At 39.0% G+C, this 236616-nt stretch overlaps 30 protein-coding genes across 54 annotated transcripts; 16 read left to right on the plus strand and 14 right to left on the minus strand.

The window, feature by feature from the left end:
• Positions 1–35576: 35576 nt before the first annotated feature.
• LOC108594812 lies at positions 35577–36269 on the minus strand. The gene is made up of 2 exons (XM_017979951.1): positions 35754–36269; positions 35577–35687 (listed from the first exon to the last, which is right to left on the minus strand). Exons 1-2 carry the CDS (start codon positions 36267–36269, stop codon positions 35577–35579), a joined length of 627 nt encoding a protein of 208 aa, XP_017835440.1.
• Positions 36270–39530: 3261 nt separating this feature from the next.
• Positions 39531–41459, plus strand: LOC108595086 (cytosol aminopeptidase). Its single transcript, XM_017980236.2, has one exon. It carries the CDS (start codon positions 39712–39714, stop codon positions 41290–41292), a length of 1581 nt encoding a protein of 526 aa, XP_017835725.1. The 5' UTR covers positions 39531–39711; the 3' UTR covers positions 41293–41459.
• Positions 41460–46984: 5525 nt separating this feature from the next.
• Positions 46985–49472, minus strand: LOC108597780 (axoneme-associated protein mst101(2)). The gene is made up of 2 exons (XM_017984496.2): positions 49275–49472; positions 46985–49216 (listed from the first exon to the last, which is right to left on the minus strand). Exons 1-2 carry the CDS (start codon positions 49421–49423, stop codon positions 47077–47079), a joined length of 2289 nt encoding a protein of 762 aa, XP_017839985.1. The 5' UTR covers positions 49424–49472; the 3' UTR covers positions 46985–47076.
• Positions 49473–54775: 5303 nt separating this feature from the next.
• On the plus strand, positions 54776–100119 carry LOC108596839 (semaphorin-2A). 3 transcript variants are annotated; one of them, XM_017982965.2, is made up of 15 exons: positions 72929–73028; positions 73889–74201; positions 86856–86943; positions 87019–87070; positions 91000–91068; positions 91869–91976; positions 92390–92527; positions 92589–92721; positions 92958–93314; positions 94834–95062; positions 96826–97162; positions 97227–97390; positions 98295–98447; positions 98594–98702; positions 99105–100119. In XM_017982965.2, the coding sequence occupies exons 2-15, from the start codon at positions 74036–74038 to the stop codon at positions 99174–99176; spliced, it is 2175 nt and encodes a 724-aa protein (XP_017838454.1). In that variant the 5' UTR covers positions 72929–73028; positions 73889–74035; the 3' UTR covers positions 99177–100119. The 3 variants fall into 3 exon arrangements, with proteins under 3 accessions (XP_017838456.1, XP_017838454.1, XP_017838455.1); XM_017982966.2 differs by having other exon boundaries at positions 72942–73028; positions 73859–74201; XM_017982967.2 differs by lacking the exons at positions 72929–73028; positions 73889–74201 and adding an exon at positions 54776–55070.
• A 3966-nt stretch (positions 100120–104085) lies between these two features.
• LOC108595113 (cytosol aminopeptidase-like) lies at positions 104086–105946 on the plus strand. The gene has a single exon (XM_033293008.1). It carries the CDS (start codon positions 104254–104256, stop codon positions 105829–105831), a length of 1578 nt encoding a protein of 525 aa, XP_033148899.1. The 5' UTR covers positions 104086–104253; the 3' UTR covers positions 105832–105946.
• A 16543-nt stretch (positions 105947–122489) lies between these two features.
• On the plus strand, positions 122490–124872 carry LOC108597461 (synaptic vesicle glycoprotein 2C-like). The gene is made up of 8 exons (XM_017984032.2): positions 122490–122961; positions 123018–123199; positions 123258–123579; positions 123637–123775; positions 123837–123948; positions 124383–124542; positions 124601–124728; positions 124781–124872. Exons 1-8 carry the CDS (start codon positions 122588–122590, stop codon positions 124834–124836), a joined length of 1473 nt encoding a protein of 490 aa, XP_017839521.1. The 5' UTR covers positions 122490–122587; the 3' UTR covers positions 124837–124872.
• Positions 124873–125072: 200 nt separating this feature from the next.
• Positions 125073–128847, plus strand: LOC108597460 (gamma-1-syntrophin). Its single transcript, XM_017984031.1, has 9 exons — positions 125073–125160; positions 125218–125373; positions 125430–125715; positions 125794–125958; positions 126022–126206; positions 126283–126441; positions 127548–127772; positions 128369–128572; positions 128643–128847. Exons 1-9 carry the CDS (start codon positions 125101–125103, stop codon positions 128751–128753), a joined length of 1551 nt encoding a protein of 516 aa, XP_017839520.1. The 5' UTR covers positions 125073–125100; the 3' UTR covers positions 128754–128847.
• Positions 128848–131979: 3132 nt separating this feature from the next.
• On the minus strand, positions 131980–139804 carry LOC108594811 (sodium-dependent dopamine transporter). Its single transcript, XM_017979949.2, has 8 exons — positions 139638–139804; positions 137728–138000; positions 134574–134708; positions 134357–134511; positions 134128–134297; positions 133692–134069; positions 133393–133630; positions 131980–133334 (listed from the first exon to the last, which is right to left on the minus strand). Exons 2-8 carry the CDS (start codon positions 137906–137908, stop codon positions 132711–132713), a joined length of 1881 nt encoding a protein of 626 aa, XP_017835438.2. The 5' UTR covers positions 137909–138000; positions 139638–139804; the 3' UTR covers positions 131980–132710.
• An 842-nt stretch (positions 139805–140646) lies between these two features.
• LOC108597179 (serine/threonine-protein kinase meng-po) lies at positions 140647–145121 on the plus strand. Of its 5 annotated transcripts, none has more exons than XM_017983601.1 (9): positions 140647–140872; positions 141678–141871; positions 142742–143003; positions 143062–143161; positions 143219–143401; positions 143455–143626; positions 143677–143994; positions 144054–144405; positions 144895–145121. In XM_017983601.1, the coding sequence occupies exons 2-9, from the start codon at positions 141815–141817 to the stop codon at positions 145041–145043; spliced, it is 1593 nt and encodes a 530-aa protein (XP_017839090.1). In that variant the 5' UTR covers positions 140647–140872; positions 141678–141814; the 3' UTR covers positions 145044–145121. The 5 variants fall into 5 exon arrangements, with proteins under 5 accessions (XP_017839090.1, XP_017839088.1, XP_017839085.1 ...); XM_017983599.2 differs by having other exon boundaries at positions 140648–140872; positions 144829–145121; XM_017983596.2 differs by having other exon boundaries at positions 140648–140872; positions 144054–145121.
• Positions 145108–146029, minus strand: LOC108597180 (40S ribosomal protein S15). The gene is made up of 4 exons (XM_017983602.1): positions 145948–146029; positions 145674–145762; positions 145385–145607; positions 145108–145324 (listed from the first exon to the last, which is right to left on the minus strand). The coding sequence occupies exons 1-4, from the start codon at positions 145954–145956 to the stop codon at positions 145199–145201; spliced, it is 447 nt and encodes a 148-aa protein (XP_017839091.1). The 5' UTR covers positions 145957–146029; the 3' UTR covers positions 145108–145198.
• A 317-nt stretch (positions 146030–146346) lies between these two features.
• Positions 146347–149638, plus strand: LOC108597715 (putative sodium-coupled neutral amino acid transporter 10). Of its 2 annotated transcripts, none has more exons than XM_017984407.2 (5): positions 146347–146627; positions 146701–147353; positions 147415–147563; positions 147621–147757; positions 147814–149638. In XM_017984407.2, the coding sequence occupies exons 2-5, from the start codon at positions 146740–146742 to the stop codon at positions 149410–149412; spliced, it is 2499 nt and encodes an 832-aa protein (XP_017839896.1). In that variant the 5' UTR covers positions 146347–146627; positions 146701–146739; the 3' UTR covers positions 149413–149638. The 2 variants fall into 2 exon arrangements, with proteins under 2 accessions (XP_017839896.1, XP_017839894.1); XM_017984405.2 differs by having other exon boundaries at positions 146347–146623.
• A 642-nt stretch (positions 149639–150280) lies between these two features.
• On the plus strand, positions 150281–150863 carry LOC108596858. Its single transcript, XM_017983002.2, has 2 exons — positions 150281–150558; positions 150613–150863. Exons 1-2 carry the CDS (start codon positions 150460–150462, stop codon positions 150841–150843), a joined length of 330 nt encoding a protein of 109 aa, XP_017838491.1. The 5' UTR covers positions 150281–150459; the 3' UTR covers positions 150844–150863.
• Positions 150864–150963: 100 nt separating this feature from the next.
• LOC108596857 (glycogen debranching enzyme) lies at positions 150964–157145 on the minus strand. Its single transcript, XM_017983001.2, has 7 exons — positions 156863–157145; positions 155549–155889; positions 155136–155493; positions 153679–155082; positions 152768–153623; positions 152533–152710; positions 150964–152473 (listed from the first exon to the last, which is right to left on the minus strand). Exons 1-7 carry the CDS (start codon positions 157136–157138, stop codon positions 150985–150987), a joined length of 4902 nt encoding a protein of 1633 aa, XP_017838490.1. The 5' UTR covers positions 157139–157145; the 3' UTR covers positions 150964–150984.
• A 1383-nt stretch (positions 157146–158528) lies between these two features.
• LOC108596731 (kinase D-interacting substrate of 220 kDa) lies at positions 158529–175667 on the minus strand. 9 transcript variants are annotated; one of them, XM_017982776.2, is made up of 13 exons: positions 172361–172687; positions 165989–166123; positions 164884–165081; positions 163263–164823; positions 161991–163203; positions 161759–161937; positions 161456–161700; positions 161230–161400; positions 160964–161167; positions 160866–160895; positions 160672–160780; positions 159145–159429; positions 158529–159089 (listed from the first exon to the last, which is right to left on the minus strand). In XM_017982776.2, the coding sequence occupies exons 1-13, from the start codon at positions 172565–172567 to the stop codon at positions 158890–158892; spliced, it is 4737 nt and encodes a 1578-aa protein (XP_017838265.1). In that variant the 5' UTR covers positions 172568–172687; the 3' UTR covers positions 158529–158889. The 9 variants fall into 9 exon arrangements, with proteins under 9 accessions (XP_017838265.1, XP_017838271.1, XP_017838269.1 ...); XM_017982782.2 differs by lacking the exon at positions 172361–172687 and adding an exon at positions 175233–175667 and having other exon boundaries at positions 158530–159089; XM_017982780.1 differs by lacking the exon at positions 172361–172687 and adding an exon at positions 171017–171091 and having other exon boundaries at positions 158530–159089.
• A 510-nt stretch (positions 175668–176177) lies between these two features.
• LOC108595648 (60S ribosomal protein L29) lies at positions 176178–176858 on the minus strand. The gene is made up of 3 exons (XM_017980923.1): positions 176770–176858; positions 176467–176582; positions 176178–176388 (listed from the first exon to the last, which is right to left on the minus strand). The coding sequence occupies exons 2-3, from the start codon at positions 176566–176568 to the stop codon at positions 176260–176262; spliced, it is 231 nt and encodes a 76-aa protein (XP_017836412.1). The 5' UTR covers positions 176569–176582; positions 176770–176858; the 3' UTR covers positions 176178–176259.
• A 139-nt stretch (positions 176859–176997) lies between these two features.
• On the plus strand, positions 176998–178789 carry LOC108595255 (transcription factor AP-1). Its single transcript, XM_017980462.2, has 3 exons — positions 176998–177119; positions 177316–177890; positions 177951–178789. Exons 2-3 carry the CDS (start codon positions 177341–177343, stop codon positions 178283–178285), a joined length of 885 nt encoding a protein of 294 aa, XP_017835951.1. The 5' UTR covers positions 176998–177119; positions 177316–177340; the 3' UTR covers positions 178286–178789.
• Positions 178790–179371: 582 nt separating this feature from the next.
• LOC108596667 (diphosphomevalonate decarboxylase) lies at positions 179372–180798 on the minus strand. Its single transcript, XM_017982673.1, has one exon. It carries the CDS (start codon positions 180624–180626, stop codon positions 179451–179453), a length of 1176 nt encoding a protein of 391 aa, XP_017838162.1. The 5' UTR covers positions 180627–180798; the 3' UTR covers positions 179372–179450.
• Positions 180791–181890, plus strand: LOC108596668 (SAGA-associated factor 29). Its single transcript, XM_017982674.2, has 3 exons — positions 180791–180906; positions 180970–181591; positions 181655–181890. The coding sequence occupies exons 1-3, from the start codon at positions 180868–180870 to the stop codon at positions 181867–181869; spliced, it is 876 nt and encodes a 291-aa protein (XP_017838163.1). The 5' UTR covers positions 180791–180867; the 3' UTR covers positions 181870–181890.
• Positions 181891–181914: 24 nt separating this feature from the next.
• Positions 181915–182884, minus strand: LOC108596671 (mRNA turnover protein 4 homolog). Its single transcript, XM_017982679.2, has 3 exons — positions 182784–182884; positions 182478–182725; positions 181915–182414 (listed from the first exon to the last, which is right to left on the minus strand). The coding sequence occupies exons 1-3, from the start codon at positions 182809–182811 to the stop codon at positions 181950–181952; spliced, it is 741 nt and encodes a 246-aa protein (XP_017838168.1). The 5' UTR covers positions 182812–182884; the 3' UTR covers positions 181915–181949.
• Positions 182885–182962: 78 nt separating this feature from the next.
• LOC108596669 (14-3-3 protein zeta) lies at positions 182963–191759 on the plus strand. 3 transcript variants are annotated; one of them, XM_017982677.2, is made up of 7 exons: positions 182963–183009; positions 188200–188465; positions 188526–188639; positions 188711–188837; positions 190090–190213; positions 190307–190470; positions 191295–191759. In XM_017982677.2, the coding sequence occupies exons 2-7, from the start codon at positions 188404–188406 to the stop codon at positions 191448–191450; spliced, it is 747 nt and encodes a 248-aa protein (XP_017838166.1). In that variant the 5' UTR covers positions 182963–183009; positions 188200–188403; the 3' UTR covers positions 191451–191759. The 3 variants fall into 3 exon arrangements, with proteins under 3 accessions (XP_017838166.1, XP_017838167.1, XP_017838164.1); XM_017982678.2 differs by lacking the exons at positions 182963–183009; positions 190307–190470 and adding exons at positions 184521–184613; positions 190725–190888; XM_017982675.2 differs by lacking the exon at positions 182963–183009 and adding an exon at positions 184527–184613.
• Positions 191760–193628: 1869 nt separating this feature from the next.
• LOC108596936 (ATP-dependent 6-phosphofructokinase) lies at positions 193629–201287 on the plus strand. Of its 7 annotated transcripts, none has more exons than XM_017983164.2 (13): positions 193636–193727; positions 193779–193860; positions 193914–194158; positions 194220–194484; positions 194538–194675; positions 195600–195701; positions 196765–197106; positions 197170–197324; positions 197471–197579; positions 199064–199252; positions 199551–199993; positions 200051–200893; positions 200962–201287. In XM_017983164.2, the coding sequence occupies exons 1-13, from the start codon at positions 193684–193686 to the stop codon at positions 201098–201100; spliced, it is 3096 nt and encodes a 1031-aa protein (XP_017838653.1). In that variant the 5' UTR covers positions 193636–193683; the 3' UTR covers positions 201101–201287. The 7 variants fall into 7 exon arrangements, with proteins under 7 accessions (XP_017838659.1, XP_017838653.1, XP_017838655.1 ...); XM_017983166.1 differs by lacking the exon at positions 197471–197579 and adding an exon at positions 197945–198053 and having other exon boundaries at positions 193641–193727; XM_017983165.1 differs by lacking the exon at positions 197471–197579 and adding an exon at positions 198428–198536 and having other exon boundaries at positions 193641–193727.
• A 576-nt stretch (positions 201288–201863) lies between these two features.
• Positions 201864–204058, minus strand: LOC108597501 (glycerol-3-phosphate dehydrogenase, mitochondrial). Its single transcript, XM_017984087.2, has one exon. The coding sequence runs from the start codon at positions 204031–204033 to the stop codon at positions 201907–201909; it is 2127 nt and encodes a 708-aa protein (XP_017839576.1). The 5' UTR covers positions 204034–204058; the 3' UTR covers positions 201864–201906.
• Positions 204059–204114: 56 nt separating this feature from the next.
• On the minus strand, positions 204115–206053 carry LOC108597503 (cytochrome b5). Its single transcript, XM_017984088.2, has 2 exons — positions 205891–206053; positions 204115–204764 (listed from the first exon to the last, which is right to left on the minus strand). Exons 1-2 carry the CDS (start codon positions 206008–206010, stop codon positions 204477–204479), a joined length of 408 nt encoding a protein of 135 aa, XP_017839577.1. The 5' UTR covers positions 206011–206053; the 3' UTR covers positions 204115–204476.
• A 1433-nt stretch (positions 206054–207486) lies between these two features.
• On the plus strand, positions 207487–212609 carry LOC108596691 (ATP-dependent translocase ABCB1). Its single transcript, XM_017982711.2, has 9 exons — positions 207487–207602; positions 208325–208550; positions 208607–208887; positions 208945–210877; positions 211010–211315; positions 211373–211512; positions 211582–212143; positions 212201–212347; positions 212409–212609. The coding sequence occupies exons 1-9, from the start codon at positions 207487–207489 to the stop codon at positions 212607–212609; spliced, it is 3912 nt and encodes a 1303-aa protein (XP_017838200.1).
• Positions 212610–213170: 561 nt separating this feature from the next.
• On the minus strand, positions 213171–216685 carry LOC108596692 (heat shock 70 kDa protein cognate 5). The gene is made up of 6 exons (XM_017982712.1): positions 216437–216685; positions 216260–216306; positions 215202–215780; positions 214040–215144; positions 213840–213980; positions 213171–213769 (listed from the first exon to the last, which is right to left on the minus strand). The coding sequence occupies exons 1-6, from the start codon at positions 216518–216520 to the stop codon at positions 213680–213682; spliced, it is 2046 nt and encodes a 681-aa protein (XP_017838201.1). The 5' UTR covers positions 216521–216685; the 3' UTR covers positions 213171–213679.
• Positions 216686–216873: 188 nt separating this feature from the next.
• LOC108595129 (dnaJ homolog subfamily C member 11) lies at positions 216874–219301 on the plus strand. 2 transcript variants are annotated; one of them, XM_017980291.2, is made up of 6 exons: positions 216874–217227; positions 217290–217866; positions 217929–218226; positions 218281–218397; positions 218452–218875; positions 218935–219301. In XM_017980291.2, exons 1-6 carry the CDS (start codon positions 217156–217158, stop codon positions 219061–219063), a joined length of 1617 nt encoding a protein of 538 aa, XP_017835780.1. In that variant the 5' UTR covers positions 216874–217155; the 3' UTR covers positions 219064–219301. The 2 variants fall into 2 exon arrangements, with proteins under 2 accessions (XP_017835780.1, XP_017835781.1); XM_017980292.2 differs by lacking the exon at positions 216874–217227 and having other exon boundaries at positions 217794–217866; positions 217921–218226.
• A 236-nt stretch (positions 219302–219537) lies between these two features.
• Positions 219538–222380, plus strand: LOC108597011 (beta-1,4-N-acetylgalactosaminyltransferase bre-4). Its single transcript, XM_017983289.2, has 5 exons — positions 219538–219656; positions 219739–220449; positions 220510–220632; positions 220691–220786; positions 220842–222380. The coding sequence occupies exons 1-5, from the start codon at positions 219538–219540 to the stop codon at positions 220981–220983; spliced, it is 1191 nt and encodes a 396-aa protein (XP_017838778.1). The 3' UTR covers positions 220984–222380.
• Positions 222048–227970, minus strand: LOC108597010. The gene is made up of 7 exons (XM_017983288.1): positions 227666–227970; positions 224702–224801; positions 224445–224641; positions 224175–224386; positions 223066–224123; positions 222818–223006; positions 222048–222759 (listed from the first exon to the last, which is right to left on the minus strand). Exons 2-7 carry the CDS (start codon positions 224771–224773, stop codon positions 222625–222627), a joined length of 1863 nt encoding a protein of 620 aa, XP_017838777.1. The 5' UTR covers positions 224774–224801; positions 227666–227970; the 3' UTR covers positions 222048–222624.
• A 224-nt stretch (positions 227971–228194) lies between these two features.
• On the minus strand, positions 228195–230279 carry LOC108597148 (inactive selenide, water dikinase-like protein). Its single transcript, XM_017983542.2, has 2 exons — positions 230171–230279; positions 228195–229799 (listed from the first exon to the last, which is right to left on the minus strand). Exon 2 carries the CDS (start codon positions 229791–229793, stop codon positions 228597–228599), a length of 1197 nt encoding a protein of 398 aa, XP_017839031.1. The 5' UTR covers positions 229794–229799; positions 230171–230279; the 3' UTR covers positions 228195–228596.
• A 176-nt stretch (positions 230280–230455) lies between these two features.
• On the plus strand, positions 230456–234376 carry LOC108597147 (chaoptin). The gene is made up of 9 exons (XM_017983541.2): positions 230456–230470; positions 230551–230792; positions 230851–231011; positions 231064–231233; positions 231288–231890; positions 231949–232203; positions 232258–232964; positions 233016–233894; positions 233961–234376. The coding sequence occupies exons 2-9, from the start codon at positions 230686–230688 to the stop codon at positions 234352–234354; spliced, it is 3276 nt and encodes a 1091-aa protein (XP_017839030.1). The 5' UTR covers positions 230456–230470; positions 230551–230685; the 3' UTR covers positions 234355–234376.
• Positions 234377–236616: the final 2240 nt, after the last annotated feature.

Raw genomic sequence — 236616 nt, forward strand, 5'->3', positions numbered from 1 at the left:
TTGAATAGATTTTGCAATTACAATTTTTTTTAACAAAATTTTGCAGAATTAATTCTTAAATTTTGTAACACAAATGACTACGCCAATGGTTAATGGTAAGAAATTAACCAAAGTAACATTTTTAACATATGCAAATTTAAATGGACTTTAATTCAGGTGCATCTTCTTATGAATAAGATGTAAGTCTCATTTCTTTATGTGTGTGTATTGTTTACTATTTTGTTTACTTGTTTAAGCGCTACTGACCAAGACCAAGCTCATGCTCTTTTATATTTAATTAGCACTCGCACAAAATAAATATAAAATATATAATTCACTTCAATTTCTTCCTGTCTAAATGTACTTTGTATAGAACACTTGAATTAATTTATTAATATAAACATATAAAGCGAGTTTTTATTACGCTGCCCAAAAATTGTGAAAATTAAATTTAAGTAGCTCAGCAATCCACCCCCCAATGCATTGTGTGCTGCATCTTATAAGCCCTGACTTAATACCCTCATATATGACTTTAATCGTTGAGGCGTGAGCATCTCGAAGACACGCACACGCACACACGCATATGCAAATGCTCTATAAAATGGCAACATGTTTGGCCAATTGAAATATTGTGAGATTAGCTGCTTGGCAATGAAAACTTGGCAGGAGTTTGGGTTGCTTTTTGGGCAAACAATTTTGGCGTTGACACTGTCATCGAGCATGTCAAAACAAACAGCATTATAGGCAAAATTTCATAAAACCCACACACACACACACATAGATAGAATAGAGCGAGAGAGAGAGAGAGAAGCTATGGCAGGCATATTTTTAATGCGTTTATGCTAATCGCGTGGGTTTTAATGCGGCCAGCGTGTTAAATGTGCCGGCTTTGGACGCATGTAGAGAGCTCAGTGGCGTGGGTGATTGTGTTAAGCGGGGGGCGTTGGGGGGGGGGGGGGGGAGGCTGCGGGCTACGCAAAACTGCAAGTGAAGCCAAAGTCGTCTTGCCGGCAAGTAGTGGCGGCAACAAACGAATTTGCATAAATTGCGTTAAAGGCACAAACACCAACACACACACGCACACAGAGATACAAAAGGCAGGCACTGCTTTGTTCACAAGGTGTTGGAGTTACGAAACTGAGCGTCATTGTGTGTATTGAATTTAAGCTAAGAGCCCAACGAGATGGGTTGGTAGCTATTTTTGCAATTACAGTGCTTCAGGTAATTATGCGCACCATGGCAGCTGGCAGCCTCAAGAGGCAACGTCGCCGTCGTCGTCGTCGCAAATTGTTGTGAAAATTATGCATCGATGAAATTGAATGACGCTGCTGAATTTGACATGAAGTTTAAATTACTTGAACACACAGACAGACGCACACACACACACATACGCATAATCAAGTGGCAACACTGACGAGCGGCTGCTGGCCAGGGTCAATGGTCAAACGTACAGTTTGCAATCAACGGCAACGGCCACTTGAGTTTCACTGATGAGTGGCCAGTGGGCAGCCGAGTATGGGAATGGAAATGGGAGCAAGCTAAATTTCAATTTTTGGCTAAATTCGCTTGTGAGCCCCAACGTCATATTAGGCACGAAAAATTCTCAATTGAATTGGCCCTGATAATGACAACTTCATGCATTATGCGTGCCCCCTGGCTGCAGCATATTTTTGTGAGCGACAGGCCACTCTCTGTGCTGTGTGTGTGTGTGTGTGTGTGGCATGCCCCACAGCCAAGGCAGCCAGGCAGGCAGCTCTCGTAAAAACTTGACAATCTCGTTGCGCCAGCCGCAAATATGCGATTGCCTTGTTCAGCTGCAAATGAATGGGCAACATGTAGCAGCAACAGGGGCAGTGTGGCGTGTGTTGCATGCAGCAGCAGCATGTTCCCAGTCGAGCTGACAAGCGCGCCATTTTGTGTAGTTTTTTTTTTTTTGGCTCTATGTGTGTTGTGCTTTTGCCTTTTAGGGGCTCGCCGTGTACAGCAAATTTCCAAAAATGTACCAAACATTTCGTTAAACACGAGTGTGCAACACACACACACACACACACATGCCCACTTGCCACTTGCCACACAGCTGCCTGACTTATGCATTCAGCCATACAACTAGGCAGCCGACGCCAGCATGGGCCCCGGTGTGGTTCGCTTTTAATAAATTCATAAATATTTATATATGCAAAAATGTTTGCAGGCAGCCAACTGGCCCCAGCTCCAGTTCCCAGTTCCCAGTTCCAGCATGCACCACAGCCCTTATGTGCTTGGCCTAAGCTATTCAATTTTTGGCCAGCCAACTGTCGAATGTCTGTGTGTGTGTGTGTGTGTGAGGCAAATGGTGATAGATTGATGCGGCATGTCACCAAAACCGCAACTGAGGCATGCGGCGGCAGCGGCAGCGGCAGCAAGTGAGACACCGAGTGTAGTCGAGAGCACGGCAATTTCCATAAATTGCGTGTGTGTGTGTGTGTGTGTGTCGCACTACACTGCATTACAACTAAAAGTTAGTGGGCCACTCTCACTTCAAAATGCAAATATCCTTTTGGCAGTCAAGTCACCTTTAAGCGTAGCGCACTCTCTCTCTCTCTCTCTCTCTCTCTCTCTCTCTGCTAAATACATAACGTATACGCAACGTGTTATTAACGCATGCTGGCTCAGTTATGTGAGTCTTGAAATTCAAGCTACGCCCGCTGCTTTGACATGGAATTTTCACGCCACGCGAATTGTGCCCGCCGCCGCCGCCCTTGGAGTGCAACTGTCACTGTCTATGGCTGGAAGGCAGCTCTGACAATAAATCACAAACATGCAAGGCTGTCTGTCTGTTGGCACACTCCTATTTTAATCTTGTTTTTGAATACTCGTTAACTGGGCTTTTGTTATTCTTATTTTCATGCTTATTTGCATATGAAGCACCCCCGCACAAACTGATAGAGTCGTCTGCAAAAATGATTTAAAATCAATTTATACGCTTTTCTTTTCTTTTCCCCTCGCTTCTTTTTTTTTTGAGAGCGAGAGCGCGCTGCTTCTTATGTAAATCATTGCGACCGCAGTGCAAAGCCGGCAAAAGTTTAATCTAAATAAATCAACTTGATGCGCGCAGTCTAAAAATAAAACTCAATTGCTTTTCGCACAGCTTATTTACAAATTTGCCAACAAATTTTCAACACAAGTGGCGAGCTGGCAAAAAAAAAAAAATGTTTTTATGCGTGACACAAATAATTTTAATGACATAGTTGAACTAAATTAAATATTTATAGCTGCTGCACATTTATTTTTATTACATTAAAACCTCAGCATAAATTGCATAACAAATCGTCGCGCTATTTACATGCACATTGCGTTTCTATTGCTTTATTTAATTGCATAAAATATCACTAATTAAATTTTTGTATTTGCATGCCAGCGATTTAATCAGCACACGCTATGGAAATGTATTTATAATTTTTTTAAACGCATAACAAACTTTATATTTTCAATAACTTTTGACCGAAAGTTTGCTCGGCTTACAAAGTTTCTAAGACAAAAACGTTTTGTTTAAGACGCTCGACAAAACTTTGTATGACATTAATTAAAAATTACACGCTATTGAAATACAATTTTTTCTTTTGCGTGTGTATTTTATATATATTTTTTTCTTAGTTACCATATCAAGCTAATTAAAAGTTTTTACCAAGGGTCGGCAGCAGCAGAGCAGCGGCAAAACTAACTGTAAAGTAAGGTATTTAAAACTTGTTTGTACTGCGTCTCTTATATGGCTTAAAATTTGAAGCTGAAGCCGCAGTCCAAAAGAAACGCCAAGGGGAAAATAAGAAGGCCATAAAATTGGATGCAGCCAAGTATATGATACACTTATAATAGCTTGATAGTAGCTAACACATAAGAAAATAAGTTCCCAGAAAATCTAGCAATTTTTAAATTTCTTTTAGCAAATTCAACAACTTTCGTTTGCATTGCTTATTTTAGCATTTTTTCTGCCAATTATTACATAATTTTAAGCAAATTCTACTTGCTTAGAAGATTCTGGCAGCTTTGATTAGCGCACTCCTAGACATTTTTATGTGCGCATGTGTAAAAGGAGATAAGCAGCTGAACCTACTCATCTATTGATGTCTCTGTCTTCCTTACTTGACAAAGTCAGCTGCGCTGCCTCCATACATACGTTTCTCCACTCAGAGCGCATTGACAAAACCTAGATGGCGACACTGTCTAAAAGACATTGGCGCCCTCTTTGACTTTTGTATGTGCGCATGTGTAAAAGCAGATAAGCAGTCCATCTCAGCTCTTGCTGTCTTTGTTTTGCTTGCCAAAGACGGCTGCGCTGCTTCCATGCAAACTTTAATTCGCTCAGAGCGCTTTGACTTCTGAGAGCGTAAAAACCAAGATGGCGTCGCTGCCTTAAATTACATTGGCGATCTCTTTGACTTTTGTATGCGGGCATGTGTAAAAGCAGATAAGCAGCTGATCACTCACTGCTCTTGCTATCTTTTTCTTACTTGCTTTGCTATTGATATTAAAATGTACGCACCAATTAAATCCAGCCAGCAATATATATTAACGCATTTGATAAACCAAAGCAAAAAAAGATCGCAGACTAGTTAAGTCAAATTTATTGATTTAGTATTTTTTTCTGGCAATTTTTAACAACTTTTAGCAACGGGTTTTTCCAAATCTAGCAATATTTGCATATTTGCAATGTTATAAGTTATGACTGCTGAATTTGTATAAAATCGGCTAATCAAGATAGTTACAATTTTCGATTTTCAGTATCTGCAATCTTAATTTTGTTTTATAGCTTTTAAAGATTTTGAGTTCTTCTGATTCAATCGCTGTTGATCAATTATTTATGTATATGCTTTATGCCACGCCTCCTGCTGCGTATTCCCTTCTTGCATTTTCTATAAAATTGTCAAAGTGTATGCAGCAAAACTTGTGTGCAACTTGAAAAAATAAATAAGCAGCAAAAGAAATTGAAAAAATGTAATAAAAGCAAATAAATAAATAGAAAAAGCTGAAATTATAGTCAAGTGTCTTTAAGTACACGTTATGTAAATACTCTGGAAATTGTGTACAGTAAATATCAGCGACGAAAGCTACGATTGCAGCAAAAATGATAGAAAAACAGCCGTAAGCAGAAACAACAACAACAACAACAACAACTGTGTGGCAAGTGCCGTTGCCGTTGCTGTGGCAAGCAAATTTCAGCCCCATTTGTTGCTGCGTTAAGTGGTTCAAGCGACGGCAACCAAACTGCATCATTTTCAAATGAAATAAATCAAAGCATACAAACAGACGAGCAGACAAACAGACAAATGGAGTGTGCTCTCGCTTAGAAATCAAATTGAACTGAAAGTAAACATGAATATAGCTTTAGATACAGACATTTATATATATATATATGTGTATATATAGATGGATTCAGGGTCAAAGCAATGACAGTTAGCAAGGGTAGTAGTAGATTGGCTGCCTGTGAACCGCAACAGTTGCTATGCCACAACCCTTGTTGCATGCCACACACTCACACACATACGCACACGCAGTTATTAAGCATCTTTGCCTCGCATAATAATTAAGACAACACCCACTGACACTTCACATGTCGTAGCAGCCCAAATTGTTGTTAAAAATATTTCTGACCCTTTTAATCATACGCTTTATGTGCATAATAATAACAATAATAATATTAATAACGCCTTTATGCCAGCAACAAAGGCCAGACAGCCAGGCCAGGCCACAACGCGCTTTAATTTAATTAAACAACAAGCCAAATCCCTTGCATGCGACAAGCAGACCTTTACCTTCAGCCCCTCCCTCCCCGCCAGCCCCACGACCCCTCTTGACTACCTTGCTTTGTGCGTCACACGTCAAGTGTGTGCATCCCAAAATAATACGTGGCACTTAAATTGTGTTTTTTTTTCTCTCACTTTTTACGCTTCCATAATATGCGTAATTTTCAATTAAAAAAAAAACTCACACACGCTTTCACTTAAGCTACGAGCTGCGAGTTGCGAGTAATATTTATTAACTTTTGTCATAAAATATGCATAAAGAGCCAACCGGCGGCACTAATCAGTCACAGCTAAAGTTGATTAGAGTTTAGAAAAGTTTGCCACAGCCATTTCAACAAGATAATGCTTTTACTCCAGTGCTATAAAAATTTCAAGCTATAACTTATGCGAATGCTTAGTCTGCATTATTTATTTTACAATCAATGCTTTAACATTTCTAGTTAAACAGACTTACTTAAGCCTTAACATATCAAGCTAGAAATCATGGACGTAGTCGCTGCAGATGAAAAGTTAAATAAAGTTTGTGCTGCTGAAAAAACCAAAGTAAATGTTCTTTGATAAAACATATTTACGTTAAAGCTAACATATATAAATTATTAGTTTATGGATTAATAAGTGATATCACATTTTGCTCGATTTCAAACATTGTAACTCAGCAAAAAAAAACAATCCAATCTAATTGTGCCTTACCATTTCATGTTTACGTTAAAAACAATTCAATTTGTGATGTTATCACTTGCCTAAAAATTGTAATATCTTTAATGTTTAAAGTTATTTTGTTTTTTACATCAATATGACACATCAAAGCATTTAAGATCGAATGCAATTTAAGAAAGTTATGCCAAAAAAAACCAATGCCAACTGAATTTTGTTTTTAATTTGAACCTGTAACTTCGCGAAAAAACATCTGATTCAAGAGTTTTATGCATATTCGAACACATGAGAGTTTAAATAAGTAATTTCTGTTGCATTATCTATGAAAAAATTATTTTGACAAAGTTATGGCACAAAAACCTATGACGATTAACAAAATAACTAAGTTCAAGTTGAATGTAATGATTCAATTTGAATTGGATATAGCTGAATGCTGGATAATAAGCAAACGTGAGTGTGGTGGACAGATAGAGTGAGTAAGGCAAATATTTTCTCATGAGCGATCGCCGCCCTCAACAAATAGTTACATCAATAACAAAAGGTTGTTACATCAATAGCAAATAGATGTTCAAACTTTAAGAGGCTGTAAGTCAACGAAATGGCGTCCGATTGCAATGTTTTATGTCTTGTTGGTCTCGTGGAATAATTATAAACAAAACTGCATTTAAATTTGGAAAGGTTAAGTTGTAATATCCTAAATGCAATGATGCAACTGATGGAACAAATTCAACAGTCGAATGATTTTTAAGAGAATCAATGTAATGTCAACTATTGCAGCCAAGTCAACTGGAGAAACAAATACAGTTACATGAATAGCAAAAGATTGCTGTATTAAAATTAAATAATGCAACTTTTTTTTAGCTAAATATGTTGAACAGAAAGAGTAACTTAGCTAATAAGCCCAATAAAAAAAATATATTGTGAGTTTACTTTAAGCTGCTGCTCAGATATTCAAAAATATTCTATCCACACACATTGTGGTCTTGGCCACGTCCAATCTGGCTTTGATTTGCTGATACCTTCTCTACATATATTTTATTTTATTCAATATATTGCTGTTCACTTTTTTTTTAAGCCTATATTTTGGTGTTAATTTTGTTGTTGCTGCAGCTGCTGCTGCTTGTCAAAAATGTTTTGGCCTGTCACATACACTCTAAGCATTTGCTTAAGCTCGTTGTTGTCTGTCATATTAGCTCTATACACGTTGCTTGAATGAAAAAAATAAAGGATTTAAGTCCTTGCTAAGCGCCATGCACGAATGCGTTTGGCAACTTCATCATCATGTTGAGTTGCTGCTGGCTGCAAATATTTGATTAGCGCAGGCAAAAAAGTTTTGCAACTTTTTTAGCAAACAAAACAAAAAAATGATACAAAAGTTGACATGTTGCAAGAGCTGAGAACGAGTTTCATTAACATTTATACTAAGTACGCAGCAAAGTCACACACACACACACACACACACGCACATAGCTAAGTATGTAGTATAATTTAATTTTATTTGCATGCAAAGACTTGACACCTTTGGCGCAACAGCAGCGCTCAGCTAGACGCTTGAAACTTTTACTGCCCCTAAGCCCCCACCCACAGTTGCAGCTTGTGGCAAGTTTCATTTTGATTTTCTTTTTGGTTTTTCTGTTAATTTTATATTATTTTTTATGCTGCGCGCAAAGTTGTTGCTGCCGCTGCTGGCAAATGCGTGTAACTTTTTAATCAAATTATGTGCAAAATTTTCTTTAGCTGTAATTTTTAGTAAAATTTTCGCATGAAAATTACTGGCAAGACAGCTTCGTTTTCATCAAACAACTTGCGTGTCTACTACTTTGCACAGCTTGTATTTCATTTTCAACTCGCTCTCGCTCACTCTCTCGCTGTCTCTCTCTCTCTTTCTGTTAGTCGCTGGCTCATCTTGCGTCGTGTCTGCTTGTCGCGCATAATTTTTAATTGAATTTTAAAGTTTTGTCGGCAAGCCAAAGAAAATTTTTGTTTTCGTTCGCTTGCCAAAAACTTTGCTCTCGAATTTAATTAGAAAATGATTTTGACTGCGGCTTTACCACTTGCCACTTGCCACTTGCAGTTGCAACAACAAGCCATAGAGACTAGTAGTTTATACTTTTCGCGGTTAGCTGGCTACAAAAATTAATAAAGTAAATTGCACTCGCTACATAATTTATAAAAATTAGACTACGGACTCGGACTCAATGCGTCATGTATTTATTTCATTTCGACGCGCACAGTGGGATGCCATTTAAAACTGGACACGTCCTGCAGTTGGCGCTGGCGCTGGTTCGGGCTCTGGCTTTGGTTATTGTCTGCCCTTTGTAATTTACAGCAGACACATTAATCAAAAAATTGTTTCCACCAAAGGCGGCAGCAGCAGCAGCAGCGAGTGTTGCTACCCGTGGCTCATATGAGTGCCAGTGGGGCGTCGCTCTCGATTGGTGGTGCAATGTGGCGTTCATTTAGTTGGGCGGTGAAGGTAATTGAAATGTCACCGGAAGTGTTTGCTGGCCGTGCACTGTCTCCGGTGCGTCGCTCGTGGCTATCAACAGCAGCACCCCTAGCACGTGTGTCCTGCACACCGAAGGACCTCAGCTCATTTTGATACGCTCTATCGCTGACAGCGAATTGTTTTGTGGCTGTGTTAATGTGACTCCAAAAACGTTCAATTAGTTGAATGTGCACATTTATCGTCGCACTTTTCGTTGCTGCTGCTGCTGCTGCTTTTTGTAATTAAAATTGCCAAACGTGCCACATGCAACGCCAAAAACAAAGCGCAAGCAAAAAGAAATGGTGGAAAATTTATAGTTGCAGCTGCATTTAACAACTAATTAACGCTAATTGCTGCTTTATGTTTAATTTGAAATTTTTTAACTATTGAAGCAGCAAAAATAAATTTTGCACTAGGGCTGCATTTTAGATATTAAGACAACTTTGTATACACTTTAATATATATTCTTGATCTGGAAGACAAGCTGAGTTCATGTCCAGCTGTCTGTATGAGCAACAGCAACTCAAATTGTTTGGCATTTTTAACTTTAATAACTCTGCTCTTCATTTGGTTAACAATGCTTACGATAGAATAAATAACTTTTGTATTATTTAAATTAAATTTATAGCAGAGGGCAAGCGTTAACTTGTCTAACTGTTGACTGCTTACAATTTTAATTGTTATTTTCATTACTAATTGTTGCCTATAATTTAATAAATTTCATAAATCGCTAAAAGTCGCTTAAGCTTATTGAATTTCGAGCTAATTTTCAAGCAAATGCTTTGATGTCTGCAGAGTTTTGTCTGGGAAAATTGTAAACAATAATTAATAAACTGTATAAACAGCTTAGCTGCTATAGGCAATAGAGCTTAATGCTGCTGCTAATACAATAAAGAATTTCAATATTTAATAAAAGCTACATTTTGCTATTTCAGTTGGTTTGGTTTTTTATTTAATAGCGCAATAGAAAATGTATAAAGCACTACTAAGTATGCTATAAATATTTACATTAGATTGAAGAATTTGTTGCAACAGATTTAACAATTCCAACGAAAGATACAAATTTAAAATGCATTATAAAATATGTGTAAAGCAACTTATATCTGTGACTGTGACAATATTTGATTTAAAAATAAATGCATGTAACTGCACTAAATTGTTAACTTGCTTTTCAAATGAAAATAATGATAAAGTATTTTATGCTTTGGCATGACTTGCAGCCCTAATACATAAACTTGTCTATAGAGCCAGCTAAGAGTCAATAGCTCGACAGCTTGCACTGACAGTCAGCTTTTGGCTTATGCCTTGGTCTAAGGTATTTACCTTCAATTTTATGAACTTTTTTCGTAGACGACGACGCAACTTTTTCATTACGTTGCGCGACTTGTAGCGATTTTTTCTTCGCTCTTGTTGCTTGTTTGCTGTGTGGCTGTTGCTGTTGCTGTTATTATTTGGCTGCAATTGCCGTGTTGTTGTAATTGTTGTTGTTGTTTATGAGCTAATTACATAAGCTCGTTATTAGGCGAATTACTTGTTTCTTCATTTGCAGCTGGCTCTGCGGCAGCAAATAAGAAAACTTTTTTAATTATAACCTCATTTAGATTTGACGTTAGCGGCCGCCGAGTCGCGTGTCTGCAGGCACGCCCACCAGCCCGCCACACCGCCCACTCGTTGTTGCCTTGACTTTTATGCTTTATGCTTTTCTTTGCTCTTATCCTTACAAATCTAATCTAATCAGTGCATATTTAATTTGATTTTCAGCACTGTGACAAACAAGTTTAGGCAGCTGCTGCTGCTGCTGCTGCTGTCAATCACTGCGGCTGCTGACCAAGTTTGAAATTTAATTTGGCCAACACCTATAGACAGACAGACTAGCATCAATATTATTTTAAAATGTACTCGAACAATTGCAAGCAAGTCTCACAACATTTGTGCTTAAATAATTCCAAGCAATGCACATCCTCAGCTTTGAGTCTCGGCGCCAGCAGCGAGCATGAGCTGCAGCTTCAGCTGCTTGAGATATTTCCGTTAGGTGTAGAAATATACATATTTATTTCAATTTTCTGCGCTGCTGGCAATCAAGCGGTACCTTAACAGCATCCTGCAAAATGCGCTGCCAGTAAGCAAATCAAGTGGCTGCAAGTGAAGTTAGAAAAAGTTTAAAAAATAATTAAAATATAAAATAAGCTGCGAAGCAATTTAGTTTTGCAGCAAGCCTATAATTTAAATTTAATAAATATTTTTTAACAAGTTCACAATTAGTTGCTTATATTTAATACAGGGTATGCTACTCTACTCACTTCGTTTTGTGTATAGCAAACCATTTTCTATTGCAATGAAGCGTAAAAATACGTTATTTTTTGCTTTGCTACAACACAATACGCTGTACGTACATCTGAGTATGTGTGTGTGTGTATAAAATTTAGTTTATGCTGCATTTGCATACTCGCATAAGTAAGTATCTTTGTACGCAGCTCTCCAGACGTATGGCAAATACGTTTGAAAATGCTTTACTTGTTAGTTGTTGACTGCAATTTCCTTGGCATGCAAATGTATACATTATATATATATGTATATGTGCGAGTGTGTGCTGAGCAAATATTTGGTTTACGTCAAATTGACACGCATGAGTTAATCAAAAGATGATTTGTTATTTCTTGCAAATGCATCCGCAATTCGGAAAAAAAAAAAAAGAAATGTACAAGTTGCTTGAGCTTGCAACTTGCACTTGTGGCAACGCGGCAAGCAGCACTTGCGCGCTCATTAATAAGCACAAGCAGCCAACATAAATTTAGTAAAAACCACACTCCAGCTAAGAGTGCGGCAAGCAGAGAGTGCGAGCAAGTCTGAGGCCTGAGGCTGCCTCTTGTTGCTTTGGCGTTGGGGGCTAAACAAGATAAATGAGAAATGTGAAAATGAAACATCACCTTTGCCTTTAAGACGACGCCCACGCACAACACCAATACACACACACACACACACACACACACACACACATACAGTTTGCCACATACTGTGGCTGTTAGCAGCGCACAGTACGCAACTATTTTTTTTTTTTCTTTTATGCATGTAGCTTGTCTGTCCGTCTGTGGCTAAGCTAAGCTGCTGCTGCTGCTGCCCTCCGCTCTCTGCTTCACTCAATCTCTTAGCTGAACAGCAGATAACATTTTAATATGGTAGCCGAAGCACTTGTTAGTCAGCCGCAAGTTGTTGGCTCTCGCTCAAGTTGGACTTTGTCTACCTCTGAGCACGGAGCAAGGAGCACGGAGCGAGCAGCTTCGAGCTCGCTCTGGCCATTAGGTTAATGTGCACTTCAAACGAAATTAAGATGAATTGATTAAAATTACAAAAGTGTTTTGGGTGTGCTGCTGCTGCTGCAAAGTTCGAGGCACAAGATTAAGTGCCTTTCATTTGCCTGCGTTTGAGAAATGATGCAGCTTGGCAGGCAGTCGGTCGGTTGGTCGGTCGCTCAGTCGTTCGTACTTGTGGCAAACTGCTTAAAACAAAACTTTGCCAATACTCGTAAATGCAGTTTGTGTGCGGTAATGAATGTGCCTGCAATTATTAATGCTACAAACTTGGCTAAATTAATTGGCATTTAATTTATATGGCCGGCCAACTAATATGCTAATGCTTAAAAAATCCAAATCGCATTTAATTGTAAATTACGCGCCGACGACTCTGTGCAGCGAATTTTGCAATTAAGATAATTATCTTAAAATAACACAAAATGTAAATTTGTTGTTGCGATTCCGTATTCGGGATTATGTGTGCAACTGTGTTTTTATGCCATTTCGCCAGCCATTTTCGCAAGCTGCTTTGCATAAATTTCAAATGAATTCCAATGCCAAAAGCGCAGCAGCAAAACAATTGCCACGCTGATGAAGCTGCAGACCCAAGCCAAGCCAAGCCAAGCAGCCCCATTCAGGTGCAGGCAATAACCCAATCAAAGCAAAGGGGCTGCCAACATGACCAGCAAGCAAGCAAGCAAGCGATTCCTCCCTTCCTCCCTGCTGCGCACTTTTACATTTTGTGATTGAGATTCAGCGAGTTGAGTTGAGCTCTGTGCACAGACTTGTAAACGTAAGCGCAAAATTTTGTGTTATTCTTTCGGATTTTCTACTTTGTTGGCAAAGCAAGCAAGCACTTCACCCTACACCCCCCACACTTGTGTCAAGCAAGTGCCTGGCTCTGCCTGGGTCGTGCTTTCATTTGTTCACTGCTAAAGTTGTCGCCTTTTGTTGTATTCTTGTTAGCCCAGCCAGCTAGCTGACCAAACCCCAGCTTTACAACAGGAAACGGAAACGTTGCAAAGTGCAACTTTCTTTCAGCTACGAGCAAAGACAGACACACAGACACAGACGTAGACTATAAAATAGACGACTCCAACTCTCAGTCTCGAGCTCTGCACTTTGTTTTCAATTATGCAAAATTGTCAAATGAAATTTCATGTTGAGCTCAAGTGCTGCAAAGATTGCTTACATTTTATTCATATTTCTTAGAAGAGCGCCACGCTAAATAAAAGATAAATAATATCAAGTCAAGGCTATTCAATGCGCCGATCAGCTTTCAAATGCAAAAGCTCAACTGCCATTCAATGCCAGCTGCATGCACCAATGCGATTGTATAAAAGAATCAGAAATTGAAAATCAAAATAGAATCACAGCTGTTAAATCTCAAGTAAAATAATCTAATTGAAATTGAAATTAACATAACACAACTATTAGTTATAAATTAAATTATTTTGTTAATTTTACACGCAGATAAAATACATTTAATTTCGTTATTTAGCAATTTCAATTATTTTTATATATAAAGAAAGCAAAGCAATCTTATTAATCTTTCAACTTTCAACAATTATTTGCAATTGCTATTTCAGCTCACCTTAAAAAAATAATATTTAATTATTTATTCACAAGGTATGCATAAACATTAAATGCTTAATTGCCTCGGCTATCTAAAGTCGCCGAATTTAAGCAGATTTTGATTCTCTGCTTATTTTTTTGTGCTTATTTGAAATGCATTCAACTGCTGTTGCTGCCACTTTTAGCTGCACGACTGCAGCTAAATAGGCACAACACGCAGAGTGAGCAGCAGCAGCAGAGTAAGCAAAAGGCAAATGAAGCTACAACTACGACGGACAGTCGCAGCAGTAGCAGTAGCCGTAGCAGTAGCAACAGCACAAAAGGGAAGTAATTTGCAATTAAATTACGACGAAATGGGCAATAGAAAAGAAATTAATTGTCCACGAAAATGCAATTATGCTCCGGTTGCACAGAAGTTGCAACTTGCAATGGGGTGGCACACACACACACAAAACTAAATTGGCGACTTGTAGCTGCAGCTCACTCTCTCGCTCTCTCTCTCGCTCGCTTTGCTTGGCAGCTGTTGACAGCTTTGACTTGTCGTAATAAAATTGCATATTAAGAAGTTGTCAAAACTACAAATTTTGTTCAATTATAAAACTGCACATCTGGCTAACAACTTTAAGCGTAAGTCATAAAATTGCAGCCAAGGCTGGGCTCAAACCTCCGTAATAAATTACAGTGCACATGCTTTTATTGAACTTAATTTCCTTTTGTAAACCACAATTTTTTGGGTTGGTTGCGAAAGCCGCTGCAAAGAGATATATGGTCACAGTCAAAGATTACTTTTAGTGCCACTTACGGACATCTACCTACATATATGCGCAGCTACACTGCAAATTATAAGCGAAAGGCAGAGCAGAATGTAGAGCTAAACATTTTGTAGCACACTTTTCAGCTGAAAATGGATTCGTATTAAGTTTGAGTAGAAATTGTTACAAGAACAAATATAATGTGCTCTAAAAAAAAAAACAAATTTTTTTAAAAAATTAAATAATCAATAAATCTTTTAATTATATAATGCACAGCTGCCTAAAAATATCAACAATAATTAGTCTAGCTATTATTTTCATTTATTATACAAAAATTGCAATTGTTTTGTATAATGTCGCGCAGCGACATCATTTCGCTCAGTGCACTTGACTGCTTTCCACAGATTTTTGAAAGCTTGAATGCTGCTGCAAGCTGCACAGAGTTCAGTTGAGAGCACATGGTTGAATGTTGACTGGCCTCAAGCAAAAGCCGCAAGCAACATGCAATGCCTTTTATGTTGAACTAATGTTGCTCTCTCTACGCTTGGCCAAAACCTGTGCTAAGCAAAGCAAATGATCAGCAGTAGCAGCAGCAGCAGCTGTAGCATTTTTTTCTTGTTGCAAATTGCAATGAAGCGCCGCAATGTGTGCATAAGACGACACACACACACACAAATACACACAAAGATAAAGTAAGATGAAGAGATAGAGCGAGAGAGCCAAAGAGTTGCAAGCAGCAAATGCGTTTGCATTACGGTCAGATGTTTGCGGCTTTGCCACACACAAACAAACGAACAGAACTGTCTGTGTTTGCGCCTTTATGGCAGCCAAACTTTGACCACATTTTACTCACAAAAATATTACAACAATGTCGATGTCTGTGTGTGCGTGTGCTCGTAATTTTTGGGCTGCCAAGCAAGAGGATGCAATTAATTTTGCTAAAAGGGACAACTTCATCTGACAGCAATAATGTATTGCAAATTCGGTCATTGCATAAATTGTTGTAGCCCCGAGGCGTTAGGCGCGTTGCTCAAGGCTGTGAAAGTAACTGAAACGGAAATTGGTAAAGGATTATGGGCAAAGATTAAAATGTGCTAATGCTGATAGTCACAACAACAACAAGCGCAGTTAGGCGAAACTTTCTACTTTCACATAAAATACATAACAAATAAAATAACAACAACAACAGTAGCAGCAGCAGCAGCAACGAGGCAGCCACAAAAAAGGCTGTTGGCTGCGTGTGGAGCATAACAAACTTGCAACAGCTACGAGTAGAGCAAAAAAAATTAGAAAAGTTTTTAATTTATATTTAAACTTTTTCAAAGTGCTGAAATGTGGGCGTTATCTACTGAACCACACCCCCCTCCCCCACCACCACACAACCTCAGCTCCAGCCTTGGCCATTGCTTTGCATGCAAAATAGTTTGACAACAGCTAAAAGGGCAGCGGCCCCGTTGACCCATGACCCATGTGTCTACCTCTAATGGCTGCAAACGCAAACACATTCAGTTTCTACTTAAATTGTTTAAAACATTTAATTTCTTAACAAAAAATTAACGCATGAAAATGTAAATGTATAAATCAACACATTTCGCAAAAGAAAAAGCGCAACGCTGGCGCAATAATTTTAAATATCAATATCAGTTGGCCATGTAATTTACGCTTAATTTGTAGCCATTACCACAAAAATGCATTAAGTGCATATGTATGCGTGCGTGTAAACGCCTTTTAAATGCGCTGCAATTATTTGCAATGCAATTTTAATTGAGTGCTGAAATATTTGCGGCCATTTTGTGTACAGCGAGCCATCAATTATATATTTATTGAATATCTCCGCAGGCCTCAAAACAAAATAGTCAAAAATACTACGCGCACTAATTGTTAAAAATTTTAAGCGATTTCATTTGACAATTATTGCTAATTGCTACTGATAATTGACGGCGGCCACTTGATTACAAAATGTTTGATGAACACATGTAAATTTAATTTATTAAAAAACTAAATATACAAGAGAGTGCAAAGGGGGTGGCAACAGTTAGAGCAATAAATAAAATGAGCAGAAATGAAGAGAAAATTGATTGATAATTTTTAATGCTTTTATATTTGTACACTTATATCTTTAAAAATTATTTATAACTATTCAAGTGAACGTCTTTCTAGCCAGTCTTGTGTCTTAATACTCATTATCAATAATTATTGAAAATCAAGCAATAAAACTTTACTCATTTATAAGTAAGCCATATGAAACTAAATGTAAACAAATTTTAAGTAAATTTTAAATATTCACTAAATTATATTTGTTATTGTGACAAATTCGCTGAAAAATTCCTCAAACTAAACACGAAAGCATTTTCAGCTAAAAAGTGTGCTACAAAATGTTTAGTTCTGCATTCAGCTCTGCTTATGCTTAATAGTACTAGAGTAAACTCTGTGAATCCATTTGCTGAATACAACCAAACAGTATAGAATATATGCTCTATGATAAAACCAAATTGGCAATAAAAGAAATATTGAGCTGGTAAACAATCAATAATCAAAAATATAAAAAAGACTTGAATTAAATAAAATTCAAGGGGAGGGTAACGATTTTCCAGTGTGGTTAATTGATTATTATTCTGTATTGTTTTTTCCTAGAAAGTGCATATGCTTTAAATGACAAACAACAACAAGTGTAGTATAAGCCCGATTCGATAGAATTGTGAGGCTTAAGGTGAGTCTTATGACATCTTTATAACATAAATTGACTAAACTGTCTTGCTGCATTAAAAAAAATATGCCTGCCAAATTTTTTAGTTGCCAATTTTATGCTTAAATAAAAATAGACTATGTAATTATGGAACGTGCTCAGCATGCAACAAATATTAGCAACGCCTTTGTGTGCGCTCTCTCTCTCTCTCTCTCTGCATTTTGTATTGTCAACTGCTGCATTTCATTTGCTGGACTTCATTTTGATTTCCCTATAGCAAGCAGCTGGCTCTGTTGGAGAAGATGAATGCGCTTTCATTTCAGCATTTTGGCATTGCAATAAACTGAGAGGGCAAAGCACTGACTGCCCCTCAGTCCGTTGCCGTCGCGACGCCACTTATGCACAAATGTGCAACGATCAGCGGCGAGTTCATGTTGCAGCAACACATGCGAACGCTTTTTGCCGCACGCAAATGCATTTGTAATAATTTAGCTGCAGTCAGTCCAGTTCGCCCAGCCTCAGCATGTCTAAGCTGCAGTTCCCCTGGGTGGCACTATCACTAGCTGCAATGGCATGTGCGTGTGTGCGTGTGTGTGTGCGTCATTTGGTAGTGTATGTGTTAATAAATTGAGTTGGCCCGTCTGTGGTCAAATAGTGCATTGGCTGAGCGCTAAGCTGGGCGAGCAGGCGACGGAGCGGCCTGTCGATTTCATTTGAAATGCGCCTTTGGGCCATAAAATTTGACACAAACACGAGCAGCATGCAGCATGTTGCATATGCTCATTTGTAGTCGTTATTAAATTGCGTTTTTAGACACACAAGTGCTTGCCTGGGCGCAGGGCGTGGCACAGGTTCAAGCCATTGAAGTAACTGAACTGTAATCGTTGTTGTTGTTGTTGTTCGTGTTGCAGTTGCAGTTGCAGTTGCATGGGCATTTAAATGAACCGACGGCCATGGGGCAGCTGCCCTTTGTGCATTTATTTGTTTGCACTGGCACTGATTGTATTTGCATTAGTGTGCGTCTCTCTCTCTCTCCCGCTCTATGTGTGTGTCTACAATTGGCACAAGCGTTCGAATTCGTGTAATGAAATTTTCTAATCAAAGCGTTTTGTTTATTTGCTCGATTGCTGAGCTTGTTGACTGCCCAGCCAACAAACATTTGCATGTGTGCGTATGTGTGTGTGTGGCTGCGTTATAAATGTTTTTGTTTGCATTAGGTCAAAGGTTTGTCAGTTGTGCAAATACTAATTAGTTGTAATTAGGTTTTACATGCAAAACGCTCGAGCTCTCGACTCCAGCTCTGCATAAACAATTAAAATCAAAAATTGTTTACTCTGCCAGCAAATTACAGTGGACATTGCATATAGACCAAATTGCAATAAGTCAAGAAAATTGCCAAAGCCTAATGCGGCATTTATTGCAATTTGCCTCGGGCTGGCCACACACAAAATAGTTAAGAGCAAATTATGCATAAAGTAAAATGCGTTTAGTGCATTTAAATAATTTTAACAACAGAATTAACTAAATTCCATGCCTATGATAATCTAAACAATCTATAGCAAAGACTAAATATAATAATTTAATATTATAAAATAAAATGAGCTCAGTGCATTTAATAGAATAAACAAAATTAACTAAATTCATTAGATTACATTAGATTAAATATATTTAATTATTATTGAAAAATAAAATAAAACGAATATTCTATTTACAATACATAAATTAATACACTTAACAAAGATAAAAAAAATGTAATTATATTTAAAATAAATTTGCTTTTGAAGTAAGAAAATAATAAAGAATTGTTATTTATCTTGCTTTTGATATTTATTAAAAAATATTATAAATGCTTGTAGCTACAAAATCCTAACATTGCAAACCGATTAAAATAAAATGCTTTAAATGCAATTTAAACAATTAAGAATATTCTAAAGCTTATGCTGCTTGCATTAGCTTAATGATGTTTCTATCTTTTGCATTATTTTAAGCAGCTAATAATATTTTTGAAATGAAAGCCCTTAAGCATACGCTACGTATTGCTTTTGATATTTATTAAATTGCATTAAATATATTTCTTAGCTAAATGTGTAAGTGCTTAGCAAACTTTTATTGCAGCAACTTTTCTACTTGCGTATGCTCTATATAATTAGCTTTAATCCCAGAAGCGCTTTGGCGCTTCTTTGAAAGCTCATTTGAATATGAAATGCTAAAAAATTATGTGCTCGGCGCACTTCGTTGGCTGCTGCTGCTGCTCTGAGTTCAATGAGGTGTTAAACCATAATTTGCACAGCGCACCAAATGCACCCCACGCGCCCCCACCCACACAGCCAGCTACGCTTTAATTTGCGGGGTGTTGGCGCACATTTGCATTTTGAGCGCGTTTTTTACAAAAATTTATTTCTGCAGCTTGCTTCTTTTTTAATTTCTGTTTGCTTGCGTAGATTTTTGTAAATTTTTTTCCCTCTGCGCTATTGTTTGTGCTTGCCCACAATTACGCAATGGGGGGGGGGGCGTGGCGCTAGACATCAAAATTAATCGCCATGAAATTTGTGCGCCATAAAATGCTCGAGCGCCTTATATATAACACTAAATTTGATTAGCTTCAATTTAACAATTTGTGGCAAAGCAGAGCGCAGACTATATTATTAATATTTAAATGAGAAATTATGCTGCTACCTTGTGTGGCAAGGTTAATAAGCGTTGACCAAATACTGTAGAAAGGCATTTTTAATTTTTCACTTGGATGAGTGCGCAAAATTAAGACATTAAATGAATGCGAGGCAAGCAACTCGAACTCTCCAGCTAACTGTTGTCACAGCTGCGGCACGCGGCAGCAACTGTTGCCGTTGTGTCCTGTCTGACGAACAACTGATTTTAATAACAGTCATCTGCCGCTGTGCATAACGATGCGTAACGCGAATGCGAATAAGCAAAAAAGGCAGCAGCAGCAGCAACTACTACGCAGGCAACTCGACGTTATGACTTTGATTCATCTGGCTCGCTGGCTGGCTGTGAGTTCGGATTTGCATACAAATGGGCGTTGCCATAAGTTCAACTTGTGGCTTGCGCATATTCTAATTGCCAGCAATTTAGTCAGGCTCAAGCTCTGAGCGCCACCTGAACTCACTGGCAGCCCCAAAAGTGACAAAAGGCAAAGTTTATGGGCTAATGCGAACTGCTTAAGACAAAAAGCCATTTGAGCAGCCCATATAAAGCAGAAATCGCTACAATTGCCTTGCCAATTCCCCAAGCAGTTTAACAAATGCTAAAGCTAAAGCGCGCTTCCCCAAAGGCAGCGCCAGCAGCAGGAGCAGCAGCAGCAGCAGCGACAGTAATAAAACTTTATTGAATTGTATTGATTTTAAAATTATTACCATCGAGGCGGAAGTAATGCAATGTAGCTGCTTATGTGTGTGCGCTAAGCTTGTGTGTGTGCGCGCTCAAGTGTGCGCTGGCAGCGGCTGCTGCTGCTGGAATTTTTCACAAACAACAACATTTTCATTATTGTGTGCAACTGTGCAAAAAAAGAACAAAAGCCATTGCGTCTTATTGTTTGCCACATTTGCAAGCATATGTGTGTGTGCTCGTGTGTGTGTGTGTGTAAGGGGTGGCTTATCAAAAAGGGGTGGTTAGGCATTGAATGGCGGGCTGCACTTTAAGAATCTCTGGCAAGTGCTTAACTTTCCATTTCGCTGGCGCTACAAAGTAGGCAACGTTTATATAATTTCCATATGCCGCTTGCTGTTGCGCCACGTGCAACAGACACACACAGCAACAGGCCACAAACAATGCGCCTAGGCACTTGTGTGCATGTGTGTGTGTTAACATAGCAAACAGCTAATCGAGTGTAAAAACACTGCGGGGCCTAAGCAAACAATTGATAAATGATTATTTTATTATTAACAAGCAATTGCATAAAATCTGAGTGTGTGTGTTTCATATGCAAATGTTCATGCAGTTAACTATTTTTTGTGCAGTCCTAGGTAAGCCACAGGATATGTTTGCCAGCGTCACTATGCTGCCAGCTCCGGCCAAAAAGCTGCCGGCTTTGTAGTTCGAGTTACAGTTGCAGCCTTCAATTCATTTCTATTCATGTTATGCAATTCAATTGTTCGGCGCAGCCTCAACCCACACTTGACTTTATGGTCAGACTTCCTTTTGGCTTGCTCTAATGCTGGCAAATGCATATGCACTAGCCTCAAGCTGGCTTTAGCTTGGCTTTTGCTTTGGCTGCTGCTGCAGCGTATCAGCTACAGCGCTAAGCTTAGACTAGAGCGCCAAAGCTTGAGCTAAAGCGCATTCGCACTTCGACTTGTTTGCTGGCGCTTTGACTATTTTTTGTGCAAGCTGCTGTCACTTGTTGTCCTGCTGCTGACCAAAACTGAAAAGCTAGCCAACATCCTGGTGCTTGCTATGCTGCTGTCGTGTAAGGATAGCACTTGCGGTTGAGTTGATCTGACCGCTTGTCCGGGGCAAGCCATAATTATGCAATTTCTTGTCAACATGCTGGGCTTATGTGTAGAGATCTCTCTGGCCAGTGGCTGCAGTGGCCGGAAATGCACATAAAGTGCTCTGCCGCTGTATGTGTGTGTGTGTGTGTGTGTGCGACTTGGAACATTTAAACTTCTTGAAATTGCCAGGCAGTTATAGGCAATTATGCAGAGGTTTCCAGCTCAGCTTCCATTCAAGTGCGTTGCGGCCCAGTTAACTAAAGTTGTTTGCTGGCCATAAATAATTCATAGCTGCACTAGATAGAGACAGAGCGAGAGTGAGAGCGATAGAGAGACTTGCCTAATTTTGCATGCTTAGCCAAGCAAGTGAAATGCCACAATGTGTAGCAACATTGAGCTCTGGCATATAAAGAAGCAGCTACTTTTTATGCTCATAAGCTCTAATCTACACTCACACACACACACATTGCTATATATAGCGACTACATTAAGCGGCATGTTAAGCCAGTGTGTGGCAAGTATCTTAGCTGGCTTGGCTGCTGCTGTTTACGATGCCAATGCCACTGATTATCAGCTGCTGCACAATGAGCGCCCCACGCGTGCGAAGGCGTTGCCAAACGAGAAGTTATTGCAACGCGCCAACGCTCAAAGTTGTCATGACAACAGCAACACCAGCGCCGACTACTTGCAACGGCAACGCTTGCCGCATTGCCGTCGCCTTGTCGTGGCAACAGATTATGATTGAGTTTTGCCAGCAAGGACATGCAAAGTTATGGCAACCGAAACGAACGAAACGCCATAACGCGCATCATTATTAGGCGAAAATTATTATCGCATACCCGCTGCCACAGCCGGCGCGCATGCAACACGCAAGCAAGCACACATTGCCACACACACACTGCGCTGCTTGCTGCTTGCCGCTTGCTACTTAAGTTTGACGCGTTAACGACATTTGCGCTGTAGAATCTCATCAACCGGATTTATGGCACGCATAATTTTTATTGTGTTTGAACTGCAGCCTGGCACCAAATTGGCAACACCAAGTGGCAACAACCAGCGGCAGCAGCGAGGTGCCAAAGCCAATAATGTGGATTACATGCTTTCAATGCACTGACAGAAAAGCGAGCGTGCAAATATTCAATTATATATTTAAAGTAAGCAAAATAACAAATAAAATCAAGAAACTTTTAGTGGCATAACACTTGTGCTAGACCAGCGAAAATAAATAAATAAAAACACTTTTTCTTTTGTTTGTTTTTAATAAAATTTGCATAAAAAGAAATGAAATAATTAACAGCAACTAGGCTAAGCTTATGCTCAGTTTATTTTTTTCATATTTTATAAATTATTTGGGTCAAGCCACTAGTAGCCAAAAGCTGCCATCTTTTCTTTTATTTTTTTTTTATTAACTGCGCTTTCAGTCTGTTGAAGTAGTTAAGAGTCAGCGTAAGCTGAAATTTAACAAAATATTTGCTGCTTACAGCTGCTGCCAGTTTAATGTGAGCAACAAAAAGTATGCTATGATTTTTTAGTTACAGCCAAGCTTTCCTGCTGCTGCTCTAAACTTATAAAATTAAGTAACTTAACTTAAATATTTATACTTTATAGGCACTAGACAGTTAAATAAAATATATACTATTATTTTTATTAGTACATCAACTGTACATAGTTCATAATTATGCACTAATTATGCCTTCATTTGTTGTTTTACACATTCTTTGCGCTCAGTGCACGTAGCACGCTTTGGCACATGACAGCGCATCGCTCAGCAGTTAATTTCTTGGCAGTTTTTTGTGTGCGCTTTTTAGCAATTTTCGGTATACGCTCGTACATGTAACTCAGGCTCTTTTATTAACCATAAAATTCTTGTAATTTTATGTTTTTGCTGGTTTGGGGGCAGCAGCAAAAAAACGTTGCAAATTTGCATGTGCTTTGCTGTGGTGATGGTGGCAAGCGTCTTTTTATGGCCAGCCATAAATACATATGCATATGCGTGTGTGTGTGTGTGTGAGGAGCGTGGATTAAAGTTTCAATGGGCGCATTAAATTATTTTTTGTAGGCTAAAAAGCATTTTTAGTGCTGCAGCTACTAAGTAGTCATTGTATTTGAAGTGTAATTAACGCCAGCAAAACATTAATACACAGCCACAGCTGCTAATACATGTATTTATGATATACCCAAGGCAGCTGCAGGCAGCTGCATTTGCAATTAAGCAGCTTATATGACCAAACAACGTGACACGACGACGCCTCGCCTCAAATTATGCATGCTGACAGCTGCTGCTGCAATCGAAGCCTGCGGCTAAGGACACAGCGAGCAGCAGTCTTATTGTAATCAGAGAGAGTGCGATGTGCGTTGTGCGTTGTGGGTGGCAGCTAATTAGATTTCATAAAATTTGACACTTCCGGCTACTTGACAGTGTCGATTCGATGACGCTGCAGTTCTTAAGCAAACCTAAACTTCAAGCACATTATGCGCAATTTTCCAAGCCAATAACTTAACTGCGACATAATGCCCCGTTTCCTGCATGAATTGACAATTATATGCATATTATATGTATGTATATGTCGTGGCACGCTTTTGGCAGCAAATTGCAATGTCACGGCAGCAACAACAATAGCCCAAGTGGCAAGCAGTGCAACCCCCAGTCCACACTGTCAACTGTCCAGTCGTCCGTTGCGTGCGCCGCAGCGTGATTGATGATGTGTCTGATTGGAAACATCAAACAAAACAAGTGGCAATTGCCTGTATCTGTGGCACAATGAATTTCCGTTGCAGCTCAAGCCAATAACATGCCACTGTATAATGCTATTCATAGCCGCTGCCACGAAACTATTAATTTATGACAAAACATAGTAATTTGGCATTTGAATGCAATGGCGCTAATATGTTTTAGATTGAGCAAGACATGAAGTGAATTAAAGTTACAATTTGCTGCTAGGAATAATTGGTGCTTCTAATTATTTTAGTTTTATTGATTCCAAGCACTAGCTTAATGGACTGCGTGTAGTACAGTCAGCCTTCCTTGGTAACCAGGCAATTGAAAGCGACTTTCGATTTATACTGATCGGATATCAAATTAACATACACAGCAACCAATAGGCGCACAAACTCATGGCCCATTCCAACTCGTTGGCTGGCAATCTGGTCAACCCGCTACCAATAAGAAGATTAAAAAGAATTCACCCAACAGATCTACCTGACAGAAGAATAACATAAATATACTAAATAAATAATACCATTAATTAACAATATTAATACATATTTTCGCTCATATACGACCGGTCATATTCAAAAGTATGAATGATTCCAGTCGCAATAAATAATTTAATTAAAAAAAAAAGTTTTATTGTTTAGCATATTTTAGTTGCGCAAACTATTTATCGACTTTTATTATATAAACATAATATTGTGCTAGTCAATACGCAGAATATTTCATTATCATATTATTGCTTGTCGATTTGCACTATAGGTCTTAACTCAAGACTTTGCAACTACCACATAGCCACAATATTTATACAGGCATTGCGGCGTGTCGATTTGATTGAGTGTGAATTCTAAGAATATCTCACTCTCTTAAACTTTGGCGCTTAACTCAAGACTTGGCAGGCGCCGTGAGGCAGAAAGATTTCCATTAAATTTACGTATTTCATCATAGCAATCTGTTTCATATATACAACAAATCAAAATTGTATACTCTAACGTACGTAAATTAAATTGCGCTAAGGCGCAATTGTTGTTTCAAACTACGTGTAATCTACTCAGTTTTAGATAATTATATATATATATATATATTGAATATGCTAGTGCATACATTGAAGAGCATTAAAAACAAACAATTATTTCACAATTCATTAAAAGCTCAATATTAATCATCTAGGAACGTGCAATCCTAAAACAGTTTAAAGAAATTGTTAAATAATGTTTAGCTATAAGATTTGTATACTTATTGTTAGACTCAATTTAAAAGAAGATTCAATAAAAACAGCAAAGTTTAAATAAAAAAAAAATAAAAAAAAATAACCTTATTAACTGGCGCTGTATATTTAAAATATTTCTTATTGCAATTTAACATATTAAGTAATTATTTTATTATTATATTATATTATTATAATTGTAACGTATTTATATTTATTTTTATTCAAGCAATTGAATGAGCGCTTCTAAAGAAATATGCAGCATAAAACTGACAGATCTAAAATTTGTTTAACAATGTGCATTTTATTTTATTTATTTTAAGACAAAACTCGTCATTTGTTATTAAGTTTAATTTGAGCGAAATAAAGAATATTTTTTTATATATGTAAGTTTGGCTTTTATTGCTTACAAATAATAATTACGCGCTTATGTAAATTAGTCTTGCTGTATCTACTGTACCAATTGCTCTGACTAGTCTTCACTGTAGGCAACTATACGCCATTTATTCTGTTGCTCTCTTTCCCTTGTTTATGTATTTTAGTAAATCCATTAAAGCGCCCAAAACTGGCCACAGCGTTAATGATGCCGCTTATCTCATTTGCCGCTTGCTGCTTGCCACTTGCAGAGCTTACAGCTGCTGTTGTTGTTGTTGTTGTTATTGTCGCTGTTTTTTGGCTGCTGGCAAACCACCCGCAACACGCTGGTCTTGTTTATTAATTACAAGGCTTTAAATTAATTACAGCGCTTAAAATATTAACAACGCCAGCAGCAAGAGCCAGAGCCAGAGCCAAAGCGCGCTAAACCAAATGCCGAAAGCGAAAGGTTCAAAGCCAATCTAACAAATTGATTTGAGCGTAGCGCAACTAAAATAGCAAATGCTTAAAATACTGCACTAAAAATGTATTTTTATTTATAAAACAGACAAACACAAGTTTCTAGCTCTAACTTTAGTCAATTGCTGTAGTGAAAAGCTAGCAAAAGTTACTGTCGAAATGAATTGTTTGTTAGTTTGTGTGCGGCCATTAATGAACAGGACACACGCACACCCAAACCCACACACACACACACACACAATAGAACATTTTAAACTGGCAAATTGCTGTGTGATTTACCAGCAAATAATAAACATGTTTAGCGAATAAATTCATCAAAAGTTGCTACTCATATAGACGAAAGCACTAACGAGCCAACCCAACAGCATTGAATGCCTCGTTCATATGTATGAAGTAAGCAAACGAGTGAGGACCTAGCACCAACTGCATGTGTGTGTGTGTGTTAGTGTATGTGTATTGTGAGAGTAAACAGCACTAGCTCTGACTGTAAGTGGAAGTCGTGCATGTGGCCAAAGCCAACAACAGCAACAACAATAACAACAACAACAACAAACAATACTAATGACAAGTGTGCAATGCAACGAGTTTTGAATGGTCGTCAACATACAAACATCAACTGCATATATGACAGTTGGCAAATAAGTTGTTAATACCCTGTTCAGCTTTTTTATAAGGCAGCAATATAAACTACGGAGCAACTGTAAATTAAGCAATTAGCTTGATAGCCCAAAGCAAATGAATTCATTAACGCCGAAGTTGTTAATACATGCGAATTTAAAGTTGTTTGTACTAGAATATTATTTGATATATATTTAATTATTATCGTAATTGATATTTTGAAATAAAAAAGCTTTTAATATATTTAAATTAAGCAGTTGTATAACAATTGCTTAAGCATTGTAGCACTTAAAAAAGTGTTAAGCAAATTGTAACTAAATCTTTTATGCTCAGCTCAGCTGCAAATCAGGCGACTGTTGAGCCTATATAGAAAATAGTTATTAGATTCTATAGATAATGATGCAAATTTAATATCAGGATACACACGAGTATAAAACAGTAACGCATTGGCGAATCGAGCCCATTTTGAAGATAAAAATTTGATTTTTGTTTGCAAGTTTTTGATTTCCGCCCCCCCACCCCGCCTTCTTGATTTTCAAAAAATTTTAGATTTAAAATACTTGTTAAATGATATATATAGCGTATATATCTGCTACTCATTGCATGCTTTTTAAACGCTTCTTAGTTTGCGTTATATACAAAATGTAATGCTAAGAATCTCTGTAGACGACTTGCCAATTAGCCTGCTAATCACTACTGCAGTTTTTTTATGCAGCCCTGCAGCACTTGCTTTAAGTAGAGCAACATTTTTGAGCCTGTTGTTGTTGTTGTTGTTGCTGACGATTGAGCGCTTAATTTGTTAAGCTGCAAAAGTAGAAACTCAAACAAATCAGAATATCTGACCAAACGTCAAGGTGTGTTTGCATTGACCCAAAAGCGTAGAGCATGTCAGTGTGTGTGTGTGTGTCTGTGTGTGTGTGTGTGTGTGTGTGTGTGTGTGGGCAGGACATGTGGATTTTGTGGCTGCTCAGCGGCAGCCGCTGTCTGTCTATCAGCAGCCACAGCTCTTATCACACACACAAGCACACAGAAGTTTGTTTGTTCGTTACGTTTTGTACTCATTTCGTTTACCTTTTTTTTCTATTTTTTCTTTGCTCGGTGTGATGCGACTGGTTTTTAGCCTTTTTCACTTTTTTTTTTGTGTTGAGGGATATTTTTGACTGCTCTATTTTTGGCTTTTGATGTGCAGGAAGCTCATCATCAAAGGCTACAACAGCAGCAGTGATAATTGTATGTATGTGTGTGCTGCTTCTTTACCGTTATATGTTTTTTTGTTGTAGTTATACCTGCATGTCGCTTTTTTTAGTTGTTTGCTTGATTTGTTGTTGTTGTTTGTTCTTTTGCCCTTTAGCTGTGTGATTTTGTGCCTTTTTTTTGAACAGCGCGCTCTGTTTGCCGTTGCCAAATATTGACCCGCATTGATTGTCGTTTTTCCGCTTGTAAATTGGTTGTACAATGTCTATGTGTGTGTGTGTGTGTGTGCTTAGTGGGCGTGGCAGTGAGGCGCAGTTATAAGCGCAAAGTTTTCACTTTCCTGTGCTGCTAATTGGCCATGCAGACTAGACTAGACTTAGAGTTTAGTGAGTGGGTGGTTGGTTGGTTGGTTTGTTGCCTAGCGGTACATTAAGTGCCACTTAACAGTTACAATTACAGTTCCAGCTTAATGCTGAGACAATTTTATGCACATATTGTTGATATTTTCTTTTATTTATATACGCGCATTTTCTTTTGCTTTTTTTGGGCGTCAACGTTAAAATTGGTTTTTATTATTTCCGTTGCCAGGGTTATTAATGTTGTACTGCTGCTTTTGACTTTACTTTCGTGCCACACACACACACACAGGCATGCGTATGTGTGTGTGCAAATAGTAAGTACACACACATTGCTACAATTTATATTTTTCAATTAAGCAGCAAAAGTTTTACGCTTTGTTTCGTGCAACTGTAATAAATTTCAACTACCCCAGCCACACCCCATCCCCATGCCCCTCTCAACAATGTTACACTTCATTTGGCCGCATGTGCACAGCCAAGCAGCAGCATCTCTCAATTTCTCTCATTGTTGTTGTTGTTGCTGTTGCTGTTATTATTGCATATTTCGCGTTATGGTTTAATTTTGTAGCACGCCTGTAATTGATAGCCACGGGTAGCTTAATTGATAATTTCGTAGTTTCAACACAAGGACAACGACAAAAGTATTTGTTACGCTCAACAACAATAAGGTAAAATTCTTTAACAAAAATAAATATTTAATTCCGACTGTGTTTAATACTTAATTAATGCATTGACCAACAAGATTGTATTGCAAGCCTTTAATTCAATTCAATTTATGCATTAATAAAATCAAGCCTAGCAGCTTCAATAAGCGCCATATCTGAATAATATATAAAACTGCTTAATCTACACACATCAAACGCTTCGTTTGGAATTGCGTCTGTATTATTTTTTCTCTTTTTTTGTTGCAGCATCCAACAATTTGCTACTCATGCGAGTTTTCAGTAGAAATTAGCATTTAAAATGTTAGTTTGTTAAGCAACTTTCTATGTATTTTTATAACTTATTTAATCAACATATTGTAAGCTGAAAATTCTTTCATAATAGAATGATGTCTATATACTGTAAGCTTTCGGTTTTAATCAAATCAGCCAACATATTTGTTTATATTTTAACGTTAAATCTCAGCCTGCTAAACAGAACATTTATTTCAATTCAATTTCAGATGCTGCAACAATTTGCTTCATCATTTATTTAATTATTGTTGCAAACAATTTAAAGGCTGCAGCATTTAGTTGAGACATTTATCTGTTTAATGCAGTAGTTTTGCTTTCCTAAACTATTTCTAAACTAGTTGTTAATGTGTATTCAATTTGTTTTGTTACATACAAATTCGTTTTTTTTTAATTGCAATTGATAGCCACGGGTAGCTTAATTGATAATTTCGTAGTTTCAACACAAGGACAACGACAAAAGTATTTGTTACGCTCAACAACAATAAGGTAAAATTCTTTAACAAAAATAAATATTTAATTCCGACTGTGTTTAATACTTAATTAATGCATTGACCAACAAGATTGTATTGCAAGCCTTTAATTCATTAAATTTAAGCATTAATAAAAAAAAGCCTAGCAGCTTCAATAAGCGCCATATCTGAATAATATATAAAACGGCTTAATCTACACACATTAAACGCATCCTTTGGAATTGCGTCTGTATTATTTTTTCTCTTTTTTTGCTGCAGCATCCAACAATTTGCTACTCATGCGAGCTGCAACTTTAGTTTTCAGTGGAAATTAGCATTTAAAATATTAGTTTGTTAAGCAACTTTCTATGAATTTTTATAACTTATTTAATCAACATATTGTAAGCTTAAAATTCTTTCATAATAGAAAGTTGTGTACATATTATAAGCTTTGGTTTCTAATCACACCAACGAGCAGCCACTATCTTTGTTTATAATTTTCTTCTAAATTATAATTTCAGTTTGCTTTAACATTTCTTGAATTTTTGTTGCAAACTATTTAAGGGCTGCAGCATTTAGCTAAGACAGTTAATGCAATAGTTTTGCTTTCCTAAATTATTTATTAGTATTACTAGTTATTAATGTAGTTTCAATTTGTTTTGTTACATACAAATTCGTTTAGTTTTAGCTTTTTTTAAATGCTTAACTTTTGGCTCCAGCTCTGCGCTAAATTGATGTTAATTTATTTAAAATACGCTACAGATTGATTGCAAAACGTATGTAGCTTCATTAACAATGAATTCTCCAGTCAAGAAACAAGAATGTGGTAATTTGCATTAATTTGTTGCCTTCCCCATTAATCATACGCCCTGTAACCAAATCGATTTAGACTCCCACAGCAGCAGCAGCAGCATTTTACAATTGACGAATGCTTGCGTCGTTCTATACGCACAAGATAAGAATTTACACACACACACACACACACACAGACAGGCAGACAGACCAACCACCGACTGGGTGGTGCACCACCCACTCATCAGCATGCAATGGAAGCTAAAGGGCTCGTTTAGCACGATGTTGTTGTCGTCGTCGTCGTCGTTGTTGTTGTACAATCATCAAACGTTTTAGCTGCAAAACTAATTGCATTACATCAATTTTTCTGTTAAAAGTCAATAACCAATCAAACACACACACACACACACACATGTATACATTGAAGCGGTCAGCTTAAGGGCAGCACCAGAGCGAGATAGCAACAGAGTTTGCTGTAGCGAATGTAATAATGACAGTAGTAATCACATTAGCCTCATATAAACTTGTGCATTGCATGCGTTGTTTACTCACTCGCCTAGGGTTGCCAAGTGTGCCAAATTGCATTGATGCGAATTTAATTAAAAGTTGCAAATTTCATAAGCAGCAAATTTCATAAGCAGCCAAGTTAGTTTAGAAAACAAATGTAAGCAAATGAAGTTTATTAAACGATTGCAACTCTATCTTTGATGACAACTTCGGTGGTTGCCCACTGCTAACTCTGCTAACCCGCAGCAACCCGCAGCAACCCGCAGCACATGAGAATGACGTGTTCATGCAGCTGCTGTCAACGTGGTGCGTTTCAATTTTACAGCCCCAACGCAAATGGCGACTGGTGGAGCTGGGAGCTGGCGCCTCATGCTGATGGATAAACGTAAATGTAAACGCGACGACCAGTTTGACCAGCCGCGCAATGAACGTTAAATCGTTAATTGATTACGGCCAACATTGATTGTTGTTGTTGTTGTTGTTGATTTTTTTGTTTGCCTCGGGGTGTGAGCTGGAATATAAAAATCCATTTCGAGTTTTTACAATGCTTGTTGGCCAAGCTCTAATGAGCGAACATGCAAGCTCTAAGAAACAACAAGGCAAGTGCCAGCCACACACACACACACACACAGAGAGAGTAGTCGACTGGCTTATTGTTGGGTGGGCCTGGGTGGCCTCTTGGCCATTTTAAAACTAATTGCTAAGCAAAAGGGCATGTGGCTGGCAAAAACCAGATCACGTACGCAGCATCAACAACGAAACGCACGAAACACCGCAAATACAGACAATCTGGCCAAAATACCGACTAAGTCAAGGCACTAAGAAGTTCGCCCACTGAGCTCAACTCAAGTAAACACACACACAGAGCACAAAAACAACAGCTAAATAAAAAGGGCTCACAAAAAATAAAGCAATGGCCACGTTTAAACACTGAAAGCGTAGAGTCAAAGTCAAACAAAGCTCGGGCTTCCCGCTGGCTGTTGTAACTGATATTACTGTTAAGGCGGTAACGAGCAGCTGCAGCAGCAGCAGCGGCAGCCACCATGACGCATCATGCGCGACCACTCAAAAATTTTCACAACAAAAGCCAAAAAAGGGCCGCCAGCTGAATTGGCCAGACCACGCAGAAAGAGACAGAACGAGCGTCATAGAGAGCTGCCAACAAAGCATGTGAATGTAATACGCAACAGACAACAGTTTTGTACATAGACGAATAGCTAAATACACTAAAATTAATAGCGAACATTATTTAATTCAAGCAAATTACTCGCATAGAAGTTTAAGTGCGAAATTTGCTTAGCTGCAGTACAGAAATTTATTACTATAGTTTGGATATGCACTCCACTGATACCAGTTGACTTATATATAAGCTATATAGTAACACTTGTGATACTTAAAAATTATTTTATGACTAACACTAATGCTGACATTGTTATATTTTTCCAAATACTTAAAACAAAGCTTTGCAATGCTTTACGCTCATTGCTGCATATTCGTCTCAATTATTTTAAACTAAGAAGAAATTTGGTGTATTAATTACAACTGTACAGTCAACTGTCATATAGTCGACAAGGATTTATAATATAAATAATAAATATAAATTTTATGTATTCACAACTCTTTAGATGAATTAATGTTATATAAATCAAATACTTTTCACTGCTACATAAACAAAATAAATTTGTTTTGCGCTTTATATTTAATAAGAATTATTTTACATATTTTAATGCAACCTTTTCAACTCGCTCTAGAACTTTTATATTAATTCAATATATATTTTTATTAAAAGTATTAAACTTTGCTGCTTACACCATTTTATTATGTATATCTATATATTATGTATATCTGTATATAATATATTTTATTTTATATTCAAAAGATTTTCAATACATCAAATCCATGCCTTAGTCAATGTGCTCACACATCAAGTGCATGGGGCCAAAGGTATGGCCACTGCCTGACGAGCATTTTAAACAGCAATTATTTACTTGAAGCCAAATGACAACAACAGCAGTGGAAGCTGGTTCGGCATCATTTCGAGCTTCAGCAGCAGCTGGCGCATGAGTTAGAATAACAAAATCGAGCCAAAGCAAAATCAGACACGTTCAGTGCGCTAGAGTTGTGGCCGAGCCAGTGCAGAGCTGAAATTCAATTTGATTATTTAGCAGAGAGAGAGAGGCCACAACTCATACTATGCACACGCATTCACTTAGACACACTCACTCTCTCACTTAGTCAGTCAGTCCAACAGTCACTCACGTTGGAATCAAGGCGCTCTTGGACTTAATTAATGCACAGCAGGCGGGCAGGTAGCTTGGCAGGCAGGCAGGCAGGCAAACAAAATGAGTCCAAAATGCAGCTCAAGCAACATTGTGTGTGGCTAAACTAATTGTAGCAAAGTGTAGTGGATGCAACCAGGTGGCAGCAGCAGCAGCAACTGGCAACAAACACGTGTCGAGCAAGTTTCTAACAAATCTAGTGGCTAGCTTACGTTCTGCTGGGGCGTGCGGCAGGCAGCTTGTTATTTTAATTTGTGCCTAAAAGTAGGCAACAACAAATTGAAAGGATTACACAAAAGTTTATGCAATGCGGCATGCAGCATAGCACCGTGGCGTGCCCCAGCGTAGCGTAGCGCCAACTTAAAAGGCGACAAGACAAATGCGACAATTTAAGCGCGCTTTGGCCCGTTGACTCGACTCGACTGCAACAAACTCGCACAAATTGTTGCAGCAGCAACAACAACAACTGTGGCATAAAATTAATGTCGAGCAAAATGTAGAAACAGCGGCAAGCAGTCAGTCGCCAACTTCATTGGACGCCTCTGCATCAGTGTGTCAGCCAAAAAAATAAAGATGAAAAAGAAAAGCAGCAGCAACTGTTGCAAAATGCTGCGGCTTGTTGTGGGCGTGCAACAACTTTAGTTGCATATTCAGCACCAGCAGCAGCAGCAGCAGCAATTTTTGCTTCTTAAAAATAAAACTTGGCAAACGGCAGCATTTACTGCTGACAAGCCATAGAAATTGTGTCGTTTGCTGTTGCAAATTGCGCACACATGTGCAACATCAGCCACGCCTCTTTATCTACAGCTCAAAATCAATGTGCTAGGCATATGCATAGGCATTGCGTATATTAAGCCTTAAGCTGCTTCCAAAACCTTGCCACAAACTGCTGCAACTGTAATGAGCGCACATTGTGCCAACTTCTCTGTCGCTGTGTTGCAATTGCGAGCTTGACCCAATTTAATAAATTAATGATAGCTACGAAAGATAGCAACAAAGCAGGCACTAAAGCATTACAATTATAATTACGTATACGTAATAAACAGTGAAATGTTTATGAGCAAAAAGTGTGCAAATATGCAATATAAAATAAAATAAATATACTAATATAATAACGTATTTGGTTGGAAGCGTTAGCTGAAAATAATATTAAATACTAAATTTATTATATATTCTTAAGCTGCTGGCTTTGTTTATTATTTATATATTATTTAATGCAAATATTAGCTAATAATATTTAAATTAAACGTCGATTATTCATAGTTGACATTGAATAAATAAATAAAATAAAATAAATATACTCTATAATATATATACTTTACTTTAGATACTTTAAAACATTTTAAAATGAAATAAGTACAAATATTTAAGATTATTGCTGGAATTAAATAAATAAATAAAATAAAATAAGTAAATTCTATAATATAACTTTCTATACTTTAATTACTTACTTACTTATTAAATAAAATAATTACAAATATTTTAGCTTACTTAAGCTCCATTGATTGCTCATGGTTGATATTAAATAAATATTCTATAATATAACTTTCTATACTTTAATTTATTTTAAAATGAAATAATTACAAATGTTTTAGCTTACTGCTCCATTGATTGCTCCTAGTAATAAATAAAGCAATAATTAAATTGTTTATATAGACAATCTGTTAAAAGTTGTTGTATTTTTCTTTAAGCAGCAGCCCATAAATATTACACGCTTCATACAGAGAGCGGAAACTGAAGCGACGCGTTTGCAATTTACAGTTCCGAGAAGAGCACTTAAGCTGCGCTTTGCTTGATTTACAGTTAAGCATCTTAGCTTTTGAATTTCCTATGGCTCTCTCTCTCTCTCTCACTCTCTTTCTCTCACTGTGTGTGTGCTCATTGTCCTTACGTTTATTTAATGAGTATAGTAGCAATTCATAAATACTTAATTATAACTGGCAACGTTGCTGCTGCCCTAGACTGCTCATTGAGTGGAGTGTAGTGTAGTGTAGTGTAGTGTAGTGTAGTGTAGCTTTAGGTCTTGGGTCCCCAGCTTATCAACTCAAACACGATTTGTATGATTTCATCAACGTTGATGTGCTTCTTGCTCAGCTTGAGCAGCGGCGCTTGCAGTTCCTTCGAGTGCTGTAAACGAATAGGAGATGCTCGTTGCTTGAGCTGCATAGTTAACTCTAGTTAAATGAAACTTACACGTGCTGTCTGCACCAGCTCGCTGAACTCCGGTTGCCTGAGCGCTTTGTAGAGCTTGGCGAACTGCTTGCCCTCGCGCAGCTTGCGCGACATTAGGCTATAAATTTGCGCACGCGGCAGCGTCTGCAGCGCTTCGCGTAGAAATGTGCTCAGGTCACGGCGCAGCATTAGCTCGACGGGCACGACACGTGAGATATGATAACTACGCAGGCGATTCGGGAGCTTATCCACAATGCTGGTAACATCATAGCCCGAGCCGGACTCGGTAACATAATCAATGAGATCGGCAAAGTCGGGCGCTTGGCGCAGCTGCTGCCAGGTCTGCGCAAAGTCCGCGCTGCGTATAAACTCAACAGACTGACGAAAGCGCGGATCGAATATATAGTAGCGCGCAGCTATATAGTTAATGCGTCGTCGCGGCACCAGCGCCATAAACTCACGCAAATCTGCGCGCAAATCGGCAGCGACAAGTGACAGACCCAGCAGTAGACCCAACAGCACAGTGAGCTTCATCATCTTGAGCTTGACTATGCGAGCTGAGCTTGTTGACTGCCGCTTAAATAGCAGCGCGTCTTTGTTTGTTTTTATATGCTAATTGTCGTTAGTTTGCTAAGCGCTTGAGCACACACTCGAGTTAACTTTCACTTTCACCCACAGTGAGCATAATTGGTTAGCTTTGTGGTCTGTTCGGGTCTGGTCTGTTAATAAATACATAAACCCAAAAGTGCAAACAATGCTTAGCCCGCAACATAAATCAAGTGCGCATTCTTTTGTCTGGCTCTCGACTGTAATTGCTCCCATTTGTGCATTAAAAATCATGATTGATTTCCACTCAACTCTGAGCACGCAACACAACACCAAGCACTCTCTATTCTCTCTCTATATATTGAACCGTCTGTGGCTTTGTGCAAAAATTAGAATTCAATTGTGTGATTTATGCAGCTTTGTGCAAATTTACGAGCCACCAGTGCACCACCGTCTGCTGATTTAACAAATATGCTTGCAACAAAATAATTTGCTCTATTAAAGTCGGCAAACAATGCTTTGTGGCATATTCAAGTTGAGACATAAAATACTTGCGGCTTGGGATTCGGAGAGTGGGCGTGGGCGTGGGGGCATCAACACTAATGCTTATCTAAATTTCTGTTAATGAAATCTACCGTTAGGTCAATGCTTTTTGCCATGCAACGTCAGACTTCCGGCAGCAGCAGCAGCCGTTACAAATCTATGAGCAGACAAAACAGGCACAGGAGCGGTTCAGTCTAAGCAAGGGCAATGAAAATGAATTTGTTACAAAAATTCAAATCAAAGGGCATTAAATTAACAAAATAATAATATAATTACAAAGTTCAATTAATATATTGCGACAACAATTGCATTTTACAAATTTAAATGGCTACAAAAATAATTAAATGATTGACTTTAACTAAAATATTTGTTAAACTAAACTTTATTGAAAAACTAAGCTGATATTTCAAATATTTGAATAATATTTGAATTAATATTTTAGCTATAAAATAGCTTGTACTAAAAATATTTAGAAAGGGCAGCTTAAAAACTATAAAATATTATAAAAGAAAAAAAGTAAAAATGCCAACAAAGCTGGAAATTAATTGAAACATTTTTAATTCGCATATTCCATTGATGCACATTGGAAATAAATGATAATTTGATTGGACAAATGTTAATATTAATTTCAGAAATAACATATTTATAAAATATTGACTTATATTGTCTCGATTGATAAACTAAAGCAACTAAAAACTTTAACAAATATTGAGCGGTCTAAAATTACTTTACACTTCATTTGGTTTAAAGCAATAAGCGTTGAATTAATAAAAGTGGCTAAGTAGCTTTTATTTTAAACATTAAGATATAAAAGAGCAAGCAAATGTGTAAAATATGTTTAACATGCTTTGCAAAATTGTTGGAAAATATAATGTAAACTCATAGGTGAATGGAAATTACCCTTGGCCAGGCTGTTGCGCTCCTGATGAAGCGTATTATTGTGCTCTGAAAAGGGTTGACGGGTGTACTAAGCGGCTGCTACATGCGTATGTGTGTGTGTGTGTGTGTGTGTGTGTGTGTTTGTGTGGTGTATATTTGTGAGCCGCAATACAAAAGGCAAAACAAATAAGCCATAAATTTGCATGCCAACAACAATTGGCAATTTTCCGTAGGTTAACGCACAAAACTGGCAAACAAACCGACAAACAAACAAACAAACAACTGGCACAGCTAAAAGGTGCAGTGAACAGGCTTCAATAGACCCCCTGCCAGTTACCAGGAACGCACACACACACCAACACACATGTATAATCCAGAGTAGCTTTGGCTTGTGCAAGTGGAAACAGTCGTAAGTTTAAAGTGGGCATTGTGCGGCGACGTTTCATGGCAAACGGAAATAGAAATGCGCCGGCGAACGCTGAAAAAGAAAGAGAAAAGTGCGTGGGTGTAGGCCGCTGGCATTGAAGCAGGTACGAACACAACACGTTGCGTATACGCAATGTAGCTGAATTGTTTGCGGTTGCCTAGCTGGCGCGTGTGTGTGCGTAATAAGCTTGCTGTAGCTTTTTTTCCCACATTTTTGTTACCACTGGCCAGTTGTTGACTGTCCTTTGAAGTTTGTTTATGATTTTCGGATGTTGTGCACACGCACAACAAACAAACAACAAAAAAATAAGTAAGCGACAATCGCATAAGCCGCGCTTAGATTTTGCTGCTGCGTATTAGTGAGATTTATGCATTTAGGAAATTAAACATCCTGCCTGGCAACAACTGACTGAGGTGTGTGTGTGTATGTGTGTGTGTGTGTGTCTGGCAGTTGGCGACGCTGTCATTAATTTTAAATCATGCGTAAAATCGCGTAATGTCGCCAGCACAGCCGCCAGCATCCTTTGGGTCCTTGCCACCAAACACATATACATGCATGTAAAAAATTGCTACGCTATATATATATATGTTTTTTATACCACGCTGCCCCTGCCCTTGCTACTCTACTGCATTTATTTAATTTTATTTTTTTTTGCTTTTTTGCTTGGCGGAAATGCGTTCGACCACATCAATCACGCGACATTGACAAATGTGCATATTTTTGTTGAAATTATATACACATACACGCGTGTGTATGTGTGTGTGTGTGTGTGGCGCAGTGGCCAGCCAAGTGGCTGTGCAAATTATTGGCTACAATAGTGCTTCAAATTGGGCAATTTATTGCTTTATTGCTTTTACGTGTTTCGTCTGCGGCTTCGTTGCATTTTTTCGCTGCATGCCTCTCGCTGCCTTTATTCGCTCCTCTTTTTTTTTTGCTCATTATGCCACATGCCGCAACAGTTGTTGTTGTTTTTGTTTTTCTTTTTATTTATATGTAATTGCAAATTTAATCATTTGCATGACATCAAATTGCGCATGTTGCTGCTGTGAGTTGCAGGTTGCCATAGGAGCTGCATTTAAATGCCATAATTATGACTATGACTCATCAACAGCTTGGCAAACAGCTGTGCATTTAAACATAATCAATAAACAGCTTAGTAGCTGGCTTTGATCAATACGATGCTCACTTGAGTGTTTGACAATTGTCAATTGCAAAAATGTAAATAGCAAATTTATTTAGTTGATTGATATTTGATTCTTTTAATTGATTGACTGACTACATTTAATATTTTTTTATTTATTTATTTAAAAACCAAGCAAACGATACCTAAACCTTCGAATTGTTGTTACTTTTTCCAGTTTCATTTATAAAATTTTTCTTACATTATTCAGTATCTTGGTAACAGTTAAACGTAGCACACCGAATTTTTTTTAGGATTTTTGTTTATTTTCTTTTTTACAAACCACAAAAAAACACGCACGGTGTAAATTCGACCAAAGTGAATTATTTTCAAACAGAGTTTAATTTCTGGTTTTAGGTATTTGGCCAAATTGCAGTGCTAATTGTTAAATCGAATAGAACAAAATGTCCAGGGCAAGAGCCAGTTGCATGAGTCGCTCCATGCTGAGCGTGTTGCGGCACCGGCAATTGTGTGGCGCCGCCACAAGCGGCGTGCAGCAGCTGCAGGTGCGCCACAAGTGCGAGCTGAATGGCATTGTGGTGGGCGTGTATCTCAAGGAGGGCGAGAAGGAGCCGCAGCTGACGCCCAATGGCGAGAAGTTCGATGATCGCGTGGGCGGCAAGATTTCCGAGCTGGTGCGTGAAACGGGCATCGATGGCAAACTGGGCATGGGCAAACTGTTTAGCAATCTTGACAAGGAGTTCTCCCATGTGGCCGTCATAGGCGTGGGCAAGGAGGGCGCCGGCTACAACGAGGAGGAAGTGCTGGACGAGGGCATGGAGAATGCGCGCGTGGCCGCAGCCGCCGGCGCGCGTTATCTGCAATACCAGGGTGCGCAGAATGTGCATGTGGACAGCATGGAGTATCCGGAGCAGGCGGCCGAGGGTGCGGCCATGGCCGTGTGGCGTTATAATGCCAACAAGCGCAAGCAGAATCGCATGCAGGTTCCCAAGCTGCATATGTATGGATCCAGCGATGTGGATGCCTGGACGCGTGGACTGTTCAAGGCGGAGTCGCAGAATCTGGCGCGTCGTCTGGCCGATACGCCGGCCAATCAAATGACGCCCTCGATCTTTGCGCAGGCCACCATTGATGCGCTCTGCCCTTGCGGCGTCTCCGTCGAGGTGCGCACCATGGACTGGATCGAGGCGCAGAGCTTAAACTCGTTTCTCATGATTGCCAAGGGCAGCTGCGAGCCGCCAATTGTGCTGGAGGTAACCTATTGCGGCAGCTCGCCGGAGGACAAGCCACTGCTGCTGCTCGGCCAGGGTCTGACCTTCAACAGCGGCGGGCTCTGCTTGAAGAAAAAGAAAGGCATGGACGAGAGTCGTGGCGCCTGCAGCGGCGCTGCTGTCTGCGTGGCCACCATACGCGCCGCCGCCGCCTTGTCGCTGCCCATCAATGTGTCGGCGGTGCTGCCGCTTTGCGAGAACATGCCATCGGGCATGGCTGTGAAGCCGGGAGATCTGGTGACGCTGCTCAATGGCAAAACCTTTTGCATACGCAACTCGGCGCTCGCTGGCGTCGTGACTATGGCCGATCCCTTGCTCTATGCCCAGGCTACATTCAAGCCCAAGCTGGTGGTGGATGTCGCCACGCTGGCGCATGGCGTGAGGTATGGTCTGGGTGCGTCCTCCTCGGGTCTCTGGACCAACAGCCCCTTCCTCTGGAAACAGTTCCGCAAGGCGGGCTCGCTTAGCGGCGATCGCGTCTGGCGCATGCCGCTTTGGAAATACTTCAAGGCCCTGGTGCAGCCCAATCCCACCTACGATCTGTGCAATCTGGGCATCGGACCCGCCTCCTCTTGCCTTGCAGCCGCCATGCTGCATACTCTGGTGCCTTGCTTGGATTGGGTGCATCTGGATACGCGCGGCACTGGCCTGCTGGCCAAGCATGGCGTTCCCCCGTATCTGCTCAGGGATCGCATGACGGGACGACCCACTCGCACTCTCATTCAGTTCCTCTACCAGATGGCCTGCAAGTAGCAAGGCGCATTTTAGTTGAGAACTTTGATATTGATTAGATTTTTCGTGCTTGTCACTCGTGTTTGTGTTTTCAAATTCCCTGTAAGTGTGTCCCGATTATAGATTATAGACGAATTAGCATGTGAATTATATGTGAAATAAATTTTCCCATTTTTTGTTATTGAATACTTCATTGAGATTTAATTTATATTAGACCAATTACACATTCAAATGTAATCGTATTTAATTTGAAAAAAAAAAGGTTTTGCAAACTAGTTAAATCATATTTATTGATTAATTAGCAACTTTTGCTTAGATTCTGGCAGCACTGATTGGCGACCTCCTTACATTTTTATGTGCGCATGTGTAAAAGCAGATAAGCAGCTGAGCACACGCCACTGTCTCTGTCTTCCTTGCTTGCCAAAGTCGGCTGCGCTGCTTCAATGCTAACTTAAATTCGCTCAGAGCGCTTTGACTTCTGAGAGCGTAAAACCAAGATGGCGGCGTTGCCTCTTTGACTTTTGTATGTGCGCATGTGTAAAAGGAGATAAGCAGCTGAACCTACTCGGCTATTGATGTCTCTGTCTTGCTTGCTTGCCAAAGTCGACTGCGCTGCTTCCATGCATACGTTTATCCACTCAGAGCGCTTTGACATCTGAGATTGCTAAACCTAGATGGCGACACTGTCTGGAAAGTCATTGGCGCCCTCTTTGACTTTTGTATGTGCGCATGTGTAAAAGCAGATAAGCAGTTCGAGCTCATGCAGCTCTTGTTGTCTTTGTTTTGCTTGCCAAAGTCTGACTGCGCTGCTTTCATGCAATACTTTAATTCGCTCAGAGCGCTTTGACTTGCTGAGAGTGTAAAACCAAAATGGCGGCGCTGGCTTAAATTGCATTGGCGATCTCTTTGACTTTTGCATTCGCGCATATGTTAAAGCAGATAAGCAGCTGAACACACACTGCTCTTGCTATCTTTTTCTTGCTTGCTTTGCTATTGATATTGAAATATACGCACCAATTAAATCCGTCCAGCTGTATATATTGACTCTTTTGATTAGCCAAAACAAAAAATAGTTCGCAGACTAGTTAAGTCATATTTATTGATTTAGCATTTTTTCTGGCAAGTTTTACTTAATTTTTAGCAACTTTTTTTTCCCAAATATAGAATGATTTGCTAAGGAGATTCTGACAGCACTCTTCATCGGTTTTCTACTGCGACTGAACGAGAGCATTTGCTATAGCATTTGCGCTCTATGTGAATCGTTCTTCGACTGCAGCTAGACACTGAGCATGGGAAGCAGACTCCCTTCAGGCTTATCAGCAAATCCTGATTTAAGCACAATTGTTGTCATAGCATTGAAGCTACGTGTATGCGTGTATTTGAATCATTAAATAAAATGTTATTATTCAAAGAATTATGTAGCAGAGCTCAAAACCATCACATCAGGTCGATTTATTTTTGTTCATTTAAAATTTATAAAATTGTGAGTATAAAACGTTTTGAAGAATACAAGTTTTTAAATTAAGTATACGCATCTGCTTACAAAAACAATTGTTTTATGCATTGTTTTAATTCAATTATAAGTTAATGCTTACTTTTCTTTTGCCATTAGTCTATTTAACTAATTCTTATACATATCTTACAACTGTAATACTTATTTCCTTTGATTGGAACAGCTTGTGACAATTAAATTCAAGATACCAATGAGTTTGTTGATCTGCTACGGCAGCTAATCGTTGCTTTAGGCAATTAATATACTACAGTTTGTGTATTTAAGTTATGCTCGAATGTGATGCGATGCTTGCCTCTAATTGTTGTAGCGCCGCACTCAAGCCTGCCTCAAAGGCAAAAGCAATGCGTGTGTCCTAACTACACATGACTGCCCCAAAGGGGCTTAGACCGCCCGCACACCCCACCAAGTCTCACTCGTTTGACATGTTTTATTTATGCGTACAAGTTGTGCATGAATAATGAGCTAAAGTTGACGCTCACACCTCAGAGCTCAGAGCTTGGAGCTTCGGTATTGCTGACAAGTCGTGCGCATGGAAATTAGCCACAAAACGCAGCCTAAAAACGCAGGCAACTGTATCCGCCCCAGGCAGGGGCATGCCACAAATATAGTCTTGTCCGAGCGAGAGAAGCTGTCGATGTAACTGGAACTGGAATATGCTGACGTTGAATAGATTTTCATTTCATTTAGCCAAAGTTGCTGCGCCATTTTTATTTTTATTGCCAACTGCCAGAGCGGGGGCGGGGGTGGGATGAATGGTGCGCCTTGTTTGTTGCTTAATTGGTAGGAAATTAAAAAATAAACAAGCAACGCTCAAAAGTAAATACTACACGTTGGGCGATTACCTGGAACTGGACCCAAATACACACACACAGAACAGAGCGCGAGCTGGAGTCAGAGCCTTAGGGTTGGTTTGGAATCTCATTTGGCATTGCGAGCGTTAATTTTGCTTACTTCTTATTTCTTTGCTGTTTTGTATATTTAACTTGGCAAACAGCAGCGAAATAAAACGCTTGTTGTTATTGCTTTAAATTAATTAAAAGTCAGAGCTACGCTTATCAATTGACAGCTGGCTAATTGAAATAGAGTTTAAGCTATATTTCAATAAAAGCCAAGCTACATATACATATGCGACTAGCTGGCCATATTGAATAGCTGGCATTAGCATTAGCATTAGCCATGCAACAAGGCAACATGAAGCTGAATAAACAGCAATCGTTGCTATACAAATTGTCAAGTGGCATCGCTGATTTCGGAGCAGCGAGCAGCGAGTTGGGGGGCAACAACGTGGCGCTGGCTGTGGCATAACTAATAAGACACTTATTATGCTATGAAGGTGCCCGAGTAACGTTAGACCAGTTTAACGATATCACGTACATACGTTAACTAACGCTAACTACGTCGTTAAGTGTGCGGTGGCGACGATGGTGGCAGCAACGGCGTGCGGCATGCAGAGAGCTGTGTGTGTGTCTGTGTGTGTGTGTGGCAAAGGACACGCAGCCAACTGGCTGAACTAATCAAGCTTCCTGCCAGTGCCACATGCTGTGCGGCGGCGGAGGAGGAGGAGACCCTAAGCTAGCTCTTGCTTAAATTTACATTTTACGGGCAGCAACGTGGGGCAGCTACGTTTGGACAGCACCCCCCATTGGCCTAGGCCTATCAGCTCCCTTTTGTTGTTTTAATAACCACGATCACGTCGTGTATACATGTGTGTGTGTGTGTGTGTGTATTAAAAGCCTTTTGGTAGGCTCTCAGTTAAATGCTGCTAATTAGGCTTTGGCTGCACACATAACTTTTAGCCAAAAGCAGCTGTGCGCGCATTAAAAAGTGCCGCAAATATTTTGAGCCATAAAACGCGGCACGCAACTTGCCACTTGCCACATGCTGTAAGTGGCTTTGGCTCTTCAGCTCGCTTTTAATTATGTCCTGGCTTAACGCCAATGGCCATAACAATTTCCCCAACTAGTATTGCCAAAAGAGAGCGAGAGGGCGAGAGATATACTTTGACAATTGAATATGGGCAGCGACAAGCTGGCAAACAATAAACATAATGGCCATATTTTATACTTGCAACAATGCGCTGCCACATGCAACAAGAAGCAGCAGCAGCAGCATTGTCAACAAGCATGCACATAAAACTATAAACCATAAAACAACCGCCGCTGCCTTTGGAAAACTATTTTTGGCATTGAAATTCAGACGCCGCCGCCGCCGCTGTCTGACAATTGTGCTAAAGTTTTGGCCGCTGCCAAATTTGCCCAAAATGTTTGCCATTGTGTATCGCTTTGGCATATTGGCTGGCATTAAGCTAGCGATATGCTTTAAGCATGTTTAGATTGGGGGGTGCTGCTGGTGGGTTCAAGGCAGTCGCTGCGCTCTCATGAATAATCCTTTTGTCAGAGCCTAATCACACAAACAGCCCCAGCTAAATATGCAAATTGTTGCAAAGAGCTAAATTAATGCAAAGGAAACCTTTCAACGAGGCCTTTTGTCACCTATCAGCAGCATCGATGTGTACGCCGGGGTTTTCTTTAAAGCCAGGGCTGCAGCAATTTTAAGAGCTGTGGAGCAGAAATTTTAAAGCATTCAGCAATGAATTAATCGACTAAAAGTCAACTTTTGTATTTACAGCTTATTGAATGCATTAATTTTATTCATTTTGCATAACGAATTATTTTCATAATGCATTTTGATTTGCATGCATTTCAACTGAATTAATTTTTTATATGCAATGCGTTGCTCGAATTCTAATTCAAATTGAATGCATTCTTTGAATCTAAAATCACATGCAATGCAGTTTTTGATTCAAAGCTCTAAAGCATTTGTATTTTTTCAACTCAAATTAAAAAGCTTATTTTGCTCAATTCGAAATTTAATTCGCTTCTATTATTTTCTCATTTAAATAAATTTTCTCTACAACACGTTTTAGCTTTTTGCAGCCCTGCACTGCGCACTTCTATTGAATTTATATGGCTTGTTAAAAGCTAAAAAGTTTATGCACAAATAAAAATACAAATACAAATAAAACAAAGCCGAAACGAGAGTGCGCGCCATTGTGCCACTGGCCCCGAATGGAGTTTTTATGGCTTAAAGCTTACAGCAAACTATCAAACTAGAATTAAATACAAACACCGGCCACTCACACACACACACACACACACACACACACAAACACGCAGGTCGGCTTTTGTATAATTATGCAAATGCATTTGATTGTGAAAATTGTGGATGCCTGGCCAGCGCGCCAACAAGTAGGCAACACTTTGAATGCCCCGAAAAAACAACACATTTGCATAATTATGCAATCTACTAGACTAGCTTGGCCAACACACATACACACGCGTGTGTGTGCACACCTAACACAGTTTGCTGGCCAAAGTGAAATTTTTTGCCTAATTCACCACAAAGTTTTTTTTTTTTTGGTGTGTTGGCTACTCTGGCAATATTTCGCTTAGCTCTTTTTGCAACAAAATTTATTGCTGCATACTTGTGTTTTATATAAAACAGAAAATAGCCAAAATGAAGCGTTTGTGTTTGGCCAAAAACCGCAGCTGCAATACTCTTGACCACAAAACAATTGAGGCTAAGAAAGTTTTAATAGACAGCTACTTAAGTAGTTCAAGTCCAGGAAGTGAACACAAAAGAATACTTGAGAATTTATAGAAAAAATGTGATGTACTAAAAGAAAAGGAAATATTTATTTTAAAATAAATTATGTAATAAATATATAAGTGATATGAAATTATTGCATCGTCTGATTATGTTTGACATTAGCTAAATATATGTTAATAGCAATATACAAAAAGCATTGCATAAACAAAAGTTTAAATTAAATTCGAGCTGTTGGCCATCCTTTAGTTATTTTATTATATTTTGTATAATAATTAAGCTTGTAAAGAAATAAATAAGTTAAATGCAACACAATATATCTAAATATTCTGTTATTTGCAAATTTATAAAGCTATTAGTCAGGTATCTTATTAATTTTGATTTGTGTAAGCTAAGCAAAGAAAACATTATTTTAAATATCTTAATTAAGCATTGAGTATAAATTTTTTGCCCAGCTGCAGCTCAATAAAAAGCCTTAAATAAAGAAATAAATTAATATACAAATGAAAACATAAATAAAATCCTTTTACTAATGCTAAAGCAAAGATTAAACCTATTTGAATTATTATTTAAATATTTTTAAATATTTGCCCACTCAACTTACAGTAAAACAGCAAATTTAATGCAATAAAAACACATTGAAACTTAACAAATTTGGCAAAAATGATGCGTAAACTAAAAGTTACTTAAGTGCTGTTCTTAAGCTGCGTTAGCAAATCAGAAATTTCCTTTTTGAGTGCAATTGCGCGACGTGCCAGCAGCTTGGCCAGCATGGCGTGCTTCTCGGCCAGCGCCACCGCATTCTGATCCTCAATGTCCATGGTGCGACGAGCGCGCTTCGTTAGCTTCTTGGCGGCGGCTAGAGCTTTGTAGGCCTGAGCCAGGGCGCGATTGACTTGCTTCTCGGCTTCCATGTAGGCGGCCTGCAGTGTATCGATTCTGATCTGCTTGTCCGTCTTGACGACCTCAATGGTGCGGCTGGCCTCGGTTAGCAGCGAGGCGGCACTGGTGGCCATGTGAAAAACGCTTTTGGCCATGTCATCAGAGCTGAGTTCATCTATTTTTTGAAATAGCTTATTCTTGTCGATTTTGGGCGTAGACTTGTTGGGTTGATCCAGCAAGTGCGCAACTGTTTCCAGCTCAATTTGGCTTGTGGCTTTGTCGGCCGACTTGCTACGTGAATCGTCTAGCTGTGCAAGTTCTGGCGGCGTATGCAGGCGCAGCTTCTCCAACAATGCCAAGCCCTCAGTAATGGGCTGCGCAGCTTGCGCACTTGGCTTGCTGGAAGGCGTGATGCCGTGACCTTTAGCCTTGGCCTGGTTATCACACAAGTCATGCGCTTGCTCACTGCTGGCATAAACCAGATCCGTTTCATCAGCTGCAGGAGCTGCTGAAGGCTTCTTCTGCTTCTTCTTTGCAGCGCTGTCTAGCTTAAGCTTTGCCAGCTGCTGCTGCTCCTCGGACAGCGGCTGCTGCTGATGACGTCCACCAATGGTAGCTCCCTTGCCACTCTCATCCATCTGATAACGCGACTGCGGCTCTTTGGTATTGCTTGGCTTGCTATCCAACAGCTTGGGCTGTTGCACATCAGTTTGATTATCTGCGTCTAAATAGTTGCTATCGAGGTTGGAACTTGGCTTGAATCTGTCATCTGGTCCTTTCTTGGGAGCGCACTTCTTCTCCTGCTGCTTGGGACGACAGTCAACCGGTTGCTTGTCAGCAAACTTCTTGCAGCTATCATCGCCAAAGTTAACCTCCGGACATTGTTCGTCGGCTGGTTTTTTCTTCTTGCAAATGTCTTCTTCTTCTTTCGGGAACTCACACTTGCGCTCGTCCTGACACTTGCGCTGCTCCTCACACTTGCGCTCCTCCGCACACTTGCGCTCCTCCGCACACTTTTGTTTCTCTGATTTCTTTTTCTCACACGGCTCGTCAGTCTCGCTTTCCACATCGAGATCCTCATGATGCGGCTTCACATCTGCCTTGGCCACATCCTCGCCTTTGATAATGGTCTTATTGCATATGTTGCTGGAGCCTTCGCGATGCAAAAAACTATCCTCATCGTCGTCGCGCTCCCGCTCCGAAATTTGTGGTATTGCTTTTTTCTTGGCTGCGCTCTTCTCGCGCTCAGCAGTGGCTTTCTGATCGATCTCCTTGCGCTTGGCTGAGATTTTTGCCACCAAGGTATGCCACAGCACTATGCCTTGAGCTAATATATCCTGTATGAAGCCCACAGCCTTTGTAGCGGGATCAGCTGCATTGAGTTCCGTTTGTGACATGTGCACTTCTTTTTCAGGCGGCGGCTCAGCAGTTGCTTTGGCGGCTGGTGGTTTGGCTGGCGCTGCTGCTGCTGGTGGAGCGCCCTTTGGATCCTTTGACTTGGGCGGCTCTTTTTCTTCGTCGTCGTGCGCTATCTCCTCGGAAGGTCCTGGTTTCTGTTCCTCGGGCGTATGCGGCCAAAAAGTTGGCTTATTTATAAAGTCTGGCGCTACTTCGGGACGTGCGCAGCAGAATTCTTCCCAAGTCATTTCCTCATATGGACGCAAGGACTTGATGCGCTCCATTTCCTGTTCCATTTTCTTTATGCGCTCATTGGACGCTGCTTTATACTTGTCCACTTCCTGCTTCACTTCCGCCGCTTGCTTCTCCACCTCATCAAAGTATTTGGAATAATCGATTAGCGAATGACGATTGGCAAACAAACTATCGAGCTTATCGTATTTCTTTTGAAATTTCAGTACCCAGTCCTTGTACTCAGGCCGCACATTTTTTTTATAATATGCAAAGTCAATGGGCGGCAGCTTATGGGAATATTTATAAACGCGCCTGTGAGCAAGAAATTTAAACTAGTTCAAAGCCTGTGACTAACTATTTTTGAACTTACCTTTTGTACTCTTCGTGCTTTTTAGCAAAGATTTGAAACTGCGCACGCTGATTGGGCGGCACGCGCTTAAAGATCTCCGCTAGCTTGACCGGACTGCAGTCCTTGTTGGCGCCGCCGCTTTTGAAGCACTTGACGAACGACTCCCACATGTTTACAAAAAATATATATATAAAAAGTCTGTGCTACGCATTTGAATGTGTATTGTAGCTGAAGCTACACTGACTACAAATCGTATGCGGCTGTTGACTCAGGGATAGCTTTGATCTGAACACACTTTCAGCTTAATGTGGCTATAAAAGTTAACGCAGTTTACGACTTCGCATTGCATATTCATGCAGTTTTCAATTAAATCAAAGTCTAAGCAGCTGACAAACTGACAATAAAATCGAAAATTAATTCCATGTCATCTCAACTTAAATGTAATTGCATAAACCGGCAGAGGGGGTTGGGGGAGACTGCTGCAGGGCTCAATATGCAGGCTCAACATGAGTTGACAATCGCAATTTATAACGCAACGCCAACGTCAATGGGCTAATGCCAATTCTCGCAGGTACAAACGTCAAGAGCAATGGAACGAACCGGGCGGCTGCAACCCCTAAGTGGAACGCTCGGCATTGGCACACAGCAACTGACAGCGGCAGCGACGTCAGCGCCTGCGCAGTGAGCATGAAACGAAAGAAAAAACCCTCAGCGCGCTCAGCAGCTGTCACTTTGACAATTGCCCAAGCGCACCGCTCACCCCGCTCGCTCACAAACTGACGCTCTCTTTGGCCTGTAAACGCTGCGAATTGAAACACACACACACAAGTTGAGAGAGCGAGAGCGCGCATTTGTCTGTTCCAGCTGTCAACAACGTTGTGCGGTTGTGAATTTTTCCGTGTTTGTGTTTTTTATGCTTAAATGCAACTAAAACTTTAAGTGTTTATTAAAAGTTTAACAAATACGATCCGCTGTTAGTATAAACAATGGAGTAATCAACGCCTAATTGCTGTGAGTGTCCTAAGTCGAGAGAGCGCGCAGCGTCCTCAGCCCAAACGCGTTTTGTTGTGTATCAGCCAAAAACTTTGTGTTTACATTTTTTCTCTATGATTTTGTTATCAAAACATTTATGCAATAAGCAATAATCAAAGCAGTGCTAATAAACAGTTAAACAAATTAACAAGCGCCTGCTAACGCGTAAGTCTTAGTCCATTTATTTCAAATTGTTTTGATTTTGAGGCGCAGCCTGCATTAAAATTAGATGTGTGTATACACACACATATATACATGTTTGAGCTCCGTGTGCATGTGTGTATGTGCGTCTGTGTGTGTGTATTTGCCAGGACTTCAGCTGCTGCCAAAGTAAACTATTTCTATAGCTGAATGAATGCAAGAAAAATATTTATTCCAACCGCTTACAATTTAATAATTAGAATAAAATATTATAAAAATTTATTAGTACTTATCTGTACTTAAAATATGCGTATATTATGTCAACTAAGTTTTCATAAATATAAATTTACTTTAAAAATTGTTTATATTTAAAACGCTATAGCAAAAAAGTTAAGCACAGAACTAAACATTTGCGTATTGATTTTTAAAATCAAATATTATACTTTAAGTTTATATCATATTTTATAATCTGCGGAAAAACTTGCAATGCTTCAATTAAATGATAAAATAATAATAATAATAATAGTAGAATTCAGAATTAATATTCTTCGCTTCTAATATTAAAAGTTAAAGCCATGACTGCCAGTATTTATATAAAGATTAAGATTTAAGCATCATAAATATAGTATTTATTTTTTTTATCCAAGCAACAGTTAACTTTAAATCATTTTACAATAGATTCTCCTCTTATTTGATTTGCATATGGCAAATTGCTACACAAAAATTCAATTTCAAAAACAAATGTCACATTTTGTATCAATCGAAGCCAACATTTAATTTGTTAAAACTATGCACAAATAGTTTTTAAGGAATTAGCCAACCTAAATCCAAATGAAAATAAATTTTGATAGATAATAAATTTAGAGCAGAGAGCAGTTGTCAGTTTGCACTGCAGTCAAAGTTTAGCTGTGTGTAACGCACTTTTGACATAATTTATAATGCCAGTTTATCACGGCAAGTTGGATAAGTCCGAAAATTCGGTGGAAGCAGAGCCGACGCGGGTGGGGGGCGCGCACATTAAAAAGTGTAAAATATTTGGTGAGGAACTTAATGAAAAGCATTAAAATTCCAGCAGCTAACGAAAATGAAATGAAATTGTACAAATAAACTAATTGCCTTGAAGGATGCTTTACAACTTTGGTCAGCAGTAACAAAAACAACAACAAAAACAACTAAATATGTTTACTAAGAGTGCGAGTGAGTGTTACTAAAAATATCAGCAACTGCTGCTGCTGCTGCTATTTGTTGTTATTTTTGTTGTTGTTGTTTTGGTTTTGTTGCTGGGCCCCGAAGCTAGCAAGCAGACTGCGGAATAAATACAATTTGCGGCAAGCGGATAATGTGCAAAAATAAATTTCCACAACGGCTGATGGCATAGAATTTTAATGTAATTTATTTTGTGGAAAGCGCACACACACACAGACAAAAAGCGAAACAGCAGTAAATAAAGTATGGGCCAGCATAAAAATTTATGCGGCCAAAATTGAAAATGCGCTAAAAAGAAAAACTCGAAAACGCTAGCACAGTTATAGGCGTTTATCGATGTGGGAAGTGTGGGGGTTAAGCCTTTTCCACGCTCGCCACGCTAAAACTTTAAAAGTGCGCAATTTAAATGAACATTTTGCTGGCGGCGTCTCTCGAGCGTGTCATGCAACGCCAACAGACTAAGCAAGTAGTTGCCACACACACACACACACACACAGACACAGAGAGAAACTATTTATGAGGCAAGTGGTAAGCAGTAAGTAAGCATACCTAGGAAGAGTGCAAAGGAGACACAGAGTCAGCTTAGAGCTTACAACTTTGCTTCACTGCCAAGTGATTTTATGCTAATATTATGGGTCATTGGGATTTGCGCACAGCAAAGTGCTTGTTAAACATTTCATTAGACTTAGTGTAAATACCCGCGGTTAACAGCCGCTCGTAAAACTTGCCGAGCAACACACACACACACACACACATACGTGGTTTGAGATTCTAACACAAAAGCGAATTTTACATTTAATATTAGCGAAAGTTGCTGCGCGCTGGGCGAACCCTTTCAACCCTTTGGCTCGGGCTAAGGCTATAATATTAAACTAAAATTCAATCAATATTAGCTAGCATATGTGCTATATATAATTACGCAGCAGCAGCTGTAAAATAAAAGAGCATTCAAGTCGAAGTTTTAATGCACTTCAATAATATAATTTATATTTTTTATAAGCTTAATACTCAGAGCTAAAACTAACCCAGCGTAATTAATTAAAATTGAAGCAAATTATTTAAAACTAGTTTATAAACATTGCAGTGTAATTTTTTATATATACTGTCTGCTAAAAATATATTCCTTAGCTTACTCTTGCTTATTTTCAAACAACTTAATAATGCATTAGATTCTATATCAATCATGTTACATATGGCCATGTCTATAGCCCCACAGTGAACGCTTAAAAGTAAAAAATCTAAAATGAATTTATCAAATTTCAAAAAGAGAGAGAGCGAGCAGCCTGACCTGACCCTCGCAACGAAATAGAAAGCCTCAATGCTGACCCCCTTTTACTTTCGCTTACAACGTCAACTGTATATAGGGATAATGCCAAATCATGTCAGTCGCACATGCTGGCCATATTACGTTTATTAAAATCGTGCCCGCTGACGCTGACACATGGAAAATGCGTTTTTGATCAACTGCCACGTCATGACGACCCCAAAAAAAAGAATTGAGCAAAAACTGCAAAGTGTTAACTGATGTCGCTGACAAGCCAAAGAGAGAGAGCGAGAGCGCAACTTGTCAACTAATATGCAGTCACTAAAGCTATATAGAAATATATATACAGCAGCTTAGTTATTAGTAAGCTGACAAATGATTTGTGTGCATTTAAAATTCAAATTTCGACAGGTTGCATGAAAAATGGCAAAAGTCGGCGAGAGTTTAAAGCGTTGCACGCTTTTTGGTTTTATGGCCACTAGCCGAAGTGTGGCTGCCTGTCTGTGTGTGTGTGTGTGTCTGCAATAATTGGAAAATTTTCCATTTTGTCCTTTTTGCCCTTGCGCATGACATAAGACCCGCAACAGATCAGCACCAACCAAGGCACTGTGGTTCGCTTTCAATTCAGTTAGTGAGACAGCTTAGCGGATTAATAATGAATGACAGCAATAAATATCAAACAAAAGTATAAAATTTGTTACAAATTTTATGTAAAATAAAAATATTTGTAACGCTCGGTTTGCTCTTTAAGGTGCCTTTCAAATAAAGATTACTCATAGTTCAGCCCATAACCAAACTGCTACTTATCAAATAAAGTCTGGCGCGTCCTTTAAAATTCATTTGGATGGAAATCGTTGCATTGATTGAGCAGCTATAGCTCTCTCTACTCTTTTTCCTCGTCTACTGTGCAACTTTTAGATTTTCAAATAAAGATATTCATATATATCTATAGCTAAACTTATAATATTCAGTTAAAGTCCTGAGCATTTTTAACACTAACTTTAAATCGTTATATTTGTTTAGTAGTCAAAGCACTCTTTATATTTCGTTTTCATTATCAGCAGTTTCATATTTGCAGCGTAATAATACTATATTAATTAATTCAATGAACAGCCTATTTAGCTTTATATTAAGCTGCGATTTGCGTGCAGAGAGCCTTTTGCTTAAAAAGCTTAAAAGGTTAGCTACAAAAAAAAGCAAAAATAAGTTAAAGCATTAAAAATGTTATTTTTAAGAAAATTCAGCATATTTTTAATGCTTGTAGATAAATAAAAAGTAAGTGCATGTTAAGTCAGCAATTCTAGTTTTAAAATGTGCACTAAAATGTTGCTTTTATGCCCACTGTAGGCTGTAGGCGCATTTGCCATCTGTCACTCGTGGCACTTGTGATGAATGTGTTTGACGTGTAGCTTGGCGCGGCCCACGAGCAATGCTAACGGTGTTACTAGCAGCCCCCAAACCCCACCCCCACCTCACCACTCACCGCTCTACAATTCGCTTACCCACAGAGCATGCTTATGCCCAATCCCAAACCCAATCCCAATGCCAGTCCCAGCAGCATTTTCATTTCCATTGCCGCATGACGTTGCATACTTTTGAGCGAACCAACATCGCTGCCGCTGCCGCTGCTGCTGCTGTAAATGATGTGCCTTGCCACACGGCGCGGCGCCACGCGGCAGCCTTTTTGCTTTTGCAGGGGGCACGTCAGACAAAACGACGCGACTGTCAATGGTCAACGCTTGCAAATATTAATGGTTTGACTTCATTTTGCGCAGCGCGCAGCAAGCGATTCCAACTCGACAAATCGCCCGCCCGACTACGCCATTAGGTTAACAGCCTTGCTTAACAAAACAATTTCTCTTTTTTTCACTCTTTGCAGCAACAAGAAGTTGACATACATATCTAAAGCTTTGCATTTATATAGAGAGAGTTGAGAGACTATATGCATAGAGCTTAGCGCACTTAAAGTGGAACAAACAGTGCGAGGGCAGCAGCAGCAGCAACAACAATGCAAACAACTCGTGCAACTCGCACTCGACATGTGCAACACCAGCAACTGCAGCAGCAGCGGCGACGCGTGTGGCAGCAACGTCAATGGCTGCTGCTTGCTAGCCTGCTCATGTTGACGCTCTTCACGCGCACCATTCAAGGGATTACCGAGGAGCTGTCGCCAGGTAAGTGTGATTACAATAACAACAACTACAGCAGCAGCAGCAGTAGAATAACTGTGTGGCAAGTGCCCAGCAGTGTGCCACACACATTGTGGCAACTGTTTCATGGCTGATTGACCCAAAGCTGTTAAAATAAAATAAAATAGTGCAGCAAGAGAAATGAACACAGCACTCAACAAAGAGCAACAAGCTCACTTTAAAACAGATTTGTTTGCAAATACAATGGAGCGCAGCAGAGAGAAAAATAAACTACTACATATGTGTGGCAACTATGTAAAGATAAGCGTACACTGAGCGAAATGTTTGTCATGAAAAGATTAAAACACTTTAAATACAATGAATAGTAAACGCAAATAAAGTAAAGAGTAATTTTATTGCATTCAAGCTCAGTTACGTTTAATTATTAAAAATTTAAATATTTGGCTATAAATATTGTGAGATATCTGTACAAACAGTGGCGACCAAGAAAACTTAAAACAAAACGAGCTTAAATGCTTCAATTTGATGTCTAACTTGAGCATATAAAGTTGCATTGATCGAATACTTAAACTAAAATGTATATTTAGCAACTTGCATACAAAGTTTGATTACTCAATATTCTATAATTAATGAAAACTAAGCCTAGCACAGAATATATGAAATTGAATATTCTGCTCTGCAGACAAGTTTCAATTTAGCTAAATTATAAACTAAGCACATTATATCTTTATCTATAGATTGCTGTTAATGCAGCTCGTGTTTCAATTCATATATTTGTGTGTTGGCTTGAGCCCATAGTACACTAAGTCCTTGATTTATAACCAATTAGAGCAAGTCAAAAGTACTTTTGACTGCAAAATGTTGTATGCAAAATGTAAAGATTTATTGCAAATTTTATTTGCTTAGCCAAAAATGTATCACAAGCTGTACAACGTCAGGGCTTAATTTGGCAGAACATAAATTTGGTTTTATTTGCAGTCAAAGTGATTGAAAATTGATTAGTTTTTAGCAAAATGTGCATAAAATTGGCCGAAATGGAATTACAGCTGCAAACCTTGGCACAAATCAGCAATTAGATTACAAATAAACAAGAGAGCGAGATAGAGAGTGAGAGAGAGAGCGAGAGACTGCAATTGCATTATGCATAAATCGTTTGCAATCTGCAGCTAGTCACTGGTTATAGCTGTAGCAATGCTAAGATTGCAGATTGGGGGTGGCGCCGCCGGTTGAAGCTTGCAGCAGGTAGCACGAAGCTCATTTGCCAGTTGCACAATAAATAAACAATGACAAAACAACGCAGGCAGCAGCAGGCCAACATCAATATTAATTATGCAAATGAAAGCTCGAGGCTGAAATGGCAGCAGCAATAACAACAACAAACATAATTTGGCAACAGCAGAGTTGAGTCGAGTCAGTGTCTTGGCATTTGTAGCGACTTAAGCTCATTATAACTGCATTAGCCAAAAGTGTCAGAGAGAGAGAGAGAGAGAGAGAGAGAGAGACGCTGCCTTACTTTCAATCTGGGCCTTTTCGCTAATCAAGTCCATTTTAAAGGAGACAGGCGGCAGGCACATTAGGCGCATTTTCAATTTTCCCTTTGCAAAATTATGATGAATGCTCTTGCGCCAGCTTTGACCCAAATAAATTTGTCAATTTATCATTTGCCTATGCGCAGGATGCGACAGGACTTATGCCACTCACAGCGCAGCGCAACAATTGCCACTGACTTGGGTTTGACTTGAGTTTCCTTTTGATGGCTTATAATAATTTAAGCCACCCCCAAATGAGGCACAAGTATTTGTTTGTGCCTCAAGTGCTTGCCACAGAAAAACAAACCCGCCCCTCCCATATATAGAGCTTGAGCTTGTGTAACGGATAAGTGTCGGCTTATGCACTTATTAAACAATAATAATTGCAAATCATGCTAGCTTGGCTTCTTCTTCTTCTTGTGAAGTGTCTGCGTGTGTGGTTTGCTTTTGATTTGTCTGGCGGCAACTTGAGGCTAATCAAAATGAAATGCTTTCATAACTTTTCAGTTTTCACATGTTAACCAAGACAACTTTGCTGTTAACAAAAGATTCTCAACTTTTCCAAGCTTTTCTTTGCATTTTTGCCAACACTTAACAAGCTGCCAACTGCAAAATGAAATGCTTCACTTGCTGCCAGCCAGCCAGCCACACAGCAAAGCATCTGCTAATTGAACAATGAGCAATTCGTTAAACTTTTACACACACACACACAGACACATGAAGCTAGCAAACAATAGCATTGAGTGTTAGGTTGTGTGTGTGTGTGGAATTGAAGTTATGAATGCAAAGTTTTAGCATTAAGTTTCTCATATATTTAGTTTGAAGTGTCTGTTAGTTAGATAAATAGCAAACGTCTTTGCATTTATTTAAATAAAAGGCAGTTGGGAAAAGTGAGGAAACAGACACATGCAAAGGACTACAGAGCAGTGCTGCCAAATTCGCTTTTTTGTCGTCAGTTCTGGTCTAAAAGTTTGGAAATTGCTGCTGGTTTTTTGTAAGCAAACATTTGAATTTTGAAAAGTTACTATTTACAAAAACAAATAAGTCAGGCCTAACTTAATAAGTTTTAATTGGAATATGTATATTTTTCTTCGATTTGCAGCAAATATTTTTTATTTCAATTGAATAATCTGTGTTGCTAATAAAACAAAACAATAACCAATAAAAATCTTAAATATATAAAGTATTGCTTAAAAGCTGTCAGTTGTCAAAATAACACAAGTGCATTAAAAAATGTCATATTTTTATAAAGAAGTATTTAAATATAAATAAAACTTGAACTTTGCTTGTCAGCCATTAAACTTTAACAGTTTTATAAATCAAATAAATTGTTAACAATGCTTAGAACATTTTTTCTTGGGTCGTTCTTTTAATATTTTAAAAATTGTTGCCATGCTCTGAGTTTTTCATTAAGTTATGTCTGAAAAATAAATTAAATTTATCTAAATATTTCTATATTTGTCTATATTCTATATATATGTTTCTGCTTAGTCAAAATGTTTGTCTTACTATTTCTAACTTTAATCTGCCTCAGCAACTTTGCAGCACTTTTAATAAATTTATTTTATTTTTCAATTAATACTGACAATTTGCAAATTTGATTTTTGCATTTTCTACTACTAGTATTTATTTTCATGTGTTTTCTTTTCACTTGCAACTGCCACATGCTTATTTAATTAAAATGTATTTTTATGCAACTAACAAAATTGACCAACAGCAATATTGGCTGGCACTTTGAGAGCCTGGCAATGACAACAAGGCAATGTTGGCTTGTAGAAAATTTTAAATTTTTTAATGAATTTTGGTCTCTGTGGTGAATGCATAAAGAAAAAGTATATAGTATATAGAATAAACGCTTTAGCTGAATGTCAAAAAAGCTAAAGACCTGTTGAGAGAGTTGGTGGTGGCTGTGGTGTTGCTGCAGCTAAAGATGACAGCAACTTGCCTCTCATGCCACACTGCGTTTGTCACTTAAGCGCAAAAGCCACAGACGTTGGTGTTGCTGATGCTGCTGCTGCTGCTGCTCAAAGGCGCCAGCAACAGCAGCAACAGGATGAAAGCCAAACCGCACGCTAACAAGCTGGCAGTATGAGCCAAAGTTGTAGCACTGCTTGGTGGGTGGTGGGAGGCACTTTTGGCCTAAAAATTAGTTAGGCAACAAAAGCATGAGCATGGGGGTAATTGCAACAGCAACTCAACCCAACAACAACAACAGCAAAACAATTAACAGATTTCAAACTGAAACAAAACTGACAAAGGCAAAATTGGAGAGAGACTTAGTATTGCCATTGCAGTAAGCAGGGGGCAGGGCAGCGAGGAGCAGTTGCCAGGTAGAGGACACACATCTATGCGAGCATCTCATGCATAAATCATCTGCAACTGAATTTTAATTCCAAATGTCAAACTGACATAACAAAGCAGTTTGCAACGCTTTCTCTGCTCCATGCTCAATGCTCTATGCCAAAAGCAGTCTATGCGTCTAGTCTGGGGAATTTTTGTCAGCCTTCGATTTTTGCTGCTGTCATTTTGGTATTCAAATTGCCGTTTTGTGTTGCAAAGCAGAGAAAATATGTGCGTCAGTTGTTGCTGTTGTTGTTGCTGTTGTTGCAAGTGCGTCGTCATGTCCTTTGGCCAGCTTCATAATTGAATTTCAAAGGCAACGCATCAACGCATACGTAGGCAACAATAAAAAGCAATGAGAGTGAGCAAGCGAGTGAGAGAGAGAAAAGTTTGTGTCCGTTTATTAATTTATCAATGTCGCAGGTTTATTGAAATAGATTTCCGCTCTTGTGAGGCATTTGCATTTCCGTTTCCGACTAGCGGCATTGTTGTTGCAACTAACAAACAAGTCGAGAGTTGCATTTATGCAAATATACAACATACTCAACTTTGCAACTAATTGATTGAGTTGTTGTTGTTGCAACTGCAACGGAAACTTGTCTACTTCATTTTCATTATGTCAGAAGTTGCAGCAGACAGACAAACATTTCAAATATGGAATTTAGCAGATTTGCAACTATAACTATTGAATATTTTTGGGTTTTGCATATTTGTGCAACAATTCGCAGTCTCTTTTGTCTGCGGCGCCAGCAGACACAGACAATCATTAACAAATACAAAGCAGGGAAAACAGCAAACAGTTTTTCCAAATTATTATTATGAAAATGTCTAAGAAAGCGCTACAAAGTAGCTTTTGCCAGTGTCTTATTAATTGCACAGACTCCAAACGTTTCCGACTTCCCCCCACTTAGTTCTCTACAATTTGAAGTTTGCTATTATATTTTGACTGTTTGTTTGACTGTCTGACTGACTGACTGACTGTTTGGTTTGATTGCTCAGTGCAAATAATGAAGTGCGCCTTTGTTGCCCATTAAGTAAGTAGGCTTACTAACTTGCAGCAGCAGCAGCAGCGGCAGCTTCAGTGGCAGCAGCAGCAAAAATTCATTGTTCAACATTTTAAGCGCATTACGCGGTACAGTTGCCTCACTGACGAGTCAGTTGAAGAACTGCTTACAAAAAACAAAGCCATGTCTGTCTGTCTGTCTGTCGAAAACAAAAAGTTGCAGACGGCAATTCATTTAAACAAACATAAAGTTGCGTTGAGTTGGTAATTTTTTAAATAAATATTTTATTAATGAAAATAAGCTGTAAGTGCATTTTAAAAAAATGTATGCACACTATTTTTTGCTTTAAATAAAATAATAATAGAAATCAGCAAGCAAGCGTAAGCGGAATTATATTTAATGAAATAGCTAACAAATCATTTATAAAAAGTAATTTTTTTAATTTCATTTGATGCAGTTTTTTCATATATTAAAATACCGAAAAGAAAAACTCATTGCACTATTATTAGTGCTGGGCTAGTATATATACTAATTATCATAAGCGCAGCAAATGTTCAAAACTTCAAGAAAATTGTTGTTAAATTAAAATGATTTTATTCATAAATTAAACAACTTTTAACTACAAACTTAAAGCTGCTCAGCTAATTATACTATTAAATATGTATAGCTTTAAATTACTTAATTTGTATGCAATGCTATAGCGTTGATTGAATTGAGCAGCCTTTAAAATATTTAAATAAATGTCTAATACAACAATAGCAGTAGCTCTGTTTTGTTTGTGTCAGTGGCAGTGGCAAAGTGGATACTGAAGTGTGCTTTTGTCTACTACATGTCCTTTGGCTAGGATTGGTATCGTTTTCTTTTATTCTGCTTTGGCATAGCTACAAGCGCGCTCGATTGTTGTTTTTGACATGTGCGCTGGTCAGCACAAAAGCCACAACTACAGCTACAGCTACAGGTAATGCGGTAGAAAGATAGAATGTGGCAGGCAGCACTCAAACACAGAAAGAGAAAGAGACAGAGAGAGAGAAAGAGCAGGCTACACTCGATTCAAGTGCAAATAAGGAATAAGGCGTCGAGTGTGTAAATCATTTGCCATTTTCAATTTTGCTTTAACTTCAAGGCAGCGGCAAAGGTGAATAGAACTAGCGCCACAAACAGTTGTCGTCTCTTCTATGCTCTGCTCTGCTCTGCTTGGGGCAACTTTGGTCACACATGCTAACATCACTTGGGGCTGTGCACCATGCCCATTGTACACTTGTTTTAGTTCTAAAAGCACTGCGAGAAAATGTGAGCAGAAATAAATTTTAATTAGTAAGCTAACTAAGCAACGGTCGATTCTATAGACTTCACATTTAATACGTAAATAAATAATTTTTTAGCTTTTATTTGCAAGCACAACAAGTGGGAGCGTGACTTGCCTATTATTAATTAAACATGAAGCGCTTAAGAGTCATAAAGGACATTCAACTTCAAAGTCAGTCATTTGACAAGCTAATTCTAAAGAAGTTCTTAAAGCAAATTGTAAATAAAATATTCGTTTAATTACCTTAGCAATTAATTACAGCAATAACAAAGAAACAATAATTGTTGCAAGAATTGAGAAATACTCAAAAGTGCAATCAGATCTGAAATAGTATTACTATCACTACCAATTTGAATTTTATTTATTTATTTTTTTTTAATTGTAGCCCAGAATTAATTCTATGGTACAATTATATAGAGAATATTATATATACAATTAGCCAGAGCAACAAAGGCCTTTAGGCTGAAATCAATTTGAATTAATTCAGTTGAATGCATTTAAAATAGGCATACAAATTGAATTTTAAATAAGTAATTAAATCAATTTCAAAATAATTCTTTAGGAATGATACTGCGCGTAATTGTAATGCAGATTGATCAAAATTGAATGCACTTAAAAATATTTTAATTCAAGATGAATGCATTATTCTTTTACAGCCCTGATTGTTTGCATATTATATGTTAAATAATATAAAATACAGTGTTTAATATCTGATGACACTACGGGAATTCAAATGTTTTATCGCATTACCAAGCGTTGTGCAAATTTTCAATGCTCGTCTCATCAACAGTACTAAATATTTTCACTCAATTTTCACTCTGTGCATTGCTAAAATCAGTACGGCCTATAAATATTTAAATCGATAACTGCAGTTTGCTTCACATGGCACACACTTCATTTAATTTTCTCTGTCTGTAACTACATCGAACATGTGTAGCTGCAAACAGAACTTTAAACTCTCTACACACACACACATATTTAGCATTTACATATATAGTAAATATATTTTTGGATGTGTGTGTGTGTGTTGTATAAAGTTTGAAATAAGCCTTTTTGTTTTTTTGAGGGTAAAAAGCATTGAGTGCTTTGGCTTGGTTTCAGTTCGTTTCATTTCGCTTCAAACTGTTAGAGCCACTTGGGAGCCTCTGCCACATGCCACATGCCTCTGCAATTGACGTGCTAACCAACTGTCTCTGAGAGCAACTACTTGTGATCGTTGCATGCCCCACACCCCCCACTTCGTTCGCTCATTTTGTGCTGTTTCGAAGCATGCAACGTCGACTGCTACGATTGCAACTCTAATTTTACTTTAGCTCCCAATGCAGCTCTGCCCTCCCATTTTGCATATGTACGTTCTTTGTTGTTGCCACTGCTGCTGCTGCTGCTGCTTGTTGTCTGTTTGTTTGGTGTTGATTCCCAAGCGTGTTTGTCTATTGTTATTGCTCTTGCCTAGCATTTTACATCGAGGAGCTGTCTGTGTGCTCCAGTATATATCTATACAGGCTAAACATGCTGCTATCGCTTGTTTGTTACGCTTTAAACCAAACTCAGCTTAATTTTTCATATAATAACTCACAGCTGCTACTGCTGCTGTTATCGTCGCGTAATTACGTCAACGTCTTTTGCTTAAATATGACAGCGGCCAAAGCGTAAAGCGCAAAAAAAAAAAGAAAGCACGAAAAATTAATTATTTTCGGCCATAATTTTACCGCTAGCGCTAAAAAGTTCAAATCGAAAAACGTGCGTCCCTTTGAAGTTGCGCTTACCACACGGTCCGCACAGCTGGCGGCAATCCAACCAACAAAAAAGTTTCAACATTTCCTACCTGAATTATATGCCCCAGGCATTGGCGTAACTTTTACCACAACCCCTCTACATATTAAATATATATTTTTGGCTATAATTATTATGAAAATGTGAAGAGAGCACAGAAATATTGTGAGCTGCTGACCTGATTGTGTCAATAATTGATTAAATTTCAACTAGCAATGTAATATGTAATTTTCTTTAAAATATAAAAAGCCTAAAATGTGTAAAATAAATTGAATTTAAATGCAGCTAAGGCTAAAATTATTTGCGTTGAGTGCTACACTTCATAGACTTCAAAATACAGTCGAGGCTTGATACTTATCTTTATTTAAAATTAATTTAAAATGATTTCAAAATATTATATTATTATGAAATTAAATAATTTGAATTATAGTATTACTAAAATTCTTTCAAAACCAACATATTTTTCTCAAAGAAAAAGTTTTTTAGTTTAAATTTAGGAATAGTTTTTGCAATATTTGTGGCGAATAATATTAAAACTAAAAGGAAAACAAATAAATATGTTACTTAAGTTTACCAAAAGATTTAACTTTAATAATTAAAACATTGCTCATTTTTTATTAATAGTAAATATATAAAAAATTCAAAGCCATTGTGAATTTTTCTTGCGCAGACTAAAATTTTAATCACATGCAAATTCTTTACTCAAAACCAAAGTTGAGCTATAGCGCTTGGAATTTTTTCGGCCAGGGTATGCTAGTATAAAATGCTCACTAATACAATTAAGCAAAGCACAGTGTGGCCAAAGTGAATGATAAGTAAACATGACAAGGCTTTTAAGTTTATTGCGCTCAGCCAACTCTCATTTGGCTCATGGCAATGCGAATGAGAGGAAGAGAGCGCCCAGAGCATAGAGCAAGCATAAAATAAAAACAAAAACCAAACAGGACACATGAGAGAGCGCGTGAGGTGAGAGATGAGATGAGTTTTTTATATTTTCGGCAGGATGGGAAATTGCAGCACTTACTGTCACTTTTCATATGCAAAGCACTTTGTGTCTCGCCGCTAATTTAATAATATGCAACATTTTAGCTCGACACAGACAGCGACAGAGCGACAGACACAGGGGCAGCAATAAATTTCTGGCGGCATGTTGATGTAGCGTTAAAAAGCTTACAATTAAACGTTTTCTAACGAACGCGCCTGCAACAACAACAAAAAAAAGTATAGCACATTTAGTTGGGCTTGGGTTTTGGAGTTTGCTAACTGTCAGTTGCGATTTTTCACAGTCACTGCATTTTGCAATAAATATACAAAATTGCAATTGGCAAACACACACACGCACACACACATGAGCACATGGGCAACGATTTGGCAAAGCATTTTGGCAACGGAAGTTGTGAAAAATCGTTGACAAGCGACAAAACACTTGACAGCGTCAGCAGCCCAAGGAAAACCCCCAACAGTTGCCAACACACACAACAAAAAAAAAAAAAATAGAAAATGTAGCAAAGTAGAAAAAAAATGCTTGAAACGTGTAAAAATTTGTGGTGCAAGCACAAAAAACAAAAAAAAAAGGCGAAAAGGTACGAAAGCCAGGTGAAAAAAAATTGTGTAAATGTGCAATCAAATGAAAGAAAACCAATAATCGAAAAAAATGCCAATGCAGCGCATAGAGCTTAGGAATTATTGGCTTTGTGGGTGTGGGCGCGTAGTAGCACGTGGAGTAGTGGGCGTGGCAGCTGCAGCGAGGCGAGTAAATGCACTAAATAAAACATGAAATAGCTACGAAAATCGAGGCATGTAAGCCAAAGGCACGTGGCAGGTGTAGCCCGAGCTGAGTGTGTGTGTCACAAGAATTTTTAGCTATAAATTGTTGTCACTATGTGGCTAAAGTGGGGGGTGGTGTTGGGTTGCTCACAACAATAAATCAAGTTGAGTAGCGAAAATTGCGAAACAAAACAGTCCGAGCGCTAACTTTGGGTCTGTGGGCAACCCTAAGCCACAAGAAGCAGCAGCACTATGCCAACTCTAAAATCAACACAAATGCAAAATATTAATCATCATTAATTCAATCAACATTTATTAACATGGACTTTGCATTAGCACATAATGTATTTGCCTGACTTTTGACCTTTGACAACAGGAACGGACGCTCCAACCACCCACTCAAGCACACCCCTAACCTTGCTGCCCTTGCGCATATAAATATCTATAGATAGCAAAAAGGCTGTAACCACAATTTCAATTCGCCAGAGCACAAAAGTCCACTCATATCCCAACCCTCAGTGCTGTGTCCTCGGTCTGTGTATCCTTCATGCTGCGGCATCAGTCATTTGTCTTTTGTCATATTAATAATTCTCTTTTATTATGTCTGCCATTACCACAGCTGACTCCAAACTCCACTCCAGGACTCCCACCCCCCACCCCTGCCATTCTAATTGCTTAACGCACTCGTTAAGGTGCCGCTGACGCACCTTTTTGTTCTCCCCCATCAATGCTACCCCATTATAACTCACATTTTGCATTGCTCATTAATAATAATAATAAGCGCTTATTGTCAGTGTGAGCAGCCCAGCAGCAGCACTGATGTGACCCGTGACCCGTGACCCTTCGCTGTCCGCTTATCTGCTGAACCCACAAAAAGCGAAAGCAAAAAATTCCGTTGCGCTTATTGCCATTCATTTTAATTTCGGTTTTGTCTTTAAAGTTAATCATCTCTCTCTCGCTCAAGTAGACGCCGCCTGTCATTTATTGCGCACTCAGCTCAGCTCAGTTCATTTCTTTTGCTTAGCTTTTCTTTTTTATTTGCCAAAGAGCGCGCTTGGTCCTTAGATCATTAATAACAAATTCCACATAATGCAAGCTACAAAAGCAAAAAGCTGACAAGCCTGAGAGTGGGCAGAGCTCGCTCTAGCCGATTCTAAACTTAAATTATAGCTACCATAGATATGTCAGCTAGCTGTAAGAACTTTTGATTGACAGAGTTCAAAAAGTGACAGCGAGCGAGGCAAGAGCTTAAAATATAATAAAGTGAACTCTCTACTTGCAAATTGCAGTAGTTGAACCAATGAAAAAGATTATGTATATGTAAGCAATTAATTTTAAATTATTTACAGTTTTAAAGCTTTTCAATATGCTTGTATATTTATTGAATATTTCAAATATAACGAATACTAAACACAAAAAGTTACATTCAAACTACAATCTTAAAAATAATTATAAGTTGGAAATTATGTACGTCATCGTGTTCTCTCTCTTAAGCAAGAATATTTAAATTAAATGTAGATTCAAAATTAATAAAAATATCTCATACACTTATTTTATTTTTGTGGTAATTTCTACGCAAAGTTCATACTTTGCTTGTAAATATTTTTGTACTAGCTCTCCATTAGTTTTGAAAATATTCTTCCAACTTTCAGTCGCAATAATCCACTTTTCATGTAATTTAATAAATTCGACAGCGACATCAAAAAGTTTTTGTGACCTGTGCAGTTCGGCCAAAGCTAAAGTCGTCATAGCATTCTCTATGTTAATATTTTCAATGAGCGACTTGAAGCAGCTATCTGTAAGTTGAGAGAGCTCGTATTTATCAGCAATGGCCAACAGCTGTCCATTAAATATATCCATATTAGGTGATTTGTCAGTGTAAATAAATTGAAGCATTTCTTTGATTACATCCGCATCGAAATCGGCTATCTCCACCCGATTCAGCTTCGTCTCCTCCAACTGATGACTGAACATGGCCGCAAACACTTTGGAGCGTGCTGTAAATAATTTATGAAAATTATCACATTTATAAATTTAAAAAGTAACCATTTAGTTCATACCTGACAAAATATTTTTATGTGCTGGTAACTCTTGATTATCGGCAGATACGATTGTTACATCGCTGAATAAATTTGTATCAAGCAAAGTGGCAAGAGAGCTGCCAATATTAAGTGATGCCGAAGCCAACTCATCTATATTTAATGTTAATGTGATTATAGCCCAAAACTCAATGCATTTAAAATCTTTGTCAATGGCATTAGGAATTTCACCAGTGCGCTTAAATTTAAAGTCAAAGTAACCAAGGATAATGCAATTGTTAGTCGAATTAAAATCCTTTTTAATATTGTTATAAGGAATTTCAGCAGTGCCCTCAAATTTCACTTCCGGTGGGCATTGAATTAACAATCTTAATTTTTTTTTATTAGTGCGAAAGTCTTTGCATATTTGAAAATAAAATTTAATGTCTTTTATCGACATGATTTGAGTTTGATCATCACAGTCCCGTGGCTCCCAAGTGACATCAGCTACGATGTTTATACTACTCTCATTTTTGGCCACTGTAATATCCCTAATATCACAATTAGCAATCGACATTTTAATTAAACTTTGAATAAAGCAACTCGCACGCTTTAATTTCGCAGAATAAAGTGCCGCATGGTGTTGAGTGTTGGAGAGTGAAAAAAAGCTGCTCGCTAAAATGAACCAAATGATTTGCTCAATGGTTCACTTGAACAATACAGATACAAATTTGGGCCGCAATAAACATTTAAATAAATTTGTTTTCGCAATTTGGACGATAATTTTAATTTATTTATTTTAAATTAGTTATAATTTTATCTATCAAAACAATCAAATGATCAATGAGAGCTAGCTTACAAAATTGAGCCGTGATTATCCAACACTAATTGTAAAGAGTCGACGTTAAGCATTTGAAATATAAGATCTTGTAATCGGTTTGAGAACTATAATCGATATGATGTGTAAAAATTACTATAAATACATCGCGACAGCTGGTGACAGTTTAATACATCTTTTATTTTACAAGGTAATATAAAGTTAGCTGCCGGCAAATTGAATGCGATTCAACTGCGTTTGATTGTAGAAATTCACTAATTATAAATATACTATTATATTATTGATTGTTCCGTTCGCTCTTTTTTCACCTTTTCTTTTTTTCACCTTCTTTCCTTCTCATTGATTTTTCAACTTAGAAAAATTGACATTAGAAGAGACTCTGATATTTGTCTTACCCTGCCCACTACACATATGAAGCTCAGTACTTAACTTGATCACGTTGAGCAAGAATAAATTTAACGGTGAAATTTAGGAATTGTTTGTAAGGCAGCTAAAACTAATTTGCCAGTTGACAAAAGCCTCTCAAAAAGTTTTTGCGAGCTGTAGGGAGCATATCTTCTAGTCATGTTGATTCCTCAATTGAATGTTTGTTGTGACCTGCGACGCCTTTTTCTGTGCCTCTTGTTTTGCGTTGCAGCAGCAGTTAGTAAATGAAACGCATCGGAATGCAACGAATTTTCACGTCTGCTGCGATTAGCTGAGTGCGAACACACACCTAATATAAATCCGAACAGTAGCTTGAACACGCTCAACCAAATGCTTTTTAATTACTGCAACACACACAGATGAGAAAGAGAGACAAAGAAGAGAGAGAGGGAGAGAGTGAGCGCAGTTGCTGCAACTATTTGTTCGTTTAGAGACGGGTTGCCAGAACCACTTCACTGAACTAGCTAGCTAACCCACCCCACCCCCCCACAGCCACCCAGCTCACTCGCTTTTGTATATCCTTATCCATTGCTTCTATGTACTTTTGTGTGTGGCTCAGACAGCAGCTAGACAAGATTTAGCCTGCTGACTTTTGTTGTTATCGTTGGTTCGTCTGTTTGTTTGTTGCTTGCCACGCCCCTTTGTGTCTCCACCTTGACAGTCTGTGACTTTGACTGTGACTTGACTTTTAGCTGCAATAGGCCGCCGCCCAACGCAAGCGACAGAGCGAGAGTCGACTCCAGAGTCCTGAAGTCCTGCAGCGCTAAATGTCATGTTTGTTGACATTAATCCTTGTCGTGTGCTTGCAACTGTCTGGGGCACACACTCCAACCCCAAAAGCACAGCCTGCATCAGCTTTAAAATAAACAAAGCATAAAACTCTAAATACGCCTAATGAATTTTTAACTGTTAACGCGGCATTAAAAACAAATTCTGCAAACAGCACAGCAAATAAATATTCATTCAAACAAAACTGCAATGCAAATGTTGACCGCTTTTTATAATTTTTTTTGGTTTGGCTTTGCCAAAAATACAATTTCATGGCTTGTGTATTATGCAAAGCGCATTAAACGCATTTCAAATCGGCTTAACGTAAGCGGTCAACCGAGTTTTAAGTTTATTTGTGGCTAAAGCGCCAAAAACTCAAATTTTATGATTTTTCATCTTTATCTGAGTGTTAAAAATATTAAAATGCATTCATTCCACTGTCTATTGTTGGCATTAAATAAATGCAATAAAATTGGCAAAAGCCTAAAAACAAAATTTAAAATTATATGCAAAAATAAGCTTATAAATCCAAAAATAATTAACAAAAAAAAATTAAAGTGAATCGTTAAATTCGTTATTTATATAATAATCATTACGACTATTTTTTAGGAATATTTTAGTTGATCAGCAATGACTTAAATACACAATTTACAAAAGAATTGCCTTAATTTGTTTTGTAGTGTATAAAGCAAAAAATCATAAAAGAATTTAACTATGATTCTAAAGATTACGATTATTATATTATTATTAAGCTAACATTAGAAATTCCTCGATAATTCATTTAACAACTATAACAATATTTATAACTCTGGAGCGCTAATATCAAATACAGTTCAAAACAAAAGTCACAAGACCGACCCAAGTTCCTTGAACTTTTTTCGCTGTCGCTGTTCAATTGCTTATAATTATATGCTATGGTCAAACGGCTTTTAAATGCCACACACCACACATGGTCAAGGCGCTTGGACTGCTAATTTTCGAATATTTTCCACGCCAACGTCGCTGCAAAGTAGGCAGCATTTTATTTGTTTATGCGTCTTGTGTAATCGACAAGCAGCTTGGGGCTGCAATTAGGAGTTGCGGTTTTGTATACACGCATATGCAAACAAAATGCAACTGTGTGTGTGTGTGTGTGTGTGTGTGTGTGCTTGTGGCCAAAAACTTGTCATTATGCAAAATATGTTGCATTATTTATAGCATAAACACAGAGGCGCTGACATTGCATGTCTAGCTAAAAACACAAGTAAGTAAGTAAACAAACAACAACAATAAATAAAATAAAACAATAAATAAAACAACAAAGCAACAACACAATGCAAGCCGCACTTAAAATTAATTGAACTTGAAATAAGCAACGCGCTACCTCGCCTCACGCTCAAGTTGCAAGTAGTTTGTTGCTCATAAGAAATTCTATGGTCGAGCCAAGCGGCAAAAAAACTTTGACCACACACACACACACACAGAGAGAGAGGCAAAAGCTTTCATTAGTTGCCATTGCAAGTGGCACTGCCCCAGCAGTTTACTGCTGCTGCAAAATATTTAGTGCCATTTGCTTTCTCTGACAGTTGGCCAAAAGTCAAACGCAACAAGCAGAGCAATAATTTAAAATATATGCAGCAAAAAATAAATTTAAAAATATATATATTTATTAGCTGCAAGCGTCAGCAATATATTTTTAAATATTTTTCGTGTAGTGTATTTAGCATGTCTGTGTTTTGTTTGCAACATTTTGTTGTTTTGCTGCTGCACAAGTTTGTCGAGCGAACAAAGTGCATTGAAATCTTTTGGTAAGTAAGTTGAGTAAGCCAACTTCTGCACAATAACAACAACAACAATGAGTAGAAGCAACTATGGGATACAAGCGACAAAACTACAACAAATGGTTTTTATCGCTTTTTTGATGTAGTTGTCGTTGCTGCTGCTGCTGCTGGTCGCTGTTGTTATTATTATTGTTGTTGCTGTTGTTTGCTTTAGTTATTTGTGCAACTTTTTATATAATGCATAAAAGTTGCCTCGCCGCTGACAACTTGAGTGACCAAACAACACACACACACACACAGCAGAACAATAATGTGGCCTGGTCAAGCAGCAAAAGTTTAGTTTCTATGCTCTGCTCTTTTTTCTTTTTTGTGGCATCATCAAAATGCTATTTCAGCAGCTTAAGGCATTAAACGACAGCAAATAAATTATGCAAAGGATACAAAAAAAGAAAAAAAAAAATAGTATATGTGTGCAAACAAACAAGACTCAGTGTGTAGTGGGGGCTGTGTGTGTGGCAGCTTTTGTTGTTGCCTCTCGTACGTGTCATTGTGCCCCCGAAAAGTGCGCTAAATTAAGCTGTCATTAAGGACTTAATTAAAGTCCTTTGTTGAAAGTTGACATTGTGCAAAGAAAACGTTTTGCGAGAAACAAATGACAATGGCAACAGCAACAGCAACGAACAGCAGCAACAATGTTGACTGCACTTGAGGAGCTACGAAAAAAGAACCAAAAAATTAAACAAGTCTAAAGCGTATACAACATCAAAGGCACACATGTGTGTGTACTTCTGTGTGTGTGTGTCGAGCATGTGTCAAAATTTTGCAACAGTATCATGAGCAAGAGCAACAAAGCATATACACACACTCAGCAATGTTGCATGCCGCATAATGAGGCGAAGCGCTGTTGCAAAAACTCATTAGCAAGCAAACAGAACTAAAGACTCTTTTACGAAATTGGGCTGGATTGAGGCATACACACAGACGAGACAGACAGACAGACAGACGTATACTGCCGTATCCTGCAGGCAGGTTAGTTCCATTGACAATTGCAAATATTAAATAACACGCAGCAGGCAGGCAGGCACTTGCCGAAAAATGAAAGCATGAAACCGACTTGGCTTTTAATTAAATAAGTACAGTTGTGCGCAAAGGAGAACGGGGAGAGTGAGAGATTGGCGCTCAGCCTTTTGCGAAGATGTATTTAACAAGCGACAGTTGCATACTTTGTGGCGCCAGCAGAAAATCCAATTGCAGCCAAACTGTTTTTAATTGCCGCCCAAAGGTATGCAGCCAAGGCCAGACAGCCAACTGCATATTGCGTACTCTTGAGATCTCTCTCTCGCTCTCTGCTTAACAAAATGACTTTTATTTTGGGGTTTTTCGCATTCAAAACTGTTATGTCGTCGGCTGCAGACGAGCAGCATTTAAAATAATAACACTCGGAGCATTAAACACAGCAGCAGACAAAAGCCAAAAGAGAATGAGTGTGAAGAGCCAGCGAGAACACAAACGTAAAAGCTGCTGCACGACTTTGCATTCCAAAAATTGAAATTGCAACAGCCCAGCAACAGCAGCAGGAGCAGAAGGAGGAGCAGCTTGGCCAGACAATGACGCGTGCTGCAATTTTTGCATAGTTTTCCGTTTTGAAACAATTTTGTCTGGCAAACGTGTTAGAACGTGCTGCTTGTGCTCCATTTGGAAAAGTTGCAGAATGGCCAGTGGCGGCAACAAGGTGTCCACGTGGAATTCCTAGCATTTTGCCACCCAGTCTGGGAATTATGCGGCGGCTGCATTTTGGGCTTTCATTTGTGGTCAAATGGGCGCAAGCAAAGCTCACAAAATACCTATCACATAGCTGGAAATGCCATGAATCAGTGTGCGCTTGTGCAATGCATAATAAATTATTCTAGAATTGTCATATTGTCGTTATTTTCAAATATTTGAATTAGCACAAGTTGGCAGCACGCAACTTTAACATAAGCGACACTAATATAAACCAGTTGAGCAACGGCGATCATGTTGTTAACTAAGTCTAAGTATTTTTCAGCTTTAACATTAGCGCTGCTAAAATAACATTATCAAGCTGAGCAACAACAGCGATCATGTTATTAAGAGCTCACGTATTTTACCCAGGCTTAAAATATAACATAACCCAGTTGAGCAACAGAGATCTGTTACTGACATTCAAAGTACTTTGCGCGCTCAATTTTAACATAAGCGCTGTAAAAATAACATGACCCAACCGAGCAACAGGTATCAAGTGCAACCTTAACATAGGCGCTGTAACTATGACATGACCCAGCTGAGCAGCGATGATCATGTTATTTACATGCGTGGTATTACTAAATTAACAGCCTGCGGTCACATTACGTCGGATTTTTGAAACGATTAGTACCGTGCGTGCGTCGCGTGCGTCTTTTGTTCGAAATTTATTTTATTTGTGTAGTGTTGTGGTAATATTATAAAACAACGCTTAACTAAATATGCACACATGCAATTATATATGTTTAAATGTTTGGCATTTTAAACTTAAGTCAACAATTGTGTAAATTGTGTATGCAGCTTCAACTCTGTATGTACACTTGCGCACACACATACACGCACACTCATGCAAATGTGAAGTGCAGCAAAGAAAAGCAACAAATGTTTTATGTGGCAGCAGCAGCAGCTCAACAGATGTTTTCAGCTAAAACTTATAGCAAAATGCAATTAATCTTGCTCCTTAGTCATATCTTTAGTCAACAGCAGCTGAAAATAAGAAATTAAGTTCATTTGAAAGGTGAACGCTGAACGCCGACGCAGGTTAAAACTGGCTGCTTGTTTATATAGCGCGCTCTCGCTCGCACCCACTTGGCACTTGGCTTGGCGGAAATGTAAAAGAATTCTTTTACGGCCTGCTCTTTGTTGTCGCCGTGGAAACCAGTTTCTCGCCTCGTTATGTGTTTATTTTCTTTTGTTTTCTTGTGTATCTTTTTCTTTTTGGATTTTGCATTATCAATTGCTGAGTGTTAAATGCTTCGCAAATTGAATGCACAGCAACGCGCCAAACTGTAAAAATGCCAAACTACAAATAAATAAATATATTTTTGCATGTGTGTGTGTGTGTGTGTGTGTGTGCGTATGTATAATTAATCAAAATGAAATTGTAGCGCGGCAAATATAAAAAAAAGGAAATTTTATTTTAAATCCATTTGCTGCCTGGCTGCAAAATCAATTTTGTCTGGCACAAGTGTAAAAATATTTTCCGACTATTAAAAATAATACAACTTAAATGTGTTAACAGTTATTTAAAAGCGATTTTTTTACGCTGCAGTGTGTGTGAGTGCGTAGCTGCATACTGTCAATAAATAACGAGTAGAGAAAGAGAAAGAAAGAAGTAATCGAATAAAAAAAAAAAATAGTAAACCAATTGAGTCTGGGGCGAACTTCCATTGCCCCTGGCCATATAAAAATAGTCAAAATGCAATTGCAATTGAAGCTGTTGCTGCTGACGCTGCCTCTGCTGACGCTGACGCTCTGCGGACTGCGCAGCGTTGCTGCAGATTATGAGAATACTTGGCACTTCTATGATGAGCAGCCCTGTTGCAACGGCAATGAGCAATCGCCGTATACGCGTCACAAACGAGGTAAACTAAACAGTTAAAACAGCAATTAACACTATCATATTAATAAATAAAACACACAAATAAACAATGATATGTATCTATAAAAAAAGCGCTTTGTCTAGCAAAACTTTAGTAACAATTAATAAAATAAAAAATGCTACAAATTTAATTTGATAGCTATTTTATTTATATATTCTATTAGAGAAAGGCACTGTGGAACAGCGACTATAAATTATTTTATTTATTATAAGCTTAGAACTCGAATTCATTAATTGAGTAATTTTGTGAAATTTATTTAAAAGCTGTTGAATTATTTATGCATAGATGCTGACCCACTGTGCACACTAGCTAAAAAACTGCTGCCCCCATGGGGCACTTGCAACACACTGTTGCTGATTCTTAACCAATATATTTATGCTTTTTGTGAAAAAACATTATTTTAAACGCTGATGCGGGTGTCGATATTATTTTTCAATTTACATGCTCTGCAAACAATATAAAAAGCATAATAATAACAACAAGAACAACAACAAAATGTAATTTATTTACGCAATATTGTGTGTGTATTTTTTTTTATTATTTATCTTATTGCTGGCCAATATTAATTCAGCACGTTTTTGTCATTATGCCACAGTTGACAATATTTATATTTTTTCACGCTTTAACTACTTTTTAATAAGTTGCTGCTGCTGCTGCTGGCCTCTTTTGTTATTGTTATTATTTATAACAATTTTTTTCTTTGTTGTATAATTTGCATATTAATATCGCACACACATTGTTATTCATAAATAAATACAGCAAGTAATCATATTTTATTATTCATTGTTTTTTAAACATGACGTATAGTTTATAGTTTAAGTGCTGCTAAATAAATTTAATTCTCTAATTACAGCACAAGTTCAAAGAACCGTCTATACTTAAATATATTTATTTTTTAGCAACTTTATGCTGTACAAATTTTTTTATAACAAACGTGTGTAACTTTTTTCGACGGCATAAACCGGTTAATTTATGTTTGGTATCCCATGGGCGCTTTATTGAGCTATTAACATTAACAAAAAGAAAAAAACTGCGCATAAAAAATAGTTGTTAGTCTTAAAGCCAGTTATGTTGGCCAGCTTGTGAGCACATTAAAGCCAAATATATAAAAATCAATTCATTAATCATTTTGTCGGCATCAAAAAAAATGGCAATAAATTTAACAACGTTGCATAAAAAGCGCGTAGCAAGCAAAATTAGCTGAAAACAGAAAAATTATGGAATTAAATTTACTTGTGTTTAGTTTTTATGGCTAAAATATTTGCAAATCTCTTTTATATTAACACCAATACTTAAGTGCATATAGTTGATAGTTGTTGTGCTGCTGGGGCATGCGGCGTGTGGCATGTGGCATGTACATGTCCAGTAAACATTTTCTAATAGTTCACGTGCTAAGCAAGCCTTGGCTAGTTGCTGTGTGGGGCATGCAACATAACCGCAGCAGCATAAAAGTTCACGTGCTGGGCTAAAGCGTAAGCAACAACAGCACAGGCGTTGAATTGTTGTTATTTTCGTTGTGTTTTGTTTTCTGTGTCTTGAACGCATTTTGTAGTAAACTGAAGCGAGCTAAGCACTTGTAGCCAGAAACGTGAGGCGATTAAGGAAACGTTCAAGTTGTTTGCGCATAGTTTAACCCGCCGTCGAGCCATATAAGTCCCCACATAGGTGTGTCCTTTGAGCGCGAGAGAGCCAGGACGCTTAAGTCTATTCACTAGCTGCATATGCACGTTGGCAGTTTGCTTAAAAATGCAGCAGCTGCTCTCCCTCTCTCTCCCTTTTAAGCCATAAATTAAAGCCAAAGCCACAAAAAGCTCACAGACTGCTCTGCTGTATACACAAACAATAAAATGTCAACTATAAATTTTATACAAATGCATATAAAATTTCTTTTTGGAGCGCAGTTTGTTGTATTTTTATTGATTTAAACCAAATTAATTGCAACGAGAACTAAACTCTAAAGTCTCCTCCCAGCTGTGAGCGCTGCCCCTTTGCGACATGCTTCGCTGCTGTTGCAACAACAACAACAATCATTTTGGTTACGTATACATTTGTTGACTCAGCCAGCAGTGCTGACAGTTTTTGCCTGCTATGTAGGCTATTTTTAAATGTTTCCCTCTCTGTCTCTTGTGGTGTCGCTGCGGCCTGCCTACCAATTTTCGACTGTGCCACGCCCTGCTGCGCTGCATGCTGCTCATTATATTCGGAATGACTTCATTAATGTTGCTACCTGCTTGGCTGGCTGGCTGGCTGGCTTGCCTCAATATGCCGCAGGCTAGAATTTCTAATAAAGTCAAGAGAATGTTCTACGCTGTTATTTACTTTTGTTGCAAGCAATTTTGCGTTATTTGAGCAAAGGTTTAATGAATAAATACAAGAATTTTTATATGATAATAAATAAATAAAATAAAACGAAACGCTTTTAGCGAAATTAATAATAATAGTAACTAGTATACTAAAATTCATATCATAAACATATTTCAAAATGTAAAGCAAAAAAGTAGCTCATAAATAAACATTAGATATAATAATAATAAATAAAACCAACAGTTATATTTTAAATTCCAAACAATATATTATCTCTCATCTAAACAAAACAATAATAAAAATCAATAAATAATTTAAAAATAAAAATTAAATAATTAATTTTATAAAAATATTTTAAAATTTAAACAAAAAAATTAATCATAAAAAATAATGTTAAAACAAATAAAAAATATTTTTAAAAAAAACTATTAAAAATAAAAATAATAAAAGAGTTCGTAGCTGCAAATATAAATAATTCAATTTAAAGAAAAAAATTAACTCATAACATAATAATCATAATAAAAAATAATAAATTTCAAATAATATCAAATAATTATCTCTGACAATTAGTATAAATAAAAATAAATAAATAAAAAAATGGTATATAAAAAAAAACTATTCAAAAATAAAATATTAAAAGTTTAAAGAAAAAATTAACTCATAAAAAAAAATTAAATATAATAATAATAATAAATAAATGAATTAAATAACTCTTTTATTTTAAATTTCAAATAGCTGTAGATAAATGCTTAAATATTTGTTAAATCATTAACTCTCACAATTAGTATAACTAACAAAAATAAGCAGCGATTGAAAATATTGCAAAGTTAAATTTATGTAATTCCTAATAATTTTATCAACTGATAAGCGCGCAGCTTCCTGCCCACATTGTTAAGCAATGTCTCTCAGTTTGGAATGCACTGCACAGCATGTCAAACTGTAATTCAAACTGTAGCTTGACCCACTAAAGCAAACACATGGCGATAAACAAAATGCGGCACAGTCATTTATCTCAAAGCACTGACCACACACTAGCAACAACAACAACAACATACATGCATATGTGTGTGTGTGTGTAGAAGCGTTCGCACAATTAAAACTCAGTGACACGTTTTCATTTAAGTGCCAAAGCTTTGGGGCTGTGAGCTGGACTTTTATGCGCGTCACATGAAAGTTGCTTGCCACAAATTGAGTAGCGAAGTGCCACACACACACACAGCCATACACACACACATACAGCTGACAAGCTCTTTTGGCGTTAATGCAATGTCAAAAGCTGTTAGCTCAAACGCTGAGCACAGAAAACTCTTGTTGGCTTTTTCTCTATCTATATAGCATATATGTGCATGATTGTGTGTGTCTCTCTGTGTGTGTGTGTGTGTTCCATTTTCACTTTGATCAGCCTCTTTGCTGTTATTCCAGACCAGGCCCAAAGTGTGTTAATGCCAAAAGTTTCGCCAAGCAAGAACAACGCCAACAAATTGAGTTTCAATCCGAGCACCTGACGCAGAAATTAATAATGTTAGAGCGCTTGTTGTGTATGTGTGTATTTGTGTGTGTGTGTGTGTGTGTGTGTGAAAAGTACAAAGCACATCATTAAAACTAAACTTATTTTTTTTGTAAGTCCTTTTACCAGTTGCAAGTTGAAAGCGACTGCAAAATCACGTTTCCCAACCAACTTTGCAACGCACAATTTATGAGCGTTATAAGTAGTTGCAACTAGCAAGTGCTTGCCACACGCCCACAGCTACAACTTGGGCGCATTGTCAGTGGACTTGGGTCAGTTGAATGGGCATTAGAGCAATGTGACAATGCTGAAGAAAAAGTAAGCGCAAAGTCTGTGCCTCTTTATAAATTGTGTTGCAAGTTGAATTCCGCTGTTATTTTTTTATTTAAAAGTTAAATTTCAGCGCTTGTTTCGCTTTTGCTATTTACAAATCATTAAGCTAAAAGAGTTGAGGCAGCAGCGCAAACTTTTAAAACATTTGATTGATAAAGTCGAGGCAACAATTGTGTGCATTGCCATTGGGGCTGATTAAACTGAGCGAGAGTGGGTGAAGCAGTGGGTGGGGGCGTCTGCTTATCTGGCAGTCTAACTTTCAAGCTGTTGTGGCAAGTGGCAGGAAGTGCAGTATAACTGACAAAATGCAATTAATGTAAAATGCAATCAATGTTGCATTAATTGCACACACATTACAACAATTGCAAACTGCAACTAACTTAAGCAGCTGCTAGTTTATCATTTAGCCAACGAGCATGTTTGTCTCTCTCTCTCGTTAAAACTAACTCAATTATTAATGCTAAATGCCAAAATGAAATTTGAGCAAGTAATTAAACAACACACACACATACAGCAACGGAAACAACTCAGCGGAGACAACAAATAACTCACTTAATGTCAATTTGCATGCGTAATTTTTGGACAGTTTGGCCACATAAGAGTTCTGTCAACTGCCACTGCCATGTGCATAGAATTTAATGGCAACACATTATGTTTTAATTGACTTATAAGAGGCAGCAGCTAAATGCATTTGCATTGTTAATCAACATTTGTTGACACTGATATCAGGAGATGCATAAATATGCACTGCTCGAAAATCAATTCAATTGAAATAAATGTAAATTTTAATTCATTTTTGATACTGCAAACTTTTAGGCGTAGAGCTGTCTGTTTTATAGCTATTTAGCTAGTATATTGGTTGTACATTTTATAGCTTTTTCAACCATTAAATATCGAAGTTAGTTAATAATTATAAGTATAAATAATTGAATTGTACTAAATATAAATTTTAATTCATTTTGATAAGAAAAAAACTATTAGGCATAGTTCTGTCTGCTTTATAGCTATTTAGCTAGTATATTGGCGTAGCTGCCTCAACCATTATGTATCAAAGTTAGTTAGTTTTGAACTAATTAAATGCAAATTCTTAGTTGCTTGTTCAAGATTTTATAGCTGTTTTGTAGCTATTTAGCTTTTTTAATAGCTTTGTTTTTTGTCGTTCTGTCTGTCTAATTCGGTTTATAGAATTAGTTTTATGTCAACTCTTAATGGACTCAGATAGCTATAACAGCCTTTAAAAAAAAAGCCAAAAAGAGCTGAAAGTTTTTGGTACTAAATTTGCATGGAAAATGTGCAAAAAAAAAAAGGTCAACTCCACATTATACAATATACAAAAGTATTTTATAAAATAGCTAGAATTCCCGCTGCCCGCTAGTTCACAATGCATCTCGAATTTGTCTTTCTAAAACCGCCAAATCAATGCTATTAATTATCAGCTTTACATTGTGTTCAATTTACCGTTATAATTCTATAAATATATAAATATATATTATAATATAAATAGCTAATTTCAATTACAAAATATCGTCAAAACTAAAATATCAGGTATTAACTATTTTCTTTATATTGTGCTTCCCCCTCTGTTATAATTCTATCTATTTTATAGCTAATTTAAATTGTAATACATCGTCGAAACAATTTTTAGCTAGTTCTATCTATTTTATAGCTAGTTGCTGCTTGTTTAAAATAACTGCTTAGCACAAAATTAGGGCGTCTATTTAATTTGTTTATCATTTTGCTAAGTCAATTTTATTTGTTTATAGCTCAATTTTCTTTTTAGCTATTTTCGTTACATGTTTTGCCGCCAAAAATAGCTTCCTAGCTTGCTTTCGAGCCTCATTTTATAAAATATATTAGCGCCGTTTATATTTAGCACAAAATTGTGCCCAACTGGGCATTAAGCGTATCCGTGTCCATGCCACATGCAGCAGCATGCGCTAGTTTGCGTCTCTCAAATGCTTGCCACATGCAAAATTAAGCGCACCGCAGCAATATGCGGCAATGGGCAGCACACACACAAAAACTAAAGGTAAAATATAAAGGCTTGCTACACATGCAACATGCAGCAGCACTAAATGGTTAGTCCCACATTTATGTTGCCACAAAAATATGCACACACACATGTGTGACTGTGTGCGTGTGTGTGTGTGTGTTGGCTCATCAAATGAAGTTGCCACTGCCGAGTTGCAAGTTGCCAAACACCAAAAATGAAACGTTTGCCGCATTTGTTGCATTTTTGTTATGCGCTCTCGTTTCTATTTTTTTTATGCTTTGTTTTTGTGGCAAGTGACAGTGTGAGCAGAGTAAAGAGACTGAAGCTGGCTCAACGTTGTGTCCTGGCCAAGCGCATAAATGCCAAGCTCTGACTGAAAGCAGCAGCAGCAGTTGCTGTTGTTGTTGTTGCTTTTTATGTGGCAATGTTTTTGCATTTTGCTATTTTGGCAACAAAATGAACTTAACTGCTTTTGCTGCTGCTGCTACTGCTGCTGTCCATAAAATGGAAACTAAATAGAGTTACGAAAATGTTTTGTACTCCCCAGCGTTAGCTCAGCATGCTGCATGCAACATGCGCTTTAATGCACTTGCCACATATCGATGTGCATGTATTTTAATGCGTCTGTCAATTGGCAAAGGACTCTCCAGCTCCGTCTTAATTATTTGTACATGCAATTTGCTTTGCCAAATGAAATGGCAACCAACTTGTAGGCAGTGTCTCAGCTCTTGCCTCTTGCCACTTGCCACACGCGCTGCAGGCCACAAAATCAGCGCACAAGTGTGTGGATAACAACACGCCAAGCTACGCAGACAGCAAAGCAGCAAACATCAGACGTCTAGACTAGACTCTCGAGTGCTTTATGCTGACGTAGGCGACACACACACGCACACGCACACACACACAGCAGCTAAAAAGAGCGCAGCAAACAAATGCAGCAGCAGGAAGAGGAAGCCGTAGCTCATAATTAGCTTGCCTCAAATAATGGGAAATTCACACACACACACACATGCAATTTATATTTCCAGCGCTTGTCAACACGCAAATAGATTAGACAGCAACTGCATTTATCAGCTGAGAATTTATTTAGTTGAACTTATTTGCATGAGCTTGAGCTTGAGTTTTGAAGCTTCACTGCTTTGCTCTTTGAACTGCAATTTAAAAATTGCTTCTATTTTGACTGCATGCAAAGCATAAATTTAAAAGAAAATTGCTTTAACAAAATGCCACATATATGTAACTATGAATAGCCACAGGCAAATTATATGAAAATTGTGCACTGCGCGAAAAGCATTGGCATTGAAATGAGACATGCTGCGTATATTTTATTGGCTTCATAGATTTATGTATTGAAAAAAAATATAAAGCAATTGTGCACTAACAGCAAAGAGTTTTATTTAAAATAATATTATGATATATTAGGCGCGCTTATTGGCATAATTGATAAATATATATAGTATATATAAATATTATTGTATACTCTAGTATTTTACAATTTTTTTTATTTACATCAAAGCTGTGTTATATTTAATTATTACTATTTGCTTAAGCTCTTGCTTCAGAGCTTGCTCTTATTGCTATATAATATGATATACATGATAATAATAATATGTAATCTTATCTATAATATATAATCTAGAAAACAAAGCTAACAGTTAAGCTTTAATAAAGATTTATCTTAGTAATGCTGTAATAAAATAAATTATTAAGCTTTGTTTTTAAAATATTTTTTTTATAATTCCTTTTTTTGTATTATTATTTTTAGTATATTTGTTTATATTTATTTTGTTTTATTATTATTTATTATATTACATATATGTATTTGTATGTTTGTATTTAATTTATTATTTATATTAGTTTGCTGTAATAATTTATTTAAATGCAATTATTAAGCTTTGTTTTTAAAATAATGTTTGTATATTTATTTTAAAAACAATTTTATTTTTTAATCTTATTTTATAAATTTTTTATATTTATAAACTTTTGATTTATTATTTTATTTTTATTTATATTAGCATAAATACATTTGCTGTAATAATTGATTAAAATTCAATTATTAATCCACGCTTTTAAAAATATTTTTCTATATTTATTTTTATAATCTATTTTTTTTTATATATTAGTTTATATTTTTTTAATATTTTTATTTCCTTTTTATTATTATTTATTACACTATACGCATCGAAATGTTTGCATTTAATTCATTATATTATATTTATATTTATGCACTCGCTTTCTTTGCGTGTATTTAACTATGGCCATAAGCAAGCCTGGCAACTGTTGTTGCCAACTGTCAAGCTGGCTGCAACCTGTGCTAACCTTCATCAGCTCTTTGACCAAAGTGTGTGCACCTTTGGCTGCTTGTGGCGACAGTGGGACGCTTTGAAAGCTGTAACATTTCAAAGGATAACTGTCAGTGATTGCTGCTGCTGCCTCCTGCTGCTGCAAGTGGCAGTTGGGGCAAGATGCGTGCTTTGACAGTGAACTTTGGCTTGCGGCAAATAAAAAAAGAGAGAGAGAGAGAGAGACACAAAATGTTGCAAATACATATGTTTGACTGCATTTGACTGTCGTGCCGTTTGTATTTGTGATACGATAATAACCCTTTTGTATATTGGAGTGGCTTGGCTTCAATATGGACTTCGACTCCGACTCCGACTCGGAATTGATTTGACTGTGTGCTCGCTCGTAAAGAGACGCACGCATATTTATGAAGCGCATAAAAATTATTGACATATATGGAGTCATAAATACTTACGCATGGCATCATAAAAAAACGTAAAGAAAGCGAAGCTGAGCTCTGAGTACATTTGGCTTAAGTCTAAAGTAAGAATTTAGGGGGTGATGGGGGGTTGGTACACATAAAAATGTTTGGCTTTCAAAAGTCAGCGTTTGTCGTAAATGCAATTTGATTTTGATTGGAACTTGGATTAAAAGCAAATAAAGCGAAAGGTCCTTTGAGCAGTTCAAAGGGCTGAGTAAAACGTCTTTTATGACTTTGCAGCTCCTCAGCGCTTAAAAGCTGAATTTGATGATGCCAACAGCTTCTCAATTGTTGCATGCAACCAACACCTGGCAAACTTGCTTTGCTTTCTATATATAACAATATATATGCCTGCCGTTTAATTTGTAATTTATTATTGTCTAGAAACAGTTTGAAGCGCCTTCCGCTTTAGTCAACAAAATGTCGCTGCATGTAAATAAACATGGGCTAGGACATTATCCTTTGCGTACATTTATATAGACATACTATAATAATTTTATAGACTCGCGCGTGGAGCGCCACATGAATCCGCCGTATTTTAATGCGCTGCCAGACAATTGTCGTCGACTTGCTTTTGTAGTTAACATACACACACATAGAGAGAGAGAATTGGCATCATAAATATGCCACAGATCGTTGGGTCGCTCCCTTTTAAAAGCTGCGCAACATAAAGATTTACAGTTAGACTTGCTATACATAAAATATAACTACTGTGTCTATTGGGTACAGTTAACATATTGATTCAACCAATTAATAAGCATATTTTACGCATATTTATGCAAACGTAGTGAGGGGCAGACATTAATGCGCTTATTTTGGTTGAAATTAGTCAGTGAGGCGCCGCAAAGTAGGCAACAATTTATGTTTAGAGGTCATACATACAGCGCTCGGCAGTTCAATAGGAACAGACTACTTCCAATACTGCACTGTAACTAATCTAAGCAAGCAAGCTATATATATAGATTTATTTTTTATATATATTGCTTTCTTTTAAATTAAATTTAATTATTTAATACTTTGAAAGCAGAATAAACTACAAAACTAAAGATTTAATTAATGAGCAGTTAGATTTAATTTGTTTAAAGCAAATCAACTTATTTGTTTATATAAAAAATAGTGCTGAGCTTACATTAATTTAAGCAGAATTATAAAATAATTATTATTAGCCAAAGCATTGTAGTTATTCCAGTTAGAAGCACAAAAACTTAATAAATGTAAAAGCTTATTAAAGCTAAAAAGCAGCCTAACCATTTTATATTATGCTAAATGAATATATTTATTTATTTTATATAAATAGACGAGCTCTTCAAAGCCTTGAGACCCAAACAGCAGCTAAGCTTTAAAATCTATTTTGAAATGTCAACTAATAAAAGTTTTGCAAACTTAGGCAAAACTTTAAAGACTTTAAGCAACAAATATGCAAAAAAATGGAAAAAAAATAAAAGCAGCGCATAAAAAAAATGCGCAAAAAAGTTCGACAGCAAGCAGCAAACAAATGTGAATAGAGCGCACACACACACACACACATAAATACATATATGCATGCTTATTTATGCATGTGTGTGTGTGTGTGCGTGAGTTTGAGTACGAGTACAATAACAATTCAAGCGTATACAAGTCGACTTCCGGTTTGGCAAGGACATTTACCCGAATTGTGCGCAATATATGCAAAAAGCACACACACATGTACACATATATTACTATAGATTGTAGTTGTAGTTGTTTTCCGTTTGGCAAACAAAAGACGCTGATTTTTTTTTTTATATATTTGGGTTGCTTTCTTTTTCGACATTGACTGGGGGGCGGGAATGAACAAAAAAATAGCTTCAGTGTTTGCTTTTGTCCAAAATGTACTTTAAATCGGAAATCAAAAATAGCTGCACTCACTCGTTGCCTAAAGGAAATGTAGACTATGACAAAAGGGAGTTAACATTTGCATGCGCCATTGTTGCTGTGTGTGTGTGGCAAGCTAGTCATACATACATATTATTGGCTTTAAGTTTTGTTAGTGACTTGTAATTAAATTAGGCATAGCTGTCAATTTGTGTTTAACACACAGACACAACCAACTTGGGGCTACAAAATGTCAGTAAATTAATTGCCAGACAAATCGAAATGCGATACGGCAGCGAGTTAAACTTCGATTGCTCAAGTACTGCGTTGAGTTGAGTGAGTTGAGTTGAGTGACTGACTGACTGACAGGCGCATTATATGACAATACACTAGGGGTGGGGGGGGTCCTATGGTAATTAATTATGCAAATATTAATTAGTTTAATTAAAGAAATGCCAACGCAGCGCTTTAGGCTCCGGCGCAAGCTTAGGCCAAAACGCAAATAAAGCGCAGACAGCGCGTCGTCTATGAAATCAACATAATAAGCGTACACACACACACACACGAACACACACATGCATGCATAAATATATGCTAAGTACACAGCTACAATTAATCAGTCATGTAAGCAACGCTGCTGTTGATGGAATTTTAAATTAAATCGTTTGGCTGTTAATTGCAGCAAAAAAGCTGCGCGCTGCACTTTAATAGCAGCGTCGACGTCAACTGCGCTGCCTGACACAAAACTTTATAAATTGAAATCAAATCTAAAGTTGCAAGCAGCAGCAGCTTTTTCGTTTTTTATACACTTTGACATTTTTGTAAAAAATGGAAAGGGTATTTTGAAGTTCTGCAAATGTATGTAACAGGTAGTAGAAGGCGTGGCAGACCCCACAAAATAAATATATACTTGATCAGCAAGACAAACTGAGTCGATGTAGCCATGTTCGTCTGTCTGTTCGTCTGTATGAATGCGTGTTTCTCAGCAACTTTAAGAGCTAGAGCAATCAAATTTGGTATATAGGTGCTCCTATATCCAAACCCCAACGCTTTTATTTTATTTATTTTTATTTCCTCCCCACTCCCCCGCAAATCGAAAAATAACGTTATAAGGCAGTAGAAAAAATCTTTAAATACCTAAAATAAATCACAAAATTACATAGTTATGTTTTCGACCGATTGTGGAAATTTAAAAACAATCGGATTAATAACTTAGGAATTATTTACATTTAAATTTTCGCTGCTGACGCTACAGCGAAAACGAGTTGAGACGCGTCCGCTGTGTTGCGTGTATGTGTTCATGAGTGCATGTGTGTGTCTAGTCAAAGTGTGTCTAAAAGTTGCTTGCGCCCAACTTTAATTGTCCACTTGTTTTTTTTTTTTTGCTGCTGCCAATTTATCTGGTGTGTGCATGTGTGTGTGTGTGTTTGTGTTGGGCAAAGTTAAAAGTAAATAAACAACATTTAAAGCTTGCACTTTGGCTACATTTGCCGACGAGCGTAACGAACGGACGAACAGACGGACGTACGGACGTAGCGCCAGGCAATAGATAGTGTCCGGCCAAAGAGAAATGTCAAAATGTCATTTGATTGAAATGGGATATCTCACTCGCTGGGACACCCACCCCACCCCACCCCACCCCACCCCACTATTGCTGCATAGACGCTCTCAGCTCAGCGTGTGTTTGTGGCAATGTCCTTTTGTGCATGTCCTTTGCTGTGTTTGCGTTTTGTCACTGACTGCGCATAAACTTTGTTGACAGGCGCTCATTTGTGAACTGAAGTTTCCTCTGCTGCTTTCTTTTTTTTCGTAAATTTGTTGTCTAAATATTAAACATGACTAAGCAAATTGTTTGTGTGAACACTTGAGTTTAATAAATATTATTTCTTATACTATTTACAGATCATGTGCGTGAATTCACATGCGGCAAACTTTACTATCGCACATTTCATTTGAATGATGAGCGCGATTCGCTTTACGTGGGCGCAATGTAAGTTTAACTTAACTCTTAAGCTTAACTTGTATTAACATTAACTTTGTTTTTTTTTTTTTTTTGGCTTTGCAGGGATCGCGTATTCCGTTTGAATCTGCAGAATATTTCAGCGTCCAATTGTGATGTAAGTAACAAGCGCTTGGGCATTTGCATATTTTAGTTATAATCAGTCAGACTCAGACTCGCGGCCATAATAAGCAACAGTCAACAGTACAATGGACGTACAGATATAGATATAGCTTATATATCTAGCTGACAACTATATTATGCTTGCGTTTGCTTTTAAGCTAAGCTCCCACGAGCTTTTCGTTTTATTCAAATGCAGCTTGTCAAGCGCAAAGTTGTTGTTGTTGTTGCTGTTGTTGTTGCTGTTTTATGCGCAATTCCCTAGGCCACAAATCTAACAACGTGCAACCAGCGGTGGCAACAACAACAAGCGCATAAAACGTATAGCACGCTTTTAGGCAAAAACACGCCCCCAACTCACAGCAACGTGAGCTGCGTCATATTTTTAAAAATTCATTACGCGACTTGCACACACATACGCGTATCTCTATCTGTCTGTGTGTGTGTTGGTTTTTAGTTGCTGCCCAAATGGCCGTTACTGGCTTAAGCCGCTGCTTTTAGCTTTAACGTGTTTTGTTTTTTTTGTTGTCAACGTTTGCCCGTTTGGACCTTGTCAACACAGCTCTGCACATGGCCGCCAAAGGACACACACACACACACACACTTATACTAAGCCACCTTTTAGGCGCGCTTACATCAAATGCGCTGCCACAAATCTTCGATTCCCTGAAGTAAGCGAGTGAAAAATAACTGCTTTAGTTGTGGCCTTACCCTTGCCCCCTCCCTGCCCCCCAACTATGTCCAGCGTATAAAACAAAAAACAAGCAGAACAACAACAAAACGTATTTAATATGCGCTCTGGGGGCTGCGTTATGGCCATATCCTTTTTAGCCATTTACACACGGGCACAAAACTTTACATTTAGAGCTGCGCATCATTTATGTGCACTGCGAGAAATGCACATAGACTTTAATAATAAATGAAGAAATTAATTTAAATAATATGTAATGGCTGAAAGTTAATTGAAATTATCTATGAAAAGGATATGTGACAGGCAAACTCTAAAGTTTTAAAATGTAGCCAAGTAAATCGTTGAGCTTAATGAGATTTTATTGCTTGTTATATTTTAGTCAAAGCGACTTAGGCCATTTATAAAATAATATTTTCAAATATGGCACAAAAAACGAATTTTGTGTATTTTCAAAACAGCTTGAGGCTGATTTTATTATTTATATGTATTATAATCCAATGCAAAAATCTGTTGCAAATCTTCAAAAAATTACATGTTTAATTACATCAGTCAAATAATTATAATTTAGTAACATAAAATTGGCATTTAAATAGTGAGACTGTAGTTAGAATTAAATATAATATATTAATTTTACTTATTTAATTACTACTTAATATGATAATCAATTCTAAATACATTTTTAGTAATTAAATGTCAATTCTATCTTTCTAAATTACTTATTTAAATAACTCAGTCAAAAATTTATAATTTAGAAAGATAAAATTAACATTTAATTATAGATAATGTAGTTAGAATTGATTTAGCATATTACATATTAATTACGATTCAATATCGTAGCTTAATTTTATTTATTTGTTAACTGAAGACTGACGTAGTTAGAGCTTAAACAATTAGATTTGATTTGCTTTTTCAAACCGAACTTGCATACTTGAAACCAAAATTGCAATATACGGTCACACTTATTCTTTAATAAGCAGTGCAGTCACACTTATTAAAAACTTAACTCTATGATGTCTTAATTTAGTCATAAGAAATACATTAATAATAATAAATATTTAAATTAATAATTTACTTATGTCTTGAAGCTTCGACTAAACCCATTGCTTAATGATCTACTTAGCCTAGTTGCAGTTGCTATAATAAAACACGCATATTGAACAACTTAAAAACCAAAGTAACAAATTATTGAAATTCATAAAATTTGATTATCGACACAATCTGCGCACGTAGGCAGCTATATAGCTGCCATATGCATATCAAGTGAATAGCAGTATATACTAGGGCATAGCTATGTGTGTGTTGGTGTGTGTGTGTGTGTGTTGTTTATGAATTTATGTGGTACAAAAGCCTGTTTTATGAGTGAAACGTTCTGTGGCTGCGGCACTGTTGTTGCCACTGCTGCTGCCTTTGCCTGCATCTGCACCTGGCCACAGACGTATCATAAAACTGAAAGACGCCACGTTGTGTTGCCATTTTGAGAGAGCGAGGCATGCCACCTGCCCCAGCAGAGGCAGCGACAGCAATAGAGGCCGCCGCCATTTGGGGCAGCAGCGAAGCGTCTCGGCATACGTCAATATATTTTATGTGTTATTTCACACACAGTGCGAGTAACTGTAACTGCGTTCGTCCTGGGCATCATTTTGGATCTATGTGTGTGTGTGTTACGTACGTGTGTATGTGCGGCAAGGTGCGCTGCTGCCTGCCACAGCGGCTTGCTTTATGCGGCAAATGCAAATTTTACTAAATAATACATGATTTTGGTTTTATGTGAACTGCTGCGAAGTTGGGTGGGTGGGTGGTTGGTTAGCTCGTTGGGTGGTGCGTACGCGAAAATATTTCGTATGTGCTCTCGCTCGTTACATTACGTGATTTATAAATCAATTTGCTTGAAAGCATGCCACAAGGCAATGGCGGCACAGCTTGAACGCCAGCCCTGGCGCCTTGACAGCTTCTAGTTGTAGTTTATGAGAGAGAGAAATAGCATAAAAAAAAAACTAAAATAAAATAAAGCAAAATTTGTTTGGCACACAACTAGCCAAAGCCGAAGCTAAAGCCAAAGGCTGAGCTCAGCTCGCTCGCTGGCATACAAATGTATTAAGATTAAAATTGAAAATTGTGGCATGCCACATGACTGCTACCTGCTGCTGCTGCTGCTGTTAATATAAACTAAAATGACAATCAATTGCCAGTTTGCATATTGCTGATTAAATTGCATTTTGATTGTGCAAATAAATTCAAGTCAATATTTAAGCAAATAAATACAAAATGTTTCTCTCTCTAGATTATTATTTTGAATTGAATTGCCAAAATGTAATTAGTTTGATAGCATTGCAATGGCAATGACATTCAATGACATTGAATTTTAATTTATAATTCAATTTAATGCTAAAATGATTAAATGAAAGTCAAGCACAATTAGCATAGCTTAGGTTAAGTGTATAGAAGCAAACTTAAACATAAATAGTATCAATATTTGAGCTAAATACGGCAAATTAATGCAACAAATGCAGTAAACGCTTTCAAATTGAAAGACATTTAAATTGAGTGTAGTTGATTATTTCACTTTCAATGCGCTTTTACCGTTCTATTACTAAAGCGAGAGCAATTGAGTGACTCATGTCTGCTTTGATGCGTAGCTAACGGCGCTTGCTCTCAGTCGCTTCACTCACGCGCTCATTTCAGCTTCGCTCTAAACTTTACACTCAGCATGTAAAGTGCTCACTTTGCTCTAAGCAAGCGCTCAATCGTGTGTAGTTTAACTCAACACACGCAAGCATGTAAACGATCTCACCATGCGGCATTTCACCTTGCACTAAGCAAGCGCTCGCTCAATCGTGTTGAGCTACGCTGATAGTGAGCACATTGAGTGCATGCTGAGCTTCACTCAACGCACGCAAGCATGTAAACGATCTCACCATGGGGAATCTCACCCACGCTCGCTCAATCGTGTTGAGCTTCGTTGTGAAGTGAGAGCATTGAGTGCAAGCTGTGCAGACCTAAGCGTGGGAATTTCTTTTAAACAATGCTGCAAATTAATTTAAAAAGCAAGTATATACTTTATAAAAATTGAAAAAAAAAAAATTATAAATATAAAGCGCTATATGCGCTGCTATATTCGTTCAAGTTAATTGCAAGAAACTCACCATAATGTGCGCCAAAGCTAAGGCAATGTTGCCAGCCATATTTAATTTATATTATTTATACATAAAATTAATGCAACAATCTCATTCTTGCAGCGCGATGTCATCAACTTGGAGCCAACTCGCGACGATGTGGTCAGCTGCGTATCGAAGGGCAAAAGTCAGGTAAGTGCCACAGAATCAGAATCAGTCAGTTGACTGATAAATTGTTAAGTGGCAGTTGGCAAGGCATTTTGATTGATTTCTATATCATATGGTGGCGCAACTGGCATTATAGATAACAATGTTGTTGTTGTTGTTGCATGCAACACACAAACTAAGGCACAAGCTGAATCAATTTCTGGTTGCACGCGAAACGCTGCAATTTGCAACAAAACGCAGCAGCAACGGCAAACGAAGCGAAATACAATTTTTGCCGGAGGGGGGCACTTTTGCGTGCGGTGGCGCCTCTTGCAAATGCAGCAACATTTGTGGCAGCCACACAGAGACAGACACACACATGCAACCTTATTGTAACTCGTTTATAATGTGACAGCAAATCCTTTCATTTCGAAATCTTTTTCAATTTATTTGTGGCTTTTCAATTTCGTGCCACACACACACAGACACAGACAGAGACTGCCACACACACACACATGGCAGCTCTCGATACTGATTCAGTTTTATATATCCCAGGGATGTCAATTGAACTGTTTTTGCTGCACATTTGCGCGCTTGTTCGTGTGTGTGTGTGTGTGTGTGTGTGTGTGAGTGTTGCTTAAGTCCTCATAATGCTGCGCTGCTTGCTGTGGCAAGAATTGTTGCAGCATTGTTGCCAATTGATTTAGCGACAGTCGCGCTGCAGCTGCAGCGACGCGTGCTATTACAAATTGTGGCACAAACCAATCTGCCACAAATTTTTAGCTATGCCAGCCATGTTGCAAGTTTGCTCATAATCATAACTCATCTCTTTCTACTCGTTTCAGGTCTTTGATTGCAAGAACCATGTGCGTGTCATACAATCAATGCAGCAAGGTGATAGGCTCTATGTTTGTGGCACCAACGCACACAATCCCAAGGATTATGTCATATATGTAAGTATAACAGACACAAACACAGACACAGACACAGCATGTGGCACTCAAGGACAAGTTTTTGCCACAAACTTTGCTTGCTGCATATTTTTTTTGTAAAGCCGACTTTTGTGTTTGTGGCAAGCTGTTGACTTTAGATTGCAATCCTGAATAGACTTGCCACACAACGTTGTGAAAATAGTCATTAGACTGCAGCTGCATGCCACACACACAAAAACTTGCAGCTTTGCGTACAAAAGTAAACAATAGGCAAACAAAATAAATAACTAACAGTTTATTGGCTTTGAGTTCAAATAGTTGTTAATTACAGCGTGCAAAGCTTACTAAAGTTTATATTTTTATATTTGAGTTGCATATAAATTCTAAACGTGCCTCAATAACTTTGCGCCTAATTTCTTTTTATTTATTTGCAGTCGAACCTCACACACTTGCCACGTTCCGAGTACGTGATCGGTGTGGGCCTGGGCATTGCCAAGTGTCCATACGATCCGCTCGACAATTCCACTGCCATTTATGTGGAGGAGGGCAACCCGGGCGGCCTGCCAGGACTGGTAAGTGAACCTCTAACTGCAGATAAAGCTTCCATTTAACATTTTATCTTTCACCCAACAGTACTCGGGCACCAATGCGGAGTTCACCAAGGCGGACACTGTGATCTTTCGCACGGATTTGTATAATACGTCGGCAAAGCGGCTGGAGTATAAATTTAAGCGCACACTCAAATACGATTCCAAGTGGCTGGACAGTAAGTGAAACCATCAGCGACAGATAAAAAATTGTAATGGAAAAGCGGCTAAAGCTGCGTTACAAATGAATTTGCCGCTAGAGCTGCTTTCATTCAACGCACTTGAAGCGTGTGGCATGTGGCATGTGGCGCTGTCCTGGCGACAGTCTAAGCCGCTTAGGCCGCAGCCAATTATGTAGATCGTTACTCATATGAAAAAGGGTCATCAATCTACTTTATTCTCTGCTCCTTTTCAGAACCGAATTTCGTGGGCTCCTTTGACATTGGCGAGTATGTTTACTTCTTCTTCCGCGAGACCGCCGTGGAGTACATCAATTGTGGCAAGGCGGTCTATTCGCGCATTGCGCGCGTCTGCAAAAAGGATGTGGGCGGCAAGAATCTGCTGGCGCACAACTGGGCCACGTATCTGAAGGCGCGTCTCAACTGCAGCATCTCCGGCGAGTTTCCCTTCTACTTCAACGAGATCCAATCCGTTTATCAGCTGCCCAACGACAAGACGCGCTTCTATGCCACATTCACCACCAGCACCAATGGCCTGATTGGATCTGCCGTATGCAGTTTCCACATTAACGAGGTCCAGGCCGCCTTCAACGGTGAGTCGCATTCAGCTTTTGTTTCCCAGATAAAGACTTCAAACCAAATTGCGCACAATCCCTCAAGTGCTCAAGAGGCAAAACATAAAATAGCAAATAGAAGTCGCAGCAGAAACAGAAATAGAAATAGAAATCGAAATCGAGAAATGGTAAATGCAACTTATCGGCAAATTTTATTTGCAACAGTCGCTCTCATGTGATTTGCCCCAACAGCAGCAGCAGCAACATACACTGCAAGCAAGAGTCGAGTAACAAGAATTTATAATAAATAGTAGTAAGAAAAAAATATATAGCAGCTAAAGCAATTTAATATATTTATTTCAACTATGTTAAAGTTAAGAGTTTAGCATTATTTTATAATAATTTTGCAGCTCATAATTAATTACATGTATGTACAATTTATTTATAATAATTTTTAATGCAGTTCAGCTAAAATTTGATTAAAATATTTTGAACTATACTATTATATGAATAATTATTCATATTAATTAGGCATTCATTAAAAAAAAGGAAAGCTAAAATAATAATTCAGATAAAAGTGTAGTTTAAAATTAATTTAATTTAATATCTTAAATATTATGCAGCAGATAATTCATAATTAAAGACAAAATTATTTATAATAGCTTAGTTAAAATTTGATTAAAATATTAATATCAAATAAAATAAAAAATGAAGAACTAAAATAATAATTCAGTTAATAGTATAGTTCAAAATTTAGTTGGAATAATTTAAAATATTTTAAATATTATGCAGCAGATAATTCATAATTAAAGACAAAATTATTTTAGTTAAAATTTGATTCTAATTTTTATATCCATTAGGCATTTAACATATTATTAGTTATTTAAAAAACAAAAACTAAAATAATTATTCAGTTAAAATTTAGTAAGAATAATTTAAAATATTTTAAATATTAAGCAGCCCATAAATCATAATTAATGACAACATTATTTATAATAATTATGCAGTTTAGTTAAAATTTGTTTATATATTCATTAGGCATTTGATATATTATTATTTATTTAAAAAACAAAAGCTACAAAATTTAGTTAGAATTATTAAATATTATGCAGCTGATGTTACATAATTAATGACAAAATTATTACTAAGCAGTTGCTGCTTAGGTTAAGTTAAATGCGAAATTTATGCACTTGTAGCCAGCATTTCTCTCAGTGTAGCTGCAGGGACAGTTGCAGTTGCGATAAATCCAATAGGTGGCATAGATCCAATCGCATTGGCGCTCGCGTTGAATGTTTTGTAATTTGCAATGCTCGCTGCTTCGCTTTGGAGCTGCAGCATAAATCGTATTAGAAAATCCATTTGAATGGATTATTGCCACACACAGAGAGCGAAAGAGAGACGCTCAGCTTACCCCACATGCAACACTTGCCACCTGTGCTGCGATTACAGTGTGTGGCATCAGTTGCTTGTCAGCAAACTTTTTTCAAACATAATGCTTAAGCTTTTATGCGAACGTATAAATATATTTTTTAATGCTTTTTCTACTCCGCTTTTGCAGGCAAATTTAAGGAGCAATCCTCTTCAAACTCCGCCTGGCTGCCCGTACTGAACTCGCGTGTGCCCGAGCCGCGTCCCGGAACGTGTGTCAACGATACCTCAAATCTGCCCGATACTGTGCTGAACTTCATACGCTCGCATCCACTTATGGACAAAGCCGTAAATCACGAGCACAACAATCCGGTCTATTATAAAAGGGATTTGGTGTTCACAAAGCTCGTTGTTGACAAGTAAGTTTTTTACTTTTTATCTCGCCCACTTCCCCCTCCTTTTGTGTTGCAATTGTTTGCATCCTCTGATGTTGACTACATGCCCATATATAAACAGATTCCTATACAATTTACTTGTCCAGCTGCAAAACTCTTTGCATTGCACTCACTGCATTTTGCTTTTTATTTTATTTAAATTTATTTGCCAGCTCATACGATATGCAGCTTTTGTTGCTGCTGCTGCTGCTGCTGCGGTTTGTTTGTTAAAGTGCAAATGCATGTAAACAAATAGTTGCAAAATCAATTTATTTGATTATTCGCATGTCTTTAATTAACTCAAGTTGCAATATTTGCAGCTACAATTATCAAAATGTTGCGTCTTCAATTTCATACGCATGAGCAGCTTAAAATTCCCACAAAATTCTTGATTGATTTCTGATTAAAGTGCTTAGTCATGCTTCAGTAAATTTTGAAATTAGCTTGACATTTGATTAGTAATAAATAGCTCAGGCATATAATTAAACACTATTAAAATTGCCGTAGCAAACATTTTAATTTGTTAATAATATGCGTTGATTAAATTAACGTATTGCAAAATAAATTTTTATTAACAAAAAGTAAACATTTTATTCTCATAGTAAATTTTATTGCATAAAAGAAATGAATTAAAACTAAGCCTAATTTTTATTATTTTATTTAGCACAATGTTTAATTTATTTATTTAATCTCAACTATGAACAGTCCACGGAATAATAAAAAAAATAATTACAAAAAATATTTTAAATCAAATTTAAAAGTATTTAAAAATTAAGCTCTTAATTTTTTTTTTTTATTTAATAACCTTTTTTCAATTTATTCATTGCACATATTGCATAAATTTAATTTTTTTATAAAATCTTGTACACAAATTCTATAAAAAATGATTCTAACATTTTGTAGCAAATTTGAAAGTTGTATAATTACAAAATCATATCACGATTAGGATTAAAAAATCAACTTTTTAACTTTTTGTAATCCAATCAAGTTTTAATATAATTTTTCATATATTGTGCACTAAATTTCGCTTAAACGCTTTAATAATCCATAATAATTATTTATGCTCAAGTTTTGATAGCTGCTTAATATAATTTTTTTACACTTAAAGTTGAAATGCATAATTTATGCAGCAATTTATGCAAATAAATAAATATTATGGCAGCGCATTAAGTGCGCATTATAGAAAATAATCCTTGGAGTTATAATAAATGCCAAATGATTGTTTTTTTTTTTTTTATAAACACACATGCGCAAGCTCTGATTATTTATTGAAATATTAAACTTAATTGCGCTGGCTTTTAATAAATTGTTTGTGCAAAAAAGTACCGTTGCATGAGTTTTCTATGCACATTAATTGCACAGTGGGTATCAAGTGGCGCTTAATGACAAAATCATGTGACGAATTTAAATGCCTTCATTTGCAGCAGCAGCAACAACAAAAGCAAACATAAAAATAATTGCAGACACTCAGGTGTTGCCTTTGCATTGATATGCAAATATTTAAATGCACACACATGCATATTAAAATAATAATAATAAAAAAAAGAATATGGCAGCTGCGCTGTGCGGCGCTGCGCTGCGATTTAATGCGTTAATATTCACGCCATTTATTATATTAAATAAGCATTTAATTTGCAACCGAAGCGAAGCGGCTCGCCCCATTGACAGTGCAACAGTTTTTAAGCCTCAGCCAATTCAACTGCATTTTCTCATAAATAATTAAATTGTTATTTTTATATTTTGCACAGAATTAAAATCGACATACTGAATCAGGAGTACACAGTCTATTATGTGGGCACCAATCTGGGTCGGATTTACAAAATCGTTCAGTATTATCGCAACGGCGAGTCGCTGTCCAAGCTGCTCGACATCTTCGAGGTGGCGCCCAACGAGGCCATCCAGGTGATGGAAATCAGCCAGGCACGCAAGTCCCTCTACGTGGGCACCGATCACCGCATCAAGCAAATCGACCTGGCCATGTGCAATCGACGTTACGACAATTGCTTCCGCTGCGTCCGTGATCCCTACTGCGGCTGGGACAAGGAGGCGAACACGTGCCGTCCCTACGAATTGGATCTGCTGCAGGTAAATGCAAAATCAAAGCCAAAGCAAACAAAATCTCAAATGCTAACACTTCAAATCTCTGCAGGATGTGGCCAACGAGACGAGCGACATTTGCGACTCCAGCGTGCTGAAGAAGAAAATCGTTGTCACCTACGGACAGAGCGTTCATCTGGGCTGCTTCGTCAAGATTCCGGAGGTGCTCAAGAACGAGCAGGTCACCTGGTATCATCACTCCAAGGACAGAGGACGGTGAGTGAAACAAAAGCTGCATTTATTTATTGTTAGTTTAATTATAAAGTTTAAATTTGAATCTATATATTAATTATAATTAAACGTAATCATCATTTATGAGCAAAAAATAAAACTCAAATTTATTTATATCGCTTAATAGCAGTAAATGACTTTAATGAGTAAAGTAATCGAATAAATAATGATTAACAATTATTTATTTTTAGTTATATTATTATAAGCAACTGATTTTGTTACGGAAAATTTCTTATTTGTATCAAAAATGTGTATAATTTTATTTATATCATGATGACATTTTTAAGTTTGATTTATTTTTTACTATTCATTAATGCTGTAATGAAAAAATATGTTATTGTATATATTATAAATTAATTCGTGATTTTTACTATCAAATAATACTTTATAAATATGCAAATATTTTATTTAAATTTATATGCTTGCAAATATTTTGTTTTTATTTAAATTTAAATTTATTTTCATTTATTTATTTAAATTAATTTGCATACAAATATTTACTTTTTATTTAAATTTAAATTTATTTGCATACAAATATTTTGTTTGTATTTAAATTTAAACAAATATTTTGTTTTTACTTAAATTTAAATTTATTCGCACAAAAATATTTTGTTTTTATTTAAATTTCAATTTATTTGCATACAAATATTAAGTTTTTATTTAAATTTAAATTAATTTACATACAAATATTTTGTTTTTATTTAAATTTAAATTAATTTGCATGCAAATATTTTGTTTTTATTTAAATTTAAATTTATTTGCATACAAATATTTTGTTTTTGCTTAATTGGCTACATGTTATTTTATGCCTTAAACATTATTATTGAATATTTATATATTTTAATGTATTTGTTAATTAACTTGTTATGGGAAATTCTGTTGCTTGCAGCTACGAAATCAAGTACAGTCCCATCAAATACATTGAGACGACCGAACGTGGCCTGGTTGTGGTGTCGGTAAACGAGGCCGATGGTGGACGCTACGATTGCCACTTGGGCGGCAGCCTGTTGTGCAGTTACAACATTACCGTCGATGCGCACAGGTGAGACAGCAAGAGCGAGAGAAAGAGAGAGAGATAGACTGTTGTTTATTTGGGCCATTAAATGCGCATTAAATTGCTTACTTAACGAACGAACAAACTTAACACAACTTGTGCCTTTTGTTTTGCTTTTCTTTACTTTTTTTTAGATGCACGCCACCAAATAAAAGCAACGACTATCAGAAAATCTATTCGGATTGGTGTCACGAGTTCGAGAAGTATAAAACAGCAATGAAGTCCTGGGAAAAGAAGCAAGCGGTAAGTTATGCCTTGACTTGACTAACTGGCGATTGAAAATGAACGCGACCGCCTCAATGTGGGGTGGGGGGCAGGTAACGCTAATGAGCGCCACATGGCGCTAAGGGCAGACACATGCCATAATAAATGATTTGACTGGCAATTATTTTAATAGCCTGCTGGCTAGCCTGACACCAATACAAACGCAAGCACACACACACACATTGAACCGCAGTTGCAATCAAAGTGTAAAGTAGTTAAGCTGTCATTATGGCTAAACAAGCAGCGAGAACGAGCATTTGAGTGGTTTTGACCATGTCTCAATGTGGCTTTGATTGCCCGGACTGTGTGTGGCAATTAAAACGCCATCATCAGCACAAATATTGTTAATTAATTAAACGTATTTGTTACTTTCACTTGCAGCAATGCTCAACGCGTCAGAACTTCAGCAGCAATCAGCATCCCAATGATATATTCCGCAAGAATAATGTCTGATATCATGATGAAAGCTATGTCCACATCAATATGCCGCCAGCCACGCCCAGCACCACGTCCATCTACTAAAACAAGCAGACTACAGTTCCCGAACAGCAAATCAAAAGCAAATCACACACACACACACACACACACATCTATCTATGCATTTAATAATTAAACTTAAGTTTCTTATTTAGTAATCAACGCTCCACAAAGCGCAGAAACTTCCAGTAGCGTGCATTTAATATAAATCCAATCGATAAATCAGATCAGTGCATCTATCGTTGCGTTGTGACATAGCTAGCAATAAAAAAAAAGTAATAAGTTTTTAAGTAATAAAACTGCTGCTCGCATAAAACGTAAATCACTTCATATCGTTAATATAAAGCATTAATAATTAATAATCAATTAATTACATATATTAAGCATACGCAGCCACTGTCAGCATGTTAATAAAATTCGACATATACATATATTAAAGCTAAACTGAACAAACGAAAGTATTAAACTAACAACAATAAATATGCGCATACATAACTATTTAAATAATTGGAGGCACCGCCATGTGATGTTAAGTTTTTGATAAATTTATGAATTGCCTATTGAGCAGCGACAATTAATTCATAAACAAATAGCCGCATTAAACGCACACACAACAAAACATTTCAACTAAATAATTAACTTGTTCATTCGTAAGCTACAACTATAAGCAATATAAATATTACTCGTCGTCTAAAGCTGAATTATGCAAATATAAACAATAACTAAATATATAAATATAGCATTCAAATCGGTCCATAGTTTATAACTTCACTTCAGTTCTCTCGTTGTGCGTTCATCATAATAAAAATACTCGAAACTTGCCAAGACATGCAAAAGAATTTTATTAGTTTTTATCAATTTTTCTATGTGTACTTAAGTTTACAATGACAAAACATTTTAGTTCATAAGCGTTTATTTGTAAAAACAACATTAAATATTAATAAAAAAAAATATCTTTAAATTAAATACTGTTCATTTCATTTTCGAATCTTACAATTTTCCATTTCATTTCATTTTGGCTGGAAATAAAAGTGACAGGCAGCGAAAAGTTAAGGCGCAAATAACAATCACAAAAGAATTAGAAAACTTGGGCAAACAAGAAATTAAATCAGTGTGTAAAAAGTAAAAAGAAAATGAAAACGAAAGCAACAATGGAAAAGTGCTTCAAATAATTTGCTGCAGTTAATTTCACACCCAGAAAAAAGTTCACAAAAAGTTATTGTTATATACTGGCGACGCATAAATCAAGCTAAAGATTATTATATGAAATCAATTTGTTAAGGATTTTAATTAAAAATTTCGAGCTAAGCTGCAGTCGTGGCGCTGCTTAGGCTAATTAAAGGTTAAGTTTGCGCTCTCGCTCTCGCTCTTACGCACTCTGTCCCGCTCTTTTATAGCTTAAATGAAATTGCTACGCAGTTTGCGTCCCTTTTGTTCTTTAAAATTATCGCAGCGCAAATAAATTTTGCAGCCGAATCTGCGCCTGTCATTGTCCTTGTTGTTGTTGTTGTTGTCCTTGCTGCTCGCAGTCGTTGTGTAATTGTTTTAGCATCCTTTTGCCGCCGCTGCTGCTGGCACTTGCCACCTGCCCCGCTACAACGTCTGAGCATATTACCGAAATGGTTGTCAACACTTTTTGGCGCAAAAGCTTTTAGAAATTCATTTGGCTCCTCTGCACTCAGCGCTTCGTTTCGTTTAATGCTGCTCGCGGCCATTTTTCCACGCTTTTGTGTAATTTGGTGTGCTCATTATTTTATTGTGTCCAGGCAGGCGGCACATTGAATATTCAAATTGCGCACATTTTCCAAACTTGCCAAGCGGCAGTTAATCTCATCTCATCTCAATGCTTATTTTTTGGATAATACGATACAAGTTGAACTTTAATAGCAGCTAAGCAAAATTTGCTAATTGAATTAAGTTGCAAGCTGCACTAAAAATTTGATTGAAGCGAATTTTATGAGCATGAGCAGCAGTGCAGGCTTCAATTAATTTTGCTTGCCGCAGGTCTTTTGGTTGCTAAACCATGACAAGCAACTGAGGCGCAACAGACCGTAAGGTGTTTGCCACTTTATGTAGTACACTGAAATTTACTTAAGCTGAACCTCACACACACACACAGGCACACACTGCACATGTAGCATGTATAAATGCCAAATAAGCCTGCAGGCGCATCAGATTGCGCATACGCAGCGTGAACTCAACTGCGACGTGCCCAGCGCGCTTTCCCACACTCGCTCTATGTGTCGCGCTTAATGCAGACAATTAAAATCTGGCAGCATTTTACTTGTAAGCCGCTTAATGCTGCCTCAGCCTGCGACCCAAAAAAGTGTTCATGCGTGAGTCTCACACACACACGAAGAGAGGACACATGTGTGTGTGCGCTGCTTTGCTAACTGAAGCCAGACAAAGTGCATGCTAGAGCTAAAAGCAAGTTGGCTAAATTATGGCCACTGCCTTTGCTTTATGCACACACCTGCGCCTTTGGGCTTTAGCTCGAGAATTTAAATGCTCAAGTATTAATTTGAGCAAATGGCCAAAGCTAAAGCCAGTTGGGCAGCTTCAGGCCAAGTTGTAGCTTATCACACACACACACACACATGCATAATTCCAAGTGAGTGCGCAAAGACAAATGTTAATTTCAAATGAAATACTTTGAACTATTCAACTTGTTCAAATATTTTATCGGGGCAACAAGACGACATTTATGATTGTCGCACATGGCCAAAAGCTAAACCATGCCAAAGTCCAAAGCAGAGTGCGAGCTGAGGCTGCTGCCACTCTGTTTGCATAACTGTAAATTTGTCTCTCTGTGTGTGTGTGTGTGCACATTCATTTTGTCTCTGTCTCTGTCTCTGTTCGTGTGTGTGTTATCAAGCGAACAGGTCAAGCGCAAAGGTGAGAAATAACAAAATTTTCAAATTTGGTTTCCAGCATTTTCAGCTGCTGCACTCAGATTATTGGGTTAAATGCTCACACACACACACACACACACATTGAAGGTTTACCTCTGTGCAAACATTGTCCACAGTTTTCTACTTTTGCCCAACTCTATGGCAAATAGATTCGTATTTTGCCATTGCCCATTTTGCTTCTACTTTTATGCATATTCAAACATTTTGCACTTTGTTGAACTAAAATTGAATTCCACTTTGCTGCTTTGCTGACAAATCTATATATGCATATATATATATATATATGCATTCTATTTGGATTTGTGCATTGCACATAAAGATAAGCATAATTAAAATTACACATTTATATGCATAAGCAGAGCTATATGCATTTATTTCTTTTCTATGTTTTAATTGCACATTTTCGGGCAATTTATTTGCTGTGAGCACTGGAAAGTTAACTAGGTTACTATTGCTTGGGATCGTTTTATAAAACTTCTATGCTATGAACTTGCTGGAATGCATTTTTACAAATTATGTATAGCAAGATTTTTATTACGAATTTTTTAACAGAATCTTTCACTGTTCTGTTTTATATTTCAAGCATTTAAGCTTTGTTTGTTTTTTATAATAAAACAGGCTGCAACTTTTTTTCTACGCAAAGTCTAATAAAATATAAACAAAGCTGACAAATTGTTAATTGCAAAACTGTTCAAACAACTGAATTAACATACAAAAGTTTTCGAATTTCGCTGCGCAGCAGATTGAAAAAAAAACACTAAAATTAAGAACTTTTATTAGTGTAAAACTAAATAACAAACGCAATTGATTAACTTATGCTTAATTAAGTGTTAATGCTAAATACTTTTATTTATTTTTTAATTTCAGCTCTGCGTTTTAGAATTTTCTGCATTTTAGTATTAAAGCTTCGCTTTTATTTAGACAAATCAATAAATTTGTATATTTAAATGCTAATTAATTCACAACAAATCGTTCATACTATAAAATGCATATCGATATTTTAGTGTCTCTCCCCTAAGCCTCAGCGCGTTGTCATGGCCACTTGTCAGCGGTTTTAGCTGTCCCTTAATCGCACTTTTTTTTTGCAACAGAAACAACAACAAAATTAAGCTGAATTATGCTTGAATCACTGGTTTGGAAAATTAATTATGTGCACCCATTATTATATGGCGGCTACTTGTGCACTTGGCCAGCAGTTTCCGGCGTCAAATTAAAATTCATATGACATAAAATTACCTAAGCGGCTTAAAGCTGCCATTAAATGCAAATGGTTTGGTGTTGGCGCAAATTAATGCACTTCAAGGATAGCTTTAGTCCTTTAGCTATGAGTGTAAATAATGTGTATTAATAGCTCAACAATTTTAGAGTTTCAGTGCAAGTCGAATTATTGCAGAATATGCAGCTGATTTTCAATTTGCAATCAGCGCATGTGTTCAACGGGGCGTATTATTATTTATTTAATAACGACAATGCATAGTAAACGCAAAAAAAATATACAAAAAAAAAGGAGGTGCATTAAAGAAAAATCGATAGCAATAATATGCTACTAATATAATATTTTTTGTTTGCCAATTTTTTATTTTTTTTATTATTTAGCGCTTTTAGTTTAGTTTTGTTTATCATTTTAAAGATAAACAAAACAAAACTAAAAGCGCTAAATAATAAAACAAATAATAACAATGAGTTCGATGGCCCTCAACATCTTAAGTTATTATATTAGTTTGTATAATAATTAATATTGTATATAAATAAATAAATAAATAAACTGCTGCTTGTCCAAATAAATTGTAATTCACTTGAATTCACATTTTATCAACTTGGGGCTCATTACTTTGTTCTTAGCTAACTAATTTACAAAAACTGTTAATCAAGCAGTCTCTGCTTTTGTTTGCGCTGTCAACATACTTGGCCTAAACTCAATATTGTTTATTCACACTTTAGCAAAGCATGTTGAACGGAGTACAGAAATTTCGTAAAATAAAAATCCCGATATAGAAAAACGCGTAAAAAAAAATTGTAGTTAAATGTATAAAAATTTTAAGTGAATCCAAAATTTATCTCGTGTATATCCGTGCAACTGATATTTATAATTATCTGACTTTAACCATAAACTCAACATATTCAATTGCAAGTCACAGAAAATGCCTTCGATGCGTGAGCTGAGATTAGTGCGCGGCGCGCAGCGTCTGCTGAGCCGCCAGCCGCGTGCGCGTTGCATGGCGCTGCGCACGTTTGCGGGCAAGTGCGAGAAGCCCAAGGGCGTGGTCGTGGGCGTTTACCAGCAGGAAGGCGACAAGCCCATACGCTCCTCGGAGAACGCGCTGGCGCTGGACGATGCCGTGGGCGGCAAGATACTGAGTCTGATACGCGAGCGCGGCATGAACGGCCGCCCGGGCAAGGGGATACTGTTCAGCGGGCTGGAGGGCGACTACTCGGCGGTGGCAGTGGTGGGCATGGGCCCAGCTGGCGCCGCCTACAACGATCACGAGCAGCTCGACGAGGGCATGGAGAACACGCGCATAGCTGCGGGCACGGGCGCGCGCGCGCTGCAGCTGCAGCGCATGCATGAGGTGCATGTGGACGCCATGGACTACGCGGAGCAGGCGGCGGAGGGCGCTGCGCTGGCCGTGTGGCGCTACAATGCCAACAAGCGCAAGAAGAATCGCATGCCCACGCCCAAGCTGAGCATGTACGGCAAGGGCGATCACGACGCGTGGGTGCGTGGACTGTTCAAGGCGGAGTCGCAGAATCTGGCGCGTCGTCTCACCGACACGCCTGCCAATCAAATGACGCCCTCGATCTTTGCACAGGCCACAGTGGATGCGCTTTGTCCCTGCGGCGTTTCGGTGGAAGTGCGCTCCATGGACTGGATCGAGGACATGAGCTTGAACTCGTTCCTCATGATTGCCAAGGGCAGCTGCGAGCCGCCACTGCTGCTCGAGTGCACCTACTGCGGCAGCTCGCCCGAGGACAAGACGGTGCTGCTGCTCGGCCTGGGCCTGACCTTCAACAGCGGCGGACTGTGTCTCAAAAATAAAAACGGCATGGACGAGTATCGCGGCGCCATGGCCGGCGCCGCTGTCTGCGTGGGCGTACTGCGCGCTGCCGCTGCGCTGTCGCTGCCCATGAACATCTCGGCGGTGTTGCCGCTATGCGAGCACATGCCCTCGGGCATGGCGGTCAAGTGCGGCGATGTGGTCACTCTGCTCAATGGCGTCACTATGGGCATTAAGGATGTGGGCAAGGCGCCCGTTGTAATGATGGCCGATCCTTTGCTCTACGCACAGGCCACGTTCAAGCCCAAGCTGATTATCGATGTGGGCACAGTGGCGCAGGGCGTCAACTGCGGCTTGGGCGGCAGCGCCACCGGACTGTGGACCAACTCGAACTTCCTTGCCAAGCAGTTCGCCAAGGCTGGCGGCATTACAGGCGATCGCATCTGGCGCATGCCGCTCTTCCGCTACTTCAAGGAGATCGTCACCGACAACACCACCTACGATCTGAGCAACACGGGCCGTGGACCCGCCTCCAGCTGCCTGGCCGCTGCGGTGCTGCACACGCTTGTGCCTTGCCTGGATTGGGCTCATCTGGACATACGCGGCACCGGCATGTTGACCAAGGTCAATCCGCTGCCCTATCTGCTGAAGGATCGCATGACGGGACGACCCACGCGCACCATCATCCAGCTCATGTACCAGCTCGCCTGCGCTGGCCAGTAAACGCTCCAGACAGAGCCAGAGAGCCAAGGCACATGTATTTGGACTAGATTGAAAATTTGTAGAAAGTTTATTTTGCTGTTGGTTATTATTAAATTTAATGTTGACTAAAATCGAATCCGTTGCGTTTCGACTTCATGCCACAAGCTGTTGCAATAGCTGGCGCGGCATTGTGGCGCCACCAATGTCAAGTTGCACATTAAACTTTTATTTGTATTGAGCTGTTGCAGTTTGCAAGCTGCAAATTTGTTTGCTCTTTATGGTGTAAATTACACAGCAAAGAGTAATTGCAAATTTTAGTAGCGTAATTAAAGCAAGTTCAAGGAACTTTCATTGCTTAAAGGATATGCAATACTCAATACTATTTAAAGTATGCTTGAGTATTGATTATAAAACAAAGCAATTGACTGACGTCTGTTTAAAAACTTCAGCAAAATGTAGAATATTCCAAGCAGAAGCACAAAACGTTCCATATTGTTGTTCTATCTATAAAATTGAATAATTTAATAAAATCTTACTCTTTTAGTCTTAGATAATAACAAACATTACTAAAAGCAAATCAAGCACAACACACTAAAGGAAAAATCTTATTTATGCAGCTTTTATATTTTTTTTGTTAACTTCATATTTATTCTTATTTATTTACTTTTACTTTGTCGAATTAAAATGTAATAAAAATGCAATGCAAATGAATTTGTCTGCATGATTTGCATCAATGCGCACATAACTGAAGCAATTTGCAAGAGTCCTTAAACGATTCGCACTCAATCTCAATGCCCTGGCTGCTAGTCACAAATTATGAATTGCTTTCGTGGTTCTCTTGGCTTTCAATTAGCAACATAGGCATGCATTTAAGTCCTGGTTACCAAGGCAAACAAGCCTAAGCACACACGCATATGCATGCATGTGTGTGTATGCGTGTGCTAGCACTAAAGCAGTAAATTAAACACACACTGGTAACAACAACAACAACAGCAATTGGAGAAATTGAGGCAAAGGGCAGACTTTGTGGCTAATGGTCAAATGGAATTTTCGTAAATTAGCATTAATTAATCAATGTAGCAAATGAATTTCTAAGCTGGATTTGTGCAAGGTGAGCTGGCAGCCAGCAGGCAAGCCAAGTCATTAAATAAATAAAAGCAGCGCTAGGACTATGTCGACTGCGTATGTGTGTGTGTGTAATCAAGTTGTTTGTGATTTGACATTTGAAAGCGAGATTAAATTTGACTGTGCCCAAATGCTGCCAGCCACAGGCACGCACACTTACACACACGCACACACACACCTACGCATGTAAGCCAAAGCCAAAACATTTTGGTGGCAAGAACAACAAGTTTAGCGTTGCTGCAGCTGCTGCATTGGCTTTGCCAGCTGCCAGCTGCCAGCTGCCTGCAGTTCGCAAATACGGCAACATTTGCACACTGCTGTGTGTGTTTGTGTGTTGGCAAATTAAATATTGTGCCAAGACATGGCAGCAATTGTAAATTGCCAACTGTGTTTAGCCCTAATGTTATGTGCTCAAATATAAAGCAGCAAAGCTTGACTGCTGCCTATCAAAAGATCAACGGCATTGATTGGGAACTGACTTGGCTTAGGGGCGCGCAACGTTTTCGCAACAATTTATGACAAACAATTTATGCAGCCAAATTGTATTTAAAGCTAAGACACCTGCGTGGTCTCATTCCCTTCTCTCTCTCTCTCTCCTTTTCGCTAAGCTTTCGATATTCAATCAAAATGTGCAAAAATCAATTGCTTATCGCACTTGCACGCTAATCAGACAACATTTATATGTACAAACATCAAATCAAAAATAGCTTATGTGAGCACACACACACACACACGCACACACAGACGTTTGTATATTTAGCATAGCATACTTTGCAGCGCGCGCGCGTCGTAAGAAAAGCTGCAGCGTTTATCGCCGTAAATTCGATTTGCGCTTCAATCAACACCTGCAAAACACACACACATACGCACGCACACACACATACATATACACCACAGCAACCTTAGCTACTGAGTTTGTCTGATGTGTAATTGAAAATGACAGACAGAGACAGTTTGACAGCCCAGACGAACGCCAGAGGGAGTTAAATCGAAAAAGGGGCGGGGGCAATGACTCTAGCCAAGCAAATGTTAAATGCTAAATAAGTCAACAGTCGAACTAACCAAAGTGCAATATCGTTAAGCACATTTTTGGCTGCCTTTGCGAATAAATCTAAATAAATAAATAAGAGTTCAGAGCTACAATTTTAAATGCAAAACTTAGTGCTCAATATAAAAACCAATTCAATTTCAGAGCAGCTTTGATGAAATTTATAAAAAATTCTATCTAGACAATTTATTTGCTGCAAATTAAAAGCTTAAAATGTTAGCATTAAATAACAAAAGTTTACACTGAAATGAACAACACAACAGAAAACCATTTTTGTCTGACATATATGGCTAAATCAAATTCTATAAGATTGTTAGGCAATTAGAAAATATATCTGCATTGTATACAGTCAATAGATTTTATATTTTAATAGTTTGATCAAGCTAAAGGTAACAATCAGTTACTTTCAATAACTTTTTTCATAAAGGAAAAAGTAAAATTTTAAATGAATTTATAAATTGCTACATATTTTAGTGTATTTTGTGTATAACTGTTATTAACATGATTATCATTTAATAAATATTACAAATACTCGTGGCTTTGAAATTGAATAAATTTTCTGGAATAAATTTAAAACATAAAACGTTCGGCAAACAGCAATTGCTAAAATGATATTAATACTAACAAAAACATATACATGTTGCTCTTCATATGTGTGTATGGGTGTGTGTGAATCTAAAATTTGATTGCTGCATATTCGCAATGAAATTAAGGAAATAAAAATCAAATGTGTAAGAAAATAAAAACAAAACATACACAAGCGACTCGCAATCAGCTCAAGTCGTAAGGCCAATTGGCTCAAGGCACATTAAACGACTGCAGAGAGAGCTTGGCAACTGAGTGGGGTGTGTGGGGGGGGTGTTGATGGGGAGTTAAGCAAGGCAAATGCAAGGATTTTTATTGCTTATTTGTTAAATGACTTGAAAAAGTTAATCAAGCGTGATTTTGATACGCCCCAGAGATAACGAATTAGTCTGTGTTTGTTTTCTTTTTTTTGTATGTTTGTTTGTGTGCATGTTTGCTTTGGTTTGCTGGCAAACAAAATGCATATTTGCTGGCTATAAAGGTAGCACATACGTAGACATTGGCGACACCTGTCGACGAACATTTTATGAATTAATAAAGATGCCAAAACGGCGCAAGGGGTGGGTGGTGTGGTGGGGTGGGGTGGCTGTGACTTTTGGCAATCAGTTTGTGCGTTCAGCTTATTAAACGCATTTTTACAACATGCTTAACAAGAATTTTCACTTTATATGCAAACATGTGAAACACTATAAACAAAAGAACGACACACACACACACACACATGAGCGCCAGTTGTGGCAGCAACAACAAATTTCCTTTCTATTAAATTTTACAGTAAACTGAATTTACACCCAAGCCAAAGCATCAACAACAGCAACAGCAACAACAACAACAAAAGGCGTTATTAAACAGCATGAAAATTGCCAAGCACATTGAAGGGGCGCTCTCCATCTCTCTTTTGGCTTTTCTCTGTTTTGCTTATTGTTGTTACTGTTGGCGCTGCTGTTGGCGCTTCCTGCTCAACTTGTTCGCTTCATATTGCCAATGGCAGCAACAAAATGGCACAAAATGGCGACACCTGCTGTTGCAAATTAGAAAAATAAGATGTTTCATAAAAAATATGAAATGTCAGAGGCAAATGCGAGCAAAAAGGCGCAAAAATATACAAAACACATGCAAAGGACATAACAGGTGAAAGCGACGGGGGTTGGCTCAAGACCTACGAACAGCAGCGGGAGCAGCTGGGTAGGGGGGGTAAGCAACATTATAGCATATTAGCAAACAAATATAAAGCCAATATATGAAAGGCAGATTGCTGTTATGGCTCTTTGGCTTTAATGTGTTGACGTCAAACGTTTCTCATACTTACGAAGGCTACAAAGCAAAAGCGCGAGATAAACACAAAATTCAATTGAAATAAGATTAATTTTTAATCCTTTTAGCTTTGCAGATTACTCATTAATCAGAGCAACAATAGGCAGAATTTACTTTATTCTAGTTAGTAACAATATCAATTGAATCATATTAAAGCAAAGCTGCAGCACAAATTCAAATTTTGTTGACCTGCAAGCTACTCAAAGATCTTTTACATTCCAAATCAAACTTCTATGCGCCTACAATTGCATTTTATAATTTCCTATTTCATTTGATATTAAAATTTATTTAATGCTTGCTTAGTTTACTCTGCAGTTCGCTTAGAAATTTATTTAGCTTGCATGAAGTGCGCTTGGGCAATTTCTATTGTCTTTCCAACTAGACTGTAATTGAAAATGAAAAAACTCAAGCCGTGTTTACAGTTCATGCGGCTTTGGCTTTGCTGCCAGCTTATTATGCTAAACGCAGTCAACAACTTGGTCTTGAACTCTGAACCTGCTGGTAACCCCACAGACAAGCGTTGAAGCAGCTACAAGAGGGGGGAAGCTTATCAAACATTTGCTTACAGCGATTGGGCACAAAAGTCATTTAAAGTTGAATGCCAGTTAGCCAGGTTTGTGTTCTTACCGCTTTCAATTGCAGCCACATCGAGGCGAGGCGAGGCTAAAGTTGGCTAAAGATGCAGCAGCAGCAGCAACGGCAGCAAACAAACAGAGCAAAGGGAAACAAATCTAATAAAATCAGCAGATGATGGTCATTAGACCGAAAAGTAATTTCATTTATTCGCAAACTCGATTTGTTGCTTTGTAGCGTCGCAGCGAGCGCACGAGTGCCCGACCCTGGCCCGCCCCGCTGCCCCTTGGACGGTTAGCCGGGGTCGAGCTCTTGGCGCTGCTCGCTTCTCGGTTGTATGTGTCCAAGTAATCGGGAATTGGAAACGTAGTCGTTGACGGGTCGAGAGCAAAATCAAAGCAGCGAAGCGTTCAACCAACGTTGCGAGCATAAAAACAAACAAACGGCTGCAGCAGCAACAAAAGGAGAAACTTCCAAGGCAGACAAAGTGAGTAAAAAGAGGAAATCGCAGAACAAATTTCGCTTATAGATTTTTCTTAAGCAAAAGCAAAAACAAAACAACAACCAAAACGTGTCGTTAAAATTTTCTCTCGCTCCTCCGGCTCTGCAATAAAATTACAGCGAGACGCTGGCTGGCTGGATTAGTGAGCCTTGGAGCCGCCGCAGATCAGGAGTTGAGCGCACGTTGCGTTGAGGTAATAAAAATCGTCAGCCATACGCCCATACGCATTGGACCCACCTGTACTAACGTTGAGGGCAATAAAATATACGCGCAGCTAAGAGACTGCGCTGCTGTTGGTCGAAAAAACAAAAAGAAACCAAATTGTTGTTGGCTCAAATTTCAGCAAATGGACAAAATGTAAATGAAATGCTTATAAAATGAAATTTACTGCGCCAAACTCAATACCCAAAAGGCGCCAACGGCTCCAAATGCCATCAACTGTTCCATTGTTACGCAAGCTGGACAACTGGGTGGGAGATCTCTTAGTGGGAGTAGTGCTGCTGCTGCCATTTGTAATGGCACTTAAACGGAAATGAAATTAAGCGCAAAATGCTACAGTTGCCAGTCGTCAGTTGAAAACTCTCGCTCAGTTTGCCTCAGCTGCCGTGTGTAATTGAAATATATATTTTGTTGCCCCATCATCAAAATGTATGCTGAACACACAACACATTGCTCATATTTTCTCAAAAAGAAACACACACACACACACATACACACTCGGATACGGATACGCATTCGCTTGTGGTTTGTTTGGTTTCAAACAACTTTCACTCCATGGACTCATGCAAAATGCAACATGCACTCAGCCAAAGTTCGGGCAAGTTTTCCCTTTTTCGTATACCCTGCCTAGCCTATCAAGAGTTGTACAGATAAATTACCAGTCACCTTTTCGAGTGGCTGCCCACAATAAATGAAAAACTTTTACCAGTTGCTTGTATATTTTATTTGCAAGGCGACGATCGAATTATATATGTAACAGTTGAATAGCTCTGAGCTTTTTAGGTAAACAAATAGAAATCTCTAAATAATTGGCATATAAATATTATAGGAATAATATGCTTATACCATATGCTATCTGCCAGTCTACGCTCCCGCACTTAAAGCAGCAATCTGAGCTTGCTTACTGTTGGTTTTTCATTTGCGTAAAACTCAAGCATAACAAAATTACTCATACGCTCCTACACACTTACACATACATATGTGTGTATATTATTTATGTGTACACTCTTTAAGTGAATTTGTCAACTACTTTGCTTGACTTCACTCTGCTTTCTATCTGTCTCTATCTCCCTCTCTTTGGCAAAAAGTTCTTAAGTGACAGCATGGGCGTAGCCAGAATGTAATTTACGGGGAAGATATTGATGCAATATTACGTTTGGAATTTAGCAACTTTTATTTCTTGTTCTGCAAGTTTGATATTTCCAAAATGCTTTGCTTGTTTGCTTATTTTGTTCATAACATAACATAATAGACGGAAACATTTTCGGCAAGTAACAAATATAGAATATCTTACAACTTCCAAATTTGAATGCTGCTTTATTCAAATGGATCGCACAATTCTAATAGGGTGCCATTTCGCTGATGCGCAACTTATTAAAAATTGATATTTCACTGAAAGCTGCCTGTATATTATTTTCTTTTGTTGATGCTTGGCTAATTTGATTTCGCTGAGTTAGAGCCATTCTAAGTTGGAAATTAAAATATATACAGTATTAAATATAGTTTAACTAGCTATCAACTTCTTTTTGTTTTAGCTTGTCAAATGAGTTAATATATATATCTAGCTGGATTTAATTGGTGCACATATTTCAATATCAATAGCAAAGCAAGCAAGAAAAAGATAGCAATAGCAGTGTGTGATCAGCTGCTTATCTGCTTTTACACGTGCGCACTTACAAAAGTCAAAGAGGCCGCCAATGTAATTTAATGCAGCGCCGCCATCTTGGTTTTTACGCTCAGAAGTCAAAGCGCTCTGAGTGGATAAGCGTATGCATTTAAGCAGCGCAGTCGACTTTGGCAAAGTCAATGCAGCGCCTCCATCTTTTTTTTTACGCTCTCAGAAGTCAAAGGGCTCCGAGCGAATTAAAATTAGCATGGAAGCAGCGCAGTCGACTTTGGCAAGCAAGGAAGACAGAGACAGCTGCGTGTGCTCAGCTGTTTATCTGATTTTACACATACGCACATAAAAATGTCTAGGAGGCCGCCAATCAAAGCTGCCAGAATCTCCTAAGCAAATAAAGTTGCTAAAAATTATGTAAAAATTGCCAGAAAAATGCTAAATCAATAAATATGGTTTAACTAGTCTAAGAATTTTTTTTTGCTTATCAAATAAGTTAATATGAGTACATTTTCCGATTTGGAGAAAAAGGGAGTTAAAAGTGAGCAACTAAGTTAAGTACATGTTCCGATGTAATTTGTGCAATCAATTTCAAAAAGGTATAAAAATTCAAACAAAAAATACAAAATATCTTAATTTTCGTCGCATGGGTTGCACAAGATATTTTAATAGGCCAGTTGCCCTCTCTACATCCAACTGGCTACACCCATGAGTGATAGCTTGCAACTTGTAGCATACACCTTTGTGGATTGCATATAATTTGCTTAGGCAAGTTGTGATTTGATTTAGGTCAGCATCTTTGATAAATTGATGAGCACTTAATGAGCAGAAGAGGCAGCAGCAGCAGCAACAGCAGCTTGAAGACACTTTGTCGGCCCAAGTGCTTATCAATAAATTATGTACTAAAAGTGCACGTAATTGCATTACGCACACGAAAGGATATCATTAATGACATTGCTCAGCTTAGCGCCGCTCAGCTGCTCTTTAGAAATATAGCACTTTATGAACAATTCACGCCCAAGTAAAAAGCGCAATGCAAAAAAGGAAAAGTTTAGCACTGGCAACGGCCAAGCCAAAGCAGGAAAATGCAGCTTAACAAGCAAAAGAAGAGCTATGCGGAGGTGAAGAGGAAAACTAACAATATCTTTGCTTTTGCGAACAGTTTGTGCATAGCAGACTGCCAGCAGCTTTCCTTTTTTTTATTCGTGTTATGCATTTTTTTTCTCACACGCTGCTTCATGGCTGCAGTTGATACCCTGGAATTATTGTTCAACAATTTTGATTGTTTTTAAATAAAAAACTATTTTAGTTACACAGATTTGATCGCAAGCGTAAATGCAATGCACTGTCATCCATTACATAAATTGTAGATTTCAAAGCGTCCATCTTTGATTAGGCTGCTCAAATTTGCTTGCTGACAAAAGCTGACAAAGACGCAATTGATATTGTAAGCTACAAGCTTAGACTATTACATCTAGCAGCAGCTTTAGTCAATGAAACTTGAATATATATTGAATATATTCATTTCAATGGGTATCCAATAGCAATAACACTCAAGCTGCAGTCATTAGTTTGTTTCTTTTTTTTGTTTCTTCGCTGCTGTACAAAGCTGTTCACAACTTGCTGTTGTCTGTAGTTGAGCGCCTCGTTCTTTTAGCGCCCGCACTTCTATTAGCGTGCATTCTTTTTTGCTGCGCGCTGCCGCTTTTTTGTGGCCGTGCCAGCCTTGCAGTCATGGGCGCGGGCGGCAACAGCTCATTCATTCATTCGTTATGGCCACGCGGCAACAAAGCGTGAATTACCGCCATTTTGTGCACTTTGAACGCCATGTTGCCATTTTTATCGTTCTGTTGCCGTTGCCGTTGCCGTTGCTTGTTGCAACTGCCGCCGCCGCTGCTGCTGCTGCTGCTGTTGCCTTTGCCTGCTGGTTGCTGCAGGGCTTTTGAGTAAAGTAATTGCCCGGTGCCAAAGCTGACGCCAAGGATGCAGCCATGGGGGCTGTAGCGTTGAAGCTTTTTAGCGTCTTATTGAAACTGATAATTGATTTATGTATTTATGCTCATTTTTAATTAATTAATACGCTTAGCAGCGCGAATGCAATTTGCTGCTTTTGCAGCAAATAAATCAAACTGCCGGAGTAAATTAAAAATTATTTGATTTTAATTCAACGCACTCGCATAAAAGCGCAGCAAAAAACGCGACGCAGCGCAGCGCATAAAAATACAATTTGCATGGCAAATATATTTTTAGCAAACCGCTCAAATATGCATGCATTTTAAATATTAACTAAATATGCGGTCTCCACGCCAATAAAATTGACAATAAAGAATGCAGCGAGCACAATAACTACAAAAATAAAAAAAAAAAAAAAAACACACCACAAATACAGGCAAGAGCAAATAGTAGCATAGCATACGAGTGCATTCAAATGCTGCTGCTGCTAGTGTTTGAGTACACTCATGAAATTTTCATTATTCATAATTAACAAACCGCAGTCGCAGCACAAAACGTTGCTGCTGCAACAACAACCACTGCAAATGAAACCCAACAAAATGCAATTATATGCATGTTGTATAGCCGAGTGTGTTCTACAACGTTTGCCTTTAATTCAAATGAAATTTTGTCCACTTTACAAGTTGCTGTCAATGAGCGCACATAGTGTCGCCATGAAGTTCGATTTGTAATTAAGGCCAAAAGGGAACAAAAAATAAATATTGTTGCCAAAAAGTATGCACTGCAATTTCTCTAGATTTATTGATTGATGCAAATTGCTTTAAATAGTAAAAAATTATGAAAAGCAGCAATGAAAACTACTGCAACTTGTAAGCGAACTGCAGTTCGTAGCTTAAATGCAGGCAAACTTTATTTAGGCATTGATAATATGCCTGGCTAAAGCTCTTAATGTGCGTTGTCGCTTCCGTTTCCGCTGGCTACGTTGCGTAGTCCATTGTTCTGTTCAACTACGTAAAAGGTGAAATCAGTTGCAATATTATTTGCCAGCAGCAGCAGAAACCCCAAGCGCAGGCACTGCTGCGGTCAACTGCTGGACAGCGCTCCTCCTCATATGGTTATGGACAATGTTATGCTTTATTTGCAGTTTGTAGTGCGCTGTGTTGACCAACAGGCGCTCATAAACTTCCATTAGCCAACTCACAGAAATCCATTTGCATGTTGTTACTTACTTATATATGCGTGTGTATCTGTGTGTGCGTGTGTGTGTGTGTTTGGTTGTGTCATGTTATTGTTATTGTTGTTTTTGCAGCGTGTATATGAAAATTAAAATTGTTGACAATTGTCATTTATTTTTTCTGCTGCTTGCTTTACCCATGCTCCAGCTTTTGTTGTTGTTGTTGTCATTGTGTTGTCAGTGTTGTTACCGCGTTTATTGTTGTTGTTATTATTGTTGCTGCTGCTGCTTTTTCTGTTGTTGTCGCCAATGCCACACGCAACTAACCGCATTTTGATTGCAATGCATTCGCCCGAATCGTGCTGCTCGCCAAATTGAATGCATTTTCCGTGGCCTGTGTATGCAAAATGAAGAGAGAGAAAAAAAAACGATAACTGCGTATGGCAAAACTGCAGACTTGCCAGAGTGTGTGCGTACACTGAGAGAAAAAATTGGTATCTTTAAAATACCTTTGTGAGAGCTCAAGTTGCGAACTTAAATGCAATTTATTTAAAATATATTCATTGTTTGCCTAAGACAATAGTTATAATAAAATTAAAAATAAATAAAAATTAATAATAGAAACTCAAGTATTTTATTCATTGATAAGAATATGCTGCGAAAATATTCATTTGGTACACGACATAAAAGAAATATGGAATATTTGGATATTTGCAGTTCAGTATAAACTTTTTAAATAACAAATGCTGAAACTTGATGCCAATTTCTGTTTCTTTTATTTACTTATCTTATTTATCAGTGTACTGCTGTCAACAGGCACGCTCTAAAACATTTTGCTTCAGCCTTAGATATTGCTGCAAACGCAACTTGGCCTTGTTTTCTTAACGGTTTGCTCAGTGCGTTTACCGCGTTAGCTTTTCTTCTTCTCTTGCCCGCTTAAAGCAGAAACCTAACGCAGGTTGCACACGCGCCCAACAAACAGTCGCGCCAATTGAAAATTATATAAATACGTAAAATTAACAAAAACGCAATGCAATGTGGTTATCAAATAAGTGCGTATGTGTGTGCGTGATTTATATTGTCTGGCCAACACTCTGTTGCCCGCACTCTTTTTTAAGGCCTGGCAGTCACTCATTTGGCCCAGACAATTTACAAATTTTGCAATAACTGTTGCAGGCCCTGCTCATATATTTTGATAACACATTGAAAAGGACATACCGCTGCCCAAATTGCGGTTGCAAAAATACACACACACACGCAAAAATTCATATGCATACACATATGTGTAAATTGGGCATTGTGGTATCACTTGTTTTGGCCTGCAAACATGACAACAACACGCTCATAAAAGTTTTGCATAAAATTATTTAGTGCTAAACACATTAAAATACAAATGCCAGCAACAATCATCCACAGGCCATTTGCTAGTATGTGTATACTTTTGGCTAATTCAATTAAAATGCTCATACGCACACTATTGCGCTATTGACGCGTTAATATAACTGCAACAAAACAATTTCTGGTAGTGTTAACAGCGCTGGCACAGCATGAAAATTTGCGGCTAAGAATCTTGCAATAAATGCTAATAAATAAATATAAATTCGATTGATGCGCATCAAAGTAGTTATCAAATTATTGTGATTTATTTAAGCTTGTAAATTCTATGTTTTTAGCTTATTGTCAGTTTTAGTTGCTGCTATTTCATCTTAGACATTTCGCAGACTGTCTCAGTCTTATGTCTGGTCTATGACAGCGAACACACGCTTAAGTTCATTAAGCGTGAGGATATAACGCAATTATTCACTTACAATTTGCGCTACGTGGCGTTGCGCTTTGGCTATGTCAGCTTGTTTATATGTGTGGCGTATACGTAATTTGCTTTTGAGAGCAAAAAGATTGATACGGCTTGCAGGCTCGTCATTTGCAGAGTCAATAAGAGAGAGAGAGTTGCAAACACAAAAGTCAACAGACAGCAAGGCAGCTAATGCCATTAGAGGCAGCTACACACACACACACACACACACACACACAGCATAGATAGTGCGCGTGGCCCAGGCTGGAAAACAAAATGGAGTTACACTGGCTTAAGCCAAACCGCAGCTCATTGCAAGTCTGGCAAATAAAACCAATGTTGGTTCAGGACCCAAGTTGCAGCAGCTATAAATTTTTGGCCGCACTCCTCCCTTGTTGCCGCCGCTGTCGGGCTGCCAAAATGTTGCCAATAAGTTGAAAGGCTAAAGTTTTTTACATTGGTAACCGAAAAATATGCAAAGCAGTCATAATTTTACTTTGCAACGAAATATTTTTGTATAAAATTGTTAGCAAACAAACTTTTTTATGCTTCAACTAATTTCAATCAGGCTAACAAAAATGCGCTTCCATTCACGCCCTCCCCTCCCCGCGCCACCCCAAACGCTCTAACAGCCTAGCCAAAGCCAATGGAAAACACACGCAAAACTTTTGTCAATAATGCCGACGCCTTAAACCTAAAAACCCTCCAATCCTGCCCCTGCCACACTCTTGTCAAGACAAAGGCGCAAACACCAGGCGCACTGTCTAGAAATGATCCCATGCACCTGACGTGCTGCTCCAGCTACATCAGCTCAGTTTATTAAGTTGGGTGTCACCTTTACTGTTGTCGCCAGCCCCCTGGCCATTTTGCTTGGTCTCTCTCTCTCTCTCTCTCTCTCTCTCTGCTTGCAACTTTGTCTGCTTGTTTGTGTTGTCACTTCATCAGCATGTTGCTCCCCTCCCAAACTACAACTCCGATGCTTGAGGCAGCACTGCTTGCCTCTCTTTGCATGCGCATATACATGACCAAAGTATTATTAATATCAAGAGTTGTGAGTGAAATGGAAATTGGAATTGTTAACATTTCAGGTTTTGTGTGCACCTTTGGCATTTTATTGTTTATTGCTTGCCAAGCCATTAGCATAATTGTCAATTGCCATCAATAAAAAGTTTGCACTCTCACAGTTGAATGATTAGAATACTTATAACACCTACTGTGGGTGCCCCAGTCATTATATTTCCGAAAACAACATATCTCCATAAGAAGCTGAGATTAACAGCTGGATCTACTTAAAACTTTTACTTGGCTAAAGTACTTCAAAATGTTCTATTTGTTTAAACTCAATAGTCATTACTAATAATGAAGTTTGCTTGACTTAAGATCTATCAATCATTAAAAATAATTGTAAGTAAGCTAAACACAAATATTTTCGTATAGTGTTTGATTTATTTCACAGACTTTATGTGATTCTCTAGTTCAAGTCTATAGTCTATCGAATGTTTCAAGTTTAGTTTATTTCTTTTCTATAACTTTAATTAAGTTGTCGTAACAATCGAAGATAATCAAACATGCACTACATTTTTCTAGTTTGTATATATTAGACGCAGGTCTTCTGTGCTGCCAAAACCTATTTTAACTATACGTTAAGCACATTAATTAACTTTGCCGTTGGCCCATTGTTCGGCATTTGCTACTTGTTTGCAGGGCTTATCATTTAAGCCAAAAAAGTGGCCGAAAATTTGCGTGGGCCTCTTGCGCCAGCCAAGAAAACAATAACAAAATCAAAAGAGGGGGGAAGGAGTGGGATTGGCTGCAAGTGCGGCAAACAAAAAGTTTTAATGAGCTAGCACACACAGGTGAGAGCAGCTGCTAATTAACATTTAACGAAAATTCATTTAACTTTGTTGTATTAAGATAGATTGTGATACTTTTTATTCAGTATTATATTTATACTATATAATACATGGCAAATAGGCTGCAAATACACGCCTGTGGCAATTTAGTTAAGTAATATTTGTCATTTGCTAGCCATCTAGTGGAAATCCTTGGAAACTCGCTAACATGTTGACTCAAGTAGCTGCAAGCAGTGCTAGCTGTATGTGATAGCCAAGACGCCAACCGGAATGTAATTTAGGCGTGAAGTCTCTGCTAAATTTAGAGCAGTGCACTGAAGTGGAGCGCCAAATTTTAAATGTGAAACAAAAAATTGTTTTTATTTTTGTGTGTGTGTAAATTATTAAAATCTGCAGTTACTCTCATAGTGCTATGTAGAATAATACAACAAAATAATTTGCTGCCTGCCTACAGTTTCCTCGATACTCCAGACTGTTTCAAAAAAAGAGTTTTAAACTTGTGAGCAAGTAAGAGCTATGTTTAGCTTGGAAGTAGCTTTATACAGCTTAAGTCGCTTATTACTGGCTGTCATATACAGCTGTTGAATGTGAAACTACCCTCTTCGATTTGGCGCATGGCAAAGTGTATAAAAACAACGAAAACGAAGCAGCGCAGCCCACGCAAAGTTCCAGTTCGCTCGTGAACAGCCTTTCGAAACGTTGTGTGCTCGCAACACAACAGAGCAGGCGGATGCGTGACTAATACATTCGAATAAAAAGGCTCACAGTAAAAAGAATCAAGTGAGGCGCAGGCAGCGCAAAAAGCGCACAGTGCAAAGAGACAGAAAAAAGAAACAGTGTCAAATGGATTCCTAGCATACTTATGCGAGTTGCAATTGTTTTAGATTAACGAATAAAAACGCTTACAAAGCGTATAAATTATTAAATTTAACAAAAATGTGACCCAATTGCAGACGTGATTAAAAACGACTCCCGTTTCATATATATAAAATAACAACAACAACAACAAAAACAACAACGACAAAGAAAGAAAATCAGCGCAGCTGAAAAATTGCATTTACTTGCGGACATGCGACACAAGCGAACGATATCAATAAAAAAGAATGTGCATAAAATAAAATTTGCAATTTAATTTTTGCGCTGTGGCTCTGTTTGAACGTGAGCATTTTCCACATATTTTTGTATGACAATTAAACGGGGCTCGCTTTTGAATACGTATACGTGTACGTATATGCGTATGCGTGTGAGTTTTTGTGTGTATGTCTGTGTGGGTAGCAGCCCCAAACACAGCTGATTTCGCCAAGACGACACACACTCTGCCCAACGGGGCGAGAGCGCGCAAGGAGAGAGCGCGCAGACTCGAACAACGCACAACTCCAACATCAACAGTGACTTTTGCCTGCTGTGCTGAGCTGAGCTGCTGCTGCTGTTGTTGGCCTAACGTAACGTAACGAGTTTTGAGACACGCCACACGCACCACGCCATCGACTAAGTGCACGTAATACAGCCATATAATCAAAAGGTACAAGACGAACCATTCGAGCCCGCAGGTCAACAGCTCCAATTGCCTGCTCCATACATATTCGACTGTGTGTGCGTACGCCCATGTGTGTGTATGTGTGTGTGTGTGTGTGTGCTCCATCTGTATGTGTGTGGTAAGTGCATAAATTGTAACATCTCGCATGGTGCTTGGCCAAGTTTTACTGGCCAGCGAAATGAGCTCAAATGAAATATTTATGTGTTAAGGGCTAAACATCTCTTGCCAACAAATTCCCCAAACCGCCAACCAAAAAGCGCTTAGAGCCACTCCACATGTCAGTCTCTACTCATTATATACCAAACCCAACTTGTAGATTTGCAATTACAATGCGAAGCCAACCACAACCAGCTTGAGCATATTTATTATTAATATTGTGTGTTTCTCTGCCTAAATACACACACTGCGCATAATTATAATTATTGTTATGAATATTAAATGCTTAATTAAATAAATGGTATAAAGCATAAGCTCGAAGCACGATGGTTCAGCTAATTCGTTAATTCGCCCATTGAGCTCATTTCTATTTAGTCTTCTAATTCAAGCCCTCGAATTATTTGTCAGCCTTTTTATATTTTTATATAATATGTAGTTATAATTAATTTAGTCATAAACAGAGCTCGCAAATAGCAGCTATGAGTTTTAAAAAGTCAGACAAAGGTTTAGCTGCCATTTTTAAAAAATTTTAAGATTATTTTATTTATTTTTAATTGGAAATATTTCAATAATGTAGCCAGAGCAACTGAGGCCTTCTGGCTGTTTTTGTATATATTACCTAAATGTTATTAAAATCAATTGCATATTTCTAAATTTGCATTTATATTTTAAGCATTATAAAAGCTCTGTTTTTAAATGTGACATATTTTGGTGAATGAAGCTTTGTTATTTAGATGTCAATCCAAATTCTAAGCACCTGTTTTTCCACAGAAGAATCTTGTATACATTGGGGGCAGCTCACAAACATATTGAGGTTGAAATCCAGCCATACGGCTGACTTGTTGTCAACACCTTGCACACACACACACACACATAGACACATGTTATTGTACATTGTCGACACTTGCATAGCTAATGCTGTTATTATTCATATTGAGGGATACATTTGATTTGCATTTCACTTTTGGTTTCAATTCTTCGACAGCTGCAGACACACTTCAAGCATCAAAAAGAAAGAACACTCTCAATAGTATTCTTAGCTCTCACACATATAGGAAACTATTTATTTTTGTTTTTAATTGAAAACATGTGCAACAGCTTCGAGCACGTTGCTGATTACATATTTCTAAATATATAATTGTCTAATTGCTGCTGCTGCTGCCGCCGCGTGTGTCAGTTAACAAGTAGGCATGGATACAAAGTTATTGTAGCTCACAACTGTTTGAGCATCGAAAAATTAGTTTATAAACTTACACTTTGGTGTGCGTAACTCTTTTTCATATACAAATATTCGTGGTTGTAGTTTCCAAATTATTCTATGAATTATAATGGCGGATGCGTCGGCAGATGATTATGAGATTGCGCTCGAGGCCAGCGGCTTTGGCTGGTTCAATATTATAGTCCTGATCATTGGGTTTCCTGTAACAATGGCGATCATATTCGCTACATCGCTGCTCAGCTATGCGATGACGGCCATGAAGTGTGATGTGGAAATGTCAAACAATGAGCGTGGATTCATGAACGGCTCATGTTACTATGGCATGTTGCTCGGCGGACTGTTCTGGGGCTTTGCCTCGGATGCGTTTGGACGCAAGCCAGCGATCATACTCAGCCACGTGACAGACTTCATATTCGCCTTCGCCTTGTCCTTTTGCTCAACCGTTAGATGGTTCAGCGCCTACAAGTTTCTCTGCGGCATATGGTTGGTTAGCTAAACACTGTACTTAACTGAACTATTAACTAGTGGCTATTCCTCAGCATATCTGGTGGCTTTCTGAGCTTCATGACTTACGTATCTGAGGTGCATTCGCATAAGCATCGCGCACGCGTTATGTTTGGCATGGGCATGATGTTGTCCATATCCGCCGGCGTTTTGCCCTGCATGGCTTTGGGCATTTTAGCTATCGATCGCTTTGATCTACCCATGGCCAACAGCACATGTAAGTTACAGTTGCAAGCGCAGTCGTAGATTTGCCTATTCAAGCCTCCTCTGCTTAGGGTCCAACTGGCATTGCTTTTTGTGTGTTGGCTCACTGCCCAGCCTCATTGTGGGCATTGCCTTTATCTTTATGCCCGAGAGTCCGCGTTTCGATTTGACCAAAGGCAATATGCAGCGTGCCGCCAAGACGATAACAACTATGCGTAAAATGGCTTTTAAAAAGGAGGTCAGAGCCAATGAAGAACCCATTAAGTTGGCTAATCCATCCGGTGGCGAGAAACAGAAAAAATTCGATTGGAAGGGCATCAAGGAATCGTTCACTAAGCGCAATATCATTTGCGCTGTACTAATATTCCTAATCGAGTTCTTTGCGCTCATGTGGTATGTGATGAACACTTTTAATTATAAGCTATAAGCTAAACCTTCTACCAACTGCAGTCAGAATACAATGCGCTTATGGCAGCCTGTGATGATTGCCGTAGCCGAGGAGGATAAACATGATAATTTTACAATTGAGTTTTGTTCAGTTGTCGATCTTATGAACAAGCCCCCACCTCCACCCAAACAATGCCATGCTGTAAGTTATACTGCAATCATTTCTTTTCTTTTCTTTTTATTTAATCCCAAATGCGTGTTAGGTGGTCAAACCTGACATGTATTACAGTAATTTCTACAGTGTGGGTCTTTGTCTTATAGCTTTTATCATATCCATAGTTATTGTCAAATATGTTGGCATCAAAATTGTCCTGAGTATGTAAACGACAAACAGTGGAGCGGCCCCATACAATAAAAATCAGTTTTAAAATAATGTAATTAACGCTTTCGCTTTCAAAAATTCCGTCTTTAACTTCAAGTAGAAATATTACAGTCAATTTAAGTAGCTGCCATCATCTTTAAGGCAGCACATTATATCTCTAAAGCTTTAAAAGATGTACTGTTCCAATAGATTGGATTTCGACTACATTTTATGAATGGGTCGTATGAAAATTGGCTGCTAATAGAAAGTTTTATTTTTTTTAATTTTCAACGCTGATCTTGTAATGAACTTGAAATTTTTACTTCTAATTGCAAACTTAACAATTAAACTTCCGAGCTGATCTTTTCCAATTTTCATTGATGGCACGCTCCACTGTACCAATCCATGCCTTTGGACAAACTCTATTAAAATAACAATTTCGCTGCAGTCTCGTTCCTATTTGTAAGTTTCGTTTTTGTGATCGCTTTGAGATTCATCAAGGGTATGATTGGCATGGTGTTCGCCTTAGGTTTGTTCTTAAGCGCTGAATTTGTTATAGCAGCGGCGCTTATGAATGCCATAGCGCAAATATTTCCCACCAATGTGCGGTAAGTTAATGTGAGAGCTTCAAAGGCTGATTTATTACAAAGGAACAATACTTAACAGCAATACTGTGCTATCGGTCAATCAAATAATTGGACGTCTTGGTTCGATTATTGGCAATCATGTGTTTCCATTATTGTTTTATTATGGCTGTGATCCACCCATTATATGGCTGGCTTTGAGCGTTGTCGGTAAGTGCCACACAGCATTAGAGAGTGTAAAATTTAATTGTAAAAATTGCAGTTTCGATCGTCGCGGCTATATTTATACCCATACCGAAACGTCGTGAACTGTTGTAAAATATTTTTAGCATTGTATGTTTAAGCTAAATTTAACGTGCGTTTAACTGCATAAAACAGTTGTGTAAAAATTATTCCTGGAGCCCATTTAAATCAAATTAGAATGCGTAGCTGCTGTTTGTTAAGCTGGCCTTAGTCAAGACTCAAACCGGCGCAAGTATAAGAGCTGCAAGCACATAAATGTTATATTTTGAGTCATTTGCAAATAGATTGACAAGCTTTTAATGACTTTACAGTTTGTTTGATTGATTGATTTTAGAAAATATGAAGCTCTCGGACACAATGGCCACGCCCATTGAGGAGAAACTCGATCAGAATTTAAAGGTAACTATATACGCATAGCAATGCAATGAATTGCAATCAATTTTTGTTTTCTGCTAGCAACAAGTGCGCTCGGGCATGGTGCATGTGAGCGATGGCAAGAGTCGGCCCGAGCCGCTACGACTGAGTCTCACCATGGAAGTGCTGACCTTGCAGAAATTGGAAATTGTTACGCCCACCAGCTCGCAGCTGAGTGGACCGCCCATGGAATCGAAAGTAAGTCAATGCAGCGGCTGTAAATTTTGAGGTAGAGCTATATAAATTATTTGCAGGAGCGCATGGTGCAGATTACAAGGCAAAAGCAAGGCGGACTAGGACTGAGCATCAAGGGCGGTGCCGAGCATAAATTGCCCATATTAATATCGCGCATTTATAAAGATCAGGCAGCAGACATAACAGGTCAACTGTTTGTGGGCGATGCAATCATAAAAGTCAACGGTGAATATATAACCGCCTGCCCCCACGACGATGCCGTCAACATATTGCGCAATGCCGGCGACATTGTAGTGCTCACAGTCAAGCACTATCGCGCCGCCACGCCCTTTCTCCAAAAGCAATGTAAGTGCCGCAGCAAAATAGACCAAAAATATTACAAATATATATGTATGGCTGTGTGTGTGTGTGTGTGTGTTGTAGTAACAAAGGATACGCCTGATTCGGACAACGATGTCACATGCGCTGAACTGAAAGCAGATGAAGGTTACAAGTCCTCCGTGAACAGCGGCACCATAAGTCGCAGCTGCAGTCGCCCAATGTCAATTTGCTCCGAGCCCGAGAAGCGCTGGACGGATGTTGTGGCAGGTTAGTGTTGCATCTATTTATATATATATATATATGCTTACACACATCTCTCTATGCTGGCAGTGCCGTTAATGATGGCCTATGTCACACGCTATATTTACGGCACGGACAAGCTGCGTCCGAATGCCTTCGAGGTGCGCGGCCTGAACGGCGTCAACACCGGTGTCATACACTGTGACGAGCTGGCCATACTCAGCCAGTGGCTAAAACTAATAACCGACAATGTGGTTGGCCTTACGCATCTGCAGGTAAAGCTAACTAAACAGCCAGGCGCATATCCCTTTGCTTCTACTTACGGCTATTTTCTTGGTTGCCTAATTACAGATGAAGCTCTATAATCGTAACTTTGCTGTGGGCGAACGCATCGAATATATGGGCTGGGTCAACGAGGGCGTCATCAATAACAATATATCATGGCAGAGCTACAAGCCCAGATTTTTACTGCTCAAAGGCACTGAGGTTATGCTATTTGAAACGCCACCAGTAAGTAGAACTTTGAATTATGATAAAAATAATATTTTAGTTGGAGGTCAGGCAGAAAATTAATCTGTTATAAATGTATAAGCATATTCAAATAAAAACGGCTACACTTATGTTAAGAGTTAACATGCACTGCTCATACTGTAAACTAACTAACACATGCATACATTATACATACATAGCGATAACCGCCAAATACAAGCAGTTCTAATTAAGCTCTCAAGCCGAGATCAATGCATTATTAAGTTCAAATTGCAAATTACAAATAGATATATTTTGTTATTTAAAGCAGTGATTGCAAACAAGCGTAAGCTTAAAAATAAGCTCGTAGAAAGTAAATACAAATTGAAAATGTGAGTGGACTGTGTATTTTATATACCCAAATATATATATCATATGTCTGAATACTCCATGTATTTTGTCGGCAAACATTTAATTTTAATAATATTATGAGCATTTTTCTTATTTCTGATTTACGACAAGAAACTGCATAAAACTACAAAATAAATTAAATTTCATTCCACATTTTTTTTAAGCAATTTAATTAACAAAGCATATTAATTTAATTCTACATGTTTGCAATTAAATTAAACTGCTTTTGCTTTAAATATTGAATACAATACCCAGAAGGTTGATAAAACTGCTTACTTTAATATTTGCTTTAGTTTTAACTGCAATTTCTGCTGCCTGCTGGCTATTTAACAATTTAATTTATATGTATTGCATTTCATCATAGTTTTAATTGCAGCATTTGTCATTCGCTTTTGTGCGCTCACTCTTTTGTCGCTTGTGCTCATATTGCCCAAAGTTATATCAAAAGCAAACTCGCACGTTGGCTGTGCTAATTTTATGTGTCAAGTTACACAAACCCCACAGACACACACATGATAGCACACACACACTTGTAAAAAAAATGCTGTACACTTTGCTCTAATGAGCAGGCCGCTGCACGAAATGCAGTCGCAGCCCGGAGGCAACTAAAAGGCCTCAACCTATGCATGCAATTTGCCATGCAGTGTTAAGTGCACTAGACTTAGCTAACTTTAATGCTATATTAGTTTAAGCAATTGCACTTTATTACATGTATATATATTTTATATATTTTACAGCTGAATGTGGCTGGCATTAGCAAAGCTTTGGTGGTGTATAAGGTGTATCAGACCATGTTTCGCATTATAAAGGAATCGGAGACTGTGGACAGTCGGCAGCACTGCTTTCTGCTGCAAAGCTCTGGACACGCGCCGCGTTACTTGAGCGTGGAGACGCGCCAGGAGCTGCTGCGCATTGAGAACAGTTGGAATGCGGCCATTGTGACGAGCGTCATTAAATTGGGCGTAAGTTAAAAAGCTATACAATGTGTCTTTGCAACTTTGTTGCATGTCAGCGCGTAATTAGGCATTGGCAAGCGCTGAATTGCACAATTGTACGGCTAAAGTTAAAAATAAGCAGCCTTAAACCTGACGAGCTGGCTGCAGGCTAAAGGTCAAGAAAATCAATAGCCACAGCCTTACATAACATTTAATGGGCTAACTGTTAAACAACACAGGCAATTCTGGCTGACATGTTACTGCAGTTGTCCGCACATAATTGAGTTTGCCTTTTTGCATTTCTATTCAAAAAGTCGGCACTTATTTATTTGTTTGCCAAGGCATGCAAAGGTCACTGACCGCATAGTTTTGTCGACACGAAAAGCAAAAGAATCAATACGCGCGACTGAGTTTTGGAGCATACAAAAAGATTATTGAACTTTTGGGGTAACTATGGCAAACGATTGAGACAGACATGGCGTATACGTAATATGACTGGCAAATAACTGAAGACGCTGCTTAGCACATAAATCGCTGCTGCTCAAACAAAGCGCACACACAGACAGACACACAGATACTCATACATAAGCAACTAACGGCTGTTTATCTATTTATTATTATAGCGCAAGACCTTTGCCGTTTCACATCATGGCAAAAGTGGCGGCTTGACACTTGACTGGCAGGCAGGCTTTTCACTTACAGAGGGCTCCGATGCCAGCATTGTCTGGCAGTACAAGTTCTCACAGCTGCGCGGCTCCAGTGACGATGGCAAATCAAAGTTGAAGCTACATTTTCAGGATGCTGAGACACGTGCCATTGAAACGAAGGCAAGTAACTTTATATACATTTTTATTTTTTAGACGGCCATGCTAATTTTCATGGAATTTTCATTAACAGGAATTGGAATGCCAAGTGCTGCAGAGTTTACTTTACTGCATGCATGCTTTTCTCACCGCCAAGGTGGCATCGGTGGATCCGGCATTCTTGAGCTCAATACAGCAGACCTAAGCGAAGCTAAAGTGCGCATAATCAAATCAAAATTTGTATAGTTAGTTAAATACTTGTAGCTTAGGCATATTTATAAAGGAACATTTAATATGAAGCATATATATATATATAAATGTTATTTATTGAATTTTTGCATTAGCTTAACTACTTAATTTACAAATTTGATAAACAATTATTACTTAAAGTGAAATCTCTTGGTGCAACAATGTAAATTTTAAGCGTGCTCTAGGCTTCTTTCCTATTACAACAAATTAGAAATTTATATAGTTACAAAGCTCGTTATAGTTTCTCAGCTAGCTGAAAGAAAAGAAAACCAAGAACAAAAACCATGTGCATTATAATGAAAATATAATTTTCAATTTTAATGTAGCATATGCTATTGTTACAAAAAATAGTTACAAACAAAATTTATGCTATTAAACGTTGCGCTATATTTAAGCTCAAACTTCATACACTTTATGTTAATGCGTATTGTTTATTTAATTTTTATATTATTTACTGCATATACATGTACACTTGAACATACAAAAAACGCCACCGAAATTCTCTAAAAAAGCACTTGCATATTTTATTAGATTTTACAAACGAACAAACGAACATTTTAAACATGCCATTTGTAAATAACACTGATATATATTATATACACTATGTTTGCATATGGCTCATAAATCATGTCATGCGTCAATTCGAATTGTGTCTTTCAATGTAAGCAACAAACTAATTTAATTAAGTGCAACAAGTGGTTGATTTTATGTATTTATTTACACACACAATACTACGAGTAACACATATAATTAGCTCAGCACAAATATACGTAGCTTAACAATGTTGGCTTTAGTACATAGCAACACGCATACATACATAGGCAGCATATGCATACCCATAACTATAATGAACATTATGTATACTCTCACTAGGTCAAGTACATGCCAGGCAACTGTCAACGCAACTCATCAACGCAATCATATCAGCAAAAATCAATTATAAAACATACAAATACATGGGAAAACACAAACACAAAACCAAAAATTACGTATACACATTAGAGACAGGCTCAAAGCAGCGTTCAGATCTCGTTTGCCACAGCAGCTTTAATTTCAATTTATTTTTTGAATCAACTAAATTATGATTGCAACATGTTTGGATTGATTCTATAATGTTCAGCTGAAATGTGTTCAATTACAACAATTTATTAGCATGAAAATTATAAGATTATTATGCATTTTTCAATTACTTTTCAATCATTGAAGTAATTTTTGACCCATTTCGTCTAAGTCGAATAAAGCAGCGGTCATCGACGGCTTGTGTATGCTTAAAATAAAAACTGTTTTGTTAATATTCCATCATTTATGCGAAAATAATTGAAAGTGAATTATTTCGACTAATTTCTAATAGTGTCCGATTATATTAAAGTTATTATAAGCAATTGAATAAGTTCAATTTACAAATAAAAATAATGTAATAAGTAGTGATTACAATTACTAATTATTAATTAACTAATGTTTACTTCAAATTGTAAACATCAAAAGTATTTATTTATTTTTGGTTTCTTTAGCAATCCATCTGTAGTATAGATGCTGTACTACAGATCAATCGATAAACAAACAAATAATAATTAAATATTATTGTTGATTTCAATTAGTAAGAAGCATATTAAAAAATTATGGCCAGTAATTTTAATGATTGCTAAAGCTATTTTTATTTAAAAGCTGAATTAATCAATATATATTTTTATATAACTTACTAAAAATTACTAATCAGATATTATTGGTGATTAGTCAGAAAAACTCCCTTTCCAACGTTTTCAAATATTTGAATTAATATCCAAAAAACATTAATATTTTACGAATGCGAAATTCGTCCTTCACCGTTGGTATATTCGATTTGTAGGAAATTAATCAACAATTACGTCAGTTATATAAGAATAATTGAAAAATGTAACGTAATCTGGGTAATAATTTTTAAACGTAATTCAAAATGTTTGAACTGACCATTATATGATCAATTCAAATATTTTGCAAAAATAATTTAGTTTATTTACAATAGTAATTGAAATTAATTTGTTGTGGTCAGGCTAGATTCTAACGCTGCTTAAAGCCTGTAATTTATATATATTATATATCGATATATATAAATATTTATAAATGTCTGCTGCATATTTACAAACAACAAAACATATAAACCAATTATTAAGTAAAATATTTACAAATTAATTGAACATTGTATACCATAAAGTTAAATACCAATTACAAATACATACAAAAATTAATCCCAAAAAGAAAAACTACAAGCAATTCCAAAAAATAAAACTGTTCTAAGATTTCGAAAATTTAAATGCTTTAAAAGCCTTTCTCAATAGCTAAAGAATAACTCTAAAATATACTATAAATAATATTAAACTTGTCGATCTGTATAATTAAAAATCCACAAATAAGGCAACTAAACAGACCAACATACGTAAAATGCACCACAACAAAATGATATCTAATAAAAATAAACAACCTATATATTATGCTTAAGTTGAGTCCTCATCCAACCCTCTACGTATACCAAAGTGAAACTGTGCATTAGCAACCAAACGAATATAATTTTAATAACATATATAAAGCATTTAACCAGCAATTTAATAAATACATATATGTATAAGCTAGCCATCCCCCCAAGCTTTATAACGGTATGTATCTGTAACTATGCTTAGCTATGTTTATAACGCAAATGCTCGTACAAGGCAGAGACATTCATATTTATACGATACATGCATACACTCGTCATTCGATTTGCATTTCAGTTAAGTAATTTCATTTGAATATCCTATTTATTTTAACTAAATTAAGTAAACAAATTTATATGAAATTATATGATATTATAATAATAAATAAATGACCCTACAAATGCTGTTTTTTATATACATTTCATTGTTTTAACTGAATAGAAACAAGTTACCAAGTAACCAACTAAAATTAAATTCTTTATCGTTTATTCAACCAGTAAAAGAGTTAACCAATCAATTTTAACCAACGTCTTAGCTGAGAAATTTATCAAAAATAACATAAGTGTTATATATATAACGCAAATGAATTTAAATTAAATTTAGAGCCCCAGCTGCAGTAAAAACACATTTATAGACTAAAACTAACTGAAAGTAGAATTTATTTTATAAAAACGAATACAACAATTCAAGTTTTAACATTTTTATAACTTAAACTACAATTTGAATTAATGCGCATGTTCATTGCATTGCATTTTCATATGGCTGCATGAAAATGCATTGAATTTTCCACACACAAAATAAAGCTGCAACTTAAGATTTTGATGGCTGCCAACTTTGCTTCTGTTTGCGAATAATAACAAATTTAGCTAAACTAACAAGCACAAAATCTTTTTATGGCTGTGTAAAAAAGACTTTGTGCAGCAATAAAAGCTTGGATTAAATTAATAATAATACTAAATAGTATTTTGTTTTTCACAAGCTATGAACTGCATTGAGTCCTATATACAGGCTTGTGAGTAAGTTGAGTTTAAAGCTTCTGCTACACAGATACATATACTAGATACGCACTAAATAATAAAGCTATGTACATAGACAAAATGTCGCACGTACATGGGACAATTCCCTGTTGCATATACTAATCGAAATCTTTGAGTGATTCTTGATTCTGTATTATCTACACAGCGTATTTTCCATTTACAAACCATACGTAAGCGTTATATATTTTATAATAATATTTAAATGCAACACTAGTGGGTAGAGTCTTAAGCTTAGGCTGCAACAATTTGATTTAAATTTTCCGTTTTTCTGGCATGGAAACCTCTAAGTAAGTACGTTGTATGCGAAATTTGCATTATTTAGCCAAAGTTTGCACTCCGGCGCTCTATAAACTAAGCTATGTGAACCAAGTTGTTGGTAAATTTTCAAATCTAGACGTAATAAACTGGAAAACGCGCCAGCGGTCGAACTCAGACATCAGCCGCCTCACTAACCTCCGCATCAGCCAGACGCACCAAAGTGACAGTCACCTCGGTGGTGACGCCATTCATTGCCAGCTGCTGATCCCGCCAGGGCGTGGTGAGTATGCGCAGACGCTGGCGCAGACTGCCGGGTGTGGTCAAGAGCTTGTAAATCGCCACCGTGGGTATCATAATCACCGAGGAGCCCGCTATGCTCCAGCCCAGAGCGTTTGCCCAGTCGGGATACACATAGTCCGCATACTTCAGCGGCTCATAGTCCAGCAGTCCGTAGACCGTAATGAAGAGCAGAAAAATGGGCGCCACAAACTTCCAGCAGACCATCCAGTATGTGCCGGGCGGATGACCCACCATGTCGCGTATGTCCTCGCTGAAGCGCTTGGTGCCATAAATCCAGGACACTGCAATGGCCTCAAAGAACACAGCTATCAATATGGAGTAGCCGGCGGCATAGCGATCCAGCAGTTGAAAGAAATAGAAGCCGCCCTGTGTGCAGCTGGCCAAGCCCACAACGAAGTACAAAGAGAATAAGCCGGCGACAAAGAGTTCGCGATTCTTGCGTATCTTGGGAAACTCATCGCTCAAGGCGGTTATGATTGCCTCCGAGCCGCCAAACTGCAAGCAACAAACATTAAGCCAGAACTCGATTTGAAACTGTGTCTGTTGCACTTACCGAACTATCCAGTCCGAGCGTGAGCAGCATCATAAAGAATATCAACGCCCAGAATGTGCTGCCCGGCATGGTGGCAATGGCAGCTGGATAGACAACAAACACCAGGCCCGGTCCCTCGGTGGCCACATCCTCAATATTAACGCCAGACGTGTGCGCCATGTAACCCAACACCGAGAATATCACAAAGCCAGCCACAAAGCTCGTGGCGGAGTTAATGAAGCTCGTTAACAGCGCATCCCTGCAAGGCAAAGCGCGCTAATTAGTTCGCTGCACAGCTGCACAACAGTGCGTATACTTACTTGTACACATTGTTGTGATATTTGTTGTACGATGCGTAGGCGAGCAGCACACCAAAGCCAGGGCCCAGCGAGAAGAACACCTGCGTGGCTGCATCCACCCACACTTCAGCCTTGTAGATGGCTTCGAAATTGGGATTCAAATAATAGGCTATGCCCATGGCCGACCCAGGCAGGGTAATGCCGCGTATGAGCAATATCAGCAGCACAGCATAAGGAAACAAGGCCGTAAACCAAACCACTTTGCCGGACGTACTGATGCCCTTCCACAGCGAAAAGTAACAAATTAAATAAACCATCAGCAAACAAAGCGCCACATCCCAGCGTATCTGGCCCAGATCATGCAGTCCCTGGCTCTGATTCAGCTCCAGTATATAGCGACTAAAGCAACATTAATTACAATTATATGGGTTAGTCTTTGAGCTTGCGCTTAACTTACTTAAAGTACTCGGATGCAGCAGACTCAAAACGCTCGACGGGCACAACGGGCGCCAAGCTGGCCAGGCTAACATTTGCATAAGTTTCATTGGCAAAGAAAGCGCTTTGATTATTAAACGCATAGAAATCACTTAGATTGCCCACTATAGCACGCTGACTTTGACCCTCGAACTGTTAACAATATTTACTTATTATATTTATTTTAAATTTACTCAATTTGTTGCACTTGCCGGCCTGCAGTTGGGTGTATTCCAGGCATTGTTGCAGGACGTCCAAGGCAGCACGCTGGTAAAGGAGGCAAAAAAGAAACGCAGCGACCAGGCTATGATCACATTATAATAAAAATCCACATAGAACGCTATGAGCACAACTGCATAACCTATGCCTGCCATAACAAATTAACAAAATTATTCAGGTTGTTTATTTATTTATTTAGCTCGATCTTACCCTTAAAGAGCGGCACCAATCGACCCCAACAAGTGATGGCGCCCTTGCGATTATGCTGTCCCAATGCCAATTCCATGTAGAACAGCGGGATGCCACCCACAATCAACATAATGCAGTAGGGCACCAGAAAAGCGCCTGCAAAGGCAAATAAAAAAATAAATAATTAAATTTATATAGGCAAAAATATTTGTTATTAAATATTAATATTTTATGGCATTTTTAATTACAATGGGCAGCAAGTCACACCTTTCTACTACATCAAAAATTATGAGCTTAGATTACGTATACTTAATAATTATTGATTCATTTACCAACTGCTATGTAAATGGGCGACAACAAATTATGAGGGTATGTACAGCAATTTTATAGATATAACTTCTATATATTCGATATTAATATGGACATTCTTAAAAAATATATATAAATGACATGCTCACATGTGAAATTTTATAAACTCTGAATAAGGAAATTTATTGCATGTAATATATTGTTCAAAAGCTATATTAAGAGTATAAATCAATTAATTTTGGTCTCTAACCCAAATCGCTTAGAATATTTTTATTGCTTATTAAGTATACGACTAGTGCTACAACTTTCAAAAAGTTTCGTCATAGCTTGAAATCAAAATAGTTAATAATTTCATTGAGTACCAAACCTAACTTTTATAGCAGCTAAAAATAATTTTGATTACTGCTTTTGTTTCATTATGAAAGTAATTTACTTGCCGCACACAAAGTTAACGCCGGACACTGTGATTAGAGCGCAATTAAGTTAAACTAATATTTTATAAAATACCAAAGGGCACTATAAATACTATGCATAATAATAATTTGTGTGCACACAGACGTGTGTGTGTGTGTGTGTGAGTGTGTGTGATTGACCCGTGTCAGCGTCTGTTTTTGTCGCACACACACACATACACATACGAAATCAAATTGTTTTACAAGTGCCACTCTAAGGACATTTTAAAAACATTAACAGCCAACCCAGCACAGTGTAGAACAAGGCAAAGGCACAACGACAACGGCAACGACAACGAGACAAGCGACACTTCTCTACTGCCTGTCTCTGGCAGTCAGAGTGTCGCTCAACGTGGTCGGTCTTCACAGGCTGGCTGCCAGCTCGTCTCCCATTGCCCCAGCAAGGGCTTGGGCTTGGGCAATTGCTAAAGTGCCATCGATACTTTGTTGAGTGACAGCGGGGCGTTTTATGATTTGATTATGTCTATTAGCAGGCAAAGTGGGTGACAAAGTCGTCGATGAATAGCGACTGCATTGACTACACACACCCTTACACACACACACAAACATAGATAAAAAGGCATCTGTCAATTATGTTGAAAATGTAAAACAAAACGTTAAATTATAATACACACAGCTATAGCTACAAAATCAAATGCAGCTCTGCTTTTGAAGTTTCTAATTTCCGATAGCTTCAAGCACAATATGTTGGAAAATGCTATTTATAGCTCAAAGTTTATTCAACTTACCTGCCAGCAAGAAATTAAAGCAGTAACTAACACTCAAAATACAAAAGTTGTATTTAAATTAAATGATTTTACTTTTTGTAGCATACTTTGAGGAGTAAAATATGTGCAGTTCTATTGAAGAAGGACAAGGAAATGCCAACAACACAAACGATGTAACATGACAATAAAGAATATGCATAAAAAGTAGAAAATAAGAATATTTGCATTACTAAACAAAAATATTAAATAAACAATGCTTAACTTCAATAGAAAATAACTCAAGTCCAAACATATGTGCTTTAAATACAAAGAAATACAATAAAAATCTTATGGTAATAACGCAAATGATTTAAAATATCGAGCTTAAAGTATCTTTGATTATTATTAACAATTTTCAGTTTATAATTTGTTCTATACAACTGTTCTTTAGTATAGAAAACAGCGTCGTTAACTTAAAGCAAACGAATCAATATATGAACTAAAATTGCTTTGGACATTTAATAATAATAATAAATTTCGAATTTTGTTGTCCTGTACTGTATAACTAGCATCTTCTGCTTGACATAACTTTAAAGTTTTTAATAAGTACCAGCCATGCCAACTGCGTTAAAGTAGCAGCAAAGGAATTTACTTGACAGCAGCAAGGGCAGTTAAATTAAATGCTCACTAAGCTGTAAGGGTATTGCAATCTGAACGAAAGAGAGGCATTAAAAGCTAATAATCGCAACCTGTGGAAGCTCTGACTGCCCCGCAACCTGTGGCAAGCTAAGCCGTGGCAACCAGCGTCAGCCAGCCAGCTAGGAGCAGCATAAAAATGATGATAAAAAAAATTATATAAAATGAAAACTAAGCTGTCACTGATTGAGTGCAATGAAGCGTATGAAATAACAATTTATACATGCATATATATATATAGAAGTATGTACATATATATGCTGAGAAATATGAAATAGTCATAAAACTATAAGCAGTAGGGGCTGGCTGCTGATTTAGGTATAAAAATTCATTTCAATGCCTGCCCTGGCCTAAGTGCCGCCTGCCGTCAAAGAACGTGTGTGGCAAACGAATGCGTGGCAAGCACACACGCATTGTCATAAATGTGTGTGTGTGTGCGTATGCTTGAGTAACAATAAAAGCCTAGAGAGCGTGTGCTTAGTGCGGGGAAGCGCGTGTGAAAACGAGGAAAAAAAGGAGTCCAAATGCGATTATGACTGCCAGATTTAGTTGTCATACAAAAGCACTTAGCTTTTGAAATTGTTTTGAATGATGGGCGTTGCGACCAAAGATCACACAGCAAGCAAGCATACATATGTATATGCTCTCTGTCTCTTTCTCTCTCTCTTTCTTGCTCAGCGGGCAATTTCAGCTAGGAAGTACGCACTTACCCTAGGACTCTCCCACCACTTTGGCAACATTTAATGGCAGCACTTCGCACGCATTTTTTGCCGCACTTGTCAAAGTGTTAACAAGGCCACAGCAGCAGGCAGCAGGCACTTGGCCTGCTCAACTGTGTGGTCTCGCTCTCTCGCTCTTCGCCAACTTCCTGCCAAGCAGCGCGCGCGCTTAATCATGTGCAAAGCCTTATAAATGTTGCCCATGCTATTGTTCTTTCAACTAATTGGCCTACGCTTGAATTGGTTGTGAGTAATGGGCTTGGGTTTGGTTTTGGGTTTACTGCTGACTTACCACCGCCATTTTTGTAGCACAAATAGGGAAATCTCCAGACGTTTGCTAAATCGACGGCGAATCCAATAACCGATAATAAAAAATCCACCTTGCCGCTCCATGTCTCACGCTGATCGTTATTGCTATTATTATCGTTATCATGTGGCGTGGTTGTCTTTGCTATTTGTCCTGTCGATGACATCGCCGTTGCGACGATGTCCGTATCCTTGGCCAAAACGTCGTCGTCGTTTTAGTTGCCAACACACCAGCCAACGCACACGCTAATCCACCAGTCTGTAATACAAAAAAATGTTTGTTAATATGTTTAATTGAATACTAATTACTGATATGTAGTTTGCTAAGTAAGTAATTAGATTTTGTCTTTGCTTTTGCCACTAAGCACAAGCTAATAGTTGGCATTAATATAATTGCATTGTTTAAATAATAGCGTGTTTGTTTATGACTCTAAAAAGGCATCGCCCAATTATAATCAATCGGATAATCAAAATTGTACAAAGTAAAATGTTTATAATTTTAAATCAGGCCAAATATTTGCAGCAAACGCAATCAAGCCTGCTTAATAATAGTTATTAAGAGTTTAATACGACAATAGAGAGACTTAAACTATAGTCGAACCTCTGCGTTAAAAAGTATTGGAAGTGTTGATGTAAGCTTAAAGTAAAGATTAAGTGGAGTTAAGTAAGTCAAGCCTGGCAGAGATTGTAAAATAAATTTGACTCAACAACCAAATCTTTCTCTCTATTATAAATTAAATATATTCATTGTATGGCATATAAATTTTGTCAACTATTGCTTTAAATATTTAATGTTGTATTTTGTCTTTTAATGTTGTATTCATAATAATAATTCTATTGAATCATAATAACACTTTATTCAAGTTAATGCATAGCATATTTATTATTTAAAGCTCCAAGCTACTTGCTTTACTCTTGCTTTATAAGTGTTTATTATGCGTTTTTTGCACACCTGCGAGCACACACACACACACAAACAGAAGCACAAACACCTTTATCACAGCATGTTTGTGGCATACGCTGCTTGAGTATTTAAGCCGACACTTGATGCTCAATTGAGCTCTATCTGTGTGTTGCTGTCTGTGTGTGTGTTGCTGTGTGTGTGTGTTAAATATGTCCATAACACTTGAAATCTGTTTGGTCACGACATGTGGACATGTGCTCTAGCCCTTTGAGTGCTTATTTGTATATTACGCATACGCCCTGTGACGTTTACTCGCACTTGACAATTACAGCACGGAAAATAAAGCAAACCGCATGCACATGAAATGCGGTTATACCGCTGTCTCTCTATTTGCTTGTCATACATATAATTCGCGAATGCTTTTGCTTAAGTAATTGCCCCACTTTAATCAGGTTTAATTTAAGCATCAAGCTCTGCTCAATTAAATGCTGTGATTTCAATTAAATAATTAAGCAACGAAAAATTGAGTAAAGCTCACTGATTCTTAACATTAATTGCACGCAGTGTAACAAGTGTAACAGCTATTTTTAGAATTCAACAGTTATGTGATTTAATTTGTGTAGGTTTGCATTTTGTTGAATGCGGTCAGAGACTTGTAAAGTTTTAATAACTCAAATGCAAAAGGCTTATGAATTGAATAAATCTGCAAATAGACAACGCCAACGCACTACTGATAATGAGATTATAAAACTTTACTTTACACTACCAAGCATAAGCCAATATCAATTAAAAAAGTAATAAATCAGATATAAGTGCCTGTCAATATTAATTGGAAAACTAATAAATCAGACATAAGTGCCTGTCAAAAATTAAACTTTTGTTTTATACGCATGAAATTCAGTTCATAAGCGTTAAAACTACTTTAACTGATATATTGCTAACTCAATTTGCAGTTTTAACTATTTTATTACACAACAATTTGTAGCACATACCTTTAGCAGTTCCGAACTCAATGCAGGCACATACACCAATCCATTGTTTTCAAGGGTTTAACAAGTTTCAACAGCTAACAAAAATTATAAATGGCAATAATAAACAGTCCCAAGCGCACTGAACTCACTTTAAATGGCACACATAATTAAAATTTAGTTAAAACATTTGATTTCTATTTTTTTTGTATATTTCAAAGCAGCAGCAGCAAATAAAAGACGTTGTTGCGCTAACGGTAACATTCAAACGTATGCAAGAGTTTTCGCAGCAGCAGCGAACTTTTATAGTCGCCGACAAGTGGTTGGTTGCAGCTGCACACACTAACAAATGTATGTATGTGTATGTATGTGTGTGTGTGTGTGTCAAACGCAGCAAGTGCCTAAAGTTGAAAAGTCGCATGCGCCAAGGAAACGTCGCATAGACCAAACGGAAGTGACCAATTAGAGTTGCCTTTGTGCGTATGTAATGCGTGTGTATATATGCATGTGTATGTATATGTGTGTGTGTGAGCATTCATACAAACATACACAGCATGCTTTTGTTGCAGCAGCCAGCTTTTGTCTGTAAGCTGTTTAGCTTTTTAAGCAGAAGCTTTTGTACATTTAGCTATAAAAGACATTAAATGCGTTTATTGCCTTAATAATAAACTGTCTTAGCTATAATAATTCTAAAAAAAATTTGAATTTAAGCATTGAACTATAATTGACAAATGGCAAATGTCTTTGTTTATATTATTTAATGCCAAGCCAAACAAATAATATTTGTCTACATTTGTTAAACATTAATGTGCATAGCTACTATATAGACGTAGCTGTTCATCAAAAAGTTTTGCAACATCTTGTCAAATATAGCGGCAAGCGCACTATCATAGCCGCTCTTGCTCTCTGCTAATCTCTTGTGCTCGCGTGCGCTCAAAAACTTTAAAATGTTTCGAAAAAATTGCTCACACACGCCTGGCAGCGTAAACAAAAATATCTTTTTTTAAACGCCTGCGAGAATTTGTACAAAATCGAGAGCAGTTGCCAACGGATTTTCAACGAATGCGGCCACGGAAAAGAAACTTATATCTATGCTAAAGTCAAAAGCAGCAGCTAAAAAGCAGAACGCATTGTGTTTAGTGCAAAGGCAAACAAAAAAAAAAAGAACTGCATAGCGCAACATATTGAAAGTTAAAAATATTCAAAACTAAAGTTGGAAAATCTTTGCAGCCGTGTATGATGAAAAGTTGAGCAGTTTTGTATGTGCGGGTTTCTATGTTTTTATATAAGCGCAGAGACGAGACGAGCATTATTTTTATATTCGCTGTTGATAATATGCAAAAATGTTTAGACCACAGCGTACAAGAAAATCAAAATGAAAAAAAAAAAAAAAAGAAGAGAGCAATCAGACTGAAACCTCGGCAACAACAGTGTCTACACATGTATACGCACACATACATTAGCTCTGCGTGCTGTTAGACATTTCAATTAAATATTTGTTTGACAACAACTACAAAACGAGTGTGTGTGTGTGTGTGTGTGTTTGGCTTGCAGCGAGCTAAACTAAATATATATATTTAAACATTTGTTAAATAAGCTATAGCTAAATACAAATAACATTGAACTTAAGCCGATTGGCACTTAATGCAACCAACGAATTTCGTTTTTTTTTTTCTTCGTTTTGCTGCACAAGAAAAAATGCTTGAATTAATTATATGCGAGCGCTTTAAATTGTCGCTTGTATTTTGGCGCCCCTTTTATCCAGGAAGTGCATTAAAACAATGAAATTAATGTATTAATGTACAACTGTGTGTAGCAGCAAAGCTGTAAAGATATTTATCTTTGAGATACAGGCGCATGCAGCAGATGTAAATCGTCGGTACATAAATATATATACATATATATATGTCTAGCTGTCTGCATGCTTGTATTTATGTATGTGTGTGTGTTGCCTTTTGTGCAAGCCGCTATAAATATTTACAACGCTGTTGTTGCCGTTTATACAATAAATCTCAGCAAAATACACTTGTATTCATATGAATTGTTCTTAATTTCTTTTCGTAGTGCCCATACACTGTTGAAATTCAACGTAATGTAAACTAAAGTGATGTAAATTAACAGACACAACTTAACAACAACTGACAAAACATTCGTTATTTAAATTGTAATAAATAAAAATCAACTGCTAACTATATAACAAAATGTCGAAGAAACCACGAGGGCATATACACAAAATTCGTGAATTCGAATTGGAAAAGGTAAAGAGTAATAGTTGCGACTGATTAATAAATTTAATCATAAGTTATATATAAAATTTCAGCATAGTCTGGCATGCATAAATCTTCAGACAAAGCAATTAAAACAAAGACAAATCTGATTCGTCAGGCCACCTCCTGCTTGGCAATTGTAAATTTTAGCAATTCCTAGAATATTTTGATTCAGTTGCAAAGCTGTTCAAGCATGAGCAAATTTTCGCTTAATTAGCTGGAAGCTATATAAATTGGTTAATTGAACACGTTCCTATAAACAATATGCACAATTCCCATAAATTAATTAGTATTTCGCTTAAACTTACACCAAATATAATTTTTCAATTAAAGTTTCAAGTAGTTTCGCTAGTTACTGCAATAACGAAGCTGCAATACTCTGTATATGTAAACTTTGATTTTTATTGGCATATGCATTTTGAAAAGTTCAATAACTTGCACATGCTTGTTATGGAAATTCAGTCTAGCGAAAATTGCATTTCCCTCAACACATGTGTTTACTCTGTTCGCTGTGTTAAAATTTTTAGGGCATTTGAACTTCGGCAGACGTTCAAAATACTTATTTATTTTGATCTTGTCATTTGGCACGCGTCCAAAATTCTCTTCGCTGAGCTAATAGTTAACGCTAACGTTAAAAGAAAAAAATCAAAATACGAAATGAAAAAAATATAAATTTTATTAGTCGGCAAACATCATGTCAAAAATAGAGTATAACATTAAATATTGTCTGGCGGAAGCAGCGCGCATACATATACAATAAATCAGAGAGGCAATTACTTATTGTATGACATGTGCTTCTAATTCCGAATTGGAGCAGGTACAAAATCCATTGAACTGCTGCTAAGTGTGTTATTTTTGCAGATACAACTGGTGGATGAGTTTGATATAATACAGATCGTTGGCGAGGGCTGGTTTGGCAAAATATTGCTAGTGGAGCATCGTGGATCTCAAACTGAGATGGTACTGAAGGCAGTTCCTAAGCCCTACGTGACTTTGCGTGACTTCTATCGTGAGTTTCATTATGGCCTACATCTGGGCGTGCATCGGCATATAGTAACGACATACGATGTGGCCTTTGAGACAGCGGGCTTCTATGTATTCACACAGGAATATGCGCCACTGGGTAATTAGCTAAAGGCAAAAGCATTACGCCTATATAATTGAAAAGTTTATTATTGCAGGTGACTTGACTTCAAATGTGACTGAAACGGGCGTGGGTGAAGTGTATAGCAAGCGTGTGGCTAAACAGTTGGCCTCAGCCATTGATTATATGCATTCAAAGTGAGCAAATTACAAATTTGCTAAGTATTCAATGCTCTAACCTCATTTTGTTTACAGAGACATTGTGCATCGCGATATCAAATTGGATAATGTGCTTATATATCGTGCGGATTTTCAACGCATTAAGCTCTGCGATTTTGGCGAGTCCTTTCAAGCCGGCACTGTAGTGGAAAGACGCAATGAATGGCTGCCCTACAGTCCACCCGAAGTATTAGAAGTGAAGCCAGAGGGCACATACAAGTAAGCTGTAAAGTAAACGCTGCGTATACTTAATATTTGTGTTTCTTTTACAGAGCTGATCCTAGTCATGATGTCTGGCAGTTTGGCATTGTGTTATTTGTTTGCTTGACTGGTTGTTTGCCCTGGCAGAAGGCATCCTCAGAGGATCCGCGCTATGTGCGCTATCTGGTCTGGCAGGGCAGCATTATGATGATGCCACTAAGACGCACGCCCAAGCTCTTTAAGGTGAGTTCAACTTTAGCCAAACTATCAGTTTCTTAACTGAATATTTGCAGCTGCTCACCTCACGCGCTCAGCGCATGTTTAAGCGTTTCTTGGAGCCACGCAGCGCCAATCGTCCCAAGAGTCTGGGTGACTTGACCAAATTTTTGGATGATCGCTGGCTGGCCAAGACGGCGGAAAAGGAAATGGCAGAATATGAAACGGATGAGCTGTGCCCGTCCATGTATTCGTTTCACAGCAGTCCCGATGAGAAGAATCGCTTGCTCTACACATTGGCGGACTGTGGCATTGAAACGAATGTGGATCGTCAAATGAAAAAGAATCGCATTAAAGACTGGATAGAGGCGTCGGTTATAACCGAGGAGGATGAGGTAAGTTTGATTACCAAGGGCATGGTGTTTGGCTTAAAGCTCTGTTTCTATTGCTGCAGGAGGAGAACGAGGAGACCAACTCCGCCTCGCCTTCATCTTCCATATCACGTGAGCCCGTGCCTGGACACATTTCGAGCATACGCCAGCCCAAACAGCCTATGGCCAAGCCCAAGGAGATCAAGAGCACATTAAAGGATGCCACACAGAAACATTTTGATCCACGCACGGGCGCACTGCAGCAGGGACCCAGCGAAATGGGCATGGCCTTGCATCATCAGCAGTCTATCAATTTGGCCTCCAGCTCAACGCTCTACAATGCGGACAGCATGTTGACGCTGGGCTCCAGGCAAGATATGCTGGCCAGCAATCTAACCATTTATAACTCCATGGAAATGGAGCTGAATCGTCTAGGTAAGGCACAGTCACAGTCTCAGAGCAGCCAGCTACTAACACTTGATGTGCCGCACAACTCCGTATCCTATGCTCCCGCTAAGAACTCCATTGGCGTTGGCACACGAAACGCCACCAAGAGCATACTGCAGCGTACCAAATCTGATTCGTTGTATACCAGCATGCCGGCCATCGATACCAATGCCAACTCCAACTCCACCAACTCCTTTGCTTTTAACAACAACAACAACAATAATAATAATAACAACAGCAACAACCAGCGTAATTTCCTACAGCCGCTGCAAAGCGGCTTTGCGCCCAATGGTAGCAGCTACTTTACAACTGGCGATAACAACAATAGTCGTCCTACTACTACTAATCCCAGCAAGACGGTGACCTTCATGGGCTTGACTAATGCCTTCCAATCGCTTGCTCAACTCCCAGTGCTGTCTAATCCGATCGCGACGGCGCCAGTCAACTACTTTAATCGTCCCCCACATGATTCTCAAGTCAAGGATAGCGCCTATGGTTCTGTCGATGTCAGCGAAACATTATCCAGCCCTTCCAGGCAAATGGTTTACACCGGCGCACGTGACAAGGATACGGCCTATGACCGAGCAGTGATGACCAACAATAATAGCGGGAGGAAGCGACGCTAGCTGGTTATATGCACAGATATTCACACACTTTTTGCAAGTTCCAATAAAATTTAAATATATAAAATCCTTCTTAAAAAATTACGTTTCCTTTATTACGCGTAAAAATCCATATAACACAAGTCCACAAGGAACTCGCTCCAGATATTTTTGAGCGTTTACTTGAGGGGAATAAAACGCGAGCTGTGGGTAGCACCAATACCGGGCCTACCGTGCTTAACAGGCTTGTAGGTCAACGCAAATTCACCCAAGTAGTGGCCGATCATCTCAGGCTTAACTTCAACCTGTGAAATAGAACAAATTTAGTTTCAAGCACATATTTCCGCTTTGTAGTTGTCACTTACCTGGCCGAAATCTTTGCCATTGTAAACACCAATGATGGAGCCGGTCATCTCGGGAACAATGATCATGTTTCTCAGATGAGTCTTGACAATTTCGGGCTTCTCATTTGGTGGTGCCTCCTTCTTGGCCTTGCGCAGCTTCTTGATCAAAGCCATCGGCTTGCGCTTCAGACCGCGAGAGAAACGCCTGCGTGCGCGGCTGTGCATCAGCTCAACCAGCTGGTTGCTACATTAGAACAAACAAATGAGGTTAATTCTGCATGATTCCATGGATCAAAGCTAGACAACTTACTTGGGCATATCCAACAGCTGGTCCAAGTCCACACCACGGTAGGTGAACTTCTTGAAGGTACGCTTCTTCTTAAGAGTTTCATCAACTTGCTGTTGTTATAAAAAAAAACCAATGTTAGTTTTTACTACACTTTATTTAACACTTGACAACGCGTAAAACTCTAAAATAACATTAGCATACATGCGCCGCATATTGTATGATGTTAAACTACAACACTCGATTAGTTTAGCGCACGGATGCTACATATTTTTTTAGATTTTTACTTAAAAATTACATCGGCCATCTTGACGTTTGCAGTCTACGGAACGGAAAGAAAAACACAAGGCAGCGTTGCCACCTAGCTTCGAAAAGCGTTGCCACTCAGCTCCAAAGAAGGAACTAAATACTGTTGCCAGACTAGACAATCTGAACAGCGTACCAGACGACATGTTTGGTCACACTGCGCGTCCAATTAGAGACGCGTGAGTGAATTAATTGAAATGCATAAGCAATTTTGTCAATAAAAGTACTATTAAGTGTGTTAGATACTAAGAAATAAAATATAATTGATTATTAATAGCTTATGCAAACATATATTTTGTATGCTCGTGCCAAGTTGCAAAAAGTAACCGTTACCGGCATTGCTCAAAGAAGTCACTCGTTCATCCGTTAGCAAAAAACAAGAACAGCTGTTGTTGCGCTGCTTGCGCAAACACAAACAATGCTGACGTTACCAAAAATTTGTTTGAAAACTCATACATTTTGCAAACGCAATGAGCGAATGAAATAGTATTAAATGCAGATACGTAAAATACAGGCTTACAACAAATGTAAGCCCGGGAAGAACTAAACCAACTGCCAGCGGTTCTTATTACCTACACACAACCGAACACACACACACACACACGCTTAGGAACACATTTATTTTTGGACTGCTGCACTTAAATAATTGCGTGATAAGACTTTAAAAGGTATGTAAGTACATCAGTAAGCAGATAAATTTCCGTTTTATAATTATCGTGTCTTTGTTACTTGATTGCCTACGCAGCTAGCACAGTGCCGTGAGTTAAGTGAAAGCGGCTTCGTCATGTTCTCGCATTCGGGTCATGTTATGACGCTGGCCAATAGCATCATAGGCGTCGGAATATTGGCAATGCCATTTTGTTTTCAAAAATGCGGAATCATCCTCTCCATACTGCTGCTCATCCTGAGCAATTGGATAACACGCGTCTGCTGTCATTATCTTATCAAAACTTCGCTGCTGACACGTCGCAAAAGTTTCGAATTGCTTGGCTTGCACGCGTTCGGCACGTCTGGAAAGTTGCTGGCGGAGCTCTGCATCATTGGCTACCTCATTGGCACATGCATTACGTACTTTGTGGTCGTAGGCGATCTGGGACCACAGATAGTTGCCAAGCTATTTACGTTGGAAATCGCGGAACACAAACATCTGCGCACAGTGGTAATGCTACTGGTCACTGCTTGCTGCATAATACCGCTGGGCATGCTGCGCAATGTGGACAGCTTATCAGCGGTATGCACTGCTTCCATAGGTTTCTATGTATGCCTAATGCTTAAAATTGTCCTGGAGTCAGAGACGCATATTGTGGCTAATGACTGGACGCAGCAGGTGGTATATTGGCGACCAGCAGGCGTGCTGCAATGTCTTCCTATCTTTAGCATGGCTCTTAGTTGTCAAATGTGCGTATGCTTAAACTTTCTTTCAAACATTTTAAATAACTTTTAATATACATCACAACAGGCAACTCTTTGGCGTATTTGATAGCATTAACAACCAAAGTTTGGATAAGTTAAATGGCATTGTTCGCAATGCCACATGGATATGCACGCTGGTCTATATTGCTGTGGGTTTCTTTGGTTATGTGGCATTTTGCACGCAAAGTTTTTCGGGTAAAGTCCGCTGCTCCACACCCGCATACAAATGTTTGATTTTTGTCTTTCTTCTAGGAAATATATTAATCAATCTATCGCCTTCCTTTGGCAGCGATATTATCAAAATTGGCTTTGTGCTTTCAATTGCATTTAGTTTTCCCTTGGTAATATTTCCCTGCAGAGCCAGCATCTACTCACTGCTATATCGCAAAGTAAGTACCGATACACAATTTCCAACTTATGTGATAACAACTTTTATTCGATACAGCACTGTCAAGTGGAGATGACCAGTTACATACCCGAGCAACGTTTTCGTTGGATCACCGTCTTCATAGTCGTCAGCGCACTGTGTGTGGCTTTGGCTATTCCATCTGTGGAACTTATTATAGGTCTGATTGGCTCTACCATTGGCGTAGCTATATGCATCATGTTTCCAGCCTCCAGTTTTCGTAAGATTATTAGAAAGGAATCAGCAGAACGCACCTTGGCGCAGTTTGTATTCGTCAGCGGCTTTTGTTTAATGATACTTGGCACTTACGCTAATCTGAATGCTATAGATGCACAAGGCTCAGGACCACAACTTGATCTATTGCCAGCGGTGTCGCCTTTAACACCAAATGCTCAACCAATGCCTGTGGTGAATGCAAAGTATAAGCCAGAAATAGTGCTGCAGCCGAAGGAGGAACCCAAGGAAGCGCTGATAAAGCAAGTGCTGGAAAAACTGGAAGACAGCAAGCCGATAAAGCAAATGGAAAAAATAGAAAAACCTCAAATTGTAGCTGTCTCGACCGAAAAGCCAAAGGCAATGCCACCATTGCCTGTAGATGAACCCCATGTGGAACCACCTGTGGAGCTGCCTGCTGTGGCGAAAATAGAGCCAGTGCCCAAGCCCGAAGTGGCAGCAGAAGCTATAAGCTTGGAAAAGCGAAACTTAACGTTGCCTAAAGTGGAAGCACCCAAGCTGCCGCCGCCACCACCACAGCCACAAGCTGTAGTTGAGATGCCACAGATTCCTGCGGCGCAAACAATTGACGGAGCTGCTATTAAAAAGGAGGAGGAAATAACAGCCGAAGAGCAAAAAGACAATAAAGGCAACACTGATGAGCTGCGTAAAACTAACAAAGAACTTGTTGAGAAAATGCATCGCTTGGAGCGGACTATGGATGAAATCAATGAGGAACTGTCCAAGCAAAAGCCACAGAATCAAAATCAAAACGCTTTAGCTGCTGACAAAGCAGATATCGCTAAGCCTGAAGTGGTGCAGGATTTAATTAATAAACTAAAGGAAATCAAGTCGCCAATGGAGCCACCACCAAAGCCAGCAGAACCGCAGCCAGCAGGACCACAGCCACAAGCTGTTAAGCCAGTCTCCCTAATGGACATGCTTACTGAGAATGCGCATGCGCGCGAGGAGCAGGAAGCCCATGCAGGCGTCTTTGAGCCGCTGTCTTATAAGCGAGGCGAACTACAAAATAAAAATGTAACAAATACCGGCGATGCCTTAAACTTGGTACAACGTTTGCCACTGCCTTTGGCGCTGCTGGCCAACACCACGCAGCTGCAGAACAACAACAGTCTCAACGCTGATCCCCCTGCCAATAAAACCAGTATGGGCAATGTGGAAGCCATACGTCGTGAGCTGTTGGAATTTAAGCAAGCACCGAAGGAGACCACCGAGCAGCTTTTGCTGCGTGTCAAGCGTGAGCAGAGCTGTTTGCCCGAGCCACAGCTACTCGATGTGGGCGTAGCTGGCCTAAAAATTGAGAATATGGGGCGTGAACTGAAGTCCGTGCAGGATGAGGAGCCAGAGGAGTTGACAACGACGATAACCACCACCAACAAAGTAATTAAAACAACTGAAAGCTGAATTAAAACTCTCGAAAAATGTAATCCCTAAGTATATAATATACATAGCTAACAATATGTATGTGTCGACAGGGCCCCAACAAGCTTTATGTATATATATATATTAATTTACATGATAGTGTTTTATGCATTAATATATATAAATTATTTAATTTGTGTTAATCAAAACGTATTTATGACAAGCTAAGCAATGAAACTAAAAGTTAACAGTACTGCATAATAATAATAATAGTTATACAAACAGAATATATATATATATATAGACAACTGATACAGTAAATAAAAATATTTTATATCGTTGACAAGCAACTTCAAGTTGAATCTGTAGCAAATTTGAATTTATATTGTGCTTGCGTTTTTAATTATTGAAGACTGTGAGAAGAATTTGGTAGGTAGAAATAAAATATTTGTGTTATTTGAACACAAATTTTGAACACTTCAATTTTCAAGTAATTTCGAATGTTTTAAATTCATATTCATGACTGCCAAAGAATTGAGTTATTCATTAAGATGAAATTTTAAAATAGAATGGCATGCATGGAAATTTAAGTAAATGTTCTGTATAATTATATTTAACACTTTTAGGGTTTTATAAATAAAAAATTAAAAAAACAAACTAGTTTATATTTATTTATATGAGCCTGGAATCAAACTTTCCAAGTCGAGTTAAAATTCCAAGCATTATTTCACATTTGCTGCTGATTTATGTTAAATCAAATTTAAATTCTGTTTTTTTTTTGCTTTAGTATTAAAAGACGAGCTAAATACTATTTACTATTTATATTTATTAAATAAAACTTTGATTTAACAATAATAAAAGTTGCTAACAAGCTAACATATTTATATATTTGAACTGGATAAATGATTTTATATGTTTGATATAATTTGTAGCTTTGCTTTCAATGTCAAATGTTGAGTATTTTGTTATTAAATTGACACAATAAATTTAATATTTGTCTCAGCGGTTGTGCCGTTTAATGTTTAACAATAGCCTGGATTTTTTTCAAAATTTTTTAACAAATAAATTAGTGTTCTTTTATTAATAACAATGTCTTTAGTCTTGGATGTTGTGCAAAAGTTTGTGCTGCATAGCGCATTTGAATTGAGCTGCACGACGGCGCTTAAAATTTTTAACAAATGCAAGAAAGTGAGTGAGCAAGAGAGAACTAAGTGCAATTAAAATATTGTTTATATATTTAAGCTGGAGATGAGCAGGCTGGATAAGCCATGTGGCAGGCAAGCGATTGAGCCAGCAGCAACAACAACCGAAGTTAACAAACAAACAAGTGTAGCGGAGCTAACATTGAAGAAAGTGGATGCAAGACCTAGCGAGGAGCTAAGCTATAAATATTTTGATTATCGCAATATAGGACCTATATGCATGCCCAAGACTTCCTGCATGCGTGTGGTGCGCGATAGTTACTTCAGCTAGGAGAGAGAGGGAGAGTTAGCACTAGAGAACGCACCGCTGAGTCAAAATTATAACAATATGTATATTTTTAATAGTTAAAGCAACAAGTTTAACATATTAAAAGTAACAAAATTCTGTGCATATATATTTCGAAATCGTTGCTTAGATATCGGCGCCCAGGGCGTGCAGATCGTGCAGCACCTCCAGAACAGTGGCCACGCTCCAGGCCTGCGTGCGGCACGAGTCGTTGCAATAGCTGCCCTTGTCGTTGGTCAGCTCGGGCAGTCCGCGCCAATGCGAGGTCTGCATTTCACGCAGATGGGCGCGCAGTATGGCGTAGGTTTCGGCAATGGTTTCATCCAGGCGTCCGCATTGCTTGGCAAAGATTAATCTGGCGCGCAGATAAAAGCCAATGGGCCACACCCATTCGGGTCCTTGATGATAGTTGGCGCCGTGGGCTATAGTGCAATCGCTGGAATCATTCGAGTTGTCATAATTGGCTCTGTAGTTCCAGTCATCTGGATCCAGGGTCTTCATGCCCAGCGGTCCCAGCAGATGCTCCTTGGCCTTTTCCAGCGCCAGCCAGGCATGCTGCGGATTGCACAGCTCGGGCGCCACTGTAAGTGTAATGGGGAAATTGCAGCGCAGCTGAAAATCTGTCCAATCGTGCGTGGCGCCATAGCAATCCTTGTAGATGCACTTCTTGTTGGCCACCTTGGTGCGATCTGTTTCATTGACATAGAAATGCGTCTCGAAGCTGCTCTGTATGCGCTCCGCCCACTGCTGATAGCTCCACTTGGTCAGCTCGCCGGCAGGACCCTTGCGCTCGACCCCATTAAAGGGTATTGCCCGTCGCTCGCTTAGCTGCTGCATAAAGCGCAGCACGGCGTACTGCAGTCCAATCAATTCCACGGCGGAGCCATCGCGTGGCGTGCTGGGTCTGCCACGATTGCCCGCCTTCTCGGAGCTGCCCATTTTGTCCATCCAAGTGCCGCAGTTTGCACTGTTGCCGCCAAACACAAAGCCCGTCTCCGGATGCACGCCAATGTGATTGTTGAAGCCCTGGTCTGTCATGTGCGCATCGATTTCGTGGCCCGCATTGCGCTCGCGGTACTGCAAGCCCTGGAAGTGCACCTGCAGCGCCTCCTGCATGACATCGTAGAGCAGCTGGTCGAACGCATCCGGCGCATTCGGCTGCGAGTCATCGTAGGGAAAGATGCGCGACACCTTGTCCTTGAGCAGCTCCGCACCCTGTGGCGCCTCCAGCACATATTGCTTAATGCTGTGCAGCCACCACCAGACGGCGTCGCGGCAATTGAAACGTGGCTTGGTGCCATTGTCCAGCAGATTGGGCATGAGCCCATGACGCAGGCAAGCAGCAAAGCCTAGAATAATAAAACGCGCCTCCGCATATCTGCCGGTAAGCAGCAGAGTGCCACGCAGAGCGATGAAGGTGTCGCGGCCCCAGCAGCGCATATAGCCCGTTGAGAAATGAGGTAGACCAGCGGACAAGGTGACGCACTGTTTCGGTGGTTTCGGTGGGCTCAACGAGTTGCTAAACCCTGGCAAGTTGGCCGAGCGGCAGGCGGCCATGAATTGCAGCGTGGCTAGAGCCAGAGATTGCGTAAATAAATGACCATCGCGTATGAAGCTGAAAGCGAGAGAGAGCAGCGATTAATAAGAGCAAAATGGATGCTGGGCAGCGCTTACCTGGGCATCAATTGATTCACCTGATGCAGCAGCACATTGTAGACGCCGCTGACAATGGCATCGAAGTAGCAAGGTATCAAGTAGCGTGGCACGTTCTTGAGCGGCTCAAAGGCGGCCTTGAACCAAGCAGCAAGCGGCTGCAGTTGCTCAAAGTGCTGCAAGCGATCGGCTATATAATCTGTGAAAACAAAGTGATTAGCACAACTTTGTCAAGTTGCTTTATTAGCTGCTTTACCCATCATCCAGTTGCCATCGCGCAAATTGTTGCACAGCGGATGACCCAAGTCATCGCGTGGCGATATCTCTGTAAGCAGCGAAACAAAGCCTTGCAGACCGCAGTAGACCAGCGGACCAAAGTTGGGTATATCATAGGCAGAGCCACCCAAGCCCATGTCGCGCTCTTCCTGATCGCAGCTGAAGAGCGCGCGACTCAAAGCGGTCAGATCGAGCTTGGAGACAAGCGCTTGCAACGCCTCAAACTGCTCGCCGCTGGCCAAGCGCAGCGCTGTGCTCAGCTTTTGTAAATGATCGAAGCTCTGGCGCGCCTGTGACTGCATGGACACGCGTATGGCCACCACAGTGCCGGGACGCAAATTAACAAAGTTCAGCTGTGTGCTGTGCCCATTCTGTGTGGGCTTGGTCTCGAAGATTTGCGACTTGGCCAGCGGTATATGCTCCTGCAGCGATAACTGGAACTGCGAAAATCCATTCAGCGCATGCTCATCGCGCTTAAAGGGCGCGGGACGATCGAAGGGCTTGTCGCTCTTCATTGTTAGCCCCGCCTCCAGTATAATCTCGTCCAGCACACCCTCAAAGCACAGTGGACGCACATGCGTGGCTCCAGCATTGGGATCCGGATAGCCAAAGGCAGTGTGAGCAACCAATATAACCGTTTGATGCGTAATGGGCGAATGACGCGTAACTGCAACCACATTGGGATCCATTTGGTCCACATACACTTGGCTGAAGCCCTCCTCTGCCAGCTGACCGTGCAGCAAGTTCAAGGCGCGCTTGGCAGCAATGATGCCCGTATTATTATCCACCGCTTTGCCCCATTCCTGATAGCTGCGCTCCTCGTCCACCACATGTATCTAAATATAAAAGAATTAGTAATGAATGGCATGGCAAGGCATAGGAACTATTTACGTGATGTGGCACCAGTTCATCATAGCCACGATTGCTGCCAGTGGCGCAGCAGGCCATGGCCACCAGCGCACTTGAGGGCAGCAAGTCGTAGACGGATCGTTTCTCTATAGCCGACGGATTATCGTGCGTCAGATCCATAAACAGCGCATGCGCTACAGTGGGCGCTGCATCGCGATTGGGATTAGCATAGAAGCCGCCTACGGGCGCGCCACCATAGCGATACACCAGACGTCCCTGCTCATGTGAGTCCCAGGCAGACAGCGCTTCACGTATCAACGAGGTGATGCCCAAGCGATTGACGAACACATTATCCGTGCCATCCGAGTTGGTAAACAGTTCGGCTACAACATAAAGCTCGGGATTAATTTTACGCGCCGCATCCAGCAGATACTCGGCCACGTGCAGCGGCGTCGAGTGGCAGTTGTCCAGACGCACGCCATCGAAAATGCGCGCAGTCGTCTCCACATACTCGGTCATGTGCTGCCAGAGATAGGGACTGTCCTCGGGCCGCTGGCCAAAGCGCAGCTTGACGCTGTCGCCCCAGGCAATGAGCTCACGCTTCAGATAGACATTGCCACGTCCCGACTGCTGCTCGGCAAAGTCATGCAGCGGATCGCTGGAGCCCATGACCCAGCCATTGTGCGCCATAAAGAATTCACCCGCCTTGGTGTACATGTCCGCCTCAATCTCACTGAGCGATTTGCCCTCCGTGCCCGTGTGCGTAAAGTAAGTCATGAAGACTGCATGTTTGATGGATATTTCACGCACTCTTGGCCCGTCCTGCTGCACGCGCTCGTAGCGCACGCCGGCCAAGCAGTTGTCCACTGCATAGCTGAGATATCCTTGGATTTCATCGCGCACACGCTCGTTCAGCGCATCCAGATGATGACGCAGCGTCTCGGCGCATTTGCGGAAACGTGCCTCCTCATCGAAGCAGTCGCCATGGAAAGCATTAAAGATCTCCAATGCCAGCTCAAAGTCAATGGTGCTACCCAAGCGTCGATATGCCGGGTCCTGTATCAGCTGCACCTCCTGGAAGCGCCCATGCTTCGCCACATTGTGCGGCGGCTCGCGTGTGCGCACCTGCGCCATAAACTCATTCACATACTTCATCACATCGCACTGATACAGTTCGTGTATATTGACCTTGGATAGATAGGCATGATGCAGTTGGTACTTTAAAGCTTCCAAATGGCACTCCTGCTCGATGAGCGCCGGCACGCCCACATGCTCCAGGCTGCCAGCGGCTATGTCAGCGCCGCACTGCGCCAAAGCGGCGTCCAGCAGAAACGCAGGACGCAAATAGGGGCAGGTGGCGCAGGAGTAGGTTGCATCTGGATGCTTCAGCAGCCACTCGGACTCGTTGGCAGTGTGATTAAGCACAATGTCACAAATGGAAGCCAACTGCAAAATGTAGAAATTAAATACAAATTTCATGCATAAATTAACTTTCTTACACCCCATTCCTGTCGACACTTCTTGATAACTTTCTCCACATCCTCGAACGTCACCTTGTCGCCCTTTTTGGCAGCAAAATGTGAGTTCACCTTAAGCTGATCGCGCAGCGAGTAGGCGGAGCGTGAGCCGCCCAACTCCTGTATGGGCGTAAAGTGTATAACATTGTAGCCCGACTCCTTGGCCACGCGCAGCTTCGCCTCCCAGCTGTTGAGCGGTCCCAGCAGCTTGGTCAGCACCGTCTGGCAGCGCACCGAGTTCAAGGGAATTATCTTCTGTGCACCCGCAGGACCTACATGCAGTGTAGGCTCCACCTGCACATAGAGGGCGCCATCAGCGGGCGCATTAACATTAACCTCGCTGCAAGCGACAACATTGATTAATATATTAATCGATAAATATTTATTGAGCTTACCGATCCGCAAAGCTAAAGTAAAAACGATATGTGCCCGACATATTTAGCTCCACTTCGCTATAGATATCCGTATCCACCACATGCAGCTCGGGATGCATAACACTTGTGGCAGCTTGTCCATTTTTCAGCTGCCAGCTCAACGCGCGATATTCGGTGCGTACAAATTTCTTGCCCTCCGCCGGATAATTGGTGAGCAGCAATATTTTGCGACCCAGGAGCGAGCTATCCGGATGCACGCAGAGCTTGGAGCCGCGCTTTAAGCGATAGAGCACATGCTCCGCATTTGTGCCCTCCGCTATGGCTATGCTATGCGTATCCGTGTCCTTGCCCATAATTGAATGCTGCAAAGGAACAACAACAACTGCTTAGTTATGCAAGCTTGGAATTGCACACATACATAAAGTTATGTACATAGATGATCGCACAGATATGCAATGCTTTATATTTGTGGCTTGTGACTGCTTCGCTTCGATTTGATTCGATTCAATTCAATTCGTGCTCAATGTCACCCCAATCAAAAGCTAAATACACAAACATAGCGCAATAATAAATGTTAATTCAGCTGCAACCAGCATGATCGTTAATTGATTAATTGTTAATTGTTATATATTAACGGACTGTCGAAAACGCTTAGATATATAGAAAGTTTTATAGCTGCTGCGGCTGTTTCAAATGAAATAATTATTTATATGCTGTTACTTTTATACAGTTTAAAATACTTCTATATTGTTATACTTCCATACTGTTATACAACTTGTCATGTTAAATAAATATCTGCTTGATTTGCTTTTCTACAAACTGTTATGCTAATCTAACAAAGTTCAAAGAATTTCCAGCCTTTTTGAGCCTTGCAACGCTTAACTAAATTTTATTTTAATTATGCACTCATATCGCAATTTGTATACTAAATTTTTCATTAATCAATTGCATGTCAAAATCCTTTAAATCGTACTGGCGCCAATCTATTTTTAGCAGCGATAACTATGCTGATTACATTTGAAGATTACACACACACACACACGGGGGGAAACACCACAGCGCTAGAGCAGGTAAATTTACAAACGTTTTTCTTATTTTATTTTAGTTACTGGACGACGAGGAGAAGAGGAGCACACGGACACAGACTGTAAGTGGAACTGTCGCTGGTGCGAGCGCAGCCACGATCTTTATTAAGTCTGCTGCTATGCTCCGTACCACATACATATATGTAAATGTTATTTACTCACATACAACTGTATGTATTTACATGTATGTGTATGTATGTGTATGCAGCACATAATTACAATCAGCGTTTGTGATCAATAATAATCATACCTCCTCACTGTGGCGTTTTTTCATGGATTTGTTGCGAGTGAGCATGTCTCGCGGACTGTTGCTGCTGCTGATGGTGATTTTGTTGCTGCCTGCATTTCCCATAATTTTGTCGGCACTACACTTATAATTACAACTAGACTCAAGCTCAATTGGCATTAAATTGACCGGCTCAGCTGTTGTTGCTCTCACTGCTGCTGCTGCTGCTGCTTCTTCTTTAACCTGAGCATTCGCCTTATCAGTATTAGTGGCAGCATGCACTTGTACCATCGCCCCCATCGTTCCACCATTAGTTACTTGCTCGTAATAATCGATGAGCCAGCGAAAGAGCTGATAGCCCATCAAGATGTGGAACAGCACCTGCAGCTGCTGCCGCGTGCTGCGGCGCAGCCACTCAATACCCTCGGCTAGCATAGTTGGCAAGGATCGTGCGAAAAAGCTTCAGCTGCAATATGTTAAAGTGAAGGCAACTTTAAAACTGAAAGCAGCCGCCGCCGGCTAGCAATCGAACGTATGTTAATGAATATCAGTACGCGTTTGTCTATGTGTGTGTGTGTTCGCTCGTACACATAATGTGCATATTAAAAATAAATAAAGCTATTAACAAGTGCGCTTATGTGACATTAGGTAAGCTTTGCTTTGTGCTAAGAACATGCGAGCGCTCTGCTTCACTCTCTTTCTCTCCCTCTCACTCTCTTCTAAGCTCTAACAGTTTGAAGAGCACTAGTTTAGCTTCCTCAATTCAAATTTACACATCTGCTGCTTTTGTTTACTGTTTGTTTTTTTACTGCTAAATGTCAACTAAATATTTTTAGGCATAAGGTTTAAAAATAGCTGCGTACATTGACCTACATACAAACATATTTACATATTTGAGGCTAGCTAAATGTGCAATAAATGTGGCGCCCTCCCACTTCACTCTTATCACAGCCACATTATTTCACTAAGCTCAACATTTGTTTAAGTAATTTGCAAATATTTATGCACAACAATTTCAAAAATTTGTGTATATAAACACTTAGATAATAAGCTACATAGTTGTCTGATGCTGTTGAGCTTTTGTATCTTTTATTAGCCTTTAAATTAGCATGCACTTGAAATATTTTTAATAAATTATAGATTTTTGCACTAACAATTTTTTTAAATATTTTTTTCACCAATAATTTTGATTCGCTGCGACTTTATACTTTACCAGCAAATAAATTCGAGAGATTTTTCGTTTTATTGAGCTCAAGGTGACCTTTCACGGCACTTTAACACCCTCTTTTCGACTAGTAAACAAAACTCAGCTGTTCTGTGCGTTTAACTTGCGGTTGTGTGTGTAATTTTTCACATAGCCAATATCAAACATTGACAAATTGTTTATGCTATCAATATAAACACTCATGTTTTGCACTAAGCACATGCAGCACTAGTTTTATAACTTTATAACGTCTTAAATATGTTTAAATTATTAGTTTATAAATTTTAAGTGTGAGTTGCGAAGAAGACGCGACGTTTTTACATATCTGGTTTTAACATTACATTTATGTACATAAGCCGCAAAGCAGTGCCAAAGGAGCATGCTGTTAAACGACTGTTACTATGGCAACCTGTTAAGTAAGCGCGCAATTCAAATGTAAATAAAACTTGTTGCTGCTGTAATTTGTAAAGCTTTTCTTTATTAAATGTAATTGTCTTAATTTTCATATGCATACTTTTATATAGTAAGCACATTAAATTCATATTGTAAGTGTATACATAGTATATTAATCAGAACAAATTATCTATCAACATTATATGTATAGAACGGGTAAACGGCCTAACAAAGTGACACACGTTACAATAAAACTACAGCCTATAATGTAACTGTAAACTTAACTTTAACTGGCACTAAGTAAAAAGCACATATTGAATTTACATTTATAATGCTGTTACAGTCCCTGCTAATCAAAGAGATAAATTAAAGTTAACAGCTTCACAGAATCTCTCATAAAAATTGTAGGATCAGTTCGAGAGACTAGTGTATAGAGTGTATATAGTTAGTGATCCTATGATTTACGCACAGTAAAAACTAAAGGCGCCGACTCATCCTCCTGCTGCTCCAATAAAGTGGCTCTAATAGCACGTCTAGTAGCATGCTCCAGTTGTTGGGCCTCGATGTCTTCATATTCTATAGAAGAAGAGCGCAGCAGTTGAAACTGTGCGCTCGAATCGCTTTTGGTAATGATGAGTGAGGCAGGACGTGGACCTAGTAACGAAATTTGATTAGTAAGTAAACAAAATAAAGTTATATAATATTTTACCTGTGGGCGGCTTGGTGGTTAGGCGCGCTTTGCTGCTGCCTGGCATCTCTGAAACGTATTCCACATTTGGTGCCAGCTTGGAGTTATTATTATTGTTATTGCTGCTGACAAGCGCAGCCAAATTGTTGCCACTAAGAGTTTGTTTGATCGATACACGCTTCTCCGATTTAACGCTGCCCTGTTGCTTCAAAATAGAATCACGACGTAGCTGCATGGGAGAGCCGGAGGGCAGCAAAGTGGGCGTCAATAGAGCAGCAGCTGCCGAGCCACTGGCCAAATCGAGGTCTACAAAAATGAAAATATAAGTCAGCAACTAGCACTAGTTTAAATACAAATAACAAAAAGATAATTTGCACCTTTGGGCGAGTCCTGCGTAATACTTAGACTAAAAAGCAATTAACCAACACCTTGCTTTAATTTATTTAAATATTAACAATAAACTAAGCTAAATGCTAAGCCAAAACAATAAGTTGCATGCAGTAACGTTTAGTAAACACCCAGCTAAAAGCAGTTAATAATATAATTTAGCAAACTACAATTAAAATGCGCTGATCAGCAGTTGTTTGCATTTGAATTTATTTGATACAATATTTATTTTTGAAGCAGCATTAGTTAGTTGGTTTACGCTGTTAGTTAAGTTATTTGTTGTTAAACTTAAATATATTTAAAATAAACGTGCAGTCGCCTTTAACAATTAAAATACATAAATGCCAAACCAGCTGTTAAAGTTATGTTAGCGTTTGGTATCGTTAAGCAATAACTAAGGATTAAAATTAATAAACTTTTGAAGCTTGTTTAAGAACAAATACTGTAAGCACTAACAACTTATTGTTTCTCTTGTGGCAAATGTAAAGTACAACAAAATACAAAAAAAAATGGCACACAGTTGTTGTTCAGTTTTAGTAAAAGCTACAGCTAAACTTAAAATAGTTGGCTTATAATATAGTTATTAGTTTCACTTAACACTGGACATGTATACTGAGTTATAAATACATGCATATAGTTTTTAATGATATAAGTTCGTTCGTTAGGAAGCGCTGGGCATAGAATACAGATATGTTTGTTTGGTTTATAGTTTGGTATCGTCATAGTTCTTGTCCACATTGGGTATGACCACCACCTGCGGCAAAGTGTCGATTAGCAGCTCATCGCATACAGAATTGGGACGCGTGCCACGCTGATTATAATAGCCACCACCACCAGCGGCAGCACCAAGACCAACAAGACCACCGAAACCCACATTAACTAGATCGACTGTGCTGCCAGCCTGACTTTGGCCATTACCCATGCGCAGCTGCATGCCACCAGATGCGGCATTTAAGCTCTGCAGCGAGTGCGTGCTGGCGCTGCGATTGTAATCGCTGCTTAAGTATTTAGCGTCTTGTTGTTGTTGTGTCTGACTGTTGTTGTTGTTGTTGTTATAATTGTTGTTGTGTTGTTGCAGCAAGGTGTTAATTCTCAGCTCATCATTTGGCGAACCAAACTCGGATGACTCGCGTATGGGTGCTAACTGTGCCAGCATCTCACCTGTGGGCAAACCCGATGGACTCGGCCGCTCGCTGCTGGCCACATCCTCAAAAGCCTCCTCGTTAAGCGTCTGCAAGGCGCCGCATATCATTTGCTCCTCCAGCGTTACCTGCATAAGTTCAAAGACAATTGTGCATAAATTCAAAATAATAAAAGCATAACTAGCATTAGCTGCAATTGTTGGCTGGGGTTACCTGTAGAAACTCATAATCATGTACCTTGGACTGCATGTAAGCGAATGTGAATTGCATTTTAAACATTACTGACTAACAAACTTAGAACTACTGCTTACCTGCTTCTCCATGTGGCTAACCGAGTTGCGACGTGATGAAGGCGCTGGCAAAGCATCGGGCACATCTCGCAGCACTGTGACATTGGCGGGCGTCTCGGTGATGGCAGCTTGGACGCGCAGCTTGCGCGGCATGCGCTCGCACTCACGCAGCGTAGTTATAAGCAAGCGAAACAGCTCCCAGTGGCCAAAGCTCAGACCCAGCTCCTAACGCACAAAATAAAATGTAAGCTCTAGACGCATATTAAATGTGGTAGTCAATGCTTTACCATTTTAAGATCGCTTAGCTCACAATGCTTAAGCACGCGTCCATTGATGGCATTGTCACGTAGTATAGGCGCCAGCTTGGACAGCGCTGGCTTCAGATCATCCAAGCGCTCCAGCAAGCTAATAACACCCTCAACAGTTAGATCGGTTAGTCGAGTTTGCAGTATGTCATCCTAAAATGCATAAGTAAAGCTTAAGTTAAAGCATTTAGTGTGTTTAAGTACGCACGTTAAATGAATCGCTGGGCGATGTTATTAAAGGTGTTTGCGGCTCTGCGCTGAGGTTGTTTACATTGCGCATACGCAGCTCACTGGAGCCTATGAAGTCGTTCTGCAGCATTTGATAGGGATAAGGTTGTGGCGAAGGCACATAAGTGGCTGCGGGCGCAGCTGCTGGTGGTTGCTGGCGATAGCTAACACTAGGACGTGCTTGTAGCACCAGCGAGCCCTCGTCTTCAATAATCTGCTGATCCTCTGCATAAACAAATAAATATGTTAATAGATTACAAAACAAATAAATGTTAAAGCAAACCTTTCAACACTTTTCTTAAATACGGATCAAGATTTATAGTAAAGGGCAAAAAGATGCGCAAATCTGCAACAAGCAAGTCCGACTTGTGCAGCTGCAGAAACGCATCCAACTTGCGCTCATCACGATCCAGCTCCAGCAGCGGTGCGGCTTCTCTCAAGCAAGCCAGCTTAGGACGCACTCTAACAAAATAATTAATAATTAAATGTTTATTTAATATGTATATTGTATTTACTTTTCGTATACGCTCTGCAGCGACACATTCTCATCGGCATTGCCGTCCATGAACTGATCGTGATGCAGCACTATCATGCTCGCTCGCAGTGGCCACTGCTCGGTGAGATTGATCCAGGAGCTCAGACGATACCAGCTGAAGTCAATCTGGAATGCTTTGAGCAGACGCACAGTAATGTAGATGACATTCATTAGGCGCCGCATGCTGCGTGGATTTACGTCACTAAAGTAGTCATCGGTGAGCACAATGCGCGACAGATCCAACACGCCCTGTGGATTCTGTCCCAGTCGATGCAAATTGGAGCCAATGGAGCTGGCTACAGACTCGGAAAGACGCAACTTTTTGCCCGCACCTTGAGCACGCGGCGCACGCAGCTTCTCCTGGCTGGACATAATCTCCGAAGCATTCGACAAACGCCGCGCCGAAACCGAATGACCCAGCGTAGCACCGCCGCTCTCATCTGTTTGAAAGTCTGTGCCGCCCGCGCTGCGCTTGAACAGCAGCGCAGTCATCTGCGCACGCTGCACCTTGCGCAGTCCAGAGTTTTGCAAATAAACAGGCAGATGCACCAGATTGCGCAGAAAGTCGTGACCGCCAATGCCGCCCTCAGTGAACAAGCGTCGGCTGTTGGCTTCCGCCGCCTTGGCTATGACATGTGGATCCACTGAAATGAGCAGCACAAACGGACGATTGGGCGAGGAGAGCAAAGTTTGCACAGCATTCAGCAGCGTCAGTATGCGCTCCGTATCACAAGAGTCCAGCGCATCAACGACGCCGACCAGACGACTCTGCTGATTGGTAAACGCATCCAAGCACTTGACCATATCCGTCATAACAGCCACCTCAGCGCCCAGCATGGTAAGCGGTGCACATTCCTGCGAGCGCACAGCGCGTTTGAGCTGACGCTTGTGTGATATAAACAGCGAGCCGCAAATCTTGGCGAGCACATGCAAATGCGTGCACACAATGGTCAGCAGCACTGCAGCTATCACATAGATGGCTACCAGTATCTGCTGCTGCTCCGCCTTGCTGGCATAGGTGAAGTAGGCAATGATGAGTGAAATGCCCGCCACTAGCGTAATCAGCGTAATCTCAAACAGCAGCACAATGGGCAGACAGCACATGCGACGCCAGCGCCAGCCAATGTCCGACTTCAGACAGCGCGGACGAAACGCGCGATACAGACGCGTGGACAGCCAGCCATAGTGCGATTCTAAAAGCAGCAACAACAACATTAATAAAACATAAATCTTAGATTAGCTGTGGGTTTACCTATGGCATCCAGCAGCGCAGCTAGCATATGCGCCACCGCGCCATCGCCTGTGGGTGAAGCGCTGCTCGCCTCGGCAAAGTGAAAGCGCACAGGCTTGGGCTGCGAGTCTGCCTGCGGTCCGGGCGGATGGCAGAAGCTCACCTGCAGTATTAGACGCAGACGCGTCATGCGCTTCTCTATGGCATGCAGCACGGAGTAGGCCCAGAACATGTCCATCTGATAGTTGCAGTACTTGGTCGCCGCCAGCAGCAAGTAGGTGACAAGCAGGAGCAGCGCCGCCGCCAGCAGGCCCCACCAGAGCGACCAGCTGCTCAGGCCCACAATGACGCCAATGAGCAGCGCTATATGCAGACAGACTAGAAACAGCAGTCCGCCCGTCTTGGCAGGCGGCTCGGCCCATTGGCGTGCAAAGTTGTTCATTTCGTCGCGCAGTTTGTTGAGCAGAAAACTCTTGCCGCTGCCCCACTTGGCATAGAGACCCACGGTAATGGGCGTGGTTAGTGTCGGTTCGCTGAGCACATCCGCCAGCGCCGAGGAGTACAGCTCATAGCCCAGCATGCCCTCGGAGTCCTCGTTGGTGTTCAAGCGGCGAGCGCCGAACACCTGCCCCAGTATCGTCTTCTGATGCAGTGAGTCAATGTTGTAGGGCGTCTCGCCCGCCTTGTTGGCGCGGTACAGCAGCTGACTGTGCTTTGGGTTGCGCAGCAGCGCCTCGACTATGGCCTTGGAGCGCGCTCGCATGGCTATGTGCAGGCAGGTGTCGCCACGCTTGTCGCTGGCCGTCACCTTGGCCTTGCGCTCCAGCAGCATGTGCACGATTTCCAGATTGCGATTGCGCACTGCGCGCAGCAGCGGCGTGTCGCCGTCCTTGGTGCTGGCCTCCAGATCCGGATTGGTCGACAGCAGCATTTTGACAATTTGCGTATGCGCCTTCTCCACGGCCGTATAGATGGCCGTCTTGCGATCCTTGCCCTGTATATCCACATCGGCGTGCTTCTTGAGCAGCGCCTCCACCACGCTGCGATGTCCGCCCTTCACCGCATGTATCAGCGGCGTATCGCCACCACGATCTTGTATATTGATGTAAGCGCCGGCGGCTATAAGCGCCGCCGCTATATCCTGCGAGCCTTCTCTGCTCGCTATGCACAGCGCCGTCATGCCGTCCTTGTCCAGTGCATTCACATTCGGCTTCTTCTCCAGCAGCGAACTAACGCAGTCTGTGTGCCCGCCAGCGGCAGCCACCAGTAGTGGCGTCCACGAGTACATGCCAGCCGTATCCACATTGGCACCCGCCTTCAGCAGCGTGTCGACGATTTCCACATTGCCACGCCTACACGCCCACACCAGCGCTGTTGTCCCGTATTTATCGCCCACATTCACTTTGGCGCCACGCTGCACCAGCAGCTCGACAATATCCTTGTAGCCACGCCCCGCCGCCCACAGCAGCGCGCCCAAATGATAATTGCCATGCGCATTGCCATCGGCGCCCTTGTCCAGCAGCAGACGCACAATTTCCGTATGCCCACGATACGATGCCCACATTAGCGCAGTCCAGCCGCCCTAAAAAAGAGACCGAGACGCTTATAGCCACTGCTTACTGTACTTGCAGCTGCTGCTTACCATATCACGATGTTCGACTTCAGCGCCATGATCGATCAGCAGCTGCACCACATCCAAGTGTCCATTGCGTGTGGCACACAGCAACGCAGTCCAGTTGTCCAAGTCCTCCGCCTGCACATCGGCGCCTCTGGATAGAAATTCTCTCACAAATGCGATTAGGCCGCGACCAGCAACCACCATAAGCACCGTCGTGGCATTCTAAGAATCCAAAATAAAATATAAAATATTTAGTAACTAATACAAAATTCGCATAATTGCCAAAATCAGAGCTATAACTTTTATATATAAAAATAGTTATAGCTTTAAGCATAAAAATCCATTTTTAATAGTTAATTTATAGTAAAAATCTAGCAATTCTTTTTAATTTTTAATTATATCTTCGTAAAATAACTCATTTTTTATTTATATTTTAAAAAATAATGTGTAACTTTTACAAATTAAATTAATTTATTCAGTCTATCAAGCATTTACTCTGATTTTCATAATAAAAAGTATAATATTATTTATCAGATCTTTTTATAAAAGTTAATCAACCTTTTCAAGAAAAAGTTTTTGGTTTTTGAATATTTTTTTTTTTTAAGTTTTATAAAGAAACATGGGATGAGAGAAGTCAAGCCCTCTATTCTACACCGATGTTAAAAAATTATAAAAAAAAATGTATGCATTTCTTAAAAATTTTCCAAATCATAAATGCAATCTCATAATTATACAAATTAAATTTTAACTTTTACAAATTAAATTTATTTATTCTATCAGTCTATCAACTATTTTCTTTGACATTCATAATAAAGTATACAATATTATTTATCAGATCTTTTTATAAAGGTTAATCACCCTTTTTCAGAAAAAAAGTTTTTAATTTTAGAACAGATTTTAAAGTTTTTAATAAAGAAACATGGAATATAACTAGTATTAGAAGGATGGGAGAAGTCAAGCCCAATATTCTATTCTAAGTCTATGCATTTCTTAAAAACTTTCCAAATCATAAATGCAATCTCTTAATAAAATTAATTATTCAAAGCTCTAAGCACTTCAGATACAACTGCAGTAATCTTTACAAGCAACATAATCAATAATTCCCACCCATTTGCCCACACCCACTTACCTCATCGCGATCATCGATGGTTAAGTGACGACTATCGAGTATAGCGCGTAGGCCAGATATATCATTATTATCGATGTACTGCAGCAATGCACGGTGTCCCAGCGAACCCATGGATTCTCCGTAGCGATTTATATTCTAAATTAAAGACACACGACAAAGTTATATAGTTAGTACATTTATATAATTTATTTAAAAATCATGCATTTTTCTATATTATTGGTAGCTACTTTTAACATGAGGTAGATTAACTTGGGTTATTTTTTGGGGAGGCACAAAACAAAGTTTTAGGTTGGGCTAAAAATTTAATTCTAAGCACACATGCTCATAAACAATTTGTTTGAACACAAGCAAATGCAAAAATACACTGATTAGGGTGTTGATAAATAAAATCATTTTTATTAAATTACGTTTGCAATTTATTATGGTTAAGTTTTCTTGATAAACTGAGCGATCATGAGTCCTAATCAAACCATCAACTGTCATTTTTTTAAATACCCGAGGCAGACAGCTGGCTGTCAAAAAACTGTAAACGAGCAACTACTTATGATAAGTTGGTGGCGCCTCATAAATCTTAAGCACAACAAACGCATCTACAAGATACTTTTGTATATATGCGTATTTAGGCTGTCATAGATACAAATGTCTTAAAATATTTTATGATAACGATAAACAGGAAATTCCGTTATGCAGTAGCTTAATGCGCAGCTTAACTATGCAATTAAATATATAAACTTTAAAAGGAAGCCGACAAGTTCGTAGGGGTTAGAAATAAGCAAAAAGCTTTTATTAATACTCAATTGTTCAGCTACAATGTGCGATATCTATATGCATATTATTGTTTACATTCATGGCTATAATATTGTTAAGAGTTTAGTGCTAAAAACGCATTTGGGCGTAACAAGCATTCAATGCTGTATTAGACTAGCGGTAAACAAATAAACTCGATCTAGCAAGACGTTACGCTTTAAAAAAAACTGTAAACTGCGGTACATACGCCAAATGAATCATTTTCAGATAAAAGTTGACCTAAGTTTATTTTAGCTTATATTATGACAAAAAAGTTTGTTTTATTTTCATTTTCATTTACATTTTTGGTTTTCTTTGTCGGCGAACGCAAATTGTTTAAACTTAAACGCGACGCGCTCAGAATTAACTCGTCAAAACTTTTGGATAGTTTCATTTTGTTAACCAGTTTTATGTTTATATCTAAGTAACTGTTAATGCAATCAGAGCAGCAGCTGCAGCTGGTTGTTTAAATATTTGCAGAATCCACAACAACAAAATACAAAATTATATATTATTTTTTTGTTTATTTTAGACGCTGATAAAACGTACACGAGCAAGCGTATAAATTTAATTAGATGCACGTAATTTAAATTAAAATTGGCCAAGAGCGCGCGCGTCAATTAATTAAATCTGCATTAACTGCATGCCATGCATTTGTTTTCAATTATTGAAATGTCTTGTATTAAATTGTTTTTTTTTTTTATTTTTTTAATAGTTGCGCTCTGCTGCTGCTGCGACGACGACGAATTGCGTTTGAATGGGGAGGCTGGCTGCGGCCGCTTAGAGACAGCGACGCTTAGTCAGACTGGTCCGCGCGACGACTGCGACGACTGTTGGCCAGGTCGACTGCTTGGTATGGCTCGACTGCTGTGTATCGCATGACGTTTGTTTTTGCTTATCAACTGCCCCAAACTCACAGACAAAAAAAAAAAAAAACAAGCAAACTCGAAACTGACGCTGATTACAACGCATGGCGGGGTGCATAAAACTACTTTAAGTAGATACAAGATACAAGATACAAGCGCGCGCGCGTACTACAAGCGAATGCTGTAATTTGTTAGTAATTTGTTGTTTTGCTTTTGAAACGTGTTTGCCAATTTGTCTATATTTAGGCTTCACAAAAGTTTTTAGCCTTTTTGGAACGCCGAACGCAGCACGCGCCTCTTGACAGGAACACGCAACGCCAAAGACTGGCGCATACTAAGCCAGAGTGACCAATGACCACTGACCAATGACCAATGCACCTTCTTGCTTGCCTGTCTCTCTGCCCGCCCGCCCCGCTTTGCTTGTCTGCTTGTTATTCTACTCTTAAAAGCAAATAAATTGCAGGCAAAAGATTGAAGAGTTTTATGCACAACAAGTCGTTAATTTAATACTCTAACTTATATGAAGTAATTGCAATTGATTAAAGTTATCTAAAGTAAAGTTGAATCTAAACTATTTATTTAAAAGCTCAATTAATGCTTAACTCATTTAAAGAAGCCTTTTTGTCTTTAGCTTACTTTCTTATATATTATTTAATCTACTAACAACCCTTTGAACTTCCACCATTTTAGCTTAACAATTTGTTCTTAGCCAACGCTTACTTAAGTTTAGTTATACATTATTTTAACTATAACTACCCTATGCTATTAAAAAGTTTCTCTTTAAATTAACTGGCATTGGCTAAAAGGCCAAAGCATACGCGAGCCCCCTAGCCAAGGTGGGCTGGCTCTTAACAATATTGCAAATGCATTTGTTAATTGTTAATTGATTAACTATTTGCAACGCAGTAGCATCGCACTTGTCTTGTGTGTCCATTAACTAATTAGAAAGCTTACTAAATGAATTGCTAAGCAATGCTTATAAATATTTTGCTGCAACTATTTACTGTCTTATAAATTTAACATTCTTAGTGACTACACAAAGAGATTGTGTCTTTCGTCTTCCAGAATCAAGGGCTTTTCTCAAACAGTTTGTGGTCTTGCAAATTTGGGTTAAGTGCATCAAGAATTCCCCCAATCATTGTAGTGAATAATGTGCGCTGACTTGCAAGTTGAGGTTAAGGCTTTAAATTTTATAAATTAAAGCGCTGTATTAACAGCTTGAGTTTGTGAATGAATAAACAGCTGCGCTTTTGTCTTGCAACAATTTCCTATATTTTGATATTGATAATATCGTATGTTTTGCCTTGGACTATAAGCGTCAATAACTACGTCTAATAAAAAGACCTTACATTTAAGCAACTGTTTAAAGTTCTTATCGTTCAAGTAGCTAATGTATAGCTAAAGATAGTTAAAAGACACTTTTTAAACGATTACTACCAATTTGTTTGCGTTACAAGTGCCCAAATTGGAGCAATTATTATTAGCTGTATCTTTAGCAATTCCGTGACATGCTCAAGTATAAACAAATAGTTACGCTTGTTTGTTTTAATGTGTTATGCTAAGTACTTAAAGTTAGTTATATTTAAGTGTAGCGCGCACACGCAATCGACTTAAGCTGCTGCTCTTAAAAACTCAATGAATATTTTTAGTGCTTATGCTAAGAGTTATTTGTTTGTTTAGTATTATTTTGAATTGTTAACACCAGGCAGAACAAGAGAACTTAACAACAACAACAACAAACTGTTGGGATCATTGCAAAAGCATAAGCATAGACAGAGACGCGAAAGATAGAGCAGGGTAAACACTGAAAGAAGAGTTGCACTACAGTCGAACTTGTCTGCAACGACCAATAAATGATTTATTATAACGCATTTTATCATACCGAAGCTCGACTGTAGCTAGTTTATTTTTAGATAGCAGACACACGCACACACACACACACAGAGACACATTGGGTTTTGCTAGGCTCGTTTTATTTTTATGCCTAGGACAAGGGTTAGAAAGCGCAACGTGCGATCAAAGAGCAAAGAGCAAGTTAGCACAGTAAAAAGAGAAAGAGAGAATACACGTGCGCACGCGCAAGAGTTAAGTTAAGCAAAGAACAAAGAGTGCGTGGGCTCAGGCGGGCTTAAAAGAGGGGGAAGAATACAGTGAGCGTGATAAGTACATGTACGTGTATGTGAGAGAAACGACGTAAGGCCAGATTAAAGTGACTAAAGCGTCGCGTTGTATTCGGCGTTGTGCTCAGCTCATGCCCATCGTGTTGATCGCTGCACGCATCGCCGTTCGGCTCTCGTCCAAGCCTCTCTGGGGTCAATGAGCGTGAGGGCGTGGACGATGTTGTGGGCGTTAAGGCGCTGCCGCTAGTTGTTGTTTTTGCTGCTGGTTCTGTTGGAGCATCGCCTGTGTCATCAATGTTGATTACAAAACGCGGCAGCGCAGCATGCGGCGCAATCTCTGAGTTGGACTGTCGTGTTAGCTTCGACTTGTTGCTCTGCTCACGCTGCTCAAGCAGCGGACGCTGCAGCGATTGCGAATCGTGTGTGTTCGGATCATGCAGACCACGCACCAGAGCGCTGATCGTGCGCTGCTTCGCTGCTGCAGCTTCTCTGCTGCTGTGCACATTTTTAGTTGACTGTGGGTCAGCTGTTTTTTGTTTTTTGTTATCGTTCGCCTGCATATTGTACAGACGCGATATTTTTTTTATTTGCTCTGCTGTGCTGTAATCGCAAGTTTTACGAGTTGACCGTGTTATCGGAAATCTGTTGTCTGGGATAACTGATTAGTTTAGTATGTAGATTATCATGTCATTTTTATGATATGCAAGTACACTTAGCGAAGAGAAAGAGAGGTAGAGAGGTCTTAAATTTGTCAAGTAACGACTGCATTTGTAGCAGCTTTTATTAATTAATATTTTTGTATTGTCAGCAATGCCCATTGCCATGTCTAAATTGATTTTATTGCTGTGGCATGTCGAACGTTTTGTTGTTGCAACATAAAGTGAAACGACTTTCATATGAATGTTTACAATATAACAAAATCACATACATATATAGATATTAATTAATTGATGATGCTGCAAAATATTGTTTGCATACAAGTTTAATTGTCTTTAAATTAGTTTGCAGAAATACACATTTTGTTTATTCCATTCATTCCAATAAAGATAAAGCGCTCTCCGCTTTACCAAAAACTCTTATACATCTCTTATACACGCTGGACATAACCCTTTGACGAATTACAAGCAAATTACACTTAATTGCACTGCAATTTGTATCTCATGTAGTTAGCTTATCTATTTTAACTTATATTAAAGATAACTCAGTTATGAGCACTGCGTAAAAACAATAACTTTATAAACTTTAGTTAAACACACCTCTGCATCGGCCGCATGCGTTTTTAGCCGGGCCTTAAACATTTTGGTTAAACTTTCGCCGCTTAGTTCCGTTGTGAAAATAGTTTTCAAACACAGTGTTTTATAAAAAATTAAAACAAAATTGCTGTCGTGATCGTTTTGCAACCGTTTGCCAGAGGCGCTTTCAATAAACTGTCGCCAGCGCGTTCCCAAGCAAGATTCATATAAGAATAAAGGGGCTGCATATATTGTATGTATATGAATAAACGAGGTTTGCTTTTCGACTTTTAATTAATTGAGTAAACAAATGTCTTTGCACACACAGATAAACCGAACGGATATTCTATACAGAGAGTGTAGAGCAAACTGGTACTTCCTATTTGCTTAATACCCAATTTATTAAAGGCACAGATTCTTTGTCGAATTTTTTATCTCTTGGTAATTATTTTCACACATCGAAGAGTGTTACGCGGGGCGACTGGGGGCACTAAGCCATGCCACGCAGCAACGTGGCTTTCCAGCCTGCGATTCGAATAAAACTGAACTCTTTGAAGTAAAAAACTATTACTTGACTTTGAATGAAGGCGACGGCCCGTGGAGGGCGCGCTTGCTATATGCCGCCTTCAATTATAACAGTGGGCCATAATAAAGTTTATTATTCTGACTGACAGACAGACAGACAAACAGACAGTCCGTGGCGATAATAATTTACAGCGTTTGAGAGATACACATAAACTATATATTAGTTATTGTTATTGTTGTTGTGTAATGTGTATGCTAATAAGTTTACTATTCTATATGATATACTCAAGAATAATGCTTTAGCTTTGTTTTGACATTTATTAAAATTTAAAAATTGTATTCTTTCTAATTGTTTGTCGTTGTATTTAGTGTAAGTAAAATTTTGTATTCTTAAATCATCAATCAGCAGCTCTATATAATAAATTCAAAGAGCAAAGCCTATGAGTAGAATTATTGCCTAACTTTAGGCTGCACATTTAATTTGTAGACGGCAACGAGTCGAGGGGTGTATTATGCCTAACCTTAAGCCACAATATTGATAGTAAATTTAACCTTTTAAAATAATAGCCAAACAGGAAGTCAAACTTATCAAGTAAGCTGCTTGAGCACTAAATATAGCTTATTTTATATATAATAACTTATATTTTAATAGATTAATCAGCGGCACAGCGCTATTGATGCATTCTGAATTTTAATCTGCAGACAAATACACAAATGTTTGTATGGTTTGCTTAGTCTTATCAGCAGCAATTAGTATCATTTTATATCAAAACATATGGACAAGCCACCCGCACAAGACAGAGAGAGAGAGAGAGAGGGAGAGAGAGAGCAGTAGATACACACCTGAGCAGAAGAGCCGCCGCTGCGTCCGAAGGAGTTGCGGAATAAACCAAATGGAAATATGCTGCCATAGTTACCCGAGTCACGTTGCTCGTGGCTGGAAGTAGCTGCTGCTGTTGCACTCGAATGTGCAGTCGGTAAGGGGGGATTGAGTGGCGACATCTCCGAAAATGCGCGCCCCAATTGATTCAACTTGGGCGTGCGACTCATTTTGCATATATATTTTATTTGCACAGTTAATTCAACATTCAAATAAGAGTAAGAACACACAAAACAAAAGCAATAAACACAGCAATTATTTGTATTTGAAAGCACACTGATAACAAACTGCGCACACTGTTTTAATTAAATTTATTAAATGCAATTGTTTTAATTGATTGAATTTAAATGCACGGCTGAGATTTATATAATGCAGCAGCGAGGCTCACGCGCTGCCAACTGTTGCAAAACTGAAACGCCAGGAAACGTTGAACAGGTAGCAACGCATAACAGACAACAACAACAATAACGGCAACAACAGTAAAATACACAGTATGCAAGCTTAACACATGTGTATGCGTCTCTCTCCTCTCTTTTTTAGGTGCGCTCTCTTTGCACCCTACGCTTGACAGCACTGATTTTCTGATAAAAGCACATACATACATACATACAAACTTACATTTAGCGCAACATTAACGGCGCTTACACACATACACTATTGACTAATGCCGAAAATGAACAATGACAATGACAACAACTAAATAAGTTTGTATTTAGTTATCGTAAAATTCGTTGTCACACTCACGTTTACTCATTACTACTTGAACTAAACAGTAGCGCCCGCTCTCTCTCTCTCTCCCTCTCTCTCCTTGACAGTCTCTTTGACTGTGAGCTTAGACTGATCTCGTTGACTGATAAGCAGCGTCTGTCTAGCATCCTCAAAGTTTACCGAATGCAGCAACAACTGTGACTGAGATTAAATACACATAAATATTACTTATTCTTAACCCTATAGTGCTCATAATATTATTAAAGCCTCAAGCTTTTATTGCACAATTAATTATAATGCAGCATTCTGCAGACTCTGAGCTCTTGAAATAATTGTCCATTAGTTTATTTAGTTATTTTATTCTTATAATACAGTAATATTCCTCAATGTATGCAACAGTTTTGAGCACTCAACTAATGCGAAATTATACTTTAATACTATTGCATACTTTCTAGGTATTTAAACACTTTAATTTATGAGTTATTATCAAATATATATTCTCTTAATAAAATCATCATAAAACTGCCTAATAAATGTTAGTAGCTAAAATTTGAGAACAATATTTATTTCAACTGAATCAGCTTACAACTGTATAATTATTATCAGAAGCTCAAGTTGATAGCTATACCCACATAAACATTTTATTCGTAATGCCTCTGACTCACTTTAGTAATTTAATACTAGAAATTGCACTTAAACTTACATTTATAGTTTCTGTTGGGCATACACGCTGAGATTCCAAATAATGCGATATAGAATATACGCTTAAATTTTCAGCCATATTAAATTATTTACAACGTACTCAAACGTAGCAACAAATATAAAACTATGACACTTGCAGACTTTCGTACATTACTGACAGATACATTTTTGGGCCTGCAGTATATTTTGATATTTGCTGATCAGACAAATTAACATTAATTTGTAATGCTCTTGACTAAAAAAAATGTTATGAGCTTGGGAATGCCCTTTAATATGTAATGGGTATATATGAACAACTAATTTCTAATTATTTAATTTTAATGAAAGATTCGTCCAAGCTTCGCACTGATTTTTGTTTCGTTATGATTTTTATTCATTTAAATCTTTAGTCTATGATACCTTTATACTTTACTTTTATACAGAGTATAACAGATATGTATATCAACCTGTCAGCAGTCAATTTGATTATGCTTAGAATTGATTTATTCAACTATCAGTGCAAATTAGCACTTGAAATAAATTAAATTGAATAGAGTGAGCTACTCTGAGCTTATATGCGCCAAAGCTCTTCTAAGGTGTAGAAAAACGTTGAAAAGCTTTTGATTAATTAACATCAATATGAATAAAAATAAATACTTTTGACAATGGCATTCATTATAAAAATGATTGCAATTTGTTATAATGAATTGACAAGACAAAGCGCCGTCACATCATATAAAGCAGTTATATTGAGTTTTTTATATGAATGTATGCGTCTTGACTAAAGTGGATTTCTTATCGCTCATGGGGTTTTGAATGATAAGCTTATGCCAACACTTGTTAAATACTCATGACACAGTAACAATGGCAGGGGAGAGATAAAGTGCGCTTACTTTACAAGTACGCTGGCATTATGACATTATTCAATTATGACGGATTACAGAGCGAAAATATCTGTATACTACTGCATGTATAAGTGTATAGCAGCGCCGGCAATGCAAGCCAACGTAACTAATCAATATTGCATTGCAGTACTGTAAATAAATCTATAAGTTAAATCAATAATCAATAAACAATTAACCTCTAGATTAATGATTAAATCTTATTTTTATATATATTATTTGTATTTTCCCAGCGTTACTTTAATGTATCTTTACTGTATTGCTATATTTTGCATATGACGTTTTATCCACAAATTGTTTTAATAAACAAACGACAATATTGTTGAACAAATTAACACCTTTTAAGTTATTGCCAAATCATAGTTCAACTTATTTTTTCATATTTTTCATATTGTGGGTGTTAGACAAAACGTGCCTGTGCAATTTAATATACTCAATAGTTTAAATTTACCAAGTCACTAATGCAAATACAGGAAATTTTTGATATGGTTGAGCACTACCAAAATAAACTACCTTATTAACACATTTGTTAAACAAAACTCACCTTTTATGCAGGATCAACTAACACATTGACAGGAATAAACAGCTGAGCGCTGCCTTGGGTATGGGCGTGTTTGTGTATGTGTGTGTACACACGCACGTGTAACGTCTGGTCTGCTTGTGTATGTGTGTGTGTGTGTGTTCGCGTCAATGAAACGTCGATAAAAATGCTTATTTTCGTGCTGACGCTTACTTTTGCGCTACAATTAGTTTTAACTTTAGCACTTTAATTGTTAAGCTATTGTTTTAAAAAAGTACTGTATACGCGTTTGTATGTAAAAACGTTTAATGTATGTAAAATAAACTGTCACGAACACATTTGTACATATATTTGCAAAATACAACTATAAAGCATCTCACGCCCGCGAAACAATTTCTTTGCTATGCAATTTCATTAATTTCACATTTTCACTGTTTGCATAATTGGCAAAGTATGTATTACATATATGACACCAAGTCTGCAGCACTATGTTATGAATTGTACTATTATTAAATAGAATTACATATATATGTTTGGCGACGAGGGACCGTTCTGTCTGCGCTGCTGTTATGGTGCGAAAAGTTCGGCATGAGACAAAAAGTGTTGCTGACTCTATTGCACACTACAACACAAATTATTCGTTACTACTCGATATGCTGAGCTATCGACATTAATTTATCGATAACTAATTCAAAGTGAAGGCGCTCATTTTAGCACATGAAATTACTGAATGAAAACATACTACATACAATAAACAATTTTAAATTAAACTAATCAGAAACACCCACAATAGACTAGGTCTAACGAACAAATATAATGATATATAATACATAAGCTCCAACGTCTGCAGGCTGACCTCGAATAAGACTTCCTAGGCAATTCACGTTCCTACAAATGCGCATTGTGCAATAGGAATGTTCCACACTATTTTTACATAAACAAACACAGGCACCAATTGAATTTGCACACTTTTCAGTTAAAAAGTTTGTTGTTTCTTTATTCTAAGACGCGATTATCCACTCTAAACTAGAACAAATAAGCGACCTGGAATTTATAGCTTGACGGGCTTGGGCTTGCCCTGCTGGGAGGCAACGCGCTCCTTATAGCGCTTGACAGCCTCGACGCGGGAAAGATTTCCCTTGCGTGCATAACGCTGGTTGATCAGAAACTTGACATCCATCTAATGGAGAAAAATAATGAAGGGGAATTGTTTATCTGTGTTCACTTGGCCGACTTTTTGAATGTTGTTTATACTTACACCCAGAGTGGACTCGTGACGCTTACGCATCGGGCGCTTGATGCCATTGCGATGGGCCTTCTTGTTCTGGTTGTGATTTGTGTGATTCTTAGACTTGGCCATTGCTAATTATCAAACTGTTTGGTATCCAAAAAGTAAGCGGTTCAACCGGTATATAGCAGCGTATGAAAACAAAAAATGTAAATTAATACGTAAGCTTGAGTATTTCTCTTTTGCATTTTGCTTTAAACCACTCGTAGATGATTTGGTTTACACAGTTATTTTTGCAGATTTATAATTATAATTTTTTCATTTGCAACCTACGTTTTTGACAGCTCAGCGGAAAAGAAGAGGAAGAGAGCAAAAGAGATGCAAACAATCGATGTAACTATCGATACTGAACTGAATCGTATACTTGAACTACAATGAACAACTCTAGGAGAGACTACTGAAATTGCCAGAAACTATCGATATAATCTTTATTCATAACTATCGAGTCGTCGACAAATTTATCGCAGTTAATCTAGTTATCAACAACCCTACCTTTAAAACGCAATAAACTTGTTGTGTTATATTAAAATATAAATAAACAGTTTTAATAAGTAAAAATTGCTAAATTGGCAACATAAAGTATAGTCAAAAACAAATCAAGAATCAAATTTTTTCTACGTGTGGTAAGTCAAAGGTTTATTTACAAACATTCAAAAATGCTGGCAGCGTATGCATGTTTATGTGTGTGCGTGTGTTTTCATTTATATGCGGGAGGGTGTGTGCGTGTGTGTGTATGGTAGCGTAATGAGTCATGCAGCTAAAACAAGTTATCTCGCCAAGCAGCTAAGTTCGTGCTTTTTTAACTACCTTTGTAATCAGGTCTGACGTCATATACCGAGAAAAAATGAAAACGATCGTTTCTTCCGCTGCAACAAATAATGTGAACACAAACCCCGCGCCAATCGTGCCTAAGACGGAGCCAGAAGCAGTTGCCACTGAAGACTCTATGGAATTTCAAACACCAAACAGCAGCTCAACACCAAACCCAAATAAGCGCCCAGCCTTTTTGGACCTCAACAAGTCAGCGAAAAACAAACGCGTGATGATGGCGCCACTGTTAATTGATTCACCCGACTTAAACAATAAGACACTCAATACGCCAGACTTGGAAAAAATATTGCTTTCAAGCAATCTGTTGCAAACGCCACAACCCGGCACGGTATTTCCCACTAAAGTGGGCCCCGTGACATCCGAACAAGAAGCTTTTGGCAAGGGTTTCGAGGAGGCGTTACAGAATCTGCACACCAGCAAGAATACCCAAGTGTTTATGACGAGCAACGGTAATGGCCCTGCGGCTAATAATGCCCCAGCTGCCCCCGCTGTTACTGCTGCCGCAGCCATGACAGCAGTCAATAATGGCATGAGCGGTGGCACCTTTACCTACACCAACGTTGGTAAGTTTTGTTTTCTTTTTGAAATGAACTCTATGCTAACTTAAAGTTTACTTTTTGCAGATGGATATCCTGTTATTAAAGATGAACCACAAAACTCAGCTGCTTCACCTACTGTTAGTCCCATTGATATGGAAACTCAGGAAAAGATCAAGTTGGAGCGCAAGCGTCAACGTAATCGTGTTGCCGCTTCTAAGTGTCGCAAGCGTAAGCTGGAGCGCATTTCCAAACTCGAGGATCGCGTGAAAATACTTAAAGGCGAAAATACTGACCTAGGAGGCATTGTTAAGAACCTCAAGGATCACGTGGCGCAATTGAAGCAACAAGTCATCGAGCACATGGAAGCCGGCTGCACTGTACAAGCCATTCCCAATGCGGTGATGCTGGCGGGCAAATAACATAAGGCCAATAATGGGCATGCTTTTATTTTAGTGGGGGAGCAGCAGTATATAGATAGTTTAATAAACGACGAACAGGAGACGGATGTGGACACAGCAGAGATGGAAGAGCAAGAGCTAGAGGAACAGTCGGCTGAAGTATTGGCCTTGGATCAGGGTATTTCATTGGAACTGCTGCTAAGTGAGCATGTTGTCATAGAAACAATAGACCAATTAACCAATGGCAGTGAGTCGCCTGCAGCTGACTAATCAAACTAATAACCAATCTTGGCTGCTAAGTGCCTTTTTGTAAACAATTAATTTTGTTCTCTGCTTAATGCCAATGTGCAATTGCCTTATTTGCTGTTTTAAAATTAATTTAAGTTTTGCTTTTGAAAAGTACGTTTTTTATTTAGTTCTAAATGTACATATGCTTAAGTTAAAGTATTACGTTGTGCGTGTTTCTTTTGTAAGAAAATATATTGAGTACATTATCAATGTATCTGAACAAATTTGTATTACTCTAAGCATAATTTTATGTAAATGGAATATTTCTTGTTTTGCAAATTGCATTTCGTAAATTAGTAAGTCAAATACAAATTGCTATATTTATTTTATTTAAAATACTAGCTTGCCTGTATGCACACAAGTCTAAATCAAATATTTAACAGCTTTAACTAACTTCATAACATTTTTGTAAAAGCTTACAATACTAATATCTATATTTTCTTGTTTGTGAATATACACAATAGATATAGATATAGAATAAATACATATTTATTGTCATATGTTGCACAAAGCCATTGATATTCGTCTTACAACAAACCTAGAACTATGTAAATGCAATCTTTCTCAATAAATTCTCAAGATTTTTGCTATTGATATACAAACAAAACTATTTGCTATGCGCATAAGTCTAAACAAATATTTTTCTATACAACTTTAGCTTGAAATGTTGAATTTGTGAAAAAGCACAACAAATAAATATATTAAAATAACAAAAAGACGTTACAGAAAATAAAATAAATATTTATTGTCATATGCTGTCAACAATGAAAGAATAAATTAAATTGCAAATTATTTTCAAATAAAAATAAATGTGTATGTTTTAATGTCAAAATGAAATTAGTTTTAACCCAAAAACCTAGGGTTAATATCTGAATATATTATTAAAGCCTCTTTGATATCATTTAGGTAAGGGTAAGCCATCAATCAGTAAGCTTTGGTCATCACTCAGTTGATATGGCCCCTTGCCTACTTTTGTATGTATAATATATTTTAACAAATTTTTGGGATTAACATGTGCCAAGGCAGCATCACCCACACCATTTAAATGTTGCGCCAACTGTGGCACGGGTATGCCCTTTAGGTACTCCACACTCTGTTCACAATCATTTGGAAAAGCCAGCTGTACGGCTGCCAACAGACGTGGCACATGCTCCGCCAGCACATAGAGACACGCATTGGGACCTGCATCAAAAGTATAGGCAGCGAGCAGTTCGCCAGCAGCCTCGTTAAAATCATGCACAAAATTAGAAATCGCATGAGACACATCGTTCATGTAGACACAAGGCGGATAGGTGTCCAGTGCTATGGCATGCAATTGATTGGATTCACGCATGGTTATCTCAGCAAAGGCCTTAAAGTCACGCTGATGTATGGCCTGCGTTAGCTCCTTGATGCGTTGGGGCACCACCTGCTTGGCCCGCTGTTGTATTAACGTTGACGTTTCTACTGCAAGTTGCATGCCTTTGGTGGAGCCTGTTTTTTTACGTGCATCGTTTACGACTAGTATAAGCATATGCATGTTGGGCCAATGTGTCCAAGGCACTACTGGCACAGCGATAGAGTCTGTGCCATCCTCGAGCTCACCCTTGCGCCAATGTACAAATCCGCCGTGAAGACTGCGACAAGCGGAGCCACTGCCTTGACGCGCTATAGTTGTTAGCTCTTCCGTAATGGGCAGCTCGTAGAGTCTTGCCAGCGTGTATACCAAACAGGCATAGCCCGCTGCACTCGAAGCCAGTCCAGCTGCCGTGGGAAAATTGTTGCATGAGGCAATGTGCAGTTTCCAGCTTTGTGGAAACTTTATGTCACCATTTGCCAGCGCCAAACGCTGCACACCCTCGAGGCAACGCATTAGGCGTGCATTCTCCTCAAAGGGCACCTCTTCACCATTCAGCCACATGCAGTTTTGCTTAAAACTTTCGGAAGCACTTATTGTTGTCTTTGCGCACATCTCGTTTGTGTCCAGCGTCATGCTGATGGAGTCGTTGATTGGCAGTATTAGTTGCTCATTGCGTTTGCCCCAGTATTTAACTAGGGCCATATTTACGGGCGCCACACAAGTTGCAGTATACATCCTCTCTCAATTTTAGAATAAACAATGAAAACATTAAATTTGAAAAACACTTTCTCCAGCTTTCACTGCGTTTTGTGGCGGTAATGCGACAGACGATGTCACAAAAAGTAAGTGGAGGCATGACAAAATTAAACAGGTATCATTCCAGCACAAGCAATGACAGTATCATTCCACTATCAACAAACAATACCACTGAAAGTGAATTTTTCCTAGTACAATCTTATAAACTAAAAGTATATTAATGCCACTAACCGCAGAAAGCGCTGCGCAGCAAATTCAGGTAGGCTAGTATAATATGCATGTACTTTGAGAATCATGTCATGTGATGTAAATGTCTTAACAGGATCGCCTGAAGGAAATACAGCAATACATACACAAAGTTGATGGTGAACATGAGCGTTCAGAGGAGTCAATGGTCGAGCTGGTCGTTGCAGGGGAAACTCAACCCGACAGTCCAGAATTTAAGACCATGCTAGAGGCAAAAATGGCCGAGGCCGCTGAGGAAGAGGCAACAATACGAGCAGCGTTGGCCAAAATACACGAAATACGCAACATACGGAATGAACGCCGCATACAGGCACGCAATGCAGGCAACAAGGAGGCAATTCGTCGTGGAGCTTTAATGAAAATGGTGCAGCTGTCGGCACAAACCCTGCCACTGTTCGTTGGAAAACCGGGTGAACGTGCACCAGCTTTATGTGGTGCTATACCAGCCGACAGCAGTTACGTAGCCAAAGTGGGTGATAATGTAGCTGCTCTGGCCAAGGGCATTGACGATGAAGAGAACTGGATATTAGCCGAAGTGGTACAATTTTTGCAACGTCAAAATAAATACGATGTAATTGACATAGACGAGGAGCAAAAGGATCGTCATGTGTTAAGCAAACGTAAAGTCATACCGCTGCCCTTAATGCGGGCAAATCCAGAGACAGATGGACATGCTTTGTTTCCAAAGGATACAGTGGGTGCGTAACAATCTTTGTGGCTATAAAATCAGATTATTCAAATTTATTTTTAATTATTTTTAGTAATGGCACTCTATCCACAAACAACCTGTTTTTACAAAGCCATCGTGAACCGTCTGCCAGAAACAGCTACAGAAGATTATGATGTGCTTTTTGAGGATTCATCCTATATGAATGGCTATGCAGAACCGCTGCCCGTGGCCCAGCGGTATGTAATTGCATATCGTGCAACTAAAAAGGGCGCTAGCAGCGGTAGCGGCAATCTCTCATCGGCTTAAGTAAAATGCAAATTTAATTTTGTAAAAATCTATATATATAATTATATACATAAACATTAACTTAATTACTAATTAGCTAGTTACTCTTCTTCATTCTCGTCCTCATCATCCTCTTCGTCCTGCTCCATAGCGCTGTCTTCTTGTTCTTCCTCTACATTATCTTCCACATGCAGCTGGAAACCATCCTTCTTGCTCCACGAGCACTTCATTGTCAAACGAAATTTGGCCATTGGCTTGCCTAGCAGCTTTAAGATACGCGCTTGTTCCGGTGTGAGCACCTTGCCCTCTTCACACACCGTGTAATCGCTGTAGATGGTAACAATGCCCTTCTCTAGCTTCGTCGGCAAACCCAATGATCGTAAATGCGGCTCCATTGAATGAGCAAACTCCTCCAGCGGGCCGGCAGACAATGTAACCGTTTCAGTTGCTGCAAAACCGCTACGCGCATATTCTACTGCCCAGTAGTTCTCAGCCCATTCCAGTACTTCCTCCTTGGTTTTCTCTGTGAAAAGCAGACCCACTTGGCCTGTTAGGCGCTTCGAAAGCTGCAAAAGCATATAGATTTTTTAAGTATTTAGAAATTTCTAATGATTTTCTATATACTCTACCTTGTGCAGATCCGCCTCCACTTCCTCTGCCTTTGTGCGACCCAATCCTATTTGCATTATACGATTTTTGCCAAATATAAAACGAGAATTACGCTTCCATTCTTGTCTTAGATCTTTTAGCAGGTTGTTACGCATATTCTGCACTTGAAACACAAATATATTTGGATACTTTTCCACGCAAAAGCGTATGTCATCTATGATGCGCTGTTTCCATGCCAGGCCCTTGCGATCAGTTTTGGTCAACGAAACTGCAAATGGATCGGGATTATTAGCAAAACCACGAGGCTTAGTAATTTTTACACAAACCTTTCTTATCACGTTTGGAGCGCGGCATTTTTACAATTTATATGTAAAATCTTTGGAGGTTCAAATACAGAAGTAAACACGTGCGACTCCTCGATACAACACGAACCCAATGGGTATCGAATAATGTAATAATCGAGTAGTATGTGGGGGCGACTATCGAGCTTAACATCGTTGTATCGCTCCTGCTTGCAGTTATCGTCTATCGCAAACTCGAGTGTTCAGAAAGGTAAAAGGTGCTTGTGTTGTTTTCGTAAAAATTAAGCAATTGTACGCTACAAAAACTAATTAAACAATCATATATTGCAACAAGTGTTTGTGCTCAGTCGAGCTGTTAATGTGTTATTTGTGTAAAGGCGCAGTGAGTAAATATTATGCAAAAAGCCGCAACGCCGCTGATGACGTAATTTTATGATACGGCCAGTGAAACTTTAGCAGCATTGCCAACAACAAGACACTCTTAATCAGTTAGAATTCAAAAAAAAAAAAAAGAAACAATGTTCGGAGCGCCAGCTCGGATATACTTTGTTGTCTCACAAATTCAATGAAATCAACATTAGAATTAAGGCAATAATTTTTCTGGCGCTTATCAAAGCACACAACACAGTTGCTGATAAGGCATGAAACTGAAAAAAATAAATTTAATCTGTACGCAGGCAAGATAAGCACGTGAAGGTTTCAACAGGTATTTCTATAGAGGCCTCATTAAGCTTCACTTTTGATACTAGTATTGTACTTGTGGGATTCAGGAAAACATTTATTGCACTAATTCCTGCTGGCAATTGAAGATCTCACGTGTTGATTGAGCTTACTGTAATTCCCATAGATACACGTACATGTGCACAAGGCCACAAATACAATTCATAGCGTTCGAATTCAAAATTTGACATATGTTTGTATGTATGCGCGTACGCTTGGCCCATTCAAATTACTCAATTAAACGGACAATTGCGCACAATTGACGACAGAGAACACACACACATACACACATATGTATTTACCAGCATTTTAGTAGCATGCGTCATATGCAAACTTACAAGTTGCAGCTAGTTATGACCCAACAAATATTGCATTTGCATACGTATATACAAACTTATTTGCATAAATGCTTTAATCATCATTTAATGCAACAAGCTGCTGGCTACAGGTTGGCAAAATGTACACATGTAATTCCAGTAATTAGAATGCTTAAGATAATTTGCTCGAATTATCGTATTGTTATAAGGGCCATCTAAAACATGTTGATTTCAAAAATAACGAGCACATTTTGATTCGCTTACACCTGGCAACAGTTTTTGATTTTAGCCATGTTGGCAACACTGACAGCCATTTCATGCTGTTGTAAATGAAAAAGGTGTGCAAAACTCGATTTTCGTAGCAATATGTATTGAATTTTTATACATTTTTGTTAGCAATAGTAATCTAATATATTTATAATTTAATCTGAATGTACATATTTATTATTCGTTCAAATATTTTCGCTGCTTAAATTTAAATTTAAGACAATCACAGTATTGGCAGCATAAGCAATATTTGCATAAATTGAGAAAAAATATAACATTTGAAATAAAGACAAATACCAATTTTTTATAAAATTTAACGGATTGATTTGAACTTGTACTTTTACTTCAAACAATCGAGGCGAACTCGAACATCGGAACTTTCGCTCAGACAGTTGCCCATACAATTGAGTCGAACTCCAACCATTGCGAACTCGGACCACTCGCTCGCACACTCTATTGCTGCACCATTCGCGCAACAACATAGTGCGAGCGAGAAAATTGGTGTTCGTTGTTAGTCGTTTTTTGTCGTTCCGAGTGAGTTGAATGTAAGGTAATTTGCATTAGTAATATGGGACGAAGAAGTATATATATATATACAATATAAGTACATATTGATGCCTAAAAAAAATTTTAAAAATTTGTGACTAAACACGTGTGCAGCGGCAAATCGAATACAGTAATAATATGTTACAACTAACAAGCGAATTAAAGCAATTATCAAAAACATGTGCAAAAGCCGCATTCATGAAAAAATTCAACACGCTGTTTGGTGCTGCTGTTGGAATGAACGATCGATAAAAATACTACGCAAAAAGACGAAAAATGTTGAGAACTGTGAATTTGTGCAAAAAAAAACCTATATACTTGATGTTTAAATGTGTGTGTGTGTGTGTAGAGATTCGTAGCTCTTCGTATTTTTCAGTCGGCCGTGGCAACAACTGAAACAGACTTGGCTAAAAGTATATCTGTATATGTGTGAGTGTGTGTGTGCTCTGGTCACTAGGCGTTTTAGCCTATCATACATTTAAAAATGTTTTTAGAAAAAAATATTACGCACTGCACATTTAAATAGAAACCGCAATTTTGCATAATTTTTCAATGAAAAATTCCAAGAATTTCCATGTTGCATACTTGCTGTATATGTATATGTATCTAGCTTTATTGGATTTGCTGTCTCAGAATTCACCATGCATAGATATGTAATAAAATATACATTGGTATGTAGGTAGATACTTACATATCTAAAATAATATGTATATAAGTGCGACACACGCGGTTACGTGTTCTTTAATGCCGCACTGCTCTCTCGCATGCATACATGTGTGTGTGTGTGTGCGCTCTCCTCACACACTTGTTTCTCGGTATCCAATACTAATGCACATACACATGTGGAATTACTATGTATGCGACTGGATTTGTTCATCTAAAAGTATGATAGAGTACTTGAGGTACTTTGAAATTTATAATTGTACATCAACAGATACATAAGGTCATACATCCATAGGTACAAACAACTAACTGCTTAGTGCAGCGGAATTTTGTTCTTATCTATGTACACACGTACGCGCGTGTATGTCTGTACATACATTTCTCTATAATCGTATATATTTTCCCTCTGTACTGCGCATGTTGTAGCCGTATCCGAATCACGGTGTGGTGAATACTGACACTTTGCCGCCCGGTGTGGTGAATTTGCACACACTCATGCACATACCAGAACATACACACACACGTGCATACATATGTAAGCGGCAAGTGCTCGTTTCGCAGTTAGTCAATGTTGCCGTCATCGCAGAAATTCTACAAACGGTTTCGAATCTTTTTTTTTTTGATTAACCGTTATCTTTAATCTGTAACAGTGACCGGATGGCATTTCGTTACCTTAGTTAGGCTCTCACACACACACACACACACACACATGCATGTGATTGCATAAATACTTTTGTAGCACTTCCTCATTGTTAAGCATAAATGTCAAAAAAGAGAATAGTAGAGAAAAATGACGCAGTGCCATGACGCATAAAATTTGCTTCATTAGATACGAATTGATGTTGTTCTCTATTTACAACAAATAAAAGAGGAGGGAGTGGCTGCCAGCGCGCCCAGAATCAGAACGAACCTAAATATTTACAATATTTATTTATACTACTATGAAATATAGTAGGGCGTAACTGCAAGTTGTATTGAGTTTAACTATAGAGCACACTCCCTATTTGATTTATAGTGAGCGCTGTTTGTCAATAACATTTTGTATAAAAACACATCAATTGACCCAAAAACGCTGGCTGCCAAAATTACTTATACAAATATAAATTACACGCATACAAACGTTATTTGTTAGCTGCAGTTGTTTTGCAGTCGTGAGGGTTCAATGTTTTTTACAAACTCGAGGCACGATGGCGGCGATCGTTGAAATTTATAGATTTGTTGCCATGCCAGGCAAAAAGCATGTGGGCGTGTTGATATACATACTTAATAAAATTAACATTTAAGATCATATGGGGTCATTGTGCATTTATCTTTTGACATCTGCCTACGTTAATGCATATTCAGATATAAAGTATGTAGGTACAAAAACAACTCAAAAATACACGCACACACACTCAGAAGACCACAGAGCTCTCTCTTTATTTAATTTTCAATTTGTGCTTGAATCTTTTTTTTTTCCGTCTTTTATTCATAGTTTATTTATAACTTTTTCTCGCTCTGCATGGGTGTGTGTGTGTGTGTGTGAGTGAGTGTGTTTCTTCATTCCATTCTTTAGCCAATGTCTGCCTGGCCTGGCCTGCCAGCCAGCTAGCTAGCTTGCCTGCATTGCTGTGCCACAGATACAGATGCTGCTGCTGCTGCTGCTGTAAACTGAACTCAAAGTTGGAATTGTGTGGAATTGGCAAACACAAACACTTAAGTACTTAATGTATTTATGTGCTTTACCTGTCCTAAGCCCATTAATGCTGAAAGCTCTGTCACAAAATGGAAATTGGTTCCCTTATGGCCACTGCTGTTGACTGACAGTGTCTGCTACATAAATTTCGTTATCAAATGCTATGAAAAATGTATCAATCAACCCCCCCTTGCTGGTGGCACAACAGCTTGTTGTTTATTTATAAAATTATAATCAATCAATAATTTTATTATTTACATTAGAGCAAGCTGTGTGTGTGTGCCGCCTCTTTGGCTCATGCCCAGGCAACAGGTTAACCTTCAACAAGAGCCGCAACAAACTTTCCATGCGCCAAATTTTATACAATAGAAAGCTTTGAATGAACAAAAAAAAAATATATATGCAATTGCATAGACAATCGAATGCACAGGCATTCTTTTTATTATATTTATGTACATTAAGTTGTTTTTGTGTCATGACTCATAAGCGAATGTTAATTTTCACGCCCGAATAGTTGTCAACAACAAAAACGCGAAACGTATAAAAATGTTGCTACATTTTGTTTTGAGTCATTTTTTATTTATTTTTTGTCAAATTTCGTAAGCGCGAGCTGAATAAGCAAGCGTAAAACGCTTAGTAATATATATTTTAAGTTTGTTACATGGCTAAAACCATATGTTGCAGTTTTAATTTAAATACAAGCTTCTGGCAATTAACAAGTTTTTCTTACTGCAAAACATAAAAGGCAAAAATTCAGTCAAAATAATTTGCAGCGCGCAGCTGCTATTTACGAAAAGGAAGTTTCCCAAGCTTCGCTCTCTCTTTCTCTCCCTTTCTCTCTCTCTCACTCTCTCTGTTGCTCTTTCACTTAGACAGTTTGCGTTAGCTTGGGCTTAGACAGCGCCCAGGATTGCTGCTCAAAGTTAGTCGAGTTGTTGGCCTGGTCGATGGCAAAAGTATAAAGTGCGGCTGCTCTCTCTGCTGTTTTTTTTTTTTTAGTTTGCTTTTAGCAATTTGCAGCTGCCACTGCTTGCATGTGTGTGCGCTCGTGCGCTCATCTGTGTGTGTGTGTGTCTAAAAGGATAATTGTGTGCGTGTGTATGGCTTTGGGGCTTAATTGAACAAGTGTGTGCTTGCTTTGGAGTCAATTGGCTGGGGAATAATTACGCGCTGCTTGAGCAAATATGTTTTGGGCCAGTGAGTTATTACATGTATTTAACACTATCCTTTTTTTCCTATTATATATTTACAGTTCAACAGCCAACACTAAGTACACTGTGAGCGACGCTGCGTATTCCGATTCCTCTTACTTTAAATTCATTTTGTCTGCTGTCTATCAACTGCAATAGAGCGTGCGTGGATTTAGAACGACACACACACACTCTACACACACACACCATAAACAAATTATATATTTAATATTAGTTTTGAGTAACTAAAACAACAAACAGCAAAAATGTCGACAGTCGATAAGGAAGAGCTGGTCCAGAAGGCAAAATTGGCCGAGCAGTCAGAACGGTAATTTGCAATCAAATAATCAAGTTTAGTAATATATTTATTAACTATTGTTGCTTGCAGCTATGATGACATGGCCCAGGCCATGAAATCAGTCACAGAGACGGGCGTCGAGCTGTCAAATGAGGAAAGAAATCTGCTCTCCGTTGCCTACAAAAATGTTGTGGGAGCGCGCAGGTAAATTGACGAAATAAACTAAATAAATGTTGAATTAAATGAATTAAAATTCGAACAATCTTTGTTGTTAGGTCATCGTGGCGTGTCATTTCCTCCATTGAGCAGAAAACCGAAGCATCCGCCAGAAAACAGCAGCTCGCCCGCGAGTACAGAGAGCGTGTGGAGAAGGAGCTTAGAGAAATTTGCTATGAAGTTCTGGTAAGTGCGAAAATGAGAGCAAAAGAGCCAGAGATAGTGAGTGGCGGCACAATGCCCGTGACCATGAACACATCAATAAGCATATAATGCTTTAGTTAACATTTACAGTGTTGACTAAATATGAGCGACGGGCGGCAACTAGTTAATGTGGGCGTGGGCGTAGAGTCGAAAGTAAAGCTTAACAAGTAAAGAACTGTATAATAGCTATTTATTATGATGATTTACTATGATTAGTATTGCTTATGCGCAATTATATTATTGTTTCAAAAGTAGCAAAAATTAATCGCTTGATTTATGGTTACCACTGTCTTGCCTTAGCTGGACTTTTGTCTACTGCGCATGTCCTGCAGCCTGTAGCACACCAGCTGCCAGTCTATGTATGTGTGGGCGTGTAACGTATATGCCGCATATATATTACATATATATACATTTTTCTATATATATATGTGTGTGCGTGTGTACACCTACACAGCTTGCAACATATTATGTAGCAAGTTCAACAAATTTGTTAGCGCTTGTTTGAAGTTGCTTAGAGCATAGGCCACCCCACCCCACCACCCCTTCCAGTGCATGTCTAAAAAAAAATTAATACTCTCTGTGTGTGTGCAGCAAATTCTATTACAATCAATAAATCTATTTTTAAAAAAAGAGAAATTTTCCAGACAGCAACAGTGTTTGTTGCTTTGTTGTTGTCACACACTGCACATCTTATAGATACAGACACACACACACTCTCGCTGTATGTACAGATACATATATATACCATTTGATATATATATAGATTTGAGCCAACTGGTAACAGCCAATGCTGCCGCTCTCTCATGGCTGTTTGGCCAACACTTGCACTTTGATGAATGTCAATTTAATTAGTTTTCGTTTTTTATGCAAGCCTCTGTGAGAGTAATTACCCAACCTGACTGTTGAACTACGTTAAGCCAGAGTACATGTTGTATATAGCGGTACATATGTATATAAACTTGGTCTATAACCAGCAGGGGGCTTATATTGACGTTAGCTTTCATTTTCTTTGCTGACAGAAAATCGATAATACTTTGAAGTGTTCCAGTCAAGCGTTATAAATGACATACATACTACAAACAACACACAGATGTATTTATTTTTAAAGCTCTATTAAGCAAAGGCGTTGGGGATGGGCTCGGATTAGCGTAGGTTATTTTTAAAATTAATTTTTAAGCTACCAGCAAATGAATTTGAAATTTTATAATATATTTAATTTTAATTTTTATTACAGGGACTTCTGGACAAATATCTTATTCCAAAAGCCAGCAATCCAGAAAGCAAGGTTTTCTATCTGAAGATGAAGGGAGATTATTACAGGTATTTAGCTGAGGTTGCCACAGGAGATGCACGCAACAGTAAGTAGTTTACATTATCACAAATTGTTTACCTAATTGCTAATATAAACAAACAATAAAACAACCAACACAAATTCCAATGTGTGCGTGCAGCTGTTGTTGATGATTCCCAAACCGCTTACCAGGATGCATTTGACATTAGCAAGGGTAAAATGCAGCCAACACATCCCATCCGCTTGGGTCTTGCACTTAATTTCTCAGTCTTCTACTATGAGATTTTGAATTCTCCAGACAAGGCTTGCCAATTGGCTAAACAGGTTAATATATCTATATACGAAACTTGGCAAACAAAATGTCTGGCAAATTGCAACAAGTGCAAACTAAAAACTATAAAATTTATTTCAATTCCCCCGCCCCCTGCATACAACAATCTATAACTATAAGTTATATATATATTATATATTAAAACTACTATAATTTATGTTATTTTCTTTCTTTTTTTATTGTTTCATTTGATAAACTACTCATCATTTACTTATATAAAAAAAAAATCAAAATTAAACAATTTAAGACGTCGTTGAGGACTCGAAAAAAGCTTATCAGGAGGCATTCGATATTGCAAAAACAAAAATGCAGCCAACACATCCAATCAGATTAGGGCTTGCACTCAACTTTTCCGTCTTCTATTACGAAATTATCAATTCACCAGCGAGGGCTTGTCATTTAGCTAAACAGGTTTCAAAATTTTCTACTCTCCTTATAAACTTGTGTGTGTGTGTTAAGCTAACTTTAAATTGTGTTTATTTGTTGTATTGTCACTAACCACAAAACAAATGAAAAAGTAACGCCGACTGCTTTCAAGCTCTACTCACAGTCTGAGCAGTATAAAAAATATTGACATTGCATGTTATAAACAATCAGGCAGCAGCTTTAACTAAAATTCCCATACCTAGCTGGTGAAATTTATCTAAGGATTAATTATTATTTTGAAAAGTTTTAAGTTTTTATATATATAACTTGTTGAATTGAAATGCCTTTGCTTTGCACTTGACAGATGAACTTGAACTTTGCCAGCCATTTTATTTCCATTTCCCAGCCATTTTTGAAGCATACACTAATCTTTATATTCCACTCCATTTAGGCATTCGATGACGCGATAGCCGAGCTGGACACACTCAATGAGGACTCCTACAAAGACTCAACACTCATCATGCAATTGTTGAGAGATAACCTGACCCTCTGGACGTCCGATACCCAGGGTGACGGTGATGAACCACAGGAGGGCGGTGACAACTAACCAAACAACTAAAACGTTTCCTTTTGACTATGCAGATATTCAGTAATAACAAAAAACCAAGAAAAACTATACAAAACAATACATACAAACCAACAAACAACAATTACAACAAATCCTTGAAGTCGAAGAAAAAAATACATCAATGCAGGCAATAGATAACAGCAGTATATATTGTAATAATATCTAGCAACAACAAGAACAACACTACAAGAGCATCGCCAAAAAAGAAAACAATTGAAAAACAAACAAAAAAAAAAATGAAAGCAAGCAGCAAAAACTGTTTGAAATTAGTGCAGGGATTGGATGAATTCAAAAGCAACTGAGTGAAAATTTTATTTTGCTTCAGATCCACTTCTCGTCCTCTTTAATATATATTTGAATTATATATAATTCACTTTTCTTTATGTTGAAATGCTTTATATACATTTTGTATAAGCAGAAAGTTTAATTATTTTTTTATCGCTTCAATTTGTTTTGTGTGAACTAAACAAAATATATAAATATATATACTAAACACTAAAATTGATTTTGCAAGCGGCGTAGTTTTTGTTGTTGCTCAGCTATAGATTTACGACGATGCCGCTGTTTTGGCCAAAAGAAACTGCGTACTCTATACATACTATTATTTATTATAATTATGTTTTAATAAATAATTACATTTTTGTTTTATATTAACATGCAAGCAAACAACTACAACAACAAAACAGAACACAAGACAAAAGTCAACAAATTTTATGTCTTTTTATTATGCTCTTTACTTTCTTTTGTTTCAAATGCGCTGTGTCGCTTTCCTTAAAATCAAATGCGAAATTGGTTTAAACATAAAAACAAATTACAAATAATGCATTAAGCAGCAACAGCAAAAAGCGAGTAAAGAAAGTTGAACAAAGCAAACCAAAAGAAACAAATTATGTATTATTTGTAATTCTTTTTTCTAAAATACAACAAATAAAACAAAACAGAAAACTACAATATTTAATTTTTTTATTATTTTCATTTTATTTTATTTTCAAAATTATTTGTATGAAATGAAAATTGTCAGAAGGCATTATTGTAATGGCGGATATAACGGATTTAGATTTTAAAGGCATGAGTTCTATTTGTGCCCGGTACTGTGTGGATTTGTCATAATTTTACTATTCTACTTGAAAGTTAGAAATCGAGCTAAGGCATCAGCAATTTTCAATTCGAATTCGTATTCGTATTTTCGAACTCGAAGGAAGGCAACGGTTTTTGCAAAACAAAAAAAATTTGTACAATCGATGCTACAACTATTTATATAAAATACATATTAATGAAAAATATACTTAACAACAGCAATGCAGCAATACCATTATCAATATGCAAATTGTTATTAAATGTCTTAGTGTTTTTTTTGTCTTGATTCTCATCGCTCTGTATGTGTTTAAATGTAAACGAACTTTTCCCCCGCATCCCACAACCCGAATGCCCTCAACAAGCAATAACAATTCATTTTCTTATATTTGTATGTTAAAAGTTAAAGATAAACCAAATGCGAAATATCTATTTGCACACATATACAAAACTATTTGCTTTATTGTTGTTGAAAACGCATACATATGCTCATATGTATGTTTGGTCTTGTGTATAAGCCAAACTTCAGCAAACAGTAAATGATAACTAATCAAAAATGAAAATACTTGTATTGAAGTCTAAGCATATTCAATTTTAAATTCAACAAAGAACAGTAAATGTATATTTTTCGCAATTGAATTTACGCTTACAATATTATACTAAAAGCAAAAACTAAAACAAAATAATAATAAATGTGAGAGATATATAAAACGGTTTATTTGTCGCTAAGCAAGAAAAAGAGCTAAAACAAGTCCAATTAACCAAAAATATAAAATTGCAATACATGATACATACGATTCAAGATGATAATATATTAACAAAATAACAAAAAGCTAAATCATAAATTATAATACAGTGAGCACACAGTTAATTGTATGCTGTATGTGGAGGCAAAGATTGATGTGAAATTTAAGTTTATTGAAATTACAGTTTCTTAATTACCAAAAAAAAAAAATAAAAAAAATGAAAAAAACTAAACAAAAAAATATAATAATTAGTATTAATTTATGGGGCGGAGAAAGGCTTTAATTACTACATTTTATTTACATGGCTTTCATTGAATTTTACTTCAAATTTTGTTGTGGCAGATGTCAATTCTATGGAAACACTGCAAAATTAACGAGTTTACTAAATTGGCATGCATCCAAATAAATTTCGAGTATTTACCAAAATTGTTAACAGGTAAACAGCAAGTTTTGAATGTCTATACTATTCATATCGTTCCTCTCACAGTGTTCTTCAACAACGAGAGCAAAACTTTTTAAGACGTAACATATCCAATGCCTGCAGTACTACGCATTTTTACAATGAAGGAGTAAGAGTTTTCAAATAGTCAGGCTTGGCTCTCACTAATAACTAATTCCTTAGAATTTTACTAAAAGGACAAGCTACACCAGTCGCTTTTATAGCACTCAAGAAGAGTTAACTTATTTTAAGGCACACTTGAAGAATTGCAGTAGCGCTGCAAGGAGGCAATATATTTTAATGAACCTGCGGGAACAAAATGAGCAAATGTACTATCAATACCTTTGTGAGAATATGACGGAAGTCTTGTCGTTATATTATACGGTCAGTGAGTGTGAAGACAATTGCTGCCAAAACTGTTACAATAAGTTAGTAAACGACTACGTATCTAAAATAATTGTTAATCTGTTGGTTATCTTACAACGACAGCCTAGCAAAGCAAAGACTACTGGAGTGTGCGAATAAACTTGATACGCCCAATGCCGTTAAGTATCTGCGCAAATGCGTCAAGCGCAAAAATCAAATTAATGCGGAACCCATAGATATGCAAAAATTATTAAGTCAAGCCACACTGAACGTTGTAAATCAGCTGAATTCAAGAAACCAATTTCCTAATAGTCGCCAATTTAGTAGAACTTGTAGTGTTCCATTGGAACGACAACAAAACACATTGCCAAAAATTGTTGATAAACAGGTGAGTTGCATAAATTCAAACGCATAGCCGACATAAATATTTTAAACAAATAGCACTTGTTAAGTGAACGTACTATGATGGATGTCGATGAGCTATGTGAAAAGCGAGATAAGCAAATTCATGAGCTGCGCTCCTGCTTACACGATTTTCAAGATGTTTACGATTATGTGCATCCATGGCTCAGACCATTTGTAAGTTTTATAATTTGTGTTTTTGCTTTGTTAAATTTAACGGTAGTCACCGCCACACTTGTTGCAACTTTTTAAAATTAGTTTGAATTTCTGTTCGGCTGTTACGTAGACAGCTGTTGCGCGTTAGCGTTGCCAGACCACTACTATTAAAAAAAAAGCTGCTTATAGTAGGGGGAATAGCGAGTAAAGCCAAAATTCCATCAAAATGTTCATACTGTTGCTGTACAGAAACAGTCAGATTTGACGGGAAATAGCGATATTTGCTAGCCCTGAAGCGCGATAACGTAAACAGCTGTTTGGTTGTATGTATGCGTAAATTGATGAATGTGTGTGAGGGGGTAAACAAAACGAGTCCAAAAGCTATTCTCGCCCATTTTCGCCCCACAATTGCAAAAAATTTATAGCCTTACATTAATGAAACTTATTTAATATACAGTGTGCAATTGCATATAATTCCATACGCTAAACGTGCGCGAACGTTCGTGAGTGTGTTTCTGTGAAAAGCGCCAGAGAACGAGTTCATTGCATCAGTTGTTGTTATTGCTGTCGGTAGTTGCGCTTAACACAAAAAGCGTTTGCTGCGTTTAAAGGTCACCTTGAAACGTCAAAACCAAAACTTCTGCGCTCTGTGCGCCCGCTCTTCTGCGCCCATTTTACTGAAAATCGTCTCGTCGTCTGGTCTCTCGCGGCGTGTTAAAACATATAAAAAATAAAATATTTCGCAATTTCCAATTGGACTTGCTGTCCTAAACAGAAGCTGCTTCCAAACGCGACTTAGCTGCGTGTGTGTGCAAGTGTGTGTGTGCCGTTAAATTTTTTGAAAACGACAAAACGAATATTTTTGAAAGAGAAATTAGTACACAAGAAACGTAGTGCAAGATGAATAATGATAATAATCAGCGTTTCCTGGCGCGCGGCTCGCAGCGGGACAAGGGCTTGGCCGTCTTTACCAGTGGTGGCGACTCCCAAGGCATGAACGCCGCTGTGCGGGCCTGTGTACGCATGGCCATCTACCTGGGATGCAAGGTGAGTAATCCACGAGTGACCTCAAAATATGCTTATCGGTCAAGTTGAGCCATTGAACTTCCTCCCAATTTGTTGTGTGTGCACTTGGACCCAATTAAAGCAATCAAGTCTAATTTACTTGTGCTGGGAGGTGTTTGTCGTGTGCCCCAGAACATTAGATAACCAATAGCCCATGCCAGACTCAATGCTTCTATGCAAAAAAGAATAAAATAAAAGAAAAGCGCCCACACACGCACACACTCAGCTGTCTGTGTCCGTGTGTGTGTGAGTTTGACATTGAGTTTATTTTCGGGCAACTTACAAATGATCACGCAGATATATCTCGGCAAATGCGGTTATTGTTTGAAAGTTAATTATTTAGCAAATATAAATTCCTTGAAATAGCTATTATTTAAATTGTTATGAAATATAGCAGCAGCAATTTATTTGTCATTTCATGATTTTTTGGCAATGAATAAATTTGTGTCGTGAGGCTGCTTTCTTCAAAGTCACTTTTGCTTTTCATTCAATTCACTTTTAATATGCAAGCTCTCTTTCCCTCTCTCTCTCTCTCTTCTCTCTCACATTCGATTTGAATTACTTAATGGGAATTATTAAATGGTGGGTGCTACGCAATCCAGGCATAGCCTTTATGCAGATTAGAAGCTAAAGAAGATTTGATGTTGCATACTTATAATGATAATGAGAAAACTGATAAATTCAAGAAATTATATTAGACATATGTTTTTAAGAATAAATATACATTATGTAAAAGATTGGCAGTCAGGATTATCTTATAAATATTTATTACAACAGCCTGCTGTTGAATGTTGAATATCCACAAAAATCTTTTTACAAGCTTTTAATGTAGAGCAAACATTTTAGTCATGTTATTTATACTTAAGCATGCCAATCTATATATAAAGCCAATGCCTATTTACTCGTTTACCGGCTGTGTAATCATTTTTAGTAGCTGATAAGCATTTGTTTTGTATATAAATAATAAAAGTGACTGAGCATGGATGAGATTTCGCTAATGTGCTATAATTTTTTGTTATTAACAATTTATTTTATTTAATGCTAGGTGTACTTTATCCGCGAAGGCTATCAGGGCATGGTCGATGGCGGTGATTGCATTCAGGAAGCCAATTGGGCGTCGGTGTCGTCGATTATCCATCGTGGTGGCACTATTATTGGCTCTGCACGTTGCCAGGACTTCCGTGAGCGTGCTGGCCGCTTGAAGGCTGCCAATAATTTGGTCCAACGCGGCATTACCAATCTGGTGGTGATTGGCGGCGATGGTTCATTGACTGGCGCCAATTTGTTCCGTCAGGAATGGTCCAGCCTGCTCGAGGAGCTGTTGAAGAATAACACCATTACCAATGAGCAGAAGGAAAAGTTCAATGTGCTGCACATTGTGGGCTTGGTGAGTGCTGGCCAAAGAGTAATTAAAAACGAGTTATATGCTCACTCACTTTCTATTGCACAGGTGGGCTCGATTGACAACGATTTCTGTGGCACGGACATGACAATTGGCACGGATACGGCGCTGCATCGCATTATTGAAGCTATTGATGCTATTTCAAGCACGGCCTATTCACATCAACGTACCTTTATTATGGAGGTCATGGGGCGTCATTGCGGGTAAGACAAGTCGTTGTCAATTTTCTCTTTGTTGGTTTCCGTGTCTCTCTCTATATCTATCTCTGACTTTCACTCTTGTTGTGTGATGTAATTACTTGTATTGCTAGTGCTGCAAATGGTTGTTAAATAGCTTCCACTACCTACAGTTATTTACCCGTTGTAGCTGGCATTATATCTGAAGCTGATTATGTATTTCTGCCAGAGTATCCGCCGCCACAAGATTGGCCCGATAGACTGACACTCAAACTGGAACAGGCAAGCCCTCAAAATCCACACGTTGCATCATCCAATGTCTTGCTCACCCAACTGATGTCTAATGATTGTTAATTTCTATACACTGTGTTTCAGCGCATTTGCTCTTCTTTGTAAACATTCTAAGCAGTTTTAATTACTTGCTAATTACTTGGTAACTGGATACTGTTTGTTAGCTGTGTAATTCTAATACTGTCACCAATCAATACTTATTCTAAGCTCTACTCTAATTACACATTTTGTTAGCAATTTCAACAATTATGAGGCATACCTATTGATATTTCTCTAGCTGCTGTTCTGTCCTTATGCTCTACAAACTTTATTTCTTGCGTTTCTATGTTAATCTTAACAACTACATATTTTTACAGTTATTTAGCGCTTGTTGGCGGTCTGGCCAGTGAGGCCGACTTTATATTTATACCCGAAATGCCGCCAAAAGTCGATTGGCCAGATAGGCTATGCACTCAATTAGCTCAGGCAAGAAGTAAACCTATTCCTAAACTCTTTTGAGTTCTATACACACACACACATACACACTTACATATGCACACATATAAAGACAGCAATGGAACAGCACTATATTTGGTTCTTAATGCTTTAAGCTTTTGAATTTCAAGGTTTGAGTTTTTCAGTCGATTATGCACTTTCATCTCGTACCATATACGCGTTAGTTAAGTTTATATATTATTTCTTCTGATCAATCAGCGCTCGACTTTATCATGCCCCAAAGCCTACCCAAATATCCCCTACATACTATATTCCTAGCATATTGTAAATAATAACTATAAATATTTTAATCATAAATCATGCTGCATCGTTTTCTGTGTTTAATCTTTATTTGTTTTATACAGCTACTTAGCCATTTCAGCAGCTATTGCTACAGAAGCAGATTTTATGTTAATTCCCGAAGAGCCAGTACCTGTAGACTGGCAGGAAACCCTATGCCAAAAACTAATTCAGGTCAGCAAACTGCTATTGCGCAGTAGTACAACACACAATTGGTAGAATACGGTGTTCTTGTTGCGTTTGTTATTAATTGAATATATATAGTATGGGTATATTCGATACATTATTTAGCTAACACGATTTTGTATATATTTCTATTTTTTTCCAAACTAATTCGCTGCTCTTGTGGGTGCAAGCAAAAGTACACTTAATAAATTGGCAAACATTAATTGGCTTTTATTGGGTTAAAGTGTAGTTTAAAATAAAAACAGGCAATTCAATTGTCTCGCTTTGTACGTTTTGCTTTTTAATTTGTTGTCTCATATGTTTTACACTCATTGCTTCTTGTACATATACATACATACATACATATATATCTTTATCAATTGTTTATTTGTCATCTCCACATTTGTTTCTCTCACGATTTTCATTTGTTGCACACCTTTAACTAACCTCATGTACACATTTTTATTTTACTAGCTTATTTTTATAAATTTCAATTTCAGCTGCTTATATTAATTTTGTTTTGCTAAACTTTGTAGGAGCGCAAGGCTGGTCAGCGCCTGAACATTGTCATTGTGGCTGAGGGCGCCATGGATCGTGAGGGCAACCCCATTACGGCTGAGGATGTGCGCAAGGTCATCGATGAGCGTCTAAAGCACGATGCTCGCATCACTGTGTTGGGTCATGTGCAACGTGGTGGCAATCCCAGCGCCTTCGATCGTGTTCTGGTAAGTTCCAAAAACCATAATCTAGCTGTGTCTATATGTCAAACCTCATAGCACTAACTGCTAAGAGCTCTGGGTTTGTATTGTGCTCTGGATGGGATAAATGCATGGAAATGGCAACACACCAAGATTTCAAGAACCTTAAACAATTTTGCAAATACTCGATATATATTTAAGCTGTAATTTACTATAAATAAATGTATTTTAAACTCGTAACTAATACTATGATTAATTTTAAATATATGCATAAGCTTTCCAATTGTCATTGACTCCTGATATCTGTTCACTTTCATATCCGCAGGCTTGCCGCATGGGTGCTGAAGCTACGCTGGCTTTGATGGAAGCCACACCCGAGTCGGTGCCAGTTGTCATCTCCTTGGATGGCAATCAGACGGTGCGTGTGCCGCTCATGGAGTGCGTAGAGCGTACTCAGGCTGTGGCCAAGGCCATGAAGGAGCGCCGCTGGGCAGATGCCGTCAAGCTGCGTGGTCGCTCCTTTGAGCGCAACTTGGAGACCTACAAGATGTTGACACGCTTGAAGCCACCCAAGGAATGCTTCGATGCCGAGGGCAAGGGCATTGAAGGCTACAGGCTAGCCGTCATGCATATTGGTGCACCAGCTTGTGGCATGAACGCAGCCGTGCGCAGCTTTGTGCGTAACGCCATCTATCGTGGCGATTGCGTCTTTGGCATCAACGACGGTGTTGAGGGTCTCATTGCCGGCAATGTGCGTGAGCTGGGCTGGTAAGTTGCAAGTGTGCAATACATATATATATATAATATAATTATTTTTGCACACAGGTCTGATGTGTCTGGCTGGGTGGGTCAAGGCGGCGCCTTCTTGGGCACTAAGCGCACGCTGCCTGAGGGCAAGTTCAAGGAGATTGCTGCACGTTTGAAGGAATTCAAAATCCAGGGTCTGCTGATTATTGGTGGCTTTGAGAGTTATCATGCCGCTGGACAAATCGCGGATCAGCGCGACAATTATCCAGAGTTTTGCATACCCATTGTTGTGGTGCCCTCCACCATATCGAACAATGTGCCCGGCACTGAGTTCTCGCTGGGCTGCGATACTGGCCTGAATGAGATTACCGAAATTTGCGATCGCATACGTCAGTCGGCGCAGGGCACGAAGCGTCGTGTGTTCGTCATTGAGACTATGGGCGGCTATTGTGGCTATTTGGCCACCCTAGCTGGTCTGGCTGGTGGCGCTGATGCTGCCTATATCTTTGAGGAGAAGTTCTCCATCAAGGATCTGCAACAGGATGTCTATCACATGGCTTCTAAGATGGCTGAGGGTGTATCGCGCGGTCTTATCTTGCGCAATGAGAAGGCAAGCGAGAACTACACTACCGATTTCATTTATCGCCTGTACTCGGAGGAGGGCAAGGGTCTCTTCACCTGCCGCATGAATATTTTGGGTCACATGCAACAGGGTGGCTCACCCACGCCCTTCGATCGCAACATGGGCACCAAAATGGCTGCCAAGTGTGTGGACTGGCTGGCCACGCAGATTAAGAACAACATTGGCAAGGATGGCATTGTCAACTGTAAATCAAACGATACCGCAACACTGCTGGGCATTGTATCGCGTCAGTATCGCTTTTCGCCGCTGGTTGATCTCATATCCGAGACGAACTTTGAGTGAGTAGCCAATGTGATTGCAGCTCTAAGGACTATTTATATATTTTTTTTATTAATTTCTTGTATAGCCAACGCATACCCAAGAAGCAATGGTGGCTGCGCTTGCGTCCACTGCTGAGAATTTTGGCCAAACACGATTCCGCATACGAGGAGGAGGGCATGTATATTACCGTTGAGGAGGAATGCGCTACCGATGCAGTTGCCTAGAAGGCAATCACTTGCAATCCAACCTATCAACAACCGACATGAAACAATTAATACAATTTATCAAATGCCCAGTGCACAAAAAAAACCGTTACACTATCTCAATGTACTTCTTTGTTGTAAAACTCGTTGAAGTAGAAAGTTGAAAATTCATTTCTGTGGGTTAATGTTACATTAGCCGACTGGTTGGTCTCGCCACTTTATTGTTTTAATAAAAAGAAACAAAAATCAAACAGAAATTTTACAGCTCAGGTCAAAAGTTCAGCAACCAGCGTATCTAATACAAAGATCCATGTCACGTAGTGTATTTCTCACCGCAAATACAAATTGTAATTCTATTTAATTTATGCTCTACACATTGTAAACTATTTATTTTTAATTTTACGCTACATTTGCTGAGTATTTTTATTACAAAATATATATGGAGCACACTTGTATGTAATAGTGAAAATTGTTTAATTTACTTAAGCAAAAATAAAGTTGTTGCAAAAGATATCAATATAAATGTTGACAATGTTGAAAATATATTTACAAATTTATCTATACGAGTCTAAGCTATGTTACAACAATTGAAAAAAAAACAAGCCCACTGTAACTCAAGGCAACAATGTTTTGCCATGCAATAAATAGTTATCTAATGGTTTAAATAAAAGTTATACTCACACACTTTAAACAAACGTTTGAATTCAAATTTCGTATCGCTTCAGCAAGTTGGCAGCCCCAAAAGTCAAGTTAGCACAAAAGTATGCTCTTAATAAATAAATAAAGAATTTTTATTGTTTAATGTGCACAAAATATTCACAAACTGTTTAGAGACCACCGCCAGTTTGATCTGCCGGCGTCTGACGCAACTTGTTGCGCACGCCCAGCGCAGCAACCTTCTGTTCCAAATAGAGCTTGGCGTAGCGCAAGTACGCCGTATCGCCATGCACAATAGCGGACATGAGCAGCAGAAACTCATAGAGATCAACCTTACCCTGGGCGTGGCAATCAATGTCACGCAGTACATTGTGCATCAGATCGACAGGAATCTCTTTGACTCCCATCGATTTCATGGCCGCGCAGCATTTGTTAATGGCCACAAATCCTGTATTCTGCTCATCCATTTCCTTAAAGTGCGCCGCATACTTCGCTACTTGTTTAACTGACATCTTAATGGGTATGCTTAGCTTGGCGCGCTCATCTTTGGTGCCCAGACCCATCTGCTGGCTGAGAAATTTACGCGCTTCGGCTAATTCACGCTGCTTGCGACTCTTAGACCAATTCAACTCAGTGGACATGACGTCCGCCACACGTGGCAGTATCTGTTCTGTAGCCTGTACATTAAGAAATGCAACACGCATTCGACGTGCTACCATGTCAACCAAATGGCAGGCATATTCTCTGATACCCTGACGCACCTCTGCCTCTATATAGGGGAACTCTTGATGCAAGCGCTTGCCAGCTATGGGATAGGCGCCGCCGCTGGAGTTGCTGCCAACGGCCAGTTTAAAGGCATTGGCACCATATGTGTTGGTCAGATGCTTGGCCACATCATCATCCAGGCCAAAGTCCTGCACCAGCCGTATGAACATATTGGGCGACCACCCAACCGCGCCATCCAATTTACACGCGCTCGCCGTGATTGATTGATCGCGCAGCGGATGTAGTTTGCCTATTCGTATGGCCTTGGTGACTGCCTCTTCTGCCACTAAACGATATGATGTCCAAGTGCCGCCCACTATAGAGATCATATTGCCCACGCCCCTTTGTATGACGTGATGATTCAGACGTGTATGCACAGGCAGGGACTTGTAGCCACCCCAGACGGCCAGTACATCGCATCTGCGCACATCGAAGTTGGGATTTATGTAGTTCTTAATGCCACCCAATAGATATTGTATTTCCAGTTCACTGGGACGCGCCAGATCATTAGCCTCATGTAACTCATCCGATGTGCCCATCAGCGTGTGCCCTTGCCAAGGCAAAAAGAATATAGCAGCGCCGTTTTTTGTGTGCGGATCAAACAAGCCCACTTGGGCAGGGCAATAGAAGGCGGGCAGCACCAGATGTGAAGCCCAGACGGACTGAGAACTCGGAGTTGATTTCACGTCCTCCAGCCGACGCAGAGTATCCGTGGACGGACCCGTTGCATTAATTACCATGCGTGCACGTATTCTGTATGTTTTATTTGTTAGCTGATCCACTACCTTGGCGCCTATGATCTGCTGATCCTTATTGCGCAGCAGCTCCACCACTTTCATATGATTGCAAACATCGGCGCCATAGCGTGCTGCAGTTAATGCGATGGCCAGGCACATGCGCGCATCATCATGCTGCGTCTCGTAGTAGATAAAGGCGCCGTGCAGGTCACGCCGTCGCATCATAGGAAAGATCTCCAGCGCCTGAGTGGCATTGATGTAATGTACGCCCTTGGAGGGGCCGGGTGTCATCATATTATAAATCTGAAGTTTTAACCAGTAGCCGGGCGCTTGCCACCAATGATGCAGTGGCAGCATAATGGGCACAGATTGATTCAAGTGTGGTGCCATATTGGCTATATGACTGCATTCTTTCAAGGAGCTGCGTACACGTCTCAAGGCGGCCGCATCGAAATGCGTCAAGGCCTGATCCAAATCGCGTAATCCGCCATGCAAAAGTTTAGTTGACTTGGAGGATGTGCCACTGCCAAAGTCATCTGCCTCCACCAGCGCAGTCTTCAAGCCACGTGTCGCCGCATCCAAGGCGCAGCCAGCACCCACAGCACCACCGCCTATGATAAGTATATCGTACTCTGTGCGGCGGAACGCATCCAAGTTCATTTTACGTGTAGGCAGCTCGCGTTTCATTTGCGGTACTTTCTGCTCTGCATTCTGCTGCTCCTGGCGCCGCGCAGAGTTGGAATAGGCTAGCATGGAGCCGCCCGTAATTAAAGCTGCCTGAAACAATTTTGTCATACTGCTAATTTTGTAAGACTCTGCTGTGCTGATTAAATTCGGTTGTATTCATATAAAAATCTGACAGCTTGATCGTTAACAAACGATATACATATATTTTTAAATACATACGTGTAAATGTAACTGTTCTCTTTTATGTAGCAAATTTAAACAATAATGTATAGCGATAAGAAATTAGCTCCAGCCCATTTAACTACAGCAATTGTTACAATTAAACAAATGTTCTCCAATTTAACTTTAAACCTAGCACAAATGCTTACGCTCCACCTAAAAAGAAAGTCTCTAATGCAACAACACAACACCCAAGATAAGGTATTATTTTGTAAAAAGGCATGCATATGGAATGCAATTGTATATGTGTGTGTGTGTGTGTGTGTGTGTATGCGTGTGTGTGCTTAGCATTGGAGACTTTCTCTGTGACTCTCTGGCAATCTTTGGTCTGCTCACTGTTGCTTGGCACCGCCAAAGAAGAATTTGTAAAAGAGCGTGGCCACCAGACAGAGCACCAACGGCAATAGCCAAGACTTCATTGAGCTCTCTTCGTTTTGTGTGTCCGAGCTCCAGGTGGGCTCAGACTTTTGCGCCACACTGGTGCGTTCGCTCTCCACCAGCTCGCCAATTTTGTACTTCTTCATCATATCGCGCGCATCGTTGCTATGGCCCACATCTTCGAAATTCTCGGTAGCATCTTTGCCGGCCTGCTCGATCAGAACCTCCTCACCGCCGGGATGCTGCAAAAAGATTAATGAATATTTTAATAAGTTAACATGTAAATAAGCAATGTGCGTCGACATGACCATGAAAAACGTACAAGACAGAATGAAATCTAAGCAGGAACTACCAAAGCGGACAGCGCCACAATATGTTTAAAACATAAAGCGCTGTAGCAGATACAGGGTGTAGCTGCTAAAGATAAATATATCTTGCTAATGCTTATAGGGTTTACTAAGATACGACTCAGTAAAATAATAAACCTTTTTATTCTATAAAAGTAAATTTTTAAAATCTCTAGCGTATGCTTTGTTAATTAATAGTTAACAATGTATTACAGTGTGAACGTGATACTTTCATCATACACAGGTGTGGAACTGTAATTGTTTTTAAGCATTTGTGTACATCACGCACATAGAACATATTTAAAAATATGCCTCGTAATCATTAGTTTACACTATTTGAGGGCGAACCGGCGAAGTCTTATCAGAAAGCCACAAACAAATCGTGATAAACATTTTCAAGTTGTTTCCATATAGACTGCAAAATGCGTTTTGGATTATTTTTAGTTGCATATTGTAAATCATAATTGTTAACAGCATTATTTGAAATGTGCTAAAATTTCAAAACATTTAACTTTATAAGCTTTTTTACGTATTTGTTCAGACTACAAAATGAAATGCAAATGTGTTACCCCAAAAGCCTGATTTTGTTTAACTTTTGCCCTATTTATATTTTCTATTGATAATGCGGAAATTTCGCAGTGCGCGCTTACTGTTTAAGCAGCAATATACATTCGCAACAGTAACAAGAAATCACTAAAAATACAAACACAACAGTAATAACTTGACATCTGTTTTGTATGTCAAGCTCAATATCACAGCATGGCAGGTCAAGTAGTGATCATAGGTCAAAGTACAGGCTCCATTAAATGTATACGTACAGAGATACAACTAATTGTTGATTGGCCAGCACGCAATGAGACTTGCACCTGAATATGTATACTACTTATGCATGTATAAATTATATATTGCTATGTTAAAAAAAGCCAAGTAGCGATGATAAGACAACTTTTACTCGGTTTGCAAGTCGCAGTCCGCGCCCCATTTTCAACGTGTACCACTTAAAATGTTCAGCTGCGCTCACCTCATTTAGAAATGCTGTGACATCGTAGATATTGTTATGGATTAACAGCCATGTGTCCTTGTTGGTGTTGTGTTTGGCGACCTCAGCTCGCGTAAAGGTTTTCACTCCATCGCTCGACATGCTGATGACTTGTTGAATTGCGCTTCTATTAGTTTCTATGACTAACTTTAATATAAATATATGTATATATATATATATATAGACACAGTGCTGGTAAACGCAACAATAAGCGAGTATTATCTACAATGATACCCATGCATAGCGAGAGTAACTTTAAAAACTGTGAGAGCAGTTACCCTCAAACTGAAGAGCAATTGAGCAAGCAGAGTTGCTTTGAATAGCGCGCGTATATTCAAACTAAAGTCTATTTTTCGCATTCGAAAGAACCTTTATTGATAAGGCATATCATAAGCAATCCGTAATATTTATTACGTCCTTTAGTAAAAGGTGGTTGGTTGCTGAGGCAATTCTGCTTTAAATGTAGTAACTATTATCATAAAATAATTCTTTACGAACAATTAAATCAAATGTTTTAAGAAAAATGTTGGACACTGTGTTTTAATACAATAAAAAAAATTGTTGAACAATTTCATAAATTTCGCGAGTTACTGATATATTTTTTTTTTTTGGTTTTTATTTATTATCTATCTTGATTAATGCCAAAACTTTGTCATAATTTAAAAACCCTTAAATAATTGATTGTCAAATGCCAAATCGAATTTGTACTATTTAATTTACATTTATGAATTTCTAATTCGAAAGAGTTCACTGTAATACAAAACTTCCATTTGACTTGACAATATGAATATTATTGGGGAAGCCATAAATAATACGCCAAATTTCACCATACATATGGTAATTACCATTACGATGTTTCAAGAGTACACTTTGATGTAATCAATTATGGGAATTGCAACAAATATTAGAATTGTCTACATATTACTTATTACGGCTATTTTCAAGAGTCTTACATGACAATAAGTGTTCAAGTGCCTGGTAATCTTCATTGCAGTGCAGATTGCGTCTTGCATTGTGTTTGGTCACGCTTATTTGATAACAATAATATACATATGTATACAATTTTAATCGATTTTGATTAGATAGTAAGAGAGAGCGCCATAGACCCAAACCTCACTCCTGGCAAAAATGAGTGGTGATGAAATATTTCACCATATTGCTCAAATTACAGAAAGACAATTAAGCCACCAAGTCCCTAAATAATGCGGAGTTGCTCATTATCTTGTAATTCATACAAAAATCCTTTTTTGTTTATAGGAAAAACAAAGAAACAATAAGCACTAAGAAGTAAATATTGATTTTGATTAAGTATAGTAAACATAAACGCGCTCTTTATTGCTTTGGCATGCGGTCTTCCGCTCTTCGCGTGGTCATTCTACTAAAAAAATACAATAAACTGATAAATATAATCATATCAAACGATATCAACTAATATAATGGGAGGTGCCATGGCTTCTCAATATAAACCCACTTGTAACCGCAAATTTAGCAAGTTTGATTTTAGCTGCCGTTAACAACACATCGCGTATTGAAGTAAAATTAAAAATATTCAATTATCGGCTCGAGTGATAAGTGATAATGACTGCTATGAACGGTGCAAGCGTCAAGGACGTTGACGATCGTCTTTCGCAATATAAAACGAATATTGTCTTGGGTGAATCGTTTGGTGGCAAGGATAAAGATCATAAGCACTTGTGAGTTTAATTAATCACTAAAATAATTAATAAAGATAGTTGTGGAAAGGGGTAAATTTCCTGCAATTTATTAAAGTTAAATACAATAATTAAATATTTTGTGGATGATTGAGAAAATGGAAAAGTGATTGAATTGAAAAATACATATGTGTGTGGAAAAACATGCAGTTATAAATATATAGCTATATATGTATTTATAAACGTTTCAATTAATTCCAGTGCAATAAAACAAATTTATTTTTATGATGCTGTTTAAAAATTAAGTTATGCTGATTAAATTTGACGATACAGTGATCACATGTGAACAAATTGTGAATAGCTTTCACAAATAATCATTACGGTGCAATTTATTTATAAACAATGGCAAATTTGTTAGACTGCGAGTACTCACGCTGGTGCTGAAAGCTATAAATAAATTGGAAAACCCACAACTTATGACTGGGTTTGACAGAGATAAAAGCGTTTTGCTATGTGGACATTTAAAGTTTGATATTAACGTCATATTTGATGGAACGCAAAAACTGTGGTCTGATAACGTTAAAACTCGGAACTCGTAATGAATTTGCACCATGATAGTGCAAATCTAAAGTAGCCTTGATTGGCAATTGCCGATAAGCAATGAACGATATGGCTACATCACGTTTCTTTACGACTTTTAATATTTCGTCGGGCAATACTAGTTATAAATGACGAATTATATGTATGCTGATTGTTTATTGCAGTGCGCCCAATAAAACGAAAAAGAATTCTAAGCATGATAAGGATGATGCCAGCAATGGGGAGGAAGAGGGCAAGCCCAAAGAAGACATACCACCAGTGGCATTTTTTAAAATGTTCCGCTATGCGACGAGCACAGATCGCATCTTATATTTCATAGGAATGGTGGGCGCAATAGCAACAGGCTTAAGCGTACCTGCAAACAGTTATATTTTTGGAAATCTCGCAAATGTAAGTAACACATAAATTAGCTTTTAAAATGTTGCTAAATCTAAATTTATTTGCAGGACATGATTGTATTTACGAGGCCTTTGAATGACAGCTATTATAAAAGTTATTCCTTGATGGACCAATTATTGTTAGATTCGGTGCAACAGTTTTCGCTGCAAAATACGTACATTGGTATTGTGATGCTCGTTTGCAGTTACTTGTCCGTCACGTGCTTTAATTATGCGGCGCACTCGCAGATTCTGGCCATACGCTCCAAGTTCTTTCGCTCCATTCTGCATCAGGACATGAGCTGGTATGACTTTAATCAGAGCGGTGAGGTAGCCAGTCGCATGAATGAGTAAGTTAATTTATAGTGAAAGATTTGACTAGTTAACTATTATATTTGCACTTGCAGAGATCTTTCCAAGATGGAGGATGGCCTGGGCGAGAAAGTTGTCATCTTTGTGCACTTTATAGTGGCCTTCATTGGCTCTATAGTGCTTGCCTTTGTGAAGGGCTGGCAGCTTTCGTTGGTGTGCCTGACTAGCTTGCCAGTTACCTTTATTGCCATGGGCTTTGTGGCCATTGCTACCTCCAAACTGGCCAAGCAAGAGGTCAACGTCTATGCAAGTGCTTCTGTAGTCGCTGAGGAGGCTCTGTCCGGCGTGCGTACGGTCAAAGCGTTTGAGGGGGAATACAAGGAGGTATTCGCGTACAAGGAAAAGGTGATAGCCGCCAAGTTGTTGAATATAAAGCGTAACTTGTTCTCAGGCATTGGGTTTGGTCTGCTCTGGTTCTTCATCTATGCCTCTTATGCACTTGCCTTTTGGTATGGCGTTGGCCTGGTCCTCAAGGGATATGATGATCCTTACTACGCCAACTACGATCCAGGCACTATGATCACTGTGTTCTTCTCCATAATGATGGGCTCTATGAACATAGGCATGGCTTCGCCGTATTTGGAAGCCTTTGGAGTAGCCAAAGGAGCCTGCGCTAAAGTGTTTCATATTATTGAGAAAATACCCGAGATTAATCCCATTGTGTCTAGAGGTAAGGCACTCAATCAGCCATTGACCACAATTGAATTTCGTAATGTGGAGTTTCAATATCCTACACGCGAGGAAGTGCCTATACTACAGCAACTCAATTTAAAGATACATCGCGGACAGACCATAGCGCTGGTGGGTCCGTCTGGCTGTGGCAAATCCACTTGCATTCAGTTGATTCAACGTTTCTACGATCCTCAAGGCGGTGAGCTGCTCTTTAATGGCGTCAACATCAAGGACATTGACATCAATTGGCTACGTGAGCGCATAGGCGTGGTGGGACAGGAGCCCGTGCTGTTTGGCCAGTCCATCTATGAGAACATACGCTATGGACGTGAAGATGCCACCCAGCAGCAGATTGAGGCAGCTGCTGCAGCTGCTAATGCGGCCATCTTTATTAAAAAACTGCCTCAAGGATATCATACGCTGGTGGGTGAGCGTGGCGCACAATTGTCCGGCGGACAGAAGCAGCGTATTGCCATTGCACGTGCTCTTATACGTGATCCGGAAATCTTGCTGCTGGATGAGGCCACGTCGGCCTTGGATACGGCCAGTGAGGCCAAAGTGCAAGCAGCGCTGGAGAAGGTTAGCGAGGGACGTACCACCATTATTGTGGCGCATCGCTTGTCCACAGTGCGCCGTGCAGATAGAATCGTGGTCATCAATGCTGGTCAGGTAGTGGAGAGCGGCACACACCAGGAACTCATGCAGCTGAAGAATCATTATTTCAATTTGGTTACGACGCAGTTGGGTGAGGACGATGATGGCACCATGCTCAGTCCCTCAGGTGATATTTTGAAAAATTTTGACATCAAAGATGAGGATGAAGAAGATATTAAGATTATACAAGACGATCTGGATGTAACACAAACTAAATCAAAAAAGAAGTTGGGTAAAAATGAGAAGGCTTCCACCATGGAAGTGTTGAGAATGAACAAGCCCGAATGGAAGGAAATATCGCTTGGTTGCGTTTGCTCTATTATCATGGGATGCGCGATGCCTATCTTTGCTGTACTATTTGGCAGTATTCTGGAGGTGCTGCAAAGCCGAGATCCGGTATATGTGCGTGAAAATACCAACAAGTACAGCTTATACTTTCTTATCGCGGGCATTGTGGTGGGAATTGCCACTTTTTTGCAAATCTTCATCTTTGGCGTTGCGGGCGAGCGTTTAACGGAGCGCCTCAGAGGCTTCATGTTTGAGGCTATGCTCAAGCAGGAGGTTTCCTGGTTTGATGATCGTGACAACGGCACCGGCAGCCTGTGTGCACGTTTATCCGGTGATGCGGCGGCTGTCCAAGGCGTAAGTTAACTCAAGTTATTATACACTTTGACATGCAAAAAAATAGAAAAGATATAAGCCATCTGTGTCTTTTGTCAAATTGTATTTTACCAAATTTAGCCTGCATCCAACTAACTTTTATTTTTGCACTAGGCCACCGGTCAACGAATTGGCACTATTATACAATCGATTGCCACCTTGGTTCTGGGCATTGTGCTGGCCATGTACTATGAATGGAGTTTAGGTCTGTTGGCTATGGCCTTTATACCTTTTATACTCGTATCCTTTTACCTGCAACGCACTGTCATGGCGGAGGAGAACATGGGCAATGCCAAGATCATGGAAACGACTACCAAATTGGCTGTGGAAGTTGTCTCCAACATACGCACTGTAGTATCGCTGGGCCGCGAGGAAATGTTCCACAGGAACTATATAGCGCTACTGAAGCCAGCCGTAGATGTATGTAAACATTACTATAATGCTGCGAATTCCACTAACACAACTGACTTATTTTAGAGATCCAAGCGTAATACTCATTATAGAGGAATTGTTTATGGCTTGGCCAGATCTATGATGTTCTTTGCCTATGCTGCTTGCATGTATTACGGCGCCTGGTGTGTGGTCAATCGTGGTCTTCAATTCGGCGATGTATTCAAGTGCGTAACTAAACTTCAGCGTTATACCGCGCGTTTTATTTATTTATTTACTTTGTGTTTCACTTACAGAGTATCGCAAGCCTTGATAATGGGCACCGCATCGATTGCCAGCGCCTTGGCGTTTGCGCCCAACATGCAAAAGGGCATCAGTGCCGCTCAGACCATATTGAAGTTTTTGCAACGTCAGCCGCTCGTGGCCGATAAGCCGGGTGTGTCCAAGCAGCCGTGGCATTCCAATGGCAATGTGATCTATGACAAGATAGAGTTTACCTATCCCACACGCAAGGAGGTGCAGGTACTCAAGGGTCTGTTGCTGGCAGTGCAGAGTGGCCAAAAAGTGGCGTTGGTGGGTCCTTCGGGCTGTGGCAAGTCCACTTGCATACAGCTGCTGCAGCGCTTCTACGATGTGGACGCAGGCGCAGTATGCATTGATGACGTGGATGTACGTGAATTGGCTATTTCGAATCTACGAATGCAGTTGGGCATTGTCTCGCAGGAGCCCATACTCTTCGATCGAACAATTAAAGATAATATTGCCTATGGTGATAATTCAAGAATGGTTACGGATCAGGAGGTCATAGCAGCGGCCAGGAAATCAAATATACATGAGTTTATATCAACTTTGCCACTGGTAAGCATTTGCTTTCCTCTCTGCATTATTGGCTTGCTTATCTTTATATATTTGTAGGGCTATGAGACACGCATGGGTGAGAAGGGGGCGCAGCTTTCCGGGGGACAGAAACAGCGCATTGCCATTGCACGTGCACTCATACGTAATCCTAAAATTCTGCTGCTGGATGAGGCTACCTCCGCTTTGGATGCAGAGAGTGAAAAGGTAAGCACATAACTTTATTCGCTATTTATAGCACTAAACAAATTTGATTCTCTTTATGCAGGTCGTTCAGGAGGCTCTAGATGCTGCCGCTCAGGGACGCACCACTATTAGCATAGCCCACAGATTGTCCACCATCGTCGACTCGGATGTCATATACGTGTTCGAGAACGGCGTTGTCCGTGAGAGCGGCACTCATCGAGAGCTCTTGCAAATCCGTGGTCTCTACTACAGTCTCTATAAATTGCAAACAGGAGCGATGTAGATGCTAGTGCTAACTATAGTAAGATTTTTAGTTTTACGAATATCGAACAAGTTTTTAACAAGTTGTCTATCAAGCACAACTAGTATTAAGCTGTATATAAATGAGCATAATTGTAAATATGTATTACGAGCCAACTTTATAGTCATAGAATTATTTATTATGAAGATAAAATCAAAAATAAAATAAGAAATGTAAGCTAATGAATTTCACTTGATAGCTGATGCAATTTAATTGTCTATAAATGATATACTTTATGGCAGAAACTTAACTGAAATTTCTAGAAAACTCCAACACAACAATTTCTAGTCCTGATCTTGCAAGTCTCCACTACTTGCTATATCGTCGGAAATATAGGCTAAGACCATGTATTGATTAAATATCTACGGAAGACATATGATAAATGTAATTAACTTTGTATATTTTTGTAAATTATGTTTGTTCTTGTTTATTTTAAGTTTACATAGTTTATAGACTTCTTAATTGCATATTACCCAGTCAATTTGCTTGGTTATCCACTGGAAACCAATAGAAAATTTTGCTTAAATTTAAAAAGACATCCAATTTGCCAATATTCAAAATGTCTAGGTTTAATTACAATTTCATTATGGTTCTGTGCTATAGTCGCTGTGCTCGATTATTGTACAACTACAACTAGTTTAAAATAAACGTAACGTAAACATAAGGAAAATCTTACAGTGAGCACAGCACAGCTGCAACATCAACACATCCACGACATTTTACAGGGTTTGATCGGCAATGCTTGCATTATAAACAATAAAAACTTAATGCAGCCAATTATGATCGTATTTGGTATCAGCAGATTGGAGGTCTAACTGTCGTCCGCTCGTCTTACTACACAATTTGGGTAAATGCTTGAATTTTTTGCTTATGTAACTGATTTGGAGTGAGGTTTGTTGTGGGCTGTAGACGACATATTGGATTAGATCAGGAATTATGATGTGCCTTGTTTTTTCGTTTCGTTATGTTTGTTTAACATAGAACTTAATCGAAATCCAAATGTGATTATTATTAAATAAGGTAAACAACAACTAAGACTACAGCTGCCTAATTTAGTTCTTCTCCTCCTTCTTAGCCTCGCCAGAAGGTTCGCCCGAACTGCTGCTGCTGCTGCCACCGCTGCTCTCGCGCTCAGCGGACATCTGTAAAAAATTATTGCAATAAAATTATGTATTTAATAAAATATTTAAAACTAAATTTATATAAACGCACCTTCTTGTATGCCATCTCGAAGAGTTTCAATGAGGACTGTTGCAGCTGAGTGGTTTGCTTTCTAACCTCCTCTGGGTCAGCAGTTTCTTTGTTGGCCAGCAAAGTGCGCAAATCAGCAATTTCCTTCTTCATCTTCTCGCACTACAATAAACAAATATTTTAACAGTTTGTATATTTTTACTGAACTAATTGATGCTTACCTCTTCGGCGGGCAGCTGGCTCTTGAACTCTTCCATCTTTGTTTCAGTGTCATGTACAATGCTCTCGCCTTGGTTGACAATTTCAATCAGTTCACGCTTGAGCTTATCAGCGCTGGCGTATTCCTCTGCCTTCTTGATCATGTTCTCAATTTCGTCCTTGCTCAGACCACCGCTGGACTGAATGACAATCTGTTGCTCCTTGCCAGTGCCCTTGTCCTTGGCAGACACATGCACAATACCGTTAGCATCAATATCAAAAACCACCTCAATCTGGGGCACACCACGTGGTGCTGGCGGAATGCCAACCAGTGTGAAAGCGCCCAGCAGCTTGTTGTCATTAGCCATCTCACGCTCACCCTGGTGCACCTTGATCTCCACCTGAGTCTGACCATCGCTGGCCGTTGAGAAGACCTGTGACTTCTTAGTAGGAATTGTGGTGTTGCGTGAAATCAAACGTGTGAACACGCCACCCAGTGTCTCAATGCCAAGGGATAGTGGCGTCACATCGAGCAGCAGCACATCAGTAACATCACCAGCCAGAACACCTCCCTGCACGGCAGCACCAACAGCCACGGCCTCATCGGGATTTACCGAACGCGAGGGCTGACGTCCGAACAGTTCCTGCACGGTAGCTTGTACCTTGGGCATGCGCGTCATGCCGCCTACTAACAAGACTTCGCCAATTTCTGACTTGGATACCTCAGCATCGGACAACGCCTTCTGGCAGGGTTGAATGGTGCGCTTGATAAGGTCGCCCACCAGGCTTTCCAGCTTAGAGCGTGTCATTTTCAGATTCATGTGCTGTGGACCAGCTGCATCCATTGTCAAATAAGGCAGATTGATGTCAGTTTGCTGCGAAGACGACAGCTCGCACTTAGCCTTTTCGGCTGCCTCCTTAAGGCGCTGCATGGCAATCTTGTCCTTGCGGATATCAATGCCACTATCTTTTTTGAACTCGGCTACCAGGAAGTTAACAATGTAATTGTCGAAATCTTCACCGCCCAGCAGTGTGTCACCATTGGTGGACTTGACCTCAAAGACGCCCTTTTGGATTTCCAAAATCGAAATATCAAAAGTACCACCGCCCAAATCGTAAACAGCAATGCTAAAGAAAAGGAATTTATGAAACTTATATAATGCTTTGTTAGTTAGTTCTACATACATTTTATCCTCGGTCTTGTCCATGCCGTAGGCGAGTGCAGCGGCTGTGGGTTCATTGATTACACGCAGCACATTCAAGCCAGCAATCTGTCCAGCATCCTTGGTAGCCTGACGCTGAGAGTCGTTGAAGTAGGCAGGCACAGTAACCACAGCATTCTTAACGGGTGTGTTCAGATACGCCTCAGCGGTTTCCTTCATCTTGATCAAAATGAAGGCGCCAATTTGTGAGGGTGAATAGACTTTGCCATCTGTAGCCGATACCCAAGCATCGCCATTGGAAGCTTTGACCACTTTGTAAGAGAGATTTGTCACATCTTTCTTAACCTCAGGATCATCAAAACGGCGACCAATCAAACGCTTTGTGGCATAGAAAGTGTTGGCAGAGTTGGTCACAGCTTGACGCTTGGCAGGCATGCCCACAAGACGTTCGCCATCCTTGGTAAATGCAACATGTGATGGTGTCGTGCGTGCACCCTCAGCATTTTCAATGACCTTAGCCTGTTTGCCTTCCATAACAGCCAGGCAGGAGTTGGTGGTGCCCAAATCAATGCCGATGACAGCACCCTTAACTTCACCAGACCTGCAATGCAAAATAAACAATTATAAAAATATACACACACAAATAGGCAGAGATAGCACTAGAAGCCCCTGGTAACAATAACTACAACTACAGCAACAGGTTATAGTTGTGATAAGCGATGCGTCAAGTTCATTTTTGATTTAAGCGAATTTCACATAAAATATATGTATAAGCTAAATTTGACTACTTTTCCCGTAAAGAACTATTTTATTGCACTAAACTGCGCAGTACCTAAATGCATGTGCATTGCATTCAAATGTATGTAAGGACTGCAGGTGCATAATATACCAAACAGTTATATAAATAATTCTGCACACATAATTGCCTGATAATTTCCTAACGAAATATCCAGCAATATGTTCTATTACATAATTACTATCAATTGTTTGATCTCAAACTAGCCGCATGCATAGGCGGCAAAGCCCAAAAGCACTACATGGAGAACTACAAACAGCTTTTAAAACTCAAAGTTCACTTACTTGTAACGCAATTGTCCTGACAAACCATTGCTAGCAACTGGCAGGCTCTGTAAAGAAACAATTAGCCATACATTGTATACCATTTACACTTATTTTAGTTAGGAAACATGTTTAGATTGTATGGCGAGACATGCCGCCGCATTGCGAGTATTATGTAAAGCTCAGTGGGGTACTTACGCGGAATATGCTAGAAGCATTTGTGGGCGCAGCATAGGTGGCCTGACGTGCAAGACGAGGCAAAAACTTGGGAACGCGCAGCATTTTGAATTTTAACTTTTTTAATTTCACACAGTGTGGCACGAATTGTTAAATTAAAATAGAGTGCAACCGCTTTGTAAAAGCGAAAATTTCGTCAGAGCGTAAAACGAGCACGTTTCCGTACGAGGGCTGTATAGTAACAAGAGCAGTGTTCATTAATTAACACAAAAGTTATCGATTTATCTTGATGTGAAATAAAAGTGCTGCTAAGGCAAGTTCTGTTTTGTATTTGAATTTTTAGCAAGCATATTATTTTGTCATTCAGGCCAAATGGAGATTTATGTCAATTGATATAAAATAATAGTTTTATTTTTATCAAGCGTTTTTATTAGATATGCACTGCTTTCGGTTTTGTATTTGCACAAATTAATAGCATAGGCTAAAATTTACTCTAAGTATAGGCATATTGCAACACTGATTGTACACCCTGTTTGTTTTCATCCCAGCGTTCCGTGTTCCAATCACACGTGTTTTGTTATTATTGCGTAAAGTAGTATAAAAAATACTTTCAAAATTTTCACCTAAATTTAATCAGAAAACATCGGTTCGGCCGATGATGCTGTTGCAAGTTACTAAACAGCCAGCAAACACGACTCTAAGATTTATCTACCGTTAATCCAAACCATAAATACCGCATTATGGCATCGGATAATGAGTCCGAAGCCGAACTCGATGAGAACTATTACACATTTCTCAACTTGCCGCGCGATGTAAGTGCCACAACAAAGTACCTTATGTAAATGTAAATAATAATAATTGTTGTTATTTTTAGGCTACCTCTGAACAGATTAACACCGCATACCGTAAACAGAGCCGCATTTACCATCCGGACAAGCATATGGAGCCGGAGAACAAGAAAAGAGCTGAGATAATGTTCAATCGGACAAAACGAGCCTATGAGGTGCTTTCGGATCCGCACCAGCGTGCCATTTACGATTCGGTGGGCGAGAAGGGCCTCAAAACCGAGGGCTGGGAAATAGTGCATCGCACGAAGACGCCGGCAGAGATAAGGGACGAGTATCAGCGATTGGCAGAAGCAGCTGAAGATCGTCGCCTGCAGCAACGCACTAATCCGCGTGGCAATATTACCATTAACGTAAATGCAACGGAGATATTTACACCTTACGATGAATCGGAAATGCCACGCGTCGAAATTGGCTCCATGAGCATTGCGCAGTCGATTGAGGCGCCAATAACGCGCAAGGATATGATCATTATGAGCGGCAATCTATACTCATCAAATGGCACGGGCAGCGGTGGCTTTATGGTGGCGGGACGACGTTTGCTTAACAAAGGCTGGGTGGAACTTTGTGTTGGCGCCGGCAATGGTTTCCTCTTGGGCTTGAAGGGTAAGCTGGTTTATTAAACAATGTAACTCTGGTGCGGTTTATTGAGTTGTGCAGCGTTGCAGGTGGACGTACACTTTCGTCAAAGTTAACCCTGAATGGTGGAACCAATATGAATTTTCAGGAGAATGGTGTCATACCCGCCGTATTTAGCTCGCTGGCCGTGCAGTTGGATAAGCATACTGTAGGCAGCCTAACACTGAATGCCGGTCCTCAGTCCTCACTGACCACACAGATTGATCACTCTAATGATAATCATGCTATTAGCACCTCTTTTGTCATTGGCACGCCGCATATTTACTTTAATATCTCATATACACGCAAGATGATGGAGAATGAGCTTAAACTAAAGCTGGCCACAAAGTAAGTAAATGATAATCTCCGTAATATTTGGTTGCTTAACAAAAATCATTGCAGAGTCGGCACATTTGGTTTTATGGGCGAGTATGGGGTGGAGAAGAAGGTATCTAAATATAGCTCGGTAATAGCCGCCGTATCAATTGGTGTGCCCTCCGGGGTTATTCTCAAGTTCAAGTTCGTAACGGTCTCTTTAATTATTTGCAAAGTTTTAATTGGTTTGCTTTTCAGAATCCTACGCTCTAATCAATCATATGTATTCCCAATACATCTAAGTGATGAAATTGTGCCTGCTGCTGTCTTCTATGCGACGGTAACACCCGTCATCGCGTGGTTCCTTATTAAGAAGTCTATTATGGATCCCATGGAAGCAGAGCGAAAGAGCATGGAAGTGGAACGCACGAAACGGCAAAATGAGCAACGTTTGACGGCAAAGAAACTAGAAGCTTTGGCTGCTATACATTTAATGCAAAGCACATATAACCGCATATTAACTGAGGAGCAAGACCGCAGAGGCTTGGTGATCAAGAGAGCAATCTATGGCTGCTTGAGTGAGGATAGCCCGCAATTTAAGGCCGAGGCGTCTCATGATGTAACAATACCCATACAGTGTCTAGTCAGAGACGGCACCTTGCAGTTGTATGAATCATCAAAGGTGCGCGTTGCTATATATATTTATATTACATGTCATATTAATATATTTACACCTTGCAGAGTGATTTACCAGGCTTCTACGATCCAAGTTTGGGTGATGACAAGTTCTTAAGTATAGAATATACATACAATAATGTATTGAAAACGGTGAAAGTAAAGGACACTGAGTCGTTACGACTGCCAGGATAGTACCCGTAACAATTTGTACAAATCCTCAGTTGTGTTTTAAATTGTTTTTAGCATTCATATTATCATAGGGTAAATTTATTATGAAACCGCTGTTACAACCAACAACCAAAAAGATTGTACAGTTTTGTGCTATTCATGGCACTAACTTTAGTGTTCAGAATGCTTTTCCATTTAATACAAAGGCATAAATTATAATAATATTAACGCAAGAACTCGCTTATACTTAACAATAAAAAGAATTTTAAAATCAATACCAACAAACAGTTGCTCTGAAGTTTGAATATTAATTTACAATGTGGCGCCAAGTGTTTGGGTGAAACACCCTGTGCGGCAGCTCATCAGCTGTTGAGGGAAACGTTGGTAACTGAAACATAAATATTTCTAAATTACGTGTATATAGCCAACTCGCACTGTTTTTGTATGCTTATAAAAATAGAAAACAAGTTGAATAAGGAATGATGCAATCTCTGGACCATGTCCATTGTTACAAAAGCGAATCTCTTACGCTGCCTGCTCGCAATATGCCTATTGCTAGTGCTTAACTTCTTATGGTCATCTACCACCGACGGCGCCACGTCACTGAGCAAACTGAGGTAAGGTGTAAATGAAAATCACATGCATTTCACATGTTTATAAACAAGCAGGCGTTGATTAATTGCCATTTCACATTTACAGCATAAGGCGCGTGCACAAGTACGCGCATATACATAACAAAAATGGCAGCGATAGCGAAGGGAGCGCGGAGAGTGGGCAACGTCTGCCTGCTGCACCATTGGCTTTATCAAAGGAGCACGAGCTGCAATTCAGCCGCAGCTCAAACTTAACGACTGTGATTGCGTTAGCAAATATTACTTCCATTCCACAAGACTTAACGCACGCGCATTCACATATATACGCCGCCAGCAGCAGCACGCACAAACCGCTTCCAAACCAAAACTGCACTGATCCTGATCCACGCAATGGCGGCCCCGTTACTCCCAACATAACACTCGAATCAATGGATATTATTGAGGCTGAGCTTGGACCATTGTTGCAAGCTGGCGGCGCGTATCAGCCAACAGACTGTCAGGCTCAGTATCATGTGGCCATAGTGGTGCCATTTCGTGATCGTTATGCACACCTCTCCATCTTTTTGCGCAATATGCATCCGTTCCTAATGACACAGCGTATTGCCTATCGCATATTTATAATCGAGCAAACCAATGGCAAGCCCTTTAATCGTGCTGCCATGATGAATATCGGTTACTTGGAGGCCTTAAAGCTTTATCAGTGGGACTGTTTTATATTCCACGACGTCGATCTAATACCTTTGGATACGCGCAATCTCTACAATTGTCCACGTCAGCCGCGGCACATGTCCGTTGCCATTGACAAGTGGAATTTCAAGTAAGTGTGGCTAATTTATAAAGAATGTATTGCAAGTGTCCTAATTGATTTTATATTTAGGTTGCCTTATCGTACAATATTTGGCGGAGTTTCGGCCATGACCAGACAGCAATTTCAGGCTGTTAATGGCTTCTCCAATTCGTTCTTTGGTTGGGGTGGCGAAGACGACGACATGTCCAACAGGTTGCTCTATTTTATAAATTATATTGAAACTAACTAATATATTCTGAAACATTTGCAGATTGAAACACGCCAATCTATTCATATCACGTTATCCACTAAATATTGCGCGTTATATGATGTTAAAACATCAAAAGGAGAAGGCAAATCCCAAACGGTACGCTTTAAATTATTTGCTTTTAAGACTAAAGCTAATCATGTTTACTTTGTAGCTATGAAAATCTACAGAATGGCATGAGCAAAATCGAATCGGATGGCATAAACTCGATCAAGTACGAGATATATAGCATCAAAGAATTTCCAACATTTACTTGGTATTTAGCTGAGCTAAAGAACTCGGAACGCAAGAGTTGAAGTGGAATGGAAAATTGTGCAACGCGATTCTCAATAATATTTACTTATGTATGTACAAAAGACAACATTACTTTTTGCAGTGTAGCCTCAAAGTAATATCCTATAATTAGACATAAACACTTTTATGGTGTTTGTAGCAAGTCCAAAGTCCTCTCAATCTCTTAGTAGTATACATAGTACCATTAAATATTTAATCTGAGTAGTTTTCGTTTTCGAATTGTTAAATCTATTATTGTTTTGTTTTGCATAATTTTATTACGAATCTCTAAAGACAAAAAATTCTACACCAATTCCTACAAGGTGAAAATGTAGATATTACTTTTGTGATAACCAAAATAATATATACATACATACATATATATATTATATATATAAACCCAAAATTGTTATTCTATCAGAACGATAATAAACACAAGTAAGAACTTCGGTGCGCCGAAACTAGCTATACCCTTGCAGCTAGTATAAATATGTGAATATTAAAGAAAATCTTGGCTTTATTATTTTAAGCTAAACAAATTCTTATAACGTATCAACTTGACTATGTTTATTGGACTGATTATTGACAGCTAAATATGATAAAATGTGTGATCCGTTCCAACCTGCCAAGGTTACAACTCGTGTGCCAAGTTCAATAAGCGATTTATATCCGACAACTGCAAGGGTATTAAACACTAACCATACTTTAATATACAAATTACCAAAACAAAATGTAAAACTTATTAAAACAAAAAATACATTTTACTATACCAGAATAAAACTTTTACTATACCAAAACTCAAAAGACAACAAACCCAAGTCAATTAATTAAAAGCTACAGCTTGTTCGTTTTCGTTGGTTAGATTTCGTTTTTATTATTTTACGGTTATACGTGTATTAGAAATTATTTATGGCTGCGTAACGACTATGTTACCGTTCAAGTCAGTGTTATTATATTTACGACGATTTGTTTATGCTTGACGTCGCCAATTAGTATAGCTAGTGTTCGAGTTGGAGCGCATGGCATACAGCGGGGGGTGGGCAGGAAGAGACGCAGAGATATATAGACAGTGAGATATATATATATATATAATTATGGCGAGTGTGGAATTAAATTCCATGGCTCATTTATTAGTTTGGTATGCAGAACTACAGTTAAAACAAATTTTGCTTTTTAGATTAATAAACTTACAATTATAAGTATATGCCACACGTTGTGTGTGTGGGCTTTAGCTAATGATTTACACTGGTCACGTTGTAATATAAATGCTTTCTCAATTTAGAAATTTTGATTTGAGGGCGTGAGCGAAACGTTACGTTCTTTGTTTTAGGAGCAAACTAGGTTAGATGTGCGGAGGGTAGGAGCAGACTATAACCAAATACAACAATAGTTAGGCATTGCCTTATATATATACATACGTTACATAAAATACATAGACACGGAGCGATAAACATACTCCTAAGTTCTATCAAATTTTCAAACAATTTGTTCAACAAATTACAACAATGAAAAGCATATATAGCATATAGACTGGTTAGCTCAACAGAAATAAAAAATATATCAACTGGGGGGAGTAGGCAGGAATTAGCGTTAGCACTATAAACGGCAATATTTTGAATGCTATATACAAAGTGATTGTAATCTATAATCCATAGACAGGCTCTTCACATAATGGAGCAGGGCATGGCGCAGCAGAGCGGCAGGCAAACGGGCACCACAGCACCGCCAGACTTGGTTTTCGTCTTGGAGCGCGAGCCAGACTCGTACTCATACATGCCCGAGCCCTTGGCCCAGCGTCCCTGCATATAGAGAAATATTTATTAACAAATGTGCTGCAAAACTAAATGAAAGTCTTACGCCTGCTTGGGAGCCTGCATGCATTTCCTCGCGTCTTAAAGTCATAGTATCATGTCCAGGTGGATAATAGACATCCTTGCCAGCTTTGTTTACAGAGGGCACATGTTGCTGTTGTGGCGAGGCCACGGCTGTTTCAATCTCACGCTTGCGCACAGGCGTCTCTACATCCACGCGATCCACATGATCCGTCTGTAATCAAGTTTAGATTAAGTTGGCTTAGACAGCGTCTTGGAGGTTTTAGTACTTACTGTGGAGAAAGACTGCATTAGATCATCCACACGCTGTGGCGGATTGCCATTGGTTAGGGGATACTGCACGCCGTCCACAGGGAAAGGCGAAGGAGAACCGTAGTCTGGTCCTGAACCGGGACCACGACGATTGTTGGTCGTGTTGGTGGTGGAAGAGTAATTATAAGTGTAGCTAGTATTGGGTGGATAGCCATTGCCGGGCTGTGGTTGTGGCTGCGGGATTGGCATTGGATAGCTATTGTGGGGCAGCTGCTTCAACGGCGCCGGATGCGATGGCTCCAGCGTGTACGTGGGTGCACCACCATTGGGCGGGCCATGTATGGTGTTGACCGTGTTGGAGGTTTCCGTCTCCTTGTAATAGTAGCGATTGGTGCCGCCTGACGGCAGCTGTGGCTGAGCTGGACTATGTGGTGGTGCACCATAGTTGGGACTGTGCGCTGGGCTGTGCGGATAACGCTGCTCATTTATGGTGTTGTCCGTCTTGTGTATGTTGTAGATAACAGTGCGATTGGTCTGTGGCGGCATGCCATTGGGGCTAACAGCTGGGCCCAGCGGCAGCTGACGCGGCTGCGGGCTCAGGCCACGCGTGGTGGTCTCCTTATGCTCGCGTATCTCATACGATTGATTGCTCACCAAGGGGCGGTCATTGGGCTTGTTGAGCGTGGAGTAACTCTCCGTGTTGTAGACCACAGTCTGTGGCACATGTGGCGGTGCATGGGGCGACGTTGCATAGTTCTGGCTCGAATTCAGAGTTTCATGATGCTTGTAGCTGCTGCTCAGCGTATTCGTATTCGTATTGGTGTTGCGGTTCAGCGTGCTGGTGGTGCTGCCAGGGCCAGTAGCTGGAATTTCATAGGTATAGGTGCGCACAGTGGTGGTCACCTTGGTGCCGGGTGCGGGCAAAATGCCATCACCCAAGGCAATATCCTGCAGTTCCTTTTCGATGTTGACATTGCTGGTCACGGTCTGTGCGGGCACCAGCTCCACATTGTTGTTGAGCGTGCGGCTGCTCTCATAGATTTTGGTCTTGCTCGAACGCAAGCCACCAGGTGAGTGGGCTATAAGTATATGCATTAGTTCCTGCTGCAATTGAAATTTCATTTACTTACACAACGTATAGGGTTTCTCTTCTCGTAGAAACTCATCACGCTTTAGGCTGTCCTGGAAGCTGGAGTACTTGGACTTGGACTGCAAAGTGCTGTAGTCCGTGGGATTAAAGGTCTCCACATCATCGCTAAATGGCTGCTGTCCACCTGTATGTTTGGTGGTCTTGATAATGCGCGTCGTCTTGGTCACATTGCCTGACGGATCAGTGCGTTCGCTAAATTTAAAGTTAATATTAGAATTTTGTTATAAACTTTGCTAGCACTTGCACTTACAGCGTTCTATAGCTGGTGCCTGCGGGCAAGCTTTCGCGCTCTCTGGTGCTCAGCTGACGCTCCTGCTTAAGATCCTCCAGCAAGGCATCCAACTGATCAATATTCTCATCGGCGGTCTTGCTCTGATAGGAGGCATTATTATCACCCGCACTGGAGTATTGATACGATGACTTTTTGTAGGCATAATTCTTGTCGTTCTGCATATTTTGAAATGAATTAAAACACACAATTTGAAATATTTAATTTTAGCTACTTACACGTCCGTTCCATTTCGATGGCGTATCGCGCATCGAGGATGAGTAATTTTCCGAGCTACTGGAGTACTGCATGTCCAATTATTTACTTTATATACTTTTGCTGCGAATGACATCAAGCAAATAAAAATGTGAAAATTATTTAAATACCTAGTGGTGAGTAAGTTGTATTAAGCACATACTATATGCATAAATCTTGGCTAAGTCTAACGTGTGGGTGTGTTAACGTAACGACTTTGGACTTGACAGGTTGATTCGCCATTCATAAGAAATTCATATGTAAAGAATTTTTATATGTAAACACCCACGTTTAAAGTTTATAATACATATATGGTGCGTTTGTTTGCTGGGTCTGAGCTCTCAAGTCGTGAAATATTTGGCGCATTAATGGAGCTTAAGTCATCTGAAGTGCGCATCACTTAAAAAAATGTTTGTTTTCGAAAGCGTAACATATAAATATGCTCTATTATTAATTTCAATGAGTTTTTCTACGGCTCATTTACTGTACATTACAATTTTAAAGCCGGTAATTAACAAACGATTTGCATACTTGTATTTTTATTCTAGCTTCCAGCTAATCAGTTAAAAACAAGCGCTTGCTCTTAATTATATAGTAAATTGGAATTGGTTTCTCATATCAGTAACATATCTAACCTTAGGCAAAATAGGCGTTGAGCTTAAGCTACTGCAACAAAATCCATTGTTATTGTTAAATACAAATAAAACTATTCAGAAAAACAAGCACAAGCAACATAAAATGAGAAATACTTATCAAGAGAATTTGAATTTAGAATTTTTGCATCAGCTTAGCTACAATTAAATTTATTAGCATATTTAAATGATTATAATTTATGCTGTCACAAGAATATATATTTTGGAAAATTTTAAAACGCAGCCAATATACCCTTTCAAGTTTTGGCATTTAGAGAACAGCAAAATAATAATGACATTGATTTAAGACACAAAATGACGACATGCACGAAAATACAAAATACAAATATTTAAAAGCTCTGGCGAATGCAATGTCGAAACTGGTTTTTTGCAATTTTGACGTGTCCTTAGCTCCTTTTTTGTAAAAAAACAAAACGCAGCACAGAAACCTGTATATTTATTAATGCGTCGCTTTGTTGTTGTGAATTTGTGTGTCTGTTTTAGCGATAACCTTGAGAGAGATTTCAATGAATGACTTTGTAGAAGGCCGGCGAGAACTAAAGAAAGAGAGAGCGAACAAGCAGAGACGCTGCAAGCACAAGGATGACGGCAAGATGATGTCATACATAAGCGTCAGTTGAACGACTTTAAACGTAATAATGTGTAAGTCATAAGTATTTACATATGTATGTAGATATGCTTGTGTGTAAGTAATTGGAAATCATGAATACGTAAGCATGAACTTCCTTGAGCGCTACGGCTAGACCATATGGTCAAAAGTTTAGCTAATAAAGAAGCTCACGTAAGCGAAATTGTATGCGTGTGTGTGTGTGCATGTCTGTGTGCCTAGCAGAGTAATAATAAAGACAAACATAATATAAATAAAAGGCTAAATCTAATTGACGCCTGGTCAACTCAACACGTTTTACTACGAGCGCTTTTATTTTCAATTTAGCAACAAAAACAACAAAAGCCAGGCGCTGAGAGCGATTGGGCATGTGATGCGTATACTTGATGTTGTTGTTGTTGTTTTTGCATACAGCTTTGCTGTTGTGTTTAGTACAATTCAAAATGATCTCATATAATCGACACGAGAGACAAAAGCGGGGTGTTGCTGCTGTTGTTGTTGTTGTTGTTGCTGGTGTCTGGCATTGGAGTGGGCGTGCGCGCAGGGGGTGGGGGAGCTCGCAAAATGCCAGCGAACAAGATCTATAACGTAAGCATACGTAGGCAAAACATAAAATAAACAAAATAGCAAAAGCAAGCGAACAAACAACAAGTTTAAAACGCTGCCGAAAAAAGCAAAAGCGAAGGTGTTGTTGTTGTTGTTCTTGTTGTTATTATTGCTGTTGGAATTTCCGAAAATCAAATCGAAAACGTAGGCGAAAAGGCGTAGTACATGCTCTCTATGTATGTGTGTGTGTGTGTGTCTGTGTTTGTGTTCAAGCGCCTTTGCTCTGTGTAGCTTTTGCCAATTTGTGTGGCGCTGTTGGCGTCGCTGTCGCAGTCGCAGCGCTGCTTATTGCTGTCGTTGCCTCCTTGCCAGCCACCTACGCACTAGCGCACAGTTCAAACTAAATGTATGCACACATAGACAGTTTATAAACACATAAACAAGCTTTAAAAGCCATTTGAACTTGGCTAATTTAAATTCAAAATCGTCTGTATATACTACTTCATAAATATACCTATGCAGCAACATGTTTTAATTTGGGCGATTTTACGAGTGTGGCGAGCCTAATGAGAACTGATCTGTTGTCGCCTTCATTTTAGCCTTTTCTTCAACAATATTTTTTGTAGCTCTTTATGTACAATTGTATTGTATCTGTGTGTGTGTATGAAAACAAATAATTCTATAAATAGTTCACTGCCACTGTTCTTTTGGCTTTCAATATATTGTTGTTGCTCTTGGATTCGAAAATATATTGTATATCGAGTGCGCTTCGGACAATGAATCATCCCAAAAGGCAAATATATCTATTAGAGATATATACTACTACTACTACTGCCTGCGATTTGCAAATACAATGCGTATTTTTATTGAACACCATTTGAATTTCTCTTTTCTTTTCTTTCTTTTTTGCGCTACGAAAGAAATAGTGCGCTTGCTACGTAGGGTAGCAGAAAAAAATTAGAAAACTCGTTTGTCTGTGCGTGTTTGTCGCCATCGTCATCAGTTTGTTTTCTAAGCTCGTCTGACAGTTCAATAGATACGCTTAGATTATGTACATAGATACACACACACACATAGCCGCGAGCAATTGAATTTTTATGCATGTATGTATGTGTTTTTGTATTTAATTCACTCGCACTCACTGTGCACTTTTTCCAAAACTCAAAAATGATTGGTGCAGACTGTTGTCTATAGTTGATGTTGTTGCTGCTAATGCTGATTGTTGTTGTTGTTACAGTCAGTGTTCAGCCAAAAAGAAAATTGCTACAATGCGCGGGCGCTTTCGTCTTAGTAAATTCGTTTGTATGTATTTGATTTGTTAGATTGTATGCTGTGTCTTTGCGCGCGTGTCTGTGTGTGTGTGTGTGTGTGTGTCTACCACAAGAAACAACACTTAATGGTAACGGAAACAGCTTTGACTCTTCGTTATACACGCGTACGCGTCGCTGGTTGGTGCAGTACTGGGGCTTCCATTTCGCACTTGCTGTGAGCAGAGATCGAGAGGGATCCATTTGTTCAAAAGTCTCTCGCTAACAAGATGTTTGCGCTCGCTCGCTCTACTCGATATGACGTCAGCACTGTTGCATATACCAGTACATAACAAATATGTTTTAACTCAATCTTTATTAGTTATTTACTTAGAAATATATTTAATTGTATTGCAGTGTTATTTAAATTTACAAAATATGATTTAAACGCATGTGTATCATAACTAATTGTAAGCATTTGTGACGTCATGCTCTTAAGCTACAGCGTTATCTCAGCACAATACCCCCATGGACCAGACCTGTTGCGCTCTCTCTGCTTTGATCCACTCTCCCACACACTCAAAGCTCTCTGCTTGCCGTTTTTGCCGAGCTTTTTGGCTCTGGCGAATATGTAAATGAATTTTGCGGTCTGCTTTGCATTATTTACTCAAGACAAAAGTCAAGTGTGCGCTTTTTATTCAATCGTTTAACTGTTTAGCGGAGTCCAGCGGTTTGTTATAAAAGTTTTAAAATTGCATTACGAAAAAACATTAACTTAATTCACTCAATGAATGCATTACAACGGAGAGCTGAGAAGTGTACTGGGTTAATCCTTGGCGGGCACCTCGATCACGCGCGGCTTGTCAATGATGCGCGCCGTCTTATTGCCCTTCTCCACAATGCCAATGATCCATGCCTGGTAGCCCTCCTGTTTCTCAATGTCCTTGCAGTAGGCGGCGGCCTGTTCTCGCGGCAAGCAGATCAATAAGCCACCCGAGGTCTCTGCCGAGTGTCCTTGTAGCAGCTGGAACATATTGCCGCAAGCCTTCGCCACGGCAGCCATTTTGGCAATCACTGGCAAATTGTGTATGACAAAAGACACATCCTTCTTTTGGTGAGCGGCGAGTGTCTGCGCATGACCCAGCAAACCAAAGCCAGTTATATCGGTGGCGCCATGAGCGTTGTACTTGTGCATTAGACGCGCAGCAACGCGATTCAAACGCGACATGGAGTTCATGGCACGATGATAGGCCTTGCGCACATCCTCCTCGGAGACCACAAGCTTAATACGATTCCAGCGCTCGGGCTGATCGATCCATTGATGGGCATTGACTGCCACCTGGGTGCCCAGTGGCTTAGTTAGCACCAGCACATCGCCGACGACAGCATTATCCGGCACTATGTACTCATTGGGCTGGCAAATGGTGGAGGCCACGCCGCCAATAGTGCACCAGGGATTCACTACGCTCTGACCACCCGTCACCGTGGTGCCCGCCTCCAGCGCTGAATCCTTAAAACCACGCATTATCAGCGGTATAACTACATCACGCTCCTTTTCCGTCATCTTGGTGCTCACAGCCAGCAGCATGAGCATATTGTCGCAATCGGTGACACCCATGGCGTACAGATCGCTCAGCACATTAGCGCAAGCAATCTTGCCCATCATATAGGGATCATCCACAATAGGATAAAAGAAGTCAGTGGTCTGCACCAGGCAGAGACCTCCATGACGCAACGGTATAACCGCACAATCGAGACCAATACCAATGCGTGGTATAGCCACGTTAAGAAACTGCGGCTCTTGGTCCTGTGCGGAGTAATCTTGCTGGAGCGCCGACACCAGCTTAGAGAGCACCTCCTGGGGCACCTTGCATCCACGCCCCTTTAGATCAGCAAAGCGTGTAAGGCGAAAAGATGCGTCCAAATCATGGGCAGTGGGATCGAAAGGGCGACGCAATTCCGCATCGCCACCGCCGTGCAGCTCCAGATGAGCAGCATTTAATACATCCGCAGCGTAGCTCATTTTATGCTAAAAATTGGAAATAAAAACCAATATTTTCAATTAGTCAATTAGTTCCAACTAGAAGTTACGCACTTTTTGCCGCCAACAAAATAAGCGCCCGGGCAAATAACTCGCGTTCTCCCTCGACACAAATACACACGCAAACAGACGTGTATGTACACGGATTTGCAGCCGAATGTTGTGTGTGTGTGCATAGCGCGTACTATGATTGGCTATCGGCTTGCTGGCGGCTGTATCGGGCGAAGTCAGTATTTCTCCCCGTTGTCATAGTACAAAACGTGAACAATGTCCACTCTTTACAAAGTGTAAGCCACTAATTTTAATGCGCTTATTTCAAAGCCAATTTGTATTAGGCAACTGCCAATACTACTACTTACTTTTGCACTTAATAGGTTACAATAAAATGATGAAAAACCGGCAAAATAATTTTTATTTAGCGCGTTGAATTTGCTGTCGCAGTTACAGAGTTGCCATGTGATTTTTTCTTCCAAAACAAAAACCACACATGCATATCGTTCTATCGAAAGAGGCTGCCAACTCGTAAGCTGTTATCGGGCTGCTATCGAGTAGAATTCCCGCCAGCAAAATAGTTAAATGGGCAACACTGCTGCGCGCTAAGTGAAACAAAACAAAAGAGTGTAAGTCAGAAGAACCTGTTGCTCTCACGCTAGTTAAAAGTAAAAGTGAAACAAGTTATGATAAATAATTAAGTAGATCAACATTTAACAATTATTTTATTAAATTTACTTACTTGCAGCTGCCCCAAAGTGCATACATGTGAAATTATAATATTTCAACAAAAGACTCAAGCAACAAACTTACCTTTGTCATGGCCAATTGACGTCTGCGCCATACCACACATACAATTAAGCAAACTGGTTAAAAACGCAATATGATTCAGCTACGCCTGCGCATACTTGGTATCGTACTGCTGCAGTTTATTGCTTTGGTCAGCAGCGAATACGTTTATGGCGAGCCCGAGTTCAAATGCCCGAAAAAGTAAGCAAATTTTAATTAACGTATTTGAAAGTATATCTGTCATTCCCTATGTTAACAGATCTCAGGTTATATACCCCTGTGTTTGCGTCAAAGGCAGCGATAATGGACTTTTTGTGCGTTGCGAAAATACAAATCTTGCCACATTAGCGGTGGCGCTGCAAAATCTTGCTGCGCTAGAGATGCCAGTGGAGGAGCTTGTCATCTATAAGGGACACTTTGGTGCGTATGGCAGCTTAATTGAGTTAATTTAAACTTATGCTTGTATTTATAGTTCGTCTTTTTGGACCTTTATTTGCCAATATCAAGGCACGACTATTGGTCATAGAGGAGACACCACTTGCCACAATTGATGATTATGTTTTTTATGGTGTCAACAATACGCTGGAGCAGCTACACTTGCTGCGCACAAATCTAAGTCAAGTTGGACAGCTAGCCTTTGGTGTAAGTACTATTACGTAAAAAAGAGAAAATTGTTTAACCATAAAGTTATTTTAGATTTTAGGCGAGACCAGCCAGCTGGTTATAGATGGTCACGCCTTTGAGCAGCTACCCAAGGATCTATTCCTAGGTCAAGCTATCACCAACAAACTGGAAGTAGTGCGCCTAAGCAATGGTCTTTTAAGTGATTTGCCAGTGGAAACTTTTCAGCCGCTGCGCAAGCTAAAAACCTTGGATCTACATGGTAATCAATTGATGAATCTTAAACGTAATCAGTTTAAGAACTTGCGTGAGCTTGAAGTGCTGGATATAAGTCACAATAACATAACGAAATTGGAAGCGCAGCATATATCAGATCTAACTAAGCTGGGCTGGTGCAATGTCTCGCATAATGCACTCAATGAGCTGAGTCGTGGCACCTTTGCTAGAAACTCTGTGCTGAAGGTGCTTCACTTGTCCCACAACAACATTGGCAAGCTGGATGCAAACAGTTTTCGTGGCATGCGCTTCTTGCGCCGTCTATTTCTAAGCGATAATGTCATTACAGAGGTTGGCCGTGGCACCTTTGGCTCTATTGCACGCATAGGCACCATAGACTTGGCTAGAAATAAGTTGAAAAAGATTGAGTATCAAATGTTTACCCAAATGAATTATGTGGAGGTGAGTGCATGAGACAAATTTGTAAATAATTTATCAATTAAAATGATTTTTATTGCAGTTACTCGACTTGGCTGAAAACAATATAACAAAAATAGAGAAAAACTCCTTCAAGGATATTTATCAAGCAGTCATTAATGTATCCCATAATGCACTGGAGCTGGTGGAAACGGCTGCCTTTGAGAATTGTGTTAATATAACTATATTGGATTTATCGCATAATCGCTTGGTAAACTTTTCGCGTCGCAGCTTTGACGAAACTACATTTGCCTCAGATTTTCGGCTAAGTTTCAATGGTTTTACCAATCTGGCGCATGTAAGTCTTGCAAGTAATTCAGCATGTACTATATATTAATGTATATCTTTGCAGATACCGCTACAAAATATGAGTGGTCTACGCGTATTGAATGCATCCCACAACAATATTACAGAAATACCCAAAAACTGTTTTCCCAAGCTCTACGAACTACACACCATTGACGTTTCACACAATAATATTTCTTCTATATTCAATGGTGTTTTCCAAACGCTGTTCTCACTGCGCAGCATCAATCTGGCCCACAACAATATGCAAGAGATCAAGTCGTCTACATTTGGTACACTGCCCACGCTGCTGGAAATGGATCTCAGTTACAACAATCTGGTGAACGTAGTGCGTGGCTCGCTGGCGAAGTTAACTAGTCTGCGTGAACTTTTCCTTAATAACAATCAGCTGGATAAGCTCTTCCAGCTGCCTATATCCTTGAATCGTCTGCACTTGAGCCATAACAATATAAGTGTCATACCAGCGGGCACTTGGCCTGTTATGAATTCCTTGATACATTTTGACTTGAGCTACAATCAATTGGGCGATAGCTTGGATGGGCAAAGCTTTGTGGGTCTGCTGGTGGTGCAGCGGCTAATGCTGCAGAGCAATGGCATAAGCAGGCCACCGCTGGAGGCAGTCGCAGTCATGTCAACGCTGCAATATTTGCATCTGGAGCACAACAACATAAGCGTACTGGAGCGTAGCGCCTTTGGCAAGCTGCCTGTGCTGTTTGAACTTAATCTGCACGATAATCAAGTGACGGATATAAGGTAAGCTATAATTTTAATTTAAATAATGTTAATTAATTGAAATTCTGGTAGCAAACGCGCCTTCGAGGGACTGCTGCAGCTGCTCAACTTGAATCTGTCGGCGAATGGTTTGCAGCAATTACAAAATGACATATTCATTGGTCTGCCCTCGCTGCGCACGCTGGATCTTTCACACAACTCGCTGTCCAAGCTGGACAACAAAACGCATGGCGTGCTGGATGATTTGCTGAGTCTGGAAACGCTCAACTTGAGTCACAATCGCATAAGCTTTGTCACCAAGAAAACCTTTCCCTCGGCTCAGTACATACCCTATAATCTTAAGTATTTGGACTTGAGCTACAATCAAATGCCAGTGCTAACCTACGATATAACGTTTGGCACCAAGAAGCTGCTGCAGCTGAATGTCTCACACAATCAAATCAACGAGCTGCGCCGCGGTGTGCTCTCCAATTTCACCTCACTGCGTGTGCTCGACTTGTCGCACAACGAGCTGGCGAATCTGCTATCCGAGGAGCATATATTTGATTTGCCCAAGAATCTAAGCAGCCTGAACGTAGCACACAATCAAATCTATCACATGCCCTTCCAGAATCTGATAAAGACGCAGAGCTTGATGCATGTAGATCTAAGCCATAATGCTCTGGAGGATGTGCCTGCTACTTTGGTGGCACGCATGCGAAATGGCAGTCAGATTAGTTTAGCATTTAATCCATTTTATTGTGGTTGCAATATGCGTCCATTGAAGCATTTTATGCTGCAGAAGACAACGCTCAGCGAAGATTTGCAGCATGTGTCTTGCGCAACGCCCAAGTTGTCCACACTGACTGCTGTGGATGATGAGTATCTGAATTGCCGCGAGGATGAGCGCGAAGTCTATAAAGGCACTGACTACGAGCAGCAGACCGATGTGCGTTTTCGCGAAGTAAAAACGTAAGTGACAGCGCAGCTTTAATCTTTACAATTTTAATGCATTATTATTAAATTCTTTGCCTACAGCACCAAGGCGGGCAATCTAACGCTAAGTTGGTTTGTCTCAGCCACTGCAGATGTTGCCGACTTCCATGTCTATATACGCAGCCGCAGCAATGAGATTCTGTATGAGTCGGACTATGCTTACAATGAGCGCACAGCTCAAATACGCATTAAGGATCAGCTGGATCTGGGCGAGGATAAGCTGCGTGCTGCAGAAATTTGTATTGTTGCACGCGATAGCGATGGCAACACACGTCGCTGGTTTGCTGGTCAGTGCCAGGCATTGCCCTCGCTAAAGCTGCCCAGGACCTTTTTCTTTGGCAATTTCAATGTGAGAAGCGCCGCTGACAGCAGCCATTACTACAGTCGTACTTGCTTTATACTCATAGCTTTAATTTCAATTGTTGCGCGTATTTAATACGCTTTGTTTATAAATAAAAACGCTGTATATTTACATTTAGCACGCACTGTAAGGACACGCGCCGCTCTGACCTTACAGCCACAGCTGAACATGTGCGTTCCGACTGTGCGCACATGTATTTGTTTACTTGCCAGCCAGCCAGCCAGCCAGCCAGCTAACCACCTTGCGGTGGTCAAGGGGGGCATGCAGGAGCGACTGCCAGGGAGCACAATTGAGAAAATGTTAAAGCCCTGGCCAGCTGATACTTTCGAACTTTCATTCACAGCGCCGCACGCACACAAAAGCAAAGTCAGGCCGCGAGCCGAGCCGAGAACGACGCGCTTTGTTAACGGTAAATTTAGCATTCGGCTGTTTGTTGTTTTTGCACGAGCAAACGTCACAGTATGACGACGACGACGGCAATGCCTGATGACAGCCAAAGGCTGGGAGCGCAAGTTCCTTGGAGCAAAGCCAAAGCTTGCCAAACAAATGCGCACTCGCACTCTCGCGCTCTCAGCTTCAACTTAAATGACGCTCATAAGTATGCTAACAGTGGTGTCCCGTAGTATGAAAATATTTATTTATGTCTTAAGAGAAATTTAAAGTTCAAATATCAATCAAAAAATATTCAGACATTTTTAATTTAAATACTTTAGTCTGGTAATTTTCAGAATCCATTTTACATTTATACCGTTAATAACTAATCTGGAATTCAGAATACTTATTTTAATGTGCTTTCATATGTTTTTATTTATATATTCAATTCACAATGCTTGTCATAACCTTTTTCATTTGCGAGTCCAAATAAAATATAAATTTTAGATATTGTGTATGCATTTGCAATGGCAATTAAAAAACAAAACATTCAGGGGTAAAACTCCCTCGCCATAGATGTTCATCTAGAGCTGCACAGCTTTTCTTGCCACCACTGTAATTGAACTATAACAGCACGCTAAGGACATGTGCACTTTCACTAACTGCGCTCTCAGTTTCATTGTGTTGTGCTTTTTTTTTTTATAGTTTTTTCAGTAGGTGACTTTGCGTTTTGCGTTTGCCACTTTTGTATGTGTATGTGTGTATGTGGATGTCCTTATCGATTTTCAGCGAAATTTCAGAGGCTCACGGCGCACGTCAGTGCCAGGCGAGGATTCACTTGTCGCGCTGAGTTCGTTCGTGTCGTATTCGCACAGCCAGAGCACAGCAGCGAGAAGCAGTGACCAGTTACCGTTATGTAAAGAGATATTTCAATAGAAAGTTCAAGTGAAAGGCGCTGCTGTGAGAGCCAACAGCCAGTGAAATAAATGCGAATTACATGCAATTAAAGCAGCAGAAGCAGCAGCAGCAGCACTTGTGATAAAAAGCGCGACACATTTACTAAACATTAACGCTTAGATTAATACTAAATACATAAATCATTCAAAAGCGCAACGCTGCTAACTGTGCCGTAACACGGGGCGCATGAAAAAAAGTGAAGAAAAGAAAAGAAAAAAAAAACAGAAGAAAAAACGCTGCCAGGTAGAAGAGCTGGGAGGCGTCAAAGACGGAAGACTCGCTACAGGGCGCAGGCACACAAAGTGAAGGCGAACGAAAAATGTAATAGAGGTCAAAAGAAGCATTGATTTAATGTGCACTCTGTTTCATTTTATTCCCTCTCTGTGCCTCCGTCTCTCTGCTCGTGTGTGTCTGTGTGTGTGCGTGTGCTTTTGATTGCAACTGTGTGTGAGTGTGTTGCGTAAAGAATTTGTTAAAAATTTGTCAAACACTTGACGGTTGCCATTCAATAAACTTTGCTCTTCCTCTTGCACACACACACACACATTGGCACGCACACGCGCCTAATAAATTATGTATGTGTGCATGTGTACAATGTGCATATATATGTATTTATATAAGCGTTGCCACACATTCCACTAAATAATTCACTTGCAGCAGCTGCAAATAAAGGCAAAACAACAAAAATATTATATATAGAAAGCTGTTCAATACCGAATAAGAGACCAAGCATAATTACATAATCAAATAGCGCAAATAATAAAATTCAGCAAAGTGAACAAAGTGCAGCATTATTTAATCAACGCCTCCTAAAGTCCTGAACACGGCAACGCCTAAATAAAATAAATAACCAAAAGCAAAAGCAAAAATAAAAGTAAAAAACCAATGTACCTGTAACAATGAAATTGAGCAAATTATAGTAACGCACACATGCATACAAACTAAAAACACATACACCCACATACTTAAAGCTAACAAAATTTAAAACCAAAGCAAATTACTTTTAAA

The sequence above is a fragment of the Drosophila busckii genome, chromosome 2R (genome assembly GCF_011750605.1).
Source record: "Drosophila busckii strain San Diego stock center, stock number 13000-0081.31 chromosome 2R, ASM1175060v1, whole genome shotgun sequence".
NCBI lineage: Eukaryota > Metazoa > Arthropoda > Insecta > Diptera > Drosophilidae > Drosophila > Drosophila busckii.

What these genes read in the sequence shown, in the direction of transcription:
- LOC108596857 (XM_017983001.2), bottom strand. Translation starts at nt 157,138, where the DNA reads ATGGGGGCGATGGTACAAGTGCATGCTGCCACTAATACTGATAAGGCG. An exon ending in AGTGTCGACAGGAATGGGGT is followed by an intron (nt 155,083 to 155,135) that starts GTAAGAAAGTTA and finishes TACATTTTGCAG; the next exon opens with TTGGCTTCCATTTGTGACAT. An exon ending in CGATGGCAACTGGATGATGG is followed by an intron (nt 152,711 to 152,767) that starts GTAAAGCAGCTA and finishes TTGTTTTCACAG; the next exon opens with ATTATATAGCCGATCGCTTG.
- LOC108597011 (XM_017983289.2), top strand. Translation starts at nt 219,538, where the DNA reads ATGTCCATTGTTACAAAAGCGAATCTCTTACGCTGCCTGCTCGCAATA. An exon ending in ATTGACAAGTGGAATTTCAA is followed by an intron (nt 220,450 to 220,509) that starts GTAAGTGTGGCT and finishes TTTTATATTTAG; the next exon opens with GTTGCCTTATCGTACAATAT. An exon ending in GACGACGACATGTCCAACAG is followed by an intron (nt 220,633 to 220,690) that starts GTTGCTCTATTT and finishes AAACATTTGCAG; the next exon opens with ATTGAAACACGCCAATCTAT.
- LOC108596731 (XM_017982776.2), bottom strand. Translation starts at nt 172,567, where the DNA reads ATGAGTCGCACGCCCAAGTTGAATCAATTGGGGCGCGCATTTTCGGAG. An exon ending in AAGTCGAACATCGTGATATG is followed by an intron (nt 164,824 to 164,883) that starts GTAAGCAGCAGC and finishes TCTCTTTTTTAG; the next exon opens with GGCGGCTGGACTGCGCTAAT. An exon ending in AGCTAAGCGATCTTAAAATG is followed by an intron (nt 161,168 to 161,229) that starts GTAAAGCATTGA and finishes TTTGTGCGTTAG; the next exon opens with GAGCTGGGTCTGAGCTTTGG.
- LOC108595113 (XM_033293008.1), top strand. Translation starts at nt 104,254, where the DNA reads ATGCCTTCGATGCGTGAGCTGAGATTAGTGCGCGGCGCGCAGCGTCTG.
- LOC108596691 (XM_017982711.2), top strand. Translation starts at nt 207,487, where the DNA reads ATGACTGCTATGAACGGTGCAAGCGTCAAGGACGTTGACGATCGTCTT. An exon ending in ATGCGGCGGCTGTCCAAGGC is followed by an intron (nt 210,878 to 211,009) that starts GTAAGTTAACTC and finishes TTTTTGCACTAG; the next exon opens with GCCACCGGTCAACGAATTGG. An exon ending in CAATTCGGCGATGTATTCAA is followed by an intron (nt 211,513 to 211,581) that starts GTGCGTAACTAA and finishes TTTCACTTACAG; the next exon opens with AGTATCGCAAGCCTTGATAA.
- LOC108596692 (XM_017982712.1), bottom strand. Translation starts at nt 216,520, where the DNA reads ATGCTGCGCGTTCCCAAGTTTTTGCCTCGTCTTGCACGTCAGGCCACC. An exon ending in TCAGGACAATTGCGTTACAA is followed by an intron (nt 215,781 to 216,259) that starts GTAAGTGAACTT and finishes TTTGCATTGCAG; the next exon opens with GTCTGGTGAAGTTAAGGGTG. An exon ending in GACAAGACCGAGGATAAAAT is followed by an intron (nt 215,145 to 215,201) that starts GTATGTAGAACT and finishes CCTTTTCTTTAG; the next exon opens with CATTGCTGTTTACGATTTGG.
- LOC108596667 (XM_017982673.1), bottom strand. Translation starts at nt 180,626, where the DNA reads ATGTATACTGCAACTTGTGTGGCGCCCGTAAATATGGCCCTAGTTAAA.
- LOC108596671 (XM_017982679.2), bottom strand. Translation starts at nt 182,811, where the DNA reads ATGCCGCGCTCCAAACGTGATAAGAAAG. An exon ending in CTCCAAACGTGATAAGAAAG is followed by an intron (nt 182,726 to 182,783) that starts GTTTGTGTAAAA and finishes ATCCATTTGCAG; the next exon opens with TTTCGTTGACCAAAACTGAT. An exon ending in TGGAGGCGGATCTGCACAAG is followed by an intron (nt 182,415 to 182,477) that starts GTAGAGTATATA and finishes ATGCTTTTGCAG; the next exon opens with CTTTCGAAGCGCCTAACAGG.
- LOC108597460 (XM_017984031.1), top strand. Translation starts at nt 125,101, where the DNA reads ATGAAGCTCTCGGACACAATGGCCACGCCCATTGAGGAGAAACTCGAT. An exon ending in AACTCGATCAGAATTTAAAG is followed by an intron (nt 125,161 to 125,217) that starts GTAACTATATAC and finishes GTTTTCTGCTAG; the next exon opens with CAACAAGTGCGCTCGGGCAT. An exon ending in GCCCTTTCTCCAAAAGCAAT is followed by an intron (nt 125,716 to 125,793) that starts GTAAGTGCCGCA and finishes TGTGTGTTGTAG; the next exon opens with TAACAAAGGATACGCCTGAT.
- LOC108596668 (XM_017982674.2), top strand. Translation starts at nt 180,868, where the DNA reads ATGCCACTAACCGCAGAAAGCGCTGCGCAGCAAATTCAG. An exon ending in GCGCTGCGCAGCAAATTCAG is followed by an intron (nt 180,907 to 180,969) that starts GTAGGCTAGTAT and finishes ATGTCTTAACAG; the next exon opens with GATCGCCTGAAGGAAATACA. An exon ending in GTTTCCAAAGGATACAGTGG is followed by an intron (nt 181,592 to 181,654) that starts GTGCGTAACAAT and finishes AATTATTTTTAG; the next exon opens with TAATGGCACTCTATCCACAA.
- LOC108597147 (XM_017983541.2), top strand. Translation starts at nt 230,686, where the DNA reads ATGATTCAGCTACGCCTGCGCATACTTGGTATCGTACTGCTGCAGTTT. An exon ending in TTGGACAGCTAGCCTTTGGT is followed by an intron (nt 231,234 to 231,287) that starts GTAAGTACTATT and finishes AAGTTATTTTAG; the next exon opens with ATTTTAGGCGAGACCAGCCA. An exon ending in CCCAAATGAATTATGTGGAG is followed by an intron (nt 231,891 to 231,948) that starts GTGAGTGCATGA and finishes TTTTTATTGCAG; the next exon opens with TTACTCGACTTGGCTGAAAA.
- LOC108596669 (XM_017982677.2), top strand. Translation starts at nt 188,404, where the DNA reads ATGTCGACAGTCGATAAGGAAGAGCTGGTCCAGAAGGCAAAATTGGCC. An exon ending in AAATTTGCTATGAAGTTCTG is followed by an intron (nt 188,838 to 190,089) that starts GTAAGTGCGAAA and finishes TTTTTATTACAG; the next exon opens with GGACTTCTGGACAAATATCT. An exon ending in CACAGGAGATGCACGCAACA is followed by an intron (nt 190,214 to 190,306) that starts GTAAGTAGTTTA and finishes GTGTGCGTGCAG; the next exon opens with CTGTTGTTGATGATTCCCAA.
- LOC108596936 (XM_017983164.2), top strand. Translation starts at nt 193,684, where the DNA reads ATGCATCCAAATAAATTTCGAGTATTTACCAAAATTGTTAACAG. An exon ending in GTCATGGGGCGTCATTGCGG is followed by an intron (nt 197,325 to 197,470) that starts GTAAGACAAGTC and finishes CACTACCTACAG; the next exon opens with TTATTTACCCGTTGTAGCTG. An exon ending in ATATCCGAGACGAACTTTGA is followed by an intron (nt 200,894 to 200,961) that starts GTGAGTAGCCAA and finishes TTTCTTGTATAG; the next exon opens with CCAACGCATACCCAAGAAGC.
- LOC108596858 (XM_017983002.2), top strand. Translation starts at nt 150,460, where the DNA reads ATGTCTTTAGTCTTGGATGTTGTGCAAAAGTTTGTGCTGCATAGCGCA. An exon ending in TTTTTAACAAATGCAAGAAA is followed by an intron (nt 150,559 to 150,612) that starts GTGAGTGAGCAA and finishes TATATATTTAAG; the next exon opens with CTGGAGATGAGCAGGCTGGA.
- LOC108597148 (XM_017983542.2), bottom strand. Translation starts at nt 229,793, where the DNA reads ATGAGCTACGCTGCGGATGTATTAAATGCTGCTCATCTGGAGCTGCAC.
- LOC108597010 (XM_017983288.1), bottom strand. Translation starts at nt 224,773, where the DNA reads ATGCAGTACTCCAGTAGCTCGGAAAATTACTCATCCTCGATGCGCGAT. An exon ending in CATCGAAATGGAACGGACGT is followed by an intron (nt 224,642 to 224,701) that starts GTAAGTAGCTAA and finishes CAAAATATGCAG; the next exon opens with AACGACAAGAATTATGCCTA. An exon ending in TAATGCAGTCTTTCTCCACA is followed by an intron (nt 223,007 to 223,065) that starts GTAAGTACTAAA and finishes ACTTGATTACAG; the next exon opens with ACGGATCATGTGGATCGCGT.
- LOC108594811 (XM_017979949.2), bottom strand. Translation starts at nt 137,908, where the DNA reads ATGTCATCGACAGGACAAATAGCAAAGACAACCACGCCACATGATAAC. An exon ending in GTGCTACAAAAATGGCGGTG is followed by an intron (nt 134,709 to 137,727) that starts GTAAGTCAGCAG and finishes TTGCCTTTGCAG; the next exon opens with GCGCTTTTCTGGTGCCCTAC. An exon ending in TATCACAACAATGTGTACAA is followed by an intron (nt 133,631 to 133,691) that starts GTAAGTATACGC and finishes TTTGCCTTGCAG; the next exon opens with GGATGCGCTGTTAACGAGCT.
- LOC108597715 (XM_017984407.2), top strand. Translation starts at nt 146,740, where the DNA reads ATGTTCTCGCATTCGGGTCATGTTATGACGCTGGCCAATAGCATCATA. An exon ending in ATGGCTCTTAGTTGTCAAAT is followed by an intron (nt 147,354 to 147,414) that starts GTGCGTATGCTT and finishes ACATCACAACAG; the next exon opens with GCAACTCTTTGGCGTATTTG. An exon ending in TTGCACGCAAAGTTTTTCGG is followed by an intron (nt 147,564 to 147,620) that starts GTAAAGTCCGCT and finishes TCTTTCTTCTAG; the next exon opens with GAAATATATTAATCAATCTA.
- LOC108596839 (XM_017982967.2), top strand. Translation starts at nt 54,905, where the DNA reads ATGCAAACAACTCGTGCAACTCGCACTCGACATGTGCAACACCAGCAA. An exon ending in TCGCTTTACGTGGGCGCAAT is followed by an intron (nt 86,944 to 87,018) that starts GTAAGTTTAACT and finishes TTGGCTTTGCAG; the next exon opens with GGATCGCGTATTCCGTTTGA. An exon ending in GGTCCAGGCCGCCTTCAACG is followed by an intron (nt 93,315 to 94,833) that starts GTGAGTCGCATT and finishes CCGCTTTTGCAG; the next exon opens with GCAAATTTAAGGAGCAATCC.
- LOC108597503 (XM_017984088.2), bottom strand. Translation starts at nt 206,010, where the DNA reads ATGTCGAGCGATGGAGTGAAAACCTTTACGCGAGCTGAGGTCGCCAAA. An exon ending in TCACAGCATTTCTAAATGAG is followed by an intron (nt 204,765 to 205,890) that starts GTGAGCGCAGCT and finishes ATCTTTTTGCAG; the next exon opens with CATCCCGGCGGTGAGGAGGT.
- LOC108597780 (XM_017984496.2), bottom strand. Translation starts at nt 49,423, where the DNA reads ATGTGGGAGTCGTTCGTCAAGTGCTTCAAAAGCGGCGGCGCCAACAAG. An exon ending in AAGCACGAAGAGTACAAAAG is followed by an intron (nt 49,217 to 49,274) that starts GTAAGTTCAAAA and finishes TCTTGCTCACAG; the next exon opens with GCGCGTTTATAAATATTCCC.
- LOC108595129 (XM_017980291.2), top strand. Translation starts at nt 217,156, where the DNA reads ATGGCATCGGATAATGAGTCCGAAGCCGAACTCGATGAGAACTATTAC. An exon ending in TTCTCAACTTGCCGCGCGAT is followed by an intron (nt 217,228 to 217,289) that starts GTAAGTGCCACA and finishes TGTTATTTTTAG; the next exon opens with GCTACCTCTGAACAGATTAA. An exon ending in AAACTAAAGCTGGCCACAAA is followed by an intron (nt 218,227 to 218,280) that starts GTAAGTAAATGA and finishes AAATCATTGCAG; the next exon opens with AGTCGGCACATTTGGTTTTA.
- LOC108597180 (XM_017983602.1), bottom strand. An exon ending in CAGCTGTTGGATATGCCCAA is followed by an intron (nt 145,608 to 145,673) that starts GTAAGTTGTCTA and finishes GTTCTAATGTAG; the next exon opens with CAACCAGCTGGTTGAGCTGA. An exon ending in ATGGCAAAGATTTCGGCCAG is followed by an intron (nt 145,325 to 145,384) that starts GTAAGTGACAAC and finishes TCTATTTCACAG; the next exon opens with GTTGAAGTTAAGCCTGAGAT.
- LOC108597461 (XM_017984032.2), top strand. Translation starts at nt 122,588, where the DNA reads ATGGCGGATGCGTCGGCAGATGATTATGAGATTGCGCTCGAGGCCAGC. An exon ending in AAGTTTCTCTGCGGCATATG is followed by an intron (nt 122,962 to 123,017) that starts GTTGGTTAGCTA and finishes GCTATTCCTCAG; the next exon opens with CATATCTGGTGGCTTTCTGA. An exon ending in ATATTTCCCACCAATGTGCG is followed by an intron (nt 124,543 to 124,600) that starts GTAAGTTAATGT and finishes AATACTTAACAG; the next exon opens with CAATACTGTGCTATCGGTCA.
- LOC108595255 (XM_017980462.2), top strand. Translation starts at nt 177,341, where the DNA reads ATGAAAACGATCGTTTCTTCCGCTGCAACAAATAATGTGAACACAAAC. An exon ending in CTTTACCTACACCAACGTTG is followed by an intron (nt 177,891 to 177,950) that starts GTAAGTTTTGTT and finishes TACTTTTTGCAG; the next exon opens with ATGGATATCCTGTTATTAAA.
- LOC108595648 (XM_017980923.1), bottom strand. Translation starts at nt 176,568, where the DNA reads ATGGCCAAGTCTAAGAATCACACAAATCACAACCAGAACAAGAAGGCC. An exon ending in GTCACGAGTCCACTCTGGGT is followed by an intron (nt 176,389 to 176,466) that starts GTAAGTATAAAC and finishes TTTCTCCATTAG; the next exon opens with ATGGATGTCAAGTTTCTGAT.
- LOC108597179 (XM_017983596.2), top strand. Translation starts at nt 141,815, where the DNA reads ATGTCGAAGAAACCACGAGGGCATATACACAAAATTCGTGAATTCGAA. An exon ending in ATTGATTATATGCATTCAAA is followed by an intron (nt 143,162 to 143,218) that starts GTGAGCAAATTA and finishes TTTTGTTTACAG; the next exon opens with AGACATTGTGCATCGCGATA. An exon ending in TTATAACCGAGGAGGATGAG is followed by an intron (nt 143,995 to 144,053) that starts GTAAGTTTGATT and finishes CTATTGCTGCAG; the next exon opens with GAGGAGAACGAGGAGACCAA.
- LOC108594812 (XM_017979951.1), bottom strand. Translation starts at nt 36,269, where the DNA reads ATGATGAAGCTCACTGTGCTGTTGGGTCTACTGCTGGGTCTGTCACTT. An exon ending in AGCTGGTGCAGACAGCACGT is followed by an intron (nt 35,688 to 35,753) that starts GTAAGTTTCATT and finishes ATTCGTTTACAG; the next exon opens with CACTCGAAGGAACTGCAAGC.
- LOC108595086 (XM_017980236.2), top strand. Translation starts at nt 39,712, where the DNA reads ATGTCCAGGGCAAGAGCCAGTTGCATGAGTCGCTCCATGCTGAGCGTG.
- LOC108597501 (XM_017984087.2), bottom strand. Translation starts at nt 204,033, where the DNA reads ATGACAAAATTGTTTCAGGCAGCTTTAATTACGGGCGGCTCCATGCTA.